The sequence below is a fragment of the Carassius carassius genome, chromosome 35, assembly GCF_963082965.1.
Source record: "Carassius carassius chromosome 35, fCarCar2.1, whole genome shotgun sequence".
Classification (NCBI taxonomy): domain Eukaryota; kingdom Metazoa; phylum Chordata; class Actinopteri; order Cypriniformes; family Cyprinidae; genus Carassius; species Carassius carassius.
In genome coordinates, this window is record NC_081789.1 from 14,233,346 (window position 1) to 14,505,825 (window position 272,480).

Consider the following 272,480-nt stretch of genomic DNA (forward strand, 5'->3'; position numbering starts at 1 on the left):
GGACGTTCCCGAGCGGGCCGCTGCCGTCCAGGAGGACGTTCCCGAGGCGGTGCCCGAGGCCGTTCCGGATGCCGAGGCGGTGACCGATGCCGTTCCCGAGGCCGAGGCGGTGCCCGATGCCGAAGCGGTCCCCGAGGCAGTGACCAATGCCGAGGCGGTGCCCGATGCTGTTCCGGAGGCCGAGGCGGTGCCCGATGCTGTTCCGGAGGCCGAGGCGGTGCCCGATGCTGTTCCGGAGGCCGAGGCGGTGCCCGTTGCTGTTCCCTCCAGAGTCAGGGCTAGTCACCGATGACCCTCCAGAGACAGGGCTAGTCACCGAGGACCGTCCAGAGACAGGTCAAGTCACCTCTAACACCCAAGAGTCAAGTAAAACAACAGTTAAACTTCATGAGTCAAGTCTGTTCCCTGTTGACTTCTCAGAGTTAAGTCAGGTCCTCATTGATCAAGTCCCTGTTGTTTTCCCAGAGCCTAGTCAGGTCACCGTTAGTCAGGTCCCTGTTGATCTCCCAGAGTCTAGTCAGGTCACCGCTGACCGTCCAGAGTTAGGTCAAGTCACTGCTGACCGTCCAGAGTTAGGTCAAGTCACTGCTGACCGTCCAGAGAAAGGTCAAGTCACCACTATCACCCAAGAGTCAAGTAAAACAACAGTTAAACTTCATGAGTCAAGTCTGTTCCCTGTTGACTTCTCAGAGTTAAGTCAGGTCCTCGTTGATCAAGTCCCTGTTGTTTTCCCAGAGCCTAGGCAGGTCACCGTTGATCAAGTCCCTGTTGATTTCCCAGAGTCTAGTCAGGTCACCGCTGACCGTCCAGAGTTAGGTCAAGTCACTGCTGTCCGTCCAGAGTCAAGTCAAGTCACCAATGATCTTCATGAACTAAGTCAAATCACCACAGATCCACCAGAGCTTCGTCACATCTCAGCCGAACTCCCCGAGCCTCGTCACGTCTCAGCCGAACTCCCAGAACTCCTGTCCTATCCTGTCATGGCCACGGAGGCCAGCTACCATCTCATCACGGCCACGGAGGCCGCAATTAACCTGTTTATGTTCTCTATTTCAGTCCCACCTGACCAGACTTGCTCTCCAGTGCCATTGACTTCATTGTGGTGGTCCTCTGCTCCGCCCTGGTGGGTTTCTGTCCTGTCTTCTCGGCTGTGGTGGTCCTCTGCTCCGCCCTGGTGGGCTTCTGTCTGTTCTGTCTCGGCTGTGGTGGTCCTCTGCTCTGCCTTGGTGGGCTTCGGTCTCGTCTGTGGCGGTTCTCTGCACTGCACCGGTGGCCTTCAGTTCTGCCGGCTCCGCCCCGGTGGGTCCCAATTCCACCTGCTCCACCCTGAAATCCCTGCTCTACCAGTCTTGCCTCAGTCCCTGTGCTCTCCACTTCAATGTGGACCTGCACCTCTGTCCCTCCCCCTGTTCCGCCTCGGCTCCACCACCCTCCTGGATTATAGTGAAGTAGGAGCGTCTGGAAGCCGCTTCTTGGGGCGGGGCTATGTCATGAATCTGGTATATGAACTTTCATCCTTTCACCACCAGAGGTCACCCGCTCACTACATGGACTCCGGCACTACACCCACTGTTGCACTTCACCCGGGACTACAGTTCCCATCACCCATTGCACTAATTGCAAACACAGCTGAAGGCACTGATCTCACACACTGCTGAATATGCTGATTACACTCACTATATAAACACTCACTCAGACACCTTCAGGCGGCCGAGTATTGTATGCGCTTATCACTAGTTAGCTGATAGCTACCCTACGGAGCCTGTCTTTTTTGAGGTGAAGTTTAGTCTCAGTCCTGCCTTGCCTGTTTCCCTGTGTTCTCTTCTTTGCATGATTGCCTCGGATTACCTCTCTTGTTTAGCCCTGTTTGGATACTGTTTGCCCCTGCCTGGACCTTGCTTGTACCTGGATTATCCCTCTTGTCTCACCCTGCTGGATTATGTTTGCCGTGGACTGACCCTTGCTTGCTTCTCGGACTGCTCTAGCCTTTCCTTCTACACGCCTGTTTGCCATCACCTGATCTATGCCTGTTTCTGACCATGTCTTGTCAATAAAAGCTTTGCATATGGATCCGCACGTCTCCCGTCTGGTTCGCTCCGTGACAGTTACAGTTATCTTTATTTGTTAAATTTATATTATTTATATCAAGCTTTTGAATTGTATAGTGTTGTATATTGTTATTAAAACTTCATAATATTTCACTTGATTATACATTTAGTCAGGAATTATATAATTATGTCCTCTAAACAAGCTAGCAGATAGAACACTGAATCAGTACCTGATTTTAAAGGAAAATAGAGCTGAGTATAATTGGCATAAATAGGATATGACATTTTATGGGACTCAAAAAATAAGTGGAGAGGGAGTAAATATAAGGAACATAAGATTGGACCCAGAATTGAGCCCTGGGGCACCTCAGAAGTGACGGGAAATGAGCTTAATGAAAATTCTCAGTTCCCTTTCATAGGTCACTTCGATGCTGCGGTGACGTCACCACGTATGGGAACACCTTCGGTGTGACGAATGTCTGAAGCCCTATACCATCCCGCCAATCCTATTGGCCAAATAGCGCGTGGCACCGCCCAGCATGCGTAGGCATATATATACCAGGTTCCGCGCGCCATTTACCTCAGATTTCATTCCTTCAGTACGAAGCGAATCTTCTGTGCCCTATTGTCTCGCGTTCTCAGCGATCGTCACGAGCAGTATACTCCTCTCCACGGACGCGATGAGTTTCAAGAAGTGCAAGGACCCGTGTACCAGGTACATCGTTCAGGGGGACACTCATGACAGGTACGTAGTCTGCCTAGGCTTACACCACGCACAGGAGGCGCTTAGCGGCCTTTCTTCATGCCCCCATTGCGATGGCCTGCGACTCAGGGTCCTTCGCTCGAGGGTAGATGTGTTCTCCGATGTCGCCGTGTCTAACCCCCGCCACACCACTTCTGCGACTGCCGAGGCACCGCACGAGGTGATAGCTTGGGGTGACACGTGTGACATGGAGCTCGAGGACAGTTCAGCGATGGAAAATTACTCTCCACATCGCTCGCTCTCCCCTACCCTAATACACAGGAAAACTTTTGAACCTGTCGTCTTTTCCTGTGAGGATTTACGGCCCACACCGGGGGCATGTAGTGCCATCTCCTTCGGTTGTGACCGCCATGATGACGACGTTCTTTCCACTGCGGCCTCGGGGTCCGAGGACTTCGCGGCCGACACGAGCCCTCTCCCTCCTAGTGGACAGGAGAGGCGTGTTTCCCCCTCCTACAGTGAGCTGTTGGATGTGGTTTCCCGTGCAGTGGGTACATTGGGGCTGGAATGGGAGGTTGAGAAGGCCGAGGCCCAACCTTCTTCGAAGCTGGACGACCGTTTTCTAACTAGTCGGACACCTGCGCAGCCCCGGAGGCCTTTACCCTTTTTCCCGGACCTCCACCAGGAGGTTTCGAGGTCCTGGAAACAGCCGTTTGCGGCGCGCATCACGAACGCTGCGGCCGCGGATTTCGCCACCATTTCGGGCATGGCGAGTCACGGCTATACAGCGATACCGCCGATGGAGGAGACTCTCGCCGAACATCTTGCGCCTAATTCGGCCGCGGCGTGGAAGTCCCGCCCCCTCCTCCCCTCGAAGGCGTGTCGAGTCACGTCTAGTTTAGTGGGAAAATCCTATATGGCCGCTGGTCAAGCGGCTGCTTCGCTTCATTCCATGGCGGTCCTTCAGGCCTACCAAGCGGAGCTGTTAAAAGGATTGGACGAGGGGGACGGCATTACACCTGAGGCGGTCAAGGAACTACGGCGAGCAACTGATTTGGCGCTTCGTGCTACCAAACATACTGCTCGAGCAGTGGGCCGTTCCATGGCTGGATTAATTACGGTTGAGCGCCACCTCTGGCTTAATCTCACCGATATAAAGGAAAAGGATAAATTTTTCCTCATGGATGCCCCTGTGTCTAAGGACGGTTTATTTGGAGAGGCGGTCACTTCAGTGGTGGAGAAGTTCACAGCAGCGAAACAACAATCAGCCGCTTTCCGCCAGCTGATTCCCCGCAGACCCAGAGAGGTTGAACGCCGTCAGGCGCCCGCGCGTTCTCGCTCAACCTCCTCTCACCGCCAGCGAGTGCCCTCTCGGGAAGAGCCTTCACGTATGGCGCCCCCTCGCAAGGACTGGGGCCCTAGGGTTGTTCCACCGGCTCAACAACGCCAGCGAAAAAGGTTGAACCTGAGTTCGACGGCCAAGGCCTCTCGTTCTCGGGCACATAACAGCAGCTCCTGATTTTTTCGCTGCCTGCCAGGGACTGTGCCCTCCGCTAGAGAGCGCTGTTGGACCGCTTAGGCGCATCCAACACTCTCATTGCAGTCCCCACGCTCAAACCCTGACTGTTTCGCCGCAAACAGCGCCTCGAACAGCATTGGAGCGAACTGTAACACCAATCGCTTCCTCAGACACTATGCACGATCCAGTTTTCAGAGCTCGAGGAGCGCTTCAAAGGGTCTTCATCGAACGGCCCGTCATGACGGCTCGCTCAGCCGCCGCTGTTTCGCTAGCGGCAGAGCCCGATGCTCAATCTGTTGGCCTAATTCCTGCCGTGGACACGTTTCAGGATTACGTACAACGAGATACAACGCCTGCTCTGCATATACTTCCCCTGTGCACGAACACCGTGAGTCTTTCGTGCCCGGACATTTCTATGTGTGCAACAGCGTTGCAGGAAACGAACATGTTGAAACCGCTAATATTGTTTCGGGCCGCGTGGGAACGCTTGCCCGGCATTTCTCAATGGGTGTTACGCACAATTTGTCACGGATACACCATTCAGTTTCGGAAAGGCCCGCCCCCTTTCCGCGGAATTCTCTCCACGGTGATGAAACCGATGGACATGGCGGTGCTGAGACAGGAAATGTTAGCTCTACTGAGCAAAGGGGCTATAGAAGAAGTACACCCCTCTCAGATGGAGTCAGGGTTTTACAGCCGTTATTTTGTGGTACCAAAAAAGGACGGCGGATTACGACCCATTCTGGATTTACGCCGTCTAAATCTTGCACTCAGGTCGAGCAAATTCAAGATGTTGACGGTAAAATCTATTTTGTCTCAGATTCAACCAAACGACTGGTTTGTCACGATCGATCTGAAGGATGCTTATTTTCATATTCAGATCATCGAGAGACACCGGAAGTTCCTCAGATTCGCTTTGGAGGGCAAAGCGTATCAGTACCGCGTTCTTCCCTTTGGCTTAGCGCTAGCTCCCCGTACATTCTCAAAATGCACGGACGCAGCTCTGGCCCCGTTGCGGCTCCGGGGCGTCCGTGTGTTAAACTATCTGGACGACTGGCTGGTGTTAGCGCAATCTCAGACTCAAGCACACTCTCATCGAGATATTGTGCTAAATCATTTACACAGCCTGGGTTTACGCACAAACTTCCAGAAAAGTGTATTAATCCCCTCTCAACGGATTACCTTTCTGGGAGTAGATTTGGACTCTCGCGCGATGACAGCAAAGCTTTCTGTCCCGCGCGCTCAGTCGATTACGTCATGCGTTCAGCACTTCAGGGCGGGTCACACAGTGACAGTGAGACTGTGCCTCAGACTACTAGGTCTAATGGCGGCGGCGCTTCCCGTGATTCATCTGGGTTTGCTTTACATGCGCCCGTTTCAGTGGTGGACGAAACGACAGAATATTTCACCCCGTTGTTCTCCGCATCGAACGATCTCGGTGACGCGGAGGTGTGTGATGTCGTTAAAACAATGGACATCAGCCGAATTTCTCCTCACCGGGGTTCGGCTGGGAATTTGTGCTTCCCGAGAGACTGTCACGACAGACGCGTCTTTGACCGGGTGGGGAGCTGTTTGTCAGGGGCGCCCAGCCCACGGAGTGTGGACAGCGGCACAACGCAGCTGGCACATAAACAAATTGGAATTACTGGCGGTTTTTCTGGCTCTCCAGTATTTTTCGAGTCTACTGACCGGCCGTCATGTGCTTCTCAGAACGGACAACACTGCGGTCGTGGCTTATCTGAACCATCAGGGAGGATTACGTTCTCGCCCTCTGTGCAGACTGGCGAGGCGGATTCTTCTTTGGTCTCACGACAAATTTCTGTCGATCCGGGCTGTTCACATCCCCGGACGACTGAACTTCGGAGCGGATTTATTATCCAGGCAGACTCTGGAACAAGGGGAATGGAGATTACACCCCCAAACGGTGAATCACCTATGGCATATTTTCGGGGAAGCGGAAGTGGATTTATTCGCGTCGAGCACGACTACGCATTGCCCGCTATGGTTCTCCCTAAGCCCTCCATCACCCCTGGGTCTGGATGCGCTAGCTCACAGCTGGCCCAGGACCAGCTTGTATGCGTTTCCTCCGATTCGGCTGGTCCCAGCGGTATTATGCAGAATACGGCGGGACAGAGTGGGACAGCTGTTGCTGGTGGCTCCGCGATGGCACACACAGCCGTGGTTTGCGGATCTCATCAATCTGTTAGCGGGCTCTCCGGTGGAGATTCCCCTCAGACGGGATTTATTATCGCAAGCACAGGGACGGATCTGGCATCCCAGGCCAGATCTGTGGAACCTGTGGGCGTGGCCTCTGAGCGGAGTGAGTTGATATGTCCCGGTCTTTCTGCTGAAACTACCGAGACTATACTGAACTCTAGAGCAGTTTCTACGAGACGCTTATATGCTTTCAAGTGGAAACTGTTTATGACATGGTGTGAAACTCATGATGTGGATCCAGTTTACTGCCCTGTGGCTTCAGTACTGGAGTTTCTTCAAGACCGTTTTTCGGAGGGATTGACACCAGCCACCCTGAAGGTTTATGTGGCAGCTATCTCAGCTCACCATGAGCATATAGGTGGTGTTTCAGTGGGTCGTCATCCACTGGTTTCTCGCTTTATACAGGGTGCGCGACGGTTGAGGCCTTTCCGCCCTGTGCGAGTTCCTTCATGGGATTTATCCATTGTGTTACTGGGTTTGTCAGGGCATCCGTTTGAGCCCCTGGAAACTGTATCGGATAAGCTCCTGTCTCTGAAGACACTTCTTCTCATGGCTTTATCCTCCCTTAAAAGAGTTGGGGATTTACAGGCTCTCTCTGTCTCACCCTCGTGCATGGAGTTTGCACCAGGCTCTGTGAAAGTGTTGTTGCGACCTAGGCCTAATTATGTTCCTAAGGTCGCGTCTAATCCTTTTCATTTTCAGCAGGTGGTCCTGGAGGCCTTTTCTCCTGCTGCGACAGAGTCTGGAGATCTAAGTCTTTGCCCTGTGAGGGCGTTGAAGACTTATGTGGATCGCACTGCCCCATGGCGTGAGTCTGACCAGCTGTTTGTCTGTTTTGGACATAAGAAAAAGGGCCATGCAGTTACGAAACAGCGCATGTCCCATTGGCTGGTGGAGGCTATTTCCTTGGCCTATGAGGCGCGCGGGCTCGCTTCGCCCTTAGGAGTAAAAGGTCATTCCACAAGAGCAGTGGCTTCTTCTCAAGCCTTTCTCAGTGGATCTTCTATGGATGATATCTGTGCTGCGGCAGGCTGGTCCTCACCGAGCACTTTTATCAGGTCTTACAGTCTGGATGTGAGGATGGCTCCTGGCTCCCGGGTTCTCTCCGCTTGAGCAGATGCTTCCTTGGATCCAAGCTATCAGGTACGTCAGGCGTGATGGTATAGCGTTCCCATACGTGGTGACGTCACCGCAGCATCGAAGTGACCTATGAAAGGGAACATCTCGGTTACGTATGTAACCTTGGTTCCCTGAATGGGGAACGAGATGCTGCGGTTCTGGCCGTGCCGTACCTTGATAGCTTTCTTCTCTTCTCGTCATGAAATCTGAGGTAAATGGCGCGCGGCACCAGGTATATATATGCCTACGCATGCTGGGCGGTGCCACGCGCTATTTGGCCAATAGGATTGGCGGGATGGTATAGGGCTTCAGACATTCGTCACACCGAAGGTGTTCCCATACGTGGTGACGTCACCGCAGCATCTCGTTCCCCATTCAGGGAACCAAGGTTACATACGTAACCGAGATGATTTTCACTGAAAAACTCCTTTTTGTGAGTTATGATGCAAACCAATCTAATGCCACATCACGAATGCCAACTTCAAGGTCTAATCTCTTTAACAGGATATGATGATCCCCTGTATCAAAAGCTGCACTTAAGTCCAATAATAGCAGAATAGTACAGTTGCCAGAGTCTGTGGATAGTAAGAGGTCATTTACTACCCTTAAAAGTGCAGATTCAGTACTGTGTTTGGCTCTGAAACCAGACTGAAAAGGATCCAGAATGTTGATATATATTAAGTAGGGGGAAATTTTGAGTATAGGATGGACCACAGACTGAACCGAACTGGAACCGTACCCGTTTGTAAGGACCTATTAATAATAGAAAGAAGACTTGGCAATACCGAGGAAAACACATTCCTTCAGTAACTTTGTGGGAATAGCATCAAGAGAGCAAGTGGTTGCTTTCATGTTAGAAATAATGTCCAACATCTCAGAGTGTGAATTAATTTGAAAACAAGAAAAAGCAGAGGTGCAAATATTTGCATATTGATAGTTCTGTTTTAAATTTCCAGAGATCTGTGCCCTAATTTCAGCAATTTTGTTTATAAAGAAGTTACAAAACTTCTCACATGAGTCTAGGCTAGGTTCTGGACCAGCCGGTCTTGAAGGGTTCAATACTGAGTTTAATGTAGAATAGTAACAGTATCTTTGGGCAGTGGGAATATTTTGAGATTATGTTAGAAAAGTATTTTGCCCTTTCCAAGGAAACTTTCTTGGAAGTTAGACAAGTTACTCGGTAAGTTTTGAAATGAAATTTGTAATTTGTCTTTCTTTCATTGTCTTTCTGCCCTTCTACACTTTTGACAGCTCTTTGGTCTTGACCATGGTGGTGGGAGAGGTTTGAATGAATGATACACATTCTACACTGTAAAAAATCCAAACTTATATATTTTTTTTTATTACAAACTCAGTTTTTAAAGTTAATTCAACAATTTAACATTAAAAAAGTTGAGATAACTCAGAAATGTAAGTTAAATAGAAATTTAGATCAATTTGTTACACCAAATTAATATTTCAAGCTAGAACAACTAACAACTTTAAGTTGGTTATTAGTAGTGCCCACAAAGGCTGATGAGCATGCGCAGTTCGATCGCTTTTTTATAAACAACGCCATTTTAATTTCTCCTGTTTCATTTTCGAGTTTCCTTAAGCGGCGTCTGTTTATTCCCTCATTGTGATCGCTCTGGTAAGTGTAGTTCTATGTGTATCAATTCACGATATGATTTAAAGCAGCGGTCCCCAACCCCCGGGCCGTGGACCGGTACCGGTCCGTGCGTCATTTGGTACCGGGCCGCACAAGAAAGAATAAATAACTTACATTAAAGCTGCAGTCGTAAACTTTTGGTGCTCGCGTCTGGTGGAAGAACATTGTAGCCGGAGCTACTTCTCTCTGTTTACATCTATGGCAAGCCACACAGGTACTGTGCTACTCTGCAGCGTTGCCGACCCCAACCAGACTAAAATAGTCCTAATATAAACACTTATTATAAGGGTACCGTAGTGATTAAGGAAAAGACAAAAATACAGTTTGGAAAATGGATTCACGATTTACTCGCTCATTATATATATTTTTTTTAATTTTCGACACAAAACAACACTGTGGCACAGCCCTGCGCTGATTGAACCAGTAGAGCCGGGAGCGGTGGATTTTTGCGGTATCTTATATTTTTAAGGCATGTTTAAATGTCACCATAGCGACCAAAGTCAGTGAGCGTTAGGGGCAGAGAGGATGTTATTCATGTTATGTTGTTGGCGTGATGTTATGAGGACGCTGCTTATAAAGTTGCATACGAATACACAGTGGATTCATGTTATTACTATATTTACAATATATCACAGTTTTTATGCCAATGGTATAATTTATTTTGTTGTATTTTTCCGTCACACCTTAAAGCCCGGTCCGTGAAAATATTGTCTGTCATTAAACTGGTCCTTGGCGCTAAAAAGGTTGGGGACCGCTGATTTAAAGGAAGTTTGTTCACAATATGCGCTTTTATACAACATAGGTGGCGGCAAGTTAGTCAGTAAAATTTTCCCACCTGGTCTTATTGTTGCCTCAGGTCAGACGTCGCCTATTTTTTCTGTCTGACAGTGTAAGTTAATCTCTCCGGTAGGTGCTGTTCTCTATATAATATTTACCATAAGAGTTGAAATATGTTTGTTCAAAATATGTGCTTTTGTACGCCGTTTTAGAGTTGCCTCAGGCGGGGCCCAGTAAACATTGGTCCGTCATTGTTATCACTCTGGCAAGTGGTGGTTCTTTTTTCTGTATCAATTCAAGCCATGTTTTGAATGAAATTAGTTCACAAATATGCACATCTTTACAACGGTGTAGGATGGCAAGTTAGTCATTTCAGTTTTCCTGCTTTGTCTTCGAGTTGCCTGAGAATGGTCAGACGAGCGCAAGGTTTTTTTTTTCTCGACAGTGCAATCGCTCTATTCTCATATGTAGGCTATGAGAATAATTAACAATAAGATCTGAATGGTATTGGTTCACAATATGTGCTTCTGTACAACTGCTTAGGTGGCTCCAAACTGGTCGGTTCAACCTCTCCTGCTTCATCTTCGAGAAGTCTTTAAGTCATTCGGTGGCTTTTTTTCCCAACAGTATCATGACTTAGGTAAGCACTGTTTTATATATATTAAGTAAAATGATTTAATTATTGTTAAGGATATAGAGTTTTCTTTATTTGTTTATAATATGTTCATTTTGTACAGTTGTGTGGGTGCCTTTGAGTTTTGAATAAGGTTATTTAAGTTATAAGTGTATTAATAAAAAAGTTAAAACAAATTTAACCGTATAAGATAAGCTTGTGTGTTTTCGTCTCAAAGATGTATTTTCTTCATTTAACTTAATTTAAAGTTATGTGCTTATGTTTGCTAGGTGTACTATAAATCTGTATGTTTTAAAAATGCAAATAACTTAAGAGCTATTTTAAAGCTTAAATTCATAGTTTTTATTTTTATTTAATTTTTTTTATTTGATATTCGTTTAACCAACTTGCTTGCTTTTAGATACTTTAAAGGGATAGTTCACCCAAAAATCATAATTATGTCATTAATAACTCACCCTCATGTCGTTCCAAACCAGTAAGACCTCCATTTATCTTGGAAACACAGTTTAAGATATTTTAAATTTAGTCCGAGAGCCCTCAGTCCCTCCATTGAAGCTGTGTGTACCGTCTACTGTCCATGTCCAGAAAGGTAATAAAAACATCATCAAAGTAGTCCATGTGACATCAGAGGGTCAGTTAGAATATTTTGAAGCATCGAAATTACATTTTGGTCCAATAATAGCAAAAACTACGACTTTATTCAGCATTGTCTTCTCTTCCGTGTTTGTTGTGAGAGAGTTCAAAACAAAGCAGTTTGTTATATCCAGTTCGCGAATGAATCATTCGATGTAACCGGATCTTTTTCAACCAGTTCACCAAATCGAACTGAATCGTTTAAAACAGTTCACGTCTCCAATAATTTTTTTAACGTGACTGACACTCCCTCTGAGTCAGAATAAACCAATATCCCGGAGTAATTCATTTACTCAAACAGTACACTGACTGAACTGCTGTGAAGAGAGAACTGAAGATGAACACAGAGCCGAGCCAGATAACGAACAAAACATTGACTTTTTCAATCACCAGTTTTCGGATCACCAGTAGTTCTTTTGGACAGTTCGATTCAATAGACCGGTTGAAGAAAACGGTTCACTGGTTCTTTTGCGCTCGACATAATGGCGTCATTGGTGATGATTGCCCTTCATTCAAGCCTTCGGTTTATAACATTAGCACAGAATCAGTTCAGAGTCAATCACCAAAAGAGTCGGTTCGGTTCAGACGCTCTGTGTGTCGGTCTGCTTCATGCTGAATCACACATGAGCAGTATCATCAGCTCCTCGGTTCTCGAATCGGACACGTCTGACAGAAACAGTTCTTGACACGAGTGTTATAATTGACTTTTAATGAGAAATTACTGTCTATTATGTTATTAATTTTATTCAAACAACATAAAAGAATCCTACATGGACAGATAGTTTGGTCTAAAGAAAAACTTTATTTTCAGTTAAAATCTGAGTCAGTATTAATGCATTATATATAATCAGTAATTCAAATTAGGATTTTTTTTACATACTGTAAAATTTATTATTCAGCTAACTTACACAAAAGATTATGACAGAACAGAGACTTTAATGTCAGTTTAATTCTCACACAAACCTATTTTGCAAATATGTGTAGCACATGAATCATGTTGACTACTTTTTGCATTTTTGTGCATTGTATTGGAAAAGAGCAAGCATCACATTCTTCAAAATATCTTCTATTGTGTATCACAGAATAAAGAAAGTCATACAGATTTGGAGTGACGTGAGGATGACAGAAGTTGTATTTGTGGGTGAACTATACCGTTTAATTTATAATTTTTAATCTATAACTTTTAGATTGTAGGGCCTCCTTTATCAACAATATTTGAAGGCCCCATTTAACCAACCGTTTAAAACTATTCAGTTCAATTTGGTGAACTGGTTCAAAAAGATCCGGTTACATCGAATGATTCGTTCGCGAACCAGATATCACAAACTGCATTGTTTTGAACTCTCTCACAACAGACACGGAAGAAAAGACAATGATGAATAAAGTCGTAGTTTTTTGCTATTTTTGGACCAAAATGTATTTTCGATGCTTCAAAATATTCTAACTGACCCTCTGATGTCACATGGACTACTTTGATGATGTTTTTCTTACCTTTCTGGACATGGACAGTATACCGTACACACACTCTCGGACTAAATCTAAAATATCTTAAACTGTGCTCCGAAGATAAATGGAGGTCTTACTGGTTTGGAACGACATGAGGGTGAGTTATTAATAACATAATTATGATTTTTGGGTGAACTATCCCTTTAAGTTGTTATTTTATATCGTTCTCCAGCAATGAATTAATGTATCCCTTGTGGTAAAAAATAAAATAAAATCTAATGTTGTTGCCAAAAGAATTAGTTCTAACGTTACTGCTGTATTGTTTTTTGTTTTTGTTTTTCCTGATTAGGGTGATGTAGTGCAAGATATGCATATTTGAACACCCTGTCCAGGAGGAAAACCTAAAGTTCTGAAGCTGCACTGTAAAAACCAAAAAAAAAAATAGTTGAGAGCTCAAAAACCTTCGGAAGCTAGTTGCCCTTAAACTTAAGTTGTCAACTTTAGTTTTTTTTTTAAAGCAACTTCAACTATCAGGTTTTGTAAACGTATGGAGTTTTTATCACTTAAGAATATATTTCTAGTCAACTAAACACAGAATTGAAAGTTTAACTAAAAGTTCACTTAATATATTTTGTTGATTAAACATGCACAAAAATGCACTAAAAAATCTGCTGAAGCTGGTTGCCTTAGTCATAAGTTGGGCCAACTTAAAATTTTAAGGCAACAAACCAGCAGATTTTTGAGTTTGCTCAACTTAAATGTCAATTAGTTGTACAAACTTTTGTGCATGTTCAATCAACATAATACATTAAGTTAAGTGAACTTTTAGTTAAACTTTCAATTTTGTGTTTAGTTGACTTAGTCATAAGTTGGGCCAACTTAAAATTTTTAAGTCAACTAAACACAAAATTTAAAGTTTAACTAAAAGTTCACTTAACTTAAAGGTCCTATGACATGAAAATGTCACTTTCTGAGGTTTTTTAACATTAATATGACTTCCCCTAGCATGTATGTGGTCCCCGAGTTTCTAAAAATTTTAATCGGTGTAAATTGAGATTTTGCTATCTTTCTCTGCCTTTGAGAAAATGGAAGCTCAAACGGTCTGATCTGGAATCTCCTCTTTGTGACGTTGTAAAGAGAAATGTAACCTCCCCTTTCTCTGCTTTGCCCGCCCAAATATTTACATATAATTCAGTCGCAATGTCAGGACAGGCGTTACAAACAGACTTTTATATGGATTCGACAGCACCGCCACAAACAGTGAGTAACAGTGTTCATTAATGCCTGATCTGTGATCAGTGATTTCTGATGTGTAGTTAATCATTCAAGTTCACACAGACTTTCTTTCTAAATCGTTTAATACTGTTTATGCATCAGTGAATCAAGCCAGTGACTAAACGATCAACTTCACGTTGTTTCTCTTAGTAGCATGAAACAAATCTGTTATTTAAATTGTGATTTAACTACAGAGAGCGATCAAAGAACGCTCCCTTTTTTTTCGGATCTCTCACATCTCTCTCGGATCTCTCACTCTCTATATCTGCACACTTGCCTAAACTGCCGTTACAATGAATGACGCTGTTATGCTGCACAACAAAGCTCTTACTGTATTCATGTGTTTGCTGTTAGTTGTGGTGAAAGCATTTTGTGAGAGAAAACGTGTTGCAATAATGACGAGATCACTGCATTCACGCGATAAACAGACTCTGTCTACTCAATGCTGCTCATCACTGCAGCCTTTCATGTGATGGGAAAAGATCGAAAAAATAATTATATAATCAACAAATCCACGATTCGTTAATCTCGACAGCTGTAGTATATATATATATATATATATATATATATATATATTTATTTATTTATTTGAGAAGGGTCCACATGTAATACGCATTTCAAATGCAAAGATGTCAGCCAATCACAACAGTTGTTGTTTACTCGGAGTCTCACAGCAGACACGCCCCTTCAAACAGAGCATTCCAGCCAGAGAGCTAATATCAGGATATAAAAAATGCTTTTTATTTCTAAATTTTAAATGTAAAAATCATACTAACAATATAAGTACACCTAAGGAAACATTAGAAAAGCATTTAAAGAAAAGGAAATAATCCATGTCATGGGACCTTTAATATATTATGTTGATTGAACATGCACAAAAGTTTGTACAACTAATTGACCTTTAAGTTGAGCAAACTCAAAAATCTGCTGAAGTTTGTTGCCTTAAAATTTTAATTTGGTCCAACTTATGATTTTTTACAGTGTAGAGACTGGTTTCTTTTATACTCATAACAAGATGACATTAGGAGTAACTTTTTAAAGTGACTAATCTGTGTTCCACTTGGGCACGTAATACCTATATGAATTATTATTATTATTATTATTATTATTATTATTATTAATAAAATGTTTTTTTGTTTGTTTGTTTGGAATACAGCTGTCCAAATATTTTTCTCTTTAATGACTTTGTTGCAAAACTAATAAAAACAAGTGTTACCGCAGGCAATTATATAAATAAAATAATTACAATATTTTAAAATGCAATTAAAAAATATTATAAATATAAATAAATATATATTGGCAATAGAATTTGCACTATGCAAGTAGTGATAGAGGTTAATTACACCAAGTGTCAATTGCAATTAGATGCTATTTACGCTAAGTGAAAATAACATATTTTCATAGCAATAGATGATATTTGCTCTAAGTGCAGATAGAAATGCATTCTATTTACACTAAGTAAAAATATCAGCATTTTATTAGTAATATGCTTTTTACACTAAGTGCAAATAATGATAGATTATATTTACACTATGTAGAAATAGCAGCATATTCTTTGCAATAAGTAAATATTAGATGCTGTTTATACTTAATGCAAAATGGCAGATATTTTTGACTCATTATTGCAGTACATTATACAACAGCATGGAGTAATAACATTGAGTGTAAATTATCATATTTCTTAAAATTATTAAATGGATGCCGCCTTGTATTGGGACAAAAAAGCCCTCCATACACTTACCTCTAAACCTTCCCGATAAACACTTTATTATTAAATGCCCGTGAGGCACTTTATTTCCATTTGAAATATTTCCTTCATTTTTATTGAACAAATGTCTCTCCAATCTAATATGTGATGGGAAAAGAGAGAATAATGAGTTCGGCAAAAGGTGGATTTGAATCCGGGTCAATTACGCCAAAAGATGCTACCACGTGCCACTGAGCATTTTATACAACACATGTATTTAATATTATCTATGCCAAACAGAGAGGAACTAGTGTAAATAGCCTGTGCCATCAAGGTGGGCTATTTGCACCAGTAGATATTTATTATTAATAATATTCTTGTTGTTGTTGTTCTTGACGTCTATGGCATAAGATTCGAGATGAATAATTTTGCTTAGTTACTATTGAAAAACAATTTTTCCAACCACTTGACGGGTAAATTCAGTATCATGACACGGCTTGATAAACTTGCCAAACTTGCTGTAATGAGCCTTTTAGTCCGGCTGAGTTTCTTAATCACTGTAATCTCTCTGGGATCTCATTGTGCCAGTTGTTAAATGACTCAGCGTTTCTCTCTCTGACACATCATTAGTCACTTCATTTGTTTGTCCCTGTCAGAGGCCTGACGTAGCATCCAGCCACACTGAAACTACTCTGAAAAACTGTGTCCACTGTAATTTGAGCTTTTATTACTACATATAATAAAACACCGTCCATTCGCCCAACTTGCCCGGATGTCATCTGCTCAAAATGATAGTTTTGTTTACATTTGGAGGTTTTATTAGTTTCTTTGGCCCGTGTGTTTTATAGAGAGCAGCTTTTATAGAGACAAATTTTTTTTTGGATACCCCTTCATCACACGCTCTAAACTGCCACACAGACTTCAGCAATTAATTTTAATATTCTATCCATTAAAGTTCTTTTATTAGGCCACCTAAAAATAGAAACTAACAAAGATGGTCCAGTGAAGCACTAGCCCTCTTGTATAATTTGGCCTATTCTGAGCACGGTGTGAATTAAATGAGGTGTCTGAGCTTTTCATTCTGTTTGCCACATTGTTTCAATTAATATGGAGGGATAATGAAGAAGTCACTTCAGGGTTGGCTGATTCTGCCCTTTAGTTTGTAATATGAAAGTTTTATATTTCGACTCGTGACTCTTTTCATAAGAAGAGGGGCAGCAGAGGAAGGATTCTGTAGTTTACACATTTGTTTGTGTTTATAGTGGAGCTGGTGTCTGTAATAGAGATTCATCAACACTCTTGTGTTTCTTTCCAGTGTTTATCATACAGTACATGATTTCCAGTTTGATGCACACAAAGGCAGAATTTTACTCTAAATTTGTGTGTTGTGTTGTTGTGGGTTACTCAAACACAAGGGTCAAACAAAGGTAGTCATTTTCATTTACAGGAGGAAGACTATCTGAAACAATCTGATGTTCATTATCCTTCTCATTTTATGGTTCTGTGACTTGGCTAAATAGACTTAACTATGGGGCTTGTGCTATTCGGAAATGAAAGGTTGAGGGAGCTAATTAGCTTCCATTTACGACGGCTTTCCTCATGTAATTCTTTTGTGTGACTTGAATTTTCATGAGATCAGTAGAAAACGTCAAATCCACAGCAGTAAATTGGCTAAATTTTTAAATCGAGGACTAAATGAAAAATAATAATAATAATAATAATTTATGTAGTTTTATGAAAATGTATAATGTTTTGATATAACTACAGTAACATTTAATATAGGATCCTAAGTGTAGGTTCAGTAAATTCACCTTAATGGCAAAGAATAGTTTATTTTCATTGCCATTAAAGTGAAATAATTGAACATAAACATAGGAGCCTGAGAATTTATTTTTCCCCCCGAATTTGAATTAGACATCTTCTGTAACATTATAAAAGTATTTACTGATTAATTATTACTAATTAATATGATACCGAAAAACATATTCTAGCAAAACATATTGATCGTAAATATTTCATTAGATATTTAATGCTTCATTTTTTTTTTTTCGCTGACAGGAAATGACAGATAAAAAAGACAAAACAGAGCCAGGAAAATACATGAGCCAGTCCTCAGTCAGCCTAAAACTGAGGCGCATCCACACCAACCATCAGCCTGCGGCGCTGAAAATATTCTTTTCTGTAGAAGCTTCTGTAATGTGAATCTGAATCTGACTGTGAGTCTCTGAGAGCACTGACACAAGCGGATACGAAGCTTCTGAGGTCAGATATATTCTATTAACCTGGCCGTACCACCTAACGACAGCTCTTATTTACCTGTCAGATCCTTTTTGTGTGGAGGAAACAAACGTATTGTCATGTTCAGTGCTGCTGACAGGGCTGCTATGCATTATTCATCTGCTCATGGTAATACAGCACTGTTCCTCTCGCTCTTATTCTCCCTTTTCTTATTTTGGCTTCTAATCAGACTCAGAAATAAGACCTGTTGAATAGAAATGAACTCTAATGCCTCTTTCTGCATGGCTGTTAAGGGATATAAATTACAACCACTCTGTCAATCCAGTCGCCAACTCACCAACCCACCGTCATTTAAATCCCTCCAGACACAGATTTCCTTCCCTGTGGACAAACTGCTTGTCATTTAAAGAATTAGTTCACCTAAAAGTAAAAATGATGTCATCATATGTTTTTTTTTTTTTTGCAGTTCTAAAAATCGGTAGTTATAAACTTGCTAGTTAAATTGCATGAATATAAACTCAGAATTGCTAGATATACACTAAAAATCGAAGAAAACACAGTTGTAATGAAAAAATTGCAGTTTTGTGGTGGAAACAAGCTTTTCTTCTCAGAATTTTTAGTTTATGTCTCACATGTCTGACTTTATGGCATACATTTCATTATATCTAAAAATTCCAAGAAAAAAGTATTTTTGCAAGCTTGTAACTCACTATTTTCTTTAGTGGAAGTCAAAACTGTTTGGTTACAAAGCATTCAGAAAAACTAAAGTCATGCAGATTTGGAACACCATTAGGAGTTATTAAACTCCTAATTGTTGAAAGAAAAATCTTTTTTTTTTTTTTTTTTTTTTTTTGAGAATAAAGGTATACTTCATCCCAGAATGAACATTTTGTCATTAATCACTTATCCCCATTTCATTCTAAACCCGTAAAAGCTTTGTTCGTCCTCGGAACACAGTTTGAGATATTTTGAATGAAAAGCAGGAGGCTTGTGACTAGAGGGCTTGATTTTGATACAAATTTCACGATTCGATTTGATTACCAATTTGATTAGATTCAATATCGATTATTTTGGATATATATCAGGTACAGTACTTGCCAAATTTTCTCAAGAACAAAAAAAAATGGCATAGAGTTGGCATAGGAAATGGGGGTTAAAGCTTAAGCAGTAAAGACTTTAAAAATAAAGATATGAAGCTATGGTACAATTTGATATTCAGCAGATCTACAGCCTGAAGGAAACATCAGTTTCTTAGTTCAATCACACCTTTGTAAAAGGTGCATATGATACTTAATGTATCAACTAATAAGACTAAGTTTGATACTTGCAAGTTTCGCCTGTTTGATAAAGAGTCTTGATGCACTTTGGGGCTCCAGTTGGTCTCTGCTTAAGTGAATTAAAGAGACCAGTTCGAATCATCTTGATGAATTAATAGCATTTTCTCCTGGAATTCCTGAATCTAGAAGAACCTCCTGATCTGGTGATCGGTGATCTATATAGGGGGATGATGTCACACCCTTAGGATTTGTCTGAGCCAATGAGGAATGGTACCTTTTGGAGGGAAGTTTTACACTCTTTGTTCCTAGTATGGTGTCTTGCATATGAAATTAGATTGGGGGTTCAAGAGAGGCATTTTTAAGATTCTTATAAAACAAATGTGTTGGATAGGCATCAACATATAATATACACTCTCATTTAGACCATGAAAATACAAACTCATAGATACCAAACAAAATATACTGTAGATGAGGATATATTAACTAGTGATCCATCAAAAGCATGTATAAAACATTTACAATACACAATATACAAGAACAGTAATAGCATATACAATGCCCTTAAATATATAGGCCCATTCTGTCCATCCTTCCTTTTGGGGGAAGGGTCCATAGACCCTTTGGTTAGATGAGGAGGTGTTAGATATTATTTGTTAAATGTAACAAATAGTTGTGTGTCTGATTGGTCCAAATGCTACAATATATATATATATATATATATATATATATATTATATATATATATATATATATATATATATATATATATATATATATATATATATATATACACACACACACACACACACACACACACACACACACTATTTAAATGGTGGCTGTCATAAAAAAAATTCATGGATTTATTCAAACATAAATTAACATAAGAACAGTAAAACTTATTATATATGATATGATATATGGTACATAAGCTATATTTAGCTAAATACCCCTCTCTATAGTTTATTTTTCTAACGAGTAAGGAGTTTATGTTCACCAAATAGCCTATTTTTGTTTCTGAGGTAAATGTGACGGTACGTGACATTGTTTGCAAGACTTTAAATATTGATGTCTTTGCGCGGCTGAAACACTGATTGAGCGATTACATGAGGCAGGATACGGATTGTAAAGCTGTACTCTTTCTTTACTCTGAATTTACCTTTTGATGGTCATGATTATTTTGTGCTCAAACTGGTATTAATGTGGTGATGATCAGTTCGTGTGCACTATGTGCTGTCGCGTCTATGGAACTGAGGTGCTGCAGCCATCTGTCACTCCACATTAAACAGTGCCAAAACAGCAATTATTGTTTGAATACTGAAATACAATGGACATAGATTGAAATCTGAGACTTTGTTTCATATTTAAGCACCAAAGCACAGTGCTTATTGTGATTTACTGGATGGGAAGTGCCCTTCAACATTCTCTCCATTAACTGAAAACAGGTTGAACTAATTGAATCGATTAATATGGAGGTATTATAATTTTTTATCCAGCCCTACTTGTGACTGTCCTATTGACAGAAAAGTAAAATACACTGTCAAAGTCCAGAAAAGTATGAAAGACATTGTCATAATAGTCCATGTGCCATCAGTGGTTCAATCTGAATTTTATGAAGAGATGAGAATACTTTGAACACGAAGAAAACAAAAATAATAACTTTATTCAATAATTTGTCTCCTCTGTCTCCACAAATCTATAGCACCATTTTTGGAGAATATGAGCTGAACGCAGACAGCTTACGTTCTTTTGTGTCAGCCACACCACACATACACGTTTTCCATGTGTATTTACGCTTTGATTTGAATGAAACTAGCGCATCCTTGTGGCGTGGAATAGCATAGGATGTCTGTGTTTAGCTCATTTTCTCCAAAATGGCACTACAGTGATGTGGAAAGACACAGAGGATACGAGTTGTTAAATAAAGTCATTATTTTTGTTTAAAACTCATAACATAAAATTCAGATTGAACCACTGATGGTAGATGGACTATTCTGGTGATGTCTTTCATACTTTTCTGGACTTTGACAGTGTAATTTACTTGGCAGTCAATGGGACATTAACAAGCCTCCTGGTTTTCATCCAAAAGATCTTAACTTGTCTTCTGGAGATGAACAAAGCTTCTATGGGTTTGAAATTACATGGGGGTTTGAAAGTAAAAAGTCATAATTGTGAGATCAAATGTCACAATTACCTTTTTTATTTTTTATTTTTTTCCATTGCAGATACTGTATAAGCTTCCTACACCTGCATGTTGTTTCAAATCTGTATGACTTTCATTTTTCTGCTGAATGTTTGTGACCAAACTGGTTTGATTTTCACTGTATTAAAAGGAAAACATTGAGACATTTCTCAAAATATCTTACAACATCAGTAAATGACGACAGAATCATTTTGGGTAAATTACTCCAAAAGGGAAGACACTTTCCAAAGTTCCTGATTTAGAATCAGAAAAATAAATAAATAAATAAAAAAACCATTAAGTAGTGCTGTGCAATTAATTGCATGTGATTGTCATGCACATCTCGTCAATAAAGCCGGTTCCTTGATTAGTAGTAAATCTCCATCACCTGCTTTTAAAAGGAGCAGCATTTGCTACACAGAGCTGTACTTTACTGACAGTTATGCAATATTGTGTTCATTATCACAGATCTAATTGCCTGTGATAATGAATGCAATATTTCATAGCTTGTTAGTGATCTACAGCTCTGTGTAGTAAATACCACTCCATCTGAAAACAGGTGATAGAGATTTACTACTATTCACGGGAACCGGCTTTACTGATGAAATGCGCATGACAATCAAATGCGATTAATGGCACATCCCTACAATTAAGTTATATTCTTGCGACTTTATCAGAATCAAAGTGGATCTTTCACACAAGTGGCTCTAGCCCTTTAAAGACCTCCTGCTTCCCTCTTTGAGTCTAGCAGAGCTGGTCAATATTTCTGTGAAGAAAGGTCTCTCAAGATGGGCAAAATCAATAACCTTTTTCACACCACATTCATCCTCTTGTTTGCATTTGCCTCATCAGCAATAGAGAAACTGATCATCAGCCCCCGGCTATATCTGCTCATAACTTGTAGTTGTTAAGATGTTGGTTTGTGAGCTGTGGCTGTGCGAACTAGGCCATTATTAATTGTATTACTTATTATTAATTTTTATTTTTTTTTGTCCATATCATATGCTGCTAATTTGAATTTAAAGTGACCTCTAATAGATAAATTCATCTAAACCCTCACTATTACTGTGGAAAGCAGTATTCTTCCTCAAACCTGATTACACAGTAGGTTTAAAGTGTTCCACCGGGACAATTTATTCATTCCCTGTCAATGTGTTCAATCACTGTGCCTTCTGTCATCTGATCTATTCAATCTGTTCAATTATCCTGTTTACATGACTATATCTTCATGCCCACTCCTTTTCTGAGATCTTTTAAACAACACTTAGAGGTTATGACACACTAACACAACAGAGGTTGTTTTTTTGTTTGTTTTTTGCATTTAAGTAAAAGCAGCATTGTTTTTGTTTTTATGCAAGCAACATCTAAAACACAAATATTCCATTATATTATAATGAGTATTTTATTGCTGCCTACTTATTTATACATTCATGCATTCAACAAGATATAACACAATTATTTGATTATATTGTAGTTGATATTTTACCACTTCCAATAAATGAATGAATTAATTAATTAATTAAACAAGATATAAAACAAGTATTTAATTATATTATAGTGGATATTTAACCACTGCCCATTCATTCATTCATTCATTCAACAAGATATAAAACAAATATATCCTTATATTAAAGTGAATATTTTGTCACTGCCCATTCATTTATTCATTCATTCAACAAGATACAAAACAAATATATCCTTATACTGAATATTTTCCACTGCCCATTCATTCATTCATTCATTCATTCAACAAGATACAAAACAAATATATCCTTATATTATAGTGAAAATGTTACCACTGCCTATTAATTAATTAATTCATTTATTCATTCAACAAGATACAAAACAAATATATCCTTATATTATAGTGAATATTTTCCCATTTTATCTTATTAGCAGCAGTTTGGCGGCTAATAAGATAAACGTAGGCATCTTATTTTGTATAACAACAAAATACAACTAAACCTAAGAAAGCATGTATAACCAAATAAATAAGAAACAGAACGTTTATTAGCAAAAATCGTAAGAAAGCTTGGAGGCACGGCATACACCTTGATGTCAAATGAAATTAACAAATGACACAAAGTTTCAATAAAGTAAAAATCAACAAACAATGTAGAACCAATTAAATAAGAAACAAATGTTTAAAAAACTTCCAATATCATCTTAGATAAACGGCAAAAGTCAACAGGCTTTTCAAAATCCAATACTTTTGCATTTTGTTTCGAAACTAAATCAGCTGCCATCGTCATGTCTGTCTTACCTCGGTCAGCTCTCCTCACTCCCCTGACTGGATAAATTAAATTTGACTTGTGATGCGACTGTCGTTCGGCACGCTGCATTGAGTCCCATGAGGCCGTTTGACCGATATGTCCAACAACCAATCACAGTTCGTTTCATTCATCATCACGTTTCGCAGTGTGGAAATGTCACCACAATAACAGTGTAAAACTCTTGGACATATTTTAAAGATTATATGCCGCAAACTTTAAATATTTCACATACTTTTGAAAATCAAGCATTTAGTTGATCCTGATAAGTGATGTTCGTCACAGTTGTAAAAATGACAGCTTTCTACTTTCGTGAGGGGGTTTGGCGCCACTATATCTTTGTTTCCAGGTGGAACGTTAAAGAACGTCACATACATGTCTCGGGGGGTTAGCTAAACGTATCAGACGTTTAGCTAACGGTCCATAGGTGTGACGTCTGAGGCTGAGACTACATTGTGATGAACTACAGTATATATAAATATAAATATAAATTAAGATGGAAAAAGCTTCCAAAACAGAAATTCACATATATGTATCTCTGTATATTATAATTTATTTTAAGATCAATGAAAATAAATACTGACAATCACTGCAGGAAATTAAATAACTTATAAAATACAGCATGACAAGAAAACATTCATAAAAGGTCCTACAATAATGACAAGCAATGTAAGGATCGCTATAGAAGATTGCCTGAAGCATGCCACTAGCAGAAATGCACTATGTGCTCAGAATTTGATACAGGTATACACTTATGTTTCCACCTACAAACGGACAGATCTTAAAGGTGAACTTTGTCAATTTTATGACATTAGTGTTTTCGAAAATAATTAAGTAATGACTGATTTCAAACATTGCTTGTCTTCCTTTTTGTTCAAAAAAGTGGTTTGCCACAAACCACTGACATTAGGAGCTGTGGTCTGGAACTCAGTTGGTGTTCCTGTTCATCTCAAAGGTGTTTAGTGGGATTCAGGTCTGGGCTTTGTGCAGGTCAGTCAAGCTCTTCTTCACCAGACTCAGTAAATCATTTCTCTACGGACCTTTCTTTTTGTTTTTTAAGCATGCAGTAGTTGTTGTCTGTATATTTAGCTGGGATAAGAGAAAGTACTTTAATGTTGGAGAGAATACCGTTAATTGATTTAATTTTTGTTTTGCGGTCAGCCTATATATATATATATATTAGACAGATCTATTATTTATTTTATTTTTTTATCAATAACCAAGGTTATTTAAAAGTAGCTGTGGACAGATTAAGTCATGCAAAACGTAATATGGAATTGAAGAAAGTCACATTTAAGAAAAGGGCAGAAAATGAAATAGTGCTCTTAAAGCTGAATTTGTCTTGTATGTTACGTGGGTCCTCTGAAGATTGCCCCAACCCTTCACATGTCAGTTTAATGGAAAGTGTCACCCTGGGTAACCGCCTCCTCAAGACTGCAAAATAAACCGGTACATGCACTGAAGCATGACTGGAAGTGTCATCGTTTGATAGTGGTGAAGAAAAATTGCATTCATGATGAAATCACAAAACTATCTGATAGTGGAAATAAACATGCCTGAAATATTGGATTTTGTTTGGTAGAAACAAGTCGCATCTGAGCCTGATTCTTATCTAGTTTTCTTGGTTGTTTTGCCTTTATTGTTTTAGAGTTTAGTCTCAGTTATATGACTGTGAAATGCATAGATTGTGATTAATGAGTCTATGTATTGTGCATTCAATTATCCAGCTCACTTAATAATTGTCAATATTTCAGTTATTACTTACAAAATTATCAGGAATCAGAAAGCCTGTTTAACATAGTGTCACCTTTACAATTTTATCAGTTTTATGGCAAAATTCTAACAATAAATGTACACTCTTCTCTAGAATAAGTTTTTTTTTTCTAGCTATAATTTAAATTAATTTGAATTAGCTAATTTATTTAACCTGGTTAAATAAACAAACAAGCAAATAAATACTTTGGAATATTTCTTTATTGCCAAATGTTTGACAGATTATATCTCGCCTACAGTTTGGAATTATATAATGACATCATCAGAGACTTTTTCATTCAGTGCAAAACTTCACTCTATTTTATTCCTTCATAAAAGCCTAAATTGCACAATATACAATATACTGTTTATTTGAGCACCTAAAAACATAGGTTCTATTTTCACAAAAGATGTAAAAGAATGCAAACTCTCTGAATCTGATGATCAGTCATCCAGCAATGCAATCCTCAATGCAAGATCATGCGCTATGATACGCATTCTGCACTTTGAAATGCCATTTCACACACAGGTCACGACACCGTCCTGTTTCGGAGTATTCAATCTCCACTCTCTGGATGTTTTGGAGAGCTGCACATAATGTAAGTCACCCTTAGACAACACATTCATCACATTCATTTCTCCCCTGAGGATGTTGAGGGGCCGTACAAGATTGATACCTCATCTCCAATGGTAAAAGGTTAGGGAAAGGGTCAGTGCTCAATTATGTAAAATTCAGCCCAACACAAGGCCTGTTCTTACATCAGCCTGTTTCCTGAGCTGTCAATCATATTGGTGACTCAGCTGAAAGGAACGCCAGCATCTGCTGCAGAGCTTATCTGTGCTGCTCAACTGCCTGAGCGCTGTCAGGTTGGCTAGCCACAGAGACATGTAGCCGCTCACACTTTCAGGCTTTTGCTTTGTATTTTTCCTCTCACTCTTCCCCTCATTCCCTCTCTTAACTTGCACCGGCGATTCTGGACCTTTTTTCAGGTAGTTTCAGACTCAGTCTTTCATCTCAGCCCCCCTAAAAATGTTTGATTAACTCAGCGGTTAGCCGCTTAAAATACATGATTGTGTTTTCTCTCCATGTTTACAGAAAACAGATCGAAGCAGACCCTAGCTATATGCAGTTATTGCTCCAAAAAGATCAAATATCAAGTGAATTTCACTATTTCATATTATTTTTCTTTTTCCTTATTTTTTCTGAGATCAAATGATTGTTTGTTCATATATATATATACATGTATATATATGTATATATATATTTATTTATTTATTTATTTATTTATTTATTTATTTATTTATTTATTTTAGAATTTTTTCATTTCAGAGATAAATGTTTTTTGATTGCCAGTTCCTTTGTGTTTTATTTTGGAATTATTTTTATTAAAAAAAATTCTTTACATTCTTTTATCTCCATGTTTCATTTCTTTGTCCATCAAATTATGTATTTTATTTTGTAATTATGATTTTCCACCCCTATTATTGTTTTTTTTTTTCCCCACCTTCATTTCAGGGATCAAATGGTTGTTTGTTTGTTTGCCCATTTATTTTATTTTATTTTATTTTATTTTAGAGATCAAATGATTATTCTGTCTGTCTTCCTTAATGTATTTCCTTTAATAATTCATATTTTTTATTTTATTTTATTTGTATCTTCCATTTCAGAGGTGAAATGACTGGCAGTTTGTTTGTCCTTTATGTATTTTTTTCTGTAATCATTACATTATTATTATCATTATTAATATTATTAATTCTATTTACATTTTCTTATATTTTTCTTCTTCAATTTCATATATCAAATGATTAGTAGTTTGTTTGTTTGTCCATCCCATTATATATTTTATTTTTATTATTATTTTTCTTTCATTTCAGAGACCAAATGACTGGCTGTTTGTTTGTCCATTCGATTATTGGTGCAAAATTGTACAGTAGAAAATCTAGTTTAATTGGTCTCCTCTTGCAAAGAATGGAGGTCTAGACAGACAGAAAGAAAGTTTGCTAATTCATATCAGGCACAAAAAAGTGACAGAATCAGTTTGCTATGTCTATATTGAACAATAATAATTAATTTCATGCTTCAAGAGCAAGTAATCATAAGCAGAACTGACTCATCATGTCCCTGAATTCAGCTGATACTTTAAAAAAAAAATTGCGAATACGCTACAGCAAACTGACAACTTGAGAAAGTGCATTCTCTATAATAAATTTCTATAAATACATTTTCAATTTTAAGTATTTTTAATTAAAATTTACATTTCAATTAGCCTATATTATATTATATTATATTATATTATATTATATTATATTATATTATATTATATTATATTATATTATATTATATTATATTATATTATATTATATTATACATCTAGATTTAACCTGAAAATTGCTCCCATGTGTCTTGTCCAGTCTAATTTGCAGAGGACAACAGTGCTTTCATCCTTCTGTTAGGAGCAGTAAGGAAGAATGTCACAAGGAGGATAAGAAATGATATGTCCTCCTAACCCATGCCCGCATGACCAAATGAGCTTTTGAAATATTTAACAGCTGCAAACTTTAAAGGTCCCTCTGCTTTGAAAGAGTAGTGTAATACTGTGGTTTTCCACAAATGGGTCATTGCAGACACTGATGGTCTATTTAGCAAAACATACTTAGTTTGCAAACGTAAAATCACAATGTGATTGAAAAAAGCCTAGATGCTAGAGAGTAAAAACATGCTGACGTCGACAGATATGACCGCACTCCAATCAATCTCAGTCCCGCACCAGCTGTTGTCACTGAGTGCTGGCAATTTCCTATTTAAAGGGTTCAGGAGATTGATTTGTTTTGGGAAAGAACAGAAATCAACTGCTACATTTTGTTTAGAAGTACTAAAATGCTCAAATGAACTTATGACGTGATAACTTCAGTTCCTACATCTGCTACCTGGTCCTGGGATGAATTTGTAGTCACTGGATAAATGTTTCGTATCAATATAAAACGTCAGTTATGATTTGATGATTTAGGGATAATGTTTGAGGTATTGCTTTGAGGTATTTTCACTTTGATAGCAAATGCTTTACCAGACACTGAAATAACTTAATAAACAAACAAAATGCTGCTGTATATCACATTAACTTTTATTTTTGGGATTCACTGAAAAAGCAGAAAAGTAATAGATTGAGATCGCCTGTGTGCATCAGAGCAGATTGTGCTGTCACTTTCCACCCCTGATGACTGCGACATTCAAAATAACAAATTATTGTAGCGCTCATTATGAAACACACAACCGAAATGAAAACACCTGCCCAGAAATTGGAAATACAGGCCTGCTGTGAGCTGTTTCAGAAAATGGGGACAATATCCACTTTGGTGAAACATGGTGAGTTGTGTTAGAAAGCAGTGTGCTGGTGGACAAACAAAGTGATTTGTTGAGACGGCGTGTTGTGTGTGATTTGCTATCAAGAATTAGCTATGTAATTGGCTTTAATCATCTCACCCTTATATGTAGTGCTAAGACGTTGATTCCTGTTCTCATCCTTAAAACGCCAGACTTGTGTGATGCTTTGGGTATTGAGGCATGTATTACGTTTATTTGAGGTTATGTATTGGTTGTGCAGATCTGTCTGTCTGCTATCTGTCTTTCTGGCTTCAAGACTTGGCAGTTAGTCAGCTTAAAAGCTTTTTCAAAACCTCCCAAGGTTTTGGCAAAGCAATGCTCAAAGTTTGTCTTGATTAACTTTCAGTTTTAATTTACTTTAAAGGAATAGTTCACCCAAAAATGAACATTTGGTCATAAATTATTCACCCTCATGTCATTCCAAACCCATAAGACCTTGGTTCATCTTCAGAGCACAAAATAAGATATTTTTGATGAAATCCGAGAGCTTACTGACCCTCCATAGACAGGAATGCAACTGATACATTCAAGGCCCAGAAAGGTAGTAAAGACATTGTTAAAATAGTCCATGTGACATCAGAGGTTCAAACTTATTTTTACAAAGCTGTGAGAATACTTTTTGTGTTCAAAGAAAACTAAAATAAATAATTTTTATTCAACAATGCATACCATGATGAATGTGTTTAATTGCTGAACAAAGTCATTATTTTTGTATTCTTTGCACACACAGAGCATTTTCAAAGCTTCATATAATAAAGATTGAACCACTGATGTCACAAACTATTTTACTACTTTCTGGGCCTTGAATGTGTCAGTTGTATCAGAAAGCTGTTGGATTTCATAAAAATATTTTAATTTGTGTTCTGAAGATGAATGGAGGTCTTGAGTAATTAATAACAGAATTAAAATTTTGGGGTAAATTATCCCTTTAATTATACATCCTTACAGTGAATTTGTACTTCAATTTCAATTTAGGAATCACATTGGAATTTAAAAGGCAGATATGTATTTTGTTCATGAAATGCTGTTTGGATTAAATAAGAATGAGTAATTGTTCACAAAATCAGCATTTTCAGCATTTGACATAACATGCTAAATCAAAAATAACAAAATACACCTCTAGTCTAGAATCAGTAATGTTAATGTTTTGAACAAGAATGTCACATATGCTTACCAAGGCTGCATTTATTTGACCAGAAATAAAGTAAAACAGTAATATTATGAAATATTGTTACAATTTAAAATAACCGTTTTCTTTTTGAATATATTTTACATTTTAATTTATTCCTGTGTAAATAAAGCTGAATTTTCAGCAACTATCATTCCAGTCTTCAGTGTCACATGATCCATCAGAAATCATTCTAATATCTCGACAAAACTGTTGTGCTGCTTAATATTGTTGTAAAAAAAAAGGGGGGAAAAAAAGATTTTCTATTAGGATTCTTTTATTATTTGAAGTAGAAATATTTTGTTATTAAAGATTATAATCATATTTACTGTCACATATAAATATCCTTGCTTATTAAAAGTTGCAATTTCTTTAAAAAAAGAACCCAAACTTTTGAGTGATAGTGTACAAAATCCATTTAATGAAATGCCACAACCAGTCATGAAATCTCATTATATTTCTATCTATTAAATGTGTTAAAGTGTTAAAGTGCAACTCGATTTTAGCATGAAATACTGCATTTTGTGTAGCATAATACATTTAGCCAATGAAATTAGTCATTGTTATACTTGCCTTCATATACTGTACATTATACGTGCTCTGCATGTGCTGAGGGCCTTTATGTTCTTCGCACTCTCAAGTCTGATCTTGGAGGCCCCTCACAGTGAGCACTGGGGCATCAGGTTCAAAATCCACTATGTGTTAGTGTACTTTTCTTGTATAAAAGTTTCCTTGTGGTTTGTTCAGGATGGAAAAGTTTGTTGTCTTTTTAGTTTTGAAAGTGGATTAATTTTCCCCGAGTGTCACACGGATAACCTCGGAGCACCTCGGTTTGTGGGGACTGTGACAAGGAGAGAGAGGTAGATGTGTGAGAAGGAGTTTCTTTCATCCATTCAACCTGCTCAGCCAACCTTATGACTTATTACAAAAGATACTGACACCCTTCCTGACGTGTTGTATCTATCACGAGCCTCCACTCTCATGGCCTGCTGTAATTTGGATGCTGGTGATGGCTATATTTAGTCCATTCAATGTCAGTTAAGGACAGCAGCATATCTACAGTGTAAGCATAATAGAAGTTCTCTCGCTAGTCTCAAAGCTTTTTTACAGTTCATTTTGTTACGACCCTCTTAAAAATGGTCTAGGGGTAAAAGGAGTAACATTCAAAAATTTTGTGGTAAACCTGTAAAACTGATGGAGGCAGCAAGATACAATGCAGAGACACCAGTTGCCAACAAAGGTGATTTATTGTACAACGTGAAAATCCAAATAACTACCAAAAAGAATATAAATCATTAAAGAGACAACCAATATATACAAATTTTTACAACTCAGAAAACAAAAAAACAATACAAATAATCCCAAGAGAAAGAGGACGCTAGTGACGCCAAAAGAAAGAAAGAAACAAAACAAAAACACTTCTAACTTATTTTAAACCTCTAACCTAACTAAAAGAAAAGAAAGCAAATCTTCAGCGCCAAGCACTATAAACTTCCCTATTCTCAACTAATAAAAACCAAACATACAGGGGGTGGCGTTCACCTCTTACCTAGGGTGTCTAAACAGATCGAATTACCTAAATGTTGCACAATGGAAGTCGCACGACATCTTTCCTATCCACCTTCCTCTTGGGTAAGGAGTAAACGTCCTAGAGCCTAAGCTCAGCAAAGCTCAAAGAGCAACGCCATCCAAGTCACAAAGTGACAAAAACAAACAAAATGGCAAATCAAAAAGAGGTAAGGTTCAAAAGAAAAATGGTTTAAACAAACAAATTGAAATTTGGCATAAACAAAGAAACAAATGAAATCAAGAAACAAGTAACATAACAAAACCCCAGGAAGCAAAAAAGGTCTCCAGTTCACTTCCTTGCACGTCCTTTTATCTGATGGTGGAAACTTTACTGGCACTGGATAGGTCGGTGTCACATTGATTAATGAAGACGAACAGCTTCCAGAGCCAATCAGCAGATAAGGGAGGCGCCTAAGAGATTGACAGCCAAGGAGGGAAAGAGCGAGAGAGAGCAGGCACTCACAGGAATATTTATGGATGTAACAATGCAATTCAATTGTGTATCTTTTCTGATTGAAAAAGCGCAGAGTAATTTACAGATCTTCGAAAAAAATTCATATTTCCCTTTTCTTAATGCACAGAACATTTATGACTACAATAACTGAGCCATTATGGAGGAATGAAGATGACAAATAGCCAATTTTACATGGCAGAACTCAATTGCATTCTGCTGAAAAGGACTCTAAAAGAGCTGTTTCACTGGCTCTTAATCTAAGTGATGCATTTAATGGTCGTAAATGAGAAAAAGACAGGAGACAGAGGATGGTACAAGTTAATGTGGGTTCTTTTGTTGTGATTTCTAAGGTTTGACAGCTAAGATATTTGGTCAGTTTTCGAACATCACATCAAACTGGGGACAAAAACAAATGAGATTATGGTTTAAAGAGGTAGTGTGCAAAAATTTTAATTCTGTCATCATTTACTCCTCATCTTGTCATTCCAAACCAGACTTTATTCTGCAGAGAAAGAAGATAATTTAGAGAAATGATGGTAACCAAACATTTCGGTTTCATCGTTGATTTCCACTGTACTGTACATTGAAAAAAAGAAAAAAAAAATATTTTCTTGCTATTTTTTCCATTACAAATATCAAGATACATGATACATTTACTTAAGAACTAAAATGACTTAGGACAATTTGATTTAGTGCTGTTTTCCAAGAAAAAAAAAAAATCTCAGTTTATACTTAAAACAAGAATACTTATAAAAAATAAAAAAAGAACTTTATTTAAAGGGAAAACATGATTATTTTTCTTATCCCACTGACAGATATTTATTTGTTTGTTTGATTCTCATGTTACTTCTCCAGTATTCAAGTAAATACATCTTGATTTAAGATTCGTTAGATACTTGGAATTGAAAACAAGACAAATATACTAAGACTGTCTTTTTAATTGTCTTTTCTTTTTAATATATTATTATTGTTTTTGTTTTTGGCATATTTGCAATTATTGTGATAGGACAGAACAGAGCTGGCAGGAAGCAAAGTGGAAACAGATAATGGGATGGGATCAGGAAAGGTCCTCAAGTCGGGATTCGAACTTGGGACGTCCATAGCACAGTGGCACTGTATGTCGCCTCTTGACACTGACAGTAAAGAATATTTTTAGCTTCGATCCTTGATTCATAAAATGCAAATCAGACATTACCAGCTCTTGTGACACAAAAAAGCATATACAGGCAGGACAAAATTAATACCTCATGAAATGAATGGCTCCTGATGATGTATTGAGGCATTATAAAGTGAAATGATATACACTTCAGTGTCTCCAATAGTCACTGAACTGAAACTCGGACTGAAGAACAAATGACTTGCTGATATGAGCATGTCTGAAAAGAGCAGCTGAAAGAAGGGGAAAATTTAAGTGTTATGGTTTCTTGTGATGTACTGTATGTAAAAAGGTGAGTTGATTAAGACTAAATTATTCACGTTATATGTGTTAAACATGTAAAACATCCATGTTTCGCATCATTATTGGGTGCCTAAAGGGTGAGTAAATCAATCCAATCCAATCCAATCCACTTTATTTCTATAGCACATTTTACAAACACAAAGTTTCCAAAGTGCTGCACAAAAGATTCAGATCATTCAAAACAATTAAAAATATATAAAATACAAAAGATAAAAAATATTAAATACCACAAAGGACCACACAACTCACGCGCAGTTAAAAGCCAAAGAGTAAAAATGAGTCTTTAGATGAGACTTAAAACTCTCAACTGTAGGGGCAGTTCGGACATGGAGGGGCAGAGCGTTCCATTATTTAGGTCCAACCACAGAAAATTCCCTGTCCCCCCGAGTTTTAAGTCTCGACTTAGGGACTGCAAGCTGTAGCTGGCCCTCTGACCTCAGTGTGCGTGCCGGCATATAAATTTGGATGAGGTCCGAGATATTTGTTAGGGCCAGTCCATTTAAAGCTTTAAAAACAAACAATAAAATCTTAAAATCAATCCTAAAACGAACAGGAAGCCAGTGCAATGAGGCAAGAATTGGAGTTATATGAGCGCTCTTCTTGGTTCCTGTTAAAAGACGTGCTGCAGAATTTTGGAGTAACTGTAAGCGTGAAAGTGCGTTTTGATTTATACCAGTATAAATTGCATTACAGTAGTCTAAACGAGAAGAAATAAAAGCATGTGTAACTTGTTCAAAACTGTTAAAAGACAAAAACGGTTTGACTTGGGCTAAAAGGCTGTCACTGTCTATTTTTACCCCAAGGTTAGTTACAACAGGATGCACAAAATCATTGAGGGAGCCCAAATCTATCATGGGGTTAGTGGGGCCAAACTGGATAATCTCTGTTTTACTCTCATTTAGTTGTAAAAAATTTTGGGCCAACCACGCTTTGACGTCATTTAAACAATCAAGAAGGGGTGTCAGGGGGCTGCCTTCATGCTTTCTGATTGGCATATAAATTTGACAATTATCAGCATACAAATGATAGGAGTGTCACGGTTCATGCTGATCAGCACGCCAGCTGATCGCACTCCCAACACCAGCTGCTGCTCATTCACTCACTCATATAAGCTCATCGCATCTCTCCTTTCTTTGTCAGATCGTTGTTTTGGTGTCCTCAGTGTGTGTCGTCGTGTGCCGTCTCCAGTCCTGTTCCTGATTCTAGTTCCTGTTCTCTGTCTTCGTGGTGTTCGTCTCGTCTGGATGTTCACTTCTCTAGATTCACCGTCACCTGTCGTCACCAGCACGCTGACCATCGAGTCCCTGCACCACCAGCCCACCCGAGCTCCAGTACTTCTCTGTGTTTTTTCTACTCTTAATAAAGAGTTTACTTGCATTATTGCTTCCGCTTCTTGTATCATGACAAGGAGATGCCATGCTTTTTAAAAACGATTCCGAGTGGAAGGAGGTACAATGCAAAAAGAATAGGACCAAGAATTGATCCCTGGGGGACCCCACAGTTTAAAGGCGCAGTTGAAGTAGAGTCCCCCATTTTAACAAAAAAAGCAGCTCCCTGAAAGATTTGACTGAAACCACTTTAGGGCAGTCCCCCTGACTCCCACACAGTTTTTCAGACGAAATAAAATAATTTTGTGGTCAACTGTGTCAAAAGCAGCAGTGAGATCTAAAAGCACTAAAATGGCTGAATCACCAGAATCTGCTAATAAAAACAAATCAAAGTGCAGACTCAGTGCTATGATGTACTTTAAAACCTGACTGAAAAGTATCTAGGATGCCATGTACCCCCAGAAAAGATTGTAGCTGCAAAAACATTTTTCCAATATTTTCGATAGAAAAGGAAGCTTTGAAATAGGAAGATAATTTGAAATATTTGTGGACTCAAGTCCAGCTTTCTTAATCAGTGGCTCAATCACTGTTTTTTTACAAAATGCAGGCACAACTCCAGAAGACAGGCTACTATTTATAATTTCCTCAACATGAGAGCCAATCGTTTCCCACACATCCTTTAAAAAGTGTGGAGGGACAGGGTCCGTAGAGGATGTGGAGGGTTTAATTTGATTGATAATCTTTGTAAGAGATAACAATGAAACTGGCTGAAACTGACAAAAAATAGCTGAACATTTTTTGTTCAGAGTCGATCCTCCCTATACGCAAAATACACAAGCTGCATAGGCCCCCGAAACACCAGGACCTCCTTGCTCTCAAAGATGATTAAATTTTAGTATCATTTTTGGACAGTGGTTATGAAAACATGAATGATAATTTATTTTATTGCGGTGCACTGTAGCCTTTTCTATGTAAAAATCTATCAAATCATGTACCGTGAATGTCATACAGTCCTGTTCGAGACTAAAAAACAAGTTGAAAGTGTACCCAGCCACGAAAAGAGACACTGTTTTTCAAGCGCTTTCCTTGAGCATGATTCGCAATGGAGTGAAACATGGACAAATGCAATTAATTCATTCGTTCATCACCACTCATACCCAACCCAACCAACCCCCCACCCCCGCCGACACAGTTTTGCGTAGGGCCCCCAGAAGTAGGATCGGCACTGGAATTTTTCGATGAAATATCCCTTTAAGACACAATCTTAACACAGCAGCTATGTTTATGCAACTCCCAGCATGCAGCTTGACACAAAAGCACAAACACTTTAGAGAAAAATGGTTATGCAAGTAACATAACAGTTAGTTTAGATTTTACCCGTTTATTGGAGCATTACTTTAGTTGTAGGCTACAATTCTTGGGAACAGACAGTCTATTTTGGCCTTTGTTTCTCAGCAGGAGGTTGGATACAGCGCAGGAGTTGCAGAGAATTTAAAGAGTTCTGTCTGTCTTCTCAGCTCCTCTCCTTATGTTGGCTGCTTTCTGCTGTGTTTTCTTGCTCTTATAAGATTGAGTTATTTGTAGCAACCTTATTTTTTGTTTGGGCCAGTGTTAAGAATTGCACACTTTCCTTTGCTACCTTTCACTAAATATATTTTCAAGAATGTAAGAAAAATGAATTGCATATAAATGTATGTATTACATATTAATAAATGTACAGTATATGATATGAATATAACAGATATATAATAGAAATAAAAGAAAATGCTTAAATCTAATGCTAATTTCAGTGCATTGCGGCTTGTTTCCATTGTGTTTTGCTAATTTGTTTTGCTTGTTTCCATTGTGTTGCGAACGTTCGATTGTGTTGCGAGTTGTTTCCATAGTTGCGGCTTATTTCCTTTGTGTTGCAGCTTGTTTTTGATATGTTGTGTGAATTTCGATATATTGCGACTTGTATCCATTGTGTTGTGCACTAATGGGCCACGGTTAGCAAAGGAGGTGTAGAATAAGATGTGTTTTGATATACATCATCTGTACAATGTTTAGAGGTGTATAGTATAAGCGGAATAATTGACACTGGTCCATTGAACTATAAGAAAATAATTCCTTAACTCCACCCCAGGTGTGCATTGTTTTCTAATAATATATATAGTATATACTGTATATATACTGTATATACACTGATATGCTAGTACACTGTAACCAATCACCAACATAGAACATTTAGCCTGCCTGAGAACCGTTTGGTTTCACATGCTAACTGAACACCATCACCAACAATGCACAAAATGGGCCCAAGATCATTGAGACTTGACAGTGGTCCGACGAATCAAGATTCCTAGTGTATCACGTCAAATGCTAAGCACAGATACGACTATTACCAACAGAGGCTATGGCACCTGGAAGCAATATTGGGTGGACATAGGCTGGTTATACTGTGGGCAATGTTTTCCTGGGACAATTTAGGCCCCATTATCTCAATGGTTCAATTCCTGACAGCGGTCAGTATCTGAACATCGTTGCGGACCAAGTGCACCCAACTGCCAGTGATGGCCATTACCAACAGAACAGTCTGCCATGCCACACTGCCAGTATTGTCAAGGAGTGGTTTGTGGAACATGATGGTGATTTCTGTTAATGCCTTGGCCTCCAAATTCAGCTTTTTGAACATTTGGTTTACACCACCAGCCAATGAGAAAATGTTGGCATTATGGTACCAAAAACCAAGTGTCTACAGTTTTGTGGACTAAAGAAAGTCCGGTAGCAATTTATTTTACAGTCCTGTTCCCCATGTACATACTATGTACTTATTATAGTCATTACAATAACTATGTAATAACTAGGTACTAACCCTGAACCTACCCCTAAACCTAACCCTACCCCATGTAGTTACCTTGTATTACCAGAACTTTCTTAGATAAATACACTGTATGTACAATATAAATACATGTAAGTACACGTACTGTAAAATAAAGTGCAACCGAAAGTCCTACAAGTTATTACTAGAGAAATGGTCATAATGTATTGGCTCATTGGTGTGTGTATATATATTTAGTTAAACCTTATGCACTACAGTAACTGAAAATAAATCTTGAGACATTGAAATAACTATTAGTAACTAATCACTGGCATATTGAAAAAAAAAACTCAACTTTTCTAAAACGTTAACTATAATTAAAATAAAAAAGGAAAAAATATAATAGTATCTATAAGACAAAAAATAACACTGGTATGTACTAAATATAATGTGGTTTTATTAACAAAGTTCGGGAGGAGCACGATCAGATAATCATCCAATTTGGCACAGGTGCATCTCATTTAGCTAATCATCTTAAGGCTGGTTCACACGGCAGGATAATTAGGCCGATTTTAGCCCCGATTGACACCTTCCGACAATCTTAAGGATGCTCCGATTATCGTAAAATAATCTGATCAGATATTCCTGCCGTGTGTGGTGTGTTAAGACTGCTCTCCTCTGCTCGGAAGGACGTTGGGACCGCTCCGATCTCAAATCGGGGATATCCAACATGTTGGATTTATTTGGCCCGATTTCTTCTCGTGTGTGGTGTCCCCCGAGGACAAACGATCATGCAGCCTGTGGACTGTGGCGTGTAGCCAATCAGAAAGCGAGGTGACGAGGCGGCGAGGAAGTACCGGGAAACAAAATCAAAACAGCCGGCGGCTTGGCGCACCAGAAAGTCCGGTGGACGTCGGAGATGGAGGACTTTGTCTCCGCTTCTTTGACAATCGCCTTTTCTTTTTTTTCTTATGTTTTTTTTCGGTTACAAACAAAGGACAAACTATGGCCACTGCATCCTCTTCGTCCGCCATGATTGTTTACTCTGAATTCACGTTAGATCTCGAGGGATTTTGCGAGATTTCCCATCTGACCTGGGAATGCTCGGGAGTCAAATCGGTTCGTGTGTGATGTGTTGATTTTGCCGTGTGGCTGCACACCACACATTGTATGACCAACCCTGTTAGACCCATGATTTTTTATCGCCGTGTGTGGGGTCTCTCAGGTTTGGAAAATCGGCCGACAATTTTAAAATCGTCCCGTGTGAACCAGGCATTAACTAGCACACAAGCGTGTATATATATCCAGTCTTCCTACCTCCTGTCCCACGACAGTTTTTCGACATCCCTCCTCCACCCCACCTCCTCACTTCTAATCTATTTATCCCAAATTAGGGATGGGGGAGTTATTTGGGTTCGGGCTATGATCCGGGCCCGGACCCCTCCCCCAGGACAGCACGCCAAAATATGCCTACTATTCGCCTTCAGATTAGATGTAAGGGTGAACTCGTGAATTGTGTATCATATTAAATTTTTTTATTTTTATTACACTGAACCTACATTGCTGATCATGCATGATTAAATGACCTGTTATGCATCAAATTATGTACAATATATTAAACAGCATACCATGACAGAGGTTTTTGTTAAGGGAGCCCTGCACATGACATGCAGGAAAAAATAGTAGGCTAAATCGTGTGCACGATTTACTAAATCGTTCTCTCAATGAACTATAACATGCAAACGATTACTATTGCTTTCCCTCGATTTACTATTTCGTTCACTCGATTTATAAAGAGTGCGCACAATTTACTAATTCGTTCCCTCAATTTGCTAAAGTGTGCTCATGATTTAGCAAATCGAGGGAACGCAATAGTAAATCAAGGGAACACAATAGTAATCATGTGCACATTTTAGTACACTGAGGGAATGAATTAGTAAATCGTGCGCACAATTTATTTATTTTTTCTTGCATGTCATGTGCGGGGCTCCGTACTTTGTGGAGTGGAAGTGTAAAACTACATATTACCTGTCCAGAGGCAGTAAATCATTTTAAGTGGACACATCAGTATATTCATAGAAGAATGTATTTAATGTAGCATGTATAATGTCCAATTCTCTGTGGCCTCATCTTTCTGTGTGATTGCCCTTGGACCATTATACCTTTGTTTCAGAAACATTTCCGCCACATTTGCACGGGTGAGTTCAGTAATGTAATAGTGAATTGGAGCTTATATTATGTATTGTACATTACATTATTTGACACTACGGAGTATCAAATCATCACATGATTAAACAAACTCACAAACGTAATGCTTGTCGAAGGGAGACTTATTTGATATAGGGCTATTTTCAGTTCAGAAAAAGATGACCTTTACTGTAACCATTGTAAGTCTCTATGCTGTTGAATATCGTGTTGCTTAGAGACCAAACTTAAATGATATGGGTTGAGGTTTGTCCTTACACATTAAGTTGTTCTGTGTAAAACTTAACAAGCTTCATCATAACAAAGATATTGCTTCAGTGTCATGTGAAGCAAAAGTAGTTGAAATATAAAAAGCAGATAATAAATAAATATCCTAGATACCTTTTATGATTAAAGTATAATATAATTTGGTCGCTGTTGTGTCTGTAGTGCATCATCTAGGAAAAATTGCATTCTTTGAAAAATCTCAGCAGATGGCTTTCTGGTTGAAGGTCAAATAATGAAAGGAAGGGGGGAAAAACAACTTTTCATTGTGCTACTGACATCAAGCCACATTTTGAGCCATTGTATCCTTCTCTTTCATTTACTAACCACATCTCTCTCTGTATTACAGATGAGAATTACCATTAGAATATGCTTTTGGAAGGTTAATGGTGTCATCCATAGGAAGGCATCATACAGTTGCTGCATTGCTATCTAACAATCAAAGGTTCATCAAGCCTTCAGCTTCTACTGGAGCAAAGAGAATAAACATAGATGGCCCTTATTCTTATTGTTTATTAATCAATGTCTCAAAGACAGCCTGGTCTGGCACCCTAGTGTGTGCGATTGGTGAAGATCCAGATGTCTTGACATAACACTGAGGCAAAGGTGATGTGTAAAAGGCATTCCTTTCTTTTGGTTTCCATAACAGTGTTTTATTCTGCATTTATTCTGCATTTTGCTTGTTATATTCCATATCCACCTGGAAATGGCAGAGGAGTTGGTAAACAAACACCAAAGAAGTAACATCTTATTACTTTGTGATTCAGAGAAACAAACAACAGTAAAATAATCTTAATAAAACTGCGCTCTAGGTGCTGACCCTGTTTTCTGTGCCTGAACGAATCTTTTCTAAGTCTGGAGTGAGTCACTCAGTAAAATCTAAAATCAAAGGAATAAAAATAAATTGCCTGACGGACTACCAGACTGGCTTTTTGGCACTGGCACTGGGGCACTGAGGAAGACTGGAGGATGATCTTTGCCGAAATGTCATTTAATTTCATGAAAGAAAGAAAAAATGTCAGTTGAAGATAAGGATGGAAGGATGGTTGTACTGTAGTTATTTAAAAAATATATATAATTATAATTTAATAATGTAATTTTTTTAATAATAATTTTTAAATGTTAAAAACAATGTTATTTTGTTAGATTATTGAAAGTAGGTAATGCTTGTCATTTTGTTTTGTGTAGTTTTGTTTTGGGCCAAATTATTTAAAATCAGTGAAAGGTTTACTAGGGTTGGTGCATTTAATATTATATTATATTATATTATATTATATTATATTATATTATATTATATTATATTATATTATATTATATTATATTATATTATATTATATTATATTATATTATATTATATTATGTATATAATATCATAAAAAACAAGAAATTAATCTTTGCAATTAATTGCATCCAAATTAAAAAAGTTTTTGTTCACATATGTGTGTGTACTGTGTAATATTTATTATATTGATATAAATAAACACATATACATGTTTATATTTATGGAAAAAAATGTTGTGTTCATATATTACATATATTTATCTGTAGTATAAATATATAAATGTAAATATTTTTTAAATATATACTGTATATATATATATATATATATATATATACATAATAAAAATACAAAGTACACACATATATTATGTAAACAAAAACATATATTTTGGATGTGATTAATCATTTTACAGCACTAATATCTATCTAGAGAGAGAGAGAGAGAGAGAGAGGGAGATACACACTGTAAAAAAAAAAAAAACAAAGAAAAACACATATAATGTAATTCTATAATATTCTATAATAATGTTACATTTACGGACATTTCCTTCAACATTAAAAGTGAAAATTCTGTAGATTAATATTTTCTTCTGTACCCTAAATGGAAAATCCGTTAAGCAGAAATTAAAAAAAGAAAAAGAAAATGATAGCATAGGCCTATCTTTAGTAGCAAATATATATAGCACAATATATACAAATTGAACATTGTTTATTTTTACCTCATGTAAACATTCTTAAAAGTGCATTCAGTAGATTTTATTTGCCGTAAACAGGTGAAGACAAAAATATTATGACATCAATTAATTTAACAATGTGTAAAGCACCATTAAAATGCTTGTATTGTGGGACACTTTTTAGTTTTATACAGCAACAATCAAAAAAAAAGAAAACATGAGCAAGTACTTGAACAAAATTGGTGTTGCACCAACAGTGTTGGGCAAGTTACTCTGAAAATGTAATCAAATTACTGATTACTGATTACTCCTTTTGAAAGTAATCATGTTACTGTTCTGATTACTTTATTTCAAAAGCAATTAGTTATATTACTAGTTGCATTACTTTTTCTCTATAAAATTTATGAAATCCCAGCATACACGCTCCCAATAAAAATTTGTTATTAAAGCATCAACATTCACAGAACACTGTTATTTTTAACTAAAGCAAGCGTCTGCTGCATGCATGGTTTGGCAGAATGCAAGCAAAGACTGCTGCATTTATAATCTCTAAAAGACATCTCAGTCATAGGCGGAGCACGTGTAAGGCTTAGCCTTCCCCTGGCCACTTATGGGGACTTGGGGCAAAAGTGCCGCTTAATTTGTTTGTGACCCTGCACAAACAAATATAATCTATTATGTCTGTTGCTAACAAAGTGAATATGAATAGACAGTATCGAATGCGGCATTAAATTAAGATCTTCTCATGTTGCGCCGTATTTTATTTTAGGCGTTTTTACAGTGTTGTGCATTTTAACCAATCACACACAATTCGGTTGAGTTTAGGAATGCAATGACAAAACAGAAGCGTTCAGATGAGTCCTCACTGAAACTCATCAGTTTTGTTGAGCCCGTGCGTGTTTGCTGGCTGAATTCCGGACTCATCATAAACAACAAAGCGCAGATGCATGTACAAAGTAAGAGATTCATTTCATAGTTTATACAGCTTTAGTGATTATAACAAAAACTACGACTTTATTCAGCATTGTCTTCTCTTCCGTGTCTGTTGTGAGAGAGTTCAAAACACAACAGTGTAGTGATATCTGGTTCGCAAATGAATCATTCGATGTAACCAGATCTTCTTGAACCAGTTCACCAAATCGAACTGAATTGTTTAAAACGGTTCGCGTCTCCAATAAGCATTAATCCACAAATGACTTAAGCTGTTAACTTTTTTTAATGTGGCTGACACTCCCTCTGAGTTAAAACAAACCAATATCCCGGAGTAATTCATGTACTCAAACAGTACACTGACTGAACTGCTGTGAAGAGAGCAAATTAATAAATAAATTAATAGCAGGGCTCCAAGTGTTTGTGTGCTTTTAGTTTCTCATGCCATGTGCCAGTTCGAGGAAACTACTTTTTTTTTTTCCTTTTGCTGCATGTTCAGTCCAAGTTCTTTGTTGAGATGTGACATTTTTTTGAATTGTACATGGATTCTCGAAGTTGTTCGTAAGTTGTTCGTTCCAAGTCTTGGAAGTGTAGGTTCCCTTCATCTAATTGAATTTTGCTACCCATATGCTTTTATTAATAAAAATTGTTAATAAATAAAACAGATTTCAAACCCATGATAAGAATGCAGGGGATGCTTGGGATGCACAGTACAGCAGCAATTATGACTTGTCATTAGAAAAGAAAAGAAAAGAAAAGAAAAGAAAAGAAAAGAAAAGAAAAGAAAAGAAAAGAAAAGAAACACCATGAACGTCATGAACTGCTGTCCCTTTAACCCTCTGAAGTCGATTAATGCGTATTCGCGTTATGAGGCATTTTCTCCTGATAACCCCGAGAAGAACTTAAATTACGCTTTCAGTTTTGATCGACAAGATCAAGAGCAATACATCAATCGAATCTGTAAAGGGTCAACTTTTTTTGTATATAGACATAATAACAACAAAACTTTATGCACTTATAAAATAAAGATAACAAACAAGGTGTGCTGTCTGCAGCCTTTGTCTGCGCTGATCTTCATTTAGACACACGTCATTAAAATGAACTGTAACTCAGTGAATATTCAACGAAGAGACATGAGAGATATGTGTATAGAAAGCTTGATATGTCTACTTTGAAACTAAACAAGTGCTGTCGAGAACAAATATTATGTGATAAAATAATATATATGAAAACAACGTGATGTCTGTTTTTTACGTCTCCGTTCATTATATTCTAATGAGACCACGCCCCCGTGCTGAACGCGCTATTCAGATTGTAATGTTTCACTGAAGCGCGCGGCTTGAATACGCCCACACAACACAAGACAACGCAGCGAGACTGTTCTTCAAGTTTTTTTATTTTAATGTTTGCTTGATGAGAGGAATAATTGCTATTTAATGAGGGAATTTGAGATTTGGATTTCCTCAGAAAAAAAGAATGAAGCGCTTTATTCAGCAGACATCATAAACATGAGTAAGTCTCTTTTTATTTATTTATATACTTGAACTAGTTTTCACATAACGTGTAAAGATTTTACTAGTTAGACTTTTTCTAAACTATAATTCCTGACTAAATGTATAATCAAGTGAAACATTATGAAGTTTCAATAACAATATAGACTAGTATACCATTCAAAAGCTTGATGTAAATAATATAAATGTAACAAATAAATGTTACTGTAACAAATGTAACACAATGCTGTTCTTTTAATTTATCCCCCCTAAAAAACCTGAAAGAAATATTATCAGCTCTTTTCAACATTAACAATAATAATAATAACAATAAATGTTTTTTGTAGAAAATAAGATTGTTAAAATGATTTCTGTAGGATTGTGTGACTGGAATAATGATGCAAAAAATTCAGTTTCAAAGTCAGCTTTGATTGTTCCTAATAAACTGTTTAACTGCACTCCCAAGTGGATATTAAATTATGTTGTGGGATAATTAAATATATTCTTAATAAAATACAAACATAAAATTATATACTGAGAGGCTCAATATGCAGCTCATTATGCAGGCCTTTGTCTTCTCAGGTGTAAATCACAATGATATTCATGATAGTTGACACCTACTCACATATGACTTTTACCAACAAAAAGTGTCTTAGAAAATTTAAATCAATATATTGTTTTCTGTAAGTACAACCCAAATTACGGAAAAGTTAGGACGTTTTTTAAATTTTAATAAATGAAAACTAAAGGAATTTCAAATCACATGAGCCAATATTTTATTCACAATAGAACATAGATAACGTAGCAAATGTTTAAACTGAGAAATTTTACACTTTTATCCACTTAATCAGCTCATTTAAAATTTAATGCCTGCTACAGGTCTCAAAAAAGTTGGCACGGGGGCAACAAATGGCTAAAAAAGCAAGCAGTTTTGAAAAGATTCAGCTGGGAGAACACCTAGTGATTAATTAAGTTAATTGATATCAGGTCTGTAACATGATTAGCTATAAAAGCTTTGTCTTACAAAAGCAGAGTCTCTCAGAAGTAAAGATGGGCAGAGGCTCTCCAATCTGTGAAAGACTGCGTAAAAAAATTGTGGAAAACTTTAAAAACAATGTTCCTCAACGTCAAATTGCAAAGGCTTTGCAAATCTCATCATCTACAGTGCATAACATCATCAAAAGATTCAGAGAAACTGGAGAAATCTCTGTGCGTAAGGGACAAGGCCGGAGACCTTTATTGGATGCCCGTGGTCTTCGGGCTCTCAGACGACACTGCATCACTCATCGGCATGATTGTGTCAATGACATTACTAAATGGGCCCAGGAATACTTTCAGAAACCACTGTCAGTAAACACAATCCGCCGTGCCATCAGCAGATGCCAACTAAAGCTCTATCATGCAAAAAGGAAGCCATATGTGAACATGGTCCAGAAGCGCCGTCGTGTCCTGTGGGCCAAGGCTCATTTAAAATGGACTATTTCAAAGTGGAATAGTGTTTTATGGTCAGACGAGTCCAAATTTGACATTCTTGTTGGAAATCACGGACGCCGTGTCCTCCGGGCTAAAGAGGAGGGAGACCTTCCAGCATGTTATCAGCGTTCAGTTCAAAAGCCAGCATCTCTGATGGTATGGGGGTGCATAAGTGCATACGGTATGGGCAGCTTGCGTGTTTTGGAAGGCTCTGTGAATGCTGTAAGGTATATAAAGGTTTTAGAGCAACATATGCTTCCCTCCAAACAACGTCTATTTCAGGGAAGGCCTTGTTTATTTCAGCAGGACAATGCAAAACCACATACTGCAGCTATAACAACAGCATGGCTTCGTCGTAGAAGAGTCCGGGTGCTAACCTGGCCTGCCTGCAGTCCAGATCTTTCACCTATAGAGAACATTTGGCGCATCATTAAATGAAAAATACGTCAAAGACGACCACGAACTCTTCAGCAGCTGGAAATCTATATAAGGCAAGAATGGGACCAAATTCCAACAGCAAAACTCCAGCAACTCATAGCCTCAATGCCCAGACCTCTTCAAACTGTTTTGAAAAGAAAAGGAGATGCTACACCATGGTAAACATGCCCCGTCCCAACTATTTTGAGACCTGTAGCAGAAATCAAAATTGAAATGAGCTCATTTTGTGCATAAAATTGTAAACTTTCTCAGTTTAAACATTTGCTATGTTATCTATGTTCTATTGTGAATAAAATATTGGCTCATGTGATTTGAAAGTCTTTTAGTTTTCATTTTATTAAAATTTAAAAAACGTCCCAACTTTTCCGGAATTCGGGTTGTAAGTAAACAAGATGATTTTCACATAATTTAGAAAGAAATTCTAGGCTACAAGCTCCAGTTCTCAAAAGTCCCGGGAACCAATGTTCTGTATGTGTTTTATTGCCTTGTTCAAGTGATTTAACATTTTTAGTTTTTCACTAACCACGCATAAATTTTTTTTCTCAAAAACACAATCATGTACATACATGCTGCTCACATATTATTTTAGCCAAGTTTGTGCTGATTATAGTGATACTAGACTTTAGCCATTTAGATGTGTATAAGAAACTGAAAAAAGCACAAATGTCAGGGCATGACAAAACAAGACTCACATCGATTATCGACATCTTACACATACCAACTCTTTACATCAGTCAAGACTTTAACTTAGACTGTCACTCACCAAAAATTGTCATTTTGACAAATTGCGAGCTTTTGTCTTTGTAAGTGCGAGAGAGAACTCGATGGTCTCCTGGCATGCTGTTTGAGGCTGCATTCTCTGTGCATGCACGACATATGTGTGTTCACATGTGTATATATATTCTCTCCCACAAATTCGTTTTACTATAACATTAATTCCTTGAGTTATTTTGTACACTTTTTTCTAAAATTGGCATTAGACTCCTTCTTTCAGTCTCATATTTTGACAGTACATTATAACTATGTTCTAATTATACTAATTATGTTCCACTATTTCTTCTTGTCCACAAAATTCACATCTTCCCGTATCATGTTTACCCATTTTAAAAAGTGTACTATTTAATCTTGTGTGTCCAAATCTCATCATTCATATAACTATCTCATTTCATTTTTCCTGCACTTCTCATCTCTTACACTTTCCTTTGAATTCTGTAAACCACCGACCTTTTTCCTCCTTATCCCATTGTTTTTGCCGCCTTTCCTTCAGTCTTTTCTGAAAGAATTTCATTCTTGCTTAGATTAACAATTAAGGTAATGTTGTTGTTTTTAACTGCTTCTTTTGCTTCTTTATCTGCAGTTTCATTTCCCTGGATACCAATATGTGGCAGCACCCATAAAAAATACCACTGTAATCCCCATCATTTGAATTCTAAATAACATTTGCATTATTTCTATTAAAATGTCTGGTCTACTTTCCTACTGTATTGTAAACTAGCCAAAGATTAACATAAATCTGAACAAACAACTGATTTCAAAGGTCTTATCTCCTCTATCCACTGTATTGCTAATAGTATTGCAATCATTTCCCCTGTATAAACAGATCACTTTTCACTGATCCTTTTCCTTACTGATAGATGAAATTCCTGAACAGTAAACACTACTCCTACCTTATTGTCTAAACTCTTTGAAGCATCTGTGTAGATCTGTACATAGCTAGTAATCATTAATATATGTCTGCACATTATATAAATTACATTCCTCAACCTTATTTTTTCTGTTCTAACAATGTAAAGTTTACTGTAGCATCTCAAAGTAACCAAGGTTTTATAAACGGTACAGTTTGACTAACATTTAACTGATTAACTTCAAATTCTGTTGCTTTCTGTAAAACATGTCCATCCAAAGCTTTTAATTTCCCTCCTCTTTTTTTCCCAACATGGTTTTAAAGTATCTAGTGTTGGATGCTCTTAACTGTGGCCTTGTAGATTAACCGAGTAATTGACTGATAACTGTATCCTTCTCATTTCTAATGACATTAGTGCTGTAATTGGTGTAGTTTTTATAGCTCCTGTACATAATCTCAATACCTGATGCTGTATATTATCTAACTTTCTAAGAAATGTTTCTGCTGATCCATACACCACACAACTATAATCTAACACAGATCAAACCAATCCACTATACATGGCCTTTAGCGCCATCCAATCTGCCCCCCATTCACTGCCAACTAAATACCTCATTGTATTTATTATTTTCTTACATTTGTTCACTATATTCTGAATATGCACCGCCCATGTAAATCTTTCATCAAACCATATCCCTAAAAACTTAAAATGTTACGCTCTTTCCAGTTCTTGATTATATAATTTTAGTTTTACCTCACTTCCATTTTTTTCCTTGTAAAAAAACATCTTTGTTTTTTCAACTGAGAACTTAAAACCCCATTTATATGACCATTCTTCAACTATTACAATAGGTTCCTGTAATTTTTTTTTTTTTCAAAACCCAGCCCATTACCCAAATCTTCAAATACATAATTTATCATTATGGAAAACAATAAAGCGCTCACTATATTTCCTTGTGGAGTTCCATTTTCAATCATGAACTTTTCTGAATAACTATTTACTATTCTCACTTTTATTGCTCTTCCTGATAAAAAATTCTTGATCTATCTATACATTTGACCTTTAATACCTTCCTTACATAGATTGATTATGATCTCTTCTCTCCACATCATGTCGTATTCTGTCTGTATGTTGAAAAAGACAGCCACTACACTCTCTATTTAGTTGTGCTTTCCTTATTTCATGTTCTAAACACACAGCTGGATCCATTGTACTGAATAACAATTTACTATTTTCCACATAATACATTAACCTTTCATTCACCAATTTTTCCATTATCTTACCAATATCAGACGTCAAAGCAATAGGTCTATAATTTCCAGGATTTGTACAATCTTTCCCAGGTTTACGTATTGGAAATGTAACCGCCCTTCCAATTTTGTGGTAATTTTCCCTTCTCCCAAATTTTATTGTACATTTTAATAAAACATCCTTGGATAATTCACTGAGATAACTTATAATTAAATAGCAAATCTGATCCATACCTGGAGCTGATTTCCTAATTTTCATAAGAGATTGATTTAACTCCGAATTCATAAATGTCATACTTAGTTGATCATTATTGTATTCCTCACTCACTCTGTGTATTATCTCTTTATACTGCTCCAATGCCATTTCCCTTCCTCTTTTTCCCTCCTCACTAATATTTTCTGATTTATGTATTTTAACAAAATGTTTTGCCAGCATTTCTGCTTACTCTTCATCTTTTACAGCTGTTTATCTCCTTCCCTTAAAACTGGATACCCAAACTCTCTTTTTATCCCATTCATTCTTTTTTATCATTCCCTATACTTGGCCTAATCCTGTTTTCCTTCCCAGTTTGTTTGTATTGTTAATGATTCTCCTTACTTTTGCTTGCTTCCTTTTTTATTAAATAAAATTCTGAAAACTATCATTCTTTTTTTTTACATTTTAAAAGCTTTAGTTCGAGATTTAATTGCTTTATCACAATCTTTTGTCCACCATGGTACAATCTTCTTTTTTTCCTACCTTCCTTCTTTAGAATATTCTGACTTGCTGCTAACAATATAGCATTACAAATGTCATTATTAATCTTATCAACATCTTCTTTTACTTCAATTTCTCCCATTTCTTGTTCACTAATACTCCTAATCTGCATTTTCAAAAAAACTATTTGTCTACTCCTCCCCTCCCTTGTTCCCACAATGCAAAGCGTAATTTAAAAATACAAAGAAAACACCGGTAAAAAGAAAATATAGAAAATTCCTTTAAATTATTACGGTATATTGTAATGTATTTTATGGACTTTTTTTACATATATATATATATATATATATATATATATATATATATATATATATATATATATAGTAAAAAAAAGTATATATATATATTTTTTTTTTTTTTCCAGATAATGCCCTTATTCATTTGTAATTTTCTGTTAATTAGCTAATTTTATTTTACACAACAGAACTACAGTAAATACTTTTAAAACTTTTGTCATGCATCATTACAACATACTGATTAATGTCATAAGTTAAATGCACTTAAACATTTAGATGCAAGATTAAAAATAAAAAAAATAAATAAATAAAAAAACACCGTCACATGTTGCACATAATTTCATGTAATAATTACAACATACATATCTGAATCTTGAAATATCACTGCTTAGTGCATTTCCATGGAAACACAGCTCAGAAAACATTCAGACTGGATTTGTGACAAGCTTCTCAGAGTGATTTTATTATTATTATTATTAGTGAGGACGTCTGGATTGCTTACCATTATAATGCTTAAGAAATGTAGAGTGCTTTGTGCTGATCAGTGAAAGGAAAAAGTACACAGGGAATTAATACTTTTATGGGGACCATATTATGTTCTTCAAAAGCACAATTAAAGTGTATTGGAGCTTTGAATGGAGCAGCTTAATGTAGCCTAATACAGCATATTCACACAGCACAGCATAGGTTTTCTAAAAAACACTTTTCCTCTTCTAATGCTTTGATTTAGTGAAATTACAAAATGGCTTGTAAAACATGCCGAATGATGTTTCAAATAAAAAAGTCATATCTGAATATGAGATCAGTGCTACAGCTCCATTTGCAGGACTCTTTTATTATTTGTTCAATTAGGAGCTTGCTTGTACAGGATTGACTGCACTTAACCGAATCCAAGGGCAGCTTGAAGGATCAGAGTCCGCCTCCAGAGGAGAAAACAGCCCTGAGGTAGTGATTATGGTCAGATGTTCCTCTTTTTCCATTGGCTTGTGGTGTAAAATTGTGGTTTCAAATGTTTGCTTGCTTTAACCAGAAATGAACCACTTAAATCTGTAAACATGATGACTTAAAACTAAACCAGTTAAGAGAAGAAGGACTTTACATGCAAAGATTAAACCTTCATTTAATCAACTTTTAGTCAGAATGCACTGGGCAGAGCCAGCTACAGTGTGTATATATATATATATATATATATATATATATATATATAAAATATTATATATAGTATTCAACTGTTTTGGCTCAATTCATAAATCTTCTCAAAGTTTCAGATCTCAGAACGGATAAAGATTGTTTTGCACACATGATTTGAATTTCTAATTCCCTTAGAAGAAAATTGCTTGTGTTTTGTCTCTTGTTCTGAAGAGTAAATGCAATGGTCTACATTTTGCACCAGGGCCGTCATGCACTTATTATTTTTGAGGGGGCCTTGTCATGCTTGCCATGTGACACAGCAGCCACGAAAGTGCAATAACTGATGAAGGCTTATTGGTTTTAAGTTTGAGCAGAATTCAGATAGCGAGCACACTATTACAAACACCGGTGTTCCAGCGATGACTTATCTGAACTCTGATTGGCCATTGCATTCATAAATGCAACAGAATCGTGTGTGATTGGTTATAATGCTCAGCGCTGTAAAAGTGCATCTGTCTCTGTCTTAGCGCCAGCCAAAACGCCAATGCAGATTTGAATTTAACAGCAGGTGATCTGCTGCATTAAATGTTCTAATCACGCCAGTGTGAAAAAAATACAAATAAACTATACATATATATATAAATCAATAACTAGTTTTTGAAGCTCAGATTATGTTTTTGGTGATTGCATGGACATGCAATGTTGTGGTGTCCCATAAAAATTTTGTAATTTTAAGAATTCTCTAAAAGTTGTATTTTGCAGAATATTAACATTAATAATAATAATAATAATAAACCAAAGAGATTGAGAAAAACTGTTACTAGATAAATCCATACATCATAAAGATCAAATTGTATTTTTTAAGAGTATGTAAAATATTTAACTACTAGTTTACATGCCAGTTTAATTTAGTATAAGTTGGCACTTATGTAACGGTGTATCTGAAAGTATAGATGTGAAAAGTCAAGGACTAAGCCTGTCAGCAAAATACTCTGGCACTACACACACACTCCCATCCCCCCTCCACCACAGCTTTTGGGCTAGTATTTACATTATAACATTATGTTGTCCTAAGCCATTCAATATTGGACATGCTTTTGCTTTAGTGCATAATTTATTTTAAGATAAATGTATCTACCACAGCTGAAACAGAATTAAAAATAGGCTTTCTTTCTTTAACAGAGAAAAATCAAGATCTGTATCATCCACTGTGACAAATACTGTGGAGAACAACAATCTCAGTGGGCAACACACCTGTAACCTTTGCTCATTCTTAAATCAGCATGTGTTCTCCCATCAGCTGAATATCAGCCTCAGACCTCTTGCTCTGTGAGCAGGTGTGGTAGATTGTTTTCCTGAGGCATGCATCCTTTATCCTTGCATCATAATTGCAGAGCACAGGATCATTTTCTCCTAGCTGAAAGTCTCTGGTTAGACATTTTGGGTTAGACTGTGTTACTGTCAGAAGGACAGTAAAGAACATCAGGTCAGGGAAAAAAAAGATGCTTACAAAGCATGTCAAAAAGTCCCAGGGGTGCTTGGGAGGTAGGAAGGGATCTCCATCCAGAATAGTGACTCGATACCTCAGGAAATTTGTGAAGATTAACTGACGGGATATCTATAGGCAGTACATTTAACATTTAGTTATTTCACATTATTAGATTAGTAAAATAATAGATAGATGGATGGATGGATGGATGGCATGAGTATTCCTGGTCTCTTACAAGATGCATTTTAAAAAGGAATCAATCTTCTCTGAACTTTATCCCAGAATTTCGGATTTTACATCATGCTTTATTGGCAACTATGTTTGCCAGAAGGCATAATAACTCAAAGGCATCAAGTTGTTTGATCCAGGGATTTCAGGAAGGGTATTACTAGTAAATATAGGACCTACAACTCATTGATTGCCTTTCAACTACTCTGTTGCTCAGTCCATGTACTGCCAAATGCTGCCTAATTCAAGTTCGAGCCAGAGACCATTCATCAGGATGAGGTGCTTCCTGAGTGATTATACCTGTTATTTGTCCAATTAATGGAAATGTTAATGGATGACGCACAGATGGAGGAGCCCATATATCAGTGGATACAGTAAGAACCCTCTGCTTGTACTAATAAAGGTGCTAATCAGTCCACTTTATCCACTTTATTTAAGATTACATGATTAAGGCATCATTTTCCATTTTCTTTGTAATATAATAACTTGGAATGACTGCTAAATGTATTAGCATTACAGTCAAGTCTGCATGAGAAACAATGAAAAATTAACTGGCACAGACCATTAGGTGCCCAAACCCTGGACCTTGACTAACATGCATGAAAACGTGTTATAGAATGATAATAATCCATCTGGTTAATAATACAGTATGATAATGTACTGCTGCAATTTATATACAAACACTCACATCTGCATATTTTTAGCGACTAGAAAACTGATTTCTTGATATTTTTACCAGCAGTGGATCTCATTTGTGATCTGACCCCAAGTTCATTGACCTGGTGACCTCCACCAGTAAAATCACTGTTAGAGTGAATGTGCCTTTAGAAGTATAAAAAAAAGCAGCCTTCACGAATCTTAAGCATTCAAACAGACATTCTGGGTCATGTCTGTAATATTTGTAGAAGATCATATCATCTCTGTATGAAAGGTTAGAGGTGGCAAGGAAAGGCAAGGCAAGTCTATTCATACACATTGGTAATTAAAAAGTGCAAGTCAAAGTGCAATTCAGTTAGAAATACAGAGGGTTTACACAAAACAAGGGGAATCTGCTTTTAGCTATAATGCCACCCGCAGTTGGAAACAGCTACCATAAAAGATCAAATGTGCTAAAACATTAGCCACATTTAAATCCAGACTCAAAACTTATCTGTTTAGCTGTGCATTTATGTGAATGAGCACTTTTCTACGTCCAAACTGATTGGACTGAATTTTATGTATAATATTTTTCTATTCTTAACTGTTTTAATTCATTTTAAATCAATTTGAGATCATAAAAAAATTATATATATATATATATATATATATATATATATATATATGTGTGTGTATATATATATATATATAATTGTATATATATATATATATAATTGTATATATATATATATAATTGTATATATATATATATAATTGTATATATATATATATATAATTGTATATATATATATATAATTGTATATATATATAATTGTATATATATATATATATATATATATATATATATATAATTTCCTTGTTTTATTGTTGTGATCATTTTTTATGATTATTTTATTAAAAATAATAAAGTACTTTGAATTACCAATGTGTATGAATAGACTTGCCTTTCCTTGCCACCTCTACTCAATTACACCAACTTAGAAAACCTGCTTCACTTTCACTCATTTAATGGAAGTGGTAATTGCAATGGCAAGTGGCAATATGTGTCACGGCAGGGATCCAATGAGGCACGGAGATAGAACCAATTGCAGGTAAGTCATTTATTAAAGGGTAAACCAAAGGGGTAAACAGTCCAGGCAGGGTCAAAACCAGAATATCGAACATAAACAAGACACGAAGACAAGGCAAAGCAAGGCAAGAAGCGACGGACATGAATAACTATAGGACATTAAACAAGGACTCCGTAACACAGACTCAGACAGACCGGGTATAAATACACAGAAGGATAATGAGGGAACAGGAGACAGGTGGGGAACAATCAATTACTAACAAGGAGGAAGTTGACCAAATAAGGGAACAGGAAGTGATAAGGTGACAGACACCGTGAGAAAGGGGGACATCTAGTGGAAACCCAGGGACACAACCCAGACACTGTGACAGTACCCCCCCTCTACGGAGCGGCTCCCAGACGCTCCACGACAGACACAAAACAGAGACCAGGAGGGAGGCGGACAGGTGGAGGCTCAGGGGGAGGGACGGAGGGCCAGAAAAAAAAAAATCATGGGGAACAGATACCAGAAGTGTAGACACAAAACAGAGAGACCAGGAGGGAGGAGGACCGGAGGAGGTTCAGGGGGAGGGACGGAGGGCCAGGCTCACAGAGAGGAACAGGGACAGGAGTGAACACAAAAACAAAAAACAACATGAAGCCCCTCCAGGGCGGGGCAGAAGACCACACCGTCCGTGTGGTGGAGACTGGAGTCCCCCAGGGCGGAGCAGAGGACCACCACAACCGTGTGGTCAGGGCGGAAGCCTCCCAGGGCGGAGCAGAAGACCACCACAACCGTGAGGTCAGGACGGAAGCCCCCCAGGGCGGAGCAGAAGACCACCACGTCCTTGTGGACGAAGCCAGAGTCCTCCAGGGCGGAGCGGAAGACCCCCACAACCGTGTGGTCAGGGCGGAAGGCCCCCAGGGCGGAGCAGAAGACCACCACAGCCATGTGGTCAGGACCAGAGCCCCCCAAGGCGGAGCAGACCTCCGTGCGGCTGGATCAATGGGACAACGAAACTCTGGTAATCCCCTGGTGTCCTTACTGGACTCCAGAAGATTGGTGCTGGCCTGACACTGCTCATGAAGATCATTGGTGACTTGCATTTGCTCATGAAGATCATTGGTGACTTGCCTTTGTTCATGAAGATCAGAGGTGACTTGACTCAGTCCTTGAAGATCAGAGGTGACTTGACTCAGTCCTTGAAGATCAGAGGTGACTTGACTCAGTCCTTGAAGATCAGAGGTGACTTGACTCAGTCCTTGAAGATCAGAGGTGACTTGACTCAGTCCTTGAAGATCAGAGGTGACTTGACTCAGTCCTTGAAGACCACCGGTGACTTGACTCAGTCCTTGAAGACCACCGGTGACTTGACTCAGTCCTTGAAGACCACCGGTGACTTGACTCAGTCCTTGAAGACCACCGGTGACTTGACTCAGTCCTTGAAGACCACCGGTGACTTGACTCAGTCCTTGAAGACCACCGGTGACTTGACTCAGTCCTTGAAGATCACCGGTGACTTGACTCAGTCCTTGAAGATCACCGGTGACTTGACTCAGTCCTTGAAGATCACCGGTGACTTGACTCAGTCCTTGAAGATCACCGGTGACTTGACTTGACTCTGAAAGGTCAACGGTGACCAGCCCTGACTCAGGAGGATCCGCGGTGACCAGCCCTGACTCAGGAGGATCCGCGGTGACCAGCCCTGACTCAGGAGGATCCGCGGTGACTAGCCCTGACTCAGGAGGATCCGCGGTGACTAGCCCTGACTCAGGAGGATCAGCGGTGACTAGCCCTGACTCTGGAGGATCAGCGGTGACTAGCCCTGACTCTGGAGGATCAGCGGTGACTAGCCCTGACTCTGGAGGATCAGCGGTGACTAGCCCTGACTCTGGAGGATCAGCGGTGACTAGCCCTGACTCTGGAGGATCAGCGGTGACTAGCCCTGACTCTGGAGGATCAGCGGTGACTAGCCCTGACTCTGGAGGATCAGCGGTGACTAGCCCTGACTCTGGAGGATCAGCGGTGACTAGCCCTGACTCTGGAGGATCAGCGGTGACTAGCCCTGACTCTGGAGGATCAGCGGTGACTAGCCCTGACTCTGGAGGATCAGCGGTGACTAGCCCTGACTCTGGAGGATCAGCGGTGACTAGCCCTGACTCTGGAGAGTTCACTGGCACCTGACTCGACTCTGGAGAGTTCACTGGCACCTGACTCGATTCCGGAGGGTCAACTGGCACCTGACTCGATTCCGGAGGGTCAACTGGCACCTGACTCGATTCCGGAGGGTCAACTGGCACCTGACTCGATTCCGGAGGGTCATCTGGCACCTGACTCGATTCCGGAGGGTCAACTGGCACCTGACTCGATTCCGGAGGGTCAACTGGCACCTGACTCGATTCCGGAGGGTCAACTGGCACCTGACTCGATTCCGGAGGGTCAACTGGCACCTGACTCGATTCCGGAGGGTCAACTGGCACCTGACTCGATTCCGGAGGGTCAACTGGCACCTGACTCGATTCCGGAGGGTCAACTGGCACCTGACTCGATTCCGGAGGGTCAACTGGCACCTGACTCGATTCCGGAGGGTCAACTGGCACCTGACTCGACTCCGGAGGGTCAACTGGCACCTGACTCGACTCCGGAGGGTCAACTGAGACTCTCATCCTGTGCAACGGCGCTGGGCAAGCAGCCATCTTGGGCCATGACTCTGGACAGGCGGCCCTCTTGTACTGTGGTGCTGGGCTGGCGGCCATCTTGTACTGTGGCGCTGAACCGGTGGCCAATTTGGGCATTGGCGCTGGGCTGGCGGCCATCCTGTACTGTGGCGCTGGACCGGTGGCCAATCTGGGCATTGGCGCTGGGTTAGCGGCCATCTTGTGCTGTGGCGCTGGACTGACGGCCATCTTGTGCTGTGGCGCTAGGCTGACGGCCATCTGGTGCTGTGGCGCTAGGCTGACGGCCATCTTGGGTTGTGGAGCTGAACCGGTGGCCAATTTGGGTATTGGCGCTGGGCTGGCGGCCATCTTGGGCTGTGGTGCTGGAACGGTGGCCAATTTGGGCTTTGGCGCTGGGTTAGCGGCCACCTTGTGCTGTGGTGCTGGACCGGTGGCCAATTTGGGATGTGGCGCTGAACCGGTGGCCAATTTGGGCATTGGCGCTGGGCTGGCGGCCATCTTGGGCTGTGGCGCTGGAAAAGTGGCCAATTTGGGCATTGGCGCTGGGTTAGCGGCCATCTTGTGCTGTGGCGCTTGGCTGTTAGCCATCCTGGGCAGTGGTGCTGGACTGGTGGCCATCTTGGGTTGTGGCACTTGGCTGGTTGCCATCCTGGGCAGTGGTGCTGGGCTGACGACCATCCCGCTGGAAGAGACCGAAGTGGCTGGGGCATCCCACCGAAGCCGATGCTGCAGGTAGAACACGAATTCCCAGAATTCCAGTGTCTCTAACTGCGCCATCTCCTCATGAGACACTGGATCATCCAGCCCGCCATTGAAATAGTCCTTGAGGGCCACATCGTTGTAGCCCATGCCCTCGGCCAGGGACCAGAACACCTGAGCCAGGGCACCCACTTCATTGCCCTCTTGGCGGAGGGCGATCAACCGAAGGTACTTGGTTCGCCGCTCCGCCATCTTGGCTGGGGAACGGAAAAATGACATACCGCTGGTTCCTAGTGTGACGGAGTCCTTCTGTCACGGCAGGTATCCAATGAGGCACGGAGATAGAACCAATTGCAGGTAAGTCATTTATTAAAGGGTAAACCAAAGGGGTAAACAGTCCAGGCAGGGTCAAAACCAGAATATCGAACATAAACAAGACACGAAGACAAGGCAAAGCAAGGCAAGAAGCGACGGACATGAATAACTATAGGACATTAAACAAGGACTCCGTAACACAGACTCAGACAGACCGGGTATAAATACACAGAAGGATAATGAGGGAACAGGAGACAGGTGGGGAACAATCAATTACTAACAAGGAGGAAGTTGACCAAATAAGGGAACAGGAAGTGATAAGGTGACAGACACCGTGAGAAAGGGGGACATCTAGTGGAAACCCAGGGACACAACCCAGACACTGTGACAATATGCAAACCACCTTTTAAAAATTAACATTAAAGGGGTGGTTGATTGTGATTAAAAAATTTTATGTTAGTTAGTGTGTAATGTTGCTGTTTGAGCATAAATAATATCTGCAAAGTTGCAGTGCTGAATTTTCAATAAAAATGGAGATATCGTCTTTTGAAATTCTGGCAGTTTAATGCCTACAAAAAAGCCTGGTAAGGGACTACAATGAGTTTCTTCACGGGTCCATTCTGTCACGAACCCAGATAAACCCCACCCCCGGGAACATGCAACAAAGGAGGCAAGGCCACGTTGTGCTGCCTTAGAGAAGAGGAAGAGAAAACTTCTGTTCATATATGAATCGCAATTCTGTCTTTCAATGATTCTAATGGATTCATAAGTTTCAAAACCAATGTTCTAAAGCAGCGGTTATCAATCCTATTCTTCGCGTCGCCCTACTCTGGATCTCTCTCTCTCTCCCTCTCTCGTTCAGATCGTCAGATCAGCTCCAACAAACCGTTCCATTTATACACTTATTTTCACATAGCAATGAGAAGCGTTATACATGGACACGTGACCGGTTGCTGTGCTGTATTAAAGTTTTAATCAGAATAAAAACGTATATTAAAAGGTAACAGAAGCAGTAGCATTTACAAACAACAGTGTATCTAAAAGTATGAGACAACAACAAACAAACACACCATTAAGAGCGTGCTTGCACAGGTTCTGTGCAATCCCCTTCATTAATATTCTCTGCGTCTCAATCAAGCTCAAATTAATAAGCAATATAGAGTACATTATTGTTTACAATGCAACCGGAGCACATTCTGAACTTGAGGTGCGGGATGTTCTTGGCTTCATAAAAACTGGAAATAATCAAGGAGTCTGTCAGAGACAGATCAGTGTGGAATTTAAAGGTAAATTATGTGGGAAAATAATGTGTTTATTAAAAATGAAGCATGAACACATGTTAGACTGCACCCCATAAATATAATCAAGCCTGAAAAAGAAACAGACAACCACCCCTTTAAGTAAAAACGCTTTGCTAATCATATGAAAGTGCATCTTACAAATTGATGGGATTGGTTACATGTTTTTGAAGGTAGGAAACTGCTGCAGTTTTGCACGGTAGAGTTGTTTCCATTTTGTTCTGTTAATTTTTTTGTGTTGTGGCTTGTTTCTGTTGTGTTGCGAATTGTTTACATTGTGTTGTGCTAATTTTGCTATGTTGTGGCTTGTTTCTGTTGTTGCGGCATGTTTCCAATGTGTTGTGCTAACTTTTTTGTGATGCAATTTGTTTCCCTTGTGTTATGCTAATTTCCTGTGGCTTGTTTCAGCTGTTTTGTGACTTGTTTTCGTTGAGTTGTGGATTGTTTCTGAAGTGTTGCAACTTGTTTCCATTGTGTTATGCTAATTTTGTTGTGTTGTGGCTTGTTTCTGTTGTGTTGCGACTTGTTTCCCTTCTTTTATGCTAATTTCATTGTGTTGTGACTTGTTTCCATTTTGTTGCGACTTGTTTCCATTCTGTTGTGCTAATTTTGTTGTGATGCAGCTTGTTTCCATTGTGTTGTGACTTGTTTCCGTTGTGTTATGCTAATTTAGTTATGTTCTGACTTTTTTCCATTGTGTTGTGCTTATTTCACTGTGATGCAGCTTGTTTCCAATGTGTTGTGACTTGTTTCCATTGTGATGTGCTAATTTTGAAGTGTTGTGGCTTATTTCCATTGTGTTGGGACTGGTTTCCTTTGTTTTGTGCACTACTGGGCCACTGTAGTTTTGAGACGGTCTTTGGTACGCTGCAGTTTTAAAGAGAATATGCTCAGCCATATTGTTAACTGATGAATTGGCACAGTTTGTCTTCAAGCATATTAAAAACACTAGACATGTAAACAACGTTAAAAACTTGATTTTCACCACAGGTTATATGATGCTGTGTTTGCCTTAAAATTCTGCCCTGACAGACAGCTTACTATCAAATGGATTATACTGTATGTGATGCGTTTTTTATCCCTTCGGCACACACTCTTGTAAACCACTGCTCATTTCCCTTTAAGGTTAGATTGCCTGAGGTACACCAACTGCAGACGGGTTAAGAGGACCTCCTTACTGAGAACTCCATACAAGAGCTGCTGAGGTAAGTTTGTCCCTCATTAGATACCTGTTATAAAGGCTATGTATTTAGCTAAGAGCATTTAGGCTCCTCCATAAAGGCCAGTCTGGCAGTTAGTATAGAGCCTCAGGGTTTTGCTGTGTACCATCATAATGAGCAGTTTCAACCCTGGCTCAGATGACTCATCTCAGCAGTACTCCATCTGAGTCATGGAACATGGTTCTGTTCAGCTTTTATTTTGAAGAAACTTCAGTAATAGTCCACTGCCATTTAGACACACTGAAAATTAAAAATTAGTTTTGAGTTCAAATTCAAATTCAGTTATTTGAACTGAACTTGGGTTTGAATCGGAAAGACATGACAAGAAATGTGTGAAATTAAACAACAAAAAATTTCTTAAAATAATAATAAATATATAAATTTGCATTAGTCCACCAAATCATATCATAATTACATAAGCGGTTTTGATGAATTATGGCTATTTATCCCTTAATATATTAAGTAAAAGAAAAAGAAACCATCTATCGATGTTAGCAGGGCTTGATATCAGCATTAGAGGGACAGCTGCAATCTATTTGTCAACTTGGAATGAATACTGATGTTGTCTAATTATTAGTCAAACCAGTGCCCACATACAGTCCGTCTCGCTGAAGTCTCTGTGTGGCGTCTGTGTGAAGAAGAGCTTTGCACACTATTGGAGAGATCTCTAGAGTGTGATTGCTGCAGGATACATATAGCCTATGCATAAAACATATCTACTGTCATTTCCAATGAGACTTAAATATAGAGGTCTGGAGATCAACTAAGCATTGCGGGTTTGAATTTAAAATAAAAGTGATATCATTTTTAACAAAAAAAAAATGTTATATATAGAATGAGAGAGAGAGAGAAAATGACGTCATGCCTGAATTGACCACATTCCAGAACACTAGTTGGAAAACGAAGATGGACACGTCCTTTGTGAGCAAAAACAGAAAGCAGTACTTTGCACAGATAATATCGAAGTATCGTATCCACAGATAGACGCTGAATAAAACTGTGTGCACCACTGAGTTTGAGGCACTATTGAATGCTAATAAGTAATGTATAATTAAAGGGGTCATGACATGGATTTTTTTAATTATTTTAATGTTTCTTGAGGTTTACTTATGATGTTCATAAAGTTTTGAACAAAACAAAAATTAAAAATATGTGGAAAAAATGATTGTTTTCAAGTCTCATTCTGAATCTCTCTCTGATTAAAGGGGCGGTTCCTTAAATGCTTCTCAGTAATTGGCCACTGTTATGATTGGCTAACATCATTGCACTATAGCTATAGCATGTGTGTTTTGAAAAGTGAAAAAAAAAATTAATAAAAAACAACATAATTAAATTAAAATGGTCGTTTCCAGACATAACATTATGAAATCATTTACTCAGGTTTGTGATGCAGCTGCAGTCAGGTCTAGTGTTGCTACATCTTTCAATAAATGTTTCTTTTTGAACTCTCCATGATACTCTTACACGACGCTGGGTGCCGTTAAAAATAAACTATCTACTTGTTACATATGCTGGGATCCTTCTAATATCTGTTCAGAGGCAAGAACAAGAACAAACTAAACGCATCAAAGTGAAAGTTCTTTAACTACATTTGTCCTATTGACAGATTCAAGCATGTGGACTGTGTCAGAATGTAAATGACATCTCTATACTGTATACAGTGTAGACAAGATGGCGGCAGTGATTGTAATTTCTAATTGCTTTTGACGGAACGCGACATTCGCATTCAGCATGATCAAGTGTCAAGCCATTAAGTGACTGAACGCCAGTGGGCAGGGCCTATGGTGAGATGAGGACTATTTGTCAATGTCTTGCTCTTGCACTTTCAAGTTTGCATTTTCATGCCACCCAAAATTTTATGTAAATGAATGGCCAAAACACAAAAACTCTTCTGGTTTTAGTTAAAGAGTGTATTGTGTAAATGCCCACCTAAGACAAATGAAGTTAAACTAATGAGAACAGAACTAATAATGAGATAGCAAGACAATGAACCAATAAAAACATGATAAGAAACAATTGGGAGCAGGAGGTCACATGGCATGAAACAGGAAACACATGGATGAAACCAAAGTAAAAGATTTTATAATTTTTTTTTTTTTTCCATTAACATCTTCCATTATTTACTATTTATTTTATATGTGACTGCTGGCCCCATTTGTGTTTCATTTCAAACACTGACTGCATTTAAACGAATTTACAAGTAGATATCTCCAGCAGAATATGTTTGTGACAAATGTCTTTTTTGACCTTGTCATGAGATTCAAAGATAGTTCAGCAGTTTATGTTGGGGTGTGCTGTTCTGCTGTGAATTTCAAGAAGGCTAAGATGAGTTCAGTAGTCTCCCCCAATGTCTCTGGCCTCCAATTTCCTTCAGTCTGGTTGTCTGACATCCAGAATCCTTGCTTGCAGAAAGACTGATAAAATGGAAAAGCATCTCACAGTTTAAAGCAGCAAATGAAAATGCTATTTCGTAGTAGATATCTGCCACTCTTCAATGCACACGAGCGGTTTACTTCTGCCAAAACTCTGCCAAATGTCTCCTGTGCATAATCACACAATTGGAATACTGCACTATATTTATATTTTTACTGCGTCATGAGCATCACCGAGCAGAAAATAATTACTTTTTTTCTAATAGGTGTTCTTATACACTCCCCTATCTGCTGCTGGACAGTTAAACAGATGATCCTTCCCCCAAACTCAAGCCATAGTTTCAATTAAATAACATCTGTAATTTCAAAATAGAGCCAAATACCAACCTACAGTATTAGGTGTCTGTTCAATTAACGCTACTTTGTAGAAATTCTACTCAAACACCTTGTCAGTGATGTGTGAAATCTTAGATAAACACTTGTCAGTTGATGGACTTTGGGAGCACCATTTCAGCAAAACCAGTGGCATGCTGTGCTTCAAGACGGTTTGGTCTGTTACATTGTGCTCTTTAATATGCATAGACTTGCTAATTAAGCTCATCTAATTCTAATGAGGTGGCCATGAGAGCACTCTGTCAGCTCAAAGGAAAGGTGCACTGTGCAAACCTTCCACTCTACAGCTGTGGCACTAACCAAAGGTCTGGCATGAAATAATTAATCTAGTTTTAATGTGATATCTTTGCTTTATTGACTATTAAGTATGGAATCATTATCAAGAGGAAGAATACTTACATACTCCTTTTTGATTATAGCACAAGCACATTTAAATCACAATTTCCCAGTATATGTCCACATGATACCATACATGGTCTGAATATGTCAGTGTTGTTTTTTAAAAGGAAAGTTGTTCTTTGAACAATTGTAAAGTAGTGAAACCTCATTCTTAAGTTTACTGAGATGGCACACGCTGCACACTGGATGGTCCAGTTTGAAAGATAATTTTAATACTTTTTGAGCATGCGCAACAACATTTATGGGACATATCATGTAAGATTGTGTTGGTGATTCTAAATATGTGGCAAGCAGTTTTTGAGATTTCAGGATTTCCTAATTTAAGGAAGTTGGACTTGGTCACAAGTCCACACACCGTAGCAGTGTTACTGAATTGATGAGTGAATGAGTTTCTGAACAATTCAGTTGAGTGAATGATTCCAGTTGAGTCGTTCTTAAATGAAGAACTGTTTTGGAACAAATCATTTCATTTAGAGACTCACACATAAAGGCAGTTGTTTTGTTCATGGTTGAGTCAATATTATTGAAAGAATCGGTTAAGTGAAGGATTCAGTAATTTGCTTGTAGTGTTGCTTTCATCAACGAACTAAATATCGTCATCAACAAACCTTTATCAAGTGACGAAAATGTGATCATTAAAGTTTGTTTTATTTAGTTTGAGTGTATGCAGTATGAATGTAAACTGAATGTATTACATTCATCAAGTTGACCTAGAGTACCTGCATCATTTGCGTTGCTTAACTCTGGCCTCAGACTTTTTCTTTTTTTTTCTGAATTTGCCAAATTTGTTTTATTTGAATAATATGTTTTGAATGAATGATTCAAATTCAGTCTATTGCACAGGAAAACAATATTTCCACCTGCAAGTGCAGACAAGTGCGGAGTGAAAAGTCTTAGTGCCGTTTTATCAAAAGAAAGGCACTAATCTGAAGACTGGAACTGACTGTTGCATGTGTGATTGGAAAATACTATGTGTCACAGTCTTCAGCTGGTTTGCCCAGGATGGTGACCAGATTCTCCTTGTGTCTGCAGTCCTCTGCTGGTTTGTTAATTAATGTTAGGTACAGAGTATTGTTGGATGTGTGTATGTTCGCCTTGCCTTTCCTTGCCTTGCCTTGCCTTGTCTTGGCCTGCCTGCTGCTTGGGGTAGTTTTTGTTGTAGTTTTGTTTATATTTTATGATTAATAAATGCTCTTATCTTCCTGCATTTGAGTCCTCGCCTCATCCCTGCACCCGACCATGACAGAACGAACCAGCCAACAGAGGACTCAGCGGAAGATGGGCTCACTCAATCTACCAGCCTCCACTATCTGCAGCCCCCTCTACCAACGCATGCGTAAGGTAGCAGCATTGAGTTCCCTCCATCAACAGGGAACTGACGTGAGGAAATTTGCGATGGAGTTCAGGAATGCTGTGGATGGGCTGGACTACAACGATGCAGCTCTCAAGGACCTTCTGAATTATGCCCTTGATGAGCCTCTCAATTGGTGGAGGATGAAAGGGCTGGATCACCTGACGTTTGTGGGGTTCATAGACTACCTAGCTCATCAGGGAAACGCTCCAGCCGAGGAGGCTGCAGCGCCCTCTGTGTCGGCTGATGATGCTGGAACGCCTCCAGAAGTGCAGGCTGATGAGGCTGCAGAGCCCCCCGTGGCGGCTGATGAGGCTTCAGCTCCCCCAGTTGCAGCCGACGAGACTGCAGTGCCTGCAGCGGTAGCTGATGAAGCTGCAGCACCCCCAGAGGCAGCTGATGATGCTGCAGTGCCCTGCCCTCATAAACAGAGGAGGGGGAGGAGGAAGAATGGATCCACCTGGCCACCCCTAGAAGTGGCCGATGAGGCTGCAGTGCCCCCGAAGGCAGCTGATGAAGCTGCAGTGCTCCCGGTGGTGGCCGAAGAGGTTGCAGCGCCCAGTGGTGGCAGAAGGAGCTACAGCGTCCCCAGAGGCAGCTGAAGAAGCAGTAGCGCCCCTGATGGTGACCGAAAAGGGTTCAATGCCACCAGAGGAGGCCGACAAGGCTGCAGCGCCCCCGGGGATGGCCGAAGAGGTTGCAGTGCCCCCAGAAGTGGCAGACGAGGCTGCAGCGCTCCTGGTGGTGACCGAAGAGGTTGCAGCACCCCCAGAGGCAGGTGACGAAGCTGCAGCATCCCTGGTGGTGGCCAAAGAGGCTCCAGTGCCCTCAAAGGTGGCCAACGAAGCTGTAGTGGCCCTGCTGGTGGCCGAAGAGGTTGCCGTGCCCCTGGTGGAGGCCTATGAGCTTGAAGCACCCCAGAGGCAGCCGACGAAGCTGCAGCACCCCCAGTGGTGGCCAAGGAGGCTGCAGTGCCCCCGGAGGTGGCAGACGAAACTGCAGTGCCACCCTCTTAGAAATGGAGGAGGAGGAAGAAGGCTTCTTCCATCCTTCAAGGCCTAGAGGCTTTCCCAGAGCCAGGTGAGGTCCCGGCACCACCAAAGCTCCTTGCGCTGCCCAAGCTCCGCTGTCTGCCAGCTCCACCCTTGATGTCAGCTCTACCTCAGCTGCTTGCCCTGCCGGCTCCTTCCTTGAGACAGGCTTAACTTTTTCTGCCTCCAGACCTGCTGGCCCCGCCCTGGCACCCTTGTTTACCTCTATCTCCATTCCCTCTTCCACTACACGGGCCTGGCCCACCATCCCTCTCCCTGATCAACCTCTGTTCCACCTCCCACCGGGATTTCTTTTGTTGGAGCGTCTGGAATCCGCTCCTTAAGGGAGGGGTTATGTCACAGTCTTCAGCTGGTTTGCCCAGGATGGCGACCAGATGACACTGTTTTTCTGTAAGCACATGGCTTGTGTTTGTTTGGTGCCATGTGCTTTCTCTCCTGTCTATTGTCTGATCCCGCCAATCTTATGTCATTGTTTTAATTGCTCCACCTGTGTCTCCCTCGTTAGGTTCCCTGCTTATTCTCCTTGTGTCTGCAGTCCTCTGCTGGTCCATTAATTAATGTTAGGTTCAGAGTATTGTTGGATGTGTGTATGTTCCTCTTGCCTTGCCTTGACTTGTTTTGCCCTGTCTTGGCCTGCCTGCTGTTTTTTCCCCCTTGGGGTAGTTTTTGTTGTAGTTTTGTTTATATTTTATGATTAATAAATGTTCTTATCTTCCTGCATTTGAGTCCTCACCTCATCCCTGCACCTGACCATGACACTATGCATCTGCCAACATACAAAGGCATGCGAGACCACAGCTAATTGAATGGGTTACTCCAATTTAACCCCAAACCTTTAAGGAGCCACCCGCACCAATACCATTAAGATACCACTGTCCTTAAATGAAGCACAGCCGATGCATGCGAATGCAATTATAAGCTTTCTGTAAGATCAAATTGGGGATGTTAACATTCAAAGGAAAGTATGTGTGTACATTTTAATGGAATTATAAAGAGAAACTATTACAGTGCATAGAATTGTAGCATGAAAATGAAAATCCACTTAAAATGTACTCACCCTCAGGTCATCAAAGAGTTTTTCATCATTGGAACCGATTTGGAGAAGTTTATCATTACATCACTTAATAATGGATCATGTGCAGTGAATGGGTGCCATCAGAATCCAAACAGATGATTAAAATATAACAATAATCCACAACACAGCTCCAGTTAACGTCTTGATAAGTGATGAGCTAACATGTTTGTAGGAGACAAATCCATTAAGGCATTTTAATTTGAAATTTGATTCTTTTCGGGCCAAAATACAGGTCATAATACATAAAATAACTTCTTCCAGTGAAATAAAAACATCACCAATTGTCCTCTCACATTAAAATCCGTTGATGTATTTGTTGTTTAGAAATGTTTCCTTTCAACTATAAATAGATCTTGATCTGTTCATATGTCTCTCCTGATTCAGACGAAACATACTTTTTACTGCAGAAAGCAATATTATGGATGGAGGACTGAGCCAGAAGCAACAATTTTTAAGTTAAAAACATTTTACTGAGGGATTTATTTCTTACAAACACACAGCTTTTCACTTAACAAGATGTTAACTGGGGTTGTGTTGTAGATTATTGTGATGTTTTTATCAGCTGTTTGGACTCTCATTCTGATGGCACCGATTCATTGCAGAGGATCCATTGATGAGCAAGTGATTTAATGCTAAATTCTTCCAAATCTGTTATGAAAAAAAATAAATAAATAAATAAATCATCTATATCTTGGATGGCCTGAGGGTGAGAAAATTGTCTGCAAATTTTAATTTTTGGGTGAACTATTGGATGATTTTAACGTCCCTCATTACACTTTGGGTCATAAAGCTTTTAACCTAAAATCAGCAAAGACAAGACCAAACATGCTCAAGTTCAGAACTGAAAGAGCAAAAGGAGAAACATCCCAGCATCTATAGATCTACTGTAATGGGATGAGTCATTAATTAAGCAGATTCATGAGCCACAAAATTCTTCGTGGCTGCTGCTCTTCTGAGTAGTTGTGGAGAGAGAAAGATGTCTGGTGCAGTAATTGGAGTTCCAGTTCATAGGAGCCGAGGATATATTTTTTGAAAGTGCAAATGCTAACTCTAATAAAGCTCTTTACAAAGCCCTTTTGATAAAGTGCTGATAAGAAGAACATGGCTGAATTGTGCATTGTATATTTGAAAATATCTCTGGGTGACATTGCCTGGTTTCTGCCCCAATTTTGTTCCCTCAAGAACTATTCCACCTTGCTCTTGCAGGTAAAACAGATGCAGAAGGGGTTGGTCATCCATCCTGCAGCGGGCAGGCTCCCATCGAGCTGTTCTCCTCTCCAGGTGAATGCTATAATGGAGCTGATAGTGCCTCAGACAGAGTCAAGGACTCTGCTGGCCTTGCACTTATCTCAAGTTGCTATTCAGGAGAAGTGCTTGTGTGCAGTGATAAGTGTAGAACAAAGACAAGCACTGGCCCGATCATAAGCATTCAGGATATCTAAGAAGTATTAAGTATAAGTGTTGAGGAATGTTGTTTTTAAAGAATCTCATTTATAATATTTTTGTAATAATTTCATGAAAATTAAAGTGTGTGTGTGTGCGTGCGTGCGTGCGTGCGTGCGTGTGTGTGTGTGTGTGTGAGAGAGAGAGTGCTTGTGTTTATATAACCAAGCTATACGCCGTGTACTTCAGTGTCAAATGGAAATAATTTATTCATAAATAGCATTTTAAAATATCTAAAAAAATATATAATTATTATAATCTATAGTGATATTTCACATATACAGTAATATTACTGAACATATGTATCACACACACACATGTATATATATATATATTAGTAGCCATTACTCCAGTCTTCAGTAAAATTATTTTAATGTGTAACAATTAAAATGTTGTTTCACTGTATTTATGAACAAATAGCAGCCTTGGTAAGTATAAGAGACTTTTTTTTTAATTATTAAAACATTTAGATTATTAAAAAAATTTAGAAGTGTAAATAATAGAAAATTATATATATATATATATATATATATATATATATATATATATATATATATATATTTATATATATATATATATATATATATATATATATATATAGTTTGTCAGTTATAATTAATTAATTAATTAATTAATTAAATTTTATAATAAATAGAACATTGCTTTGATCTGAAATAGTAACTTTTAGTACATATTTAAATTAAAATTATAAAAAAAGAAACTAATAACATAATGTGTTGTAACCTGGTGCGCCCAATGTGAGGTATGAAAGCCTAATGTTTCTTTTTCACTAGCTATCATAGTTTGTCAGGTCATTTGTTTGATACTTTCATATTCTGTGAATGCTTTGAGTGAGAGTTAAATGTCATTCAATCAGTGCCAGCTTGAATAAGCACTGCCATTTTGTGACTATTTTGAGGTATCAATCTATATATTGCCGCTCAGAGGAAAAACAGAAGCTGCTTCATATCTGTACTGATGGATGCCTCCAAACCAGAGACAAATAAAAGGATGACTTGTGTTTTAATGTGCAGAGATATATGGGAGCTCTGGGGGAGCGAGAGACAGAGACAAAGCAGCAGTCTTCTTGAAGGCAATGTCACCATGGTTAATGCACATTAGTACGCCAACCGACAAAGCCTCTGACATTCATTGATAAGGCAGAGATGCCCGAGGGAAACTGATGGAATTTAAATGTGTCTAAAAATGAACTGAGGGTTATGGCATGTATATTGGCAGAAAAATTTCTTTCTCATGTTGAGTGAAGGACACAGTCAGCCCACCCATACTTAAATCAAAAGCATTGGCGAAATTACTGTGGCAGGATGAAATTTAGAAGAGTCATGCCCACTCAAAATGGCACATTTTTAAGCCAGAATTATGAATGCAATTTCCAAAAAAATATTTATTTTTACCCAGGTTTTTTTTTTCTTTTCATGAAAAATAAACGGGCGTGTTGGGCATGGGCATGTTGCAAGCTCCGAGTAAACTTTGCAGTTTTTCATTTGTTTTATTTGTTATTTTGTTGTCATACATGTTGGATGTTGTTTGTATAACTGTCTACGACAGACATAACCTTCTAAAAATAGGTTCAAAAGTCGCGAAACGCAAACCGGACTTTGAGTTCTTGAATGCTGGCGCTTTGTTTACAAATACCACATCAGAGCCCTTTGTCTGGGCCGCACAGTCGCGACTAAGTAAACACCGCCAGAAAAGAGGGAAAAGAGCCGGCGTCCTTGTCAGACTCAGGCGTTGTCCCCTCCAACCTCCTCTCCCAACCATTTTGCTGGCTAACGTCCAGTCACTGGACAACAAACTCTGTGAACTGCGGGCACGTATCTCATACCAACCAGAAACAAGGGACTGCTGCATTATTTGCATCACAGAAACCTGCAGTGGTCTGCAGTGGTTCCAGACTCAGCCCTCGAGTTCACGGGGTTCTCTGTGCACCATTCGGACAGAACGAAAGAGCTCACAGGGAAAAGCAGAGGTGGGGCCATTTGTTTCTTTATCAACAATTTGTGGTGTGATGAAAGGAACCTACACTCTATTAAATTCTTTGTCTCCCCGATCTGGAATTTCAAATGCTTCTGTGTCGACCATTCTAGCTACCGAGGGAATTTACAGTGGTCATAATCACAGCTGTTTACATTCCCCCTCAAGCCAACACAGACCAGGCACTCAAGGAAATGTATGAGAATATAAGTGAGCAGGAAACCGTGTACCCAGATGCAGTGTTTATTGTTGCGGGGGACTTTAACAAAGCCAACTTCAGAACAATAGCTCCAAAATATTTTCAACACATCACCATCAACAAGCGTGGTGATCGTGCACTGGACCACTGCTACTCTCCTTTCTGGAAAAACCCTACAAATCTGTTCCCCACCCACCTTTTGGCAAATCAGATCACTCTTCCATTATGCTCCTGCCTGCTTATAGGCAATAACTGAAACGGGAAGCACCCGCCCTTAGGACAATTCAATGCTGGTTGGACCAATCAGACGCTATACTACAGGACTGTTTTGATCACATGGACTGGGACATGTTCCGGGCAGCGTTTGATGATGACATAGAGGCGTACTCAGAAAATGTAACATGTTTCATCAGGAAGTGTGTAGAAGATGTAGTGCCGACAAAAACAATCCGCATCTACCCCAAACAACCTGGATTAATAAAGATGTCCGAGCACCCTTGTAAGAGTAGACATTCGCTTTTAAATCCGGGAACACTGATGATTGCAAACAAGCCAGTTATGATCTCAGGAAATCCATCAAAGCCCCCCCAAAAAAACTATATAAAAACAAAGTTGAAGAACAATTCAACACCAACGATGCAAAAAGCATGTGGCAGGGCATCAATAACATCACAGATTTTAAAGCGAATAAACCAGCTAGTGTGAACATTGCCGCCTCTCTACCGGATGAGCTTAATAACTTTTATGCTCATTTCGAGGCTCACAACACCGCCCACACAGAGAGTGCTCCTGCAGCAGCTGCAGAAGATATGAGTGCGCGGATGTTACCTGTTCCTTCTGACGGGTAAATATCCGCAAGGCTATGGGTCCTGATGGCATCCCAGACCGTGTGCTCCAAGCATGCCCATTCCAACTAGCAAGTTTTTCACAGACATTTTCAACCTTTCCCTCTGTCTGTCTGTGGTTCCCTCGTGCTTCAAAAGATCCACCATTGTGCCCATACCAAAGAAAAACAAAATCAGATGCTTAAATGACTTGAGGCCCGTTGCTCTTACACCCATCTTCAGCAAGTTTTTTTAACAACTCGTCAGAGACTACATCTGCTCTGTGCTGTCTGTCTCACTGGATCCGCTACAATTTGCATATCGTAGCAACCATTTTACAGACGATGCTATTGCTTTCACCCTACACACTGCTCTCTCCCACCTGGAAAATAAGAACACCTATGTGAGAATGCTGTTTGTGGACTACAGCTCAGCACTTAACACCATAGTGCCTGCCAGACTGGTTGTGAAGCTCCAGACTCTGGGACTAAACAGATCTCTTTTCAGCTGGATCCTGGACTTCCTGACAGGCAGAAGTCAGGTGGTAAGAATGGGCAACAACACTTCATCCCCGCTGACTCTCAACACTGGTGCTCCTCAGGGCTGTGTCCTCAGCCCACTCCTGTACTCCCTGTACATACATGACTGTACAGCCACACACAGCTCAGGCCTATCAACGTTGTGATCTAATGTCAATGATCTAAATGGTGTCAGGAGAACCACCTCATACTCAACATCGACAAGACCAACTAGCTGGTGGTGGAATTCAGGAGACAGCAGAGACCACAGACCCATCACCATCGACAAGACACCTGTGGAGCGGGTAAGCATGTTTAAGTTCCTCAGCATTAACATCAGTGAGGATCTCACCTGGTCTACACACACTGACGCAATGCTGAAGAAGGCACATCAATGCCTCTTCTTCGTGAGATGGCTGAGGAAGTTTGGAATGAGCCCCAGCATCCTCAGATCATTCTACACTTGCACTATAGAGAGCATCCTGACGGGCTGCATCACTGCCTGGTTTGAAAAAAGCACAGCTGGCAGCCACAAAGCTCTGAAAAGGGTTGTGGGAACTGCCAGCCACATTGTTGGAGGTGAGTTTCCCTCCCTCCAGGACATTTTCACCAGGCAGTGTATAAGGAAAGCACGGAGGATCATCAGTGACTCCAGCCACCAGTCCCACAGACTGCTCTCTCTGATGCCCTCAGGAAGACCTCAGCATCCGATCCTGCATTAGCCGACTGAGGGATGGCTTTTACCATCAAGCTATCAGACTAATAAACAATCAAAACTAATACACCCTACAGCATACTCCCACAATATGGTATGCCACACACTGCACTTTACCTTCAACAGTTCAACACTGGACTATACATACACACTGCATTTAATACAATAATCTATCTGCTACCACTGTATACCATCCAATGCACATCCATGACATTTTCTGTATCCAGTTCACGTACAATCTGTTGCACCTTAGCATATTTTTATGCATATATATGTCTACATAATGTAGAATGTGTACATACTGTGTATAGTGTATAATGTGTAGTGCTAACTGTATGTATGTACATATTGCGTATAATGTGTACAGCTAACTGTAAGTATGTCTAATAGTACATTGTGTTTACTGACTATATGTATGTGCATATTGAACATTTTCATCTGTATGGTTATATGTGAATATTTTCTGGAATTTCTGAAACACGCTCCCAAGAACTTCGCTCAACGAGGCACATGTGTTGTGGTGATGTGACAATAAAAGTGACTTGACTTGACATGGTTTTTTAAAGTGTCCTAATATTGTGTGGGAGTCCCCTGCAACAGTTTTAAATGCATCTAATATCAGAAAACACTGTATTTTTCCCAGAATATACACTCACCTAAAGGATTATTAGGAACACCTGTTCAATTTCTCATTAATGCAATTATCTAATCAACCAATCACATTGCAGTTACTTCAATGCATTTAGGGGTGTAGTCCTGGTCAAGACAATTTCCTGAACTACAAACTGAATGTGCGAATGGGAAAGAAAGGTGATTTAAGCAATTTTGAGCGTGGCATGGTTGTTGGTGCCAGACGGGCAGGTCTGAGTATTTCGCAATCTGCTCTGTTACTGGGATTTTTCACGCACAACCATTTCTAGGGTTTACAAAGAATGGTGTGAAAAGGGAAAAACATCCAGTATGCGGCAGTCCTGTGGGCGAAATAGCCTTGTTGATGCTAGACGTCAGAGGAGAATCGGCCGACTGATTAAGCTGATAGAAGAGCAACTTTGACTGAAATAACCACTCGTTACAACCAAGGTATGCAGCAAGCATTTGTGAAGCCACAACACGCATAACCTTGAGGCGGATGGGCTACAACAGCAGAAGACCCCACCGGGTACCATTCATCTCCACCACAAATAGGAAAAAGAGGCTACAATTTGCACGAGCTCACCAAAATTGGACAGTTGAAGACTGGAAAAATGTTGCCTGGTCTGATGAGTCTCGATTTCTGTTGAGACATTCAGATGGTAGAGTCAGAATTCGGCGTAAACAGAACGAGAACATGGATCCATCATTCCTTGTTACCACTGTGCAGGCTGGTGGTGGTGGTGTAATGGTGTGGGGGATGTTTTCTTGGCACACTTTAGGCCCCTTAGTGACAATTGGGCATCGTTTAAATGCCACTGCCTAACTGAGCATTGTTTCTGACCAAGTCCATCCCTTTATGACCACCGTGTAGCCATCCTCTGATGGCTACTTCCAGCAGGATAATGCACCCTGTCACAAAGCTTGAGTCATTTCAAACTGGTTTCTTGAACATGACAATGAGTTCACTGTACTAAAATGGCCCCCACAGTAGGGCTGCACGATATTGGGAAAAAATGACATTGCGATATTTTATTTTTCTGCGATATATATTGCGATATGAAATCTAATCAAAGTTTTTCTTACAAACAAAAATGGGGTGAGCACACTTACATTCTCATTTTAAATGATTTAAACATCAACACCATCGTGTCAATTGATTAATAAGCACGACGGAGAGAGAGCAAGACAGCGCTCGTGTTGTTTGAAGACGGTGAGCGTGCAGCCGGGGCGCTCTCTCTCTCTCTCTCTCTCTCTTTCTCTCTCTCTTTCTCTCTCTCTCTTTCTCTGTCTCTCTCTCGTGCTCTCTCGCGCTCGTACACTTAATGAATAACAGATCAACTATGACAGCCTACATCGCACATCCTGCAATGTGACTATCAAGGATTTGTACATTGCGATATCGATGCTTAAACTACACATCGTGCAGCCCTACCCCACAGTCACCAGATCTCAACTCAATAGAGCATCTCTGGGATGTGGTGGAACAGGAGCTTTGTGCCCTGGATGTGCATCCCACAAATCTCCATCAACTGCAAGATACTATCCAATCAATATGGGCCAACATTTCTAAAGAATGCTTTCAGCACCTTGTTGAATCAATGCCAAGTAGAATTAAGGCAGTTCTGAAGGCAAAAGGGGGTCAAACACAGTATTAGTATGGTGTTACTATGGTGAGTGTACACTTATACATAAAGTATGTGTCCATGATTTCAGAACGATTCATTCAAAATGTCTCTAAACCCCTCCCTTCCATAAGCCTACTCTGCTCTGATTGGTCAGCTGGCCAAGCCTGTTGTGATTGGCACAAAGAGGAGCACTTGAACAAGTTAGTGAGTGCTACCATCTGTGTTGCCGTGGTTGTTTTTGTTGTCTCCGGTTGTAGCGACCCCAATAACGTCATATTTAGACACTGGAATGCGAATTTACCAGAACAGGATTTTTAAAAGGGGATTACTCGCGAAACACGATTTGGATAGTTTTGAGTAGCAATTGGGCAGGTTTTGTCATGACAACCTGGCAACCCTAGCTTGCACCATTTCATAAAACAATAATTATAGTGCTCTAATCAGTTCTTAAAATAATGACATAAAACATTTTGTTTTACATACATACAAAGAAAACAAAACAATTAAGCTCAGAAATTAAGTTCTGTGTAATAAAGTGGAATGACCCAAAGAAAAAGTATTGAACACATGAAGAAAGGGAGGTGCAAAAAGGCAACGGAAAGGCAAGACACCAGCAAAAATCTATCAGTAATGAGAAACTTCTGGGGTTACGTATGTAACCCTGGTTCCTCGAAGGAACGAGACACTGCATCGAGAACGTTTGGGGAACACGTCCAGCATGACGTCTCTGAATAATGTGTATAATCAGTCCAAAGGAAGGGCGAGACGTCATAGGTGGGTGACGTCAGAGACCAGGAAGCATAAAGCATGAGCGGCGAAGCCGGAAATCAGCCTCAAAGGATGAAGCAAGCGCCAGCCAGAGATGCCGGAAATGTGGCACTGCAACGCAGCGTCTCGTTCCTTCGAGGAACCAGGGTTACATACGTAACCCCAGACGTTCCTCTTCAGGAACTCGAGCTGTGTCGAGAACCTTTGGGGAACAAGAATGCCCACGCCGCCAGACTTTCAAATCTCTGCCTAGTGTGGAAGAGCACAGCTAAAGCAAGATAAGGAGCCTGACAGAACTCGGGGACAACCCGTCCAATGGCCAAACTTCAGAAGGAATGAGTCTTGACCCCCAGGAGAGGGGAGATCAGAGGACTCGAGGCTTAGGATAACATCCTGATCACCGCTTAGCATAAGCTTCTTCTGGCCGGAGGCCTCAGCCGCACCATGGAGGAAACATGTAACCAGAGGGTTTCTGCCCACTGACTGGCCACCGAGAGGGGCGCGGTAGGCCACCATGGCCGCCATGTAGACCTTCAGGGTGGAGTGGGTCAACCCTGCGGAGAGCCTGCAGGAACTCCAGCACTGTACCATACGGGCAGTTAACTGAGTCGAGCTGGCGGTCTCCACACCAAGAAGTGAAAAGCTTCCACTTCAAGGCATACAGTTTCCTCATTGAGGGAGCTCTGGATTGGAGAACGGTCTTACAACCTTGGTTGAGAGATGGGAAGCTAAGAGTTGTGCCACCTCAGAGACCACACCTACAGCCTCTAAGCTCCATGCGGGGGCGCACCCTCCGCCTGCGAGAGGAGATCTCTCCTGACGGGAACCTCCCATGGAGTGCCGTCAAAAAGAGAAATCAGGCCCAGGAACCATTCCCGGCCCGGCCAGAACGGGGCTACTAACAGCAGCCGGCTCCGTCCCAGCGCACTCTCTCCAGAACTTCAGAGAGCAGAGCAATCGGGGGAAAAATGTACAGATGAAGCCTCGGCCATGTCTGTACCATGGCGTCCAGCCCCAGTGGAGCTGGATGAGTCAGAGGAAGCCAGAGGGGACAGTGCGATGTGTCTCGAGTCGCAAACAGATCCACCCGAGTCTGGCCAAACTCTCCAACTCTGCTTCATCACCTCGGTCTGAAGCCGCCATTCCCCGGGCCTTGGCCCCTGCCTCAACAGGATGTCTGCTCCCATATTAAGATGCCCAGGAATGTGAACTGCTCTGAGCAAGAGGAATTCGTCCTGGGCCCACACAAGGATCTGGTACGCTAGTTGTATAAACGGCGTGAGTGCAGACCTCCTTGGTGGTTGATGTAAGAGACCACCGCTGTGTTGTCGGTGCGCACCAACACATGGCGACCTCTTAGGTCTGGGAGAAAATAACGAAGTGCACGAAGCACGGCCAGCATCTCCAGGCAGTTGATGTGCCATGTCAGATGGCGACCACTCCACAGACCACGGGCAGGGTGGCCACTCATGACCGCACCCCAGCCGGTGAGGGACGCGTCTGTCGCTAGCATCCCGCGGCGACAAGGAGCTCCCAATACCGGGCCCTGACACAAGAACCAAGGCTTCCTCCACATATCCAAGGCACGTAGGCAGCGCCGCGTGACCTTTAGCATGCGAAGTGGGTTTCCCCTCAGTGGGGAACCCCTTGGTCTTGAGCCACCACTGTAGGGGTCTCATGTACAGCAGGCCAATAGTATTCACGTTGGACGCAGCTGCCATCAGACCCAGCAATCTCTGTGACTGCTTGACAGTGAGTGACCGGCCTTCTCTCACGCTCGCGACTGCAGTGAGGATCATCTCCACCCTCCAGCTCTTTCATGTGAGCGAGAACGACATCTCGGTGCAGAACCGTCATCTGCTCAGATTGAGCTGATATCAACCAATCATCAATGTGGTTGAGTCGTGAAAGTGTGGGGTGAGAGTGCAAGGCCAGTGGAAGATCCGTATTGGTAGGCTTTTGCCCCCAAAAGCAAACCTCAGGAACTTCCGATGAAGAAGGATGGAGATAAGTGCATCTTTTGATAGATCGTGACACACCAGTCCTCGGACTTGGCCTGTGCAGGCGTGCTAAACTTCAGTCCCCTGACTGAGAGGTTCAAAAAGCACAGATCTAGAAAAGGACACAACACCTCATCCTTCCTTGGAACAGTGAAGTACCGGCTGTAGGACCCGGACTCTGCAACCCAAGGAGGGACCACATCAATGGTCTCCGTCCTCAGAGAGAGTCTACTTCTGTTCCATTACCAGAGCCTGCTTGGGGCCCACCAGAACTGGATTCTGTGGCCTCTCACTACAGTGTGCAGGACCCACTGAGACAGCCAAACTAGCTGCTCTGGAAACCTCCCCGGAGGTCGCGAGCCCCTTAGCACCGCTACGTTTCCGGGCGGTAACTGAGAGAAGCGCTCGCTGGAGACCGCTGTGCCCTGGAACACCGGCAGGGTTGGCAGATCGATCTCCTGAGGGCACTGAGGAGAGACGGGCATCGTGTAATGTGGTGTATACCGCTCTTCCCCAGAGGGGCCTGCCCTCCGAGGTCCTGAGCCGCAGCATCAGGACTCTCGTAGCTGAAGTCTCCTAAAAACGACGGTCCTCAGACCCACGTTGACTGCTAGGAAGACTAGACCAGAGCCTGCTCGGGGCAGGACCCCGTGAAGTACACTTGGCAGGGGCTCCCACACCGCCATGTGACCTCCTAAGGAAACCAGTCTCGCGAGACTGGCCTCTGGTGTGCCTAGAGTCACTAGCTCGGTGTCCTGAAGCGGCGGACCGGCAGGGGACGACCATACTATCTGCTCTAGAGACCTCCGTAGAGGTAGCGAGCCTCTCAGCACCGCTACTTTTCCGGGCGGTAACTGAGAGAAGCGCTCGCTGGAGACCGCTGCGCCCTGGAACACCGGCAGGGTTGGCAGATCGATCTCCTGAGGGCACTGAGGAGAAACGGGCACCGTGTAATGCGGTGTACACCACTCTTCCCCAGAGAGTCCTAGGCCTTACGCGTCAGGACGTTATGATGAAGGTTATCCAGCGAAAACAACGGTCCGTAGAACTGCTTTCCACTAGAAGTCTTCGGCCTGGGAGCGCCACTCTGACTTCTAGTGTCTGCGGAGTACAAAAGTGACACCCCCGGCACGAGGGGCTGGAACATGGTTGGGACTGCTCTGCCCAGCAGCCCCTGACCGCCTCAACCTCCTCAGAGGAAGAGCGGTACAAACTTGTTCTCACATAAGAAATTACATCCCTAGAGCCCCTGCACATCAAACTTCACATAGTCAGATAAATATTAATATATAGTAGTCAACAACCAGACGAGTCAACTTACGGCTTAACAGCGAGAAAAGCACAATCAGCCCCCCGAGAGCCGACTGCGCGAGCTCCACTCTTCATCAATGCAGCTTATTATAATATTAGGCATAATATGCGTGTGTAACTGGTGCTTGTGTGACTGGTGCTTGAACAACTGGCGAGCTCATCGATGCCTTTCCATATCAATCTCCTCTAAGAAAGACAGGCAGTGCGTCGCGCCCTCTCATCGGGGAGAAAGTACCGCAAACGCGGACTTTCGAAGAGAGCAGCGCCGGATCTGGTGGCTAAGAAAGAAGATAGGGACTTGCTGCCCGTCTTACATTCCTTCCAGCAGATCCGAAAGCGAATCCCGCGAGCACAGCCACCGCTCCATTTTTTTCCTCGACAAAAGCGGGGCTGGCACCGCGAGAAATGCCAGTGAAAGCTCTCTCCTCAAAGATAGCCTTCTGAGAGTGAAGCAAAGGCTTGCATCGCAGCCGTCAACTCCCTCGAGAGCTGACACTGCGCGCTTCACTCTCAAGCAGACAACACATGAGCTGCGTGTGTCCCTACCTTCTTTTTTTTTTTTTTTTTTGGCAGGGAAAACACACAGTCTGAACGGGAAGCTCCTTTTTCCAAGTGCATTCCAAGTGTCTACATTATCACACGCAATTTCTTTGCTCTCTCCAAAGTCCCCAATTCTAGAGCTCTACGAGTAGGGCAAAAGGATGCTTACTACTGATTAGATTTGTTTGTCTGTTTGTAGACTTACAGTACTTATTTAGCTGACATGGTCATTTCTCCACCTAACAAGGAGTTCCTCAGTTAAAATTTATTTTATCACATGAACATCTTATTTCAATTTGCAGTTTTTTTTTTAATTCAGAAAGGTTTTTATCAGTACTCCAAACATATATAATGTTACAAAAGATTTCGTATCAGTTCCATTCCTTTGAACTTTCTATTCATCAAAGTAGCCTGAAAAAATGTATCACAATTTTCAACAAAATATTAAGTAGAACAGCTGTTTTTAAAACGTATAATAATGAACACAAGGGCTGATTTCCGGCTTCGCCGCTCATGCTTTATGCTTCCTGGTCTCTGACGTCACCCGCCTATGACGTCTCGCCCTTCCTTTGGACTGATTATACACATTATTCAGAGACGTCACGCTGGACGCGTTCCCCAAACGTTCTCGACGCAGCTCGAGTTCCTGAAGAGGAAGCAATCCTTCCCCTAGTCAGTGGAAATTAATATTAGCCGGTTTAGTCTCAGCTGATGGCTTATAAAAAGGTGTCTTGTTACCAATGTGTCACACAAGAAACATTTCATGATGGGTAAAAGCAAAGAGCTCTCTCAAGACCTTCACAACCTTATTGTTCAAAACATACTGATGGAATTGGTTACAGAATGATTTCCAAGGAAACTCTCCAAGGAAACTCTCATTTTTGTTTCAGAAAAAGTAAATAAAGCTGCTAGAATGGCACATCCAATCACCTGACTTGAATCCAACAGAAAATCTATGGAAAGAACTACAGATCAGAGTTCATCGAAGAGACCCACAGAACCTTCAAGATTTGAAGACTGTTTGTGTTTAAGAATGGACCAAAATCACACCTGAGCAACAGTTTCGTGGCAGTCTGTAACTATTTTATATTTTTTTTAATTGATGGCTAAAGTCGTGGTTACACCAGACTTTGAGCATATGACATTTCTATGGATACTACAGTGTACATAATGTAACATGCTCTTCTGCATCTTTTTGATAAGACAGCCCACATATATATTCTACATCTAAAATGTAGAAATATGTAATCTTCTTCATTTTGGATCAATCCAATGCTTGAACTTTGGACTCAGAGAAATTCACATGACTTCACATTAAAGTCAATGTAACGAAAAGTGTGACTGGAAATTCATATGATCCCATTTGTATGTTTTCATATAGTCTGCATACACGCCAGTGATTGTTATATTTATGGGTGGACCTTCATGTTTACTTTTTTCCCAAAATCTAAAATTTTCACACAATTCCTCGCCACTGCATAAAAAGATGGATTGGTATTGATGGAATAAGTGAAATCTGAATAGGATTCTCTCTTTATATCAATAACCTGAAGGTGAACTAAAGATTGAAGGTGACATATTAGCTTGTTTTTCTTCTAGCACAGAAAGCATGGAGTTCAAGGAGGAAAAGACATAAACAGGTTGTTTGTTTACCGATAAAGATTCTAATTACAAACCAAGCACTCTGAAGACAGCATGCTAATCATGGCTTCCTATTCCCCAGTGAGTTCTGCTGGTACTATATGCGGCATATTGGTATCCATGGTAAATCCCTGGCTGGGAGGATCATTACCCAGCTGTCAACAAACCACCTGATGCCATTCAACAGACAGTGCCGCAAATCTCCACCATCTCTCCTGTACTTGCATCATGTAAAATGGGACTTTTCTCTTTGAATAAACACAAAGCAGTCTCTTGACTTTATCAGATCAGTAGCTGAAGCTGATAGCAATTTTATGCACTTTTCTGCTTATCGGTTGCTAATTGAATGTGTTTTCTCTCAAGCATTATACACGTATGTGTTACTTATGTGCTTAAGTACTTTGTTAGTTTTCTCTGATCAGTTATAGGTGACTGATAGGGTGTCATAATGGGCTGCGGACTGTCAGACTAAAGGGGCGGTCACACTGCGCTTTTCGTTCCATTGACTTCCATTCATACGCATGCGAATGCGTCAGACCGGAAACGCAGGCTCATGCGAAAAATTTTGCATTTCGCTGCGTTCGAAAGTTCAAGTTTGGTGAACTCTGACCTGCTAATTCGCATCACGTGAAGTCGTGAGACCTGTAGATGATCGATACGTCACTGCGTGACCTCTCTGTACAGAAATTAAAAAATGAAGGAAGTGCTAATTTTAGCCGTAGCGCAGCATCCTATTTTATATAATACATATTTAAAAGATAATAAAAAAAGAAGCTGCATGGTTCGCAGTGTCAATGGAAACGGGAACAGATAGTACATTTGAATGAGGACACGTTCTATAATTTTTTTATTGTTTAGTGTGTTTATATTTATAGAGAGAGAGAGACAGAGAGTACAATATAATAAGACGCTTTTGACGCTGTCGCAAAAGACACAGTAAAAACACAGATTAATCCATGTTGTGATAACTGAGGGGAAACCGTTATATCTTGCTCCCGCCCATATTCGCAGCGGCGTCCAAAATAATTTCGCATGTTCAAAGGCTTGTGTGACCACCCCTTAAGTGAGATGTTGACTGACTGGACTGCTAAACAAAAGGATGGATGAGTGATTTCGAGGTAGGTGAGGAGAAAGATTTACTGAGACTATCGTCCTGCTCTATCACACTTCTGTTCTCACTAAACATATTTAACCCTGGTTTGCACCATTTGATATAGTTATTCTGAATATATATTTTTTCTACAACTTATGCATTGTAGCCTTGAACTTATTATAGGTTTGACCTCCCAGTAGCAGGTTTAAGTGTTTGCTTGAGTGCACCATGGTGGTGACTTACAGCAGGGTCCACTACACCGTACCGGGATATCCTGTCTTTGTAGAGAGATAAAGAGTGAATTCAAAATTAAATTCCAAAGGGCACTTCAGGAAGGGGATACCATGGAGTTCCAAATGAAACAACTGAATCTGGAATCTGAATCTCTTCAATCTGAAGGTTACACGAGATGGTCACTTCAAGATGTGACTCAAGATGGTGAGTCTTTGTGATTCATTTTAAAACTAGTTATTATAGAGTACCGTGTTATAGTAAACACATTTTAGTCATGCATTTGATATAAAATGTAAAAACAGTTTTATAGTACAGAGTGTGTTTTATTGTAAATATGTAAATGTGAACCGGGTCATTAAAAGAGATGGAAAGTTTTATTAAGTTGAGAGCAGAGAGCGAACACACACATTAGCCATATTTTAAAAACTTAATTATAAAATGTATATGTATTTGCAAGAGTTATATTAATACCAATAATAATACATTTCTGTTTTAAGAACAGGTAATGGGGTGATTGACCTCATGCTGTTTTGTCATGGTAACATTGGAAATTACATTTTCTTTCTTTACTCCTTTTTCCAAGTGCATTCCAAGTGTCTACATTATCACACGCAAGTTCTCTGCTCCCTCCAAAGTCCCCAATTCTAGAGCTCTACGAGTAGGGCAAAAGGATGCTTACTACTGATTAGATTTGTTTGTCTGTTTGTAGACTTACAGTACTTATTTAGCTGACATGGTCATTTCTCCACCTAACAAGGAGTTCCTCAGTTAAAATTTATTTTATCACATGAACATGTTATTTCAATTTGCAGTTTTTTTTTTAAATTCAGAAAGGTTTTTATCAGTACTCCAAACATATATAATGTTACAAAAGATTTTGTATCAGTTCCATTCCTTTGAACTTTCTATTCATCAAAGTAGCCTGAAAAAATGTATCACAATTTTCACCAAAATATTAAGTAGAACAGCTGTTTTTAAAACGTATAATAATGAGAAATATTAATGTGACACTGAAGGCAGGAGTAATGGCTGCAGAAAATTCAGCTTTACCAACACATAAGTAACTTACTTTTTAAAATATACTAAAAGTTGTAATAATATTTCACAATATTGTGTTCTTCAGTATGTTTGATCAAATGCAGCTTTGGTGAGCATATTGTCACAGATCACTCGGGGGGCTGAGGAGTAACAGACAGAATGGTTTTTTTGAACAGATACAAGCAGAGGAGGAGGTAGTGTAGGGTGGAGTGAGGGATGGATCCATGCAGGCTGGGTGAAGACGTCAGAGGAGGAAGGTGAACCACACACACGCACACTGGGGATCTGGTTCTTCGGAGAATCGCTGAAGAGAGGTAAGTAGAAGAAGAGTTAGTGCTTAGAGTTAGCATACAGGTAAGAACTTGGCGCGAACGAGACCGGACCTCGATTGAGTGCGTGTGTGTGGTTTTTATGGTGCTGAGGTGATTGGGTGGTGATGAGGATCAGGTGGATGTGCTTAGTATTCCGGTGAGGGCGTGCATAGTGATTGCGTGGAGGTGGAACCTGGCGTGTTTGTAACAGTACCCCCCTCCCCACGGCCCGCTCCGGGGGCCGAGGACCCCGACGACGTGGTGGACTTCATCTTCCCCTGGGAGCTGGTCGGTCAGGATGATTGGAGTGGAAGGTGTCGAGTAAGTTAGGATCCAGGATGTCGTTGCGTGGGACCCAGGAACGTTCCTCTGGACCGTATCCTTCCCAGTCCACTAGATATTCCAGTTTTCCACCACGCCGCCGGAAGTCCAGGATGTCACTCACTGCATAGGCTGCCCCGTCGTCCAGGAGGAGTGGAGGGGGGGCCTCCGTTTCGCCAGGTTCTGTGGAGGGAGAGACAGAAGGATGGTGAGGTTTAAGGAGAGACACATGGAATGTGGGGTGAATCCGGTATTCAGAAGGGTAAATGGAGTTTGTACGTGACCGGATTGATCTGCTGGATGATGGTGAATGGGCCAATGAATCTGGGACTTAGCTTGCGGCAGGGCAGACGCAGGAGGATGTCCTGGGTGGACAGCCAGACCTTCTGACCGGGTTGGTACGTTGGGGCCTCTGATCGGCGAAGGTCGGCTGTCGTTCTACGTCTGCGTAAAGCCCGCTGGAGTTGGTTGTGTGCCGCATCCCAGACCCTCTCCCTCTCCCGGAACCAGAAGTCGATGGCGGGGACATCCGAGGGTCCACCTGACCAGGGGAATAGTGGTGGTTGGTAGCCGAGTACGCACTGGAATGGAGTGAGTCCGGTGGTAGGTTGACGAAGGGAGTTTTGTGCGTACTCGGCCCACCCAAGGAACTTGTTCCAGGAGTTCTGGTGGCCGTAACAGAAGGTACGGAGGAAGCATCCAATCTCCTCAACCTTCCTCTCTGTCTGCCCGTTTGACTGGGGATGGTACCCAGAGGACAGGCTGATGGCCACACCTAGGAGTGAGTGGAAAGCCTTCTATACCCGGGAGATGAACTGGGGGCCTCGGCCCGAGACTATATCCTCTGGGATGCCGAAGTACCATGGCCGTGAGCAGACCCTTCAAAGGAAGAAGACAACAGGATTTAGAAAATCTATCCACTATGACAAGAATGCAGGTATTGTTATCTGAAGGAGGAAGATCGGTTATAAAGTCCACCCCTAGGTGTGACCACGGGCGATTGGGATCGGGCAGAGGATGGAGCTTGCCTGATGGAAGATGGCGAGGGCTTTTGGATATGGCGCAGCTTGTACATCCATTCACATACCTCCTGACATCCGAGGCCATGTTGGGCCACCAGAAGCGTTCCTTCAGCGACGAGAGGGTTTCATTGACCCCCGGGTGACCAGTGCCAAGCGATGTGTGAGCGGAGTGTATGAGTGGAGTGCGCCGTGTCCTGGGAATATACTGAAGTTCCGGTGGGCAACCCAGCGGGGTGTTGGTGGTAGGCTCTGTAGGAGGAAGGGTCTCAGTGGACCAGGTAATAGGAGAGACGATGACTCTTTCTGAAGAATGGTTTTCGGAGTTTCGGGATTCCCTTCGGGGGCGTAACACCTGGAGAGGGCATCAGCAGTGAGGGATGGCAATGGATTTCCTCGTGATGGAGTAGTCCGGTTTGGAGGGATATGGGACCCACACTATGACGCACGCATCTCCTGCTTAACGGCTTGCCGGTGATAGTGTGGACTTGGTAGGCTGATGGCGTTGCCGTGGTAGCGAGCTTGAGCTGACGGCAGAGGGCGCCGGAGATGAAGTTGCCGGCTGACCCAGATCTTGAAAGGGGTCCGTGAGGCTCATGCTTGTGCCTGGCGGTGTTGGTCCGGTCTTCTGTTACGGATCACTCCGGAGGCTGAGGAGTAACAGACAGAATGGTTTATTGAACAGACACAAGCAGAGGAGCAGGTAGTGTAGGGTGGAGTGAGGGATGGATCCATGCAGGCTGGGTGAAGACGTAAGAGGAGGAAGGTGAACCACACACACGCACACTGGGGATCTGGATCTTCGGAGAATCGCTGGAGAGAGGTAAGTAGAAGAAGAGTTAGTGCTTAGAGTTAGCATACAGGTAAGAACTTGGCGCGAACGAGACCGGACCTCGATTGAGTGCGTGTGTGTGGTTTTTATGGTGCTGAGGTGATTGGGTGGTGATGAGGATCAGGTGGATGTGCTTAGTATTCCGGTGAGGGCGTGCATAGTGATTGCGTGGAGGTGGAACCTGGCGTGTTTGTAACAGTACCCCCCTCCCCACGGCCCGCTCCGGGGGCCGAGGACCCCGACGACGTGGTGGACTTCATCTTCCCCTGGGAGCTGGTCGGTCAGGATGATTGGAGTGGAAGGTGTCGAGTAAGTTAGGATCCAGGATGTCGTTGCGTGGGACCCAGGAACGTTCCTCTGGACCGTATCCTTCCCAGTCCACTAGATATTCCAGTTTTCCACCACGCCGCCGGAAGTCCAGGATATCACTCACTGCATAGGCTGCCCCGTCGTCCAGGAGGAGTGGAGGGGGGGCCTCCGTTTCGCCAGGTTCTGTGGAGGGAGAGACAGAAGGATGGTGAGGTTTAAGGAGAGACACATGGAATGTGGGGTGAATCCGGTATTCAGAAGGGTAAATGGAGTTTGTACGTGACCGGATTGATCTGCTGGATGATGGTGAATGGGCCAATGAATCTGGGACTTAGCTTGCGGCAGGGCAGACGCAGGAGGATGTCCTGGGTGGACAGCCAGACCTTCTGACCGGGTTGAGGATGGAGCTTGCCTGATGGAAGATGGCGAGGGCTTTTGGATATGGCGCAGCTTGTACATCCATTCACATACCTCCTGACATCCGAGGCCATGTTGGGCCACCAGAAGCGTTCCTTCAGCGACGAGAGGGTTTCATTGACCCCCGGGTGACCAGTGCCAAGCGATGTGTGAGCGGAGTGTATAAGTGGAGTGCGCCGTGTCCTGGGAATATACTGAAGTTCCGGTGGGCAACCCAGCGGGGTGTTGGTGGTAGGCTCTGTAGGAGGAAGGGTCTCAGTGGACCAGGTAATAGGAGAGACGATGACTCTTTCTGAAGAATGGTTTTCGGAGTTTCGGGATTCCCTTCGGGGGCGTAACACCTGGAGAGGGCATCAGCCTTCACATTTTTCACCCCTGGGTGTTATGAGATGGTGAAATGGAAGCGGGTGAAGAATAATGCCCAGCAGGCTTGTCTTGGATTTAATCTTTTGGCCACTCGAAGATACTCTAAGTTCCTATGATCTGTTAGGACCAGAAAGTGGTGTTTGGCTCCCTCTAACCAATGCCTCCATTCTTTCCAAGGCCAGTTTGATGGCCAACAGTTCCCGGTTGCCGATATCATAGTTGACCTCCACCGGGTTGAGTTTCCGGGAGAAGAAGGCGCATGGGTGGAGGCGACTGGGATTCCCCTGCTGCTGAGAAAGGACCGCTCCCACTCCGGTGGTCGAGGCGTCGACTTCCATGACGAAGGGTCGGTCAGGATCGGGATGGACCAGGAGTGGGGCGGTCGTAAAGGCCTCCTTAAGGATGTGGAAGGCCTCTGTGGTGGCAGGAGTCCAGGAGTGAGATTATGGTTTGTTACGGAGGAGACTGGTGAGAGGGCTGGTGATGGTACTGAAGTTTTGTATAAACCGTCTATAGAAGTTGACAAAGCCAAGGAACCGCTGTAACTCCTTGATGGTGGTTGGAGTGGGCCAATCTCTGACGGCGTTTACCTTCCCCTCGTCCATCAGGATGCCACTGCTGCTGATGTTGTATCCAAGGAACTGCACTGAGGGCTGATGGAAAGAGCACTTTTCGGCCTTGATATACAGTTGGTAGGCCCTCAGGCGTTGCAGGACCTCCGCAACGTGGCGTTGATGTTCTGCCAGGCTCCGGGAGTAGATGAGGATATCATCAATGTAGACTAGGACGAACTTGTGGAGGAACTCCCAGAGCACCTCGTGGATGAAGTCCTGGAATATGGAGGGGGCGTTAACATGTCCATACGGCATCACGCAGTATTCATAGTGGCCTGTAGGGTTTATGAAGGCGGTCTTCCACTCGTCCCCCTCGTATCCGGATGAGGTTGTAGGCGCTGCGGAGGTCCAACTTGGTGAACACAGTGGCACCACGGAGATGTTCCAAGGCAGCTGGGACGAGGGGAAGTGGGTACCTGAACTTCACTGTTATATTGTTGAGAGCCCGATAATCAATGCATGGTCTTAAACCTCCGTCCTTTTTCTCCACAAAGAAGAAACTCGAAGCAGCAGGGGAGGTCGATGGACGAATATAACCCTGAGCCAGCACCTCCTTGATGTACTCCTCCATGGCCTTCTCCTCAGGAATGCATAGGGGGTATATCCTTCCTTTAGGCACTGGTTCACCCGGCAGCAGATCGATTGCACAGTCCCACGACCGGTGTGGAGGCAGCTTGGAGGCACGTTTGGGGCAGAAGACGTCACTGAAGGGGCGTAGCAGTGAGGGATGGCAATGGATTTCCTCGTGATGGAGTAGTCCGGTTTGGAGGGATATGGGACCCACACTATGACGCACGCATCTCCTGCTTAACGGCTTGCCGGTGATAGTGTGGACTTGGTAGGCTGATGGCGTTGCCGTGGTAGCGAGCTTGAGCTGACGGCAGAGGGCGCCGGAGATGAAGTTGCCGGCTGACCCAGATCTTGAAAGGGGTCCGTGAGGCTCATGCTTGTGCCTGGCGGTGTTGGTCCAGTCTTCTGTTACGGATCACTCCGGAGGCTGAGGAGTAACAGACAGAATGGTTTATTGAACAGACACAAGCAGAGGAGCAGGTAGTGTAGGGTGGAGTGAGGGATGGATCCATGCAGGCTGGGTGAAGATGTCAGAGGAGGAAGGTGAACCACACACACTGGGGATCTGGATCTTCGGAGAATCGCTGGAGAGAGGTAAGTAGAAGAAGAGTTAGTCCTTAGAGTTAGCATAAGGGTAAGACCTTGTCGCAAACGAGACGGGAGTGCGTGTGTGTGGTTTTTATGGTGCTGAGGTGACTGGGTGGTGATGAGGATCAGGTGGATGTGCTTAGTATTCCGGTGAGGGCGTGCGTAGTGATTGCGTGGAGGTGGAACCTGGTGTGTTTGTAACACATATACAGTAGGAGACTTCTTAAAAGACATTTTAAAGGCCTACCCAACCTAAACTGTTGACCGGTATGTAAATGCATACAGGCAATATTAAATATCATGTAAATGGTAAGATTTATATTATGTAAATTATGTAGAGCTGTCATTTTACAGATATCTATATCTAATTTAATTTCTGGCATATTTATTGTGAAAGGCAGGGCTGCCACCATGAAGGAAGCAAGAGATCAGCTCTTACTGGTGACCTGGAGCATCCTGAGGTTGGGTACACACATCTAAAATATTGTTACAATTTATTTTCACTGACAACGTTTCTTAAAAAGTATATACATGCAATTGCATCTAATTGTGTTGTCCCAGTCGGAAGTGGGAAAATCTAGCTATGCATTCAGGAGTAAACATAATCTTTCGAGTAATAAAATTGTGTATTTCTTATGTTTTATGTGTAGTTCTTTCTTCCCCATTCCTCCTCACAAACTCATACACACACACACTGAGTTTAGCTGGAGGACAGTATATTGCATGAACCTCCGCCATCTGCTCTGCCAGGTCCTCTGCCAGAGAAGCTTCTTTTAATTTTACTAACCACCTTGACCATCTTTTTCACCACTATAATCAATCATTTCTGACTTTTTTTGGCATATAGGTGCTCAATTTGAGGTTCTGCAACCTTACTCTGCACAAGAGTGCTTTTGACCTATCAATATTTTCCTAAATGCTTTTATGAGGCATTTCATTGCTTTCCAAGTCAGAATAGTTAAAATTGTTCCATGCCATGCTTCTATTTTAAGTTATTAGGCATTTTTAGGGAATCAGTAGCAGAATCAATTTCTGTAAGTAAAACAAATTGCACTTAAATCGTCTAATTGAATTATTTTAATTTAATTTAATTAATTTTGTTTTTGGATTTTTACCTGGTTTTTGATTCTTGTTTTCGTATTTTTGAATTTACCATTTGGATTACCCTGTCTGGATATTGTTCACTCATCGAAGACCCACGCTTGCCCTAGGATTATTCTTGTGTCTTGCCGTCTATATACCTGTTTGCCATTGTTTGACTCATGCCTCTTATGACTACTTCTCTGACCAATAAAAGCCTGTACATGGATCTGCACATCTAACGTCTCATCGGCTCCAACGTTACTGCCGTATTTGCACTGTGCTCATTACAAATACTTGTATCCATATGTCAGGCAGTTCTAATGTAAATTTTATTAACAGAGATAGAAAGAGTTTAGTCAATCATTTGTTTTAATTAACAAATTATTTAGATGCTGGTTGCTTCAAATTTTATTGTGTAAACAGGAGCATTTATTTGTAGACTGGATGGCGGTTAGTTCTAGTGTTATATATGTGTGTGTGTAACTTACATTGCATTCTACTGTATGTATACATTTTAATGTACTGTATTAAAATAAACAGGGTTTTTTTTTTCATTTTAATAAATATTGTATTATTATATAATTTTACATGTATGCACTTGGCAAATGCTTTTATCCAAAACAAATTATATACATTGTACATAACACCGCAAATGACCAGTAAAAGCTCTTTATTTATTTTTTATTTTTTTCAAAGAATTCCATCACTTCAGCAGTTTTAAAGCCTTTAGTTGTCATGAAATCTGTCTTGAGCATGGGCTTCAGAATAAATCATTTAGGTTAAACCTTATCCAGTAAAGTGCCATCTGCAGTAGCTTGAGGAAAGCTATTGGAGAGCAGGGTCAGGTGTGGAGTGGTTTGGCACTGGAGGTAGTGGAGTATATTTTCCTCTGAATGTACCTTATAAGAAAGATGGATGGGGCAATGGAGAACACGTCCAATGGCTGTTCAATCTTTTTTCTCTCCTCCTCAAAAACAGTCAGAAGCTCCAGCTTCCTGTGGTTAAGAGGTGAAGTGGCTCTCTCTTTCCCCTGTGGAGGTGATGGGGCCCAAGGAGCGACACTCGGCAGTCGACTCTGCCTCCCCCACCATCATGCTAATGAGGTCAAGTGATGAATTGCAGAGCCAAACTACAGGGGCAAAATGTATGAGGACCAGATTGAGGAGAGCACACAAAAAGCCAGCGGCCAGGACAAACTGGTCTTTTCTGACCCAAAAGCCAAGGGTAATTCATTTAAATTGGCGTATGGAGCAACAACCTCTTAAATGTTGTAATTAAACTACAGGTGCACCACACTTTAAATGCAACTGAGGTTTTGCAATTTTTAAATTGTCACTAAAATGATTGTCAAGGATCAGTTTGACCTGGCCAATTTTTTACCATTTAATATTGTTGGTATGTTTTGTAGAAGCAAAATATTTCACTGGTTCTGCCTTATAATCAACTGTAGCAAAGCTGAGAGTTATATAGTTAAAAAGTAAGATTAGTAGAAGAAGAGTTCTTGCTTAATATTGTCACTCAGTTGAAGAATCTGGCAAAAGGCAATTTCATATTGTACAGATCCCAACAACTGACTCATACTTTTAGAAATATTTTTGCAAACCTAGTAAAAATAGATGATGTGTTCATTAGCAATAACACTTGACAAGTACAACTGTGCTTTTGATATTCATTTAGTGTCAATATGGTGTACAAAAGTGTTGAATAATAAGTATCCTGTCAAAGTCAGCCCTATCTTTACTACAGTCTGTACCCATTTAGAGTGGAAATTATAACATCTAAATATGTTGAAAACTGTCACATTCAATGTGCACATATTAATATTTGAGTTTACATGTCTGCAAACAGAGCTGGATTATGTAACCAGTGACCCAGTACTTTTTTTACATCACCTGGCAGTCTGGTACTGACAAATAAACAATAATATGTAAAAATGCCCATTTAGCCTACTTATACTAATGACGTAAAAATACAAATCTGGTTGAAAATCATTGATCTTGACTTTTAAGATTCACAGATGCTACTATTTCTTATATTTCAGGTTTTTTGCACATTATTAAGGAACAGTTGTTTGGGCCTTTGAAGATGTGGGCCCAGGGGCCTCAAAGTCCAGCCTTGTCTGCACCAACTAATATGACAGATATCAAAATGGCTAACATCAAGGATATAGATAGAAAATAGGATGTCAGGAAGACAGTCTTGATTAGATAACAAAAGGAAAGAATATCCTATGTGAGGTGAAGCAAGACAGCCAGAGGCAATTAAATATAATTACATTATGATCTTTAACATAATCAAATAGTTTTTGTTTAGCAATCAGAAGCAAGGTCATATTTCATTTTCTTCTAGACAGTCAGAAAACCTTCCAAATGATAAACACTGATTGACACAGAGAATATGTGGTTTTCTCTAGTTGTAAAATTTTGAAATGTAAAGGGGAAGCCCTCAGGGAATTTCTGAAATATCAAAAACAAAAATAAAAATGATGCTGCTATCACTGAATATTCCTTTAGTGCCACTGGGAGTGTACTTACTGTCAAGCTTGCACTAAAATTACCTCTGCATGCCTTAGAATCAAAACAAGTCTATGTCTGTGAGCTGATTATTGCCGTCAGCTAATGAACAGGGAAGTCCATGTAAATATTTGCTCATGCCCATACTCTCTTGAAAGTGATGCATTGTCAGATGACAGCCTTTTAGCCTAACCTTTATTAAAATATAAACTTTTTTTAGACATATGACCTCCCCCTCAAGTGAAAGATATTCAAATAAAAAGTACTTGTAGTTTTAATGTATTTTAATAAAGTTATTTTGCAAGTAAAATAATAAATCAAATGAAACTTACTAATTTGCATAACAATCAGTGTTGCTGGGATCTGGTACTGTCCTTCATGGGACTCTCCTGAATGCATGGCAAAGACTGACATGGCAGAGAAGAAATTGTTGAATAAAGAACAAAAGTGTTCTTGTTTCTTCATACTTTTTGTAGCACAAAAAGTATTCTTAAAGCTTCATGAAATTAGTTGAGCAACTGATGTCATGTGGACTATTTTAACAATGTCCTTACTACCTTTCTAGGCCTTGAACTTGTCAGTTGTGTTGCTGTCTGTGCAGGGTCAGCTCTCTAAAGCTCTCGTATTTCATCAAAAATATCTTGATTTGTGGTTTCTGCAGATGGAAACAAAGGGAACAAAGACCTTACAGGTTTGGAACAACATGAGGGTAAATATTTAATGACAGTATTTTCATTTTTGGGTGAATTATCCCTTTAAAGCTTCTGCTAAGAAAAACATATCCACCGTATTTTGCAATGCCTAGGTAAACTATTTTCTTTGAATGTGCAAGACACACTGATTGGCTTGATCAATCTGACTCCTCTCCACCAATAAGCTGGTGTGTGGTGGGTGTTCTGGAGCAATATGGCTGCCGTCGCCTCATCCAGGTGGATGCTGCACAATGGTGGTGGTTGAGGAGACCAATGTAAAGAGGACCCAGAAAGTTCTACATAAATGTAAGAAATTATTATTAAGACTTCTAATTCATTAGAGGCTGGTAAATAACTAGAAGAATAACAAAATGCAGTAAACCGTAAAACTATCTGCATTAAAATTAGGCCTACATTAAATTAATATGATAAGAGCGGCCAGTCAGCTCCTAATAAGATGTTTAACTGGCAGTGAATGACACTGGAATACCCTGCACATTCAAGTTACAAATGGCTGCACCTACTTTTATACTAAAAAGGGGTAGGAAAACCATCTGCCTAGCAACAACCAACGCAGCAATTATATTACTGTTGTATTTTTTAGAGTGATTGCTTATCAGCAGCACAGTACATTCTAAATCAATATTCTGCTTCTAAGGTTTGTTTATCTTTCCTTTTAAGTTTGACGGTCTACAGAATATTGGCACTGGGTGTTGAGTAAGAAAAGACACCTGTTGTGTTGTGTTCCTGACACCTTTTACACAAAGGCACTCTTTATTCAACAATTCCTTTAGCTCATAAATGCTATTCTAGTGGGAAAATGTGGTAAGGCAGCTTTAGGCACAAGCGTTATGGTGAATAATGTGTCACAGTGATAAGTTAAGCATTACATGGAAGACTGACAGCCTCTCAGCACTCACCTTCCTTTAACCTCGATTCTATCTTAAAATGCAACCTGAAACTGGCAGGCATCAGAAGGGGTAAGACAGGATTTGGTTCATAAGATTTCTGAGCCTGTGCTTTACAATATACATGAAAAACAAAGCTTTTTGGTCTCTCAGTCAGGCTAGATGTTTTGAAGATATATACTGTTTTGTTGAATTTTACACCTAAATTGAATCTTATTGACAATAATATACAATTATCTATCCTTTTAGAAATACTGTGAACTAATATTGGGAAGGAATTTATTTTGAGGTCATCTATGATAGTACTCCCAAGAGTGTACTTCTTATTTACCATTAAGTTGTTCCAAAATTGTATTGTTTATTTCTTCTGTTGAATACAAAATAAGATATTTTAAATTTTGGTAACCAGACAAAACAGATATTTTGATGACTCATCCTGCACCCCCACATTTTGTCCAATCAAATGTTCTCAAGAATGATAATTTGCCAGCTGTAGCAAGTCATTTTAACAATAATGTTTTTTATAATTCAACATGGTTTCAACAGGAAATACATAACCACAGTGTAGAAACAATGATTTTTTTCTTCTTCTCAATATATGCATCATAAAAGGTTAATTGCATTCAGTGGGAGGCTATACTTATACAATCTTTGTTTCTCATTTGTTCATGAATGTGGTGTTTATTAATATGTGTATACATGACCGGTATTCCATCTCCCCTGAGCTTTTTAATTACAAACTCAGAGCAGCAGAACCACAATCCTGCTTATCTCAATTTAAATGAAAGAGATTCACACCTTTCATTAATGTGTTGCTTTTTAGGGGAAAGATGAATGAATTACTTTCATTAGAATCACATTCTCTCTCTCAGTTGTGGTATTGCATACAGTAAGCAAGATAAGCCCTTATTTACATAATTGCCATTTTCTCATTAGTCATCCCTAAAATAACCAATCGGCGAGCTGCATTTAGAGTGATTTTGGATGTAAAAAATATTTAACTGGTTTTGCAAAGTCTTGCAGCATCTTTTGAAATATAACAAAAAGATCTCTAATAGGATTAGCGTGTATACATTTACATTCAAATCTCTCTGACTGTGCCTTGTTGAAGGGAAACTGTGGACAAAAAGCTTTGCTGGTTGTACTGAATGGTAATTCATTAAATACACTTTTAAAAGGCTTTTTGAAGCTTTGATGAGTAAATCCTTTGATTGGGGTTTTGTGGGCAGTTATGGATGGTAACAATAATAAACCGCTTCAGAAATCAGAGTGAGTATCTTTTCATGAATAAGGTCCAGTGCAAGATATTCAGCTTCTTGCAGAGTTTTTCCTGGGGAAATTCCAATTTCGAGAAGCACTATCACCACTCGACAAAAACAATCTGGACTCTCCTGTGCATTCCTATCAGGTGCTGATAGTGATGAAAAGGATCTGTTTTTTCTTCTTCTTCTTCTTTTGTTATCTGTCTAAAGGAATAAATCAAGTCCTGAGGCCATTTTTAAATCATATTTTGTTATTGTCGAGAGACAGAGCTGATTGAGTGTTCATAACTGCTGGAATTTTCCAACAAAACTAACCTGCAGGAGCGCTGTCTGTGATTATGTGGCAATTTATGGTACTGTATGTTCTTAATATTTTTCATTAAAACATAAAATTTAAAGAAACTAAGCTTTAAAGGAATGATTCAACCAAAAATGTTTATTTACTCCCCTCAGGCTATCCAAGATGTAGTTGAGTTTGTTTCTTCATCAGAACAGTTTGGAGAAATCATTATATCACTTGCTCAACAATGGATCCTCTGCAGTGAATGGGTGCCGTCAGAATGAGAGTCCAAACTGATGATAAAAACTTTACAATATTTGTTTATTTGTTTGGACTGTATAAACAGTGCTTGTTCTGTGCATATTTCTCTCCTGATTCAGATGAGTGTACTTTTCACAGGAGAAAGTGATATTATGGATAGAGGACTCATATTTTAGCTGGAAGCCTTGAAGTGACAAACGGATGAAGTGAAAAATGGATGGACTGAATTTGTGTGGATTACTTGTGGATTATTGTAATGTTTTATCAGCTGTTCATACTCCCATTCTGCCATACTCCCATGGCACCCATTCACTTCAGAGGTGAGCAAATGATGTAATGCTAAATGTATCCTAATACATTCCAATAAGTAAAGAAACACATTTACATCTTGGATACATTTTAAAAATTTTCATTTTTGGGTGAGCTATTCCTTTAAGTTCTCTTCAGGAAAACCCCACATTCAATTGCAACCCTTTTTCCAGCTTCAATGTTGCATGTATTACTCTGAAGATTAATACATTCTGTGTCAGAGTTTGCTTCTCAAAGTTGCGTTTTAATGGAGTGGCTCATCATTAGCTTTGTTAAAGCAGCCGTTACTGAGTAGGGGGACCTTTTATGGCAGGGCAGACTGCTTTTTTACTGTCAACTTCAGTACGTTCTTAGTTGTTAGACAGGCTGTTTGGGTCACAGATACACTTTATAACCATATGTGCCTAAATCCAAATCTTCAACATTTTAATGAAAACCTTAACAAACATTTCTGAGTTCTTAATCTGTTTTTGTTCATTGAATAGGGATCATTTTTTATATTAACTCAGTTTGTGACTCTAGCTGACTGTATATGTATAAAAGCCTTTGATTTTGTGCTGACTTTCATGTTATATAAGGATCAGCTGTCTGTAGTGTGCTTCACATTAGCATGCTTAAGGGAGACTGATGTTCTGACAGCACACGGTTTATGAGATTATCGCATCAGGGAAAGAAATATTAATGCAAACGTACAGTATAAAAAACATTTCACATACTTTTAACTTTGAAAATGCATATATTCAAATATGCAATGAGAGGACTCTGTGTGTACTGGCACTTTCCATCAGTGCAGTTGGAATTGATGCCTATCAGTATGCTGGAATAAAATGGAGAGACGCTGCCAAAATATTGTGGTGACCATGCAACCATTTTAGGCAACGGAAAGGGTCTGGCATTCATTACATATGCTTTCTTTATAATTGGAAGCAGCGAGAATAAAGTAAGATTAAGACTGATGTTGATCATCTATTAAATAAATGTGTTTATTTTATGCAAAACTCATGTACAATATAACTAGTTATGTTTTCTGTCACTATTTATATACTGTATATATTATAAGTAAAAAGTTTTTTAAGAAATTAAAAAGTACTTACAGTCTTACAGTCTCCTGAGACCCAGCTATGGAGTTTTTGCCTCTGTAGTGGACATTATTTTAGTGAATTTCTCTGAGACCTCATTTTTTACAGTTTTGTCCTGTACAGACCACATTCAGGGCTTTCCATAGATACCAAATGATTGGATGTTTCACCGTGGCCACTCCCTCTCCTTGGTTTTTGATAAAATTGTACATCCTTATAGAAATATGATAATATTTTGTAATTAAATCTGATTAATTTTCAAATTGTTTGTCATAAATCAACATCTCAGGAAAATAATTTGAGGGGCTCCAAATCTAAATATGACTTCTTGTTATGAAACAGGAAATCATTTCATACATGTCCACTGTAGAGGACACCAGGACTAAAAGCATGTTTATTATGCATTTTGGGAGATAAAAGAATTAAATAGGAAAACTAATTATATATCAATATTTTTATGAAATATTAGATATTATTCTGTAAATCTGACCAATAATACTCCGATTTTCACACTTGTTTTTTTCAACATGCTGTCCCAACAGCACTTTAATTAGCAAATTAGATACATATACAGTCATGGCCAAAAGTTTTGAGAATTACATAAATATTAGTTTTCAAAAAGTTTGCTGCTAAACTGCTTTTAGATCTTTGTTTCAGTTGTTTCTGTGATGTACTGAAATATAATTACAAGCACTTCATACGTTTCAAAGGCTTTTATCGACAATTACATGACATTTATGCAAAGAGTCAGTATTTGCAGTGTTGGCCCTTCTTTTTCAGGACCTCTGCAATTCGACTGGGCATGCTCTCAATCAACTTCTGGGCCAAATCCTGACTGATAGCAACCCATTCTTTCATAATCACTTCTTGGAGTTTGTCAGAATTAGTGGGTTTTTGTTTGTCCACCCGCCTCTTGAGGATTGACCAAAAGTTCTCAATGGGATTAAGATCTGGGGAGTTTCCAGGCCATGGACCCAAAATTTCAACATTCTGGTCCCCGAGCCACTTAGTTATCACTTTTGCCTTATGGCACGGTGCTCCATCGTGCTGGAAAATGCATTGTTCTTCACCAAACTGTTGTTGGATTGTTGGAAGAAGTTGCTGTTGGAGGGTGTTTTGGTACCATTCTTTATTCATGGCTGTGTTTTTGGGCAGAATTGTGAGTGAGCCCACTCCCTTGGATGAGAAGCAACCCCACACATGAATGGTGTCAGGATGCTTTACTGTGGGCATGACACAGGACTGATGGTAGCGCTCACCTTTTCTTCTCCGGACAAGCCTTTTTCCAGATGCCCCAAACAATCGAAAAGGGGCTTCATCAGAGAATATGACTTTGCCCCAGTCCTCAGCAGTCCATTCACTATACTTTCTGCAGAAGATCAATCTGTCCCTGATGTTTTTTTTGGAGAGAAGTGGCTTCTTTGCTGCCCTTCTTGACACCAGGCCATCTTCAAAAAGTCTTAGCCTCACTGTGCGTGCAGATGCGCTCACACCTGCCTGCTGCCATTCCTGAGCAAGCTCTGCACTGGTGGCACTCCGATCCCGCAGCTGAATCCTCTTTAGGAGACGATCCTGGCGCTTGCTGGACTTTCTTGGATGCCCTGAAGCCTTCTTTACAAGAATTGAACCTCTTTCCTTGAAGTTCTTGATGATCCTATAAATTGTTGATTTAGGTGCAATCTTAGTAGCCACAATATCCTTGCCTGTGAAGCCATTTTTATGCAACGCAATGATGGCTGCACGCGTTTCTTTGCAGGTCACCATGGTTAACAATGGAAGAACAATGATTTCAAGCATCACCCTCCTTTTAACATGTCAAGTCTGCCATTCTAACCCAATCAGCCTGACATAATGATCTCCAGCCTTGTGCTCCTCAACATTCTCACCTGAGTTAACAAGACGATTACTGAAATGATCTCAGCAGGTCCTTTAATGACAGCAATGAAATGCAGTGGAAAGGTTTTTTGGGGATTAAGTTAATTTTCATGGCAAAGAAGGACCATGCAATTCATCTGATCACTCTTCATAACATTCTGAAGTATATGCAAATTGCAATTATAAAAACTTAAGCAGCAACTTTTCCAATTTCCAATATTTATGTAATTCTCAAAACTTTTGGCCACAACTGTATAGATAGACATATATGTAAATAGATAACATTGTCCTTAATGGGAAAACCAGTTCATAGAAATTTTAAACAGATATTGCATGGTATATCAAATCATTTTGTTATACATTTTATAAAATAGTTGAGAACCATCCTTAAACAAAGTTTGGTATAAAAGTCCCATTGTTTTTGCCTTTTCATATCTATTCTTGTCATTTTATTTTTAGAAAAACTTGCCCATACAGAGGACATGAACATGAATAAAATATTATTTTCAAAAATTGTATTTTATCATTTTTTTTCCCCGTATGCTCTAAACAATGTAATGACAAAAAATTCTAAATTCACAAAGATTTTTATTTCTGGCTCTCAGGAGGATCATGTTTATATATATAGGTATATATATGCCATATTATTATATTAAATAAATAAAACGTTATTGTAGTTAAATAAAATATAAAATAAAATTTAAACTTGTTTACGAAGAATACACTTTTTTTACCATTTCCAGAATAGTTTATTCTTATATTAAGCAAGATTTTATAAGATTTATGCTTACACCGTTTAGAATTTGAACAAGAAAGTAGGCTAAATCAATAATGTTACTAATTCTCCAATTTTCCTAAAACGACTAAATATTATGTTAATTTTTAAGCATGTTTTGATGCCTATTTTACTACTGTATAAAAAGACAAGTTCATTTAGAAAAGGAATATTATTATTTCAAGGATTAAGAATAACAATTCATTATTCCACACACAATATTACTCTACACCACACTCAGGTTAACGATAAACCTGCGCACATTTTCAGTGGTAGATTTAATGGCCAGAAAGCAGCGTCAGGTTTATTGGTGAATGAAGTTAACATTTTTAAAGCCAGATAAACAGGGTGATTTTTTTTGGCATGGCGCGTATTAACCCTCGAATGAATTTAAAGTGTCTGCATGCTTCGCTATTTCAATCCAATTGTCCGCAGTCTGCAGATACTCTTCGCCAATCCAGCACTGCATGTAGCTACAGTTAATGCTGGAGACGCTTATAGTAGTTCTGGCTAGATATCCATCTCTTTGCTTGTATCTTTTCCTCACACAGAGCTTTTTTTCTCACCCCCTAAATTTTGCTGTAGTGCTGCCGCGTGAGCTGTTGGATTCGTTGGGTCCCGCAGTCTGACCGGCTTTGCGGTGCGTCTTCAAGAGCATCAGCATTATCTTTAGTGGACATACAACGAACGAACAGTTCCGTGTGCTGCCGCATCATGTTGGCATAACTCTGCTGAAGAACTGAAATTAATGAATGGCCGGAGAGGAGCGATGATCTGAATTAACTCTTTGATGTGAAGGGAATCGGGAAAGGGGTTTTGTACTGCATACTGGCGAGGAAACACGGGAATGAGGTTTTAAACACGTTTCTTGACGCTGTGAGTTTTCTTGTTGAAGTTGGTTTTGCCCAACCATGGAAATATGAATTGGAATGGATATTCCGATGAGTGTTCCTTAGAGATGGATGGAAGATTTTCCAACCTTTCCCCTTTATGAATCTTTTCGTGATGACTCTGGAAAGGTGGAGCGATCAGGAAAAGCTAATGACGGACGAAGCTATTAATCCATCAAGAGAACCAGAGGGGTTTGGAAACGTTTGGATGGAAATGTCTGAGCCTTTTTCTGGTTTTATACGGAACTACTAATGAATAGTCGTGGATCTCTGCTGGAATCTCAATTGTCAGTAGCTATAGTGAAATGCATTCAGGGCTATTGATATTCGCTGTGATTTTTGCTTCTTTTCTTCTAAAAGTATTCCAATCTAAATGGAATTAGTTGAGAAAGCCCTTTGTGAACGGAATAGACATGGTACATGGGAACAGGTTCCTTCACGGTGAGTCCAGCTGCCAGTTAACTTCACTCTCTTCTCTCTTTTTCATTTAAAGCACGAGGTCTATCTGCATTTACCGGTCTGTCTCGCTTCATTCCTTTATGAACTTTATTAGTGTAAACTGGTTGAAATAATTGCATTTATTGCATTTTATAATTGCAATTGCATTTATTTTGAGTGATATGCAACTGCTTATGCCTTATGTATTCTGACATTGTAGCATATATTTTCCCAGTTGGGTTATTTTTGCTGGAAAATATATCTTAAGTTGGTATCTGGTTTCTAGTTGGTCTTAATGAGCATTAGCTGGTGCAGGTTGGTTATTAGTTGGTCCAAGCTGGTTATTTGGTGGTCCATAAGCTGGCAAACCATCATGGACCAGCAAAACACCATCTACAAGCTGGTTAGGCTGGTTTTTAATGGTAGCTGGTTTCTAGCTGGCATAAGTCATTACAAGCTAGTAATTAGCTAGTTCAAGTTGGTAGAATGTCTTGGAACAGCAAAAAACTGGTTGTATCAGTTTAAGATGGTTTGTAGCTAGACAACCAGCCAGTGACCAGCTTGGACCAACTAGAAACCAGCTACCATATTTCAAAACAGCTACCAGCTTAAGCTGAATTCTTCTTTTTCTCCAAACTTGCAGTACATCCACAGCAAATCAAACAATTTGGAAAGTAATTGCAAAATAAAGACTAAAATAAATAAATAAATGAACATGGTTTTATCATTTGCATTAATTTTGTGTATTGCATTAAAAAAAAGAATAAATAAAAACAATTTATCCAGCTTAAGACCAAATTCTTTGAAGAATAGGATTTCAGATTGTTGGTTCTCTGCCATTTCTATTGTGCATTTTCAAATATACATTTTGCAATTTAGTCCAGCATGAATGTAGGGATTGCACGCTTCAGTCCAGCTGTATGTTCATAATGGATACACATGATTCTATGCTGTTTTGATCTTAAATCTCTTGTTGCAGTTGTTGCTGGTCTTCTCATGCTTGGGTTGTCTGGGGCAACAAAGAAGGAAGCAGGTAATGATGTTTTGTCACAGAATACCCACCCACTCTCCATCTCCATGTTTCCTGGCAATCTCTGACATTTGACTGCTCTCTTTCAGTGAAAAACAATTCAGGAGTGCAGCCGGCAGGGCAGTGTGGAACCTGGGTGAAAGAACCAGAGGGAGGTCTCTTCACCTCACCCAATTACCCAAACAAATATCCTCCAGAGCGAGAATGCATCTACATCATTGAAGGTAAAAAATAAATAAATAAATACCTTGTCCAAATAGTAAATGCAGCAAACAAGCAAATGTGTCATGTGACACTTGGATGGTGGGGGTTGTTTTGAATTGTTCAGCAGTGCAGTGCAGCAGTGGCACTCAGAGTGAAAGATGCAGGAGCAATCAGTTGATTGTTAATCCTATGCAGCACCATTATGATGCGAATAAACACTAGTGTTTCATTTGCATTCATAACAGAAGGCTTTATACATAATCTCTCAATATCTGAACTTTAATTTGATTAACGCAATTCGATTTCCACAAAAGTGGGTAAAAATGGGGTTGTCTTTCAGTTGCATCTGTTGTACTGCTAGAAAGTGAAAGTGAAGTGACATTCAGCCAAGTATGGCGACCCATACTCAGAATTTGTGCTCTGCATTTAACCCATCCGAAATGCACACACAGAGCAGTGAACACACACACACTGTGAACATACACCCGGAGCAGTGGGCAGCCATTTATGCTGCGGCGCCCGGGGAGCAGTTGGGGGTTCGATGCCTTGCTCAAGGGCACCTAAGTCATGTTATTGAAGGTGGAGAGAGAACTGTACATGCACTCCCCCCACCCACAATTCCTGCCGGCCCGGGACTCGAACTCACAACCTTTTGATTGGGAGTCCGACTCTCTAACCATTAGGCCACGACTTCCCTAGCATGCTGTTCTGTTGCAAGCTAATAATAAAATTAAACTAAGAAGCTAGTTGTCAGGTTACGCTGGAGCCATGAAACAAGGAGACGAGAATTAATCTTCATAATCTTTAATAGTAACAAAAGCAGGGAGCATTGAGAACGCTGGAGACAAGGAATGATGTTAGACACCGGATGCTAGACACAGACACAGGGTTAAGTAACCAAGAACTAATGAGGATAATTAATAAACACAGGTGGATCTAATGGCGCTTTTCCACTGCATGGTATGGCATGGTACGGCTCGGTACAGTTCACTTTTTTTGGTGTTTTGGTGGGGGGGGGGGGGGGGGGGTTCCTTTGGGTACAGTACCTGGTACTTTTTTTAGTAGTACCACTTCGGTTGACATTCCAAGTGAACCGTACTGTTACCAAAACATGACATGTAAACCCTGCTGATCACTAATTGGCTGGATAGAATAGTCGCTACCGGCATCACTGAACTTGCGACACAAACAACAAAGTAGCGCTAGATTTAAATTTGAATGAGCGCACCTTTTTTTAACAACTGAAAAGTTGATAGTCTGTTGCTGGCATTGATGGCAGAGAAGCGGATCCAGTGAGAGCATGATGGGGGAGCGTGGAATGAAAAATATTTTTTTTAGGAGTCGTGGCAGTAGAGGCGATGCAACTATAATGACATGTGAATAACCCCGGCCACTCTAAAGCGTTAATAAACTGCAGTGGAAACGCAAACCATGCAGAGCCGAGCCTTACCATACTGAGCCGTGCTGAGCCGAGTCATACCACTCAGTGAAAAAAATGCCATAAGAACTTAAATGGGAACAGGAACAGGAAAACCAAATATGGGCATGGTAACACACAGGGAGCAAAACACACACAAAACACAGAGTCTGACACTAGTAGTAATTTTCTTGCAGTTGGTTTATATGTGATAATCTCTTTGTCGTCCTACTAAGATTACAAATGGTGCTGGTTAGATTACTTCAAATTAAAATAAATAACAATCAAAATAAAACACTAAACAGATTTTGTGTATTTTGTTTATTTTAATGTTTTTGACAAAAGACATAAGCCTTCCAAAACCATAGTCAGTGTTGGGAAGGTTACTTTGGAAATGTGATAGGTTACAGATTACAAGTTACCCTGTTTAAAATGTAATAGTAGTGTAACTTTTTCAATTACTTTATTAAAGTAATGTAACTAATTACTTTTGAGTACTTTTTGATTACTTTTCTAAATTTGTGAAAATTAAAGAACAATAAATGAAAGCATATACATCAACTTAAATACATTTATCCAATAAGCATGTGACATATTCTGTGTAATAAACTCCTGAAACATTGGTGTTTTTTTTAAACTGCTGTCTCTTTGTATATGATGATAGTTTTCTCAAAATAAGTAAAATGCACATGAAGTGACACAGAGCAGTTCTAGAAATTATGTTTATGTGCTCGTGTACTCCTATATTGAGGCAGCAGAGATTGAAAACGCTGCGAGCTTCAGTAGTAGGCCTATGTGTAGTAAATGAAACCATGTCTTTGCCATTAATTTACAGGAGGGGCGGACTGGGAAAAAAATTCTGAAAAATTCAAACTCATACAAACAAATTCATGGACAAAACTATTTTTTTGTATGGACCTGACATAAAAAAAGGTTAAAATCGTTAATTTGGGGACATGCTAAATAATTAAAAGTTCTCTCCTGAACTGCACCTTCACTTCTATTTTTCTCTTCAGTCTCTTTATTTTGCCCTGTTATCCATCTCTCTCATGACTTTAATACTCAAGATTGAACAAAAATATACTTTGCAATACAATACTCTACAATACTACAATATCTTTATAGAAAAATCCTAATACTGTACACGAGTCTGTCATGTTTTTCCCTTACAAAAATTAACCATGCTTTTATTAGCCTATATAAAAGTAAAATAACCTTGTTTTGTTTTTGTTTTTTTGCAAATGGATTTGTATTTATTTTTAAATAAATACATTTGTAAAATAATTTTACATTTTTGGTTACCACAGTTAAACAATAGTAACCATTTTCTCTGGATTTATAGTTAAATATTAAAATGTAAATCTTCGTAAGGGTTGTGTTGTTGTCTGTCGTAGCTCCCCCTAAACCTATAAAAACAATCTGAATTTTTTTCAGCTAAATTACTACTGTAACATTACAACAAATAATAATGATGTCCTTTATATAGTACTTTGAGTGATGACTGATGAGCAACGTGCTGCTGCTTGATTAATTAAATAAAAAAACAAAGACAAAAAAGCATCTTTACAGATGAAACTGACCTAAAACCCTGAACAGGAGTTCTGCTTCTCTGCTCCAGCAGTCCACTCTATTCACTCTCTCTCTCTCTCTCTCTCTCTCTCTCTCTCGCATTGATTACTCTGAGTCTGATCCAAACCGTTTGGCGGAGGCGCGGAGAGCGCGCGAGTCATGACTAACATTTCATGACTTAGAGATTTCATTATCAAATGGCGGATTCGCAAATGATCGCTTTAGTATACAACAATTATATTAAATAGTGGGGCAAAATCGGCTGCCAGGCCACCGGGAATTGTCCCGGTTCTCACGGTGTCCAGTCCGCGCCTGATTTCCACAGACACGCAGAATGTGCAAGTCATATATTGCATTTTTGGGACTTAATATTCACAGACACTAGTCCATGTCATGTTTTGATTCAAGTGTACTGACCTACTTTTGATTTAGTCATGCAAAATGTGGGATATTCCGTCCGCGTTAGGCATTTAGTTTTTATGACTGGATTCTACGAACCAGACTGTGTTTCCGCATCCCGGAAATTATTAGGGCGGTATGTCTCAGACAGTGTTGGGGAGTAACTAGTTACATGTAACGGCGTTACGTAATTTAATTACAAAATAAATGTAACAGTAATCAGTTACAGTTACTAAGAAAAAATGAGTAATTAAATTACAGTTACTTATGAAAATTGTAACGATTACAAAGAGGATTACATTTGAATATTTACACACATCCACATCCAGCTTATCTCTTTCCCAAATTGCACTAAGACATATTGCCCATAATCTCCGAGACGCGGAAAACACATTCGTAGAATCGAGTCATAAAAATGGAATTCAGCCTATAACGCGGACGCAATATGCCACATTTTGGACGAATAAATCAAAAGTAGGTCAGTACACTTGAATCAAAACCCGATATGGACTGATGTCTGTGAATATTAAGCCGCAAAAAGACTGAATATGAATCCTGCACGTTCTGCGTGTCTGTGGAAATCAGGCGCTGACTGGACATCGGGAGAACCGGGACTATTCCCGGTGGCCTGGCAGACAATTTGGCCTTCTACTTTAATATTGTTATTGTATAATTGCAGGCCGAATATACTAAAGCGATTATTTCCGAATCCGCCATTCGATAATTAAATCTCTAATAAATCATGAATCGGTTAGTCGTGACTGGCAATGGTTGGGCTCGCGCGCTCTCTGCGCCTCCGCCGAACGGTTTGGATCAGACTCCGAGTAATCAGTGCGAGAGAGAGAGACCGGAGTGAACTGTGTAAGCGCACAGCTGGAGCCGAGAAGTGACACTTCTGTTCAGGGTTTCAGGTGCAGGTCAGTTTCATCTGTAAATATGCTAATGTAGTTTTGTCTTTGTTTACTTAGTCAAGCAGCAGCAGCACATTGCTCGCAATCACTCAAAATACTGTATAAACGACGTCATTATTATCTTTTGTAATGTTACAGTAGTAAGTTAGCAGACAAATCATCATATTTTATCATAGGTTTAGGGGGAGCTAGTGGATACAAAAACACAACCCTTAGGAAAATTAATATAGCCTATGGTATGGCACTAACCGTGGTTTAATTATGGAATTTGTAGTAAAAATAAATACAAGTGGTAATTCATTTGCCAAAAAAACAAAATTGCACTTACAAAACATGGTAAAAGTCAAATAAAAATCTTCAGTATTAAAGTCATGAGAGAGATGGATGGATAATGGAAGTGAAGGTGCAGTTCAGGAGAGAACTCTTAATTACGTTGCAAGTCCCCCAACCTAAGGATTCAAATCTTTTTCATATCAGGTCCAAAAAAAAATAGGGTTGTCCATGTTTCAGAATGGGTTGTGGGTTTATGAGTGTGAGATTTCCCAGCCTATTGTTTTCCCCAGTCCGCCCCTCATGGAAATTAGTCTCTAGAACAGTCACTTCATGAGCATTTTTTACTTATTTTGAGAAACTATCATCATATCATATACAAAGAGACAGCAGTGTTTCAAAAAGACACCAATGTTTCAGGAGTTTAGTACACAAAATAGGACACATGCTTATTAGATAACCGTATTTGAGTTGATGTATATGCTTTTATTTTTTTATTAACTATTTTTCCCCAAACCATTGTTAGATGCAGTTAGATGCCTGTAGTTATGCAAAGATTTGGTTTCAAAAACAGTATCTATAAACTATTTCTTTTGATTTTAAATCTGCTTTGAACTACAGATCAATCTCTAAGTAAAGTCTGATTGTGTGGTGGATGTGTTCAAATGTGATCATCTTAATTTAAGTGATGAAGGATGGTGAAAGTCTGACAGTATTGAGCACTACTGTAAGGTTAAACCTGCATGGTGTAAAATGGTTGAAGATGATTAACAGTTGCAAATTAACATTCATTAGAAATTTATAAAAGTAATCAAAATGTACTCAAAAGTAATTAGTTACATTACTTTATTAAAGTAATTAAAAAAATTACACTACTATTACATTTTAAATAGGGTAACTTGTAATCTGTAACCTATTACATTTCCAAAGTAACCTTCCCAACACTGGTCTCAGAATAGTCAGTGCAATTTGGGAAAGAAATCAGTTAAATCTGTATGTGGATGTGTGTAAATATTCAAATGTAATCCCCTTTGTAATCGTTAAAAAATTCATAAGTAACTGTAATTTAATTACTCATTTTTTCATAGTAACTGTAACTAATTACAGTTACAATAATTTTGTAATTAAATTACGTAACGCCGTTACATGTAACTAGTTACTCCCTAACACTGACCATAGTATACTATTATTACTATTGTAATACATGGTTAAATATATAATAATTCAAATAAAAATAATGCTCATTGGTAGTTGATGCGATGTTGTGTGAATATGTGTTTATGTAGTCAATAATAAAATAACTGTAGACTGATTATTTAAAATGTAATATAATCTTTGAAATCTGATTACGTAATCAAGATTACATGTAAACAGTCACTAACCAGCAATGATTACAAATATTATGAGATGATTATTATTATTTTTATGTTACAGTAGAAATAAATGCATATGAAAGCAATCCCTGTCTCCAAAACTTTCTTTGTAAACTAATAACGACTAACATACCCAACCCAATCTTGTGGTGAAATGTAACTATTATACGAGCTGGAAATGTTCAAATGATTCATATATAAATGTAAAAAGTAAAAAAAAAAATAATACTAATTAATCGCAAAGGTCTATCCCTAAATCTAACCAGATTGGCCACCAGTTCACCTCCCAACCCCTAGTTATGAATTGCCATGCGAGTGTGATTATTCGACATATGACATCATCCATCATAAATTACAGATGTCAGTCTTGATTTATTTTATTTTTTTCTCCTTTGCAGCTCCCCCGAGACAATGCATTGATCTTTTCTTTGATGAAAAGTATTCAATAGAGCCTTCATGGGAATGTAAATTTGACCATATTGAAGTCAGGGACGGACCCTTTGGCTTTTCTCCAATAATTGGACGCTACTGCGGCCAGCAGAACCCTCCATATATCAGATCGAGCAGCCGTTACCTATGGATAAAATTTGTTGCGGATGGTGAATTGGAAGCGATGGGATTTTCTGCAAGCTACAATTTCACAGCAGGTACATACAGTTTTATGTTCCCTTTATGCAGTGTCAGTAACATTTACGATTGTGACAGATTGATTAATTATTAAACCAGCGAGTTTTTGGCTTTTCCTGATGGTCTTTTAGAGTTCTGGAACCGGTTTTCACTCACTAACCTCAGGGTATTGTTATCCTGTGCATGTCGACTTGAATTCCTGATGCAATCAGTAACTACTCTCCAAAATCCATGCTGCTGTTTCATATAGCGAGGTCCATGTTGGTTCTGTCAATGATCCTAATCTGCAGTTGAGCTTATTAGTCATTTTCAATTGCAAATTGTAATAAAGAGCCTGTGTGTTCTAATTAATCAAAAACCTCTAAAAATGTTTACCCTAATCAATTCTTAGTACTACAATGAATGCTGACAATCCTTCCCAGGACCTGATTTAGATTATAAAGATTGCCAATAAGACACTAAGTGGTAACAACAACATCATTCCGCATATAATTGATTTAAATTCCCCATAAGGAGTCCTTAGAAAATATGTAGCACATGGCACAATGGTTTTTATCAGACGTCTCGTTCTTCACTACTTTCTGCTCATCTGTCTTGATATAAAATTTAATCTCTGAAGTGAATCTGAAGGGCAAGTAATACTGTACCTGAGTTCAAGTGAGAGGTGTTTGCGTAAATGGTGTGCAAATGGAGCAGTGATAGATATTGTGTGAAGAATGTCAAAAGCAATATTTGAATAAAGCTGCAGCTAAAGTTGTAAATGCAGAAAAAAATTTCACATAGTGGTCGAGCTTAAGGGCCTTGCAGATGAATTGCACAGCTGTGGCACTGGGTGCAAGAAAAAGTAGCACACAATTCAAGGCAGCACTGATTTAGAGTACTGTATCTGAGAAATGAGTTATGAGCTGGGGCTTTTCTTTTTTTTCTCTTTTTCATCCTATTGTGAGTCAGGAGGAAATTCTTTCGCCAAGTTTGGAGAAACTGTTCAGCGTGAATGGATTCAGACTCTCGCTTCGCAACTTGCCAAGGAAGAAACACAGCTTCCTCTAGTCTTGATAAGGAATATCAGAGGCATATAATTTACATAATTAAGAAGATAAAAGTCCCTGAATTCACTTCCCTTGATGTTACCCCCAAAAAGTGGAGAGCACATCTGCTGTGCTGTAGCCAATGGTAACACATGCTAGTGCAGAAGGTTATACAGATGAATGAAAAGCAGGGGATGTGGAAGGCCAGAAATTGCATGTATTCATCTTCCTTGGTCTTTTTCACATTTTATCGCTACAGAAAGGAACATTACTGCATTTAACTGAAAATATATGCTGCTTATTATCACAAAATGGCCACTCAATCAAAGATGTGCCGGTCTGCAGAGTAAGAGCGGAGGAATTTAGTCTACGTTCGTCATGCTGGGGCTCTGGGTGTCACAAGTTCTGAAATTTCCTGCATAAGACCTCATTAACACTGCACTTGCTTGCTGCATATCAAATCAAATAGATCAAGTGCAACTGAATTACAGCTCTGATCTCGAGACTTTTTATTTTAGTGTTAAGCAATGTGATCAACGTCAAATAGTTTTGAAAAATATCAGTTTAAAAATGTGATTCAAGTCACCGAATAAAAGGTTTGGAAACAGTTGAAAAAATACCATTGTACCAAAAGGGTTTTTATGACATTCACAGTGTGGAACCTTTAGTGTGACCAGTGAAGTCAGTTCCTGAGCTTATGACTCTTATGAGCTGTTTTTAATGAATTATATTGAATCAGAAACACACAGCATGACCTGCGAAGTCCAGTTGTTGAGCGAATGATTTCTGTTTAGTTTACTAGAAAAGTCAAGCGATTTTTGTGTTGGTGTGATGAAATTTAATGTCCCCGACAACATCTGCAGTCTCATTCAGCCACTTGTTAACAACCACCTTTTTCCAGACACTTAAAAGCTTAAAAAAAGTCATGAGTGTGGTGTTACTAATGTATTTAATGTTGTAGAATAAAATATGAAAATAGCTTGAGCTTGTTTTAACCACAGACTTTATTTCAGCAATTTAACCAAAAACACATTCCAACAAACCATCGACTTCTGGACGATGGAATTGGAAGTGCCAAAATAACAGCCTGCTTGGCCTACAAAAATATGTAATTCTAGCGCACCATATGGATGAGAATCACTATATGATTTTTCTCCTTTTTGTGATCTGTAAAAGAAAGCATTAGAACACCAGAGCAAGTAAATAATGACTGAATTGACATTATTGGGTGAACTACACCTCCTCAAAATAATCGTTAGTGTTAACAGATTCGTTTTGAAGAATCCAAAACCTAAATTGCTCACAATTCCCATTCCAAGTTGAATGTAATCAAATCTTTAAAAAGTAATCAAAAATTATATAACGAACATAGATTTAACAGTTATCCTCAAATTTCAAGCGTTTAATTGGAATTTGTCTTTGTGACTTTCTAAAATAAGGAAAATTAAATATCCAGAAGGTGTGGGAATGCTATAAACATGCATCCAAACATAGGTAGGATATTTGAGCATCATGTGGTTTTAATGCTTGAGTTTCCCAATTTGGTTCTAAAGTAATTAAAGGGGTTTTTACTCAAGGTTAGTTTCATCTGAAAATGCAGATGCATGGCATAATCCGTTGCTGAAGACAAACTTTGAATGGTTCAGTGATAGAAAAGTAGAATGATGTGCACACTGTGTGTAATTACTTTCTGATATCGTGTGAAAATAAAAATGCTTGTGCAGTCACTCTCAGCATTCAGATGCAATTATCATGCAGACGTTGTATGAGTTCATTCCAACAGTCAGATCTTTCTGTCTGTAGACAGACTTCCTCCCACAACTCTGCTATATCTAACTGGATTAAGCAGCAAAAGCAGGACACTCAACGTTTTAAGTTTCACTGTGAACAGTGACTTTGTGACTATCATTTGTCCCTTTCCTCTGCCCTCTTTCCCTCTGTCCATCTGTCCTTTTCTCCTTCTCACTATCTAGAAAACTCTCACGCTCATTCTCCTTGTCTCACTTCCTTGTCTCCTGGGCTTGACTGACCTTATTACCCCACCTCCTCTTTTCTAAGAGATAAAGCTGTGTTACCAGACAAGATCTGGCTGGGTTAAATAACAGGGAGAGCTGCTCCCCTCGTGTGTCTTTCTCCAGGCCACTGGCTGTTTGAAGCCTTTGTCCCAGCTGTAAACAGTCGCAGCAGTAATAAGAAAAACATGATAGACTAAAAAGCATTTCAGGGACTGCTTTCTTGATCCAGTGGCCATTTAATAACCTTGTTTGGGGAAGCCTCATGTGGGCTTTTCCTCTTTTCATTTTCAATAGGTTTGTCGAAAGCAGGGATAAGAAAGAGGAAGCTGAATGCAAGAGCTGAGAGCAGTCCCTAAGATCCAAATGTTGAAATGCAGTCAGGTCCAATTAAGAAATATAGTTCTGTGCCTTCTTGTGTTTCAGGGTTTTTATTTAATTTATTTTTTTCTGTCACAAAATGGTGTGACCAGCCAGGTGAAATGATGTATATTAAAGGGATAAAAACTTTTATTATAAATTATAAACTTTTTATTTATTTATTTATTTATTTATTTATTTATTTATTTATTTATTACATACAGTTAAAGTGGGTTTATAGAAAATAAAGTCATACCAATGTTGTCATTGTTAACGAAGCCTAAAACTATTAAAATATATTTTTTAACCAAAATGAAGCTGAAATCAAGTAAAATTAATCATTTAAAAAAATAATTAAAAGTTCAAATGTTGCTGTGGCAACTAACTGAAAATTAAGTTCATAATGAATAACTGAAATGACTAAAACTGATTAAAAATTTAAATAAAAATAATAATTCAAGCTATATATATAAAGAATAATAAAAATGGTAAAAAATAAAAATAATGAAAACTTAAATAGAATATGAAAATAGTTAATTCAGAATATTAATAATGCTCCAATAATTTATAAATAATTAATAACCCATGTTTGTCCATACAATAAATCTCAGTGGTCACCATCTGTTTGTTTTCCAACATTCTTCAACGTATCTTCTTTTGTGTTCTGCAGAAGGAAGTTATATAGGTTTGGAATGATGTGAAGGTGAACTATACTTTTAAACATATCTTGAGGTAAGGAGCAAGTTGGTCCTGGACAAAGCTTTTGGACAACACCAAAAGCTGTTTTAGATTAGGGCTTTGTTCAAATTGATTGTTAACACCCTTTTTCCAAGAGATTGGAGGAGATTTGGCCTTTTGTATATCCACCATAATCAGTACATAAAACCCTGGATTTAATACAAATTATGAGTACAGATCTCGGTCATCATTATCGCTGCTGCTCTAATAAGACCCGACTGCCCTGTGGCTGGTGTGGCTTGATTTTCACTGCACTGAGGCGTTGCACAAGCCCAGAAGTCATTAACAGCTAATTTTAAAGTGAAAGTGATGTGACATTCAGCCAAGTATGGTGACCCATACTCAGAATTTGTGCTCTGCATTTAACCCATCCAAAGTGCACACACACAGCAGTGAACACACACACACACACACCTTGAACACACACCCGGAGCAGTGGGCAGCCATTTATGCTGCAGCGCCCGGGGAGCAGTTGGGGGTTCAGTGCCTTGCTCAAGGGCACCTAACGCCTGTTTCACATATAATCCGTCTGGGTGCGTTTCGTAGGTGGTGCTGAAGCAGCACGGACTCATTGTGCTTTCACACAGGACGCGTTTGCAGTCCGCTACTGATCCGAGGCTGTTTAAGCCACAAAACACAACATTTGTCCATTATTTTGATATCAAATCATGTATAAAAAAATAAAAAAATACTTTTTCAGCATTGTGATACTCTTTCATCACAGTACAGTAACAATCTTTCATAGACATATTTAAATTCAAATATAAACAACGTATTACTCATGCATTTGACTGCTAGGTTTTTATAATATGTTGCTGAAACAAGCTGCAACACATTTAAACACAACATAGCCTACCTTTCTTGTTAGGATATCATAAACATTTAAAATTAAAACTCACCACTGACAGAAACCAATCCGCAATCCAACGGGTCTTAAATAAGTTTGTTTTTCTGCCTCTATAAAAGTGTATAATGTTGCCTTGTTTCTCTAAAGTTGCTCTTTTTCTTGTTTTAAATCTAGCCAAAACCCATATGTTGCGTGTGAAACACAGTAGGCTTTTATTGTTAAATGACTGCATTTCAGTGTCAATTCATGTTCATTTTTACCGCGAACAATGCGCTGTCACTTTAATTCAGTGCATGCAGCACAGCAAAATAGACTCGGTACGTAAACGATCGCTGCACTGCTGCAGACGCACAGCTCCTGGAACGCACTGACGGACCGCAACCGTGTGCAGTGTGAAAGCTGGAATACGTTAACATGGGTGCGTAAAAAAATACGCAACGCATACGGAGTATGTGTGAAACGGGCGTAAGTCGTGGTATTGCCGGCCCGAGACTCGAACCCACAACCCTAGGATTAGGAGTCAAACTCTCTAATCACTAGGCCACAACTTCCCCAAAGTGCTTTTAACTTCCAAAGAGCAACTGTTAACAGATATAGGACCAAATACGAGACCATTAATTAACAGGTCTCACTACCATCACAGCACATCTTTGTGAGAAAAAAACAAACAAAAAAAAACGTTCAATACTGATATAATACGACATACATTTATTCCAGCAACTACGATCAACTGTGTGATCATTGTCAATTTTTGCTATATATGGGAAGAAATGTGAGTCTATTGTTGTACTATTGTTTTATTAAACATTTAATGATATGTATGCAGGTTATTGAAAAGTGTATGAATAGTGGTGAGGATTTTTCAGGGACTCAGCGAGGTTATATTGGTACACCAGTAGGTGGCAACAGGTGTTTTTATGAGTGAATCATTTATTCATTCGTAAGTGTTCAACCCAGTGATTAATTCAAGACCAAAACAGGGTTTTTATTTTTTATTTTTATTTTTTATTTTTCACAACTCGTTTCCCTCTGTGTTTTGACCAACGTGAACTACTGTAGATGCTCTCACTACTGGACATATTTTTGATTTGTTTGCCTCCTGGCAAAGAAATAAAAAATAATAATAATAAAATCAAGAGCCAGATCACATAAACTGTTAAGACTTACTTCTATAATATCAGAGTCAGTTAATATTAATGTTACTTCACCTTAATTTCTGCACTCAATTACATAATGTTTTAATTACATATGTAGCTTTATGAAAATTACACATGGTTTTACTACAAATAAAAAATAAATAAATAAATAGCCATATAGCATCGCCATGGTTTTTGTCATAAAACTTTGGTTAAACTGTCAATCCAAATGACTATACACAATGTATGTATACAGATGCAATGCCTGAATGTTCAAAACAAACCCTCGCACCTCTGTAATAAACACAGAGATGTTAGTCCCGTCTGAATTTGTACATGAACATGGGAGACGTCAGGTGATACTGTAAGAATACAGCCGAAATGCATCAATGGATTTGCCTGTGTTTGGAATCATGTTTTGTGGACAGAATAAAATTAGGCACAGCTGAGTTAAGGCCTGCACAAAATCCTTGGTAAATACATAGTGTTACATCAAATCCAGACTAAATTAAGTCTGACCTGACCCAATTCAGCCCATAGAATCAAAACATACAGTTGTATTTGCAGTGTAAATGCATGTATGCCACCTCTGAGCAGCATTAAACAGTCTGTGTAAAGACACCTAAATGCCACTTCAGAAGCACTTCTGTGCTAAATTTGGCATAAAATTACTCAGTATTAACTTCTTGTTTATTGAACTGTTTAATAAAGGTAATGTTGGTCTGAAACCAACAGTTTGTTGACATTATTATTTTCATGTTATGAACTTTCTTATTAAAGTGTCTTTTTCTCTCTGCATTTGAATCTCTCATATGGTTGTATTTACTATGCTGTGCATGTTGCTGTATACTGCTAATAGTAATATTATTAGCATTCACAGCACTTATAACTGCATGCATCTTGGTCATAACAAATAATATTCAACTCTATTTGCACATGTAGAGGATGTAGCAAAACCAGAAATAAGTAAACCCAGGTGTAATAATTCTGATAAGGATGTGATATACTGGAGATATTTAATCTTCTAATTAGTGGACTCGAGATCATATTGAATGTAAATCATTCTAACGACATCTAAGATTAGAAAAGGGAGCTGGATATATTGCCCCTCTGTGCACAAGAACCTAGCTATATTATTGAGGCATGATGGATTCAAACCGAAAAATTGAAAATTGAAGTCAGGGAATGAACTTTCGGGACATTCAGGTGGCCACATTTTACCACCGCCTACCTGATTTTCTCAAGTCCGATAAAGTCTAGGGATGGAGAAGTCAGACATTTCAGACTATGGAAGGTTCAATAGATTTACTGAAGTCCTTGACATGGCACAATTTTATCTCACGGCACAATAATCATTCATTATTATTTCAAGATGGTTTATGTCTTCCCATATATTAAAGCTTTAGTGACTGGTAATTATCAGAGAAACTAAACAAATGAGGGCAGAGTAACAAATTGATGTGGATGTTGCATCACTGGTACTAGATGAAGGAAGGTAAACCAAATATCAGTTCTAATTGTGATTGCACAAGCATTTTTTGATTGAGTCAATTGTACATTCCAATGCAAATTAACAGTAGCTTCCTAGAATTGAAAGGAGTTAAATGATTTTTCTGCAATGCCTAGAATATGTGAATCGCACACTTTAACATGGCAGCATTTATTAGCCATTATGATGTCTTGAAGCTTGGTGGGGGGGGTGGGGGTGGGGGATTGCATGCTTTGTGTTTTACTTCAGATGTTACAATGAGGAAAAATCAGAGTGGGGCGCACATAATGCTGCCATCAGAAAATGGATTCTGCTCTCGGGGGCTGAGTATAAAGAAAAAATAAAAAAAAATAACCTGGGTTTCCTCTGCGAAAGAACCTAAAGTCAGCACAGCATAAAATTAATCTGAGGACTTCAAACACAGTGAGGAATCTGAATGAGAAAAACTTGTAGATGAATTCATGTATATTTGAAAACATCACCCTGAACATATCCTCCATTTCAAAGGAAGTTGATGAACAATAAAAAGCACTTTGGCTGTGCTTTTATGATTTTGGCCTGCTCATGTGTGTATATGAATATGTATACATGTATTCTAAAATCTTTTAAAATACACATCATAGGTATAATGACTTGGAAACAGCTCCCCTACACAGTAAAAAAAAAACAAAAAAAATAACAATATATACACACACACACACACACACACACATACACATATATGTATATTTATTTTTACTGTTTATATATATATATATATATACATACTATTTTAATCTCTACTTTAAAATGTTTAATTCTGAGTTTTATTCAATGTGCTACTTGCCATTTCTTTGTAATTATATGTGAAATTAACTAGCCAGTTTTAATTTCTTAAATTATGATTAGTATGTTTTTAAATTCTGAATTAAAATTGTTTTGAAGTTTTTTGGGGGCATAAAGTAAATATATATATATATATATATATATATATATATTGGCATGGTACAACTGTGCTGATATAACAAAAAATAATAATAAAATAAAAATAAAAATAAACTATTGACAAGAAAATCTATAACATAATTTGTCATTATATTTTACTGATATTTCTTAGACAAAATTGTATATATATACATATTAGTACACCAAATCAGACCCTCATGTCTGTGTGTTAAGGTCAGTAATGTAAGGGGACAGGGGAGTGGAAGAAGTGAGGACACAAGGTGCAGGAAGAATAGGTCTTTTATTAATAAAATAAAACAAAAGCACAGCAAAAACTACCCCGAGGAGGAAAAACAAGTAGGCAGGCCAGGAGTGAGCACAGCAAGGTAAGATGAACATACCACACACACAACGAGTACTCACTGATATAAAACAATGATACAGCACAGGACTGTAGACACCAGGAGAATAAAAAGGGAGACAAACGAGGAGGGTAATGAGGAAGACACAGGTGGAGTAACTAAAACAATAATGAGCACGTGGCATTTTGGAGATGCTTGGAGCAGATCTAATTTGTTAAAGTAATGCTATCAGACTGAGCTGTTTGGCAAAAGCACACATGGACAAGGTGGAAAAGAACGCCAGGGCTCCTGCTCGTTTTGTTCATCTCCACCAAACTTATTTGGCTGTTTGCATGGTTTGGGTAATGGGGAGCCAGGTGCAGTCTAGACTGGTTAATGGAGCATTGAATTGGTTTTAAAGAGCAGTACTTTTTTTCTAATTTGGAAAACGCTTGTCTTTTTAAATTGTATTATGCATTAACACCAATTTTGTCAGGTTTTATGTTAAGTGTGGATTTTAAAACATAACATAATATAGGCTAATGCAGAAATAATGTGGTTGTTCTCTGTAGTAGAGCTCACTGGACTGTTACATTACACACTGGCTGTGGTACAGAGGTCATTCCAGAAGCACAGAATGTGCACAGGATTATCGAACATTGCCTTTCACTCAAGGGAAATCTACTGTGTTTATCGCAGCCACCAACCAAAACTTAAAGAATTCAATAGTACAACGTTATTTAGCCGCCAACATTTTTATCTCCTTTTCCTGACCAGTTTTTTCCCTCTCTCTACTAAAGCCAGTTACCCCCACAAAATCAATATGTGGACTAACTGTGCTTGCAGTCAGATGGTGTGAGAGTAAGTGACAGGAGGAGTGAGCGAGAGAGAGATCTCACTACTTCTAAAGACTATGAATTTGCTTGACAAGTGCAACTTTCTTCTTTCCCATTTCTACATATTCACTACAAAGGCATGTTGGAGCAAGGCGTTTTGAAAGGCTTGTCCTTTAAAAAAAAAAAAAAAAAAAAAAAAGAATAATAAACAAACAAATAAATAAATAAATAAAGTGTCTTAAAATGCTATTTAATCTGATCTTTTTGTAACAACGAAAAGGTTAGACCAGGTTGGAAAAGCTTGTGGTTGAACATAATTACTAAATTAATGATATTTATAAATTAAATCATGAAATGTTTTAAATATTTTGAATTATATATATATATATATATATATATATATAAACCATTTGAATATGATAAAGAGGTGTTCATTCACATGTATTTAATGTGTAAGGAAACGTGTTATTACATTTTGCTTGATGGTTAAACCACATGACATTTTAGAGGCATTAAAAATGACATTTTAAGAGTCAATTTCTAAAAACCTTGCTTTTTTTCTTATTGCAAGCACCTCCTAAATGTCATATGACCAACATACATGTTTAGAAATATTTTTCGAAACAAAATGTGGTGTTAACAGCAATTTGACTGGATAAAGATTTTTGTCCCTCATAAAAAATGCATATGTAATTTGATTAACTTTTGGGACTACAGTAGCATATAATAATAATAATACATTGAAACATTACACAGTGCATATAGAGTACCATTATACACAGTATCTGTATAAAATTTCAAGAATCATCATCATTAAAAAAAGATAATAATAATTCTTACAAAACATTTCATAGATGTCAAGCTGCTCTAAATTTAAACATTAAATAAATTTCATACAATAAACATAATCTTCATTTAATTAATTCAAATTTGAAGCATGGTTGAAAGTTATCCATTCAAGAATATTTGTATACTTGACTTATAGTTTTAAAATTTGTCAAACAAAGCTATAGGATGACTTCAAAAGGCTTTTTAATGTACTTATTCAAAACCCTTTGGTCACAAAATATTATTGTTTTCCAGTATTCTTTAAATAATTACATAAATTCATTTTTCTGTGAACTGTTCCTTTCAGGTTCCAGTTAAAACATTTTGGCAACTTTGAATTTGGCAAACTCTTGCTGATTAACTTCTGTTCCCTCTCTCAGTTGTGCCATTTTCACCATGCACTCTCTCTCTCTTTTTCTCTCCCTCCTTTTCTTTTTCTGTCTCTCTTTTTTAAATTAAGCCCATGCTCAATTTAACCACATACAACATTCATCTTTTTACCTGTCCATTCATAATGGCTTGCCTACAGTGTGCTTTCTTATTATTCCCTTGCTAATCCTTACACCCATTTAGCCGTAAAGAGGAACTTATACTGTGGGGCTGTGAGTACTGGAGGTTAATGGGATATCCCTGAACACGCTGCAGAAATGCACTAGCATGTCACATAAGGGCGAAAGATTTAGGTGAGATTTAAAGTGTTGCCCTGGCCCTGTACATAGTTCAATGAAAATCTCTGTAATTGCTATATATAAATTTAGATCTGCCATCATGGTTTTTGCACTGACATGGTGAAAGCAGGTTTAAAGAGCTTTGATCTGGATACTGAAAAGATTGATGATAGTTGACACTGACATCTTTGATTACAAAATGGCTAGCGATAGGTTTATGTTCAGTAATATGAAAATAAATAATTCTTTGATTTGTGGGGCATTTCTTAGGACACACTGATTAATGTGATATAATTATATTAAAATAGTCAGGACTAGTCAGTAACTTATGTAATTAATGCAAGTAAAACTGTATAAAATACAAAATTATTATTATTATTACTATTATTAATTCATCAAGATTGCATTAATCTAAAGTGAGCAATTTTTTAAAAAAAATTATAAATGCTGTTTTTGTAAACTTTTTATCATCTTAAATTGTAATAATAGTTCTGAATATTACGGCCTTTTCTGTTATTTGCTAAAATAAATGCAGCCTTGGTTAGAATGAGATACAAAAATGTCTTGGTTACTTATGTAACCCTCGTTTCCTGAAGGAGGGAATGGAGATGACAAATTAGGATCTCACTTAGTAGCTGGTTCAATGCATACCAGGTTTTTGCTGAGGATCTGAGCCAGTGACCCATCCGCTCACCAGTGTTACAGCAGCTGTGGTGGCAGGGCCTGACATCTCCATTCCATTTCAGTCGTTCACTCTCAACGTTGGGGGATCCCTACCAAAGTGGCATGGATGCTGCCCCTTCCAGTGTCCTGTGCGAGCTGCCTGCACTGCTTTTTGGTCAGCCAACCCTCTACTATTTCCCAAGGATTCACTGAGTGAGTGTAACGTATGACAGACACAGGATGTAAACGCAAGGCGTATTTATTGATAAACAGCAAGATAGTCAGAATCACAGATCTCAATCGCAGGAGACACAGGCAGCGGACACAAGGCTGATGGTGGTTGACGCAGGGACTTCGGTGGACAGCTGGTGGTGGTGCTCGATCCAGTGATGATCCCTTGTCTCCCGGTGAGTGAGTAATCCGCGTGAAGAAGTGGTAATCCAATGTAGCGTGATGATCCAGGAACGAACGACGAAGACAGGAAAACTAGGCAGGTACAAGGACACAGGAACAGCACGGGAGCACACCGGGGAGAAAACAACGATCTGACAACATGAGACACCAGTTACTGAACTTATATAGGGACAAACAATTGAAACCAGCTGGCGCTGCTGATCATCGCTGATCAGTGACCACGCCCACACACACACACACACACAACAGCACGCAAGACAAAAGAGAGACAGTGAATTCATGAACCGTGACAGTGAGGGCCTGTCACGTCTGGCTGCTAAGGGGACGGAGGAGTTCGACAGGGCCTACAATATGGACACTCTGAAGCAGTTTTAGCAAGCCAACATTAAACCTCTCAGTGCCTATAACCATTTGAGGTGAGAACAAAGGAAGATACTGGCTCCACACGAAGGTTATAGAATCTAGTTGAGGGTCGCCCAGCCCTGAACTCTACAAATATCTGTAGGGACAGATGCACCCGAATATGTGTTTTTGCATTAACATCTTGAACGGTAACCGGAAAAGGGCCTGGTTCAAGTCATGCAGATCCAAAATTGGTCGTTACACACAGCCTTTCTTGGGTACAATCAGGGTCATCCCAGGCTATGTTAGTGCCATAGGCAACAAAGGCAAAAAAGAAAAATAAAGGCTGCATTTTGTCATTTATTTGTAGTTAATCTAATTAACATACCCATACCTTTCATTAAAATGTTGTGCATATTTACAGTAGAAAATGACTTTTATTTAAACATTATTATTTAATTTTATGAATACTAGATTATTATCCGGGTCATGGTCTTTTTCAAAAGACATTAAGACACTTTTTGGTCAATTAAAAGCAGGCAGAAATGTAACTGATATTAAAACAAGATTACAGGAGCTTACATTTATTTGAAAGAAAATAAAGTAAAATTAAATAAGCAGTTAACTCAAGCAAAAATGTTCCATGTGCGACTGTTGCCACTTAAGATGCTCTAAAAAGGCTATTTCAAAATACTACATAAACATCACGGAGAAATACACAGTCCTTAACCTGTGATTTTTACATCTATATTGATATTTTTCTGCTCCTCTTTGTGACACTTCCAGCCTTTTGCCCCTAATAATTTCCTGTTTTCAGTCATTTTTTTGAAATTATACTTTAAGAGCATATACAAAACTATTTTTACTGTGTGCACCATGCATAATTAATACTATGTTTTATAATTACGTCATAATGAAGAAACTGTTTAAAATAGTCCAACATGACATGTTGTCAAATCTTATGACTTTTCGTTGATGTCAATTTTATTTTATTCTAACATGTATTTTAATCAGTTCGATGATCTGTCAGTACTAAAATTGTTAACTGTCGGAAATTATTTTGCTTAATATATGGGTGTAGGAGAGCATGATGGTCACTTCCGACCAAAAAAAAAGATGTAGAAAAAAAAACATTTTGCGCCCTAGGCAACTGCCTATATCCCCTATGCCATGGGCCAGCCCTGGGTACATGAAGTAGGGGCTGTAAAACCCTGTCTTCATATCGGCTGGAGGGACTGGCTCTATTGTGTCATTCGCTAGTAGGACTGCGATCTCCACATGCAAGACAGGAACTCGGCTTCCTTCATTGCCGTGGTGAACCGAATCGCATAATTGAGGCTGATGGTCCATAAAAGAGGTGCATTCACCATACCACAGATAGCAGCTTCCTCCCTCTCTGCGACGCCCATCCCTGGGCTGTCACGTTCGAATTAAGGACAGGAAGCAGTTGCAAGTAAATTAAAGGCGGATTAATCGGAGAATGAAATACGGGCTTTATTTTAGATACATGAAAGGTGGGATGAATTCTCCTGTACGCTGGAGGAAGTTTAAGGCGGACTGCCACCGGACTAATGATCTTGGTGACAGTGAACGGGCCAATAAATTTGGGAGCCAGTTTATTAGAGACGGAACGGAGAGGAATGTTCTTGGTACTTTTTGACCAAAGACGTATACGGGAGGCCTAGACCGGTGGCGGTCGGCTTTAGCCTTGGTGCACGCCCCCACTTGGAGTAGAGTCTCGCGGGCTCTAGTCTAAGTACGGTGATACCTCTGGACAAAGGCGTGAACGGAGGGGACCGCGACTTCGGATTCCAGACTGGGAAAAATTGGTGGCTGGTATCCTACACTACACTCAAATGGAGATAGGCCCATAGCTGATATTGGCAATGTATTGTGGGCGTACTCCACCATTGACAGTTGTTGGCTCCAGGAGTAAGGATTCTTGGAGACCAAACATCGCAACACCCTTTCCAAATCTTGGTTGGCTCTCTCCTTGACGTAATTCGGCTAGCTTCCTAGCCGCCTCGCTCCCGGCGACGGCTCGATCAAAGACCCGCTTCATCTCAGCGGAGAGTGTCTGGAATGAGGCTCATCATGGATCAATGCCGCCCTCCCAGTGAGCAGTGTCAATACGAATGCCACCTTGGCTTGTTCGTTGGAGAAGGTCCTGGGTTGAAGAGAGAAGTGCATATCGCATCGTGTTAAGAAAGCTCTACAGAAATTTGAGTAATTTATGGGATAATTTGCATTTTTTGTGTAAACTAACTCTTTAAGCGCTTTCTATAAGCTTTTCATAGCGCAGTGTCAAAGATTGAAATCTGCCAATCACGTTTTTATCAAAGATTTCTCTCACTAGCATTCATGAGGCCAAGAATGTCTGGACTTGTTCGCATCTTATTCATAGTCATGTAGGCACTCGGGGCCGGTGAGGTCAGGGCCCTGCTAAATATTATCCCATGCGACCTGCTCTCCCCTGCAGCTATGAGGAACAGGCTGCTTTTAGCATTTTATTGGGCTCTAAGGCTTCCAGCTAAAGGTTAACATCTTTTGATACCCTAAAAGTATCATCTACAAAGGTGCGCCAACATGTATCGAATCCACTGCAGCACTTTTTGCCGCTGCATACTATATTAATTGATCTCACAGCACCTTTTGTTCTTGGAGGGGATTCATAGTGTGACATTTTCACCATTTGTGTGGAAGTTTGTGTGTTTGATTAAGGCTGACAGCATTTGTTTATGCAAGCACAAATTGTTAGTTATGCGGCCATTTGCCAATTTCTCCTTGGCCGCTGACCGTTAAGCATGCAAGTCCAGAAAGTCAATTATACCAAGCTTTCCCAGTGGGAATATTAACTTCCTAGAGCGGAACGTCGTGGCTGCAGATCATATGAGCTCATCGTTTCTGGCACACAAACACTAAACAAGCCACTGAACAATATGGCTCCGCTGACTTTATATTTTCTATTTGCCAGGCTCAATTAATCACACCAGTCGCACGGAAATCCTTCTCTCCTCTTTTATTATATCCCGTCCCTGAAAAACGCAGAGCTGTTCGGAGAGAAAAATGGGGAAAGGGGGTGGGGGACAGAACCACGGCTCTGTGGAGGAGCGAAGTGTCTGATAGCCGTTCCATGCTAGTGTGCTTGCCTAAGGCCCTGCTCCCTCTGAATATTCATGGGGCTTGGCAAGAAATCCTGCACCATTTGTAAAAAGGACAACTATCAGTTTTCAACTCTGACCGTAAAATAGGACATTGTTCCATCACAGATTCATCTGAAAAATACTCTGTGAACCAGAACAAGAAAATTGGTCTGTGACGCTTCCTTATTTAATAGCTGTCAGAGTTGCACAGTGCTTTCCAAGAGCAAACACACTTTGCATGTGTCCTTAAAGATTATTTTAGAAATGTTTTTAATTATTATTATTTCGATATGACCAAAATGTTATATCATGATATGACTAATTTTATTTCACGGAAACAATATAAATAACAATATAGTTATTTTTGCTTTAAATAAGGTCTTTATGAAATCATCTTTTTTTATATACCGGCATATAATTTTTGATAGAAATTTCATAATTCTAGTCACTATAATAAAGAAATAATACTAGCCTAAATAAAATAAAAAAACAACTCAAGATCGCTGAAAACAAGTAATCAGTCAGTGATTAAATAAGAATAAGAAACTAATTGCAAGCACAAAAAATACAGTATAACAAATAAATAAGAAATGCTACATACATTGTATAAAGTAATTAAATGTATAAAACACTGCATTTAGTCAAGATTTAGTTAAGAGAAGTGAGAAATTTTCTCTCTTTTGTTGATTGATTAACATGAATGACTGTTGTCACTTTAAGAGCTGACAGGATCCAGTATACAGTACTGTTAAACATGTAACAGTATATTATATTTTAAATAGTTTTTGAAAGAAGTCTCACCAATGCTTACCAAGGCTGGATTTATTTGGTCAAGATTCAGTGAAACAGTGTGAAATATTATTAAAATTAATAACTGTTTTCTATTTTAATATATTTTAAAATCTAATTTATTCCTGTGATGCCAAAGCTGAATTTTTCAGAAAGCTGAATTCTAAATGTAAATACACTCAATCTTAATCAATTGTATTGTGTAGTTTTGCATCTTTGCTGAATAAAAATATTAATTTCTTTGAAAATTTCAAGAAATATATATATAAATTGACAAATATATTAAGTATATATTTGTAGATTGTACAATCTCTCCCTGAACTCTCTCATTGTTCAACCAGTGAGAGACAGTGGACACTGTTCAGGAAACCTGTTACAAAAACAAATCTATGTTAACAAATTTATGTTAGCTTATTTGGTCTTTGAGGCTTGTGGTGCCAAAATCACGGTTACATTTTAGAAACATGTATGGCACTCTCCTTGCATTTTTGCCTTAAATTGAAATTCCATGCAGCTGAATGTCTAATTTTGATTTGGGAGGATGTTCTGCATTCTGTTCATTCATTGGAAATGCGTTATTACAAGACAAGGTGTTCGGAGAATATAGGTAATCATATTTGATTCTCATAAAATTATAATTAGACGCAGTTCATAATAAGAAAACCATACATCATTTACCAAAACTGGAGGTTACTAAAGTATTTTACCATTTGCAACCCATTTTTACTTCTTAAATGTGATGTATTTCTGAGTGAAACTCAGTTGTTCATTCTATCCATCATGAATGGATTGGATCCTGAAAAGTGGCTATGCAATGAATGTCAGAATGGAGCCAGACTGAATGTGAGGTTACTAAAACAATGTCAAAGCTATTTGGCTAATAGCCGACAAAAGTGACATCAGCCCAAAAATGTAAATGTTTAAGAGTAGAGCAAGTCATTACTTTTGATTAAAGACTACGAAACAATATTTTTCTTTGGCTGCACTGATGAATCATTCACAACAAGAACAAGAAGAATGCAAATAGGGTAAACTTCATGCTGACTCCGAGTGTAGCCATATTTTTTAGAAAACAGACTTTAAATGCCAACCGTGCTAGGCTTTAGTTTGATGTAGATATCACACTGATGGTAGCTTGTATGCTTTATAAAACAGTCCTGTGGCACCTGCGTCCAGACCTCTAGTAACGCTTTGGGGGCTTTCTTTGGATTTTAGCTTTACAAGGCCTGTTTCAAAATTCAGTCAACGTCAATCTGGTTGTTGACTTGCTCTTGGGAGCAGGATTGAATTGTTCACATGAACAGTTTGACTGGGGTCGCAGCCAGAAACACTGAACAGGCTCCTACCGTCATCTAAGAAAGAGAGAGAGGACAGTGCAGTTGATTTAAGTTCAGGCTTGGTAAACCCGCAGTTAGCCCTTAGATACACAGCCTCCAGCGTACCGCCGAACTGAGGAATAGACCTGCTGTTCCAACCAAACCTCCCAGCATGCATCAAATGACTGCCGATTCAATATGTATTATTATGAGGCAAGCTGTCGGAGTTTGGGTGAGCATGAGGACTCTCTATGTTATTGTATGTTTTTCATGGCATTAGGAGAAGATGATTTGATCTACAATCCAGGAAGACTAATTTAATGCTAATGATGTCTTTAAATGAGGTCAGGTTAAAAAACCTTTTGTGCCAGCATAGATTTTCCAGCTGACATTATGTCATGTAAGTGAGGTCGTTTGGTCTCTCAGTTGATTTTGATTGTATTGTGCATCAATCTTTCTTGAATCCCTTTGATTGATTATACAGACTGGAGGGGAGATTGTGATCAAGCTCTTCAACCCACACTGTGTAATTCTATAACGTACCTCATTAGTATTCATATGCATTCAGGGCTGTAGCTGGGGTTTGCAGGGCCCTAGTGCAGATTGGACCAGTGGGCCCTGTTTGAATTTGTTTTATTTGTATGTTCGTTCTATTTGTTCATTTGTGCTATTTACACAATGTTTAATTTTTTTAAGTTTTGAAGGTGTCCAGGTACAGAAACTGAATAATCAAGCCATGGGCCCCTATAATTGTCACCACCTTTCACCCCACTAGCGACAGCCGTATGCATTCATATGTAAGGTGTGACTTTAATACACACAGTACCGTCGCAAGGGCTGTGCCAAGCGTGCATCTGCACAGGGCCTCGCACCTCTAGAGGGCCTCGCTCCTGGCCTGCATTTCTTTTATGTCTTTTACAGTATAAGAGCTTGCACTCTTCTAGGAAGGATTTCTACAAAAATAATTGGGGGGGAATTTTTGTCTGTTCATCCATTAGAGCAATTTTGAGGTCAGGCACTGATGTTGTGCATGAAGGCCTGACTTGCAATCTCTGTTCCAATTCATTCCAAAGGTGTTCAATGGGTTAAAGTCATGACTCTGTGGGCCAGTGAAGTTCTTTCACACCAAACATATCCATCCATGCTGGTAAAGGACCTTTCCCTAACTGTTCCCAAAAAGTTGGAAGCATAGCATTGATCCTAAATATATGCTTGGTATGCTGAAGCATTAAAATTTCCCTTCAATATTAAAAAAAAGTGGCCAAGACTAACCCCTGAAAACCAGCCCCAAACCATTATCAACGCCTTCACCCAACATTATAGTTCACACAAGTCAGACAGATAACATTCTCATGGCATTTGCCAAACCCAGACTACCCAATCAGGCTGCCAAAAAGAGAAGCTTGATTTGTCACTACACAGAACAGGTTTCCACTGCTCCAGAGTCCAGTGGCGGCATTCTTTACAGCACTCCATCCACTATTTTACATTGTACTTGGTGATGTGATTCTTGTATGTAAACCCATTCCATGAAGCTCTCGCTACACCGGTTTTGTGCTGATAAAATGTCAGTGGAAGTTCGAATCAGTAGAGCGTTGATGACTTTTGAGCACCATGCACTAGCATTGTCTTTCCACTTTCATGGCTAAATCGCTGTTGTTCCATTTTCCAATTATAACACTTACAGTTGATCGTGGAATATCTAGCAGGGATAAAGTGTCACATACTGACTTATCACAAAGGTGGTATTCTATCAGACTATCCTGCTTGAATTCACCAAGTTCTTCAGGAGGACCCATTTTTTCCCACAAATGTTTTAAATGCAGACTTCATGGCTATATATTTGATTTCTGACTGAAACACCTAAATTAAATAATTATGAGCTGTGTCTCAAAACTTGCTTTGCGGTTTTGATTCACTACACAGAAAGACTCATCGGAGCCATTTATTTTGACTTCTAGTTCAGATTGTTTTGGCCAGTCTGTTTTGTAAATCTCTTAAGTTTATTATTATATATTATGAATTTCATACTATATAAACATGCAAAAAGATACGTATGCACTTATGCAGATATCTATATGAATATAATTGAGATAACATTGATTGAACACCATGACACTTTACATTTACACAAACATGACACAAATATTTGCAATCTACCTGCCTTCTTTACATTAGATTTTGTAAAGCAATTTTGATACACATCTGTTTGGAGGTGGTTGTATTAGGAATATAAACTGTATTATATGGCTAGCTATCATTTATGATGTGGATGAAAACAAAACCACTAGGTGTCTATTAGTACTAATTAAGATACATTTGCAATCTCCCTATATAAGTGAACACTTTGTTTGACTTATTTACTAAGATGAATAGGATGATGTATGCAAAGCTTTAAAAAACATAATACGTGACTGAAGATTGCTTTTTACTGATGGCTTTGTTCTTTTCTTAAGCATCTTTGTTATCTCAATGAGTTAAATGTGATAAACAACAGCTTAGGTGGAAGAATGCATGCTTAACAGATATGCAGAATCCCTCTGAATGTCTCCCAAAGCTATGCTGATCAAATAAAAGAGTGTAAACCGTAAGGAACAGGAATGCCCTTGACAGTCTGTGTAGCAGGGTTCATTCTGGAAACATCATGCATATGACTGCAGAACCAATAGGAACAACTTTATATTGTGTCTTTAACAATATTTGTTACAAGGCTTTTACTGTGTTTACATGTTATGTATGTTTTAACATTGTACTTATATTTAAAAATACCTTCCTGTAATTACATATGTTATTAATTTCTGTAGTTGCATTTATAATTACATATTACATTTGCAATACATAATGAACACAAGTAAACTGTACCATATAATCCATTATTTTTTTTTATGTAAGTACATACTGTTGTTAAAGACACCTAATATGAAGCAAGACCTAAACTTTAAGCAGACTTTCGTAAATCCAAAGAATTTGCATTTAGTTATACATAACTCATAAACCAAAAACGTCTCAGGTTACGTATGTAACCATGGTCCCTGAGTAGGGAAAGAGACACTGCGTCCTCTAGGGGGCACTATGGGGAACACCTCGTTGTGATCCATGTCTGAAGCATACATTGAAAAAATACCAACTTGTTGGCCGGATACAGCCTCTGACGTCACTACCGGCGCGACTATAAACAGGCACCGGGGGAACACGTCATTCACTTCTTCGTCTGAAGCTTGGGTTCAAAGCATGGCAGGGAGCTATAGGACGCAGTGTCTCGTTCCCTACTCAGGAAACCATGGTTACATTCATAACCTGAGACATTCCCTTTCAAGGGAACTTCAAACTGCATCCTCTAGGGGGCGCTATGGGGAACAGTATACCCATGTTGCCATGCTGAGGGGAGTGCAAGCCAGAATCATGGCGAGCACTAAGTACCAACTCTACCATTTCCACGTTTAGACGGCTGTCTGTGACAGTACCCCTTATAGCCAAAGATCTAAGCTACATACCCAACTTAATTGTTAGGGCCTCGGCCCGGAGTAGAGCTGAAGACTTGGAATCAGGAAAGATTCCTTTAAAGTGACGTGACATTCAGCCAAGTATGGTGACCCATACTCAGAATTCGTGCTCTGCATTTAACTCATCCGAAGTGCACACACACAGAGCAGTGAACACAAACACACACACTGTGAACACACACACGGAGCAGAGGTGCAATTGAGGGTTCAGTGCCTTGCTCAAGGGCACCTAAGTCATGGTATTGAAGGTGGAGAGAGAACTGTACATGCACTCCCCCCACCCACAATTCCTGCCGGCCCGAGACTTGAACTCACAACCTAGCATTTAAACCAAGTCTTGCCTGTCACACAGGGGCTACCGCTAGCTTTCGCATAAGCTTGCTGAAAGAGCAGTCTCAACAGATCTCTAGTAGCAACACCCTGTTTAGATAGGTATCCGATGATACATAGGTGGAGTGGTGCCCAAGATGAACGGGGCTTTTACCAACTCAAGAAAGGGCACGAAGCAACCACGCGAAGCCCTCACCATATAGGATTTTAGAAAGAACGCAGAATAATAGCGTGCAAACTTACCACAGTGTGGATTTCAGAAAGTGTGCAAAATTTCACGTGCACACTTACCATAGCATGGATTTTCAAATACTGTGCTAAGGAGGGGCTCTCGTGGCACTCTGATAGAGCAGCTCATAGATGGAATGGTGTATCTCAAAACAGTATGTTTGAGAGTCATCAACTCGATCTATGGAAACAATACTGTACATACAATATGCTCTGGTGAAAAAACAGAGAACTCAGTCTCATATGAGAGGAGAACTCCGAGCTCAAAGTATCGCGCTCATAGGCGACCCTTCTTGGAAAAAAGGGAGCGCTGCTAAACTACCACAAGAATCACCCAAATAGACCGTCATGTTGAGGGAAGCGATGCTTGAACTGTATAAACAAATACACACTGGCTGAATGGAGCCCAAGGAACCAAGGTCTAATCATCTCAAGAAAGGTAATGAAGCAGAGTGCGTAACCCTTACCGTACAGGATTTCAGAAAGTGCGCAGAGTCTTGCGTGCACACTTACCACTTACGTGGATTTTAGAAAGTGCGCAAAGTGTTCACGTGCACACTGACCACCATGTGGTTTTGAGAACGTACACATAGAACCAGCCAAAAACATAATAGGTCCAGCATAGGAGACTGTTATGCGAGAGGTTTCCACCTAACCTCGATCAGGTGGAGAGCTGGTGGTTACAGGAAAATTTAGGAAGGTGAGGATAAAAACAGAAGTTAAAAAAACCCTAAAGGGAACGAGTAGATACCTTGGTATCACTCTGATTTGGACAAGAACGCTGCCTCATCTGGATCACATCCCTTAGGTTCTATTTACCTCCCCGTGACCCACGATTCTACTTACCCCTGCCTGCAGGTGGGGGAGGAGTGCGAGTTGCGACACTAGCCTTCTGTGCCCGTCTTTGATCCTCAGATCGGGACAGGCCAGGACCCCTATGTTGTTCAGGCTCAGACCTGGACCTTCGTGGAACGAAGGATCTGAAAGCAGCAGAGGGCGCCTTCATCTCCCTGAACTTCTCGATCACCGTCTCAATGTAAATACCGAAAAGTTCAGAAGGTAAAACCTGAGCACCGAGAAGAAAGCCTTTTCTTTCTTCCCGATGTCTGCCAGGTTCATCCACAGATGTCTCTCCACTGCCACCATGACCGCCATAGTTCTGCCCATGGCGGAGGCTGCCTGCTTGGTGGCATGGAGAGAGATCCGTGGTGCGGCACAGCTCGGCTGCCTGATCAGGAAAAAGGCCCTTGCCTCTATCCAGGTCTATTAGCAGATCAGTCTGATATGCTTGAAGCACCACCATCGTGTGTAATAAAGCCACATCCTGACCTGCTGCTGCGTATGCCTTGCCATTTAAGCGAGATGAATTTCTGAAGGGGCTTTGATCCCTCACAGAAATAATTTTAGCCCTTTCTACAGGGGGCATCCTCTCATAGCCGTTTTCGCGCATCACCTCGATGTCGGCACATTTACTCTTATCCCGAAACCGATGGATGCGCGAAAAAATCTTCTTTCATTTCTTTTTGATATCTGTATGGAGATCATGCGGAAATGGAAGGCTCACCTGAGCTTGAGGGTTATTGTCAGAAAGATTACGCTTATCAAGGTTTTTTTTTTTTTCTTTTGTGGCCTCACAGTGTCACCTTGGCGCAATCCATAACCTCCAAGAGCTCTACATACGCAGGGCAGGAGTTTTGAGAAGGCTCAGCCTCAGCTTCTTCACCATCCTCAAATATCTCCTGCTTTTCCTGGGTAAAAACCCAGCAGAGCACTAACCTCAGTATTAGTGTTAAAAATATAACATCATCCTCCCGAGGCTCTCTCTTGTCCGCCGCCATTATGAGCGCGAAAGCAGCTGGAAGCAGCTGGCTGCCTTTTTTTCCCTTTTTTCGGAAGAGAGACGAATGAGAACGGAGCTTTTTTCATTGAAAAAATGCTCACAATGCACGCAGATTGCCTCCTCAAAGACATCGCGTGCGTGCTCTTCATCCAAAAAATTGACGCAAAGATCGCGTGTGTCATCTGGTGTCAAATAACGCTGACACGCATTGTCTAAACGCTTGCTAGTAGTCACCATGATATACAGAGATAGATCGCTCTTACCGGTTCTTTCAGATGCACGCTTCAAACAGAACAGTTTGTATCAGCTGTATCCGGCCAACAAGTTTTTTTTTTTTTTAATGTATGCTTCAGACACAGGTCACGACGAGGTGTTCCCCATAGCGCCCCTTAGAGGACGCAGTTCAAAGGTCCCTTGAAAGGGAACTGAGGTTTGATCTGAAGATTGAACCCAACTAATGACACTGCAGAATAAATCATTACCTGTTTTTAATCTTTGAGGGCAGGGGTCTATTGATTCTCCTGGTTCATGGCTGAGTTTCTAAGCTGTAATTATTAACCATTCTTTAGCTTTCTTTATGATTTCATTACATGCATGAGAAACCCTTTTTGATCTCTTTCACAATCTCTTTTAATCCTGCCAAATTTGCTGATTACTTTTTCCTTAGTAACACGTGCCTTTCAGACAAAAAGCCAATATTAGAAAATTAAAAAGGATTTAAAAGGGATGTTGTTATCGCTCCTTCCCAGAGATGTTTTAATGTAACTCAATTTATGCATCACATTTTCCATGAACTTTTGCTTCTGAGGTTGATTATAAATACTCTTTTTAATTTAGATAGACAGAAGTCTGAATGGGTTGTGCTTTATATGTTGCTGGGTCATTCCCAGGTCATGTGACATTAATTAATTAATTCACTCATTCAGTCTTATCCAAGTCATATTTCTCCAATCCAGTTTCATTCCTCGTTCCTCTGTTTGCCAATGGCAGTTATAGAGTCACATAAAGAGGCGGAGGTCGTGTTGTATGACGAGCATGACTTGATGCAGTTCCTCTGATCTGAACAGCGCTGGCTTAATTTAGTGTGCAAACAATATCGTGTTTCTCTTTGAGGTAGTATGAGTGGGGGGAGTGGAGACTCACACTAATGGAGCATATCAAAGTCACCGTGAATGCTCAAATGGTCTGGGCTAGTTAATGTGCACATCAAAGGCCAGTCAGTGTGCTGTCAGTAGGTCTGGGATATTTGTGGGATAGCTAGAATTGTTGTAATTGCACTTCTACTAGAGTTGTGTAGAGTAGAGTATTGTGCTTGAAAGGTTAATGATGTATGTAGAAGGTGTTTGCATTGTCGCTCTTATACAGAATTACTTAAAAAGGAGTATACATCAGACATACGGTGATGCAGTTGACATAAGTTACCCAATTGGAGAAAATAATAATAATAAAATAATAATGTATTTTACTAATTAAGTTATTTATGAAAGAATTTTTTTTTTATTGTTGTATAGTTAGTTGTATAACTGTATATTTTATTAGTATTAATAAAGGTACATAAGTTAAATGTATAAATATTAGTGCTGTCAACGTTAACGCGTTAACGCATGCGATTAATTTTTGTCTGGTTTAACGTGTCAAAATATTTAACCCAATTAACGCAGCATCCGTATTTTCTGCCATCCGTTGGTTAGCTTTACATTATATGATCACGCTCTTATTCATTTAAATGCTTTTAAACATTTCAAGCGCGGCAAGACAAAAGAGAATGCGCTGTCTGTGAACGACACATACACACGTACACACACACACACACACAATGCATAGACAGGGCGCCAGAATCCAGTTCTCTTAAGCGCTTGAACTAACAATAAACATCCCAAAGTGCCAGTTTTGTCGATTATCCTCATAAGAGCAATCTTAAATGATTTATATAAAGTCTAAAATGAACAAAAAGAGTTGTGAGAGAATGAGGTGAGATCCATAGACAGTATATAAATGGTGAGATCCGCCTGTCTGTCTGCTCTTAAAGGAACAGCAGCCAATAAAGCTTCCTGTCAGTAAAGTTAAAGAACAAAGGGAACAGAGAAAATGACTCGCTGCTCTTGACTAAATAACTTTTGTAGCTTTAATAAGGATTAACTATTTAATTTATAGTTTATGCAGTGCAGACTGCATATAACTTTGATAACTTTATTAAATTTCTGTATATTTCCTAACTGCTAAGACAGGAAGGGCAGGAGTAAACATGACATTTATTATGGGTTTATGTTAGCATTGTTTTAAGTTTACTTAAATTAAAAACTGTTTATTTTTTATATTTTTGAAGCCTAATAATAAATGTAAAAAAAAAATAAAAAAAATCAGTAGCTGTATTAATATCAGTAATACTGGCCTTCATTCATAAAAAGATGTCATTTAAACAAGTATTACAATTTAACTGTGAAATTATTACATTAAAAAATATATTAAAAACGTACAAAAACATTTCTTTTTTTATTGCGATTAATTGCGATTAATCACAGAAAAAAATGTGTGATTAATCTAGTTAAAGTTTTTAATCGATTGACAGCACTAATAAATATATAATAAAAATGTATTGTTGTTTTTGTTTTATTTGTCAGTTAATAATAATAATATCTTACTATGAAATTACATTGAACTTACATTATATTAAAATGGCATTACATTGAATTATTATTATTATTATTATTATTATTATTGTTATTATTATTAATTATTATTAATTATATTACAAATACAATTATAAATGAAAATATAAATTAATGTTGTTTTAGTTGCTGTTTTACAAATAAATTATAAAATGAATTTAAATTTATTGTACCATAATTTACTTTTATGAACTATTATTATTATAATTACTATTCAGTTTAGACTTGTATTTGTAAGTTAATAATGATATCTCACAATACAATTCTACTTTGATTTATTATTATTATTATTATTATTATTGTTGTTATATAATTACAGTATGACACACTGGGCTGTTTACTTAGTGATTTCTTCAGAAAAATCAGTTTAAGAAAAATCGCAATCTCAACTATAAATCCTCTACAAATTTCCACTGATGCACGTCTCTTCTAAGCAATAAAGCTTCACACACACACTCAAAGAGACCTGTATGTTTGAGTGTATTATTGTTATTTTTACACAAACGGGTGTTTTACAAAGGAATGAATTGCTCAGTATGCTGATAAATAACAATATTTGCAATACAATGTTCAATCCAATACAACATATTTAATAGAATGAAGGACACATTTCTGTTTATTGCTTGAAGATGAATATTTGTTCAAGATTCCTTAAAATGAAAACATTTGTGTAATTAATACAGGAAAGCTTTTCATTTTACTTCCAGAAATCTATTCTGTGACCAAATTAAAACAAAGCATATAAATAGAGTTGTTTTATCCTTGTTCTTATCTATTTAGCTTATGTATGACCTAATTTCACTCTTTTAATGGATACATTTTAAAACATCTCTTTCTTTTTAGTGCAAACCCCTGTGGAGGCAAATAATTAGCAATTTAGCATCGTAATGCTTGATTTTGCTTGAGGTAAATTGAAAATTTGAATTATTTTTTTTTAACCACCTATTAAACGTTTTATATATATATATATATAAAACGTTTAATAGGTGGTTAAAAAAAATAATTCCCAATTTTCAATTTACCTCATTCTTCTACACATACATATATTATATTGCTGTGTACATTGTTGCACAATGCCAGCATATACACCTATGATCTCTTTCTCTCTCTCTCTCTCTCTCTCTCTCTCTCTCTCTCTCTCTCTCTCTCTCTCTCTCTCTCTCTTCCTCTCCCTCTTGCCCCTTTCAGACTGCGATTCCAAAAAATACACGGGTAATGTGCCCCGGCAATTGTTCCCGGCTCACTAGATTTTGCTCCTTGCACACTGCCAGTGATTCCCAGAATATGTGCATGCGTTCACATACAACCCGTAAAGGTCCCGTAATGACTCGTGACATCAGGATGTGACGTATAATGTACGAGTCGAAAACGCTAGGCACGTTAACGTTCCTTTAAACTGGCGAATGATCTCAGCTTCAGCGCGGATAGTGAGGAGCTACCTGATCTCTGCTTTGTTACAGTTTGCACATATTTTTTCATTGTGAACGTTGATCTGCCTTCAAAACACCTGGTAAAAGAGTCGCACGATAATGTGCAGTCATCACTATGACATGTCATTTGTTCTGGCTTTTGTTCACACAGAGCTCGTTCCGGGACTGAACCAGGCAATGTTACTAGGTCCCCAACCCGGGATCGATCCCGGAATCAATCCTGGAACGTGTTTGCGTTAACACTGACGGCAATCCGGCAATGTTCAGGCAATATTCCGGGTCCAATGTGTAGTGTGAAAGGATATTCTCTGTCTCTTTCTGTCTTCCTGTCACTCTCTTCATTAGAGGTACAGGTATTGATCTCAGCTCCAGCTATCTGTAGTTCCTCCGTAGATGTCCTGTTTCTCCACTCACCATGTCTCCCTACATGGCTTTCTGTGTTGTAGCAGAATCTATTCATGTCTTTGTTTATCACCTCTCTGTCTTTCTTCTTCTCATTTCATTCCCTTCTTTCTGTCTTCATGGCATGTCTCACTTCACCCTTGGCTTGTCAGTCTCACTCTCTTTAGCAATTATCACACAGGCAGCCAGTCAGGTGGACCCAGAATTTGAGAGTGGTACCTGGGTCGCAATGGTTAATGCTGAAGGTGATACATGAACAAATGTAGTGGAATCGATAACTGCAAAAAGGGCAAAATTGGTGGGAACCGTGCTGGTATTGAGGGAATGTTAAGTGGTGTCTGAAATGAGCTGAGGGATAATTTAAACAGGACACCTGATTAAAGCCTGAAGTGAAGCTGCTGGGATGGTTTACCTAATCTTATCAGTGGCTCCAATGGAGGGTAGATAAAACGCAAAAGCCAGAACCGCTGATGAGAATTTAATTAGATGTTTATTGATGTGGAGTGATTAAAACCCACCACTTTGAATATAAAATTCTAGTGCAGATTTATATGGAAATATTTGGATTATCAACATGAGAGATAGCTGAGAATGGGCGTCATTGTTTTAATCTCTTGAGACCCTGCGGCCTCATATGAGGACATTATATTTTTGTGAATTTCTCTGAGACTGTTCATGCCACAGTTTTAGGTCTGGATGTCCTGTACAGAGCACATTCAGGGCTTTTCAGAGATGCCAAATGATTGGATGTTTCACATGACCACTCCCTCTCATTGGTCATCAAAATGTCTGAAATGAATTTAGTGACACTCTTATGGAAATATGATAATATTTTGTAGTTATCATTTAAATCTGTCTAATTTTTTAATTATGTGTCATAAATCAACATCTCAGGAAAATGTTATGGGGTTTCAAATCAAACTTTCTGTTACTAAACAGGACATTGATTTCATACATGTCCTCACATGAGGACACCGGGACTACAAGCATGTTTATTACGCATTTTTTGAGACATAACAAATGAATAGAGAAAGAAATTATATTTCAATTTTCTATGAAATATTATATATTATTATGAAAATCTTGTCAATTATTACTCACATTATTACACTTCTTTTTTCATTACATGTTGCTACAAAAACACATTAATATGCAAATTAGATTTAGTTTATAGATACATTGTATATAATGAGAAAACCCATTAATGGTTATTTTACACACATTTTACAGAAAGAAAAATGGTATATTGAATCATTCTGTTATACCATAGTTGAGAATCATCTTTATACAAAGTTTGGTAAAAAAAAAAAAAAAAATCTTGAACATTGAAAATGTATTGGTGATTTACAAAATCTATTGTTTTTGCCTATGCATTTTCATTCATGTCTTTTCATTTTTTTTTAAGAAATTGAGTCACGATGTCCTCTACCGAGGACATAACGTAACTTATGAATGAAATGCATGAATGCAGAGTACAAGGCTGCACTGGGAAATCCCGTGTGCGATGCATGACATGCAATGTGCATCTGTGCTTGCAAAGTGAACGAAACTGCTTTGCAGCATTTCACATTATGATAGACCCACTGTCCTCACATGAGGACATCTTTTTCTGCGAAAACTACTTCCTGTACAAAAACAAATTTTAGGTATTACACTTATTAGGTCCTACATATCCCAAATAGCAAGAACAATTATAAAATGCACAACAGGCAATCTCTCGGGTCTTAAAGAGTGGTGGGGATGATTATTGGTAATATATATATATATATATATATATATATATATATGCTGTAGATACGTAATGTAAACTTTAAAAGGTTGAAATAGAGCGTTTTGATGTATTTCAGTGGAATTCTGGCATTTAATTATTTTTTTTACTGACCTATTGTAATAAAACCTGCAATCTAATGTCTTTGCTTTTATCTTCTAGCTAAACTTAAAAAAAAATGATGGGTTAAATCAACCCAGTTTAGATCATTTTGGCAACCCAGCATTTAGTTGAAAAGTGTTGAAAAGTTTTACCTCAACTTTTGTTTAAAATTTTGATGTTGCTGTGTTAAAATGAACTCCAAATTGGTTTGAAATTAAAATCACTTTATAACACACAGAAGGACTACAGTAACAGTAACAACACAGGCTACAGTAGTAATGAAATGGTGAAAATTTATTGAGAACACCCAGATTCGGACAAAGATATAGGCAAAAGTAAAAACTAATGAGGAAACGTGTGAAAAAGATGGTTAATCAACAGTTTAATTGTTTGTTTGTTGTTGTTGTTGTTGTTGTTTGTTGTTTTTGAACATTGTTGAATATTATTTTTGATATTTTGTTTCGTTTTTTTTGTTCTGGTTATGGAAATATTCTCAGTATGGCAAACACTTCAGGCTTTGAGGGCCGCTAAGAAACACATAGACTGAAAGCCTGTATTGAACACTAGAAGTTCCGGATGAACTGTGTATTATAGTGAATCTACATAGGTTTGGGAGGAACCTAATCATTGGGAGGAACCTAATCATTCAATCCTGTCAATCATCATTATGAGCCTATATAAGCAGCTGTCACTGCGTCGTCCCAGCGTCAATTCTTCTGGCATCCCTCCACCTCCCCAGCTCCTCCTCTATTTCTGTTTTTCTCCGTCTAGGTAATACTGCAATGGGGGTTTAACTCGGTGCTTAAGCCGAGCCTTGGGTTCGAGCCTCAATAAAGCACAGCAAGCCAAGTTAGTTTACCATTAACCATCTGGACTGGATGGGCAGGTGAACTCATGAAATCACTCAAATTCTGACTTGTTCAGTTCCCGTTCACCAGTCACCAATTAAGTGACTTGGGTGTGAAAGAAAACACTCATACAAAACACTCTAGTTTTAAAAGATGAATTTGTATGATTCTGAATGATTTCTGTGATGGTTAAGTTTAGGGGTGGGGTTAGGTGGGGTTCTTCGTACGAATTCCTACAAATTTGCCACCTCGTAAAATACAAATTATTTTTCACAAATTGTATAAATTTGTAAAAGTGAGGCCACACAAATTTGTATGAATTAGCCACCTTGTCAAATATGTACAAAATTCTGTGAGATTGGGTTGGATTTTCTGATTATAAGCAATTATTAACCAAAATTTTTGCCCATTGCAGCTTCTTTCCCAAACAGTCTCAACCCAGCATTTGTTTTGAAAGAAAATAAATAAATAAATAACCCAGTGTTTTGTAAGGATTTTTGTATGGACCTTGTATTGTATGGATTTTTATTTGATGTATAAAAACTGACACTAATTTCTGTTGTGTTTGTTTGTCTTTTTTTAAATAGCTAAATAAAGATACAGATATTCTATATCAAAGTTAAGACTCCGCCACGCTCCCCTAAATTGGCTCTTTCAAACACACCCCCACATGTCTACGTCACTATGTGGAAATATTTGCGTAATGCCACCCAAATGTTCACGCAAAGAAAGAAGGCGTGGTTTCAGTAACTGCAGTTAGTGTTGAAACAGCCATGTCAGGGATGCTGTGTGTTTCTAGGCAAAAGCAAGAGCACTTTATTTGGAATCTTTTAGATTACTTACAAGTTAAAACAGAACAGAAACACATTTTATGGACAATTGTTTCGTGAACCTAGGAGAGGAGGTTATTCTGATTATTCTGATATGACAATCTGGTGCTTCTGAATCAGCTACTGTAAGTATTTTTTTTTCTTTTAAGTATTTGTATTGACTGTTCAAATGCAGAGTTTTGCACGTCGTGTGTGTGTGTATGGGCGCGCACATGTGTGAGAGAGAGAGAGTGACACACAGGATCACATCACATTGTAGTCAGCTGTCTTAACCTCTCGTGGCTTGTGCACTGCAAACACATACAAGCTTCATCACTGTGTCTGTCACGCGACTCTGTTCCCCTTTTGGACTTAAACTGATTGCAAAACTAAGGACATTATCTTGTCTTTACATTTATTTTGAAAGATGAATCTCACAATTATGGAAAGGGGCATTACATATCCGAGGAGTGCTTGTGGTTTTTGGCCAATCACAATGCACTGGGTCAGTTGGCCAATCAGAGTAGACTCTGCTTGTCGGAAGGAGGGACTTTGTAAAAACGATGCTTTTGAGAAAGGCGGGGCATAGAGGACCTACAATAATGTACAGTATTTGAAAAATGATGTGTTTTTTAACATTAAAGCATGTCAACATATTCTGTTACACCAAATACACAAAATAATGATCTTTTAAAAAGCATTATATGACCCGTTTAAACATCATTACTAACACATCCAAAGTTCTGCCATGAAACTGATGGCGCAGGAGATTCTAACTCTATCCGTCATAATAACATTATTTTTCATATGGTGCAGCTGATTGGTTTCTGTCATATCAATCAAAATTCAGTAGTTGCTTGCTGTAGCAGTTGCAGTGTGCATAACGAACCCCCTCCACCTTTCCCAGATCCACTTGTATAGACCTACTATGGTGTGATTCCATGTATGTTGTATACTGTATGGGGGTTATTTTATATATGTTATATGTTCAGCAGCAGTACTTTTTACATGCTCACAGCAGCATTTTTGTGGATGTATTGGCAATAGCAAGTCTCTCTACTTGCTTTGCAGCAGCAGCATAGCAGATCTGTTCCGACAATACCAAACACATTAACATAGCCTTTTATTCTACCATGCTAAATTCCCTGAGAGTTGTCTATTTTAAAGTTTTTTTTTTTTTTGTTTTTTTTTACTTAAATCAGCCATTCTGGCTGAAAGGCTGAAATGAAGATTCAATTTAATCCCTGCATCTGATCCCTGATTCTGAGATTTTGTAGATCAGTGAATAAATGTAAAGATCAGCAAATGAACTAATGACTACAGTTTCTAGATGTGTCTGATAATGTTTTTGCTATGCAAATGTGTTGCCAACCCTTTCATTTCAAATTGTGAAAAAGTGCAGTAAGGTTTATTATAGGTAGGAATCATGTAAGAATATGTTATGAATACCTTAGTATGTCAGCTACCTCCAATAGCAAATGTATGCAGTAAGTGGAATTATTCTGCTTGTTTAACATTGGGAATAGAGCAGTGCTCTCAAACATAAACACTGGGCTCCAAAGGGCGGATCTGGCTGTCAGGATACAGTGACAGGTATTTACAGGATGTGTACTAATAACATCATCATGTCTGTATGCTGCGGAATGGGGTGTAGCAGTTCTTAACTTCAAAAGCTGGGGGATTTTCCTAGGAATTGTTCCAACAGCCAGGAAAGCTGACAGGCTTGGAGAGAATATCCAACACTGCCCGGCTCTGTGTGTGTGTGTGTGTGTGTGTGTGTGTGTGTGTGTGTGTGTGTGTGTGCGTGTGTGTGTGTGTGTGTATAAGATTTATTTATCAATTTTGTTTATAAGTTTTTATGTCCAACAAATTATAATGGATTACAGAATCTAGAAATTGCTATCTAAACTATAAATGTTTTGCAAGAGAATGCAAAGTTTCACAGAGAAGCACAAATGTGGTGTGGGAGAATGTAAAATTATTGGGGGAACAAAATATATTTGTGAGAGTACTCAAAGAGTTTTATGAATTAATGCAAAAGCATTAAAACAGAATCTCATTTTCATTTTTTTTGACCATTTGTACCCAGGCTCTGATAAAACGGTTTAATTTTATAGGATTTTTTATATTCAAACTCCTTTTATTTTCTAAAAACAACAATTTATATTTTAGTAAAACCTTTAATTTTTAAGCATTAAATGTAAATGCTTCTACACTTTACTATATTAATTAGAATAGTGTGATTATATGCCCCCCACCCCTGCTCATTTAGATATTTGCACCAGCAATAGCCATCAACAACTCTATCATTTTATTATTATTCTTTGTAATTTTGACACATGAAACTCATCAATATGGGTTGCAAGTACCTGAAAATAAACAGTCAGTGCAATTGTTTAAAAATATTTCATATGTTGGACTGAAGAAATAAAGTCTTACAGGTTTGGAACAACATGATAGTAAATTATGACAGAATTGTAAAACAAAATTTCCTTTTAGTGTTGTCACTGCTTCGCAGCCCAGTTTGGATGCCCTTAGTTTACATTTTGCTTGCTGTAGTGATACAAATTTATGATGCTGTTTGTATTTTATAACACAGGTGGGTAAAGGTGGGTAAAGTTGCTTATGCAGGGCTCGTTATGGGTTTTTGGTAGAAATTGAAATGACTGAATTACTTGTTCTGATCTTGAGATCTAGGTGGTATTAAAGAACCAGTGCACAGCTATAACTTACAATTTCCATTTACATGCAGTAAATTACAAGGTTGATATTGAGGTTTGATCATTGGAGAAATGGCAATCTCTTTCGCACTGTAAATGTCACACAGCTTTCAGATTATCCTCACTGTGCATATCAGATTTAGCATGATTGTTGAATCAAATTTGTTTAGAATATTTCAAATAGTTGATTTTTCTGGGATGCTTGTGGTTTGTGTTGTGATGGAAATTTAGTGTGTATGACTCAGTGATGTGTCATCCATTCACTGAAGCACAGCTCTTCTGTTCTCAGTGCTCAAGCACTGTAAAATGATTGGACAGTGCACGAGTGCATTAAACAGACATAAGCCAGTGTTTGGAAACTCATTCATGTGACCCTTTAGTTATTCAGAGAGTGTCACTCCCACATGCAAACTCTCACTATTCACTCTTCATTCAGCACTTACCGACAAAACACTAGCAGACAATCTGTCCATCTTCTGTTGTATCCCACACAACAGCAAACACCACCAAAAACACACACTCACAAACACAAATGAAAAGTAACAAGTAACTTCAGTACATTTTCAGTACCATGACAGTATATAGTTTTTCCAGTAACAAGCTATTCTTAGCATTGGAAAGTGCCTCATTTTAGGGAATCAAGACTTTTCAGTAAATTACAAAAAAAAAACTGATTCACCAGTTCATTTGAGTCATCTCTCATTTTACTTAGACATCTCAGAAACTCTTTATGCAGTTTCACATTTTCTCTATTTTTATTTTGTGAAATATTATAAAAAATATATGTATATTTAAATAACTGTTAAATAAATACATGTAATGTATTCCTGTGATGGCAGAGCTGGATTTTTCTGCAGCCATTACACCTGTCTTTTGTGTCACATTTCAAAAATTCATAGAGAAATAATACCATGTTGATGTGAGGTTCAAGAAACATTTCTTCTCATTATCAATGTTGAAAACATTTTCCAGAATTATTTGAGAAAGACACAATTCAAAAGAACAGCATTTAATTAGAATATAAATCATTTATAACAATATAAATGTTATATAAACTGTTTAGTATTCAGTAACTATAATCTGTTTAGCATTTTTCCTTTTTCTTTAAAACAAATGTTTTTTTGTTGTTTGTTTGTTTTCTGATCTCAAACCTTTCAATGTTTTGTTTTTGTTTAATAAATTATAAAAGGGTTACAGAATAAAAATGCTTTCTAAAGTATAAATCTGCTTTACAGGTTTATTTTTCAAGTTAATACTATTTATTTATTTTTGAAGAGTGATCTTTTCATAATATAATATATGATAATATATGGACTACATATCAGCCATTGGCTTGTTATGATACTGGCAATGGCATCGGCATTATCAATCCAAAACATCCATTTAATTCCATTTTTGATACTTATTCCACAGATTCTTTGATGGATAGAAAGTTTGGAAAAACATAAACTTAGAAGAACAAAACTTTTGTAACTTTATATATGTCTTTACTGTGATTTTTTTGATCCTGTCGAATAAAACTATATATATTTTTAAATATTACTGACCCTAAACTTTTGAATGGTATATACAGTAGCCACTTCAGCTTCATGTACTTTTTTAACACTAAAGGTTACCAATAAAAATACCAAAGTAACCAAAGAGAAACTTGGCTATAGTTTAAATTATGTGCAGCTCTTATCTTGGCAAGCGACAGTTTCAAAGCAAGTTCTTCAACACTTCACACAACCAACACACACCACCATCCCACGACCACATACACACATACCGCCCTCGCAGACACACTCGAGTGGCACCACAGTATGAGGGACGGGGCAACATATGCTCCCCTGCTGATAAACAAGGTGCTCCCTAGTTGGCTGCAATCTGAGGCAGATTGGACTCCAGTTAAAAGAGCATGCTGGCATATAAATGAACCAGAGGGGGAGGCCATGGTCTGTGGCATCCTCCCTACTGGCACTTGGTAATGAGGCAGCAGTAGTGACAGGACAAACCCTGCCGGTTGACTATACCACATACATGGGTGCCCATCATGAACCCCATATGGTAATATCCTGCACCACCCGCTCCACAGTGGAGGTCAACACAAAGTCATTATGCACTGGATTTAAATAGTTAAAACTTAAAGGGAGAATTCATCAAAAAATGAAAATTTGCTGAAAATGTTTTTGCCCACAGCCAAAATATTGTTGAGTTTGTTTCCTCATTGGAGCAGATTTGGAGAGATTAAGCATTACATCACTTGCTCACCAATGGATCCTCTGCAGTGAATGGGTACCATCAGAATTAGGATCTAAACAGCTGATAAAAACATCACAACAATACACAAGTAATACACATGACTCCAGTCCATCAGTTAATGTCATGTGAAAACTAAACAGATTGAACATTTAAAATATGACCTTTTTTAGTCATAAATGTTACAAGGTCACATTGATTCCCCTAAGCCATTAACTTAAAATGAAGCATTTTATGTGTAAAATTATAACATTTCATCAGAAAGTGGTTATATTAAATGTTAATGAAGGAAACCATTTCTAGATTATATGATGGCCAGCACTGTAAATTGAGTAAAGTTGCTTAATTACAAAATGGGGTTTGATGTTTTAATCAGTGTTAAGAAGATGTAGCAGCACTGCAAAGATAATTGCAAAGGAACTTTCCCGATCGCTTTAATCTCTCCAGCCTACATCCATTCTGATCTGGAATTAGGCAAACACCAGAGACAAGAACTGAAGGATTTGTGTTGTAGCTATAGAATGCAGTCAAAGAAATAGGCACGGGCACATACTGTAGCTGAAAGGTCTTCTATAGATGGACTTAATGTGGCATGTGGATCAATACATGCATGCTAAGATGTGTGTAGCATTGCTCTACAGCATATAAACACTAAATATGGGTGGTTGTTCAATTAGGAACATTTGCATCCCACATAAGATTATTTTAAAGTAAAAATAAGAGCATAGATTTAAGCTTTAAACTTTTGTATTATTTCTTTACACTTCCCTAACTTCTAGGAAAACTATCTATCTATCTATCTATCTATCTATCTATCTATCATTATTTCTGAGTTGGAAATTCAGTTGGTGCTTAGTTGGAATGATATGGGCTTGATATTGTTAAAAAAAAAAGCCATTACTATCATTCCATTTTAATGCCCATATAATTGTTTTTGTGTATTTTTTTTGCTTTTGACTGCTTTTAGTGATACATGAGGATATGTATATGATTCATATATAAAGGTGTTGTTATAGGTACTTTGAGGTGTCACCCTCAAATCTGCCTTCTTATATGATTTTGCAAACTCCGCTTAGTGCTTCCATAGGTTACCCATAGGTTACGGTGTAAACACAATGTAAACATAGTGTTTATATTTTGTAAAATCAGAGCATTAATGTTGTTGTTTTTTATGTATTTATTTATTTTTTATTTTTTGAATGGATGTGACATTTAATTTTTTTTTTTATTAACAATCATGCAGCTTAATTATAAATATTGAGAATATTTTTTGGAAGTTGCATTTAAAATTCACTTAAATCACATGTGAGAGTGAGTGATAAGAGAAAGGAACGGAGGGAGAGGAAGACAGAAGAGGGGAGGAAGTGATGTGATTGCAACACACTGCTCCCCAAGGTCGCCTATAATGGATGACTGCCCACTCAAGCCTCTTACTCTGCATTCAATCAGACCTCCAATCAATTATGAGCATACAGCACAAATGCCATGCCTGGCCTTTATCACAATACAGTCAGAGCTGCAGCACGTCTGCTCCAGAGAAGAGAATCAGCGGACGGCTTGAGTTACTGTTGTCTTTGACTCTCTGATGCTTTCTGATTTGGGCTTTTTTTTTATGAGAGCATCTGCTTCAGAAACAGTTTGAACTTTGGATGGTAGCTGTGTGGCTTTTTAGAGAACTGCTTGATTGCTTTTACATATGCCAAATGTTTCGGCAAGCCAGACTGCATTTTCATCTCTTTTATACCTCTTTACTTTCTGTCGAAAAAAAATTAAGCAGCAGTGAGTCAGTTAATTTAAAGGTTCACTTCCAATTTTACATATGAGTTTAATCTGGAAACATCAGCTGGAACTGAAACATGACTTTACATTGGACTGAAAAAACCCAAATGCAGACAAAGACCTCATCATTTTCACAAGTCACTTGTCTTGGCATATGGGGGATGTGGTTCTACAGTGGGACAAAGGTTCAAGTCCCAGTCGGACTCCTCTTCTTTCCCCAACGATTGCATTCTGGTCTCAACTATACAGGCTAATAAAAAGACAAAATCCATAGCTTTAAAAGAGTTTTATATTGTTTCAAGTGATACAGCACTTCTTGCCAGTCAAGGTTCTTTTCTTGTCTAATAAAACCTTGTGCTTGACTTTCAGGCTCTGTGGGGTTTAAACGGAAGTATTTTTTAACACTAAAAGATGGAATTATCTCCTAAGGGGGTATTGGATTTTTGCTATTTGAAGTATGTTTGTGAATTGGGGATTTTAAATGATTTTAGACTGCATTGGCTATTGCGCAACACAGCTCTCAAGAACAATTAGCTTTTAAACTAATGTTGAATCATGTTTTCATTTGATCATGTGGTTGTGTTTCAAGAGATTGGGAACTACTGTTTTAGAAGCTACTTTAAAAAATGTAACCTGCCAAGCTTCAAGCTGATATTAATTGGCCAAAGTAGTCAAGCTAATGCTTAAAATGTATTTAGCTACAGTACTAATTGCTAACAAAAAGCTAACTATATTATAGCAAATAGTATCAGACTGAGTGTAAGTTTGTGCGTTCGTGATTTAGGTTACCTGACTATGCTGGTAGGTGTCTTTATGAGTGAGTCATTGAGTCATGAGACATTGATTCATTAAGGAGTAAAACCAGTGACTCTGAATGAGTGATTCAGTGAATCATTCACGCAACCATTCTTTCCAAAAACATTGATTAATTCAGCTAAAAACAGTATCTGCATTTCCATTACTCTTCAAATTTCACACATTGAAATTATGAATCAAAAATATGCCCAATGGAAACATGTCAATTTTGCGAAAACTCCAATATATCGCATTTGAAAAATAAATATTTAGCAAAACTTATATATTTACAGGTCACCTGGGGTACGTAAAAAAAAAGATCATTCTTTAATTTACTATAACCTCATAAAGAAACACCTCATACATGGCTGCTCTCAAGTAGAAGGGGCTTTCCTAGCCATTAACACTAATACATTACACTGCACCCATCTGTGGTACATTACAGCTCTAACGCGGACAGTGGGGCTGATCCATTCATTCACTCAACTAATTTCTTCAAAAACTTTGATTCATTCAGGAACAAAAACAAAGACTATTTTTGATTCAGTCAGTGATCAGAATAAAAAAGTCACATGTTACCATGTCAGTCGGATTCAATTGGCCAGATCAGATCAGATTCAGATTTCGATCGGATTGTAAGGGGTTGTCTATTCCTTTTGTAATATGAGTGAGAGGACATGAAAACACTTGATCAAAACCTAAACTGGAAAGTACTATGCATGTGTACTACGTAGTACTTTCCGTAGTACCGTATTTTCCGCACTATAAAGTGCACCGGATTATAAGGCGCACCTTCAATGAATGGCCTATTTTAGACCTGTTTCACATATAGGGCGCACCGGATTATAAGGCGCATAGAATAGAAGACACTGCAGTCAAACGTTTGACTGGGTTTGCATTATGCATCCACTAGATGGAGCTGTGCTAAAGGGAATGTCAACATTTTGACAGAGCGCCTTGATCCATATATAAGGCACTCTGGATTATAAGGCGCACTGTCGTTTTTTTGAGAAAATTAAAGGCTTTTAAGTGCACCTTATAGTGTGGAAAATACAGTACTTTTTATGAATCTCTGCAAATTGCCATTCCTAATAACGTGCTTGTAAGCAAGTTTCATGATAAATGCGGCTAAAGTTTACCATCTCTCAAAGTGCAGCTCAGAAGAGAGGGGCAGGGTGAGCAGAGCTCGTTTGCATTTAAAGTGGCATGCAAGATAACGGCTTGCTCCGAAATGACAGGGTTTTTGACAGGGTAAAAAGGATGTTGTTTTGCACTACCATTAAGAAATTTTTACCAAAGTATGCGTAACACAGTTTGTAGTTCGGGAAGATGGAGGCGGGAACCGGTGAACATTTAAACATAATTTAATAATAAAACAAACACAAAACAGAAAATATCGCAATAGTCCCTCAGTGACGACTGCCACAAACAAACAACATCATTCCATGCCTTGTCCTCTCTCATCTTGCACTGTCATCACTCCTCCTTTTATCCTTCCGGAGCTCCTCCTTGAAACTCAAAACCAGTGAGTGGCACAGGTGTCGCTCATTATCATTCACTCCACCAGCCTCGCTCTGTTCCCACGGATCTCGGTCCCACCCCTCTCGTCATATATCCCCATCGCCCCTTGCAGGCCAGGGGTACTCACGAGACTGCACTCTACTCCCCCCAGAGTGGCCCTATCATAGCTGCTGCATCGCCGGGGGAGGAGAGACAGAGATGAGAGAGGGAAGAGAGGAGAAAAAAAAATTTCCTGTTCCGCTTCCCAGACACACTCAGCCCTCCACCAGCTGGGTAAACTCTTCCAGTATGCCTGGCGCTGGATAGTCCTCAGTGGGTGGCTGGCCCTACACTCCTCCGCCGCCCAGTGGACAATGACTTCTCCACTCCCTCACGCACATCACCTGTCCCTCCACAACCCAGGTGGCTGGCAGCGAGTTCGTCTGCCCCATCCCCCCCACCCCCAGGAAGGTCACTCACACACTAAGGAATCATATCAACTTGTGGAAAATAGGCATCCAATGACCCCTTTAATGTCTTGCTAAAGACTCGTTACAATGAATCAGTGGATTTATTTGATTAGGGAATGACTTTTAATATTAAGGATTTCACAGCATTACTTATGAGAAGGACTGATTATTCAGCATATTGCCATGGTGATTTACATTTTGGCAAATATTTGGTGATTTATACAGGATAGTTTTATTCTAATAATAATATAAATAATAATAAAATTAATAATAATCAGGATAATTATATTATAAAAAACTCTAAAAATGATTAAATATAATGTAATTCATACATTTAAATGCAATCTGCTTACTCCCTACTGAGGATTAGGTTTTGTGGGGACCTTCATGCTTATTTTTTGTGTACAAATGTATACTTGTAAAATAGTTGTATTTTCAAATGAGATTGGATTGCATTACTTCATTTCACTCTGTGGTAAAGCTGTGAAATTTAGATTTTTGTAACATTACACCATGTTACTAGAAAAGCAATGCTAGTGAGTGCACTAACAATATGAGCACACATGTGTAGCATAACACTAACAGCTATCACAGCCTGAGGAAATCTATTGAAATCTGTTTCTGCTTCTAATGTGTCAGGCTCTCAAAATAAGCTATTGTTCTGCCTTCTTTAATGATAAGACGCCTCTGAGAAATGGGACATGAGTGAGACTAAAATCTTGTTGATTTCTCCACCTCACTCTCCTTGGCTTTGTTCACACTGCACGTAAATACAGTTTGTTTTTCGAAACTTTATTACTGACATGTAAGTGATGAAATCAGATTTGTTTGTTCAGGCAGCTCTGTCGATATCCAGCATACGGTATCTACAGTGGTTGCTATAGTGATGTCACATGTCTGAAGCATCAGCACAACAGCCTCTGTCGTCATCTTCCCACAGCACTGAACTCATGAGGCGCATCGGCAACACAAGCATCAGAGAATTAATGTATTAATACTCTTGACGTATGCTGTGCCTAAAAATGCTCGCTTGTTCAGTGAATAGTAAATGCCAAAGATGAGTGTAAATGACTGATTTCAGCAACTGCTGTCGACATTATTGCTATATACACTCACCTAAAGGATTATTAGGAGCACCATACTAATACTGTGTTTGACCCCCTTTCGCCTTAGAACTGCCTTAATTCTGTGTGGCATTGATTCAACAAGGTGCTGAAAGCATTCTTTAGAAATGTTGGCCCATATTGATAGGATAGCATCTTGCAGTTGATGGAGATCTGTGGGATGCACATCCAGGGCTACGAAGCTCCCATTCCACCACATCCCAAAGATGCTCTATTGGGTTGAGATCTGGTGACTGTGGGGGCCATTTTAGTACAGTGAACTCATTGTCATGTTCAAGAAACCAATTTGAAATGATTCGAGCTTTGTGTCATTGTGCATTATCCTGCTGGAAGTAGCCATCAGAGGATGGGTACATGGTGGTCATAAAGGGATGGACATGGTCAGAAACAATGCTCAGGTAGGCCATGGCATTTAAACGATGCCCAATTGGCACTAAGGGGCCTAAAGTGTGCCAAGAAAACATCCCCCACACCATTACATCACCACCACCAGCCTGCACAGTAGTAACAAGGCATGATGGATCAATGTTCTCATTCTGTTTAAGCCAAATTCTAACTCTACCATCTGAATGTCTCAACAGAAATCGAGACTTATCAGACCAGGCAACATTTTTTCCAGTCTTCCACTGTCCAATTTTGGTGACCTCTTGCAAATTATAGGCTCTTTTTTCTATTTGTAGTGGAGATGAGTGGTACCCAGTGGGGTCTTCTGCTGTTGTAGCCCATCCGCCTCAAGGTTGTGTGTGTTGTGGCTTCACAAATGCTTTGCTGCGTAACTCGGTTGTAACGAGTGGTTATTTCAGTCAAAGTTGCTCTTCTATCAGTTTGAATCAGTCGGCCCATTCTCCTCTGACCTCTAGCATCAACAAGGCATTTTCGCCCACAGGACTGCCGCATACTGGATGTTTTTCCCTTTTCACACCATTCTTTGTAAACCCTAGAAATGGTTGTGCGTGAAAATCCCAGTAACTGAGCAGATTGTGAAATACTCAGACCGGCACCAACAACCATGCCACGCTCAAAATTGCTTAAATCACCTTTCTTTCCCATTCTGACATTCAGTTTGGAGTTCAGGAGATTGTCTTGACCAGGACCACACCCCTAAATGCATTGAAGCAACTGCAATGTGATTGGTTGATTAGATAATTGCATTAATGAGAAGTTGAACAGGTGTTCCTATTAATCCTTTAGGTGAGTGTAAATGACTGCATTCAGTCTGCTGTTGCATATATTGCAATAATGTTTACAGCAAGGGCTTAGTTCAGTCATTTATGCCTGGTAATATGTGGTTACCAACAAAAATGCCTCCAATCGGAGAACTCAGGCTGAAAATTGTTATGAAATCTGAATAAAACATATTCAATTCAGTTAAATTCAGTTCAAGTTTATTTGTTTATTTGCGCTTTTTACGATACAAATCATTGCAAAGCAACTTTACAGAAAAATAAGTTTCTACAATATGTAGTAGTAGCTTATCAGTGGTGACTGTCAGTTTATGTGCATATGGCAGAAATTTTCGGAAAAATGAATTAAAGACCTAGTCAAACAGACGATGAACACTATTAACAGCAATTATTATATGATGCAATCACACTTGTAGTAAAATTTGGTAGTTCTGTATGTTGTTTCAGGGTTAACATCATCTGAGGTCCTCTGAGGGGGTGACATCATCTCTTCTCAGGTGTTCTGGATCCAGACCAAAGCTTAGCAAAGCAAAGTGTATATCCTGGTTACCACTGGATGTCAATCGCATAGCAAAACAGAGAAACAAATAGACATAATTAGTGTAGCTGCAGTTCCAACAAAGGAAAATTTATTAGCTTAACCCAAGCTAATGAATAATAATGCGCATTTGATCAGAGATAACTGCAGTCCAAAATTATGAGATGCATTATTTGAATGCTTGGCCAAAGAGATGTGTCTTTAATCTAGATTTAAACAGAGAGAGTGTGTCTGAACCCCGAACATTATCAGGAAGGCTATTTCAGAGGTTGGAGCCAAATGTGAAAAAGCTCTACCTCCTTTAGTGGACTTTGCTATCCTAGGAACTACCAAAAGTCCAGCGTTTTGTGACCTTAGGGAGCATGATGGATTGTAGCGTGGTAGAAGGCTAGTTAGGTACGCATGAGCTTAACCATTAAGGGCCTTATAGGTAAGTAATAATATTTTACTGATACAGAACTTAATAGGTAGCCAGTGCAGAGACTGTAGAATTGGGGTAATATGATCATATTTTCTTGACTTGGTAAGGACTCTAGCCGCTGCATTTTGGACTACCTGTAGCTTGTTTATTGAAGATGCAGGACAACCACCTAGAAGTGCGTTACAATAGTCCAGTCTAGAGGTCATGAATGCATGAACTAGCGTTTCTGCATCAGAAACAGGTAACATGTTTCGTAGCTTGGCAATGTTTATAAGATGGAAGAATGCTGTTTTTGTCATATGGGAAATATGGTTTTCAAAAGACAAATTGCTGTCTAATATAACACCCAGATTTTTTACTGTAGAGGAAATGAAAGTACATCCGTCTAGTTGTAAACCGTAATCTATGAAATTCTGTGTACTGGTTTTTTTTTTAATCTAATAAGTAATATCTCTGTCTTATCTGAATTTAATAGGAGAAAATTATTGGTCATCCAATCTTGTAAATTTTTAACACACTCTGTTAGCTTAGATAATTTTAAAAGTCTGGTCTCGTTGAGATAAATAGCTGAGTATCATCAGCATGACAGTGGAAACTAATCCTATATATTCTAATAATATTACCAAGGGGCAACATGTATATTGAAAATAGCAAAGGACCTAGGACAGATCCTTGTGGCACTCCATATTTTACTGGTGATAAATGACATGACTCCCCATTTAAATAAACAAAGTGGTAGCGATCGGACAGGTAGGATCTAAACCATTTTAGAGCCTGCCCTTGAATACTTGTATAGTTTTGTAATCGATCTATGTGTATTTCTTGATCTATGGTGTCGAACTAAGATCAAGTAAAACTAGCAATGAGATGGTGCCTTGATCTGACGCAAGAAGCAAGTCATTTGTAATTTTAACAAGTGCAGTTTCTGTGCTATGGTGGGGCCTGAAACCTGACTGAAATTTTTCATACAGATAATTGTTTTTGCAGGAAGGAGCACAATTGAACAGACACAACTCTTTCTAAAATGTACAATATATGGACATAAATGGAAGATTTTAGATGGGCCTATAATTGTCAGTTCACTAGGATCTAGTTGTGTTTTCTTAATAAGAGGCTTAATATATATACATACTGTACACATACACATGCACACTGTAAAGCAAGAGCACAATGTACCGTATTAATTTGAAGGATTTTTCATTTATTTAGTTTTTCTAAAAAATATATAATTACATTTTAATACAATTTTATTTATATATTTATTTATTTATTATTTTTATTATTATTATTATTATTATTATTGCTGGAAATTACTTTAAGCTACTGAATTATGTCCTGTCAGAAAATGACTTTAAAATTACTGGATTATGTCCTGCCCTTTTTCAAATATATATTATATAACGAATTTCCAAACGAATATATTAAGTGGCGGAAGTCTCCACGTTCAGCGCAAATCCCGCCCTGCAGCTGATTCTAAGGCCGGTGACACACTGGCTGCGTGGCGTGAGTGTGGCGTTTCTGCTGCGAGTCAGCTGCGTGACACCTGTTTCGCATTTTCTGTGTCTTTACACACCAGAATCGTGCCTGACGTGGCGCTGGCGCGCTGCTGCTACTGTAGGTGACATAGAGGGAGACCATTGAGAGACCAGGATCTTGTCTTCATGACAACAATATCTATACTTCATGTTGAGCATAAATATAAAGCCTATTGATAAAGGACACCGTCAACAGTATTGACGGCAAAATAGACTATGTTTGACAGGTGCAATATGCCAGTGTGTCAACAGTCTAATGTTTTCAAAAGTCATCACGCGTGTGTGAACATCACTACAACTAGGAACAAAAATTATTGTAATTCAAACGCAGCTCCCGTCGGCATTTAAACAGACCTTTGCTCTTTAATTCCGATCGGTCCAATGCAATAACGAAATATTAGCAGGCCTACAAGCTGGGATTGGTAATGCTGCACTGTAATCATAGTTATTTATTTATATTTTTCATTATATTTTATTATATGATATTGGTTTGAGACTGAGAGTATTTTATTTAATGGAGAACTTTGCAGCAGTATTTTATTTTTTATTCTTTTTTTTTATTTTATATACATTTTATTAAAAAGTATTAAAAAAAAGTGTAAACAAATTGTTAAAAAAAGTTTATAGTAATAAACAACCTGCAGTTTAATGTTTGCATTTCTTTCCCTTACTGTACCGAAAATGAACCGAACCGTGACTTTAAAACCGAGGTACGTACCGAACCGTGATTTTTGCGTACCGTTACACCCCTAATATATATATATATATATATATATATATATATAGTGTATTATTTGATATTATCTATAGCAGAATAAACGTTAAAATATCTATTAAAATATATATTTAATATGTTTATATTATATGTTTATATGTTTAGTTAGTTGCAGGATTTATAACAACATTACATTAATCAGAACTAATATATTTTGCATTTTTTGGTAAATAGGGTTTTGCTACATTGAGTGATTTTGTAAATCAATAGACATTTTGTCACGGTTGCACTACAGTGAGGAGCGAGGAACGAGAAGTCATTTTATGAACACAAATACAGTCTTTAATAACCCACAGGAGCAAGGAATAAAGGGCAGGAACACACAGGAAGCGCAACGGGGATAGACGTTTAAGACCCGACAAGGGGGCCAACTGTCAGAGGCAGAACAGGTGGCAGAGGAGCCCGAGGTGGAGATGGAGAGCTGATGAGCCAAGGTGATGTGGAGGATCCAGAGAGCCGAGGCTGAGCAGATGGCTCAGGTGACCGAAGCAGAGGCGGTGCTCCAGAAGGCCACAGTATAGCCGTAGCGACAAAGGACAGAGGAGCAGCCGAAGGGATGGAGGAGTCTGACGGAGCTGAAGGGATGGAGGGACAAGGTGCAGCCGGTGGAGTAAAGTCCCGAGGCGATGGATGCTTGACGAAAGACCAATGCAAGCCAGTGGACTGCTGGGCCACTGCGGAGAGGAGGGAGCTAGGAGCCATGGTGGAGCTGCTGGGTCGACAGGCCAAGGCGGAGTCCTGGGCTCTGAGGCTGTAGGCAGAGACAGTGGAAGACTTGCAGCCCCGCCGTGATCCCACCACACAGATAGTGGGCTGAGGGTGAGCAGAGGGGCTGCCAGATGCCAGTGAGGGAGGAGGCAAGAGCGGGTGGGTGGGCAGGCATTTGTGAGCCTCTGGGCTCTCTGGGCTGGATTTGGGAACAGGAGCCCTATCTGGGCTTAGTTTGGGAACAGAATCTCTCTCAGGGCTTGACTTGGGAATAGAAGCCCTCCTTGGGCTGGAATTGGAAACAAGAGTGATAGAGGGCTCTAAAAAAGGAGGGAGAAGTGGGGGCAGGTTGTTCCAAAAGTCTATAAGGTCTCCCTCCATTTTCCATTAACCTAGATTCATAAATAGCTCACCCTCAGAACAAACAACCGAAACAAAATGGATGGGAAACACACAATTAAACTATTTTAGGGTCGGGTCTTCTGTCACAGTTGCACTACAGTGAGCAGCGAGGAACACAAAGTCATGGGATGAACACAAGCATAGTCTTAAATAATCTACAAGAGCAAGGAATACAGGGCAGGAACACACAGGTAGCACAACGGGGATAGACGTTTAAGATTCAACAAGGAAACATAGGGGAGAACACTTTAAATACACAACACAAACGAGGGAATAAATGAGACACACCTGGGAGCAATGAGCACAATCAAACACAAGGGAAGACTAGGTCACAGAGCACGTGGGAAGCAAAAGCACACACAGTCAGTCTGGGGGTGTGACACATTCATTCTGAATGGACCATTCTTGGGCAGATTAAGCTAAATATTCATATTTAATGAATATAGTGAAAACCTTGTGGTATGATTTTGCCAAAATGTAAATTTCCAAGCTGCTTCACCATCAGACATCTTTGAGACCAAACACTTTGAAACAGAAATGTCTTCCCTAAATAAAACAGAAGAAATGAATAAAACAGTACTCCGAGGGCAGTGTTTTTCATAATGTATCCAGATTGCGATTGACTCATCCTCTGTGAACTGCTTCGGCTGTGCTGAGCCATGGATCCTGCTCTGGACGTCAGTTGAATCTGAGTTTATTGATAAATCTGTCTGCAGTCCACAGTTGGATGGGGGAATGTGTGAAAGCCGCTCTTTTGATCTAAATCAAACTTTTGAAAGTAAAGACCTGCACCAGGCCTGTGCATTGAACTTTTGATCAACACTGTCTTGAAACTCTGTGAGAACAGAGCTCTTCTCTCTCTAAAATAGTGAATTATCTTTTTCATCACGTTCCTGTTCAGAAAGTTACTGCCCAGAGATCATACCCTCTTGTCTGAAAGATATGAGTTTTTAAGCAGAGACTGTTAAGTTGAGAATCAAGTGAGACTGTGTGTAAGAAGAATTAAAATATTTCAAACATTAAAGTCATTTACTTTTGTCATTCTAAACCTGTATGACATTTTTCCTTAGAAAACAAATAATGGTGTAGATGGTTGTTTGGTTACACTTTAAGGTGTCCTTGTTACAGAACAGGGCTCTCAAGTTTTGAACTGAGTTCAGAGTGAGATTTTGGCGGCGGCCGCAATGGCGGCAGGGGTTTGATGGGGATGGGTGTCTGATCTCATAAATGACACATATTCTTACAAATAAAATAATATTTAATTCATTTAATAATCCATTTAATTCAGCACTTATTTGTGTGTGTGTGTGTGTGTGTGTGTGTGTGTGTGTGTGTGTGTGTGTGTGTGTGTGTGTGTGTGTGTGTGTGAGTGAGCGAGAAAATGGTCAGTGTTTTTTATTGTTTATTGTATTATAGCACTGTGGTTCCAGGCCAGCCATTTTTACTATCATGATGGATGACAGGGTTCCATCAAGTGCTAAGCTGTTCCTGGTTTTGATCTTGTTTAATCCCACCATGGAGTAAACCCTCTCATCATAGGCATTTGAATGCGGGAGCACTAACACCAATGCAGCTATTTTAGAAAGCCTCCCTGCTTATGTCCCTCACACCTTGATGGACACAGGAGTTCTCGTCTGCAGACTAAGCACCAGTAAAAAAGAGCTGGTGGTTCCCATTGTGATGAATGGCCATAGGGTTGACCACTCCTTCTTAAAGGAACACCTATAGGTGGCTGCTCTACTCTCTTTTTCCCTGTTTCCAGTGGGTTCTCCACTGTTTCCTCTATGGTGTCCTCCACAGTCTCTTCCATGGACCCATCCTCTACTGGCACCCTAATTGCCTCCTCCACTGTCTTCTCCACAGTCTCCTCCTCTGACCTAGCCACCTTTTTAGGGAGCTGATCTTTTAGAGCAAAGCATGAAATAAAGCTCCTTTGCCTCTTCCCCTGACATCTTTGAAATAGACGAATGCAATAATCAATATTATACATTGGATAAAATATAATGAAATAGCCTAGGCAAAACGTTTTCAAAATGGGGACTAGGATGTTGTGCAGTAAAAAAAAAAAGGAAAGAAAAAAACTACAAATAATTAAAACTATTATGGGTACTGCCAACAAGTATTATGGATAGGCCTATTATATTAGTCTCTTATATAAAACTGTCAAAGTAGCCCCGCATCCTCTTCAACATGTAACGTTAGCTATAAAAAAAATAATAGTGGGCCAATAATAGGCGCAAAAGCTACTGCCGACCACATACAATAGCAAAAAGTGCGTGTGTGTCGGGGTCATAATAACCATCAGACCAAAATATATGTTTTTAAAAAATTGAAAATTCATATATTGAAAAAAAAAAAAATCATATATAATGAAAATAGGGGTCATTGGGGGGGTACATATATTCCCCAGCAATGCTGCGATGACTTACTGTACTCATAGGATGTTCTTCTCCCACGTTGATCAGTCTGTAGAAATTAGTTCGGCGAGATGTAAATCATTTAAAATGTGACAGCCACTGTCCTCTTCTGTAACCATTTCGTTACCTACTTCAGCGAGAGTCTGAATCTGTTTTGTGCACGAGCCTGTGGAAATCTTACCAAGATACAGCAATGCTATTTTCTGATTGGCTGATCGGTAGTTATATTTTTTTGTTCAATTAGCTTGTGCGTGTCAGGGCCGTCGGGGAAATCACTTGATTCCTCTACCTGTTTCACGGTTTAAAAAATAGCGCCGCAACTTGGTGGGCGTTTTCCTCGTAATGTCTCTGCGTGAGAAATACAAGGTGTGGCGTGTGAGCGTGTGAACGGATTGAAATGCGTGGGTCTCACGCACAATGCGTGAAACTTGAGAGCCCTGCAGAATAATTATACATTTAAGTTCTGAGTCGTTTAACGCGGATACGCGTTATGAGTCATTTTCTCCTGATAACCCCGAAAAGAACTTAAATTACACTTTCAGTTTTAATCGTACAGATAAGAGCAATACATCAATCGAATCTGTAAAGGGTCTACTTTTTTTGGATACAGACATAATAACAACAAAACTTTGTGCACTTATAAAATAAAGATAACAAACAAGGTGTGCTGTCTGCAGCCTTTGTCTGCGCTGATCTTCATTTACAAACACGTCATTAAAATGATCTGTAACTCCGTGAATGCTCAACGAATAGACATGGGAGAGATATCTATAGAAACCTTGACATGTCTACTTTTAAACTAAACAAGTGCCACCGAAAACAGATATTCTGTGATAAATTAATCCATATGAAAACAACGCGATGTCCGTTTTTCAAGTCTCCCTTCATTATATCTAATGTGACCACGCCCCCGCGCTGAACGCGCTATTCAGATTCAAACTGAAGCGCGCGGCTTGAATACGCCCACACAGAAGAAAAAGCAGCGAGACTGTTCTTCAAGTTTTTATTTTACTGTTTGCTTCGCGATGAGAGGAATAAGACATAATTCACCCCAAAAAGATGTGACGTGGTTGAGGATTTGAGATTTGGATTTCCTCAGAAAAAAAGTATGAAGCAATTTATTCAGCAGAGATCATAAACATGAGTAAGTCTCTTTTTATTTATTTATATACTTGTACTAGTTTTCACATAACGTGTAAACATTTTACTAGTTAGACTTTTTCCAAACTATAATTCCTGACTAAATGTATAATCAAGTGAAATATTATGAAGTTTCAATAACAATATACAATAATATACCATTCAAAAGCTTGATGTAAATAATATATAAGTGTAACAAATAAATGTAACTGTAACAAATGTAACAAAAAATTTTGTTCTTTTAATTTATCCCCCCTAAAAAACCTGAAAAATATTCTCAGCTCTTTTCAACATTAATAATAATAATAATAATAATGGTAATAATAACAATAAATGTTTTTTTTTTTCTGTGAATGAATAAACAAGATGATTTTCACATAATTTAGAAAGAAACATTCTAGGCTACAAGCTCCAGTTCTCAAAAATCCCGGGAACCATTGTTCTTTATGTGTTTTTTTTTTGCCTTAAACAAAACATTTTTTGTTTTTCACTAACCACGCATAACATTTTTTTTCTCAAAAACACAATCATGTACATACATGCTGCTCACATATTATTATAGCCCAGTTTGTGCTGATTACAGTGAGATTAGACTTTAACCATTTAGATATTTATAAGAAACTGAAAAAAGCACAAATGTCAGGGCATGACAAAACTTCTCCAGGCCCCAAAAATACCCTTAGACTCCAGAGGGTAAATTAATTGCATGTACTTACTATATGGTTAGGGTTTAGTTTAGGGTTACTTGCATGTAATTATGCATAATTAATTTTTATTATAATAGTAAATACATGTAATCAGGGGCGTCATGCATTCATGATCTTTGAGGGGGCACATTTGGGGGGGGGGGGTATAAGTCATTCTACGAAAGCACTGTATAACTGATATCGGCTTATTTTTTATTTATTTATTTATTTTCCCTTTTTATTCAAAACAATTCCAAACATGCTCAATATATCAGGAAATATCTCGTTTCTCAAATATGTGTAGGTAAACGCATTTTGCACCTTTATAGATTGTTATTTGATCAATATATGGAAATGTAGTGTAATCTATTAACTACACATAAAAACCCGTTAATAACAGTATTGTAAGTTACTTATTTTAACAGTTTCATTTTACAGAGAGTAAAGAACATTTACATTATCAAAAAACATTTTCATTCAGTCTAGCCAGAGTTCAGGCACTCTCAAAAACTCCCATTAAAATAACTGAAGCACTTTACATTATGAAACGAATATCTTACTTACATTCGTACGCACATCTGCACTTTTTGTTGTTTCTGATGAGAGAATTCGCTAAATAATTCAGTCAGCGAGCAAGTGAACAAAACACCGCGTTTCAGTGATGACTCTTCTGGACATCTCTGATTGGCCATTGCATCCATAAGCGCAACAGAATTGTTTCTGATTGGTAATCATGAATCGTTGTACGAACGCGTCTGTCTCTGGCTCAGCGCCAGCCAGCGAACGCAGATTTGAATTTAGAAGCTGATGCTGTGCACTAAATGATCTAATCACACCGCTGTGATTGTGTCAAATATATAAAAAATATTACTCGCCAATTTTTTTTGTCGTTTGGAAGCTGCATTTAAAATCCACTTGGCTCAGAAATCTGAGGGGGCACGTGCCCCCTCACTTCGAATGGGCATGACGCCCCTGCATGTAATATGTGTAACAAGGACACCTTAAAATAAAGTATTACAGGTCGTTTTATTTTCCATGCATTTCCATGCATGGACCAAAACCAATTTCAAGGAATAGTTCACCCAAACATTAAAATATGCTAAATATTTATCCTCAGGCCATTCAACATTAGTTTGTTCCTTCATCAGAATTGGCCATTACATCACTTGTTCACAACTGGATCCTCTGCAGTGAATGGGTGCCATCAGAATGAAAGTTGAAACACCTGATTAAAACATCACAATAATCCGCAAGTAATGTTTTTGTAATTTTTAAGGTTTTTAATATATTTTTATTTAACTGTAATTTATTTTTATTTTGGTTTTAGCCATTTTCATATTTCAGCTTGATGCCAATTTAGCTAAAAAGTAAATTTTCAATAAATTTTTATTTTTAAAGCATCAAAAGGACACAAAATAGTCCTTAAAAAAATCAGTCTTCCAAAGTCATGTAATAGCTTTGTATTAGAATCCATTAAAATGTTTAATTAATTTCATTAAAAACAACATAAAAATAGTTTTCAAAAATAAAGTTTTGATAAAAATATAAAATAAAATAAAAAAATGTTAATTGTCTTGGCAACTAACTAAAATAAAATGAGTTGAAGTTAAAGAATGAAAATGTCTAAAAATGTAAATTAAAAATATTTTACTGCTATATAGTAATATTGAAAAAAAAAGAAATTCATTAATTATTTTAACATTTTAACTATAAATTTAAAATGAAAACAGGCTCATTCAAATGAATTAGTATTTAAATAATACTAAAATACTTTAACACTTCTGTTAACAAATCATTCAGTTTTGTATTGTGAACCAGATCAAATTATTCATTTAAACAATGTGACTCATTGTAATGATTATTTTATTATTTTCCTTAAGGGTTTAAATACTTCTCAATAAAGTCTCATAAATGTGTGAGAGGGTTTTTGTTTGCTTGTCACACAAAACTATCATATGTCTTAAGAAAACTTGGAATATTGCATAAAGATTTGTACAGTCCACATTTCTGATACTTTTATGACGTTTTTGCATCCTTTACTGAACTGGAAAGCTTCAATTGCAGGGAAAAGGCAACGTCTTTCATTTTACAGTACATTGAAGAAAGTCAGTCATATGTGGTTGGAATGACATGAGGCTGGGTCAAAACCCCTTTATCTTCATGCATGTGGTTGTGTTGGTTTGTATGACACTTTTGCAATGACAATTTATGAGCTGGGTTATGAGAGGTTGTATTAAAGCGCTGTGATATTCCATTATTTAATGATGAGCAGAATGACACCACCTGGTCACGGTCCATTACACCATTTATTGAGCTTCATCAAATTGTTTGAAAAGAAAAACATAAGCTGACAGTGTTGCGTGTAATTGTGTTTCGAAGCAGATGGATTGAAAACATAAGCCTGCTTCTATAAATAGTTTTTATAGTGAAGCACTTTATTTATTTTGACAGTAGGTTTAGTGAAGCATAATTGGGCTGTTTGTGTTTTAACTGACAGTGTCTAAAATGACGCCTTTGAACAAGTCTTATTGCTTTTATACCGCTTCAGCATTGTCATCCGTTGACGTCAAGAGTGCGTCTCAATGTAGTTTTTCATTCTGAAATGGTGATATTTGTGTTTAACTGAGGCAGGCCTATTTTTACAGGTTAATGCATCCAGTGAAATAAGCATCTGCATGTCTGGCACACTGCGCACAAATTAATGACAGCAGTTAATTTGTTTGTAGCATGAATTGATCTTATCGGGAACTGTTTGCTGCACATTTACCACATCATTCTGTAAACACATTTCTGACACATCGACTCGCTAAATTGGGCAAGATTAAATGTTTTGATTAGAGCTGGAGAGTGGACAGGGAGGAAGGAGGAATGATGCACTTAATTCACCTATAAGTAAGCCCCGTTCCACTTCGTTACTGTTGCTTCCTCGGACAAACAGACAGCTGTCAGTGTAAAAACATCCCACAATGTTTTTGCACAATTTTGGACACAGATGCACCACCATTCAAGTGGGTATTGAATATTCCATGGAGGGATATATAAAAAATTGTGAAATAAATATAATGGATAACTCGAAGCGAGGGTTTACAGATCAAAATGTAAGCGGAAGAAGTTTCATATTATGATCTTAACGATCGCAGATGACAACATCCCGTATCAACACTGTTCATGTACCACAGAGTATAGTTAAATTAATGTACATTTAACTAGTTTAATATGGAGAGGCACAGAAATATGTAGACCTTCGTTTATGTGTTTTTGACTTACACTGACTGTACATGATGTGAGAACAGTTCGCTGTTTAGGTTTGTAATCACCTAATCATCATTGACTCACCAACTTTAATGTTAGCTGGTTTTAGCCAGAGATACCTTGCTGAAACGCAAGATGACATTAATGTTCTGCTTGAGCAGATTAAAATTGTAACTTAATGAGAGTATGACACCCCGAAAATTAACGTTTTTGTATTCATTGGGATTGGGGTTGAATGCTTTGGAACATTTTGCTAATTTCCATTGCCTATCCTCTCAGGATACTTGGAATTCAATGTTACAAGTACCACAGGCACATTGTTTTCCCATTTCCTTAGCATAAACACCAGTGTTGGTAAAACTGGTAGCTAAATGTCACTAGATGACATCATAATAGCAATTCATCAGTGGGCAAGATGAAAACTTAGATAAGGTTTGTCCAAGAAGTTGCTACAGTATATTTGTCCCTAAAAAAAGTCTCAAACGGTTCAGGGAAGTCACTAAATCCAGATACAAAGTAGCTAAATTGGCAATACTGATAAACAACATCAAACCGATGAAAGCTTCAGATCTTCCAATGTTTCTCTATATGGCGCTGAAACCTAAAGATCTCCGCGTTCCACTCCACGTGCAACTGATACTCGACTGCCATTGGCTCATCTGTGTTTGAGGGGAGGGGCTTACTGATAGGTCAGTTGTCTTTTTTAAGCCGTTTTTGGCTGCTATAGAAAGAAAACAAAAACAAAAAGCTCACTGTTCTGGTTTGACTAATTCGCTTCAGCTGCACAGCAAATGTCAGAGTGTTAAAATCCCAGAGTTTTGATGACCAGAGTATAATTTATACACTTTGGAGTAAACTGGGCTTAAAGTACACTTGTCAGGTTTCACCATAAACTCTCTCAAGTGTTAGTGTGTTGGTTCAGTGTTGATGTGGAGCTGTTGTAGTGTAAATAGTGGATGATGAACTCTTTGAGAGTCAATCTGTTGCTGTCCCGTCCGCATATGAGTTTAGGTTTCGATACGTCATCAGATCGACTACGCTGTCATTGGTTGAATCAAGATGCAGCCTCGTGGACACCAGTTTCCAACTGACATCCAAAGACGTCGTCGACATTTTGATTCTGCGGGACCGTAGGTAAGAAACCAGCAAGTGAATCATGCTGAATATTCCTGTTTGTCTTCTTGTTTTAATTCTCATAACTAAAACACTAAAAACGCTAATGTAGAAGTAACGTTAGAAGAGGTGTGACGTTTAGTAATTTAGTTTAACTAGCTAACTTAGTATATCAATGGTAGCTAAAGTGATTGTGAATGTTAAATCTGGTAAAACTGTTTTAGTGGTAACGTTGATCGTTGACCATTAAATGAAATTTCAAAAAGGAAATGCAGCAATCATTTTTTAACGTTAGCTGCCGCTCCCAATCTCGCGCCTTATGAAGGCTAAATTAACTAGCTAACGTTAGCCTGGAAAGCTAACGTTACAGATTCCCGTCAAATGATTGAGTCTGACTTTATTTGCACTACATTTGGTATTGTGTGTGTTCAATAAACCAATTGTATTTTTATGTTGTAGTAATATGTGAGGAAAACTACAGCAATGCTTTTCAAAGTACAGTACCAAGGAAAGAAGAAGTACATCAAACTCAATGGAGCATCATATCCAGCATTTCTCAGGGAGGGTAAGTTACGTTCTTAAGCATTCTTCTCTTCGTTCTCTTTATAATTGAAGTTTAGATCAGAGGTCGTGTTAACCGAATATTTTCCGTCATTGACTAGCTTTACGTTAATTTTTTTAGCAGTGACGAAAACATCTGAAGGTTTAATCAGGGTTCCTACAAAGTCTCGAAAGTTTGGAAAATGCTTGATTTTAATTTATTTCTTCAGGACGGCAGATGTAACTAAAATATAAATAAAACCGGCTGACAATGGTTTTAATGCGAGGCAGCCTCTGTTACGACTCAGGTCTCGTGTAATTCCATGTAAGTTAGCAGCTAACAGTCAGCAGCTATTTGGCGCCTCGTGTATTCGCCTGGCGCGCAAACATCTACATTAAGAAATGTCGCTTGCTGTAATTTTGTCGATAACTGCCTAGAAGATGATAAATAAAAACTGATTGCGTCGACGATCAACAGACTGAAAGGCACACACTGTGAGAGCTATGGGAGAATAAGCCTTCACCAGCCATGCCAAAGGTAATCGGAGACAAATGAATTTGACTGTAATTCTTTAAAAATATTATTAAATTAATTCATATCGAATCATTATATAACTGTAATGTAGGGAGGGGAGGGGGATGTTCTTTCCGTCGTGCACGTTTGTGTGAGCACTCTGGTTTCTATTCACAAAAGCAAAAGTTTAAATTTTAACGTCTGCAGCATTGTAGCCAATCGAAAGTTTTTTTTTATGATGCTTAGATGACTAAACTTACGGAGTGACAACCGCTTTTACCAGAGTGAGTTCTGTAAATAATCGTTCCGTGATAGTAGTAACCATAGCAACGGACGTGACAAAAAAATCTGATATGACCATTTAGATCTGTGCATCATGTCTTACTGTGTAAATACAGAATAGAGCTGTCACTGTCAAGAATAAATAAAACAAATCAGTGTTGGCTGAATATGTTTAGATTCATTTAGTCTATTGATAACACTTAAACACTCTTTTTCATGTGTCCTTTTTAAAACAATGCTCATTTATTAAAATAATATTTTAAGGTATTTAAGGAAGATTCATGTATTATATACTCATGATCATTATTATTATTCCAACCATCTACAAAAAAACTCATCCTAACCTACAGTTGACAACAAATATACAAACATATAACCACATTTTTAAAAAGTATCCAAAGAGTGATTTAATATAAGTTGTATTTATATTGAAGATTCTAATATTTTAGCTTGTAGTTTTCTAAAGGGGCGCGGTTTATACTATTTATATTCTTTCATTTTGTTGCTGCTTGAAAAATGGATTTAGGGACCTTACAAAATGCTTGAAAAGTGCTTAATTTAAACTTCAAAATCTGTACAAACCCTGACTATGAAAAGTGACTCTTTATATATTAAAAAATGCATAATCTAGCCTATATGCTCCTATATCCTGTAAGTTCATGATTAAAAATGAAAATGTGAATTAAAACGAAAATTTAATGAAAATTAAAATAGAGTAATAGATTATGGTGCAATTTTAACGACCATATCCATCAAAATAAAGGACAATGTGAAAGTCTTGCGCAACCACTGGTTTAGATGTACGTTTATATGAACTGTTATTCTTAGCACCATGCTAGTCTACCGTAGCCTTGCCCATTAAGAATTGTGCTAAAAACATTGTTCTCCCACTTTCTAACCCTAACACAACAACTTATGTTTTTTTCTGTATTCAAAGCTAAAGAGAAGTTCAGCATACCCCCTGAGACAAACATGTATGTGCTGGATGACAGTGGAACAGAGGTTGATGAAGAGGTCTTCAGCGACATCTTGGAGGAAAAAGCAGACATCCTGTGGACCATTGTTAATGTTCTTTCAGTTTCTGGTATTTGCTATCACAAAACCCAAACAGTATCTTCTCACCAATGTCCGATTTGTGCTTTCTCTGTTAAAGGACTACTTTGCATATTTCCAACCTTATCTCTTATCTGTCAGTGTTCACATAAGGATGTGAAAAACTACATTTGAGATAAAAATAGATTAGCCGGTAAGGCTGTTGACCCGAGCACTTCTCAAAAAACAGTCAGTTTTGCCATCTAGTAGTTAATGTATCATGGCCTAAACTGCTTAAAGTCTGGCCACATTAACTACCAAAACTCATGTAATTCCTGGAAGCAGTCTCACCATGCCTTTTTTGAACCTCTACTCACTTAAACCTGTGGAAACATTGACTGAAATATATATATAAAAAAAAATCTTTTTGCCCTTTTCAGACTCTCCCATCCAGTCCTCATGCACAGACACCTTGTCACTATCATCACCCTCATCGGACAGTGATGCTTCTCTGATGTCCCCAAAAAGACAGCGCATTGATGACGCCTTTGTGATGTCCCCAAAAAGTCTACATACTGATGACAGTTCTTCACAAGCCAAAGAGGTGATGTTTCTTCAGAACATTTCTCTTTATGTTGTAAACATTACATTTACCTGTTATTGTTACCATAACATTTTCCCCTGTTGTCCAGCTTGTCAAAAGAATTCTGGAACAAAAGCCTGGAGGGGAGAAAATCCTTGCAAAATATGCAATGACAGGAGAGATGAAGGACCGAGCACGCCGTGATCTTGTCAGCATTGTTGTTGCTGAAATGTTTGAAAAGTATGGGTAAGTAAAATACTTTATGGTGCATGATTTTGTAAAGTGTATATTCATAGTATTCAATTGCAGATTTGGTAGTTGTAATCAAATAGGTGATTATCATTAAATAACAACCGTGGCCAATGAGCTGTGGCCTTGCGCAGATCATAGGTTTTCCGGTGTGTTGGTTTTAATACACATTTATTCCACAGACGTGCTCCCCCTATGGATAAAAGAGCACAGTATGCATTGGGGATAGTAACACTGTTCCCCTCTCTAAAAGATCCCTACTCCAAAAAAGGCTATGTGAGTACATATTTAAAAGTAAGGTTAATCTTAATAAACAAATGAATAATGTTCTGGTGCATTTTAGAAGTCTAACACTTCTTTTATAAAGATCTCTATTGATTCATGCTGAAACAATTTTTTTATACATTTCCATCTTTGTTGATACTGTCTTTAGGAACACTTTTTTGACATAGACAGCAATGAGGGCTACATTGCCTGGAAGATTAAAAACACACAGCGAGAACTCAGCAATGGCGGTACCAATGGGGGTAGGAGAAGGAGCTCTCAAACTACAGGCAGCAGCGGACCAAACTTAGAGAGAGAAGTGACTAAAGTGCAGCAGTTGGAGGGAGACCAGTGTCGTGAGGCCATATCTCTACTGAAACACAGCACAGACAACGAACAGATCTTCATGAAAATGAGAGAAACCTTCCAGCACAGGCAAAAGTTGATCCATGATCCTGAGCAGTGCAGCACAGTGCTTACTGTGTTCCCAAGGTTTCTTGACACAAAAGGCCTGGTAAGTTTTTTTTTTTTTTTTGTAAGCACATTTATTATGTTTTTGCAAATGTCAAGAACAGCTGTTCAAAGATGAAAACGGTCACTTACCACTACCACCATCATCAAATACACATATGCTTGCTTCCTCCCCTTTAGGTGGCGCAAGACTTTGACCTGTTGTTTGGAGCTGAGACTTCATCAAAACTCCTTGAGAAATGGGATTTCCTGAAGGCCAAAGTAATAGAGCAAGCCAAGGACATCAGCAAGACACCCCTGCTTGACCATCTCATCCAGTCTGCAGAGGAGAACACTGATGAGGATGACGAGGTCCCAGGTAAATAATTTAACTGGATCTGGTGTGTATCTTTCAAATGTCGACTTAATTTATTTACCATGACAAATAGTTGTGTAGACAAATAATATATTTTTTAGGGCTGCAACAACTAATCGATAATCAAAAATAATCAAGAAAGAATTTCATTATCAATTCATTGTCACTTCACAATGGTGTAAAACGCATTTCTATGCATAAAACGCATCTGAAAAACAGAGCAGAGGTCGCAAAGTTAGCTGCTGCGAGAAAATTGCACAATACAAAACATGAGAATGTTTTATATTGAGTTCTTCAAACTGACTTGTAATTGTATTAATGTGGCCTGTCTTGTCAGATGCCGTGACAAATGTGTGTGATGTTTAATGTGTTTCAAGATGTGTTTTCCTCAGCATTTTACACAAAGTCCTGTCAGTAATTGAGTCTTCGTAAACTTCACTGAATGAGCGCAAGTCAGTACATCAATCAAACGGCGGTCGGAATGGAAGCTCTATAACCCTTGACTGAAGCCCACGTAGATTAATTTTAGGGCTGGTCCGAATACCATTTTTTGATCTTCGAAGCTTCGATAGGAATTAACATCGAATATTCGAAGCTTCGGAAGGAGGGGGCTGAACATATTTTTCTCTCTAATAAAGGCAGGAATCTCTATGCATCTGTCTGTTTGCATTTAGATGATTTATCTTGCATTTAGAACCGTTCATCCAATCGACTTCACGAGTGTAGTGTCACATTTGGTGCAATATAGACACGCGAGACGTGACACGTTCAGAATTAATAAACTTTTAATACAGAACAGCGCGAGCCGGAAGCGTGCGCGCCTCACGCGCAGGGCTTATATGCTCCGAGAACGGACACTGCACTAGTGATACAAAACACAGCCTAATATTTTTCTGAGTAACAAATAACTCTCAAATCAGAAATCAGCAGCACAGTAATTACTGACACAGTAAAGGGTAGGCTAATATATTGTTTTCTATTTCCACAATGTCAAAGCAACGCAGCTTATAGCCTACAAGCTCAGGCATGCACTTCTGCCCATACAAACTCCGCTGTTCTGCGCTCTAAAATAAGAGTATTGTATTTCGCCCAAAAATGCTAAAAAAATAACCGTGTGAGAGCGTGTTTTAGGCTATATCATGTTATAGCCAGGTATGACGACGCTTACAGCACACGTCACCGCAGATCAGCATCTATTCATCAAGCCAATGTGCAAACTATCGTAAATCAAAGTGAAAGTGGGTCGCAGATGCTTTAACACACAATCAACTTCATTAAAAGTAAAGAACCAAAATGATCTTACCAGGGCTGTTGCCGCTCTCTTATTGCGGTCTTTGACTTAGAAATTTTAGCTGACGATCAGTAAAATGCATGCATCTGTTGCTGGTGACGTGCACTCCATTACATCTGCCTATAGCGCGGGATTTGAAGTTTGGATTCATATCCGTTTTTCAAAAACACATTTATGTGTTCATTGTTCATATTGATAAATCAGAGAGAGCTATATCCGATCTGAGAAAACGCATGACAGCCCCATTCAAGCGCGAATGGGAACCGTTTCTAGGGGGATGCCAGGTTGTGAAAAAAAAAAAATTAAAACAAATATTCGAATGTCAAACTTGAAAATCGAATACCAACCCACCGAACAAATATTCGAATATTCTGATACAGCCCTAATTAATTTACTATCGTTTTCATAGGCTTCAATTGACACAATGTTTGAAGGAGATCATTGTGCAGAATAAAATTTCCTCGATAAATTGGCCTTTTAATCCAACCAATTGATTAATAATTGACAGGTTAATAGATTATCAAAAAAATTGTTAGTTGCATAACTAGTATTGTTATTGAAAAGAGTTTTGAGTTTTAATATTGATGTAGTATCAAAGGTTTTGGTCAGGTGTATATCATGCTTAAAGCAGGTGCTTCTGTCTTCTCAGGTTGGGATAGTGACATGGCCTCACTGCTACTGCTGGTCTACCTACTGCCACCACCTCCAAGTGGAAAGAAGGGAGCTGTAAAGATCAGTACCCGGGAAGCTGTGGACCATGTAGTCAAATTTCATAAGGTCAGTGTGCCCTAATCTCCAATGGCAATAGCCATTGTCAAAAGGCAATTGTGTAACCCCCCAGATCATTAATTTGTTTCTTTTCAATGCCACCGCCACAGAATTTTAAGTCTGGTAATTATGTTTTGCCTCCTTGAAGTATAGCAAATAGATAGTGGGGTTCACCTCTTTTGACTGCAGTCTTGTGCTCGTGCTATCAGAGTGTGACTTTAGGAAGTCACAGACAGGTTTCTATCAGAGTGTGACTTATCCATCAAAATGTGATGTTCAGTGTAGATTCATTTCAGTTTATTGTTATCTTACAGTCATGTCGCAGCCTTCAGGAGCACTCTGGTCCAAACCAGCGGAGGCAGCCCTACATCCTGGCAGTTGGGACGACAAGAAAGCACATCCACGAGTTCTACATTGCATTGGATGGTGATCTCCTTCCCTGCAAGGGCAAGTCTTCCCTGTCAGCCTTTGATGAACTTTTCAAAGCACATTATGTTTTCGGCATCTCCTATGACCAGGCCTTAAATGGCATGTACACATTTGTGCAGACCACCATCTACAACATTGATGTTGGTCATTCTCACGAAACTCCCAGAGTCAAGGACCTAAGAGCTAAGCTCCTCAACTAAAAAGTTATGATGTTCAGATGCTTTGTTTGCAAGTCTAGTTTTGTTACCGTTCAAATGTTGATCCGTCATCTCAAAGTTTTCCATGCCTTTTATCCTGGTAAGAAGTTTCAGTTAATGTGTGACCAGGCTGGATGCCACCAGAGATTTTGGACTTTTTCAGGCTTTAGAAAACATCTCCATAACAAACATCGCGCAAAAAATCTAGATCAATTTGAGAACGAACCTGTCATAGTTGAGAACAATCCCGTCATAGTTGAGAACGAACCCATCATAGTTGAGAACGAACCTGTCATAGTTGACGTAGCTGATGATGTTAATTTAATTCCAGAGCAACCAGAGAATTCTCAAAGCTGTAATGAGACCAGGCAACATACCCAAGAAATGTGTGCATCCCTTATTGCAAATCTCCAAAGCTGTGGTGTGGCTACTAATGTCATAACGACTGTTGTTGAAAATATGGAGGAACTTGTAGAGGAATTACATTCAAATGTTAAAGATGATGTTGTAAAATTACTCTCTAACGATGAGGAGATCAGAACAAAGTTTGACGATTATTTTGACAACCTTGAAAATCCATTTAGCAAACTAAACACTGAGGCAAAAAGGAAAAAACATTTCAGTGAGAAATGGGGTATTGTAGAACCTGTAGAGGTAGCCCTAGGAGTGAGGTATGACGCTAGAAGGAATCGAACTACTGGCACATATGATCAAGTTCCCATAACAGACAAATTTGTTTATATTCCTCTATTGCAAACTTTGAAGTTCATATTCACCAACCAAGAGATCTGTGATCATTTTGTGCAGCCTTGTGAGAAAACTGGGTTTTACAAAGACTTCTGTGATGGTAACTATTTTAGAGACCACCCCCTCTTCTCTGAAAAACCAAACTCTCTCCAAATACAGATATTCTACGATGATTTTGAAATGGCAAATCCTCTCGGATCCAAGCATGGTATCCATAAGGTTGGAAGTATATACTTTGTTTTACGAAACCTATCTCCAAAGATTAACTCTGCTCTTATGAATATTCATCTTTTAGCCCTTTTTCATACTGAGGATGTGAAGAAGTATGGATTTGATTTAATCTTACAGCCCCTCGTACGTGATCTGAAAATCCTTGAGTGTACAGGAATTGAAGTTCCTTTCTCTGATGAACCAGTTTACGGAACAATTGCACAAGTAACTGGAGACAATTTGGGATTGCACTCATTACTCGGGTATGTTGAATCATTCAGTGCAAACAATTTCTGTCGTTTTTGTCTAGTGGACAAACAGACCTCACAAACGGTTTTCAGGGATGATGATCCAAGAATAACATTGCGTAATAAAGCACTGCATGATCAGCATTGCAATGACCTCATGGTAGATCCTACACTGCCATCCACATTTGGAGTTAAGCGACAATGTTTATTCAATGATCTACAGTACTTTCATGTTTCTGAAAATTATGCTGTAGACATTATGCATGACATATTGGAAGGAGTGGGGCAATTTGAGCTGAAGTTGCTGTTTGCTTACCTCTCAGACAACAAAATCATATCCAAGACAGATGTTTGTAACCGAATATACTCATACAATTATGGCTTTGTTGAGCGAAAAAATCGTCCAACCAGAATAAACTTGGAGCAGAATGGAAACGGAATTGGTCTCAATGCCATTCAAACTTTTTGCCTAATCCGGAATATGCCCTTGATATTTGGAGATGTTTTACGAGAAGGAAATGCCCACTATAGACTCTTGTTGCTTCTGTTGCAAATTATGAACATTATATTTTCTCCAGTTGTTACTGATGGAATGACAGTATGTCTGAAGCATCTCATTGTTGACCATCACCAACTTTTCAAAGAGCTTTACCCACATCGCAGAATGATCCCTAAACATCACTTCATGATTCATTACCCCAGAGTAATTCGAAAAATAGGTCCAATTCTACATGTTTGGTCAATGAGATTCGAAGCCAAACATAGGTTTTTCAAAAACACAATCAAAAATTTCAAAAATATAACAAAGTCATTGGCCCAAAAACATCAGATGGCTATAGCATACCATTGGGAATCAATGCCATTTAAAAGTATTGACTGTGGGCCAGTAAAAACTGTTCAGCTCATTGAATTGCCACATGGTGAGATGATTGCAGAAGAACTGCAGGTTGACTCAGACTGTGAAGTTGATCTGACTTCTTGGATCACTTGTTTTGGAACTGAGTATCGTCCAGGCCTTTTAGTTTGCACGGACAAAGAGGACGATTTGCCTGTATTTAGTCAGATAAAAGACATCATTGCATTTAATCGAGAATATTTTCTTGTAACAGAGGACTTTCAGACACTTTGTTTTGCAGAGCATTTTCATTCCTTTCATGTGACACAGGGAAATGATCATAATGTTTCCATGCTTAAAGTTGATAAATTGCACTTCTTTAAGCCGTTTGATCTGCAAACTACTTATGGTTTTGATAGGGATTATCAATATGTTGTTCCTGTACATGTGTTTGTATGAGTTTGTGGTTTTTGTACATCCATGAACTGTTAAATAAAACCGACATATAAGCACTGACTTGGAGTATTTTTCATTCACTGATGGTTCTAGGTTTACACTACAGGTGTAGGAAACTATTGAAACAATGTAAATAAAAAAGTACCAGCTTTAGAGTACAGTTGTACTCTTAAAGTGTTAAATAATGAGCTCTGCAAAGGTTCTAGGTTTACACTGCAGGTGTTCAAAAGCACTGAAACGGTGTCAAAAAGTGCTAGTTATAAGAGTTCATTTTAACTCTCCAGGTGTTCAAGTTTAACTCTATTTTGAGAGTATATATTTTACACTTTTTACAGTGTTCACTGAACACCGAACTCTTGGACCTATATATACACTGAAACCAGTGTTCAGTGAACTCCTATAGAGTACATTGAACACTCTGATTTTTGCTGTGTGAAGCTGATTGCAAGTGATTATATCTAATTCTTCCATTTTATCTTTTAAGTTTTCTTAAAAGCCAATTGCTTAAAAAACATTCATAAAGTCTTCTTGTAATTGTTTTAGTTAGTTAGTTAATTAGTTGAATTTAATTTTATATTTTAATGACTTAATAAATTAGTAGCGTTCTATCAGTTTACAAAACCCCTGCAGTTTCTTCATGAAGCTCAGTTTGGCAAACCATGATATAATGAAAATAATGTTTAATCCACTTCATGTTGTTGATCTCTTTTTTTTTCTTGTTCTCTCTTCTCCTATTTTTAGATCAGTTTGGTACAAGATGATCCTGTTCAAATCAATGTGACAAGGTCAAAAGTAATCTAAAAGTAATCAGATTATTCTATTACCTAAAATTTGCAATGTAATAGATTACGTTTTAACTACATTTCTCTCATCATGTAGTTTGCAATCAGTAATAGACTAAAATATGTCAGTAATCTTTGCAGCACTGACAATATATAGTCAAATTCTATTCTTTGGTTGAAAGAGTTTAGTTTAAATCAATATGATTAAATTATGTTAAACCCTCATGTTGTATTAAACTTGTGGCATTCCCCGTCAAAAATTATCAGTTTACAATCAATCAAAAAAACTAACACTATCTTTTCTAATCTTTTTTGTATTTATTTATTATACAATTATCAAAAGCAAAAAAGGCCTCTAACAGTAGCTTGCTCTACTCTTTTTCTATTCTACCTGTTTAATTTTATTTATTATATAATTTAAAAAAAAACTTGCTACATGTACTGCGTTGATGTAACTAAGACTTGTTGTAGCACCTGCATATCACTCCTTTTTTGTTGATTTTGATTGCTTCCATTTTCCTCATTTATAAGTCAATTTGGATAAATGTAAATCACCCTAATAGAGATCCTCAATTTATTGTATAGATTTTAAACACAATGTTTATATACATAAACGTTATTATAGTTGTCTCTGTGCTCAGACCTAGAGCTTGTCACCTTTAGTGGATCTTAAAATTCCTTTGCACTATTTTGATGATATCTGAAAACATTTGGCTTTGAGCATCTATGCGAGGAAGCGTGGAGCGATGCAAACGCTCGGCAGCACGGCAGAGTTAAGTAAGTCAGGCGGTGTCCTCTCTGAAGACAAACACATACTCTGAGAGAGAGCCTTCTGTTTACCAGAGCCAAGCGTGGCAGTTTTCCAGAGCAGCTTAAAACCTCTCGCACAAACACTCAATTAATCAAGTCCGTTTTAAATTCCACACATCAATCCGCAATAGAGAGTTTGACATTAGCACACAAGTTGCGCGGCAAAGGGATTCTGGTACTTTAATATCAACAAACTCTCGCTGGAACACATCAGCAGCTTATGCGAAGATGCATCTTTATACTCCGTTTCAACTTTTCAAACAAAGGATTTGGGATTATTTTTGTGCATTAGAGGTGTTAAGCCTGTCTGTTCATTTGTCGTTGAAGTCAGATGAGCTCTGAATCAATAGAATGCAAATGTCTGCAGGTATAACTTACATGCCTCTTGCCATATTTGAAGTGAGTGAATCAGTGAAAATGAAAGCTCTCTATGGAGTACAAAACCTCGAAATGCAATCTGATGCTCTAATTACCTCTTTTCAAAATCACATTTGAGATTCAGCTGTGTCCCAGGCCTCCATGATTACTACAATGAAAGAGCTGTACTGTATAGTGCTGATTTATTGCATGAATAGCTCAATGTGAGCAATGTTTATTACAGCTATTGGAAAGCATTTATTTAAACAAAACGTCAGCGTGTGAACAACTGCCTCGTCAGAGTTTCTCTCCGAGCGGTGAAAGGTGGGCGGTATTGATCGGTATAAGACACAATATGTGTCCTCAGCTACACTCCGGGAAATAGGAATGCCAAACTGTGGCCCCTCCAGCACTTTCCTGCTAAATTAACAGCTTAATCAATGACAGGGAGGACACCTATTCTCTTCTGATGTGGAGTCACTCTGTCGAAAGCAATAAAGCTGAGCCTTAGTGAGATGTGGAGTAAAATGAGCCAAAAGAGTTCGCACTTCTGCTGCATGCAGTTTTAATGCGGCGAAAGATGCTTGTTATGGTTCTTGTAAATGTAGCAGTGAGGGTTTGATGTAATTTATTGTGATGATTTGGAAACTGTCTTAAACATTTCATCTTGCTTATTTGAAAGCACACTTGACTATTGGGTGCTAAACCGCACAATCCAAACTGCGACTCTTTGCCAAAGTTCCAGTCTGGTAGAGCTTGGCACGACTTTTTGATTCTGATGAACTCTGAATCAGTAAATCTCATCGCTAATGACTGATTAGGTCTGTTTTGTAACACACTCTCTCTAGCAAAGTGACTGGTGAATTCTCTTTTCTAGTGTGCTTCATATACTGTATATTATGGAAGCCCATTTTCGCAAAAGATAATTGCAACTTTTTAACTCACAATTCTGTCTTTTTTCTCACAATTGCATCATATAAACTTGTAATTCTGACTTTTTTCTCAACTGCGAGTTATAAAGTCAGAATTGTGAGATATAAATTCAGAATTTTGAGACATAAACTTGCAATTTCCACTGATATGTTTATATGTCACAATTATGACTTAACGTGCAATTGCGAGTTCGTATTACACAATTCTGACTTAGTTTCTCAGAATTGTTTAGTTTGTATCCCGCAATTCTAACTTTATATCTCACAACTGTGAGTTTATATCATGCAGTTGTGAGAAAAAAAGTCAAAATTGTGATTTATATCTCACAAGCTTTCATAGTATATGGTATATCATTCTTATGATACATACTTTATTCTAGCATTAACTATACTACAGTATGTACAGTATACAGCCTTTTATGAATTATCTTCTGAAATATGCAGTATTCAGCCAGAGTAGACAAAGTAAATTGTAATGCAACCTTCGACATTGCCTTCTTGACTCATTATTTGACCTAAGAGTGAAGAAAATATTACACATAAAAATTGCATTAAAAAGGCAAAAAAAAGAGTGCCTTTAATTGAAATGTTTACTGCATATATTACTATTTTATACTATTTTATATGTATATATATATATATATATATATATATATATATATATATATATATATACTACTGCTCAAAAAGTTTGGGGTCGGAAAGATTTTTAATGTTGTTGGTGTTTTTTCTGAAAGATGCTTATTATAAAAAGCTTAAGAAGATCTAATCAGTGCAAGGCAGCATCAAAAATACTGTAAAAACTCTAATAATGTGGACTATTATTAAATATAGAAAATATTTATTTAGTATTTATATTTAAAAGATATTGAAACCAACATCTAATACTAGTTTATTTATAATTATTTTAAGTAGTGTTTACTCCTGCACTGAAAAAAAGGAAAAGCAGTTTTACTGAATTTACTAAAACAATACACTTACATACTACTTAATACATTTATGTTTAAGATGGAAACATAATTTTATTGTTTAAATTCTAAATGAAATTCAACGTAATTATCAAAACATGATATAATCACTTTGCAAGAAAATGTTCAAATTGTTTCAGATTTCAATCAAATGGTGTTCATGTAAAATGATTTTTTTCTGCTGTTTGATTTATTTAATTAAAATAGGCCCATGTCACACAATTACTTTGTATTTTCTTCTCAACTTAATTCCATTGTGTAGGCTATAATTAATCTAATTCAGGTTTGTGAAATACATCGTTTGCGCGGGAGCAACGTGCGAGAGAGCGTCTGCGCATGCGCTTTGAAATCCAGACCACACCAGGACCGTTGGTTTGGAAAGGACACATGAGGGGACTGACTGACTTGTTTTCAAAGCTCATTAAAAGGTAAGAATTTCAGTATCAATCGTATGATATATTATAAAAATGCAGTCATTGTCAGATTAAATGCAACAATAATGTTTTAAGATAACCCCACATGCTTTTAAATCATGTCGATGGTATATTTCGTCGAGTGTTGTCGCAGATTTTTTTTTTCTTTTCTTGGGGTGGGTAACGTTAACGTTAAGTAAACCTTAAATATTACTGGTAACATTAGTTTATCAAACGTCTACAATCCGATTAAACAATTTACATATGGAAATCAAGTTTTCATCAGGTGAATAATAATAACATGGACTTTAGGATTTGTGTGGGGGAGGGGTTCGTAGCCGTTGTCATATCACTGCAATGGGCAAAAGCGCTCGCTCAATGCTCTGTCATTCCATGTCTTTGATTTACCAACGAATAATTGAGTTAAACATACAGTATGTTTTTAGTGCAGTGACCTATTTTATCAAGTAAAGGAATACTCTATAGCCCCGCCCTCGCCCCATAACTCACAAAAATCTCTCTCAGGCAGGTTTTTAGATTACAATATTAGGATTTCACATCTAAGTTAATAAAGTTTTTGTTGGCTAACTAACATGGTTGTCACTTTGAGATGGATATCATAATTACTATAAATGACTGCTGCAATAAAGGTTATTTTATGGTATGCTATAAATTGTTTTTTAAAGTGAATGTTGGTTAATTTTCTAGTATTTACCATACATTTTGGAAAAAATTAAAAAGCCTTTTTCCAAAAAGGTACATCTTAAAAGGGGGTAATATTATAAATAGCTTTGTCTTTAATTTGGAAGAGTACAGTAAATTGTTACTTAAAATCATTAACTGTTGTTGTTATCACTAATTTCTGCTCGTTCTCTCTTTACAGTGACATTTGCTGTACATTTGGAATTTCAAAGCCTGTTCAGACAAATTACGAGCTAAGTCAGTCCCCAACAAAGGCAGTTAGCCTTGTAGAAATTAACTGATGAATAACCCTTGGCTGACTATTTGATTGGACATGTGCAGATGGTAACGTTAAAGAGATCGTTGTCTTTAGAGAAAATTGAACACTGCTTATTCCTGATAGAAAGCTGAAGTCTTGAGGGGTTGGTCCAAAAAATTGTTCAATACAAGGTCTATGTCACAGACAGAGAGTTTGAACAAGTGGGAGAGGCACTCATCAAGAAGCATCCATGTTTAACAGAAAAGGGCTCAGACACTGGGTATGGGAGTTGGAAAGTGAGCCTTAAGTACAAATTATCTAACTATCGCACACATCCCCGAAAACTTGGATGTCCTTAAGTTACTGTAAATTCTTTAAAGCACAAGCCAGATGGAAAAAAAAGCCCTGCCTACAATGTAAAGACGCCCAAGAGAGGTGAAGTGTACTACTGCCCCTCCTATTCCCCTAGAGAGAACAACCATACTCTGTAGATTGCAAGAGTTGAGCTTCTTTCAGATGTGAAGAAAAAAAACAATAGAGAGACTATTAAAACTAAAATGCAGAGAACATTTGCACTTAGGAGACAAGAAGTGCTTCGTTGTGCCCCTATGATCAGCGACTTCATGATGAGATGGCCAGCTCTCTTTGATGTCAATGAGCTTTGTGATAGATTTCCAAAATTGGTTGAATATGTCTTACAGAGAGTCATATCTTATTGTTTAAACTAATTTATTTTTGTTAACATTGTGCTTTCAGGTGAATGCAGAGTTCAAGCGAAACACAACAGTTCCTCTACAGTCAAAATTTCTGTCACAGCTTGACCTTCACTATGAAGCACTATGAAGGTTTTCTGAAGGTGTTTGAAAGGCGACCAGGGCAACAAGACCGAAAGCTGAAAGAGATGATGTCAACTGTAGTTGAAGTAAGTGAGCAAAGTTGCACTTGCATATGGTGATCACATCAAAAACATTCATATAATCCCCTTTAACGAAGTCTTTTCAGAAGGCTTTCTGAGTCGCATCCATAGACCGCAACATAACTGACATTTGAGGCTGTGTGATATGGACAAAAAGAAAAAGACATATACATTTTAATCACGATTTTGACACACAGACTATGCTTTACAGTAATAAATACATTCAGTATGAATTTGAAACATTTCCAAAAGAAAACCAATTAGAGCTTTATCAAAAAGTTGTAATATGTCTCTAGAACAGACATAAGTCAAAATAATCACTAAGTAAAGATGTAACAAAATGTCTAGACGTTTGCAAAAAAATATAAATAAATAAATCCTGTGTCCAGGGACTTTTTTTGTCATGTATTGTTCATAGAGCTCATTGTAGCTAATAAAATAATTTGAATCAATATATAATTTTTAATTACTTACTTATTAGGTAAGTAGCCATGTAATAAGCAGGGTAATGTACAGACATCTGGCTGTTATAACTGAATAAACCTCTTCAGTGTGATACAAGACCCTCATTCACGTCGGGTCCTGATCACACTGTCTGGATTTATTCTTGTGATAACGGCTGATTGCCTGTAAAAGATCCCTTTCATGTCACACACTTAACCAAAAATTATATAAAGTCATAAGGTATTTTACAGTCTCCAGGCTCACATAATCTCTTACATCAACATTTGTTTAAATATTGACAGATTATAGATAGAAATAGATTTTAAAGGTTTACTAACGTATATAGTTGGCTAATTGCATATGATGATGCTGAATTAGCAAAAACCCTCTCTTTGTGTTGAAATATTATTAAGTTTCACTATGAACATGAATTTGGAAATTAGTGATCAAAAAGGCACGGACAGTTATTTTTGCTTTATTGAACTGATTTAAAAAAATGCATTGTTTGGATGTCAGGTTAGTACACTATAATTTTTTTTGTTTGTTTGTGTGCATGTATTCACACTCTATTTTTTGTAATTGATATTATTAGCATTAGGTAAGTTGCATTACATCTCACATAATAAAATCAAGCTATTATCTTTATTATATTTCTCTAGACTACAACATATTTGCCATACACATACATTTTTAGGAACTTTTAGTGAATGAGACCCATTGTGCTCTTTTGTTTAATTGTGATTTGAGTAATATCTTAAACTAACCTTTCTTTTTCTGCTTTGGCTTATTTTTAAGGATGACATTGATGCAGCTTGTGAACTTGCCATCAGAGGACTGTGTATCTATCTTAATGAGGACCCTAAAGATCTCATTCAGGAGTATGTGGTGAGTAGTTATAGCTTAACTGATGGAATCTGTACTATGTTCAACAAGCAACATATTACTACATCTAAAAACCATGGTTTCATCAAATATGCACACTGCAACATAAATAAAAAAATAATAATTTTATCCACTAGACATGTAGCATTAATTGTTTAACTTCTAAATGTTTGCACACATATTTACTTATTCAAGGACAACACTGGTAATACCGATATCACCGTTGGTGTGTGTGTGGGGGGGGGGGTTCATTGGAGTTTCCCTCTTTTCTTCGCTTGGTTTGTAAGTGGCGTGCTCATTTTACTTTCACTTTCAAATTAGCAGCAATTGAATTGTTGCAATTCGGCGTCAAGCAATTGTTCGAGGTTTTCCTCTTTTCCTCTGATTTCTTGGCTTTCAAATAGCTTGAAAAAGCGCCATGCACTTTTTACTTTTAACTTTCACAAGCAACAAATACATCAAACTCAGAACTTTTATTAACAAAACTAATAAAAATACAATTTATATGCCTAATAAAATAACAAATTACTTAGGCTACACAAAGTTTAAATAGGTATAAAAAGTTGAAAATCAGCAAAACACTATGGAACCAAATAAATAAGAAACATAAATTTGAATAGCAAAATGAATAAGAATGCTTGGAGGCACGGCATATACACCTTGATATACAATATATTTTATTAAATACACAAAGTTTAAATAAAGTAATCAGCTTACACTGTGGAACAAAATAAATAAGAAATGCATGTTTGAAAAAACATCCAGTCAATAGGCTTTTCAAAATCTAAATTATAGCCAAACATGTGCCTTTGCATTTCCTTTCTAAACAGACATCTGCCGTAGTCTTCTCTTTCTCACCTCACTCTTGTCAGTCAGGTTGACTCGCTTTCCTCACGTGATAAATAAAATCTGTCTCCTGCCCTGTGGTGCACTGACGTTCATGCACGGTTCAGCATGCTGCATTGAGCTTTTAGTTTTTAAACATGTCTGTCCTCTAACTGAACTAGGCTAAATTATTTTTGTTACTATTAAAAAAAATCTAAACATTGGTGGGGGGGGGCGGTGCCGCGGTACAAAAAATGATGTATCCAGTGTTATGGCTTAACACTAGGAATGGGCGTTTTCCGCAAATATCACATTCGAATATTTTAGCTCACAAAAAACGAATATTCGAATATTCGTTTATTTAAATTAAATTTCATGAGACAGACGTTATTTTTCAGTAACATTTATTGTTTCCGTCATTTTTGAACAAGCTTATATGCACAATAAGCTTAAACATTACACTACATCGTGTTTTGTAGCTGAAAACCTTTAACAATGTTTGCAAAAAAATAAAATAAATAAAAAATAAATAAAATCACGAATTCCAGCGTGTTGTGCAAAGGGAGCAATTAGGCTATTGTACAGAACGTAGCCTAGGCTATATTTAACTTTTAAACTTTTAGCAAATCTTTTTTGCTTTCTTTCTATTGTTTTACATGTTCTTGTTAAGGAACACAAGCATGTCAACATGATCGGGGGAAAGTCTGCTCCTTATTCTGTTAACAATAAGTCCGGCTGCGGAGAAAACGCGCTCTGACGGCACAGACGTTGCCGGGACTCACAAATAACGGTGTGCTAATTGACTAAGTTTCGTGAAGCGCTTGTTTTCGTTCCACCACTGAATGGGATCCTCATCTGGTGGAATACATGGCTCCAGCAAGAACTGTTCCCACTCGTCTCGGCTGGACTCTCCGTAATCATCGCCGAAGAACTGGCTCAGCCTTTTCCGACGGGTGGGCATTGCATCCTCTTCATCGTTGGTGACGGCAGCTGCATCCGTGCCACTCGCATCAAGGATAATACTCTGATAATGTTCAAAGAGTTTTTTTCTTACTACTTCTCTCATGTTTTCGTAGAGGAACTGGAGATGTTTGTGCCGAGGGTCTAGGGCAGAAGCGAGAAGAGGAGTTTTCCCTGCATTCTCCAAGTTAGCGGTGTTAATTCGTTGCTTGAGAGATGCCCCAACAATGCTTTTGAATTCGGTCACTTTCTGTGATTCTCCACGGCATATTTGAAGATGTCTGTAGACAAAAATTAATTAATTAATTAATAAGAACTGCGGTCTTCTTCGGTATATAATTTATTTTGTAAGTGATCTTTTAAATAAATCATGACTGGAGTCACTTATCAAATTAATGTAGCTGCATTTTATTCGTTTGAATTTATTTGCTTATATTTAAAAAAAACTAATTTAGAAAAAAAAAGAGAACCATTTAGAAATAAAAATCAGTAATCAACATCAAAGGAATCTGAACAAATTATTAACTTATATTCATTCATTCGTTAGAACTAGACGAACCTGCACAGAAGGCTTTGCACAAGTGGATACACCATGGAGACTGACACGTAGTTTTCGCCACCCAGTGCTTCACTTGCCGTTTTTAGAGACTGGAGCACAGGTAACAAATCCTCAATTGTCTGCCAGTGATCGTCGATTAGCTCCAGGGTTTTAGCATCCGCCAGTTTGGTTACAGTCCTGTCAGAGAGCACGGCGGTGATGGCCCAGCGCTGTTCATGTAAACGCGCGAGCATATCAGCAGCCGAATTCCAGCGTGTTTTGCAGTATTGCACAAGTATGTGCAAAGGCAGTTCTAACTGTCTTTGTTTTTGCTTGAGTGCATTTGAGGCGATCGTGCTGTGGTGGAAATGTCCTACAAGTCTACTACATGCACCAATTAGTCTATTCATGCTTGCAGCTTTAAATCCATCATTGATGGCCAATTGAAGTGTGTGCGCGAAACAAGGTACAGATTCCCAGTTCACGTCTCTGTTCGCGGCTATCATATTACTTGCGTTATCGTGCACGCAAGCGACCACTTTGCCGTCCAGGCCCCATTGCTCTACAGATGTCTTCAAATAATCTGCCAGGTTCGCAGCCGAGTGTTGCTCTTCCATTGCTCGGGTTTGCAGGACATAGCTGTTCACCTTAGTGTCAGCAATAAAATGGCACGTTATAGTGACATAGGACTCTGTGGTTAATGCTGTCCAACTGTCAGATGTAATGGCCACGAAGTCTACTGTCGCCAAAGTAGATTTTAGTTTGGAAACCGAACTCTCATGTTGAAGCTCTATTCTTGCTGTTATGGTTCTCCGTGAAGGAATGTCATAATCTGGTTCAAGAAACTGCAAGACTTCCTTAAAACCTTCCCCCTCGACAAAACTTAAAGGAAGCATATCTCTTGAGATCATTTTTGCTATGAGTTGAGTGGTCTTCTCGGCTCGCTCGGGGGTACATCTCCGCCTACTTGAAGTCGTGAACATGGTGATGGGCAGCTGTGTGTCTTCATTATTAGGTTCGTCAATTATAATATTTCGGTGTTTGCACTTAAGATGATTCCTCATTGTAGAAGTGCTGTTGTGGTAACTCAGTTTCGCTTGACAGATTTTGCACACTACGTGATGATCATTCTGATCAAAGTATTTCCAAACTTCGCTACGCTTAGATGCAGAGGACGCCATTTTGTCAAACACTATCAACTGGTTTCCACTGCACGCTCCACAGCGCCACCCAACGCATATAGGCTGTTAGTTTTAGTTTGCGTGCTCAGGTTTTATTGTGGATTTTTTTTTTTTTTTTTTTATATAGCGAAATTCGATTAGCATTTTTATTTATCGAATAATTACAGCAGACCGAATATTCGAATGTTCGAATATCCGTGCACACCCCTACTTAACACCAGTATAACTAAAAACACTGTCTATTGCAGCAACCCTATTCCCTATAACCCTACTGTGCATATTCAATACCATATGCCACATTACTTAAAAACCAGCACATAGCTAGTATCACATGTGGGAAACAAATTACATTTCTAATTTCTAACAAGTCTAATTATATTTTTCTTATTTCCTATTCTTACTGTGTTATGACCTAAAGCCAGGGGTGTCAAACTCAATTCCTGGAGGGCCGCAGCTCTGTACAGTTTAGCTCAAACTTTAATGAAACACACCTAATTCAGCTAATCAAGGTCTTTAGGATTACTAGAAATCTCCAGTAGATCTCCAGGAGCAGGATTGGCCACCCATGATGTATATTTTACAGATGGTGTAAAATTTAACGGACATTTATGTGCTAATTTGCAATGCGTGATGTCAACACGGATGTTTAGGGTTCTAAAAAACTAACCCAATTTTAGTAGTTCTTAAGTAAAAAATATAATGGAGGGAAAACATTGTGATAGTCCTTTCTTTAAGTAATATTCCATTATGCTACCCCTCATATTTCTTGTTCATGTGTTAAATACATATTCATCTTTTTTTCTGTCTTTAGGACATGGAAGAAGATCTTTTACAGTGTGCGATTGAGAAGACTACCATGGGCATCTTCGTGATAAAGCACACTGCAGACAATGAAGCCCATGATGTAGGCATTGTGCTAGAGGGTGTAGCAGTGCTTCAGGACCTCGACAGTGTGGATTTAGCAACTTCAATGTTGTTTGGTCTAATTTATACTCTTAACCTGCAGTACCCCACAAAGTTGCATTTTACAACTGAAATTTTGCAAAAACTCATCATGGAGTTGGATGCAGGTGAACTCTATCAAGGCCCAACATTTCAAATCTGAACTCCACCAGTGAGATAGACTGATTTCGAATGACTACTGAGACTACAAACAATCAACCTCAGAAAATTTCAGCAGCCTTCATGCAAGACCACCGCAGAGGGTAAACCGTGATCTTGTTGTTTAGACTGTTCCCCTTTGCCTGCTCTTGTTTCTTTATCTTTTTTTTTTTGTCTGAATTTGGCCCTTCTTTGGACTGGCTCAGAAGTTGATTGATTAGAGAGCTGAATCTATGACACATGGATGAACTAGCATAAATAAGATACATTGTTTAAAGTTTAGGTAAGGGTCAGATACTGTATTTTCACATTATTTTGTAAGGTCTATATATAATTATCTTTGAAACGAAAGTGTTTTTTCTTGAAATAACAGTTCCAGGTAGGGCTGCACGATATTGGGAAAAAATGACATTGCGATATTTAATTTTTCTGCGATAGTATATATTGCGATATGAAATCTAATAAAAAATTTTCTTACAAACAAAAATGGGGTGAGCACACTTACATTCTCATTTTAAATGATTTAAACGTCGACACCATTGTGTCAATTGATTAATATGTGCGAGGGAGAGAGAGCTCGTGTTGTTTAAAGACGGTGAGCGTGCGGCCGGGGCTTGCTCTCTCTCCCTCTCCCTCTCTCTCTCTCTCTCTCTCTCCCTCTGTTTCTCTCGCGCACGCTCTCGCTCTCTCTCCCTCTGTCTCTCTCTCTCTCTCTCGTGCTCTCTCCTGTGCTCTTTCTCTCTCTCACTCTCTCTCGCGCGCTCTCTCTGCCCTGTTAAACTGACAGGACTTAAAAACACATGTAAATGGTAAACTTTCACTCTATGATGGTTAAGCTGTACAATTAATCTGCGAATCACATTCGTCAAGAGCCGGGGAGCAGCTGGCCCGTACTGTTAATGAATAACGGATCAACTACGACAGCCTACATCGCACATCCTGCGATGTGACTATCATGAATTCGTACATCGCGATATCGATGCTTAAACGACACATCATGCAGCCCTAGTTCCAGGTACTGGTGTTCTTGGGTACAGTTTTAAGGTTTCTGAGAAAAATGAAATAAATTAGTGTTACAATGTTTTATTAGTTTTTAAACACACAGTTACATGCAGTATAATGTTACTTATGTTTATGATCTTGTTTAAAAAAAAGAAAGAAATCTTGTAAAACTTATGAAGGTTTACATATATTGTTGATCTACATGTTATGCTTACAAAATGAACTGTCTTTGTTTTTATACTAGTCTAATTAAAACTGATATGTATTTTTATTAAATTTAATCATCAGAGAAGTCATTTATGCTATGCTTTTGAAAGCACAATGTTATTTAGACATGCCATTTAAATTACACATTGTTCAAATTATTAAATAAAGGATTTACAAAAGGTTTTTGTGTTACATGAAATGAAACATGCGACAACAAACCATTGAAATGTGTATTAAAATTTTATTTGAGTGAAGTTATTAAAATTATGTTAAGATAACTTGATTTAATTGCACAGAATTAACATGATTGAAGCAGATATCTGAAATAAAATAATAATGTTAAACTAGCATAACAGAATTATGTTAGTATAACTTGAAAAGACTATGTACACATTACTTTTTGAAATTGCATAGGATTAACACAACCGTATTATAATGAAACCACATAAATGCATAGGATACTTTGAACTCGAACGGAATGTGTGGAACCAATGTCCATAATTCAATTGAGTAAATCCAACAAATCTTTTTTTTCAGTGTGTGATAATAAAGCCAATCTTTAGAAATCATTCTAATATGCTGATTTAGTGCATAAAAAAACTTTGAAGAAAAGCATTTATTTGCAATAAAAGTCTTTTATAAAATAATAATCAATTTTCATAAATTTAATGTCTGCTTGCTAAATAAAATTATTAAAGGGGTCATATGATGCAATTTTAAGTTTTCCTTTCTCTTTGGAGCAATTTGAATTTGAATTTATTGAATAGATAAAATCTCTAAAGTTACAAAGACTAAAGTCTCAAACCCAAAGAGATATTCTTTATAAAAGTTAAGACTCTTCCACGCCCTCCTAAAATGCCTAATTTAAAAACACCCCCACATGTCTACGTCACTGTGTGGGAAGATTTGCATAACACTGCCCAAATGTTCACGCAATGAAAGAAGGCGTAACCTTTGATTCTCGTCATGTCGTGGCGACGCTGTGTGTTTGGTTGTGAAAAAGAAACTACTTTGTTTGGCCTTCCAAAAGAGGGCACAACTAAAAAATTAGTGGTTAAGTTGTATTTACAACACTGTTCCAGAACAGTTCAACCCAAATATCTGTGTGTGTGCAACCCATTTAGCAGAGTACTGTTTCCTGAACCTACAATGCCGGCTGTTCCGACTCACATCCTGTAAGTATGTTTTTATATAGAACTTGCCACTGATGATTCAAATGTAAGTTTTGAGCAGTGTAGAGTAGCGCTTGTTGTTTGTCATTTCTCTGATCACAGATACAGACAAATGGTTTTATGTTTACGGGCTCTGATACGCTGCACAACACACAAAAAGACAATATAAGTCAATATACTCTGTAATTATGTGCCCACTGGATGCAGGAAATGCCTAATTTGTAACGGGTTTTATTGGTTTTGTCTCGTCGCGCTGAGACACAGCATCACAGTATGGTAAAGGGGGTAACATTTCCGTCACATGCTTGAGGTATTTGGCAATGCACTAGATAGCTGGCCAATCAGAGCACACCTCGCTTTTCAGAATGATGAGCTTTGTAAAAATCTATATGTTTCAGAAAGGCGGGGCATAGAGCAGCAATGATAATGTACAGTATGTGGAAAATAATGTGTTTTTTTTTTTACCTTTAAACCGCATGAACATTATACAGTATGTCATATGACCGCTTTAATTTCATTTAAAAAAACTGACTCTGAATTTAATCTTACTTACTCCAAACTTTTAAACGGTATTGTAGAGAATATATAAATTATATACACAAATAATAGACTATAGTAAGCAGAATATGCTATAATTTGGTTATAACAAATGTATGTAAATTAAATTGTAAATACACAATAATATAATAAATGTATGGAACATTAAAAAAAATCTAAATGTACTTTTATTTAGATGTTTTTCTAAATAAAAGAAAAACTGCTTTGATGTTTTTCTAAATAAAAATAGATTTTGTTTTACAAAATTTAGCTAGTGAAATCAAATAATGAATCTAAAAAGAGATTCTAAAACTGGAAACTAGAAATAGAAGGTCAAGCCAAGTGTCACGATCATTAGATGGAGTGCCCTCTACTGAAGCTCATGGGCACTCCATCTAATGATCGTGACACCAAGCACATTGCATTGCTGAATATGTCATTCTCTGCTGTAGATATTTTGGGAAATGTCATAGGTCATCAGGGTATTCTGTGCTGAAAAATTCAATACTCAAAAACATACTATACACAACAAGAGCAGTAAGAATAATGTGCCAGTATGCTGTTCTGAATGCCTCTGTGTGAGAGAGCCTCATTTGTTTATGTGTGTATGCTTGCATTTATGTGGCAGGTTGCAGCATGTGCCATCAGGTAACTCCAATAAGAGAGTGGAGCATGAAACTGGCAGAGCAGAGAGGATGTGGTTCCGCCTCGAGCTGGGGATTGGCTGATTAATTGGATTCATTCATTAGTTTGATCTTCCAATTTAGCACTTTGGAAGATATTAATCAGTTGCTTATTTAAATGTCACCTGGAAGCAGCCAAAGGGAAATGAGGCTGGTGAGAGTCTTTCAAGGAGCAGTTCCACAACTGGATCAACTGGATTTGCTTATTGGGGCATTCAGGGACACAGAGAGCTCTCATAACCGTCATTATGAACACCCTGAAATTAAAAGTAATTTATACACTCTTGTATGTAGTCTTTTGGGTGTGAGATGATGTTTGAATGTCACCAATTATCACGCATGTCAGTTTGCTTTAAAGACAGCAGGATGCTGCGCTGATGCTCTCAATATTTATTTATCCACGGAAATTAATGTCAGTCAACCAGTGATGGTGTGTTCAGATCATGTCAGAAAGATTATCTATTTATGAGTTAAGCTGAATGGACGCTGCCATCCAAAGACAAAGCACAGTAACTACACATCTTGTCAAAACTGAGTCCTAAAATGGGCTTTGTGACATCTGTTCTGTCTTGTGCCAAAGTGTCCTGGTTCAATTTTGAGTTTCAAAACTGCAGTAACTGCAAAAATCCAAGCTAATACCTTGGCAAGTGTGTTACTACAAGTGAAGTTACTACATTCTTGCTTTGTTTTCACGGTTGACACCGCAGGTATTGCGCAGTCTGCCTTTGTATCCTGCAGCAAAATGATGGTTGAACTTGCGTTAAAACAAAAAACAAAAATTCTATCTTTATAATCAGTTAACATTAACTAGCCAGCTGCTAGCAAATTAAACAGCCTATGCTTCATATCCCCTCTGACAACATAATGATAATCTGATTTATAATTGCATTGATGTTCATAACCCTGACAGTTCATAACCCTGACAAAACACAATGGAAGCACAGAACAGGGAGACATGTTACAGAAATACAAAACTAAAGTTCAAAACCCTGACAGTTCGCCTCCTACCGGCGATCAATCCAACAAAGGAGGGAGGGTGGGGGTTCAGGAGGTGAGCGTGTGGCGGGCAAGGGGCAAGCAATGGGAAGGCCATAAGGCCAGGGTGGAGTTCAAGGAGGGAGGAGCCAGAAAGGATCCCAGAGCAGGAGGAGCCAGATGGAGATCCATAGGCCAGTCAAGATAGCAGCCCACTGTGGAGTTGATGGCTGGAGGAGCCATGGTGAAGAATGGGCCAAAAAATACCAGGGGGCCAATTGATGGAGACTGAGCCACTGGAGGTGGAGACCCAGGTGGACCCAAGCAAACGAAGAGCCAGTGCGACACAGAGGATCCAGAAGGTCAAGGCGGAGCTGAAGGCTCAGGCAACCGAGGCAGAGGCAGGGATCTGGAAGACCGCGGTGGAGCCAGAGTGACTGAGGATGAATGAGGAGCCAGAGGGAAGGAAGAGCCTAATAGAGCCAGAAGAAGCCAGTGGAGTGGAGTCCCGAGGCAGCGGATGGTCAATGACTGACCAAGGCAGAGCTGGAAGGATAAGGTAGCCCGGTGGAGCCAGTGGGATGACAGGCCACAGTGGAAACGAGGGATTTAGGAGCCAAGGCTGAGCCAATTGGTCAAAGGACCAGGGTGGAGTCCAGGACTCTAAGTGTGGTAGGCGGAGATAGGAGGTCCTCACACCTAGGCAGAGCTGGAGACTGAAAGTCCCTAGGCAGATCTAAGTGCCCAGATGGTGCTGACTGAGGGTGAGCTGAGGGGCTGACAGGCACCAGCGGAGAGGAACTGGCTGGCATAAGAGGAGGTGTGAGAGGGAAGCTGGGAGGGAACACAGGAGAGCAGGAGCTGAGAGGATCCACAGGAGATTCAGGGCAAGGTGGAACCAGTGGAGACACAGGAGACATAAGAGAGCAGGAGCACTGGGTATTACCTCCCCAAACCAATCTGTTAATTCCTCTTGAAAAATGTCCATCAGTTCCTCATAATGTCCAGAAACCAGTTGCAACTCACACTCAGCTTCCTTCCAAGCCCTCGATCTCCACCAGTACTACCTTGGGGACGAGCAATGTTCCCTGCTCACGCACACGGTCAGGCGATTCTTGAGGCTCAGGCACTGGGGTGATGATTGGCTCAGTTGCGGGTTTATGCGTTGACTCATGTGTCATGGCAGGCTCAGGCGATTGCTCTATGCAGTGGGATGATGGCTGGCTGGTCTCTGGGTTTGGAGTGAGGCTGGTGAAATCCTCCTAAGCGAAGCAGACAGTGAATAAAAATTTGTTGTTCACCAGCACCCACTACACAAATGCAGCGAAATCCTCTTTTGGAACTGTTCGCTGGCAGGCGTAGACTTTTTAGATCTGGCATGCCTTACACACTTCCTTGACCGCTTGCTTTGCATCTTTTCAAACACCAGTCCAGGTGAGTGGTCAAGGAAGTGGGTAAGGCATGCCAGATCTAAAAAATCCCTGGTATGGTGCTCCAGCAAATGGTCTTTCTGCTCCAGGCAAAGGAGTTGGACGTTTGGCAGATTAATTCCGGGAGATGGGAGAGAAATGAAATAAGTGAATAAAAAAACTAAATGAAAGAAAACGCCACGTAACTATATTCAACATGAGGCTCAGTTAATTTTTCACATAGCTGTGCTCTAAGGAGGCGCACGATGCAGGAGTAATTCAATAACAGTTTTTTTTTTATATAATCCACAAAGCAAACACTAGGCATCTGTCTAAATATATCATTTATAATATAATAAAAAAATAATAAATGACTTTATTTATAGTATTTTCCACTTACAATCAAAATGTATTAAAAAAAAAAGACAAAACACAGTAGTACTGTGTTATTTGTATAACATTTTTGTTGTTGTTGTTATTGTTGTTTATTAATCTGTACCCCTTTAAAATGTGTTTTTGGAAGGATATGCTTGCAAATGTATTTGTCTGTGTAAATGTTTGCATTTATATTGTTTAAATAATGCATATATAAAATTATCATGGTACTGTACAATTACGATAGAATATATGACAATTAATTTACAGCAACTTCATAAATTAAAAGTAAAAACACACCTAATGCATATACTTTATTAATCATTTTGTAAAAGTAGAGTAAAAAATTTTGCTGAATTTTTTGTAGAAAAGGTTTGACCAAAGTGTCTTAAATGCACCTGATTACCACACATAAATACAAACTTCCCAGAAAGACTTAAACGTACTGTAAGCATTTGTCCAAGTCTTTGATATTACATTGACTGAGTGTTACATTTATGTATTGTATTATTATGAGACTTGCTTCCTCACACAGTTCACGGCTCTCCTGGCAGGCACAATTTCCGAGGCTGAAGAAATATAAATCTCCTCTAGGTTGTTATGGGTAAATACTGTAAGCTTCAAAAGATTATAGTCTAAGCCTTGGTTTACAAACCAAGTCTGCACTCAAGCACTGAGGGAATCCGGAAGTATTCTCTCCATGCATACACATATATACACAAACACACACGCTTCCATTGATGACAGATGAGGCTATATAATATGCTTTATAATACTCCTTCCTCTTAGCCAGATTATGCCTGCTTAGGATACTGAGGACGTTGTTTACAGAGGTCTTGGTTTCAGTGTTGGAGGATTTACAGATACCATATTGTCCTCTCACAGTGCTTTATAACTGTGAAAAATATCTGCAGGATTTATGTTTGGTGTGAAAATTCCCTAGTAAATCATGACAATAGTATATGTGGTTGTGTACATTGGTTTGGATGTGTAGTAATGTGTCTATATTTTTCCTCTGCGTTTATGTTGTATAAAGTCACATCAGACTGTTGTTTTTCATTTACAGTACATTTTTGATAAACTGTTATCGTTCCATTATCTGATGCGTTTTGGATCACAAATCCTTCTGGGAGCACTTGAACACTTTGAAAATTGTCAAATTTTAGCTCTAATATTGGTTGGTTATGTTTATTAAAAAAATAAATATATCTATAGCAGAGGTCACCAATTAGCAGTCCACAGTCCAGAATCATTGATAATCATAAATTAATGCAGTAAAAAACATAGTGAGGTTTATTTTTCCATACTGAGAAACCAATAATATTAGCATTTGCCTTCAAAAATGTTTCACAATGTTTTTATACAGAGTCTTAATTGAACTTCTTGTGACAGAATCCGTTGACTGTCATGACATTGACAAGTAAACCAAAATGAGAAATCACAGGAATAAATATAATTTAATATATCAGTTTTATATAGTATAACCTTGTATTATATAAATAGACAAATGCTGTACAAGCACAATTCAAAGAGTAGTGTTGCTTTCATATGATCTGATCAATCTTACCATCTTTATAAATACATAAAGTTGCACCATAGTGTCACGATCATAAGCTGGAATGCCCATGAACTCCAATAGAGGGCACTCCACACAGAACTCTGGCATACTTGTATTTCCATTCCCAACTCCATTTCCCATAATCCCATGCTTAGGGCTAATAACCACCAGGTGTTCCCTATTACCACTCCCCTATATAAACTCTGTTTGGACTCTCATTAATTGCCAAGTCTTGTTTAGTTTTGGCTGGCATTTCCGAATGGTTTCCCTGTGTTTGTTCTGTGATAAAGTTCGTATGGCAGAGAAGGAAGGAGACCAGGGTCGGCGTACTGAGGCTCGTGGGAACTTTATTACGCTTAATCAAAATGAGCGAAACACACAGTCGCGCCACATGCGCATAAATCATAACATTGATACTTTCAGGCTCTCGCTTTCTGTCGGTCGTTTCTCCCACGAGTCCTCAGGTCTCTCACTTTCCTCTGGTTCCCAGCCGGCTTAAATACTGCTTCCCCACGCCAATCACTGCAATGAGAAGCAGGTGTCACTTGTTTCTCACTTAACTCACTTACCACCGCTGATCTCCTCACTCTCTCTCCCGTCGCAGACCTCGCTGAACCACACCTCCCCTGCCACATACCCCCACCGCCCGACTCAGGCCGGGGAGCCATCCGGCCTGCAGCCCCCCCCCCCCCCCCCCCCATTCCTGGAGAGGAAGTCGGCCACAGCCATCTGCGCCCCCGGCCTGTGAATCACCTTGAACTTAAATGGCTGTAAAGCTAGATACCAACGGGTGATTCGCGCGTTGGTATCCTTCATGCGGTGGAGCCACTGGAGGGGCGCGTGGTCCGAGCAGAGGGTGAACTCCCGGCCCAGGAGGTAGTAACGAAGGGTGAGGACCGCCCACCTGATGGCCAAACACTCCTTTTCTATGGTGCTGTACTTAGCCTCTCTCTTAGAGAGCTTCCGGCTAATGTACAGCACCGGGCGATCCTCCCCCCCCACCTCCTGGGACAGGACCGCGCCCAGCCCCCTGTCCGACGCGTCAGTCTGCAACAAAAAGGGGAGAGAAAAGTTAGGAGAGTGCAGGAGCGGTCCACCACACAGGGCAGCCTTGACTCGGGTAAAGGCCTGTTGGCACCGCTCCGTCCATTGGACCGTATCTGGTACCTCCTTTTTAGTGAGGTCAGTCAGGGGGCTAGTGAGGTCCGAATAACCAGGAATAAATCTCCTATAATATCCCGCCAGCCCCAGGAACTGCCTCACCTCCTTTTTGGTCTTGGGTCTGGGGCAAGTCGCAATTGCTGCCGTCTTGTCAATTTGGGGATGCACTTGCCCGTGACCCAAGTGGAAGCCCAGATACCTTACCTCCACCCGCCCAACCGCGCACTTCTTCGGGTTGGCCGTTAGCCCCGCCCGTCTCAGCGCCTCGAGGACAGCCCTCACATGCTCCATATGCCGCCGCCAGTCGCCACTATAAATGATAATATCATCCAGGTAGGCGGCGGCATATGCAGCATGTGGGCGCAGCACCCGATCCATGAGACGCTGGAACGTAGCGGGGGCCCCGAACAAGCCGAACGGAAGCGTCACAAATTGGTGTAAACCAAACGGCGTGGTGAAGGCTGTTTTTTCTCTAGACATGGGAGATAAGGGGATCTGCCAATATCCTTTTGTCAAGTCCAATGTCGAATAAAAGCGAGCCGTACCTAACCGATCGAGCAACTCGTCAATCCGTGGCATTGGATAAGCATCAAATTTTGACACTGCGTTCACCCTGCGATAGTCCACACAAAATCGCACCGAGCCGTCCGTTTTGGGGACCAAAACAATCGGGCTCGCCCAATCACTGTGGGACTCCTCGATTACTCCTAACCCCAGCATCGCCTCTAATTCTGTCTGAACCACCTTTTTCTTGTGTTCAGGTAATCTATATGGCCGGCTGCGAACCACCACGCCCGGCTCCGTCTCAATATGGTGCTGAATCAGATTAGTACGACCAGGTAGAGGCGAAAACACGTCTGCAAATTCGGACTGTAACTGTCCAATGTCAGTGAGCTGCGAGGGCGAGAGGTGATCCCCTCCCGGGGCCAGGGCGAGGGATTTTCCTTTAATGATCGCCTCTGGCCCGAGATCCTCCTCTCCGCTCACTGCCGTCGCTAGCAACACTGACTCCTCTTCGCTCCATTTTTTAAGGAGGTTGAGGTGATAAATTTGCCTGCAGTCGCCTCTATCTGTTCGTACTACTTCATAATTGAGATCGCCTATTCGCTGTGTGACCTCAAAGGGCCCTTGCCACTTTGATAATAATTTGGAGCTGGAGGTTGGCAGTAATACGAGCACTCTATCTCCCGGTGCAAATTCTCGGAGCTTAGCTCCCCTGTTATACAGCTGGCTTTGTCTGCCCTGGGCCTGAAGCAAATTCTCCATTGAGAGCCGCCCCAGTGTATGGAGTTTTGCTCTCAGGTCCATGACATACTGAATTTCATTTTTGCTATCCGAATGTCCGTCCTCCCAAGTTTCTTTTAGGACGTCCAGCACCCCGCGGGGCTGGCGTCCGTAAAGAAGCTCAAAGGGGGAAAACCCCGTGGAGGCTTGGGGGACCTCGCGCACAGCGAATAAGAGGGGCTCTAGCCATCTATCCCAATTTTTCGCGTCTTCTTGTACGAATTTACGAATCATTGTTTTCAAAGTGCGATTAAATCGTTCAACCAGTCCGTCTGTTTGTGGGTGATAGACGCTGGTCCGTACCGCTTTAATGCCCAATAATTCGTATAATTCGCGTAACGTGCGTGACATAAACGCGGTGCCTTGGTCCGTGAGAATCTCTTTTGGGATTCCCACGCGGGAGATTAAACGAAACAGGGCGTCCGCCACACTCTTCGCCGAGATATTGCGGAGCGCCACTGCTTCGGGATATCGTGTTGCATAATCCACTATGACTAACGCAAAACGATGTCCCCGTGCGGATCGTTCTAATGGCCCGATGAGGTCCATACCAATTCGTTCGAAGGGGACCTGCACTAGAGGTAGAGGGCGCAACGGCGCTTTTGGGGTGGCCGGTGGGTTCACCAACTGACATTCCCGACACGACGCGCACCATCTGAGGACGTTCTCGTGAATGCCCGGCCAAAAAAATCGGGTCATTAGACGATTTAGCGTGGCTGTCATACCCAAATGCCCCGCCATTGGATTGCAATGTGCCGCCTGGAAAAGCATTTCCCGACGGCTCTTAGGTACTAATAATTGGGCCGTATCTTCCTTTGTCTGAGCGTCATGGGTCACTCGATACAACCGGTCCTTAATAACGGCAAAATACGGATAAGAGAGCGCGCGGTCAGGAAGGAGGACCTGCCCATCGATGGAACGGACCTGCTCGAACGCATGTTTAAGGGTTTCATCCTGGGACTGCTCCAGGGGAAAGTCATCGCGGCTGGAAAGGTTTAGCCTCACCAACTCGCTCGGTTCCCCTGAAGCTTCCCCACTGGGTCCGGGTACAGACTCTCCCACCTGGGCGCACGCCCCGCTAACCGGGCCTCTCTTTTTCCCAGAGGCATCCACTGTTAAACACCCCAATAATTGTTCAAAAGCTGGCCAATTGGTACCCAAGATTAGTGGATGCCGGAGGCGCGGACTAACGGCCACCTCCACATAATGCTTTTGTCCCCTAAATTTGATGCCTATGGTTTTTATGGGGTATTCCACTATATCCCCGTGCACACACCTCACCTTAACCACGCGGCCCGTATCCAATGCCCCGGATTGTATCAGGCTTTGATGGATGGAGGTCTGGTTACAACCTGAATCCACCAAAGCCTGATAGGTACCCCCCTTAATACTCACGGGTATTTGGTACAACCCGGCTTGATCGGGGGCAGCCTGCGGGTCGTCCGGGATCCGGACCCACGTCCCCACTTCCATAACCGGGCACCGGTCCACAACATGGCCCGGATCCCCGCAACGCCAGCAGGCCGGCCCAGGCCCCCCCGCCACCCTAGTGGTTGGAAGTGGGTCAGGTGATTGACGTGGGGAAGCAGCTGGCCGCTCAGCCAGACCCTCCCCGTGCGGCGGCCCCATTCCCCTGGCCGGACCCCGTGACATGGCGGCCGGCTCCGTCCCTGCTCTCCAACGGGGGGCGGCCCTCGGTGGCCCCGTGTACCGAGACCTGGGTAAAGGGACAGGCTTTGGAGGAAGAGGAGAGAGAGAGGGGGGGGAAGAGAGAGAGAGAGAGAGACAGATGGAAGGGGTTCGCCGACCCCGGAACACGCCGCCAGCTGATCCTCCGCCAGTTGGATGGCCAGATCCAGCGACGCCGGCCGGTGGCACTGGACCCACTGAGCAGTCCTCTTCGGGAGTCGTGAGATGAACTGCTCCAGCACCACAGTGTTGATAATGGTCTCGGCGTCGCTTCCTCCGGCCAACAGCCATTTGCGGCAGGAGTCCCGGAGCTGCTGGGCTAAGACAAAGGGCCGGCCCACTTCGGTCAGTTCTAGCGACCGGAAGCGTTGACGGTGCTGCTCGGGGCTGAGGCCGACCCTTTGGAGCACTGCTCTTTTTAAGTCTGCGTATACCAGGAGGTTCTGGACGGGCAGTTGTTGAGCAGCCTTCTGGGCCTCCCCTGACAGCAGCGGAATTATCCGGACCGGCCAGCTGTCCTCCGGCCACCCACACGCCTCGGCCGTCCTCTCAAACAGATCGAGGAACGCTTCCGGATCATCTGTTGGCCCCATCTTCGTAAGAGGCATGTGGGCAGCAGGGCTGGAACTGGGGGAGGCCGACCTCGTCCGAACCTCCCGGTCCAGCATGCTCCGGAACAGCTTGCGGTCCTCCCGCTGGACCTGCATCATTGCCTGAAACCGATGTTCGTGGTCGGCTCGCAGCTCCAGCAGGGCTTGATGTTGTTCCTGATGCAGGCCCGCGAGCGATGTAATGAGCTCCGCAAACGGCGTTCCCGATGTTCCTGACGGGGTTTGCATGGCGGCGTCGTTCTCCTTCCTTCCCGGGTTTCGGTACCAGTGTGATAAAGTTCGTATGGCAGAGAAGGAAGGAGACCAGGGTCGGCGTACTGAGGCTCGTGGGAACTTTATTACGCTAAATCAAAATGAGCGAAACACACAGTCGCGCCACATGCGCATAAATCATAACATTGATACTTTCAGGCTCTCGCTTTCTGTCGGTCGTTTCTCCCACGAGTCCTCAGGTCTCTCACTTTCCTCTGGTTCCCAGCCGGCTTAAATACTGCTTCCCCACGCCAATCACTGCAATGAGAAGCAGGTGTCACTTGTTTCTCACTTAACTCACTTACCACCGCTGATCTCCTCACTCTCTCTCCCGTCGCAGACCTCGCTGAACCACACCTCCCCTGCCACATGTTCCTTCTGTGTTTGACTTTGGATTGTGTATACCGACTTTGATTCTCTGCCACCTGCCCCGACCTTTGCTTGGAACTGTTTCTGATTTTGGATATCCCCTGCATACCTGACGCTGTTCTGTTCTGACTCCACGTTACACATAGTTATTTATACATAGATGCCTCATTACCGCCTGTTTCAATGGGCCGCTATGTAAGCCATATTAGAATGGTCAAAGCCAGTGTGTGAACACTCAAGAGCAAGACTGCACATCTACAACTAGTTATCCGCATGTATGAATATATCACAAAGGATTTTGATAAACTAAACACAAAACAAAACGATGAAGGCTTTCACTAACACAAGATGTAAAAGTTATAATTTGAGAACCTGCATTATTTTATTAATACATACAAACGGACACAAAACAACACATTTTCTCACCTGTTGATGGCTATCTAATTTCTTCTCAGTGGTTTTTACAATCAGATGCTGCGTAATGTTGTGGCATCTTGGAAAACTCATTGATTTTTATTGTGAAAGACGACACTGATCGTTCGATGTGTCTATGTGTCTGGAGAGGTCAAATGTGGCATCTACGTATTTCTCTGTTATTATTTTATTTGTTATTTTTTTTACCTGTATTTTATAGACATCTTATTCGCTGTACAGATACTGAAGTGGAAATATGCTGAATTGCCACAGAAAAGAAGGCCTACTGTATATACTTTTTACATTGTCATTGTCATCAAAACAAATGTCTTTTCTTCCGCTCTTCATGCTGATAGATGCCTAAGATAACCTTTAGAGGGATCCTGTATTATCACACAACTGTGGCTGATGACTGATCCAATGGGTTTTGCTGGACCTTGTGGGTTAAGTGATGCCACATCTAAATCATAAATCAGTCCTGCAACCAGTTCTCTTGACCTGAAGGTCATTGTTTCATTAACTTTCTGCCACTCTGAATTTTCCGTCCATATCTACCCACAAGTATAGTAGTGCGTTGCTTTTGCTTCTATCTCTTCGCACACATACATTTACTTTATTGCTTATGCCTTATTGATTCTTAAAGTGGTAATATTCTAACTGATCTACAGCGTTCATAAATCTTGGCTGTGTTTGGAAGCAGGCACATTCTCTCTCATGTTGATTGACAGCCTGTTGCCCCAGGTTTACTCTCAAATAAGCGTCAGATCTCTGGCAACTGGGAATTGAATGGAGAGAAGCCTGTTCTAAACTCTACAGCGGCGCATCTGCAGGGGAGAGTGGCTTTTCTATGGTCCGTGCCGCTTACGCTGTGGGTGGGTAAACAGTGTTGGTGCTTCTCTTATAGGAGATTATCAGATAAAGGATTGGGAGAATGACACACAAGCACAATCAGATGACATTCCTCCACTCAAGCAGCCGTTCTTTCCCTCCCTCAGTAAGAGAAAGGATCGACATCATCTGTGGAAACCGAAATAGAGGGTGGCAGCTACCTTTGATTAAACTGAGAGCAGGAGAGTAACAGTTGGTTACTACAATAAAACAAGGATGCAGTTTATTTCCACAATGTTGTTTTAGCTGATCGCTATATTGCTACAGATTAAATGTCTTTGAATTTCAATGGATTCATCTTAAGAATGCTTGGATAGAGTTGAAGACACTGGCTTCATTCAGGCAGGCAGTGTATTGGTCCAATTCTTGATTTGTATTTTGTTGTTGTTGTTGTTGTTTTAATCAATGAGAACAAAGGCAACATGGAAAATGTGAGGGGAACAGTCTAGTTAAATATGATTATTGCAAATGGTATATTTGATCGTAGATTAGATCGTAGCCAACAATACATGGTATGAGTGAAAAAAAAAAAATTATTTTATGCCAAAAATCATTTGAACCTTAGGTAAAGAACATGTTCCATGAAGACATTTTGTAAATTTCCTACTGTAAATATATCAAAACTTAATTTCTGATTAGTAATATACATTGCAATAAAACTTCATTTGGGAAACTTTAAAGGCAATTTTCTCAATTGAAGTTACAGCACATGCTGGTTTCTGAAATTTTCTATTTCCATCTATATCTTGGGCAATGAATAACTAACAATTTTATGGCAATGGTATAGTGTGCTCATTATGAATGATAAATCAGGAGTTCAAATTTTTTAAATTTTTAACATGTTGTTATTCTTAAATCTATATACGTAGGTTTAAATTTATTTAGAAAATGTTTGAATATTTTTCCTAATTGTGTTTTTTCTTGTCAGTGAAAAATTTATTTTGTGGACTAAAAGTAAATGCCATTTTCAGTAAAATTAATTAGAATTTTTTATAGATATATATAGAATTTTTTTATTAAGCCACTTTCAACTGTATTGTATAAAAACTTTTTATTAATTGTTATATTATAATCCTGTCATATTGTATTTAAACAGCTTATTTTTTGTAAAAAAAAAAAAAATCCTGACAATGTAACTGCTTAGTATTGTGGAATATTGTTGCATCCATCAATTCCGGCATGTTTCTCGTTGACATGCCCCCAACTTGTACAGATCGTTGCTTAAAAAAAGTCAGAACTCCCCACTAGTGATTACGACTTTGTGGTGGCATTCATTGTGCATTTAACTCAAAAATATGATGTTCAACATGACTTGAACATACCAAAAGAGACAGAATTGTTTTCAGTATTTCCCCATTAAAGAGGATAGAAGTTTTGCATGGCCAAAATAGATGCCTGGAAGAATTGCAAATATGGGTGCAGATTGACCTGGCTTCCATTAAAAGGGGCTTTGATACTAATTTTATAAACCAGTAGCAATCTCCATTTCAGTTAATGCAAAACTGTTAAAAACATCTATAACCATTGTGACAATGACTGTAGCTGCATCCCAATTCAGGGGCTGCATCCTTAGAAGGATACAGACTTTGAAGTCCACAAAGGTCTAACTGAGTGTTATTAATTGAGACGGTCTAGCCTACAGAGAATTGCTCTTGTCGCTAAGCAGCTTTGTCCTGAACCTTTTTGAAAGTTATATTCAGCTGTCTGAATAGGTTTTTTTCTCTCAAAAAAAGATCCTGTCATCAGGGGCACACAGTAAATCTTGAGATGATATCGGCCATTAAGGATCTATTCGTTTTACATTTCATTTCTCCAGAAACATAGGACGCATTTGAAAGAGCCTTTGAAATGGGACAAGCCTTTGTTGCATCACTGTGACGTATTCAGTCTTGGATTACAGTCTTTAAAGGTTGCAGCCCCATAATTGGGACACAGCCAGTATCATACACTCATAAAGGTTCTTTATTGGTATCTATGGTTCCATGAAGAACCCTCAGTATCCATGGAACCACTAAAGGTTCTTTATAGTGGAAAATGGGACTTTAGATTATTAAATCGGTCATGAATTGCATTTATTTTTATTTATTTTTTCTGTTCTCTGAAATCCACTTATAATGTTATATAGCTTTTTACATCAAAAACGTAGTAATTAGAAGTAATAGGCTATTTTTTTCCTGTTTTGACCCACGGTTTTTAATGCTACAGTATAATATACACTCAGAAAATTCAGTTGTGAGTCCTGAAAAGTTAGACAACTAAAGTGACTCCCTTTAGATTTTGCACTATGGCACAACGTTCTGCTGTGAATATGGCCACAGAGTGATAATGTAGATAGCAGAACCCAGGTCCTGTTTCCACACCATTCCCTTTTTTGATAAACCATTTTATCATATTTCGTGTGGTCCCACTCTTTCTACCACTACCCTAGTTCTGTAATGTAATCTTTCTCATTCCTTCTTTTTCATCCTACATTACTTGAGCACATCTGCTGGTTCAACGTCTGATCTGAATTCTCAGTGTAGATGTTGAGCAGCATGTGTAATGTGTGAAATGTTAAAGAAAGACAGGTTGCACAGAACCTTTGCAATAAATTTGCATGCTAATCAGCCATACATTGACCCTCTGACCCCAATTTTAATCCCATAAAGATTAGCCAATCACAACAGAGATCATTTATAAAGGTGTTTTAAAGGTATAATATAATGGTTGTGCAACTAAATTGCAATTGTTTTTGCTGTAAGAAACATTTACTAACATTATTAGTTGATTATTAGTTGATTATTCATTATAACTACAGAATATAATGCTACAGAAGTGTGGCTTGAATGTCTTGCTTTATAACCTACAGTCTCATACCACATGTCTGTGTTCCAAAATAGGAGTGAATATGTCATAATAGTGATGGGTGTCCTCTGCGATCACACACACAGTGACCCACATAAGTGCTCACGGGAGGGTGAAATGACAGAGAAATAAATCAGCCGTTTACACCAGATCAATCCACAAATCAATCAGTCCCTCCTTTAACGGGAACTGAGGTACAATCCAGTCCTCTCTGAAGTGGTTCAGACTCATATTTGTATGTATGTGTGTGTGTGTGTATGTCTTTTCCAAGAGAAGTCATCTTCAATGAGATTTAGTTCTGGAAATGCCACCGTCTCTGTCCATGTATGAATATCAGAGTGAATGGGGGATCACAGAGCGAAATATCACCCATACTAAATATAAGCCAATCTAATCATAGAGGGGTTAGAGTAATTAAACTGCCCACCTATTAGTTCTGTGTAGCACAAAGCTACTTCTGATAGAATATGTTCATTTATGTTAGTTTGAAGAGTAGGGCTTAGACAAAAAAAACAAAAAAAAAAGGATTTTGGCAGAAAGCAAACCCACAGGCCATTCACTGAACGGCATTATTGCACCAAAATTGGCATTATTCCAAGGCCTAGCATTTTTTCCATTGTTTTCAAACATATGCCAGTGAAATAATCAGTTAATATTTTTGGATGGTCAAAAGGATGGGTGGATCCTTTCATTTTTCTACAACGCTCATGGATCCAGTTTTATTATAATGATTTATTATAATGGTGAAATACACTCTTAAATGGTACTTAAACAAACAAAATGAGTCGTAATTTTAGTCACATTACGTATCACTCAGACTCGTCCTTTAGTGGATGATTTCTGATCAGAATAAGCTGGAGTGTTGTTTTTTTTTTTTTTTTTATTAAGTTTGGCTAGATGAGACTGTATTGTTAAAGAACAAAATCTTGAACATTAGGCATTCTGTTCTTAGCCGCTATTGTTGAATTAAGTCTGGTATTTGCAATAAATTATGGATCCACGGAGACTGAGAGCATTTGAAAATGAAGGAATTCTATTCAGAGAAGAATTGAGAGCAATTGGGTGCAGAGGAGACATCATTGAAAGTACTGTTACATAATGCTTCACAGCAGGTTTCTGTCTGAAATGTTCTTTAAAGAGGATGAGGATGAACAATACAATTTAGAATATTGTAATTACTTTTGCCGAAGTAGAGCTTTTATGTGAAGCAGTGATGTTGATTGTTGAATGCCAACTCTGGTTCTCTTTATAAAAATCCAATAGGATTTTTCAGTTGGCTTTTGCATTAATAAATACAATAAATAAATATATTTGTAACAACCACCTTTTTCCAGAAACATAAAAGCTTTAAAAAGTTGTTGAGTAATAAGAAAGGTATTACTGATGTATTTTATGTTGTAGAATAAAACAAATATATAATATATAATTTAAAAGAAAATCTTGAGCCACACACCTTATTTCAGGCAAGGTGAAATTTGAAAGTGCTAAAATGCTTGTTTCTGTGTTTTGGAACTCACTCCTGCAGCACTCTTTTAGTAAGATTCACACTCCAGCCCAGTAGGTGGCGATAATGAACATATTCGTTTTTGACTACGATGGTATTTATGATATGGGGTGGCAGTGGCTCAGTGGTTCATGTAGGTTGTCTACAAACCGGAAGGTTGGTGGTTCAATCCCTGGCTCCACCTGACCAAGTGTCGAGGTGTCCTTGAGCAAGACACTTAACCCCAGCTGCTCCCGATGAGCTGGATGGCGCCTTGAATGGCTGACACCGCAGTCGGTGTATGAATAAGTGTGTGAATGGGTGAATGTGAGGCAAATTGTAAAGCGCTTTGGATGGCCATAAATGCAGTCCGTTTACCGTATTTCATGGATATTGGATAGTGATGAATAATGTGGAGTTTTGTGGTATTCTAAATGAAAGTATTGGATACGCATGTCCATTAACTTTGGTAGAATCAAATTAAATTAAATTAAAATTAAATTTATCCATTTAGTAGACGCTTTTATCCAAAGCGACTTACAGTGCATTCAGGCTATCAATTTTTACCTATCATGTGTTCCCGGGGAATCGAACCCCAACCTTGAGCTTGAGCTACAGGAACACTATGACAGAATCAATGAATGTGATGAAGGAATGCAAACAAACACTTTCTAATTTTCTTTTAAATCTTTCTCTCATCATTTGTCCTCAAAGTTTTCCCCATAGGTGGGTCCAAAACCCCTTATAGGCCTTTATACAGCTTGCCAAACACATCTACATTTTTTTCACAAGCCTCTACAGAGAGTTAAATGAGAATACTGTTTATTGAATGCTTTCTTCTTGTTCATGTCACTTTGAAAGAATGTACTTCAAACTGCAAACTGCAGCATTTTTGAAAAATCAAAAGCAAGATTTTAAACATTTATTGAGGCTATTAAACAATAGCTGACATATCTTCTCAATGTACATGTATATTGTACCTTGAATGGTTTAGTTGATGTAATACAGCATAATATTTATGGATATTGGTTATCTGAATGAAGTCTGTTTTTATATCCTATTTAATTTCTTTTTTCAGATCCCGACTTTAAAGACGTAGGAGTCCCAAAACCTCTTCCCTGTGGGTATTATTCATTTGTCGATAAGCATCCTTCACATGAATACATCTAATGGCTCTCCATTTTTCGTAATTTGTCTTCTTATGTCGCCCCTACTGCAGTTTGTGAATTCGAGATGGGGGGACCTGAAGGCATCATTGAATCGCAGCAGATCACCAAAGACGGCAAAGCCTTGCAGACTGAGGCAGTGGACTGCAAGTGGTACATCCGTGCCCCTCCTCGATCCAAGGTCAGTCCCCCACAGTCAGCCCCTGTCCCAACTTCCCCTGCTCTGTCTTATAACACCCAAGTTATTTCCCTGTTATCGTTCTGTTACCCAGCCTGCCATGTTTTTGACATATGATAGCTTTTGTCTGCCTCAAGCTGTGCACTTACCACCTAACACGCTTCAGTGTTTGACTTCATGTTTTGGAGTCGTTTGCATTATGCGGCCATTGCAAAAACATCTCGGGGCGGATATGTATACGGTTAGGTGGAATTCTGTCGAGGATAAAAATGTGGCAGCATTTCGTTGTGTGATATATTGCAGAATGAGTTCTCAAAGAGCTACCATTGTTTTTATAGCAGATGAGAATCAAAGAGAATGTGTTCATGTGGAAAAGGTCAGACAGTTGTTTATTTGGGGTCAGATTTGTTTTTTAATTGAAGCACTGTTGTCAGGAAGCAGTTTACAGCTGTCTGGTCGCATTATTTATACCTGTGCAAAATACTGACAAATGTTTTCTTTTCCATTTAGTGGTGCAGTAAAATAAAAATAAAAACTCTGACTGCTCATTTTTTCCCTTTTATTATTTTTTGTTCCATATGGGAAAAAATAAATGCACCCTCATTAGGATATTTTATTGTATAGCTGTCTGGAAGTGGACTTTATTCTGATTGCTAGAGAGCTCATTTTGCTATATTCGCACGCTGTTTGAGAGGTTGTTTCTAAGCACTGTTGAAGAGGCGCGTGCACATTAAAGATGCTCAGAGAGCTATTTTTGCCTCTTTACAGGCCTTGAACTATTAAATAAACACACACTTCTATATGTCAAAATGCCGACTTTGCAAATATCCTCATTACACTGTATCCACAGTAATTTAGGTCTTAAGTGAAAGCAAACAGCTGAGAAAGAAAACACGTGTAACAGTATAATGGATCTGGGCGGCTCTTAAAGTGACAGCAGTCTAATATTTCTGCTATATGTCATTTAGTTTATTCAAACAAATGAGAGAAAATCTCTCACTGTTCTTGAATAAATCACTTTTGTAACTTTAATAAGAAGAAATATATGTTTAATTTACACAGTAAACAATATGCTGTGCTTTATACATTTGATTACCTTATTAAAAGCAAAAATAACTATGTTGTGATATATATCATTACTGTAAAATAAAATTAAACATATCGTGATATAAGATTTTGGTCATATCGCCCACCCTTAGCAGCCACATATTCTTGTATAAGTGACGTGACATATGTGAAAGTGACTTGACATACAGCTAAGTATGGTGACTCATACTCTGAATCCGTGCTCTGCATTTAACCCATGCAAAGTGCACACACACAGCACTGGACACACACACACACACACACACCGTGAACACACACCCAGAGCAGTGGGCAGCCATTTATGCTGCGGCGCCTGGGGAGCGGTTGGGGGTTTGGTGCCTTGCTCAAAAGCACCTCAGTAATGGTATTGAGGGTAGAGAGAGCACTGTACTGTACATTCACTCCCCACACCTACAATTCCTGCTGGATCAAAACTTGAACTCACAATCTTTAGATTGCGAATCCGACTCTTAGGCCACAACCATTAGGCCACAACTATATTTTTTAATATTCTAAACTGTATAACTGACCATTATCACATGCAACTGATTGGATATATACACTATGTAAAATTGTTTTGGGTTGGAGATTTTTAAATGTTTTTGAAAAACATTATTCTCGGTAAGGCTTTAGTTATTTGATCACAAATACAGTAAAACTGTAATATTGTGAAATATTATTATGATTTAAAATTACTGTTTCATGTTTTGATAATAATATTTTTTTTTTTATTAATCATCCTTTCTCATACTCAAAGCACTATTACAGTAATACAGTGTATTTTATAGTTTGCATTATTTTAAATATTTTCAGCAGCCATTACACACCTGTCTTTAGAAGTTATTTTAATATGCTTTGGAGCTCATCAACATTTCTTAATATTGTCCATGTTCATGTTATGCTGCTTAATATTTTTGTGGAAACCATGATACATTTTTTGTCTCTTTTTCTGAATTTATTGTCTTTGCTAAATAAAACTGTTTCTTTAATTCCTTCTTTGTTTCTTTTTAATGTTCCCCGCATGTTAGACAGGAAAGAAGAAAGTATTTTAGCATAAAAACTAAAACATTTTAGCTGTAACAGATGTATTTGCTTAGAGTTATTAGGTTACCTGTGGAACCAATCATATGACTAAACACAATAAATTGCCTTTGTTTCCTGTATGTCTTTAGATAGCGATAGTGTTGACTGGAGAGCAAAAATCTGTATTATGCCATGGCTCTGTGATAATATTTGTGTTTAATGTGATTTACTGCTTCAGAAATTGATTGTTGTTCTATCTGATGTCCTTCCAAAGGCACAAATCAAAAGCATATGCCCTTGTACTTTTCACAGCGATTAGTTTCACACAGCTATTCAAGCATTTTTATCATCCACCAGCACTGCTCAAAGGAGAATTTCAGTGCTGAGACTCATGATTGTGTTTGTGTAAATTTGTATACAACGCTATTTATGAAGACCTTTCCTCCTCCAGCTACTTCACAGTGTTGCGTGATATACCAGTATTTATACAGCAGACTGTGAGAAAATTATTAATATTGATAAAAAGGATTGGGGAGCTCTATTATAATATATTAGCCAAACTACTTATTGTATGCCTTATAGTTATACTTATTGCATCCCTATGAGTGAACCAGCTGGCCTTAAAATGACTTTTGTCCTGCTGTTTTTATCATAGTGCATATATGGTCTCCAAACAAGTGTTATATTCTCTGTTTCATTGAAATGATTTTCTGTAGCAGTTCTGAATCAGTGTCATGTTTATATGGCCCTGAAATCTCACAGGAATGATTGTTTGAAGCGCAGATGGCAGGGAAAGCGCCATGCCTTCCTCTAGACACCAGCTACTGTTGCTCAAATGGCTTTCCTCGCCACATCTCTCACAGGCCTTGATATATCTCATCCAATTAAGTCCACAAGCGTATAACCTCCCAGACATGTACATCTCATCTTGCTGTTTCTTATTTGATTTACTGTCTGATATGAAAAGAAAAGGGGGCAGGGTCTATTGCATCATTGTTTGTTTGCAGCAATTTATCCAAAAATGAGAAATTCTGAACTGCAACCGTTTCTGATTTGTCTCTCTGCTCTGGTGAGAACATCAGTGGATGCAGGCTACAAATAAGTCAGCACAGAGGGGGATGTGAACAACACCTCAAACACATCCACATGCCCTGAAGAGACAGCAGTCCCCAACTGGGCAGAGGTTGACGTCTCGATGTCGGGCAGCCCCGACTAATTTATTCCAGAGGAGCGGTAGAAGGGAAAAAAAGTTGATTTATTGAAATACAATAACTCTGCTGGGTAATTAGAGTGTATTTGAAGAGTCAAGCCGGCTTCTGGAGTCTGGAGGGGTTTGTTTCAAATGGAAGGGTGAAGGAGGTTTCTATTCATAATCATTTTCACTGATTCACAATGTCTAAGGTCAGGTAAAGTAATCGGGATCCTCTTTTTTTGGCTTTCAGTGGGACAAGATACAGTTATTACATTTTTTACATGCTGCATTTTTACATTTCCTGAAGAAATGTGAGTTTTCATTTCATCGACACATTTTTTGATCATTTATTAGATATTTTACAGTAAATATTTTCTAAAGACTGAAGATAAATCAAAATTAATTGACTATTTTTATTAAACACTATAGGTACAGTCAGAGAAAATTATTCATATTGATACACGGTATTGGGGAGCTCTATTATTGTTTTATTAGTATTTAATAAAACAATAAAATAGGTTTAAAGTTAAAAATTGTATACAGTTCTTCAAATGTTTCTTGTTATTATTATTTTTTTTTTTCATGTGTGTTTCGTTTTGATTTGTGGAAACTGTGTGTCTGATCACTTTTTTCTGTTTGTAGCAGAGAGGGTGTTGAATGAGATATGTCTCAAATTTTTGGTGGAAAATATAAAAATGAAGAGGAATAGCAAGCACCACTAATTAGAGTGCAAAGATAAGACTGTATAATATAAGGCCAGCCCGAATCTTTTGATTAAATATTTGATTTTGTCACATTATATATTCTTCGACCTTAGGGTTTATAGGCAGTGTTAGCGATTGACCACTCAGCTGTCAGTGAATGTACTTTCAGGAACAGTTTCTGGATTTTGCTTTTAGCTACCCTAAGGTTGTTAGATTATTAGGAAAGTCTGTCTTAATAACCAATCGGGTTCCTTAAAGGAGCTATGTGGAGGTTTTTACTTAAAAAAAAATCTTTAAGATAGAGTTTTCATTTGTACATGTATGAGCCATCCATGATGTAAAAAAAACATTGACACCTCGGCTGTCCACCACAGTTGCCTCTATCAGCCTGTAGGCTCAATTGTGTGTGGAGGAGTCAGGCCCAAATTGGCGTGAAAATTCACAAAATGTGACGTCATGCGCTTTCTCATCTACTTGGGCTTACAACCGTACGGCACGCCAGCCATTATAGTAAGCAGCGGCAATAGTGTTTTCAAATGGACTCTGCGGATGGAAAGAAGCGACCAGCCTCCAGCACAGTTCAGACACCCACGGACACTCCTCGTAAAAAAAAAAAAAAAAAAAAAGAGCGTGCGCACTGAGAGCGAGCATGAGACTGGCTGCAGTTCCTCTAACAACCACTGGTGTCAGTAACGGTTAGAAATTTCAAAACCTACACAATGCTCCTTTAATGCCTTATATAATAATTTCTGTCTAATCACCGTCTCGCACATTCCTTATAATCCTCCTAGTAAATTGTGCCTAACAAGTTTTAACAAGCTGGTACATACTGTAGTGAGTCTCCTATCATCTTCATGTGATTATCTGAGGGAATTGGAAAGCCTTATACTGTATGTTTCATTTGTCTATAGATGTGGTTCATTAAGTGGGGTTTTATGTACAGTGTGGGTATAAGTGATGCCCCCTGTTTTGCTGATGATGAGAGATATACAACACAGCATGCCAGAAAGACTGCGGTGTCACTAGTTCATTTCTTATATTGTAGATATGAGCATATTGTGGCGAGGCAAGGACAAATGTGTGCTGGAATGGCACACTGATCGGTCCCCTATAACAGTGGAAATGTGCTGAACTAAATGCAAACTAGCCTTTGCTCACTTGTTGAACTGGGGTGCTTTATTTACTTGTCATAATGCAACACCCAGTGACCATTAAATGTAAAATCACCTCAACTCCAACCGCTGGGAGAAGAACACTCTGTGCTAATATTTGGAAGTTTTGATTCTGTCAGATTTGTCAAATAGTGTTACTTGGTTTATGATGATGAGGGTCATTCTAGCAGTGTATTTGTAGGAAAAGTACACCTCCAAATTAAAATTGATTCACCCTGATGTCAAACCAAAACTGTTTGACAGACTTTCTGTGGAACACAAATAGTAATGATATATATTATATATATTCTTCTTTATTGTGATGCATTTACATTATTATTAAAAAAGAAAATGTAGGAAAGGGACTTGGTTATATCATATGAATCGGTTGTTGATTGGATGCAGGCATCTAAATGTGAGCCTACAGTTGACTACAAGAAAAGGACAGGGTTTTGAGGACAAAATGATTGGAGAAGTGTGTCATTTGACAAGGAGGTCAACTTATAACATTTAGATAAAAAATTACAAGCGCACAATGTTCATAATGCATTTAAAAAAATACTTTAATTAGTATTGGAATATGGTGTACAAATCATAGAACATTTCTAATACCTTTTTTTCTATCATTTTGGACGCAAGTTGACAGCTAAAATCTTAATTTCCTCTCCTTATATTTAAAAAGTGGCCAATATATCATTGCTTTATTATTATTATTATTCATTTTTATTATTTTTTTCTTCAAAAATTCATCTTTTGTTTTGCAATGAAGAAAGTCTTGGATGTTTGGAAAGACATGAGGGTAAATAAATGATGACCGAATTTTCTAATATTTCAAATGGTGTAAATGGGAGTCTGGGTAAGGAGAGGTGTGAAGTAAGCTTGATTAGGGTTAGATTGAGTAAGAAGAGAACAGATGGTCTGCTCTAACACCTCTCTGGTTTTTAGAGAGCCCAAAGGAGCTGGTGTGAGTGGATGTAGTTTATTGCCATGCTTTGAGAGCTCAACTTTTTGAAACCTATCAATTCTGTGTATGCGCTGAATTTCAAACATAACCTTCTGTGTTCTTGTTTTTGTACTCTTTCTGTGCAATTATCATCAATCTGAGGCTTTTTCTGACTACAGAGATCTGTTGTTAAAGCAAACACAGTTTACCAGGTAATCTAGATGTCACTGATATGACAGTTGGGATGTGTGCATTGAAACCACTGAAGAAGACAAAAAAAAAAGATAATTTCTAACAGAAGTGTCCATTTTCTTTGTGGAAATCGAGTTCTTAGTGTGTTAGAAGTAATAGATTTTCAATGGATGTGAGAGTCTGTTTCACTCTTTTTCTCTCTCTCTCTCTTAGATCTACTTGCGTTTCCTAGACTATGAGATGCAGAACTCCAACGAGTGTAAGCGTAATTTTGTGGCGGTGTACGATGGCAGCAGCTCAGTAGAAGACCTGAGGAATAAATTCTGCAGCACGGTGGCCAATGACGTCATGCTGGTGTCCGCGCTGGGCGTGGTCCGGATGTGGGCCGATGAGGGAAGCCGAAAGAGTCGCTTCCGGATACTCTTCACTACCTTCCAAGAGCGTAAGTCATTCACACACACAAACACACTCTCTGCTATTACGGCTCTCCTATCCAAACCTCGTGTGTGTTTATTATGTACATATTATATTGTATGCTGTGTGAATCTTATGAAAGAAAAAAAAACAGAGATACAGCTATTTGAAAATCTGGACTTAGAGGGTGCAAAAAAAAAAAACTCGAAATACTGAGAATAGCACCTTTAAAGTTGTCCTATGAAATGCATTTTACTAATCAAAAATGAGGTTTTGATATATTTACGGTAGGAGATCTACAAAATATCTTCATAGAATTTGATCTTTATTTAATATCCTAATGATTTTTAGCATAAAAGAAAAATCTATCATTTTGACCCATACAGTATAATGGCTAATTCTACAAATATACCCGTGCTACTTATGTCTGGTTTTGTGGTCCAGGGTCACAAATATTATGACAATTTAAAATTATTGTTTATGATTTAAATATATTTTAAAATGTTATTTATTCCTGTGAGGCAAAACTTTTAGCATCATTACTCTAGTCTTTATTGTTGCGTGATCTGTCAGAAATCATTCTAATATGCTTATTTTGTGCTCAATAAACATTTCTTGTTATTATCAATGTTTTGTGGAAACTATTATACATTTTTCAAGATACTTTGTTGAATTGAAAATTCAAAAAAAAAAAAAAAACAGCAGTTATTTCTAATAGAAATCTTTTGTAACGTTATAAATATCTTTTGATCAATTTAATGCATCCTTAAAAAAAAAAAGGTAACCAAAATATCATGGTTTCCACAGAAGTATTAAGCAGCACCAATATTTTCTACATTGGTAATAATAAGAAAGATTTCCAGACCAAACCATCATATTACAATGATATAAATTATATGTGGAATTAATTTATTCACTAAATAAAAATAATTGTGTGATACAAACTTTTATTAGAATTGTGAGACATAAATTTGCAGTTCTAATTTTCTTCTCAGAATTGCCTAATATAAGCTCACAAATGCGAGTTTTAAAGTCATAAATATTCTATATAAAGATAAAAACTCGCAATACTAAAATGAGTTTGTGTCTTGCAATTCTGACCTTTTTCAGTATTGTGAGATATAAATTCACAATTGTGAGTTATAAAGTCCCATTCTGAGGGGGCAGCAAGACTGATATGTTTTCAGAATTGTGAAGTGTGAGGTACAATTATGTCTTAATAACTGGCAATTGTGTTAAAAAGTCAGAATTGCAAGATAGAAATTCTCAGTTCTGAGAAAAAGTTGTCATGTGAATTGTGAGTTTATATCTTGCAATTCTGACTTTAGTTCTCATAACTGCAGAATTCTGAGGGGTTTTTTTTCTCACAATTGAGTTTATATCATGCAATTCTGAGAAATATATTTCCCCTTTGGTTTTGGGTTGAAATAAGACCTACACTGTAGACATTTCTTGACAATTTACATGAAGCCCGCCTCACCCCACAGCAAGGTTGGGTTTACACCCATGTGTACATTTTTATAGAAAACTTCAGCACTCATTCCCTGTTTTATGAATACTGGCTTATAAAACACACTCTCTCACTCTCATTTGCACGAGCACATTCATACCTGACAGAACGCTAACCGAGCAGGACTGGGAAAATGAAAACAGCTCATCCATGTGTCCATTAAAGGTAAACAGGCCATCTATTTAGCTGGTCACATCCTGCCAGTGATTTGAGCCGCAATCACACTATAAATATTGCATAACCCTGCTGACTAAACTGGTTTATACTGGTTTATGCAGGTTGGGAGCTGGTGAACCCACACAGCCATCAACAGAAACTGAAGTTTAAAGGGATAGTTCACCCAAAAATGAAACTTTTGTCACCATTTACTCCCCCTTGTGTTGTTCCAAACCTGACTTTTTATTGTGGAGCATTTGTTACGTAAGTGCATTTATTCAGCAACCGCAATCGCAAACAGTAAAGTTAAGATCCACAATTGGATTCATTACAGTTCATCAATGAAAATGTTTGATGGCAGACAGAACCATTTCTAGGCATAGGCAAGCTAGGTGGTCGCTTAGGGTGCCACCAGAAGAAGGGGGCACCAATGAGCACATGTACTGGTGCTATATTTGAGCAGGGTTGTGATGAGTGGCACGGCCAATCTGAAGTATTATTGGGTGCAGCCCCACTGGATCCTATGGTACTGTCATTCTGATGATGCCTGTATGCCATTGTATCAGAGTGCTGTCAATTGCTGTCTGGTTGTTGCATGCAAAGTTCGCATTTGTAGCACTCAACAACATCATTAGATCAATGGTTTCTGTCAGGGGTTTGTCAAGGTAAGGCTTTTTTTTGGCCATGCAATAAAGCCAAGTTCAAAGGCAAATTTAAAATATTGGTGCAATAAAAAGTGCACAAAATCAGTATTTTAATGTCAAGAAATCATGTTGTGAAATCGGTCCAAAATGTTTGCATTTTTGTGCCATTGCAAGGATCATTGTGTTGTGTAATATTCCCAACAAATTTTTAACAGCGAATTAAAAAATATTGGTGTAGTAAATTTCTCAATTCTCAAGATCAAATGCACCCTTTATTAAATGGCTTTGTTGAATTAAATGCATCCTTACCGAAGTGTCAAAATGCTGAATCAATTAATTCACTTCCATCAGTGCTTAATGGAAGCAGCATCATACACATAGAGGGCAGAGTGTCGTGTTATTTAAAGGGAAAGTTCAAGCATCAATGAGTAACAAAGGAACAAGTAGCTGCATTCTGATTACTTTTATGCCATTGATGTTTTTATATGTAATGTGAGGTAACAAAGGGTTTTATATTTGACTGAAATAATGCAATAACTGATAAAACAATTAAAAAAAACTGAGAAAGACAAAAAGTAGCCACTGATAATATTTAAACATGTATCCAAATCCAAATGGAATAAAAATGTATTTATGATGATGACAATTTCTTAGAAAATAGGGATTGTTGCATTCACTGTAAAAAATAATTCTGTGGCTTAGTTAATATTACAGAATTCTTTTACTTTATTAACTTAATAAAATCTCTGAATATCGTGTACTTGATTGTTTGAGTTAAACATACCAAAATAATTGAGTAAAAATCCAACAGTTCATTTAATCTAAAATTTACAGATATATTTAAGTTGTTTTCAATAAAATTATTTAGTATTTGACTAACCAATTATTTCTTTATAATATACTTAATATATTTGTGAAATTTCTATCAAAATATTTGAGAATGTTGAATTAAACTGATCTGTTTCAAGAAACAAAAATATTATTAATATATTTAACACACTCTTAAAATTTGAGTAAGTTTACTCAATTAAAACAATGCACCCCTCCCCCACCCTCTGACGTGACGACAACTCGACGGTTGGTTGAGTCAGTGAGCACGGGCAGTTTGAACTCTCCAGTCTCCAGACAACAGCTCTCTTCTCAGCGTCGCAGATTTGGTGCATTTCCTCTGTGAAATTCAGGTTTGTGTATGTTTTATTTTTTCTATAAAAGATTTAATCTTTACTGTGCTTTAAATCATATTTAATGCAAAACAACATACAGAGGCGTAATTCGACACCTAAACGAGAGTCGCGCCTGTCTTTTTGCATGATTGAAACGCTTTGCATAAACACGACTTTATTCCTAATGATAATAAATATAATTATTATCATTTGGATGATAAAATGTCCTCAGAACTGTCACTGTTTGTTTATTGACAGGTTATGTCAATCACTCGCAGTATCTATCGGCTGTGAGTGAAACGCAGCACGGCGGTATGAAGTTCAAAGTTCACCCGCAGAGGCGAGTCCGTCTCCAGCACGAGGACCAGCGCTGATCCGGTGGATATTGGGTTGATTTGATTACACTTGAATTAGGCTACCTGAATTTTTAAATATTTAATTTTTACTTATAAAATGTTTGTTAAATGAGTTTAAATGTAAGCAATATTGTATATACAGTGTAAAATGTGCCGTATTGCTGTACTCATTGACAATAAAGGACAATGTCATGTATACTGGTGGTTGTGTGGAGTACTATTTTACAAAGGTTTAGAGAAAATAAAAAGTTAATATTACTCATTAATAAAAACAGTTAATATAACTCATAAATATTGTTTTTAAATGTTTAAATGTTAAATTATTTCTACTCAATTTTATTTGTTAATGTACCAGATGCAGTTACTCAGATTTACTTAATTTTTTTACTTATATATATTATATTTCATTGATTTCGCAGCTTTAAAATTAACTAAATTTTTTTGAGTGTAAAAATGTTTCACCAATAAAATTGAGTAAATAATAGTTAAACTTTTTACAGTGTGGATGCCTGTAAAAGTTTAACTATTATTTATATAATAGTCATATATTTCACAAATATATTAAGTATATTATAAAGAAATAATTGGTTAGTCAAATACTAAATAATTTTATTGAAAACAACTTAAATATATCTGTAAATTTTAGATAAAATGAACTGTTGGATTTTTACTCAATTATTTTGGTATGTTTAACTCAAACAATCAAGTACACGATATTTAGAGATTTTATTAAGTTAATAAAATTAAACATTTCTGTTATATTTACTAAGCCACAGAATTATTTTTTACAGTGCAGTGGCTATAATGGTATTACAGATAATAAAATGTACAAAATGTTTATCCTAACAGTCAATTTGCAAATAATGCATTCAGATTAGTTTAAATCACAATGTGCTGAGTCTCCACAAATTAGTGTCGTTACTATGACAACCAATTTGAATGTGACTAGAAACAGATGTCTGAAAAGAAAATTGTAATAACCTATATGCAAATATAATTTGGAAAGTTGAGTGTTTACATAAACAGTTTTATGTTATTTTGTATGTAATCTTATACGGCCCTAATGGCAGATTTAGTTGCAAAATAAATAAATAAATAAGCAAACAACAGTGTGAAGGAACACAAACTTGCTGTATAATACTTTAATTAGATTAGAATATCTCAATGGAGATTATATTTTCAGAACATCAGTGTTTTCTTTTCTTTTTTTAAGAGAGAATTGTTGCCAGGTTGTGAAGATAAAGTAAAAACAGGGCAGAAAATATGTCTTTTAAATAAATATTTTATATTATTAAATTAATAGTTCCAAGTTTCTTTCTACCATCAACTGTTTGGTCACCAACATTCTTCAAAATATATTTTTTATGCCCAACTGAAGAAATAAACTCATACAGGTTTGGAACAACATTAGGGTGAGGGCATGATGACAGAATTTTCATGTTGCGTTACTGTATGCCTTTAAGAGAGAAGCTCTTGTAGGGGGATTTAAACTTTACAAGAGGCAACCCCAAGCATGAAAAATTATGGAGGTCTATATTATTTCTTCTCTTTTTGTTAAAGAAAATATAGAGCAATTTTGGATATCAGAGTTTTTATTTTTTTTAAACTACATTTTAGGCTCATCTTTATTCATCAATGGCATATTGATATAATCAGAGTTAGTGTTGTCAGTGTTGTCTCGTCCTCGTCCTGTCTAAGTCATGGAAAGAAAGGTTTTCGAAATGAGACAGATAAACTCTTTGTTATTTATTTAACACGGGAACATTACGTTGTAGCATTGTAAAATCTGCTGCATACCTTCACATGTCGAATATAAAGATCACCTGATCCCCTGTTTCTTCTGCTAAAGAGCCTTTATAAAAACATATGGGCTGCAGGTGAGACCACAGATGCACAGAACCACAGGATTATTCATTTAAGTGATTAGCTGTTTCTTGCAGGGACAGGGCATTTTCAAGGAAGCATGGGGGCTGTGGTAATGCCCCGCCACCCGGGTGTCTTTGATTGGGTGGTCCTGCACGGTCGGGGTCGCATCTCTCCGGGTGACACCACTAGCAGAGTCAGGCACTATAAAGCGTAATGGAGGAGGAGAGAAAGTAAAAAGAAGTAACATGAAGGATGGGTGCTCTAAAAGTGGATGAAGTATTGTGAGAAAGGAGGAACAGGAGAGGAACAATAAAGATTGAGTGTCTGGCTATGAGAGGAAGTGCTGAGAGAGAGAGGGGGATATAGGATGACAAAATGAGGGTTTAATGTTGGGCTTTTAGCACACTCATCATTAGTGTGCATTGCCGGCATCAAACGCCTTTCTTTGTAATGGTCCCACAGCTGTTCCTGTGACGGCCCGTCTCCATTTGTCTGGTCCAAGTGGCCCCTAAAAACAACCCCAGCCTAATCACACCATGCCAATGGGTAAAAGATTAAGAGGAAATGATGCCACCATCCTCATTGTGCCATGCCCAAACCAGCAGCCATAATCTGTGCACTTAAGATATAGATATTGGTGGGCTATATATATATATATATATATATATATATATATGTATTCAATAATTTTCTGAACTGGGGTTTCGGGACTCCAGGGGGATGGAAGGACAGTAATTAATATATCAATGAAAAATGTTGATTTGAATGAAAAAAATTTAATGTAAATTTGGTTTTTAATTTGCAGATTTGGTTTTAACTATTAGAACTAATCCTTTTTATATTTGATTTAAATATTTATTTAAATAAAATACAACATTTTTACATATTGTCAGTTTGTTCTTATTATTGTTTTTTTTGTTTTGTTTTTTTACTTTTACCAAATTTAATCATATTATTCTATTGACAACATTTACTTCCTATTTTATTTTTTTAACATATAATAACTACATTTAAATGTATTAAAACTTTTGTAATTTATTTCATCTTGGAAGCAGATCATTTTGTATATCATTATTGCAATAGTATTATTTCAATATCATTTTTCAGTTCTCAAACTGCAGGGGGCTGCAAGTCAAGAAATTTCTGGGCTGCAAGAAAATAAAAATTAAATTTAGATTCTAAAATAATTAATATTAATAAAAATAATTAATTAAAAAATTAATGAATGTTTAATTTTTTTTTCTTTAGTATGGAAACAGTAGATTTTTGTATTTTTATTATTTTATGTTTCCATAATATATTTTTGCATTTTTTTTATACAATTTCTTTTTATTATTATTATTATTTCTTGCAAGGCAGTCATCATATTTGAGGGTCCTTGTTTTTGAAAAGTTTGAAAACCCCTGGCTTCAGGAATAGCAAATGAGCAATTTTGTGCCCAATTCGAGACTAAAGCGTCCACTTGCTCTGATTGATTGCAGGGCTTTAATGGACATTAGTGTGTGTTTAAAGAGAGAGGCGGATGTCCTGAAGCATGAAGGAGAAGAATGGTTGAGGGAATGAGTCTTTTTTCAGTTTTTTTTTCTGAGGCCCTTGAGGGTGCAGAAAACACAAAATGCTCTGTCTGAGACAGAAAGTGGCAGCTGCGCGCCTGCGTCAGTCTCGTCAATGGCGATAGGTGGATTTGTGTAGGAGCCCAGTGTCCTCTGTGCAGCCCTATCCAGTGAATGAACACAGGATGTGCGGTTGCCCGGGTAACCCCTGCATAACTTGTTCAGGCACTTACTTATGCACTGCCTCTCTCCCTCTGGTTTGCTCGACTCAGCAGCTGAACAGGGGAAACCACCATCCTCTGAAAAGTGTCTTGCCCAATACCTTTAAATTAATCAAACTGAATGTGTTTGCCCTACTACAGAAGTATATTATGTTTTAAGATGAATGATTTAGTGGATTCGAATCAAAATGTATTCATTCACACACTGCTATATATATATATATATATATATATATATATATATATATATATATATATATATATATATATATATATATATATATATATATAATTGTATATATATAATATATATAATAATATGTATATATTTTTTTACTTTTACCAAATTTAATCATGTTATTCTGTTGACAACATTTTCTTTCTATTTTATTGAAATAATGTTTTAATAAAATAAAATCCTTAATCATATATATATATGTATTTATGTATGTATATGTATGTATAAATGAAAAGTCAAGTGTACGCTCTTCTGGCTGACACAGAAGAGCGTACACTGCCTGCGTTCAGCTCATAATCTCCAAAATGGTGCTACAGTGATGCAGAGAGACACAGAGGAGACAAATTGTTGCCTTTTTTGTCTTGAAAAGAAATGCATTTATTAAGATGTGGAAGCACAGAAAAGCTACAGCAATCAAATGAGCTTCAGTAAAACAATTGTGAACTGTGGTCTGAAGAGATTTTATTAGACTACATGTATGTAAAACACACTTTGCAGTCTAATCAGCCGTTTTACTGTGCTCACGGCGCACACTCTTCAACAGTACACGAATATGTGGTGCACGCTCTATATCACATCATCACAGATGGCCCACACAAGAAACTGTGAACATACATACCTAGTTCTGTCATCATCTAAGTCATGAAATTACCAAAAAAAAGGGGAGTAAAGCTGCAAACTGTGCATTTATATGCAGCACACAAGAACGTCTCTCAAATGCATGTACTAAAATATTTTCTGCAGTTCGAGAATACAATAAAAGGCACAAGCTGATATGTATTTTTATATGTAATTTAATGCACAAATAATTGTGAGCACTGTGCACTTAAAAATGGGAACATGAAACCATTTAAATCCATAAAATAAATTGTCTACTTTATTTACGTCTACTGTTGACTTCCTGCCTTTTCCACATTTTTATCACTATCTGCATGTTTCATTCATGAGTGAGTATGCAATGTTGGAGAGCAAGCATTTGGGAGTTTTGAGAAGCTGAGCAATAAAGCTATAGTGAGCTCCTTTATTAAAACACCTGGAGGTGAGGAATAATACAAAAATGGTCATATTCACTCAGTATTACTTTATCTAATTCACAAATATCTCAATTAGAGTTAAGTAGAAATTAATTGTACTCAGTTGTGTTTTAGGCACTAAAACAGTCCGGTACATTATAGTTAAACACATTTTTATATTGAAATAATGAAGATTTCTGTGCTACCCCAGACTGGTTGCTGGCCCCTCCCTGGCCACCCCTCTGAAAACATCCTGGCTCCACCACACTGTCTCAAGAAATGAATAATCTATGGAGGTTGAATCACCTTTAAATAAAGTCCAGTCTTATTTAGTGACTTACATAGGAAAAGTACAGGCCTGCAGCGCTTCCTTGTGGTGGAAAGTGAAACTGAATCAGAAAGTGAAGTCGAGAGTCCTGAGGACAGAACTGCTGGAATGATGACTCATCCTAATTTACGGTGTTATTTCTCACCTAGGAACAGCTCAGGAATACAGTCATTAATAAATCCACAAGGTACATCCAGTCAACTTTGAAGTGTGTTATTTTAGGGGTTTTCTGTACCAACTGGGTGATCTATGTCTTCTGCAGACTGCAAAATAAGCATGCCAAGTGAGGAATGTGGGAAATGGCCACACATTGGTGGGCGTGGGAGGTACTTATGTATGCGTGGTGATCGAAGCTCCACCCCTTTCGAGAGTCACCTTGGCTTTAATTGAGTCTGCTGATAGTGTAAATGTTGTAAATGTTACGAGTGGTTCTTTTTATGAATACTTTCTCATTTATCATTTCATGATGAGACATTCATTCATTTTTCAACTCAAAATGAAGAGACTGAACACCCACCCCAATATATTTTTTAACATATAACACTAATATTAGATTCATCTTCCTTGATCTTGAGTGATATTAGCACTTTTGGAAATATTAAAGTACTTGCAGTTTGTGCCTGCTTTAAAAGGATGGTTCACCCAAAAATGTGAATTCTGTCTTTAATTACTCACCTTCATGTTGTTCCAAACCTGTAAGACCTCCGTTCATCTTCAGAACACAAATTAATATATTTTTGATGAAATCCAAGAGCTTTCTGCCCCTCCATAGACAGCAATGCAACTGACACTTTCAAGGCCCAGAAAGTTAGTAAGGACATCATTGAAATAGTCCATGTGACATCAGTGGTTCAACTGTAATTTTCAATTCAATCTTAATTTGTATTCCGAAGAAGAACAAAGTTTTTACGGATTTGGAATGACATGAGGATGAGTAATTAACGACAGTATTTAAATTTTTGGGTGAACTATCCCTTTAAGTACATCTATAGGCAATTAGCAGAAACTTGTGAAATGATCTAAAAAAATTACATGTATTAAAGGGATAGTTCACCTATAAATTACAATTTTGTCATCATTTACTTACCCTCGTGTTGTTTCTAACCTGTATGATTTTTTTTTTTTTTGTTTGTTTGTTTTTTTTGTAACCAAACATGGTATTCTTTGACTTTTTCATATTTTTTTCCATACTATGGAAGTCAATGGCTACCAGCAGCTGTTTGGTTACCAACATTCCTCAAAAGATCTTCTTGTGTGTTCGACAGAAGAAATAAACTCATGCTTCTATCACTTGAGCGTGAATAAATGATGACAGAATTTTCATTTTTGGGTGAACTCTCCCTTTAAGAATTTGAATTCACTGTTTATGTTTACATGGACCCCTTCTTTGGGTTATTAAAGCAGAATGATATTAATAGAAATATTACAAAATATCTGTGCTGCTTCTACAGACTTGTTTCCATGCATATTTGAAAAGCTGGATTAAAATTCATGCCTAGCAGAAGGCAACAGTATTTGATTTGGTTTGGTTTGAGTAATGGGTTTCTAAATTTGAACTGTATTGATTCACAGACACCGTCAGATAGACATCCAGTGTGATTTATGAGATTAATTGTGTTCAGAGGGTGAGATTATAGACAGCATCTTATTAACAGGAAGAAATGAAGTGTAATATGACATTAGCATTATCTATTATCTATTTTTCCTCTCATCAGCTCCCTGTGAGGCAGATACTTTCTTCTGCCACAGTAACATGTGTATTAACAACACGCTAGTGTGCAACGGAATCCAGAACTGTGTCTACCCTTGGGATGAAAACCACTGCAAAGGTAAATCATGCTTTTTTTTCAGTTTCCTCTTAATGTGCATGGATATGTCGGCCTATATTTTTCTCCAAATGAAAATCAATACTTGGGGAGAAGCATTGTCTTAATGTTTGTCCTCGTCATGCTTGATAGCTAGTCAAAATAATACATATCTCACTGGTTTTACAAACACTGCGCTGTTAAAAAAGACCTTGTTATAAAGCCTTCAAACCTCTAGCTGGGGTTCATTGATTTACTCTGCATACACCACTGTAATGCCGCTGGGAAAAGTGAGCTGGCCACTAGAAATTCATTTGTATATGTGAATGACTGTGACTAAGACTGGGTTTGAATCATAGCAAGTGCAGTTGGGCTATATCTGTGCTTATATTTCAAATAAACTGTCCTGAATTAACTGAATGTTGGGAATTTTGCCGGGAGCCTCTGTAGAGGATATAGGAGAGGCGTTTTAGCACAAATATTATTATTTTATTTTTTTTCCAAAATAGTAGATAAGAGTAATTGTTAAAAAATAAATAAATACAAATAAATAAAAAAGTTGTTTTTGCTCCTTTATTAACAAAATATCTTGCCTAAAACTTTGAACATCCTTGATATTTGTCCAATATTTCTGGTTTTAATTCAATTCATCAATTAATTGATATAATAAATACTTACGTTAATTGAATTAAAAATCAGTTTGGTGGTCCATTTAAAATGTTAGATGAAAAAACACTATAAAAAAATTATTTTATTTATATTTAGGTTTCAGATATTAATTAACTTTACTTTACTTTACCACATTTACTAAAATACATTTTATAAAACATTTTGCTTTCTAAAGATTGATTTGAAATATTAATCTCATATTTTTATTTAGTTTAAAATAGTGATAAAGATGAGTAAAAAGAAAAAGAAAAAAACAAATAAAATGTTACTATTTAAAAAATTGCTAATATTTAAATAAATGTCAACTTTGTGATACAGAGCTTAATATTTTCCCCAGTCCAAGATGAACAGTAAGAAATAAGAAGTAAAAAAAATACAAAGTAAATATTACGAAATAATTTGTATTATTATTTATTATTAGTAGTATAATTATCCTGATTTGAATAATTTGCTTTGGTTTTAGTATAATGACACCATAAAAGCCACATTATTTAATTTAAACAATACATTCGGTATTATATATCATATATTCAATGTACTTAATATTTTCTCCAAACCAAGATGAACAATATGAAATGAAAAAGTAAATAAAAAACAACTTACAATAATACAATAAGTATTACAAAATAATTTATACAAAGTTAAACAAAATAATACATACAAAGAAAATTATGTGCAGAGTATACAAAGATAATATTTGAAAAAATAGTTTTAGTTTTAGTAAAATTACTTTATATAAGCCTAATTATTTAACGGAAATGGCATGTATCATATATCATATAATATGTCATCTTTAGAATACAATGCACTTTATATAATATCTTCCTCAGACCAAGATGAACAATAAGAAAGAAAAAAAATTTTTTACACTGCTACTATAAATACTACTACATAATTAATATATATATATATATATATATATATATATATATATTTATATATATATATAAAATAATATATACAAAGAAAATAATATATACAAAGAAAATATGCAGATAATTTTTAAATAATTAGTTTCGTTTTATTTCAATAACATCAAATTTAATTGTGGAAACATATCATAAAGACTTCTGCACCTCCGAATGCAAACGCTCCTCTCCATTGAACCAAAGCCAGCGCAGATGTTACACGCTCTCTGTGCTACATAAATGTCAAAGCTCTCCCATTCGAATGATTTACTACTTCTGTGTGCTGTTTGTAATCTCTTTGATACAACAGTTTCAACAAACGGTAACCCGTGATGACATTGCATGCCTGCGGTAATCATTTATTGCGCTTTCTGTTGTGTTTTGCAGAAAAGCGGAAAGCCAACATCCTGGACAACCTCAACAACACCAACGGCACCATCATCGGCATTACATGCTGCATCGTACTGATCCTCCTGGTCGTATCGGTCATCGTCCAAATCAAGCAGCCGCGGAAGAAGTACATCCTGAGGCGGGAGGACTTTGACCACACCATGTTCCAGGAGGTGTTCCAGGAGCCGCCGCATTACGAACTCTGCACTCTCCGCAGCGCGCCGGCCACCTCTGCAGACCTGGCCGAGCTGGCCGAGGACTTTGAGAGCTACAACAAGCTCCGGCGCGCCTCCTCGCGCTGCATCCACGAGCATCACTGCGGCTCCTCGCAGCTGCCCAGCAACAAGGGCAGCCGCACCAACCTGAGCGGCCGCGAGGCGACGGCCGCCATCCTGACGGACCTCCCACCGCAGCCCATGCGGCCGCTTCCTCCCCAAACCAACCGCAGGAACATTCTGGTAATGAGACACACCTACTCACAAGAGGCCGCTGATGCCTGTGACCTGGACGATGACCTGGAGGAAGTGCCCACCACCAGCCACAGGCTGTCCAGACACGAGAAAGCAGTGCAGCGGTCAGTATCTATTGATTTTTGATGAAAAAAAATCATCTTATTGCATATTTTGGAACGATTTATTCCCAATTTTTGTTTCTTTTAGCTTCTCTACTCAGCTTCTCATTGATTTTTTTTAGCTGTTTTTTTTCTTATTCCATTCTTTTTTTATCCTCTCTTCAGAGTCACAGTCAGAGTTTGGTTTGTAAAAGTCGATGTGAAAAGAGAATATGCATGCTGCATGTTTACAGCTCTCTATCAACAAAGCTGACATCTTAAGATGAATGTTCAGCTTTATATAGCCTATGCTACACAAAGATGGAAATGAGGGATAAACAGACTTTTTTTGTATCTTTAAAGTTACTTTTCAGAGAGAATGTTATATTTTAAATTATCAAAACAGCTTCTATTTTGACATGGTTAAATAGTGTTTAAAAGTTTGGGGTCAGTAAGAATTGTTTTTAAAATAAAATAATACTTTTATTCAGAAAGTATGTATTAAACTGATCAAAAATTACATTTAAAATGTTATATATAATTTAACTTATATAATCACCAAGGACTCCTGAAATAAAATGCATCAAGATTTCATATACAAATATGCAATAAGCACTGCATCAGTTTTTGTTGTTGTTTGTTTGTTTTTGTTTGTTTTTTGCTAATAATAAATGAGCAGCCAATCAGAATATTGGAAGGATTTCTGAAAAAAATCATGTGGCACTGAAAACTGGAGTAATGATACTGAAAATTCAGCTTTGTCATCACAGGAATTAATTATTTTTTTTACATATATTGAAATAGAAAACGGTTATTTATAATTGTTATAATATTCCAAAATATCACTTTTTTCTGCATTTTTTGATGAAATCAATGCAGCCTTAATGAGCATAGGTGACTTCCTTCAAAAATATTTACAAATATTACTGACCCCAAACACTTGTAAAATATACTTTTATATTTTACAAAATAAATTCACCATGTCCAAGAGAAAGGACATGAAAAAAGGAAAACAGGTTTGCTAAAAAGATAGAGCCTCTATTCATCCAGTTCTTGAAAATGGCTTACAGCTTTTTGAAGTAATTTTCAGTGTAAAAAAAGAGAAACTTATTATGAACATGCAAATTTTGAGCATGTTTTATTATTATTATTATTATTGCTCCTCTGACAGGATGCAAGAGAACTAGACCCCAAGCAAATTAAATATGCATTATAATTCCGTACGCAACAAATCCCATGATATTAAACATACAAGCAATGATATTCCAGGTTCTGCCTCATTGGATCTCTAAACAAACATGAATCTGAGTACAACACAACTAGGGTGTAACAGACAATCTGAAGGTAAGACTCTTTAAACACACTCAACTTCATGTATTTAAATGTTTTTCTAGTCACTTTGAGTCAGTTACGATTTATTTTCAGTTCTGTCAAAACCCTTCATTGTCATTGAGATGGTCATCATTAGGACCTGTGATTATTTTTGCTTATTGGTGAGATCCTTTTATATGTTGCTTGTCATTTTAGCTTTCTTTCATTTGTTTTGTATGTTATCGTGTTCTGTTCATGGTGCGCATGGAATCAATTTGATGATTTTTATTAAGAATTTCAAAACATACATTTTATAAAAAGTATGGGGTAGCCAAAGCGCAATACCTCATTGATGGCCATCTCTGCTTGTCTTACATACACTTTGAGCCATCATTCCCAAATTATAGTTTGTGAACAAAAACAGGAGTGCTTTTAAAAATGACAATTCTGTTGTTATTTAACTGACTTTCTTCAGTGGAACATGAAAAAAACTTTCAAAGAATATTTTGGCTTACTTGTCCAAAATAACAAAAAAAGAGCACCATTAAAGTATCATTCAGCAGTGTTATTTTAGTATTATTTATATACTGTTATAGTATTTAATATCTTGAATTAGCTAATACCTTGTGTATGTACTGTATATATTTAGTGATATATATATATATATATATATATATATATATATATATATATATATATATATATATACATATTATGTATTTATATACATTATACATATATATTATTTTGAATGTACTTTTGTCATTTTTATATAATTTTAGTAATTAATAATTTTCTGTCATTTTAGAACTTCAGCGTATTTATTTCAGTTAGTTTCCAAGGTAAACCATTAAGTTTGTTTAAGGGTTATTTTTGTGTTACACTGAAGAAAGAAAGTCATAAACAATGAGGGTGAGTAAATAATAAGAAAAGCTTCCTTTTTAGTGAAATATCCTTTTAAAAAATGTCTTTGTTAGCTTTAAATTTGAAAAAAGTAACACAAATTTGTGTCAACTTTCAAAACACTTTGACCTATAGACAGGGGCGTCGGACTGGGGGTAAAACCAGTACTGATTACCAGGGCCCCAAAGGAAGAGAGGCCCTTGAAAAGTCTGGAATATATTTTATTTTACCTGGATATTTTCATGGGGGGGGTCCATCAGGACTGCCTATGCATAGGGCCCGGGATCTTGTGCAACGCCCCTGCCTATAGATATTGTGACACTTTGTCTATTATACTTGTAAACATTGAGTCATGGAGTTATTTATCGCCCACATTTCTTCATATTAATGATGATTTTGTTATGTTTGTGCTTTGCGAATGATTTTGTGTGTGTCACACTGTGTAATGTGCAATGCTGTGTTTTTTTTTCATCTCCCGTCACGCATTGTCTCCGTCACGTAGACTTCTTGAAAATAGTGCAATCCTGGATCAGTACGAACGGGCTTCAATGAAATATGAAAACGTGGACCGGAGATTTACACCAGCATGATATTAACATGGACATTTTAAAGACAAATTTATCAAAACAACCGGCAGATGTAAAGGAGGACGTGGATTCGGTAACAGAGGAAGTGACTGTGATGAAATCGCTTTAACATGTAGCTCCTAATTTAGGCTCATTACCTTTTTTAAGGTTACTTATTTAGGATTGCAGAACATTACATGAATAGATGTGAATTAGTACTTTCAGGACTGTTGTAGTGCATGCGTTTTATTGTCATGTTTTTCCACCAAAAGTTGTCTTTTTATTTGTCAAAACACTTTTATTTAAAGGTGCAATAGGGGGTTGTCTTCAGAAAAAAATTTTGTTATACTGGTTGAAAGTCTCTTCAATAGCAATCATTAAGTTAAGTGGTTTAAATGTATTTATCTTTATTTATATATTCTGTGGAAGGCGTAGGACCAAGAAATGTACGTCCAATCGGTCTGAGCATTTTAAATAGCTTTCCTACCTGCCTGTCAACGTATGTATCTGCATACCTCTGCGCACCCTGTTCGCGTAGACAGAATACATCATTAGTGCATTCATGCATGCTGTGCAGACATCAACAACCCGGTCTTCCTTCCTGGTATTGTAGTACTTTTAAAGTTTTCTCGCTGGTTAATGACACATGATGTAGCCCAGTGGTTCCCAATTCCAGTGCTCGCGCACATATTTTGCATGTCTTGCGATTCAGATGACCAACTCGAGCTACTTGAATGAACTGTGTTCCAATCGATATGATCCCTACAACTTGTTCATTGCTCCCTACTCCCTAAGCAGGGGTTAACTTCACTTTGGAACATGGACTGGAATTGGGAACCGCTGATGTAGCCTATTGTAGTAAGGTTGTCTCTGGTATTCTGGTCTGTGAGCATAAATGCGTTCAGGGGGCGTGGCTTTGGACAGAGATTGCAGGGAGGATGGGATGTACGCTTTCAGTGCTATCAGGCTAATGTTAGCATTTTCCAAGATCTCCCATTGCACCTTTAAGATGTTGGATATTTGTGACTTTCAGCAAACACTTTCTATTCACATATTTATCAAATTCACTGCACGTTTTCTTCTTCATTTTTAAAGTGAGTGACTGTACATTTAGGTGCAGCATCAAACCCAAGACTAATTTATTGTATATAGGTTTAATTACAAAAATATTTATATAAAAAATGTAATGACACTAAGCCCTCTCCCTCCCCTAGTTTACTGCTATACTTACTAACTGCATGCTAATCATCATAATTCAAAAAAATCACAACATTTATATATAAAATACCATCTGATTAAACTATGATACATTGACTTTACATATATAAGTTTTGAAATACCGTAAACTCTTCCAGTTGCTGTTGTTAAATGATGGATAACAGTGAGTTAAAGGTACAATTTGTAAGATATTTGCAGTAAAATATCCAAAAACCACTAGGCTAGTGTTATATATTTTGTCCAGCTGATTACTAACAATATCTCTAATGTTTTCAACCACTTGTAAATCATGAGAAAATTCCCATTCTAAACAGTGACACGGGGCAGTGCAGTCGCCTGTCAATTACGTTTGTTACCCTTTGTTACCACCTTAACTGACGTAGAAACCACATGACAACAGTGTCGTGGACAAATGCGGAAGTAGCTTCGCGACAAACTTCAACTAGAAAGAAATGCCGATCTCGCTTGTGTTTTACTCGACAGGTGAGTTGTTTTGATTTGTATCTTTACAGAAAACGTATGCTATTATAACGATCAACAAGATTAGTATTATGTGGCATACACACCAAACGCGGGGCATCGCGTCTCTAGACCTGCGCAAGGACACGTCTGATCCATAGTCTGATCACGTCTTTACATTGACTTTGTATGTAATCTACTAGCGCAAATCGTTGAACTCGCGTTAAATTCATGATTTATCTTTCCGTCTGATTGATGGGCGTCAGCGGTTGGGTAATCCCATCATTCCACGCTCCTTCTTAGCGTCATCAAACCACACGATTGTTATTGTTTTGGTAGTGCGCCCTCTAGTGGCAGGTCCTACAACCTGTACCTTTAACATTTGCTACATTTTAGTAGCACGCAAACTTTGTATGTTAATGGTGTTCTATCTTTTGTAGATGATTTGTTCAACAGCTGAATCACCAATACAAGCAGAGTTTATGCTTTGTCAAAGAACAATACACTTATTATAAATAAAAGACATTATAAATCTTAAGATTACTTTTCATGCTTTTGTGAGATCCATTAACCAGCGGTGAATGTCAGATGTGATTATTATAAAACCCCACATGCAAGACATTAAAAAATAATATTCTCTTTCTCTATCTCTCTCTCTCTATCTCTCTCTTACACACACACACACACACACAGTATGACAAATGTTCCTTTTTTTATGAGTCAACACACATATTAAAATGAATTATCAGTGTTTCTGTCTGTCTGGCCATTGTCTTGAATGTTTTGTTTTAGAATATAAACTATATAAACAAAGGGAAATAAATGATTTTGATGAATTAATGAATGAATTTACATTATGGGTGAATTGTCACTTTCTTATTATATGTAGACAAAATGTCATCTGAAGTGGAAGGCACAAAAGGTTTGTGCAGCTTTTTACTATTTTGATATTGTATATTTTAAATGTCTGTTACTTTAAAATGTCATTTTATGTGTTGCATAAACTAAAAGTTTTAAAATAACAAAAAGTAACTGTGACTTTTAGCTCACAATTCAGAATTCTCTCACAGATCTAGAAAAATAAAATCAAAATATAAACTCAATTAAAAAAAATATTATTCCATGCATGGTGGGAAAAAGGTTTATATCTCAAAATTCCAATCTTTTTCTCAGAATTGTACATTTATTTCTCACAATAATGAGTTTATCATAATGATCTATGATGTTACAAAGGATTCCATTTTCAAAGAAAATAAAATAAAAGTACTGTATAAAATTTAAACTTTCTATTCATCAAAAATCCTGGGAATAAATGGTTTCTGCAACATTGAAAATTCTAAATAATATTTCTTGAGCATTAGAATGATGATCATGTGACACTAAAAGACTGAAAATTCAGCTTTGGAATACACTTTAAAATATACAGATTATTTTATGAATATATAGCCAAACATATTTTAATTTGCAATTGCTGTTTTAATTCTTTAACCAAGCAATTTACGCTTGCCAATTCTTTAATTGGCAAGCGTGAGAGATTTTTCCATAGACATTAAACTTTAGAACGGTAATGTAAATATGAACACATCAGTGGTGAGACTCTTCTTTTAAACATGAATATGGAATGTGAATGAAAGTGAATGACAGATCTGAGGTTTAATTGTCTGTACATTTCTTTGCAGGCTGTTACATCATACCCTACACCTCTCCTGACTGACATCTTGTGGAAACAGCCTCAAAGAACTTTGTGACAACTTCCTACTTTGTCAGTTTTCAGAATTTGCTGGGGGACTTACTGTAAAGCTCTTGGGGACTAAAACATTTTTCAGACTGGACTGAAACTGAATATACAAACTGGTGTACATTTTTTCATTCAGTGGAATACGAGACATGTTTTTGTTTCCTCTGATTTGATAACTGTAATGCTCAGATTATTTTTCAATACGAACTGTAATGTCCTGAGTAGATCCGTAGCGTTTTTACTTTGCGAGAAGCATAGTTCAAGACCTTTAAACCATATGGTGCGATACTTGAACCAAACAATACACAGGTGTAGTTTGTAATCCTCCTTTTACAGGGGTGATTTTGCTGTGACCATTGCCTAGCTAGATGTCTCTGACTAGCATCTCAGATGTGTTTCTCTTAATGTTCAACATTAAGGTCAATTATGGTCATGTCTATGCATACAGTAAAATGTGAGTGTGCTGAGCAAGACTTTAAAAGAATTGGTATCAAGTTGCAAAATATGTCAGATTATTTCTTGTCTACTTATGATTTGACAAACCTATTAATTTGACAGCGTGTTTCATTAATATATTTGATTTTTGTTGGACAGATTGTTTTAAATAAAGTGATACAAACATATGCTATTGGACTACTTTGCAAGTGATTTTATATATGAACCCTAGACAGGTTTTTAGAAAAACATTTTAAGGCATGTGTTAGCTGATGATATATGTATACACTGATTACAAATAAGAAAATATATGTTGTATATGTCATGGACAGTTTCATAGATGAATGGAAATTATAATTGAAACAAAATCTAAGAGATAATAGAATACAAATGTCAAATAAATCAATGATGTTACTATAACATGAACATACAGTACTGTGACATAAAAATGAATTGTGTCTTTACAACATGAATACATAATGCATATTGACTTTCATTGACAAAGGTAAAATATTATGAGTAATTCTAAATACCAAGTGAATGTTCATAATTAAGTTGCTGGCAGAGATTTGCCATTAAAGTTTGTAGACAAATAATGTTCCACAAATTGTATTTTACCTGATTGTATGTTCTGATTTGTTTTATTTTTGTATAGAAAGAAAGAAAGACTAGGCCTACCAGTCTACTAATGCTTTGTTTTGGTTAAATTATTGTAATCAGGCCATATATGCGGTTTCTAGAATAAACAAAAATGCAGCCTTACAACAAATATTGTAAAAAAAAAAGTTTTGTGTTTGTTAGTTTTACAGTTAAATATTTTACTACCATAAGATAAAGTTCAGTCATAAATTCAGAGTCGCCTCTCTAGTGAATCGGAACTTTTATTTTGAAATACAAAGGCAAACTGTGTGAAGCCAACAGCAACAGCAGAGGTGGGTAGTAACGAGTTACATTTACTTGAGTAATTTTTTGGGGTAACTAATACTTTTCGGAGTATATGAAAGTGAAAGTGAAAGTGAAGTGACATTCAGCCAAGTATGGTGACCCATACTCAGAATTTGTGCTCTGCATTTAACCCATCCGAAATGCACACACACAGAGCAGTGAACACACACACACACACTGTGAGCACACACCCGGAGCAGTGGGCAGCCATTTATGCTGCGGCGCCCGGGGAGCAGTTGGGGGTTCGATGCCTTGCTCAAGGGCACCTAAGTCGTGGTATTGAAGGTGGAGAGAGAACTGTACATGCACTCCCCCCACCCACAATTCCTGCCGGACCGGGACTCGAACTCACAACCTTTCGATTGGGAGTCCGACTCTCTAACCATTAGGCCACGACTTCCCACAAAAGAAGCATGCGTTCCCATACTGGGAGTCGAACCCGGGCCGCCTGTGTGAAAACCAGGAATCCTAACCGCAAGACCATATGGGAATTGTATATTTAAAGATGGGTACTTTACAGTGGCGGCTGGTGAAAATTATGTTAGGTGGGGCTGTCATATTCGGTTATTTTAAATAGCTTGGTAACCATGGGACACCAGGTCTTATAGCATTGTGGCTCCCAGGTTGTGGAATGCTTTTGCTCAAGACGTCTGTCAAGCATTCACCCTTTTCTCCTTCAAAACCTTTTTTTTTTGTCTGAATATTACTCTTTAGCTCAGAATCTTTAAATTTTACCTTATTATTAATTTTTATGTTAATGTTTATGTTTATGTTTATGTTACTTGCTTGAATCTTTAACCTAACTTTTGTAACTGAACTCTGTATATTTATATCTGCCCTTGGTATGTCTATCTTTGATGTTGAGGTTTATTTAGTTCAATTCCTTAACCTAGGCCTATATTGTAAAGCGACTTTGTTGGAAAGGCTATATAAATAAAAAAATCCTATTATAATTAATAACCACCCAGGATACCAGTGCTCTGTGAAAAGTAATTATTTAATGCCAATATTAAAAGGTTGAGGCATTTTTGCACAAAAACAAACATATTGCACAAACTTTCTATTTGCATTTGAAATTTAACTCAAACAAAATACTTAGTCATTAATTAGCTGATTAAATACAACTATTACCTGCAACAATTTTGAGTGATTTCAAACAAATGTTCCACAAAATGTACAGTAAATAAACATAATAAACTCGATACTTTAGTAGTGGCTCGCGCCCATTGCTCGCGCCTCGCGGCCGCGCGCAGTTTGGGGCGCTACGCGAAGCGCCCATAGCTGACTAGATTTTAGCTCGCTGATTGGCTACAGTTTATGTCAAACATTTATATCTAAAATCAGCAATTGGCTAAACTGCTCCAAAGACCCGCCTTTCTGGGGCGCTTTCTCCAGCGCCCCAGAGCTGATCACGTGTACAGATCTAGACGGGACGTGTAGAAAAACAAACATTTTGAATTTCTATAATATTTTTCAAATATACTAGCTGCATTTACTATCTCAAACACACAAATATTGATAATTTTATATATGATTTATTTATGTATTTACATGTATTTGACTGCAGTCTATGGTATATGCTCATGGGGGGGCGGCGCCCTAGCGCCCTCTATTTGCCAGCCGCCCCTGGTACTTTATACTCTTACTTGAGTAAATTTTTGGGGGAAAATCTGTACTTTTACTTCGTTACTGTGGGCGACGCTCCTCTCGTTACTTTATCTTAATGCTATAAATGTTATAAATGCTTCAGTTTATTCCAAACGCGCCGTCTACTTTTCTCTGGGCAATGAGCGATGCCCATTCGCGAATGATTCATTCTTTTGAGTCAATTCTGTTCAAAGGCTTGATCAAACCAATTGGCAAACGAGTGAATTGGTTCGTGAATCAGTTTGAATGATTCGTTCAGTTCCTTGCCGCACACGCCGAGCGTCTGAAGTGGTTCACTCGGAGTTGTAACGTTTAACATCAGCAGCGTTGAAAACGGGGCTATGGAACTGCACTGAATTGAAAGCAAATCTGCAAAGGCTATTATTTGCTAGCGATGGAGATCCTTATTAGATGAACACCGCGTGTGCTTTCTACTTTTTAACAGGTAATAACTTGGGCTACATTCGATTACAGTACACGATACCACTGTGACATTAGTTTGTTGTACGTGTGTGGCTTATGGCAGAGGGGAGTCAAGTTGAATGCAGCTTCCAAAAGACCAAAAATAGCCGATTAAGATTTTATTAATTTTAATACATTCACACCGGCGTGAGAACGTCCAGCGAGTCATAACATCGGCTGCTAAATTCAGATCTGTGATCGCTTGCTGGCGCTGAGTCAGAGATAGATGCGTTTATACAGCGCTGCGCATTATAACCAATCACACATGATTCTTTTGAGCTTATTAAAGCATTGGCCAATCAGAGGCGTTCAGATGAGTCATCGCTAAAATGCCGGTGCTTCCTTCACTCGCTCACCGACTGAATATCTCTTTCTGGCGAATTCTCTCGTCAGAAACAACAAAGTGCAGATGTGTGTACGAATCTTTAATTAAGATATTGATTTCACAGTGTTAACAGTTTCAGTGATTTTAATGGGAGTTTCTGAGAGTGATTGAAATCTAGACTGTCAGTGAAAATGATCTTTAATAATGTAAATGTTATTTGCTCTCTTTCTGAACAATGAAAGATTAGTAGCAATATTGATATCACATTAACTTTCAATGTTAAATTCACATTTAATATAAAGTCAGTCATATTAAAAATATGTTAGGCCTATGGCATGACACCTATATCTGTTACTTAAGTAAGCAGACAGGGTTTTATAATAAATTACATAAATTGGAGTAAAGGCTGATGAAATATATACATTTATACACGCACACATACATTACATACATTTTATCTATCTAAATAAAAATAGGCTCAGTATATATGACCCAAAGTAACTAGTAACTAACTACTTGAGTAGATTTTTTATCCGATACTCTTTTACTCTTACTCAAGTAACTATTCAAGACTAGTACTTTTACTTTTACTTGAGTAGATATTTCTAGAAGTACGTTTACTTTTACTTGAGTACAGTTTTTGGGTATTCTACCCACCTCTGCTCTGTAGTAAGATCGATGGGCAGGACACTGACCAGGTGTCAGTTTCTAAAAGTTCACACACACATACACACACTCGAGAACACACACATGCAGCTCAGAAAATGACCACAGTGAACTTTTCCGCCAAAATTCCATAGAAAAAAGTAATGAAACAAAATTATTGTCAAGTTATTCTTTACAAAAAGATTGCATTTGTTGACATTAGTTAACTATAGCTAACTTGAATTAAAGATTAAAATACTACTATAAAACATATACTAATTTGTAAAACACTTAAAGTTGTGTCAGTGTATTACATAATGGACAGTATCTATAAACTAACAATAAACATTACACCAACTTTATAAATACAGTTCTAAATGTATTGTTAATTATTAGTTAATGTTAGATGATGGATTAACTAATGTTAACTAAAGGAACCTTATTGTAAAGTGTTACCCAAAGGTTTTTTTTTTTTCTTTTTTTTTTGGATCATTACAATAACTCCAGTAAATATGGAAATTTGAAAAACTACTGCCACTGTTATAGTGCCAATATTCCCTATAGCAATTCTGGGTTGCACTTTATTTTACAGTACGTGTACTTGCATGTACTTATAGTGTACTTACAGTGTATTTATCTAAGAAAGTTCTGGTAATACAAGGTAACTACATGGGGTAGGGTTAGGTTTAGGGGTAGGTTCAGGGTTAGTACCTAGTTATTACATAGTTATTGTAATTACTATAATAAGTACAAAGTATGTACATGGGGAACAGGACTGTAAAATAAAGTGCTACCCAATTCTGTATATTAATGTCTGATTCTGTTTGTCTTTCCTCATCAGCCAACAAGCAGGCAAAGATTTCACCTATTTGACTGTGGTGCTCATAGGACTCTGTGTAACAGGTGATATGTTGGATTTGGCTCGAACCAGGGCTGGATTGTGGACCATCATGTCACAGGGACTCAGACTCCCAGAGGCCTCTGGGACTCAGGGCTCAAAGCATGCAAAAACATCACCAGGGCTTTTTTAGGCATTAAAAAGCATTCCCTAACAATGATCAGGTTTATTTTAGTATTATTCATATGCAATTCTATATGTTAATTTTACTACAACTATATATTTTTTTCGCCCAGTTATTTTAATTTTAAGTAATTGTGTTGTGTGTGTGTATATATATGATCATTGAAATGTTTTTGAGCGGGATATTGACTGGATTATTTAAGGTTGTCATACCATAACCTTACCATGTATATAAACACATCGAACACAAGAATAGAAAAAACACTCAAATTACATTTATTCCCATGTACTTTTTACAATACATTTATAATGATATGAAAATAAAATTGCCCGCAGCAAAATATAAATACAGTACACAAAAATTAACTTCGACAGAAAATCCTCCTTAAGATAATGTCAGACATTCCAGAGCCCGTCTACATTAGACATTCTCTGGACATTCTCAGACGGGCTCGAGCTCTTTCTTCTGATTCTGCTTTAGCTTCAGGTGCCATCAAGCGGGGTCTGTGGTCGTAATCAGTCGCAAGTCCGTCACTGACCAATCAGCATTCATTAGCAGAATGCTAGCTTGTTCCGGCCAACAAAGGCCCCACCTGTAAGAAATCGAAAGGACATAAGTACTGGTTCATTCAACTTTCGACCTATAACCTATGTTGAACTTGCAAAGCCTACAATAAAATCTGAGATTTCTCAACGGCAATCGGGTGAAAGAGACACATTTAGCCGTATAGCCCCATTGACTCCCATTCAGTCTGCACTCGCTCGCGATCACCCCCAGTGGAATTCTAATGGAACTGCAACCAAAATCAATACAATGGGGCTGAATAGGGAGTGCCAAGGCTCTCCGTAGACGGGCTCTGTAAATACCTAGACGCCTCATTGGCCGCTTTGAGCCGTTGCCGCGATACGTCAACGCGTCCGCCATGTTAGTGAGGGCAAGACTGCCTTAATAACAAATGAAAGTAAACGGGGGAGCTGCGGTTTTTTTCTGAATAAAAACACGATAACGTTCACGTTTATCAACCGATTTCAGAGGTTTGTGATCTACGTGCAGTTAAAAAAACTTTGCCTCCAGTTATTTAGTTAGGTTTGGAAAATTATAAATTTTCGTAAGGAATTGTGAAAGCTCACATTTGTCTCACTTGTTGATTTCGTCGATTTTTTCGGTTTACAAATCTAATGTTAATTTAGTACAACTGTGACATATGCATGTAATGTAATTTGAATGTACATTAAATGAAATGTAGTTGTTTTATTGCTTTCTCTTTGTTCAATCCCAACATATTTCTTTCTTTTTTTCTCTCTCTTTCTTGTGTCTCAGGTCAGAACACAGCTCATTCCTTTGAAATACTGGGATAAAATCTAAATAATACATCTTTAATTGAGAAAATTGAATAAAACAAGTAAATATAAATCACGTGACACACTTGTAAAAAGTGACACACTTGTAGCCTGCTTTTCATTTTGATAGAACTTTAGCCTACAGATGAACTCCACAACAAATAATAACACATGTAACTGATGAGGCTTTATGGATCCAGTGAAAATGAAAATATGCACTGATACAGTGCACAGTAGAAATATAGTAAAAGTGATATGTAATATTAAAAAGTATATGTAGTACAACTTAAAGTAAAGTGAATAATATGAAAATCGAGTACAATGGTACAATAACATATGTGATATAATAGATTTATAATAGCATAAAATTATATATATAATATGAATAATACCAATAAATAACTGAACAACAATAGGTTAATAATAGCAAGAAGAATATGTAATATCAAGGGTGGAATAATACAGAATAGACAAAAATGAAGAATAAATTAATAGTAAATTAAAGAGTAAAATAAAAAAAATTGAAATGTAATTTTAAAAAACACTATTTGTGTAATAATTATTAATCAAATTAAGACACAACTAATGACACAACACACAAAAAAAAGAGTTCCAAATTGTGTTTAATTAATGAGCTCCTTAAGTATAATATATACATGCGCACACACACACAAACACACACACACACATATATATATATATATATATATATATAAAATAAAAAAATCCTCTGAATCAATCTCAGCTCAAGACAGGGGCGCTGCACAAGATCCCGGGCCCTATGCATATGCAGTCCTAATGGGCCCCCCTCCCCTTGAAAATATATATTCCAGACTTTTCAAGGGCCCTCTCTTCCTTTGGGGCCCTGGTAATCAGTACTGGTTTTACCCCCAGTCCAGCGCCCCTGGCTCAAGAAACACATTTTATTTCAGTTTTCAGTTCTGTCTTTCTCTGGGAATAGAGTGGTTTAGTTGTGAAGACAAAACCTGACTAATAAAGATTAATTCTCCACCGCTTCCCTCAAGAAGTCAAATAATGTAAAAAACTTGATGATGCTTGACATTTTGTTCTATAATGCACATTACACACACTCATGCAGAAAACAGACACGTTTTGAAACTGGTTTATTTTTCCATGTATGTTAACACATATGAATGTTTGGGTGTGAGTGTGTGAGGTTTACCTTGCAAAACAAAATCTCAAAGTATAGTTATGTTTATCACAGACCAGAATATGAGATGCTCCCCTCAAAAAACTTTATATTAATCAAAATTAAAAATCATTATAACAACATCACAATGATTTCATCATGATATTGCAGCTGGACTCACTATGAGTTCCTGTGTTTTTCATTTCTAGGCTATTTACATCATGTAATTTTTGTGTAAAGACACACGCAGTACATTATCAGCATTAAACAGTCTGTGCAAAGCTTTTTAAATGCAGTCTATAGTATTAGAATATGAGCAGGGTCATTCTGTCGATTCATTCAGGGCTGCTCTGGGTTTAGTACAAACACAACATTAGTCTAGGGAGGTATAGTCTTGTCTCTTGGAAATGCAGAGAACAGCTTTCCTCAGCTTTCCTTAAGGCTGTCCTTGTCCTGCAAATGGCTAAAAGGGAAGAAAAAAGAATACATAGAATCAGTTCACAGTTTTATGAAAAGCAATGAAATCCTTATAATCAAGTGATGATAAAACTTAATCAGTAACACTTTTGAATAACGGTCCATTGGTTAATATTAGTTAACTACTTTAGTTAACATGATCTAAGCAAGAACAATCCTTCTACAGCATTTATTAATCTTAGTTGATGTTCATTTCAACATTTACTAATGCTAACATAAACAAAGATGAATAAATACAGTAATAAATGTATTGTTTATTTATTGTTCATGTTAATTAATGAACTAACTAACATTAACTGAAGGACCATTATTCTAAAAGTGTTACCACTTAATCTTTGTAAGTAATTAACGGTAGTGAAATTAAAGAGAAGCTTTAGCTCCATCATTAATCTAGACAGTCAAAGGGCTCACTGTATATTGTGCTCATAACACCATTTAATTTATTATATAAACGGCAATATAAGTTAAAACGTAATAAGAATTCATTTGAACTTTGAATTCTTATAAAGTCTCAGCTTTCACTGCTAACTACGTTAGCGATATCGCTAGCTATTATTAATAGTCTGACACTGGTGGTTAATTAAGCTGTCAATGTTAAAAATGACCAAAAAACATCGAGAAAGAACAGTTGAGTCTTACTTGTGAAAGATAACACCCCGAGATCAGTTTTTATTATCGTGTGACGGTTTGTAGGTGTCCAATCTGTCGATGAGTCAGGTATGTTCCCTTTCATAGGTCACTTCGATGCTGCGGTGACGTCACCGTATGGGAACACCCCTCGGTGTGACGAATGTCTGAAGCCCTATACCATCCTGCCAATCCTATTGGTCAAATAGTGCTTGGCACCACCCCTACGCATGCGCACGCATCGTATACCTGGGTGCCGCACGCTATTTCGCTCAGATTTCATTCCTTCAGGGAAGCGAATCATCTGTGCCCTAGAATCATCTCGCGTTCTCAGCGGTTTCTATGAGCAGTGCTAACTCCTCTTCGCGGACACGATGAATTTCCGAAAATGTAAGGAACCGTGTACCAGGTTCATCACAAAGGGAGACTCACATGAAAGCTGCGTATGTTTAGGCTTACATCACGCACAGGCGGCGCTTAGCGGCCTTTCCTCTTGTCCCCACTGTGATGGCCTGCGGCTCAGAGTACTGCGCTCGAGGGTGGATGTATTTTCTAATGTCACCCCCGTGTCTAACCCCCATAATGTCACTTCTGCGGCTGCCGAGGCACCGCACGAGGCGATAGCTTGGGGTGACACGTGCGACATGGATTTTGAGGACAGCGCCGTGGTGGAATTTTCTCCACGTCGCTCGCTCTCCCCTACCCTGGTGCAGGAAAAGAGCTTTATTGAACCGGTCGTCTTCTCTAACGAGGATTTTCATCCCACACCGGAGGCATGCGACGCCATCTCCTTCGGTTGTGGACGTTATGACGACACCATTTATGATATGGCGAACCATGGCTATGCAGCGATGCCTCCGGTGGAAGAGACTCTTGCCATACATCTCGCGCCTAATTCGGCCGCGGCATGGAAGTCTCGCCCCCTTCTTCCCTCTAAGGCGTGTCGAGTCACATCCAACCTCGTTGGGAAATCCTACATGGCCGCCGGCCAGGCGGCTGCTTCGCTCCACTCTATGGTGGTCCTTCAGGCCTACCAAGCGGAGCTCTTAAAGGAACTTGACGAAGGGGAGGGTATCACAACCGAGGCCGTGAAGGAGTTACGACGAGCAACGGATTTGGCGCTATGCGCCACCAAACATACTTCTCAAGCAGTGGGCCGTTCCATGGCTGGTTTGATTACGGTCGAGCGCCACCTCTGGCTTAATCTCACTGATATCAAAGAAAAAGACAAGTCTTTTCTTATGGACACCCCTGTTTCTAAGGACGGTTTGTTCAGAGAGGCTGTCACTTCGGTGGTGGAAAAATTTAGAGCAGCGAAATAGCAATCAGCCGCTTTCCGCCAGCTGATTCCTCCCAGGCCCAGGGAGGTTGAACGCCAGCGGGCGCCCGCGCGTTCTCGCTCAACCTCCTCTCACCGCCAACGAGTTGCCTCTCGGGAAGAGCCTTCCCCTATGGCGCCCCCTCGTAAGGATTGGGGTCATAAGGTTTTTCCACCAGCTCACCAGTGACAAAGGAAGAGGTTAAACCTGAGCTCGACGGCTAATGCCTCTCGTTCTCGGGCCCCGAATAGCAGCTCCTGATGTTCTCACTGCTTGCAAGGGACTGTGCCCTCCACTAGAGAGCGCTGTTGGACCGCTTTTGCGCATCCAACTCTTTCACTGCAGTCCCCATACTCAAACACTGACTGTCTCGCCGCAAATAGCGCCTCGAGTAGCATTGGATCGAGTTGTCATGCCAAGCGTTCCCTCAGACACTCGTAATTAACGGGTAAAAACGACCCGTTTATGACTGCTCATACAGCCACCGCTTTTTCGCTAGCGGCAGAGCCAGATGTTCATCCTGTTGGATTAATTCCTGCCGTGGACACGTTTCAGGATTATACACAACGAGACGCAGCAACTTTTACGCATGCACTTCCCCTGTTCACGAACGCCACGAACTTTTCGTGCCGGACATTTTAACGCGTATGACAGCATCGCAGGAAGCGGATATTTTGAGACCACTAATGTTGTTTCGGGCCACGTGGGAACGCTTGCCCGACATTTCACAATGGGTGTTAGGCACAATTCGTCACGGATACACCATTCAGTTTCGAAAAGGCCTGTTCTGAAGGAACTGAGCCAGTAGAGGGCGATACTGACTGTTATCTATCTGTCACCCCACTTCCTTTAAATATCTGTCACCTCACTTCCTCTTTGAGCACATGGACATGGTGGAAGCCATTTGAATGGTGGTTTAGGCCTAAGGGCAATGATGGCCTTGACTGGTTTTTGATACGTGGACTGTGTGCGTGCATCAAGTGTAAGTTGATAGTTTGTATCTTATATATATATATATATTTATATTATGTATGATGATCATGTGTACAGATTGTTTGGTGGGTACCTTTCTATCTTAACCATGAATAATATTGTTTGTTGTATGTATATGAATGTTGATGTAGTACATTGTTTGCAATTGGTCACTTGAAGATTTAGATCTGTTGTTTAACTGTTTTAAACCTGGTGAAACCTGCTTGTTATATGCATCAATGTGTTAATGTTTGATGTTTGTCATACTTGTAACTGATGGCAGTGTTGTTATTCTTTTATAGTAACCACACACCTTGATCCACATGTTGAGCCATCAAATAAAGAAACTAAAAGGAGTTTTGTGCATTCTCATCGATGCCCCACAGTGATTATTAATTTACCAGTTCTTAACAAACTTCAGAACAATGGTCCTTCGAGCCTGTACTGGATAATTGCTGTGGATCAAGATGGCACATGCAGCAAGGGGTAGTGATCACCGACCAGCTGATGTTTGTCCAAAGCGGCTAATTCGCCCACCTGCATGGATGAGTCAATATGAGGTGGAACTACCATCAGCAGCAAATCGGCAACTTGTCCCTGATGAGAGAATTTACCAAAGATCAATGCAGAGAGCCAAAGAGAATGGATCTTTCTCTCATTTCTCAACATTAACTAACTGGAGCACAGTGGATGAAGACCCCCCTGTCGAACAGACACCTATTCATAAGAGTTCACCACAGATTACCTCACAGTATTCTCAGTCTATGGCAGATTCCTTTCATCGGATGCAAGAGGATAATAAAAGACTGCGACGGACTGTATCAGAGCTACAAAGGCAGCTGGACCAAGATGGGGTGTTGCCAACACAAAATTCAGCTGAAACATTATCTTTTGAACGTAGTTCACAACCTAGGGAGGTATCAGAAGAGAATTCCCCTCTACCAGTATATCAGCCAGCAGCCGTCGAAGAAGAATGGCCATTGCCACCCCCTCCGATAACAGTTGATAATAGATTGTTGCGTCCTTCTAAAGAAATGGAGCTTGGCATGATGGAAGAGCTTAGAGACCGCATTTGCAGACTCGAAATGCAGAGGCAACCAGTCCCATCTACTCCAAGTTATCAGGATCCAGACTCTGATTATTGTAATTTACCTTACATGGCACAAAGTTGTCGACCAGTAAGACGAGATGCTAGGCCTCCACCAGTGCCTCCACACAGATACTACAGTTTTTCTAATAACCAAGCTGGTGTACAAGAGATGACATATCGGGGACCCAAGCCGTCCATCCCTGATTTTACATCTGATGATCCAAGAGAGTTTGCTAGACTTAGGATATCATTGGAGACTATCCTTCCACAAGATGCCACAGAGCAATTTAAGTACCAGATTTTACTGGATCATTTGAAGTTTGAAGAGGCACTTTTGATAGCTGATTCTTATTGTAATTCTCATCACACTTACTCAGATACAATGGCTTCACTTATTCAACATTATGGTCAGCCCCATCAGCTTGCTCTGCGTCGGATTGCTGGATTAATGGATGGACCTGTTGTCAAGAATGGTGATCCTACTGGATTCCACAAATTCGCATTGAGAGTACGAGCATTGGTCGGTATGTTAGAGCAACTGGGTGATGAAGGTCATGTCGAACTTTATTGTGGGTCACATGTAGCTAGGTAAGCAAACAAGCTACCATATGACTTTCGAGCTAACTTTAGTCGATATCTCTACCCTTTGAAGAGAGGAGTACCATCCCTTCTAGATTTTGCTGCCTGGCTCGAATATGAATTGCAGATACAAGAGGAAGTGTTTGAGTGTTCACATGAGCCCTGGAAAGGAGGTACCAAGCAAAGAGAGCGTCAGAGTTTTAATATGAAGAGTAAGTCAACGACTGTGCTTCTTGGTTCGACCTACAACACTTCTGAGCAGAAATCAATGCCTCAACCACAAGGGAAGTCGAAAACCTATTGCTCCTACTGTTGCAACAATATGCATTTCTTGGATCAATGTGTCAACTTCATTAAGCTTACTGTGGAGCAGAAGAGGGATTGGATAAAGTCCAATAACCGCTGTTGGAATTGCGGATTTCGACACCAAGCTGCCCAGTGTCGTCTGAGAATTACCTGTGACATCTGCAAAGGTAAACATGTTCAAGCATTGCATGAAGTAAATGTTAAGCCTGCAGAGAGCTTAACTACAGCAACTTGTGGTCTAGTAAGCTCTACTCCAACTGACATTCTTTACCTTGATCGGAGAGCTGGATGTAGTCAAGTCTTGTTGAAAATCAGTAAAGTGCTCTTATGTAATGGTAATCACACGCTGGAAACCTATGCTATATTGTATGATGGTTCAGAGAGGACGATTCTCCTTCAAGAAGCAGCAGAGAAGTTAATGTTACAAGGTGATCCTGAAAGCATCACACTGAGAACCGTGAGACAGGATCTGCGAGTGTTGCAGGGCTCTGCGGTGACTATCTGTCTGTCTCCTATTAACCAGCCAAATAAAGTCTACACAATCAAGAAAGCATTTACTGCAACTCAGTTAGGTTTGGCTGAACATACTTACCCAATAACCAGACTTCAGCGGCAGTATAACCATCTTAGGAGATTGTCCTTACCTCATTTTACCAATGTCAGACCACTCATACTGATTGGGTCAGATAATCCACACTTGATAACTCCTGTACAGCCAGTGAGACTAGGACCACCTGGAGGTCCTGCAGCAGTCAGAACGAAACTTGGATGGACGCTACAGGGTCCAGTCAAAGGTCTCCTACATGCTGGTAATGCAACTTCTTGTTTTTTCACTTCAAATGTTTCTTCATCATCTGAAATTTACCATCAAGTAGAAAAGTTGTGGCAATTGGATGTATTGCCATACAGAAGTGAAAAACTTGTTACCAGATCTAAGCGAGATCAAGAGGCCATGGATCACTTGCAAGCTAGAACAGTCAGAGTGGATGTGGATGGAGTCCTGAGATATGCTACTCCTTTACTACGTGTAAAGAACATGCCCAATCTGTCAGCACCCCCTGAAGCAGTTCTGGCTAACCTTCGTAATACTGAGAAGCGTCTCATCAAAGATTCAGAACGTGCTGCTGCTTATAATGCAGAGATTGCCAAACTTGAGCATGCAGGATATGCCACGAAAGTTACCAGAGAAAAGGAATGCCCCAAAGAATCCTGGTTTATCCCTCATCATATGGTAACGCATAATGGAAAGAACAGAATTGTGTTCAATTGTTCATTTTCATATCAGGGACCCAATTTGAATGATCTACTCTTACCAGGACCAAACCTAAGTTCATCCCTTTTGGGTATTCTGCTGCGTTTTAGGGAGCATTCTTTTGCTATAAGTAGCGATATAAAAGGGATGTTTCACCAAGTGAGGTTGTTAGCAGAAGATAAGCCAATCTTGAGATTCTTGTGGCGTGATCTTCTGAGGGAAACCCAACCCAGTGTAAATGAGTGGCAAGTACTTCCCTTTGGCACAACTTGTTCACCATGTTGTGCCACTTATGCACTGCAGCAGCATGTCATTGAACAAGGTAATTCGGAAGATGTATGCAAAGCTGTCCAGCAGCACTTCTATGTTGACAATTGGTTACAGAGCTTTCCTTCAATTGAGATAGCCCGAGCTCTTGTGGACAAAATGAGGAAGCTGCTTGCTTAAGGAGGTTTTGAGTTAAGACAGTGGGCTAGTAATGCTGCAGGTATCATTCATCATCTGCCGAAGGAAGTATTATCTCAGAGTGGTGAGCACTGGCTTAATCAGAGTAATATGGATCCTCAAGAACCAGCTTTAAGGCTTCGGTGGCTGTGTCAATCAGATACTTTGATGTACAAGTCTTACACACCAAAATCATCCCCCATCACTATGAGAAATATTTACAGAATGATCGCCAGTTTATATGACCCTCTTGGATACATCACTCCCTTTTCTACAAGGGCAAAAATAATTGTGCAGCAGTTGTGGAACAAAAAGTGAGAATGGGATGACCCTCTACTCCCTGGTGACCTCTTAGAGGCTTGGAAGATATGGGAAAGGGAGCTCCAACACTTGAATGAGATCCGTGAGTGCTGAAATGTGAGTGCTGAAATGGACCAAACTGATTGTGTGCAAGAAATTCACATATTTTGTGATGCTTCAGAACGTGCCTATGGATGTGTGGGATACTTGCGAACAGAAGATCCACTAAAAAAGGCTAAAACAAGATTGGCATTATGTAGATTCATTGAATAATCCAGCAGATGATGTTACAAAAGGACGGACCCTACAGGATCTTAGGGAAGACAGTAGGTGGTTCAAAGGTCCCCCTTTCTTGTATTTGTCGCCAGAATACTGGCCAAGAAATCCTTCAGCTTTGAAAAATGATGACACGGAAGAACTGCGTAAACCAATCACTTGTCTAAATCCAACTGCAGTCTCATGCTATTCAATTCCAGAACCTTCACAAGCTGACAGCTTCAAGGATCTAGTTTATGCTACCGCAAAATCCCTTCATGGGGCGGCCTCAACAGAGAATCAAAGTCCTTCTGCTGAGGAGTATCAGCAGGTGGAATTAATGATTTTAAGATCTGCACAAGGAGACAGTTTCCCTGAAGAGATTCAAAGTCTTAGCAATGGAAAATCTCTGTCCTCATCAAGTTGTTTGGTAACATTAGCCCCAGAATCTGATACAGTAATGCAAGTAATTCGAGTGGGAGGCCAACTGCGTAATTGTAATCAGTTGGAATCAGAGGCAGTTCATCCAATAGTTTTGGATTCGAAACATCCAGTTACCAAGCTGCTTATTCAACAGTATGACAGTAACTTAAAACATCCTGGTGCAGAACGTTTGTTTGCAGAGTTGAGGAGGAAATAGTGGATTCTCAGAGGAAGAGAGGCTGTGAGAAGAGAACAACGTAGTTGTGCAGAGTGTCAAAAATGGAGAGCTCAACCAATATCTCCACGAATGGCAGATTTACCTCCAGCACGTTTACGTTTACATCAACCGCCCTTCTTCTCTACAGGGATGGATTGTTTTGGGCCACTTATTGTCATATTGGGCAGAAGAAACGAGAAAAGATGGGGAATACTGTTTAAGTGTCTAACCACAAGAGCTGTACATATTGAAGTTCTGACCAGCCTTGACATTGATTCTTTCTTGATGTCTTTAAGACGTTTTATCTCCCGAAGGGGAAAGCCTGCCGAATTGTTCTCTGATCAAGGAACAAATTTTAAAGGGGGAGAACGAGAACTTAAAGATGCATTCAATGCCCTGCACCCAGACCTGAAAGACAAATTAGCTGAGTACCAGATCAAATTTTTCTTTAATCCACCTCATGCACCACATTTTGGAGGCTCTTGGGAGAGGGAGATTCGGTCTATTAAAACTGCTCTAAATGTCACCTTGAATTCACAGACCGTAACACACGAAGTTTTGACCACTGTCCTAGTTGAGATTGAGGGTATTCTAAATTCGAAACCTTTGGGTTATGTGTCCACTGATGTGGCCGATCTTGATCCTGTCACCCCAAATCTTCTTCTGATGGGGCGGCGAGACCCTTCACTTCCGCAGGTCATGTATCATGAGTGTGAACTACTCAGTCGACGAAGATGGAGGTCCTGTCAAATCCTTGCTGATAGGTTTTGGTCACAGTTCATAAGAAATTACCTACCCAGTTTACAAACCAGGGCAAAATGGCAAACCGACACTGATGCTCTCTAGTGAAACGCCGTTGTCCTAGTGGTGGACCACCAGTTGCCTAGAGCACTTTGGCCTGTAGGTCATATAATTAAGTTGATTCAGGGTAAAGATGGAAAAATACGCACGGCAGAAGTGAGAGTGAAAGACAGAACATATCTTCGACCAGTTAGTCGGCTGATACGCCTCCCTGCTGTCCCTAACAGTAATTCTTAGTTTAAGTTATTGCAAATTTGTGGGACAAATTTGGGGGCGGCTGTTCTGAAGGAACTGAGCCAGTAGAGGGCGATACTGACTGTTATCTATCTGTCACCCCACTTCCTTTAAATATCTGTCACCTCACTTCCTCTTTCAGCACAAGGTCATGGTGGAAGCCATTTGAATGGTGGTTTAGGCCTAAGTGCAATGATGGCCTTGACTGGTTTTTGATACGTGGACTGTGTGCGTGCATCAAGTGTAAGTTGATAGTTTGTATCTTATATATATATATTTATATTATGTATGATGATCATGTGTACAGATTGTTTGGTGGGTACCTTTCTATCTTAACCATGAATAATATTGTTTGTTGTATGTATATGAATGTTGATGTAGTACATTGTTTGCAATTGGTCACTTGAAGATTTAGATCTGTTGTTTAACTGTTTTAAACCTGGTGAAACCTGCTTGTTATATGCATCAATGTGTTAATGTTTGATGTTTGTCATACTTGTAACTGATGGCAGTGTTTTTATTCTTTTATAGTAACCACACACCTTGATCCATATGTTGAGCCATCAAATAAAGAAACTAAAAGGAGTTTTGTGCATTCTCATCGATGCCCCACAGTGATTATTCATTTACCAGTTCTTAGCAAACTTCAGAACAAGGCCCGCCTCCTTTGTGAAACCGAAGGAAATAGCGGTGCTGCAACAGGAGATGTCAACTCTGCTGAGCAAAGGGGCTATAGAAGAAGTACACCCCTCTCAGATGGAATCAGGGTTTTACAGCCGCTCTTTTGTGGTACCAAAAAAAGATGGCGGGTTGCGATCCATTCTGGATTTACGGCGTTTGAATCTTGCACTCAGGACAAGCAAATTCAAGATGTTAACGGTAAAGTCTATTTTGTCTCAGATTCAACCAAACGACTGGTTTGTCACGATCGATCTGAAAGATGCATATTTTCATATTCAGATCATCAAGAGACACAGGAGGTTCCTCAGATTCGCTTTAGAGGGCAAAGCGTATCAGTACCGCGTTCTTCCCTTTGGCTTAGCTCTGGCTCCCCGTACTTTTTCAAAATGCATGGACACAGCTCTGGCCCCATTGCAGCTCCAAGGCGTTCGCGTTTTGAACTACGATTGGCTGGTGATAGCACAATCGCAGACTCAAGCACACTCTCATCGGGATCTTGTGCTGAATCATTTAAACAGCCTGGGCTTACGCACAAATTTCCAGAAAAGTGATTTAATTCCATCTCAACGGATAACCTTTCTGGGAATAGACTTGGACTCTCGCGCGATGACAGGAATCGCGAAGACAGTCGATCGCGTCATGTGTGCGTCGCTTCAAAGCGGGTCGCACAGTGGCGGTGAGCTTGTGCCTCAGACTTTTAGGTCTAATGGCAGCGGCATCCCCCGTAATCCGTCTGGGATTGCTTCACATGCGCCCTTTTCAGTGGTGGAAGAAAAGACGGAACATTTCACCCCATTGTCTTCCGCATCGGAAGATTTCGGTGACACGGTGGTGTGTTACATCGATAAAACTGTGGATGTCAACCGAATTTCTTCTAGCCGGGGTTCGGCTGGGGATTTGTGCTTTCTGAGAGACTGTCACGACGGATGCGTCTTTGACCGGTTTGGGAGCTGTTTGTCAAGGGCGCCCAGCCCACGGAGAGTGGACAGCGACACAACGCAGTTGGCACATAAACAGGTTAGAATTACTGGCAGTTTTTCTAGCTCTCCAGTATTTCTCGAATCTGCTGATCGGCCGTCATGTACTGCTCAGGTCAGACAACACAGCGGTTGTGTCGTATCTGAATCATCAGGGAGGATAACGCTCTCGCCCCCTGTGCAGGCTGGCGAGACATATTCTTCTCTGGTCTCAGAACAAATTTCTGTCGATCCGAGCGGTTCATGTCCCCGGACGTTTGAACTTCGAAGCGGATTTGCTATCCAGACAGACTCTGGAGCAGGGGGAATGGAGATTGCACCCCAAACGGTGAACCTCTTATGGCAGATTTTTGGAGAAGCAAGAGTGGACTTATTCGCGTCGAAGATGACTACGCATTGCCTGCTATGGTTCTCCCTATGCCCTCCATCGCCCCTGGGCTTGGATGCGTTAGCTCACAGTTGGCCCAAAACCAGCTTGTATGCTTTTCCCCTGATTAATTTAATCCCAGCGGAATTATCCAGAATACTGCTGGACAGAGTGGAACAGCTGCTGCTGGTGGCTCCGCGGTGGCACACACAGCCATGGTTTGCGGACCTGATCAGTCTGTTAGTGGGCTCTCCATGGGAGATTCCCCTCAGACAGGATTTATTATCACAAGCACAGGAAATGATTTGGCACCCAAGGCCAGATCTATGGAAACTGTGGGCGTGGCCTCTGAGCGGAGTGAGCTAGTATGTCCCGGTCTTTCTGTTGAAACCACGAGACTATACTGAATTCTAGAGCAGCTTCTACGAGACGCTTGTATGCTTTCAAGTGGAAACTGTTTACGACCTGGTGTGGAATTCGTAATACGGATCCAGTTTACTGTCCAGTGGCTTCAGTACCGGAGTTCCTTCAGGACCGTTTTTCTGATGGAGTGACGCCAGCCACTCTAAAAGTTTACGTGGCAGCCATTTCAGCCAACCACGACTATATAGATGGTGCCTCGGTGGGCCGTCATCCGCTGGTTTCTCGTTTTATGCAGGGTGCGCGACGGCTGAGGCCTTTCCGCCCTGTGCGAGGTCCTTTATGGGATTTATCTATTGTGTTACAAGGTTTATCAGGGCATCCGTTTGAGCCCCTGGAAACTATACCGGATAAAATCCTGACTCTGAAGACAGTTCTTCTCATGGCTTTATCCTCCCTCAAGATAGTTGGGGATTTACAGGCTCTTTCTGTCTCACCCTCGTGCATGGAATTTGCACCGGCTCTGTAAAGGTGTTGCGACCGAGGCCAAATTATGTCCCTAAGGTGGCTTCTAACCCCTTTCGTTTTCAACAAGTGGTCTTGGAGGCTTTATCCCCTGCTGAGGCGGGGTCAGGAGATCTAAGTCTTTGCCCTGTCAGAGCGCTAAAGACTTATGTTGATCGAACAGCCCCATGGCGTGAGTCTGACCAGCTGTTTGTCTGTTTTGGACATAAGAATAAAGGCCATGCTGTCACAAAACAATGTCCCATTGGCTGGTGGAAGCAATATCTTTAGCCTATGAGGCGCGCAGACTCGCTTCGCCCTTAGGAATTAGAGCTCATTCCACGAGAGCATTGGCTTCTTCACAAGCTTTTCTCAGTGGATCTTCTATGGATGCTATCTGTGCTGTGGCAGGTTGGTCCTCACCGAGCACTTTTATTAAGTCTTACAGTCTGGATGTGAGGATGGCTCCTGGCTCCCGGGTTCTCTCCGCTTGAGCAGATGCTTCCTTGGATCCTTCCTTGGATCAGGTATGTCAGGCGTTATGGTATAGCGTTCCCATACGGTGACGTCACAGCAGCATCGAAGTGACCTATGAAAGGGAACATCTCGGTTATGTATGTAACCATGGTTCCCTGAGTAGGGAACAAGATGCTGCGGTCCTGGCCTGGCCAGGTATACGATGCCTGCGCATGCGTAGGGGTGGTGCCAAGCGCTATTTGGCCAATAGGATTGGCGGGATGGTATAGGGCTTCAGACATTCGTCACACCGAGGGGTGTTCCCATACGGTGACGTCACCGCTGCATCTCGTTCCCTACTCAGGGAACCATGGTTACATACGTAACCGAGATGTTTTCTTCTGTCCTGATGTGAGAGTTATGAGAGTTGCCCGCTCCAATATGGCGGCGACGTTGACGTGCGTTCGAGCGGCCAATGAGGCGTCTAGGTATTTATGTCTATGGAAAAAACACACAACCCTCAAGATTTCCCGGAAGCCCTTTGAGACTCTCAAGTATTAGTATTTATTAACAGAGCGAGGAGCCACACTCGGCCTGAAGGCAGCCAGAGAAACCGAGTTGCTCGAAAAATTACACCCAAGTGTCGGTGTTTGTATTTTATGAAGGTAACGTTAAACATATAAACATATTTTGTAGCCCGTTAGCAAAGCGACTTCCTCTTGTGTCTATGAGGAGCAGATGCCACTTAAAGCGGATTATAACGCCACTTAAAGCGCGTTTACAAGGTGAGCTGCTTTTCTTTTGACAAGTTATATTAATATTAAATAACTAGAAAAAGCCCTGTGAATGCTTTTAAAGGGTTGGTGTTCCCGCGCGAAGTTTATTTGTGTTTGTTTGTTTATATTGGTGAAGTAAGTTACGTTAAGCGTGTGTTTGTTAGTTTGTTTTTAGTTTATATAACAGTAACGTTCACCCGATCCTGTTTGATATACAATATATTTGAAATAAAGTATGTTTCAGAAGTTTCTTGTGTGACTGTAAGGATCTGAGCTGCTTTAAACATGAGATCAGTTGACAGTTTGAGTGATTATTCATATGTGGGTTGGGTGATTATTATAATCTTGAGTAAATCTAGATCTCAAATTGACATTTTCCTTTGCAGATCTTGCCAAACTCTGTTATTGGTTCTTCTTTCAGTTTGACAGCTTGGAAGCTGATTATGGTCATTGATACCAACTAGCATGGAGCTGTACTGGTACATGTAAGTTTTGATGTGATTACAGTACCTTGTATCAGCATTGATTTAGTTTATTTTAGTTTGCATGTATTGCGCAACGTGATGTAATCATATCAAGCCATGCTTGTGACTTTGAACTTGTTCTTTGTCTTGTTTTAGAGTCGTCATAATATTTATTATGATTAAGATCTTCTTCTACATCTGCTGGTATCGCTCAAGGCAAAGGCAGCTGGCTGCATACCTCAGCAATCCCCGAAACGCTCAGATCGTCATTGTTGGAGGACGAGCGTACCTGCACCAGGTCTGCGAGAGACAAAATGTGAGTAAACTACAAGTTCAGTCTAATCGGATGCTCTTTTCTTTTTTTCTTTTTTTTTCTTTCCAAGGTGTGGTCAGCTTGGCTTGCATCAGCCGTTGCTGATATAATCGCTGTTTGGAAATATGACGTAGTTTAGCTTCCTGTGCAATACAGTGTTGGTCTCATGAATTCATTGTACATTTAAAAAGACAATAAAATAGACTAAAGTGTAATAGGTTCTGGTATCTTCTGTTGACTTGCATTGCATTTCACAGAAGATAGGGCAGAAGATAGACTATTATGAGCTGATAGACAACTTTTTTCTTCTCTCTCTGTCTCTCTCTCTCTCTTGATTACACACTCTAAGGGGGAAAGGATGTTGTGATTAAACACAATGTATTTAAATCTGCTTCGTCTAAGTCCGTATAGACACCGTAAGATTACATCAAAATCAATAATAGTTTGTCTTATTCTCTCTTGAGAATCTATTCTCTCTCTCTCTCTCTCTCTCTCTCTCTTTTTTTTAAGTTTTGACATTGAAACTGTTAATGTCATCAAATAAAAGTAAATATTTGGGCATATTTAACGATGATAAAGCCTAAAAAGCAAAGAAGAAAAGCTTTCTTTAGTTTAAACATTATGTACAGTGTATATACACTACCATTCAAAAGGGTCCATACATTTGTTTATTTTTTTAATATTTTAAAATAAAAGTAAATACTTTAATTCAGCAAAAATGCATTAAATTGTAACGTTAAAAAGCAACTGTAAAGAAATGTATATCGATGTTCCAAAACATTTCTATTTCAAATAAATGCTGTTTTTTTTAACTTTCTATTCCTGAAAATATTCTCCATGGCAAATATTATTAAGAAGAATATTTCACTGAATATCACTGAATGGAAGTCTACATTCGGTGGAAATTTAGCAGTTGACGTTTTCAGCGTAAGTGAGTACATGCACTCATTGTGTCATTCACCTACAGGGAAAGTTTTGGTGAACTTCCACTTTTACAGTTTCACAACAGCATTTTTGACCTTGGTGCCCTGCAGTTTTTGGACTCATCGTGTAAAACGTTTCACTCTCTAAGCTCAAAGCTACAACAGGGAGCTGTTAAACCAAACCGAGGGCAGGAGTGTCAGTTCTAGGGTGCGTGTGATTCGCACAGACCATTAAAATGCATGAGCTCTTCTGTTTTAGAGAATAATTTCTCTTGTTGGTGCTCAGCCCTTGTCAAAAGTAACCGTTGCCTGTGAAAAACCCTTAAGAAGCAGACAAGATGGAACAAGAACCAGGCCCAGAGCTGAGGGCCATGACAGGGCTGACCAAACCTTTTAGGAATGTTATTTATTTATTTTATTATTATTATTATTTGTGTGTGTGTGTGTGTGTGTGTGTGTGTGTGTGTGATCTGTTATTGTATTATAAATGGGATTTCTTTAAAAGAGTCTGAAATTTTCTCTATGTAGCTCTAAAGTGTTTTGAAGCTGCAACACTGCTTTTCTAATTCAGAAAAAGCTCTTTGTTTCCAAAAGAAAGCGTCTTATGTTCAGAAAAGCATCTGGAAGCAATTTGTAGCACAACTATTGAACTACAGCAAGCCAAAGAGCTTTGCTATTCAAGTAGAGTTTCTATTTTAATATTTCACTGGATATTATGGATAAAAATAGACTAACAGCTGTTTGTGCTATATATTTATTAGCCCATCATCCTTTCTCAAACTAAATGTTTGTAGGATATATGCTTTTAAAAATGTTCTAGAATATGCAGAAATTTAACTGCAGTTTCTTCAGACGATATATCGGCCTATTTTTAGAAACCCTAGCTGCCTGTAGCTCCCCACACAGGAAATGTCCTCAATCTGACAACAAACAGTTCAGAGAGTGCTAAACTTTTGGCCTGTTTGCCCGTTCACATGCTAGAAGTCGTTCGTATGGTAGTTTTATAATTCGTGCTGTCAGACGATTAATCACATCGAAAACAAGTTTTTTGTTTGTTTGCATAAATAAACAGTACACATACATATATTATTATAATACACACACATTTCATATATATTTTGAGAAAATGTACATGTATATACATATTTTTATATGTAAATATTTAATACATGTAACATATTTTTTCTTAAATATATAAATGCATGTGTTTATATTTACATAATAAATATAGTCAGTACATGTTTATATATACATAATAAATATACACAAGTACAATTAATTGTTTAATAATGAATTTTACCTTATGAGGTCATTTGTAAAGGAAGTTACCGCATGCTGATTTATAACAATGGTTGTACGGTAACTTGTTTAATGCTAAACAAACTGCTTTGCTGAGCATAATCGTGAAGGGAAATACCAGTACATTAATATCCAACCTTAAATATGACTTTCTCTTCAAGCTAATTTTCATGAGGCTGCATATGGCCCAAAAAATAAGTGTATCATATCCTTACTGAAACTGAGATAACATTGTGTTTGCCAGCAAAACTGAGACTCCAAGGTCTTGTAATTAATAAACAAGTATGTAGGCCTGGGCAAGTGATTGCACATTTCTACCATTTAATAACAGGCATCGACCGGATCTGGTTTCACTGCCACATGTATTTAAAGTTGTCTTTAACAGAAGTTGTTGTGTGTAATGTGTTTGATTCCTGTCTGATTGTGGGTGTTTTAACTCCCACTGTTACTCTGCTCCACAGACATCAATCTGGCCTAGTTGGTATGGAGTTCAGGACGACGGCTCGGTGGGTGAACCCTCCGCCTCTCTTCCGCCATCATCCTCGCTTTCTCATCTGGACATGCCTCCTCCATATGAGGCCGTGTCTGGAGGTAAGACTGACTCACTGTACAGCTATATCCCAGTCTGCACTAGGACAGAAATAATAAAGGCCCAGCAAATGGTGATTTTTTTTTTTTTTTTTGTGAATTCTTCTAAAGCCATACATGCCACAGTTAAACGGGCTGACATTAAAATTTCAAAAATGTATTTAAATTTCAAATGAGGAACTTCTGACTATTTATTTAGCAATTATCAGTTGGATTTTTTTTTGTTGTTGTATATATTGGATTTTTTTTTTTTTTTTTTTTTTTTTTAGCTTTTGTCCTAGGTGCAATTGCGCATGGTTTTTCAGGTAGCTTTGCAGGTAGGTTTCTTGAAGCATCTTGGAGACATTGGAACAGTTCTTCTGGATTTAGTTTGTCTCAGTATTTTCTGTTTCTTCATTCAGCTCAAAATCACAGAAAAACATAGATTGGCCCAAATTTAATAAGAAAAATTAGACTTATCTCTTGGCTAACTGCTAGTTGGTCAACTAGTTCTTAAGACACAGTCTTAACATAATGACTTTGTTTATGCAACTGGCCCTAAATCTCAGTGTGGAGCACTGACTGTTGTCAGTCAGACTCCTTGTGCAAACAAAATCCTCCTTGGATTATTACAGTTACAATTCATGACAAAAGAAATGTTTGAAAATGTAAACTTATATTTCCTACTGACATAATACTGCAAAAGATAGCTGGCTTAATTTTTATTTCTTATTTTTTTGGGTGAAAATAGTAATGGCCTAAGACTTTTGCAAGGTATTGTATTTGTGTCTTCGATTCCTAGATGTATTTTTTTGCATACCAAACAGCAGATTTTTATTTGCTGGGTCTGAGGATAAGACTTAATGAAACCATTTAGTGTCGTTAAGAATGCATTTTTATTCCTCTGTTATACAGTCATGGTTTTTTTGGTCAGTGGGGTGTTGCGAAAAAGTCATCCAGAAACCAAAACATAGGAATTTGTCTGCTAATAATTTTCTAGTTGAACATGATTTGTGTCTGGAGGATGGATTTAGCTTTATTTTTTAGCGCTCTTTGTATATGGCAAATCTTGTCGGACTTAAAATCATCTCTGAAAGTGCCTTTCCAAGTGAACCCCTCAGAGTGCAGCTGGAATGTAAATGATTAAATGTTTGTAGAATTATGAGCTCTTGCACTGACGCTCTCTCATGTGTCACAGTCTTATTTCATCCCTCCATGCAGGGCTCGAATTGACGGGGGATGCGGGGGCGATGGCATCCCGCTGGTGGAAAACAAATGGCAAAAAACATTCCCACTGTGAAACGACCATCCCCCTAACCGTCCTCTTTAGATTAATAATATTGTGTATTATATAAGATTTATTGTGCAAATTAAATGTTAAAATTCTCTACTTATGATAATTCACGAAATAATTAACAGCGATTGGCCAATCAGAACTCGGTACTTAATAGCAAAGCAATATACTTTTTTGAATATCAGCACATAAATATGCTAATAATTTTATACAACATTGTAGAGCAACGCAGTGTTTCATTCCTTGAATGAATCTGGTTTTTTAATAAATCATGTGAGCCATTGATTCAATGGTCCATTCACTTGTTTAGTTTCTAATTGAATCAGCCGTTTGGAACTAAACGTTTGATTTGAATGATTCAATAAATACGGGTGTTTAATTGTCATCTTTATTAATCCATGACATTCCTAAACCAGCCAAGGTGCCAGCACAAAAACCCATTCAGCAAAATATTATTTAATTCGCAGTTTTGACACAAATCCTCTATTTCAGACTCCAGAAGGAACAAAAAAGCTTGTTTAGTGGGCAAATTTTTCTTTGAATAAAAACCTTTTTAGACAAATTTTGTAATCATTGTGTAAAATTAAATACGGGACAATGCCCATAGAAATACTTCACATGTCTCTTCACCCTAAAATGAGAAACAGCATCTCAGTTACATTACATCTCTAGGTAAAGTCTTGTGCTTTCGCTCACTCTGCTGCTCTGTAAATGGTTAACGGGGACAATTTTATGACAAGAGGGAACAACAGTTGGAGAGTGGGCCTGGGGACATCAGCCATTCCAAATTAGACCAATGCTTCTTAATTGGCAGGTTTCATAACTGACACGCAGAGAAGGACGTACACCAGCTGCCAGATATTGACGTTAAAACACGGAGAAGGTTGAAATGAGTTTGGCAATAAAGGCTCTGTGCGTCGGGTTTATTTTACTTCAGTTTCTTTGCTGAGACTGATTGTTCATTCAGCGGCAGAGAAGGAAATCTTCTGGTGCTAGTGTGGATTGGCAGCAAACGGTAGATTCTGGCTCACCTCTCCATTCTCCTCTATCTTTCTTTTGCATTTCCCTCCTTTTCCTTTTCCATTTGTGCTCTCAACATCTCTAACAATGTCTCACGAGTTTATGAACACCAGATTTCAGCAAGTAGATCTGTGTCTAAAAGAACCCCAAGAACCAGACACGAGGTTGAAGAAGCAACACATGCATATACTGTTTCCTTTGACCTAGAAGAGTGAAAGATAATATCTCCAGAGCAGGATGTGGTTTTTGCCGACCTTCAATGCCACATCATTCAGCATTTTCAACGTTTCTTGATGTTTGAGTGAAGTAGAGGAGGAAAACCCCCATTTTCCCTAAAGTTTTACGTGTAGTTTGTCACCTGTTCTGTGGAAATGTTTGGCAACATTTGCATTTGTTTGCCGTTTAAGACCAAATGAGGCATTTGTGGTTTGCAGTGGCCTGCAGCATGAAACAGTAAATGTAATTTTTTTTTTTTAAGAATAACCTTGCTAAATGTTGAGTCATTGGAAGAGTTGGTTCTGCAGATGGTAGCTAAAGGTTTGTGGCTAGCGTTATTAGTGTTAGTGTTATGTACACATACTGTACATTATTGTTGCTCCTCTATGCCCTGCCTTTCTGAAACACATTGATTTTTAAAAAGCTCATCGTTCTGAAAAACGAGGTGTATGCTAATAGGCCAGCTATCCAGTGCATTGTGATTGTCGATAGTGTGTTGTGAATGTTACGCCCCTTACCATACTGTCATGTCGTCTCCTGGCACGACCAGACAAAACTAAAAAAACTAATGAGGCATTTGATGCATCCAGTGGGGACATAATTACTGATTATAAAGACTTGGATTGATAAGCAACGCGTAAAAAATAAAACAGTACATGTAAACATAAAACCATGTCTGCATTTGTGATAGGAGAAACTACAAACAAGAATTACTCTACACTGGTTAAAAAACTTGCGTTTGAATCATCAGTGGCAAATTCTTTAAATATACAGAAAACTTACAGGCTGTGAGTCAGAAGCGCCAGACTGTCCTTGCAAAGTTGAAACTGCCCCACTTTATAGAAACAGCCTTTGTGTGTAGATGGCATTGTAGGCTACTTTACCAGGTTCAGGAAACAGTCCTCCATAAAATGTGCTGCACACATCTGAATATTTGGGTTGAACTGTTCTGGAACCGTGTTGTAAATACAATTTAACCACTTATTTCAAGTTGTGTCTTCTTTTGGAAGGCCAAACAAAGTAGTTTAGCTTTCACAACAAAACACACAGCATCACTCAAGGCATGCTTGAGTGAGGAACGGCCGGTGGACCCAAGACAGCACAAACGGTGGGCTTGCGGAAACCACGTGTGATGACCCTGGGCTTGGACTATGCTTTGTCCAGGGTGAAAACCGATCTGGCGATCCACAGCGTGAGTTTGATGTATTTCCTTAGCAACCAGCACGGATCAGCTCTAGGCATGACGAAATGAATATCTTCATCTTTTATAAGGCAGAACAAAGTAGTTTAGCTTTCATAACGAAACATAGCATCTCCATGACATGGCGGCTGGAGCAACAACAATACTACAGCGAGAATAAAAGTTACACCTTCTTTGTTTGCGTGAAAATTTGGGCGGTGTTAAGCAAATCTTTCCACATTGTGACGTAGACATGTGGAGGCGTGTTTGAACGAGGAGTTGGAACAGCTTGTAACACTTCAAAGAGAAAGGAAAATTTGAAATTGCATAATATGACCCCTTTTTTTTCTTTATGTAAGTATTAACCATGTTTTATACAATTTACCACCTGTATTATTGCTGTGGTTATCAGGACATTTAAAGGGGTGGTTTACTGGGTTTTTCCTAGGCTTGATTGTGTTTATGGGGTGCAGTCTAACGTGTGTTCATGCTTTATTTTTCACATAATTTGCCTTTATTCCACACCGATCTGTCCCTTCTCTGACAGATGCCTTGATTATTTCCTGTTATTATGAAGCCCCTCCCTCAAAAATATACGATGGGCTGAGATTGGTCAGCTGGCTCAGTGTGTTGTGCTTTGCTAAACCGCCTCTAGAGCGTGTCTGAACATCCCGCACCTCAAGTTCAGAATGTGCTCCGGTTGTATTGAAAACAATGATGTACTCTATATTGCTTATCAATTTGAGATCGATTGAGACACAGAGAATATTAATGAAGGGGATTGCACAGAACCTGTTTGTTTATTTGTTTTTGTCTCATACTTTTAGATACACTGTTGTTTGTAAATGCTACTGCTTCTGTTAGATTTTAATATATGGTTTTATTCTGATTAAAGCTTTAATACAGCACAGCAACCGTACACGTGTCCATGTATAACGCTTCTCATTGCTATGTGAAAATAAGTGTATAAATGGAACAGTTTGTTGGAGCTGATCTGACGATCTGAACGAGAGACGGAGAGAGAGAAATGTAGAGTAGGGCGACGCGAGGAACAGGATTGATAACCGCTGCTTTATAACATTGGTTTTGAAACTTATGAATCCATTAGAATCGTTAGAAGACAATCGCAATTCATGTAGGCACACCTAGTTTTCTCTTCCTCTTCTCTAAGGCAGCACAACATGGCCCATACACATACTTTGTTGGGTTTCCCGGGGGTGGGGTTTATCTGAGTTTGTGACGTAACGGACCCAGGAACAAGCTCGTTTTAGTCCCTTACCAGCCGTTTTTGTAGGCATTAAACTGCCAGAATTTTAAAAGATTATATCTCCGTTTGCATTTAACTTTCTGTGCTGCAACTTTGCAGATATGCTCAAATAGCAACGTGACAAACTAACTAATGTTAAAAAAGTGAAATCGCAATCAACCATCCCTTTAAACACAAAAAGCAGATTTAGAGATTTATCTTCATTGTTAGACACTTATTTTCATATAGTGCTATTTATGTGAAATGAAATTATAATTAAAAAAAAATTTCCCCATGACTTATTGGATGGAAGATCATATGTGATCTTATGATAGATCTTATTTGACAATTTCAAGACAAACTAAAGGATGGAAATGGTAGTTATTAAATTATTTCTATTTAATTTTGAACATTTAAAAGCAGAAAGAAAATTACATATTGATACAAACAATATCAACATGTTTTGTAAACGGAACAAAAAAAATTATTTATCAACAAAGTCCAGTCTCTTAGTCGATCAGTATATTACTAAAACTTTACTAGCCCTCCACTGCATGTGTAGCACAGCTAAATATGATTGATATTCAAACTATATTCATTAATATGTGAATAGATTTTTTTAAACCATATTACTACTCTTTAAGTAAAGATTACGTTTTTTGTATTTACTTTCTGCATTGTTCTCCTAGGATCTCCTCCTTTCTGCGTGGATCTCTGTTTACTTACTGTCTTATTTTTCTGTGTCCTCTCTCTTCTTATTTCTCTCCCTCAATTCTTTCTGTCTCAAAAACAAAGTATCACATTTTAAGCTTATTTTCATGACACTTTAATAACCATACATTTTCTGTAAAAACATTAGAAAATTGTTGAATGTAATTATTCAATTTAAGAACACTGAAAATGATCAAAAAATAATAATAAAAAGTAAAATAATAAAAATCTTATCAAATTATTTAAAATGCTTCTTAAATAGACCTCTTCCTGTGGTGTGACAGTACAGGCGTCACATTTTGCTGTCACACCGAAGGATCTTTCAGCCTTTTCTGACCTTGCTATTCTGAGCTAACCTGTCATTAGCGGTTTGCAAGACATATTTGCATAATTTTACATGATTATGTCGTTTAACATGCAGTTTTTAATTTAAAAATATATAATTTAGGGGTGTCACAACAAAGGGCAACAAAATGTAACACTTCTGTTGTGGTTCCAAAAAAGTTAAATGTTTGAGCAATTTCTGAGAGAAAATTTGACCATGTGCACGTCATGGGCTTCAGTAACATGATCATGAATGGGGTCCTTCAGCTAATTAAAGTTTTCTCTGGAATTGGTCGATGTTATATCAGGATATCACACAAGAGGACATGGTTTTCAGACACAAAATATATCAAGTTCCTACGCTTTCAGAAATATATGGATGAAAAAAAAAGATTGCCATTTACTAAAAAAAAATGATGCTTTTCATTTATAAAAGTTGTAATTTATTGAACCATGCTGGAGACAGTCACACCATAGAACAATTTAGCTAAAAAAAAGTCCTGAAATCTTAGGGCATCTGTTTCAAACATTTTGCTTGACCTTTGCACTCTCCTCTATGTTTTATGCAGCAAATGACCTGAAGCCTCCACCGTACAGTGAGTACGCTCAAAACGACGACACCGACGCATCCCTGAGCATCACCATCCCAGACGGCAATGATTCCAGTGGATTTAGTGATGCCCCGCCCCCTTACACGGCCAGCATCACCTCTCCAGCCAATCAGCAAGTAGATAGCCACAGTCAGTCACAGCCAGAGGGAAGCTCAAGTTAGACTTCTCATTATAGAAATACAATAAGGGCTAAGCAACAGCTTTAGCCCCTCTAGGTCTTGTTTTTCCTTGTTTTTAAGCAAATTACACAAAGAAAAAAGATTTCACATTGGCGGTGGATCTTGCTCATTCTTTTGACGTGAGAGAATTTGGATAGTGCACAATATGCAGTATAAAGAATGAGTCTGGCCTGATGCCATCTCCTGGCAGAGTCGAGCACTGCTCTGCCCACGCTGCTGTACCAGTGCTTTCAGTTCACCCATGCCTTATGCTCATTTCCTCCAGCAACACCACAGCCATGCATAGCCATGCAACAGACGCAGCCATTTGAATATTTTAAATAGTCACTTTCACCATCATTTCTTTGCAGTAGTGTTGAAGACTAATGCCATGAACACGTGTTGCTGCTTGAGGAACTGTAAATAGGCTAGCGGATTGATTGGTGCCAAGCGGCAAGCACGTTTCTCTTAGACAATGTTGTCGACACATTTCTTGCTTTTTTATTTTTCTCTATAGAGTCAGTTGGATAGTTCATATAAAAATGAAAGAAAAAGTTCAGCCAAAAATGGAAAATTTACTGAAAATGTACTCACCCTCAGGCTATCCGAGATGTAGATTAGTTTGTTTCTTCATCAGAACAGATTTGGAGGAATTTAGCATTACATTACTTGCTCACCAATGGATCCTCTGTAGTGAATGGGTGCCGTCAGAATGAGTAAAAACAGCTGATAAAAACATCATCATGTACAAGCATTTCACACAACTCCAGTCAATCAATGTCTTGTAAATTGAAGAGTTGCATGTTTGAAATCCATCAAGAAGTTTTTAACCTCAAACCATTGCGCCCAACGAAAATGCAAGTCCTCTGTCCATAATATTGTTTTCTCTGGTGAAAAGTGAATCAGGAGAGAAATATGCACAGATCAAGCGCCATTTACATGCAAAAGCAGTTCTTAATAAATATTGTGTTTTTATCAGCTGTTCAGACTTTAATTCTGACGGCACCCATTCACTGCAGAGGATCCATTGGTGAGCAGGAGATATAATGCGAAATTTCTCTAAATCCATTCCGATGGAGGAACAAACTGCACATCTTGGATGTCCTGAGGGTTAATAAATATTCAGAAAATGTTCATTTTTAGGGGAACTATTCTTTTAATATTCTGTGATCATTTACTCAACCTCATGTCATTTTCTTCCACGGAAGCGGTAATGTTTGTTAACCAATATTCTTCAAAATATATTTTTTATGTTACAGAGCAGAAGTTAAGTCTTTAGGATTGACACGAGGGTGTGTAAATGACAGAATTTGAATTCTTGGCTGAAGTGTCTCTTTAAAGTATAGAGGTCTAGCCTCAGGTTTATTTATAAACTCAGTTTATATGTGATGACAATTAAAAAAAGAAAAACATTTGCCCTGAAGCACTTTTAATGTGTTGTAATTGCCTTAATTCCGTCTGTTGGCAAGTGTCCAACCAGAGCCGGTGTGGATAGTGTGGCTAATGGTTATGACTCGTGTAAATGTGTGCAGTCCTACTCTGTGTTGTATCGCTTATCAGGTTAACTGTAATACACTGATGCATTTGAGATCACGATGACCTTATTAACAATTTCTGCTAACCGAAATGGACCTTTTCATGTATGTGTGTAAGGCATATGTTAAGTTTATGATAGATTCAAACCCGTGAAAATGTTTGTGCTTTGGTGAGCACATGAAGTCATCTCTGTGCAACTGTCGATATATCAGGTTCACATAATGGGATCAATTTTTTTTGTATAAAAAATAAGTCCTCATGAAAGGATGTGATCCAAGTGTGCTTTTAGAATGTGTGTGTGTAGTTCTGTCCCCCGCCCTCCCGACCGCCCCGGTCCTTCACTATATCATTTCATTTAATCATAATTTGATTTAAAATGCTAATCCTGCAACATGTATTCTCATTTAAACTTAAGTACTGTATATGCTATTTTTGTATTTATGGAAAAACCCTTTGAATCTCTTTCAAAAATAAAGATCGGTGAAACGTGTCTTGTTTGAAAACACCATTTTTCTCCAACAGACTCGTTGACAAGCTTTATACTCCGCATTGATGTGCAAAAGTGATCTCAAAAAGTAAATTAAAGATACGTTTGGTCATTGCATCTGTTATTTCATCATAAGCAACTAAAGTACATTTTAAGAAAATATTATATTTGTACATTGTACAAAAATAGAACATAAGTGTACAAACGTTTCGAGTCGGTAAGATTATTTTTATTTATATTTAATGTAAATTTAACCAAAGATAAAAAACACTGTGAAAAAAACAATGATATTATGGAATTGTATTACAATACAATAGAACCGTTTTCCATTTGAATATATTTTTAAATCTTATTCATTCCTGTGGTTTTCAACAACCATAACTCCAGTATTCAGTGTGAAATGATCCTTTAGAAATTATGATATTGCTTAATATTTTTGTGAAAATGTTTTTTTTTTTTTGATAAATAGAAACTTCAGAAGACTGTATATTGCACAGTATGATATCAAACAATAAATATTTTGTGTACTACATGTATATAGTCACTTATGATCAAAATAATGCATCTATGCTAGATAGAAGTTTTTTTTTTTGCAAAAACAAAACAAAAGATAAAAAAAAGAATACTGCATTTTGTATAATATTCACTGCATGAATTTTCAGTACTGAAAATTGACAATTGCATACTGTACAGTATATACTGCATGCTGTGTTCTGTTATGCACATTTTGAACAGCAGTTATTTGATTTTTTTTTATTATTATTATTATTTGATAGAGAAAGTTTGCGTTCTATGCACGGGTCACTTGCTATAAAAAATCAGTAATAGTAAGACTTTCTGCTAGTCAAAATGTCGCCACTACTTTGGACACCACAAGGGGGCAGTAGCACATTATTCTTCAGCTCTGTCTGTTCTGTCACAGTTCTTTTAACTTCTCTACATCTTTACGATAACTTGACTTTCAGGTTTTTATTTTTAACAGCCGGCTGTGTATTCCATATTTCCATATTCATAACCCTGCAGAGCCGGTGCCCTCTGTGCTTTGCTTCCTCCTCTCCTGTGTGGGATGATGGAATCTCAGTCAAATCAGTGAGGTGGGCGGCTCCTGGCATTCTCTACAACTTTAATTTAGGACTGAAGAATGCGTGCAGCTTTGCTTTGCATAATGTTTTAAAATATTTGTACTACAACAGATCTTTCACCACAGCACATGTAAATCGGACGCAGGAGATGTCTGCTGGAGATTCGGTCTGACTTTTATCGACCACTTTAGGAAGATATTTTAGGAATAATAACATTTATTATCATTTCATTTATTTGTTTATATTTTCTTTTTCTTTTTTAAGTTTTATTCATTAAAGAATCCTAAAAAAAAAAAAAGGATCACATGTTTCTAACATTGATAATAAATCAGCATATTAGAGTGATTTCTGAAGGATCAAGTGAAACTGAAGACTGGAGAATAGACATATATTATTATATTATACATACATATTTTAACACGGAGAGATTTTGAATGTGCATGTGTGTGTGTATATACATATACTGTATGTATATACACACGTACATATTCAAATATATACTGTATTTAATTTGATAGTCACATTCCATTTTATATAAGAACTTACCTTAGAAAAAAAATCTTTTTGGAATTTTTTCCTTTTAATTCAGCATCAGAACATTTTGAAGCCCAGGTAAGCCTTGTCATCAGACTATGTAAATGGAAACATGTAGAAAAGGTTGGTTTGTGTGTGTTTCAGCGTTAATGTTGGTAATATTAGCATGACTTGATTAAAACCTAACAGATGTCTTTCTGTCTCCACTGGAATATGTTTTGACACTTGAAGTGAACTGTAATTTCGGTGTTTGATGAGCAGTGATTGTACCTGTTCTCCTCCACAGCTCATACAGGAACATATAAGCCTCTAAGTGACTTTGCTTTTGGCCACCCTTCAGGAACACTGGAGTGTTAGTCATGTGGATCTGGTGTGAGAAACAAATGAAATGCACATATCAGCCATCAGAAATGAGTCAGCCAGTATAGACTTGAGCTGACCAAGCTTCCTCACATTTTCTCGGACTCATCTATGCTTCCTCTGATTCTGTCAAATCTCCATTTTTTTTCACCAGAGGCACCAAAGCTGACCCATTCTTTCTCTCTTTGCCTCGTCTTGGTAGCTAGTATGTGCTTATCGAGTATTCATTAGGATTATCGGATGAGCAGAAAATGTCATGTCGGAGTTATTCTTATCCGAGCAGTTTTTATGAGGGTATGAACCAGATTTAAACTCTCGGCCATACTTCAGTGTCTGTAGCTGCTTGTGTTTAATTGCTTCTTTGACATTAGAAGTAGGAGGATAAATATACTAAAAGTTGTTGCAAAACTTATACTATTAAAAGTTAAAAGTTTGAACAGATGTTACAAAGCACTTTTATGCATTCGCATCAGATAATTTGTTATTTCAAATATTAAAGGGATATTTCACCCAAGAAATGAATATTTTGTTGTCTTTTATACAACATCATGTCATTCCAAACCTGTATTTCTGGTTAAACTTTATTTAAAAGTTGATAAGTGTTAGTGTAATTATACAACTACTGACTTTATCTTTATTAATAACATGAGTTTGTCTTAGGTTTATTTGCATGTAATTATGCATAATTTACTCTTATTACTATAGTAAGTATATGAATAACAGGGATACTGTAAAATGAAGTATTATTTGCATAATTCTGCTGTGAAACAATGAAGATGCTTTGATTATATAAATATTTGTAATTTATTTTGTATGAATGTTGTAACGTATTTCATTAAAGAATATTTTAGGTATAAAAACCTATTTTTTTAATTGTATGTCTTTTTTTGTATCAATGAGATTGATTTTATTTTTATTTTCTAGAAAGGAATGGAAACTTTTATTCAGAAAAATATGCAAATTGTACAAAAGTTACTGTAAAGACATTTGTAATATTACCATTATATTATTTCTTAATTTTATATATATATATATATATATATATATATATATATATAAAAGTTTTCACAAAATTAAGATGCATGCTTATTTTCAACATAGATAATAAAATAATTATTATTGAGCAGCAAGCAAATCGGCATATTAAAATGATTTCTGAATGATCATGTGACACTGAAGACTGAAGTAATGATTCTGAATATTCAGCTTTGCATCACAGAATATGAAAGTATATTAAAATAGAAAACAGTATTTTTATTAGAGAAATACAGCCACTTATTTCTAATTACTTTATGAAATAGTAATAAATTACTAAAACACTCATGTAAAATGTTACTTACTGCAAACTATAAAATATTCTGTATATCCATGTATATATATAATATTAAATTTATTATAAACACTTTATTTGTATTTTTTATTATTCATTTTTGCCTTGAATTGATTTCTGACACACACACAAAAAAATATTTTCTGTTCTTACAGAGTCTACCCTACATCTTACATTTTTTTTTCTCCTTACTGAATAACTTTATAAATGTGTCACATTATATAGTTTAAATAGGCTTCCAACAGGTTTCACAGCCTTTAAAGAGATGTCTCGAGCATCATTCAAATGGGTGAAGATGCATCATATAATAAAAATATAAGCATCCGGTTGTGAGAACTGTGGATGGTGAGTTGCGGGACGTGGCTGTGTGCTCTATAGTTGGCCAGTGCAGCACATTCATCCTCATAAATGTGTGGAGTACTGTTAGCCTCAAGTGGCAGTTACATTTATGAGTGCAGGAAGCTGCAGTGTCATTCTTTAGACAAGAGCATCAGTCAGGCTGTTTTAGTTGTGACAGGGAACCCTGCTGTTATATTGTAACGCAATATTGCTGTTTTGCTGTCATTTTAAGCCAAAGTTCACCCAAAAATAAATAAATATACATTTTAATTTAGCATTACATCCCTTGCTCACCAACTGATCCTCTGCAGTGAATGGGTGCCGTCAGAATTCAAGTCCTAACAGATTATAAAAACATCACAATAATCCACACATAATCCAGTTCATCAATTAAGATCTTTGAAAGTAAAAGCTGCATGTTTGTAAGAAACAAATCCATCTTTAAACCCTCACTTGTTGAAATACCAGTCCATAATCCATAATAACACCTGTCCACTCACTTCAAAATCACCAACATATTTGTTGAGAACGGTTTTGAACTGTTTTTATTTGTAAATGGTGCTCTATCTGCGGACCTTTCTCTCCTGATTCAGACAAAACAACTTTTTCACTGGAAAAAGCAATATTTTAATCTATGGACTTGTATTTTAGCTGGAAGCAATGGTTTGAAGTTTGAACAGTTAGAAAAATGTCTTAACGGATTTGTTTATTGCAAACACACAGCTCTTTGGTTCGCAAGATGTTAATTC

At 38.5% G+C, this 272,480-nt stretch overlaps 2 protein-coding genes and 2 long non-coding RNA genes across 6 annotated transcripts; 2 read left to right on the forward strand and 2 right to left on the reverse strand.

The window, feature by feature from the left end:
- The first annotated feature begins 101,810 nt into the window (after positions 1-101,810).
- On the forward strand, positions 101,811-231,619 carry neto1l (neuropilin (NRP) and tolloid (TLL)-like 1, like). 2 transcript variants are annotated; one of them, XM_059524526.1, is made up of 10 exons: positions 101,811-101,905; positions 102,882-102,935; positions 103,022-103,156; positions 109,474-109,722; positions 207,814-207,855; positions 207,955-208,082; positions 214,584-214,812; positions 225,548-225,661; positions 227,602-228,178; positions 230,871-231,619. In XM_059524526.1, exons 1-10 carry the CDS (start codon positions 101,878-101,880, stop codon positions 230,956-230,958), a joined length of 1,644 nt encoding a protein of 547 aa, XP_059380509.1. In that variant the 5' UTR covers positions 101,811-101,877; the 3' UTR covers positions 230,959-231,619. The 2 variants fall into 2 exon arrangements, with proteins under 2 accessions (XP_059380509.1, XP_059380508.1); XM_059524525.1 differs by lacking the exon at positions 230,871-231,619 and adding an exon at positions 229,424-229,498.
- On the forward strand, positions 166,016-173,498 carry LOC132116016 (uncharacterized). 2 transcript variants are annotated; one of them, XM_059524528.1, is made up of 10 exons: positions 166,016-166,323; positions 166,762-166,867; positions 168,576-168,722; positions 169,111-169,274; positions 169,363-169,493; positions 169,685-169,778; positions 169,936-170,280; positions 170,418-170,595; positions 172,533-172,660; positions 172,966-173,498. In XM_059524528.1, exons 2-10 carry the CDS (start codon positions 166,786-166,788, stop codon positions 173,278-173,280), a joined length of 1,584 nt encoding a protein of 527 aa, XP_059380511.1. In that variant the 5' UTR covers positions 166,016-166,323; positions 166,762-166,785; the 3' UTR covers positions 173,281-173,498. The 2 variants fall into 2 exon arrangements, with proteins under 2 accessions (XP_059380511.1, XP_059380510.1); XM_059524527.1 differs by having other exon boundaries at positions 166,018-166,323; positions 169,363-169,499.
- On the reverse strand, positions 188,440-189,580 carry LOC132116017 (uncharacterized). Its single transcript, XR_009425593.1, has 3 exons — positions 188,815-189,580; positions 188,571-188,772; positions 188,440-188,471 (listed from the first exon to the last, which is right to left on the reverse strand). It is a non-coding gene; the product is annotated as an uncharacterized LOC132116017 (long non-coding RNA).
- A 10,793-nt stretch (positions 231,620-242,412) lies between the features above and the next one.
- LOC132115710 (uncharacterized) lies at positions 242,413-243,521 on the reverse strand. The gene is made up of 2 exons (XR_009425546.1): positions 243,424-243,521; positions 242,413-242,762 (listed from the first exon to the last, which is right to left on the reverse strand). It is a non-coding gene; the product is annotated as an uncharacterized LOC132115710 (long non-coding RNA).
- Between the last annotated feature and the right edge of the window lie 28,959 nt (positions 243,522-272,480).

What these genes read in the sequence shown, in the direction of transcription:
- neto1l (XM_059524526.1), top strand. Translation starts at nt 101,878, where the DNA reads ATGGTACATGGGAACAGGTTCCTTCACG. An exon ending in AAGCTACAATTTCACAGCAG is followed by an intron (nt 109,723 to 207,813) that starts GTACATACAGTT and finishes TTCTTTTTTCAG; the next exon opens with ATCCCGACTTTAAAGACGTA. An exon ending in CTTCACTACCTTCCAAGAGC is followed by an intron (nt 214,813 to 225,547) that starts GTAAGTCATTCA and finishes TCCTCTCATCAG; the next exon opens with CTCCCTGTGAGGCAGATACT.
- LOC132116016 (XM_059524527.1), top strand. Translation starts at nt 166,786, where the DNA reads ATGCTTTTCAAAGTACAGTACCAAGGAAAGAAGAAGTACATCAAACTC. An exon ending in TGAGGATGACGAGGTCCCAG is followed by an intron (nt 170,596 to 172,532) that starts GTAAATAATTTA and finishes CTGTCTTCTCAG; the next exon opens with GTTGGGATAGTGACATGGCC. An exon ending in ATGTAGTCAAATTTCATAAG is followed by an intron (nt 172,661 to 172,965) that starts GTCAGTGTGCCC and finishes GTTATCTTACAG; the next exon opens with TCATGTCGCAGCCTTCAGGA.